Source organism: Plectropomus leopardus, chromosome 12, assembly GCF_026936395.1.
Source record: "Plectropomus leopardus strain MGB_pleo_1.0 chromosome 12, ASM2693639v1, whole genome shotgun sequence".
Lineage (NCBI taxonomy): Eukaryota > Metazoa > Chordata > Actinopteri > Perciformes > Serranidae > Plectropomus > Plectropomus leopardus.
The window spans coordinates 2,241,894-2,444,034 of NC_142187.1; the positions used below are offsets into that span (position 1 = coordinate 2,241,894).

General features: G+C 40.0%; 6 protein-coding genes across 16 annotated transcripts in view; 3 read left to right on the plus strand and 3 right to left on the minus strand.

Moving 5' to 3' along the window:
* frrs1a (ferric-chelate reductase 1a) overlaps positions 1–16,813 on the plus strand; it is a 19,257-nt gene extending 2,444 nt beyond the window's left edge. The window contains exons 2-18 of one of the 5 annotated variants that reach the window (XR_015778157.1): positions 598–844; positions 1,779–1,921; positions 2,162–2,256; positions 3,181–3,331; positions 3,459–3,575; positions 6,556–6,627; positions 6,881–6,979; positions 8,132–8,282; positions 8,908–9,021; positions 10,805–10,920; positions 11,186–11,272; positions 11,665–11,762; positions 13,623–13,681; positions 13,779–13,922; positions 14,095–14,153; positions 15,832–16,373; positions 16,476–16,813. Coding sequence is in view for 4 of the 5 variants with exons in the window: in XM_042498295.2 (XP_042354229.2) it covers positions 640–844; positions 1,779–1,921; positions 2,162–2,256; positions 3,181–3,331; positions 3,459–3,575; positions 6,556–6,627; positions 6,881–6,979; positions 8,132–8,282; positions 8,908–9,021; positions 10,805–10,920; positions 11,186–11,272; positions 11,665–11,762; positions 13,623–13,681; positions 13,779–13,922; positions 14,095–14,153; positions 15,832–15,924 (1,803 nt within the window). In the remaining variant the exon portion in view is untranslated. Of the gene's footprint in view, positions 1–218; positions 337–597; positions 845–1,778; positions 1,922–2,161; positions 2,257–3,180; positions 3,332–3,458; positions 3,576–6,555; positions 6,628–6,880; positions 6,980–8,131; positions 8,283–8,907; positions 9,022–10,804; positions 10,921–11,185; positions 11,273–11,664; positions 11,763–13,622; positions 13,682–13,778; positions 13,923–14,094; positions 14,154–15,831 lie in introns of those variants that run through there. The other 4 variants (XM_088085465.1, XM_042498295.2, XM_088085467.1 and 1 more) reach the window with 4 other exon arrangements.
* A 2,850-nt stretch (positions 16,814–19,663) lies between these two features.
* LOC121951979 (uncharacterized) lies at positions 19,664–59,004 on the plus strand. Of its 6 annotated transcripts, none has more exons than XM_088085074.1 (7): positions 19,664–19,801; positions 42,458–43,543; positions 47,582–47,796; positions 49,273–49,482; positions 51,395–51,957; positions 53,162–53,253; positions 54,269–59,004. In XM_088085074.1, exons 2-7 carry the CDS (start codon positions 42,587–42,589, stop codon positions 54,359–54,361), a joined length of 2,130 nt encoding a protein of 709 aa, XP_087941200.1. In that variant the 5' UTR covers positions 19,664–19,801; positions 42,458–42,586; the 3' UTR covers positions 54,362–59,004. The 6 variants fall into 6 exon arrangements, with proteins under 6 accessions (XP_087941200.1, XP_087941199.1, XP_087941197.1 ...); XM_088085071.1 differs by lacking the exon at positions 19,664–19,801 and adding an exon at positions 34,940–35,272 and having other exon boundaries at positions 54,239–59,004; XM_088085070.1 differs by lacking the exon at positions 19,664–19,801 and adding an exon at positions 34,940–35,272.
* Positions 59,005–59,109: 105 nt separating this feature from the next.
* palmda (palmdelphin a) lies at positions 59,110–80,184 on the minus strand. Of its 2 annotated transcripts, XM_088085077.1 has the most exons (9): positions 79,924–80,184; positions 79,658–79,738; positions 77,769–77,896; positions 77,017–77,131; positions 76,885–76,909; positions 76,712–76,804; positions 69,362–69,522; positions 67,270–68,323; positions 59,110–60,707 (listed from the first exon to the last, which is right to left on the minus strand). In XM_088085077.1, exons 1-9 carry the CDS (start codon positions 80,044–80,046, stop codon positions 60,691–60,693), a joined length of 1,797 nt encoding a protein of 598 aa, XP_087941203.1. In that variant the 5' UTR covers positions 80,047–80,184; the 3' UTR covers positions 59,110–60,690. The 2 variants fall into 2 exon arrangements, with proteins under 2 accessions (XP_087941203.1, XP_087941202.1); XM_088085076.1 differs by lacking the exon at positions 59,110–60,707 and having other exon boundaries at positions 62,687–68,323; positions 79,924–80,182.
* A 13,597-nt stretch (positions 80,185–93,781) lies between these two features.
* Positions 93,782–100,478, minus strand: LOC121948324 (phospholipid phosphatase-related protein type 5-like). Its single transcript, XM_042493697.2, has 6 exons — positions 99,962–100,478; positions 98,862–98,994; positions 98,315–98,565; positions 97,981–98,157; positions 96,788–96,928; positions 93,782–94,831 (listed from the first exon to the last, which is right to left on the minus strand). The coding sequence occupies exons 1-6, from the start codon at positions 100,163–100,165 to the stop codon at positions 94,802–94,804; spliced, it is 936 nt and encodes a 311-aa protein (XP_042349631.2). The 5' UTR covers positions 100,166–100,478; the 3' UTR covers positions 93,782–94,801.
* A 1,010-nt stretch (positions 100,479–101,488) lies between these two features.
* On the minus strand, positions 101,489–110,020 carry tyw3 (tRNA-yW synthesizing protein 3 homolog (S. cerevisiae)). The gene is made up of 6 exons (XM_042493346.2): positions 109,634–110,020; positions 108,186–108,266; positions 107,990–108,088; positions 106,744–106,815; positions 102,202–102,335; positions 101,489–102,088 (listed from the first exon to the last, which is right to left on the minus strand). The coding sequence occupies exons 1-6, from the start codon at positions 109,799–109,801 to the stop codon at positions 101,848–101,850; spliced, it is 795 nt and encodes a 264-aa protein (XP_042349280.1). The 5' UTR covers positions 109,802–110,020; the 3' UTR covers positions 101,489–101,847.
* A 6,316-nt stretch (positions 110,021–116,336) lies between these two features.
* Positions 116,337–197,126, plus strand: LOC121951857 (phospholipid phosphatase-related protein type 4-like). The gene is made up of 11 exons (XM_088085275.1): positions 116,337–116,812; positions 139,080–139,265; positions 148,095–148,224; positions 148,440–148,635; positions 163,290–163,347; positions 163,589–163,762; positions 170,214–170,349; positions 170,772–171,000; positions 178,003–178,621; positions 179,188–179,344; positions 182,896–197,126. The coding sequence occupies exons 1-11, from the start codon at positions 116,729–116,731 to the stop codon at positions 183,852–183,854; spliced, it is 2,928 nt and encodes a 975-aa protein (XP_087941401.1). The 5' UTR covers positions 116,337–116,728; the 3' UTR covers positions 183,855–197,126.
* Positions 197,127–202,141: the final 5,015 nt, after the last annotated feature.

The following is a 202,141-nucleotide window of genomic DNA, read 5'->3' on the forward strand; positions in this document are numbered from 1 at the left end:
AAGACTACATTTACTTACATTTCTGGCAGTAGGTTTCCTAGTTTTTTGCTTGTTTGTTTGTTTTAATTAAATGTTTTAAATTCATTAAATTCACTGGTCAGATTTTACAGTTAAATTTGCTTTTTAAAATTTTTGTCCAACTTGACCCTAACTTGCTCTGACGTCACGCACACATGAGCAGCGTTAACCTCTTAAGAAAGAGGCGGGTTTATCTTTCAAAGCCAGGCGCTACAGCTGCTTTCTACTGACTGCAAGACCCAGGGCATGATGGGAAGCATGCGTTGCTTGATCAAAGAGCTGATTAGCTCTTAGTTTTGATGCTATTTATGCTGTGAGGTTGGTAATAATAATGATAATAAAGGTTGTAATTATATTGTATTCTGTAAAATACTGGGAGCCTACAGAAGAATCTAATATTTCTGTAACTTCTTTTAAATTCTCTGAACGCTGTTGGAAACTGTCCGACTTAACTGCAGTTTTTTGTCACCACCCATTGCTGTTGCTGCTGCTGCCTGATCTCGTCAGATAAGGGCAAACAGTTGAGGTCATGTTTGAATTCATTTTTTGGGGGAATGTGTGATGTGTCTTTCATTTCAGACTGTGTGGACAGTGCGCAGCTGCTGATTCCTTATCTTGCAGATGTCTCCTGTGGGCTTGTGGTGTCTCCTCTTTATCTCTGTCTTGGTGCGGCCCTGGGTGCCGGCCGGCTGTTATTCCAATGGCAAGGTCACCAAAGTGTGTGGCAGCATGGAGCCCCACCATCGTAACTCTGGACAAACCACTCCCAGCCCCTACCGCCTGGAAACCAACACCACTACCTTCAGCCCTGGAGACTGCATCCAAGGTAACAGCTAATGAAAATCCACCCCAAAACAAAAATCTATACTGTCAAATATTCTATTAATTGAACAGTTCACTATAAGCTTTAAACCCATTGAAACCTGAGCAAATTGGCTTGATGTTTTAAAAATGTGGAAAAAGGCAATAAGCAACTTAAGAAGGCAAACAGCAGAAAATTATTTAAAAACAACAACAACTGAAAATTGCTTAACCCTTTAAAACCTGAACAAATTGGCTTGATGGGCAAACAAGCAACTTTACAAGAAATAGCCAAGAAAGCAGTATATATATATATATATATATATATATAAAGAAATTATTTTAGAAAAATGCTTAAGTGTTATTTTTCTGTAACAAAAACGAAAAGAATAATAAATATAGTTTTCTGGAAATGTTTTCCTTGTTTTCTGATCTAATAATCACTCCCCAGCTAATTTTCAAATAGTTTCTTTGTCACCTTATACTAATTTTGGGGACATTTCTTGCCACGTTGCTATTGATACTTTTTACTGTGTTTTTGGAAGAAATAAAACAAATTTTCTCCGCTTTCAGAGGTTTAAATGCTAGTCAGAGGTGTGTGAATGCAGATCAAAAAAGTGATGTTGATCCAGGTGTTAAAGGTTTAAGAAATACTAATGATTTTACATGCATAATTGTGATCATTTTAAATGTATTGAATAAACATTTTCCCCTAGCTTTTGTTCCCCATGTTTTAAAAGAAATCAATACAAATAGCACAGTTGTTGTAAATGCAAAAAATTAGGGACAAAGTGTAGACAAAACTTTGATCAAACTCATCAAATTTGAGAATAAACCTGCAAATACAAGTCTTAATAGAGGTTGAATGTGTTACAGTCTATAACCTAATGAATAGAAAGTATAGATGACATTGATATAATTTCTCTTTTGACTTTTAATTTTGAAACCCTCTTCTTCAGTCATCCTATCTGGAACATCATATTTTGAGGGCTTCCTGCTTCAGGCCAGAGACGCAGCCAATCAGAGCTCAGAGTCCACAGTTGGCACCTTCACTCTGACCAATCCAGACAAGACACAGCTGCTCACCTGTAGTAAGCACCAGGTGTGTGTATACACACACACACATACATATAAAAGCAAATAGTTAGTCATGGCGGTCAAGTACTATTGATTTAAAAACAAAACAAATTATAACATAGTTAAAAAAAATTTTCTAAAAGTAATTGATCACAAAACCCAGAAAGTGAAATGATAAAATCAGAAAAGACTATCCAACAAAATGCAACACTTACAAAAAACCCCAAACTAAGGTGTGTGTGTGTGTGTGTGTGTGTGTGTCCAGGGTTCAGCAGTGAGCCATACGAGTGATGCCAGACAGACGCAGGTTGTTGTGATCTGGAATGCTCCTGCAGATGCTCCTACACAGGTTCAGTTTTTGTGAGTATATTTCTTTTTAAGTACTCATTGGAATCAAGCTCATGAAACTTTTATTGAACATGGAACACTTGGGCAAATCCTGTAGTACAGTGTGGTAGATGGTAGTATGTAATAGCTGTGCTAGCCCTGTATATATTTGGTACTCCAAAAATCAGATGGATGTATTGAAAAAGCATCAGGATAACCAAAATTAACAGAATGAATCCCATGCGACTACTAACACCCACACAATTTCTCTCAAATTAAAACGGAGTGTCTAAAATGTGCAGGGTTTGTCCTCTGTGAAGTATTAATACACTTAATAGATTTTATTTATAAGTACAAATTTGAATTAACCAACAGTGTTTTGAAAAGTAAATGCATGTTTATTTTAAGTAATGTTTTATGACAGGGTAACTCTATTAACCCTTTGAAACCTGGAAAGACATCACTTTTCTTGTGCTGCGTTTAGATGCAGTCTTTAAAGCCTGAATAAATTGGCTTTCTTTCTTTTGAAAACATGGAGAAAAAATCTGGCAAGTGTTCTGCACATCGAAAAGAAATTTGTAGATTTAGAAAATTATTTTTTTCTAAAAGCTGGGGGAAAATGTCCAAGAAAACTATATTATATATATTATACTATATTATTTCTTCTTTTTAAGCACTTAAAAAAAATGTTTTTACTTTTTTGCTATGTTGGTATTAATATTATTTTTTATTTTATTTTATCATTATTGCTAATTTTATGTATATTTCTTGTACTTTTTAATTTTAAAATGTATTTGTTTGTGTCTTATTTTGGGGTAATTTCTTCCTAAATTGCTAATTGCCTTCTTCCTATGCTTATGAAAAAAATCAAGCCAGTTGGCTCAGGTTACAAAGACTTAATCCTTAACTGGACAACAGAATATCATCAATGCGTGTGTATCTTGGTGTATTTTCTAGTGTGACTGTAGTTGCCCACTACAGTGTATTTTGGGTGAAGCTGTCTGGACCAATCATCTATCAGCATGGTGTCACTCCCTACCCGCCTCACTCAGACACGACAGCTCCTCCAGTACCGTCCACCACCACGCCGTCCATCCTGCCAGGGCCTGTGAGTGTCACTGCATCATGCAGTCATGACTACTGACTGTCACACTGATTTCCTCTCTCAACATACATTGATGAATGAACTTTTATGTGAAACATATAGAGACTCGTGATCTCATTTTCACCTTCAGTTTACTGCTGAGGGATGTGGCCAATCCAAATCCTGCCTGCTGGATCCTCCAGAGTGTGATCCAACAGATCCTCACTGCTTCTTCTTGTCCATGACCACAGAGGGACCAGACAAAACGGTTTGACTCTTTTAAGGAATAATCTACCTGCAAGATGGCAATTTGAAAATAAACTGCTCACTACAATGCTACGCTGAATTTGTGAGGAAAACTTTTCTTGCATGCCTCCACAGAGAATCCAAAAAGTAGATCAGATCACCCATTTACAAACTCTCACACAACATTTTCACTCAAACATTATGATTTAAAACTGTGTCTTTTATTATGTTCCAAAGACATTAAAAATATTGCAACTGTGGATTTTGACACTAAATGGGATGGTCGGTGGTCAGGGTATGAACATATAATTTGCTTTCAGTTGGGACTGAACTGCATGAAAAACGAGAAAACGACTCGTTTACTTGTTTTAAACCATTAAAGAGAAAAGAAGAGAAGAGAACTGAAGTTCAGAGCCATTTTTCCATGAGCCAATGTTTGGTCAGAAACCAAAATTGAGAAAACGAATTTCAAAGTAAGGTCGACTTTTATTTATGGTCATTTCTTTCTGTGATTTAATGGAAAATGGAAAATAGTGACAAAATGAATCAGGACGGTCACGTGACGCAGAAGTAAAAGTAACAATGTCGAAATAAAAGCCCAGGGAAATAAACCAGACAGATAGATAGATAGATAGATATATAGACAGATACGATGGGGCCCAATGAATTAATTAGTTTTTATTTTTTATGACCGTGTAATATGTGGTAACTCGGGCTGGAAAGCCCTTTGAGAGCTGATTTTTAAGTAACTCACACTTGTCAGTGAGAAGACTCGCTGCAGGTTAGATCAGACCATGCCACGTCATTATAGGCCATAAATGTATGAATTTCAGAATCATAATTTATTACTCTTTAAGGGAAGTGAGCAGAGATCTGTAGCTATATATTTATTGTGAACTCGTATAAAGGAGAGGGACACACGTTGACAGTTTGACGCCGGCGCGTTGGTGCGTCATTTACAGTTATAGCCTATGTACAGTAAGATGTGTTACACACACACACACACACACACACACACATATGCATAGTCACAATTGTTTAATGTAATTAAGTATTACTTGTGTAGGGCACCAGAGGGAGTATGCCCTGAAGTGAGCGCTACTCGTGGTGAAGGCAGCATTTTGGTCATTATTCCCCATTATTCACTGTAAAGGTTTCTATTAAAGCACATTGTAAAACTATGTTTTCAAAGATTCTACATAATAATAATAATAATAATAATAATGAAATTATCATTATTATTAGGTTGTCACCTGGATAGCTTAATAATAATGATTAGAGTTTAAATATGCTTTCATGATATATACCATATCATTTATCCTATTATTGATACATCCCGTTGTATGTTGAGAGCACATAGGGTACATGGCGCACACAAGCAGTGCAGCCAGTTATGCTCCTGTACATGTATAAAGTGCATACAATATGTCCACTGAGATAAGGCAGATTAGTGTCAATTACTTTATGGTTGTGAGGTAACCACGTTTGATTATTGGAAATGATGACTTATGGCAATAAAGTCAGATCAAGGTATTTCAAGACATAAACACCCTTCCAGCCAATAGGGTAACAGTCACTTAGTAGCAGCCGAAAACTACATGTAGGCTAACTTTCTAGTGCCTGTCCATTACACACTGTAGCTGTACAGCAGTACTGTAGCCTACATAAATTGTCAGCGTGTGTTCCTCCATCTTTGTGCGAGTTCACATTAAATATACACAGATCTCTGCTCACTACCCTTAAAGAGTTATGAATTATGATTCTGAAATTCATACATTTATGGCCTATAATGACGTGGCATAGCCTGATCTACACCTAACCTGCAGCGAGTCTTCTGACTGACAAATGTGAGTTACTCTGAAAAGATCAGCTCTCAGAGAGAGTTACCACATATCACATAGGTATAAAAATTAAAAAGTAATTAATTCATTAGGCCCCAGTGTATCTATTTATCTCTCTTTCTATCAATCTATCTATCTAGTTTAGTTCTCTCAGCTTTTATTTCAACATGGTTACTTAGGCGGTTAGGTTAGGTGCATACTCTGAATGCGCTGTTTATGTGTCCAGAGAATAGTCTCTAACATCAACATATCCCAGGTGTTTTAATCAGAAAATGCTAAATGCAGAATAAGGCATAAATTGGAACATCCAAGCCAAATATTCTGTTTACATGACATCAAATGCATCAAATGTGGAATATTGTCATATTCAGAATAATTGCAGAAAATTAGTGTGCATGTAAACACAGTGTATTTTTCCAGGGTGCATTTGACAGGTGATCGGCTGGATTGTCTTACAGAACAACATCAGAATATTTATATGTTGTCAGTCACTTCTGGTTGCATTCTGTTTTGAGATAGAGGTGTTATATTTTATCATTATCATTTTTGTTTGTTTAAACTAGTAAGGTATTGCTAAAATCTTCCTGTAATCCTTTGGCACACCTGCTCTCAGTCTATGACTGCAGTAAGACAAATGGCTAAAGTAATGTAAAGTAAACATTGGATGAGTACATTAATGTCCAAAAGTTCATCACCCAGAAAATTATGTTCCTCTTACTGGGGCAGCTGGAGCTCAGGAGGTAGAGTGGGCTATCCACCAATTGGTAATTTAATGGTTCAATCCCCGGCTCCTCCAGTCTGCATCCTGCAGTGTCCTTGGACAAGATACTGAACCCCAAAATGCCCCCTTTGGTTGTTGAAGTGTAAGTGCTTGTAAATGTTAGCAAGTGGCCAGCAATGTTTGTGTAGATCAATGAATGAGGCATTTTGTGTAAAAGCACTTTGACTTGTCCAAAGACAGTCCATTAACCACTTTCTGTCTTGTTCCATTTATTGTTCCTGAAGATTTGCACTTGTTGTAAGGCTTGTTTGCATTTATTTGTGTGTTTTGTTTTTACATGTTTGAAACAAATATTCATTCATTTTTTCATTGATTGTTCAGAAACAACAAGCGATGCATCTTAAAGTCACCTACTGAATCTTCATCCCTTTTCTTTGCAGTCTGTGACGTTCGAGCTGAGTGGCCCAGCAGAGGGATACATTGCCTTTGCACTGTCTTGGGATGCATGGATGGTAAGCTAATCATAGCACCTCATTCTGCCTCAAACATAGATTGAGTTGATCTTTAGTGTGATCAGAAGAAGATCTGCAGCTTTGATTGGGAATCTATCTTCCACAGCTTTCTGTCATGATCCATTTACCAACACACTGCACATATATCAACACATACATATCAACCTGAAAATAACCATATATACTTTTTGTTTTTTGTGTTCATGCATGTGTGTGTTTGATTGTGTGTGTGTGTGTGTGTGTGAGTGTGTAGGGCAATGACGATGTGTACATGTGTGTAGAAGATGAGCATAGAGTATCAGTGACTGCAGCCTTTGTCAGTGGAAGAAGAGACCCTGAGGACGAGTCACAGGTGACAAATGAAAACTCTATATGAATCCACCCTGTTCTCATTCTGAACTCCTTAAATATTGCCGCGGCTGGAGAGTACCGGTTGTGGTGTTATTATAGTAGAAGTGTCTGACAACACTATGGTTTTTTCTTATTTTTTACAGGTCTGTTTGTCAGTGTGTGTAATAACGGCTCACTCAAGGAGAGGTCTTGTTCTGAAATCTGGTGGACTTTTCCACATTGTTGAAATCAGCTAAATATTCAGCCATGACCTTACATTTTTTTTAGTTATCACTGCCATGCTTTCTGTACTCAACACAACACAACAAACTCTTCTAGCACTCCACTGTCCTGCTCTCACTAGTGTTTCCAACATTGTTTTACCTGCAGCAAGACTTCTTCTTGAGCGAGACTTTGTTGCACCATTGAATCCTCATAGAACAGATATCCTACGAATCAGCACCCCGTGAACGTTGTTACGACCTTGATGTGAAGTATTAACATGAAGTTATAGAGGTTAGGTGTAGACAATAAAAGCCACTGTATTTAGGAGAAGTCCAAAGTCCAAAAGGTTCCAATCACACATCTCCTAGGGGAAGTCCTGTGTTTTGTGACCCATCCACTGCCTCAACCTGCCTCCTTACAGACGCCCGGGACCACTTCCATGTCAACTCACGTCAGTGCATTGATTACCTGGTTGCAGACTTCCAAAATTCTTGGGTTATGTACGAATTACTGGCTCATGATTCTATCAGGCATGTATGAATTTGGGTGCATGACTTTTCATAGGAAAATGTATGAATGGCTTGTGACAACCTGATTACGCATACTGACAAACAGACCAGATAAGAGAAAGGTATTGAAACAATTCCAGTTCTCCTTAGGGTCCTTTTAGTACTGTTGTCAGACACTTCTAGTGACAATCTGAGCTGTCATTGGCAAAAACAAGCACATTTTGGACCGTGCACAATTGCCCGTAGGGATAACAATGCAATCTGTTTTGTCACTGTGGTTCACTCTCAATACTGGACTAAAAAAAAACTGTTGTGTCCATTCGTCACTTAGACCAAAAAAAAAAAAAACATGAAAAAATACATTCCAGGTTGAAAAATCGTAGTTTACCTGAAAGCCCGAAATATTGTATGTGTGTGTGTGTGTGTGTCTGTGTTGGCAGTCTGGTCTGTCTTCAGTGTCATGGCGACTCGCAGACGGAGCGATTCAGTGCAGGTTCAGCAGACCAGTCAAACTGACCGATCAGGAACCAGCCCGATTTGATCTGGACCATGACTACTTTCTGTTTGTAGCCAGCGGACGTGCTCAGTACGGTAAGAAAGTATGCACACACGTGTTACCTTGGAGACAAAACCCATTGACCCTGGCAATCCTGTGTCTTAGAGGCCAATTAAAGTTCTTATCAATCTGTCAAAGCTTAATTATGTCACATGACAGTTAGATCAGCAATTCTTGGAATGGTATCAGTTTCATTTGGGGAACAGGATGTCATCAACAGGAAATGATGAGCACATAAAGTAGGATTATTAACTGTTGGCGTTTTCTCTGGTTAATGGTTAATTGGCCTTTCAAGATTAAAGTTATTATGAATGTGTGACACAAATTAACTCTCACTCTTTACAAACATACAGTGTTGCTTTCAAGAGGAAATGTTATATGGGTGCTTCAGTTTGACTTGTTTGACATGTGTGTCCCATATTCAACACACATATAACTGATAAGGATTCATTTTCATTGCTGTTTCTTCAAAGGATGAGTGTCAGTCTTATCTGATGTCAAAAGCTCTGAGATTCATAGAAAGTCTGTTAAACAATAACACTGACAACTGATTTCTGACTTGTCTTGAGTGCACTAGGGGTAATAGGGTTCAAATTGCAGACATATATAGTAATTACTAAAATTGAAACAACAAGCATAATTTATGTATCTCTTCTGCAGGAAGAGTATGGAAACATAGCCAGCAGCCATTAATCTCAACCCACAGAAAGCACATCACTGGACCGCCTGAGGTCCTGAGAGGCTCCCGTGGACCCATCATTATGAAAATGCATGGTTTGTTGAGTGCTTAAGTTTTATATTTAGGTCATTAAAGCCTGTTTACACCAAAAGCTTTCCTTATAGTACCAAAAGTAACACCTATGGACATGTATCAGGATCGTAGATCTGTTAAGGGTTTCCACCACAGACAGTTCTCCTAAGTTTAGGTGATGCCAGCCTGTTCTCATTCTAAAGTTGTCAAATACCACCGCTTTTGCAGTGCTTCAGCATGAGATCCCAACAGCAAAAGCCACCTTTCACATCTGCACGATATGCCACTGGACAGCATCAGCTGAGAATATGGCTGGACAGAACTGGCTGCTGTGTTATAATGTGTTGGTTGGACAGATCCATTGCATCTTTTGTGGCAGCATGACAAGATCGCAGGTACAAAAGGCCGAAATGAGCTTCCTCTGTAGGGTGGCTGGGCTCTCTCTTAGAGATAGGGTGAAAAGCTCGGTCATCTGGGAGGAGCTTGGAGTAGAGCCGCTGCTCCTCCATGTTGAGAAGAGCCAGATGAGGTGGCTCGGGCATCTAATTAGGATGCCTTCCGGACGCCTCCCTGGTGAGGTGTTGAGGGCACGACCCACCGGTAGGAGGCCCCAGGGAAGACCCAGGACACGCTGGAGAGACTATGTCTCTCAGCTGGCCTGGGAATGCCTCGGGATCCCCCGGGAAGAGCTGGACGAAGTGGCCGGGGAGAGGGAAGTCTGGGCTTCCCTGCTTAGGCTGCTGCCCCCGTGACCCGACTCCAGATAAGCGGAAGAAAATGGATGGATGGATGACATGCAGATTGTCAGCATCAGTTGATAACACTGCCGTGTGGAATCTGTCTTGTCCATATGATACAACACAGGGTGGCATCAGGTTGAAATGCTGCTGGTAATGATGTAACATGAGGAGCACCAAGGTCACTACAGGGCAGGCGGCAAAGGCTGTGGAAGGAACCAACAAACCCTGGACTTTCATATGGGAGTCTGGTGTTTGCTTCCCATATGAAAGTGATGGTTTTTTTCGATATCTTACCATGTACCTTCTTTCCCTGATCCTAACCATTCATGCCAGCATGTGCATTCACTGCCATCCCACCATTGGTTGCCATGTGCTGATGCTGTCGAAAAATGACCACATGCAGCATCATCCCATCATGTGCTTGCGTTGACATCATGGTAGAGGCATCCTGAAACATCAACAGCCAATGCAGAGGGATGCATGGAGCGTAATATGTGAATATAAAAGTCCACTGCAAAGTGGCAATATGTAATGACTTGGAATGAGAACAAGTTGGTAATACATAGTAAAGTCTGCACCTCGTTTATTGTCCATGTAATGAACAGGCTGGAGTGAGAGTCTCTTTAGATGAGATATTTAGAAATAGTTGTTTTGTCCATTGAGTCTTTCTTGGAATTACTCAATGCAAGAAAGCCGGAATGTAGTGCTTCTGGAGTACACAGGAATGACATTCAGCCATGTTTATTTTCCAAGTGAGAAAATAGAATGTACTGTTTGAAATTCATATACATATCACCACTAAAGCGTAATTAAAAAAAGATGGATAGGTCAAAATTGTCATATTGAAATGTCTGGTGTGTTGATGGATTCACAGTATCATTTCATGCATTGAATAACAGTAATTAGATAGATAACCAGCCAGATAAAGATGTCGGTCTGCCAGCTAATTTTAATCAGAAGAAGGAGGTGCTATTCAGATGTTGCAGGGCAGTATATATCTATTTTCATAATAACATTTAGTGTTTATCTGCAGAAAGTAACTGCTGCATTGCCTCAACTTCTCTAGGTGCATTAATGCTGTTAGCCTGGATGCTAACAGGAAGTGTTGGTACCTTCATAGCCAGCTTCTACAAGCCCGACTGGCCAAATCAAACTCTGCTCGGCCAGAAAGTTTGGTTTCAGGTACATAAACATAAACACACACACACACGCACACACCCTGGCCACGGCCTGCTTAACCCTAACCCCAGCCTTGACCTAACTCTAACCTTCACTGACCCCAAAATTAGCTTTTATCAGACAGAACACACACACACACACACACACACACACACACACACACACCAGTTTTGGAAAAAAAATAATAAAGTGAAGGGAATGGAAATACCGTGATGCTGATTTGTATTGTGATGTGTGTGTGTGTGTGTGTGTGTGTGTGTGTGTGTAGGTTCATCGAGGCCTGATGATGCTGACTGTGACTCTGACCCTTGTAGCTTTTTGTCTCCCATTTTTCTACAGGAAAGGTTGGAGCAAGGTACAGAACACAAACACATGCACACACACACACACACACACACACACACACACACACACACACACAGACACTGTATAGTTTCACCTTATGTAGTGTTGGACTCACATATAAGGACATAACAATCTGCAGAAAGCACAGACTCTGATATTAATTAAGTTCAGAACATTTAATGTGTATATATTGTGTGTGTACATTTGTTAGTTTAAAACATATTAGTTTAAAACAACACAAGGAACACATCAACTGTCAACTGTTTGCTGTTATATTCGTATGCCACCAACAGAGAGAGATGTTGGATCAGTTATCAAACACTGTATGTGTGTGTGTGTGTGTGTGTGGTGCGTGTGTGTGTGTGTGTGTGTGTGTGTGTGTGTGTGTGTGCACGCATGCAGCATGCAGGTGTCCATCCATACCTGGGCTGTTGTGTTCTAACATTATCTGTGATTCAACCAATAATGGCTGTGATCCGACCACCAGCTGACTCACACAGGTACAGTAAACACTTCTAACATTTACACGCAGAAGCAACTGCAGTGCTTCCTGTGTTTCTGCAGTAATGCGAGGCCTGCCTCTAAAATGAAAGGATACGTTCACACATTGGATTTGCATTATGTTTTAAGTGTGATGTCGAGCTAATTTTCTTTGTGATTTGTTTACATGACATTACAGAGGTGCATATTTAATGAAATCAGTGTGGACAGTGAGACACTCTTGCTGTTAGGATGCAGTGATAGGAAAATACTTTTACTTTTACAAGGACTGTGGGCAATGGGTCGACCCAGAACAGCTGTTTTTAGTTCAATCCTGGTTCAAGACTGGGAGGGGACATTTAGGGAGTGCTTTCTGAATCTTTTTTTATCCTCCTGTTTCCAGAGACAGGCCCCTGGTTGTATCATGATATGTAAACTACAACCACAGCATACCTTCCTTCCAATCTATGAATCATTAGACTGAAGGTTGCCTATACCACAGTATGTGAAGAAGATAATGTTGATACCCACTGGGATCATCCACTCTTGAATTAGAAAAAAAGTGAGGCAGGGACAGATTATTGATTGTTGTCAATTTTAATTTAGGCCTATGTGTAGTGCCAAATCAGAGCAAAGTCATGTAAGGTCACTTTTCATATAGAATAGGTCTAGACTATAATTTTTATTGAGTAAACTAAATATGCTTATGTTACTTATCTAATTAATGTTTCAGTCTCTGCTGCCTCTCTGTTTGTTCTCCTTCGCTCAGTCAAGGCTTTGGCCCAACACACAAGGAAGACAACAGCTGAGATAAAACAATCAGGTGATAGTGCAGAACTGACCTGGTGATCACGATGTTGAGGTCAAAATGCACAAAAGGAAGGCGCACTGCCTGTGGCGCACAGTTCTTACCACTGTGTGTCCTGTGTTTTACTGAACATCCAACATGCAGCAGCTGGTTAGAGAGTTAATACTGAAAATACACAGAAATAGTTACTGTCTTGTTTTTACAAAACAGTCCTGAATACTTCTACAGAAAACTTTATTTTAGTCTCAGTTTTAGTCAGACTTAAGATGGAATTATTTTCAAATATGTTGACACATCGCTCTGGGATCATCCAGCTGGTCTCTGCTGCTTTCTTTCTTTCCTCTTTTCATCAGGGGCAGATTTAGTGATTGGGGTTCCTGGTGCCCCAACCCAACTGCTTTGCTTTGATTTCACCCATTCTCTAAGTGGTAAAGCTGGTGGGCTGTTAGCAGCTGGAGAAGAAATTATGCTGTTCTCTACACCCTCAATGTAACTAATATAGACTAGTGCAGGTGATGAGGAATTGCAGGAACTTTGTTTTAAATTACAATTATACACAGGACACACCACAAGATGACAGGCTTTGATCCAACTTGGCAGTCAGAGAGGAAATACTCCTGGCTCTACAAGACTGAACTTGGTAAATAATTAATTGCTGCAAATACATTGTGTAAATCCTGTATGACAGATGGTATCTACAGGTGTTGTCATACAGCCTATGAGCCTATGGGAGGGGGGGTCCACGATTTCGTGCCCGGGGGCCTCTACATTTTTAATCTGTCCTTAGTGTCAGTGCCAAAATTTGCACATTCATGCTAGTGTTATATTTTTGTCAGTGCTGATCAGAGCTGGATAAATACCTGTGACTACTGCAGAGTCATTTTACCTGAATGTGAATGTTGAATTTAACCATTCCTATTATTTTAAAAAGCCATATGTTAGTGGGTGTTCGTTGGTTTTTTGTGCGGTGAGAAAGCAGCTTAAGTGACACATTGGAGGCTTGAGTGATTGAATGTGTTTGCCTGTATATGTAATGATATTGTTATTACAGTATATCACTGTGTCTGTGCAGGAGATTCATCTTTAACTGGGGCCACTGGGGAGTTGGGTCTGTGACTGAGATTATGGCAGGTTGGTCTGCATCTGTAAACATATTTCAAAAGCATCTTACCTCCTGGGGCTTCCTTACTGATCAAACTTACATCATTTCTTCTGTATGTAACTGCAGTGGCAGCCATGTTCCTGGGGACGCGTCAATCATCACTGCCCCTTCCCCAGCCGTGGGCAACTCATGTTCTGATTGGCTACGTGGCATGGCTGGCCTCATTCAGGGTCCTCCTTCTGATGCACAAACACTTTAACATAAAAAAATGTAGGTAAACTTGGTGAAGTTGATTTTACATTCAGGGTAACATCTGGGTTCTACTGCTATACTTTTCATGTCATGGGATCATTCTTAATGACTTGAAGAGTGTTGAGAGCAATGTTGAGTCATTAACCATATACCTGCATGCTACTGTAACCATTGTGTGTTTGACCTGCAGCATTGGGGTCAGATGACCAACAGGCCATCCTCTCTGACCAACCACAGCCTAGTCACCAGGTAGGTATTAGTCCAACGAGATGCAGTCAACAGATATACCTGTTAACCTCACTGTAATGTAATGAATATTTACAACCAAATGTAACATCCTATTTGACACTGTGGCATTATTGTTTTATTTTTATTCACTGATGCATATATTCTTTTTTTATTGAAATGTGTTAAGGTCCCTGCATATAAGGGGCCAAAAGCACACAAACACTTGGCGACAAGCTGGTGAACAATGGAACATTTACTTTCTCAGCAGTCGGTGGAAACCCAAATAGCGCTAAAATTATATTTAAGCTTCAGATGCTACAAAAACTACCAAATAACTAACCACAGGACTTGCTGAGATATGGCTGTTCTTCCCAGTTTGACCGACTGCTGGTTTGCTAGTTCCCTGTCTCAGAACTCTACAAACATCAGAGCATATTTTCAAGTTGTCATAATCAATTAAATCAGCCATATATTCACAGTAAACAGTTGATTTATCTTCCCCAAAAATCTCACAACCTCCTTGGGTGTTATAACAACAGCAGCCCGTCTCATTCCTTCGTCAGTGATTTCACCATCATACACGTAAAAACGCATGCTTTATGGCAGCACAAATTTATAATGCCGCTGTATGGTGTCACTTTGAAATGCCATTGGTAACAGTGCAATACACTATAAGGTGGTTTTCCAGTAACCCTCAATTTGTGCAAACTGAAATTGCGAAAATAAAAAACACCTAATGAAAACACGTAAATTTTGAAAAAACTCCTATTTATCGCAAAGCTGCAGTGGAAACACTTTTTTTGCCTTTTCTAGTTCACATGATGTTATGGCTATGTGCTTGTCAGTAGGAACTGGCTCCCTCATAATGCAGCAGGAGCTACAAGAGCTGTTATTGCATCACATAACTCCTCAAAAGTTGAGAGGATCATCCAGAAGTTTTGAATCCACAATTCCTCTTTGAAATCATGGACTTTCACCTAACAGAAATCCGTCATACGTGGTCACTCCCACGTATAAGAGGCTCGCTTTTCTATTATTGCTCCATATTACATCTATTGGTTTGGAAATAATGACGGCTAGTGTGGTGGCTGCAATAGAAATAAAGCTGCTGATATTTTAAACAACCATCGCCACGCTTCTTGGAATGTTGTTGTGAGAGGAGAAGTCACAGAGCATCACTTAATGGAAACAGTCATCTCACAGTTGTGTTTTATCAACATTTCAGACATTTTATTAACATTGACATTAACCATAATTTCCCCACGAGAATCAAAAAAGTATTTCTGATTCTGATTTCCAAAATATTGCTTAAATTTTGTGCAAATCTGTAATGGAAACCCGCCTATAGAGAGCTGAAAGCTCCTGTACAATGCATGTTACGGCAGAAATTGTCACAACATCCCGAAAAATCAACAACAGACATAGGATGATATCTAGACCATTATATGAAGATGTGAAAGTCCACTGACCAAGCAGAGATATTTAACGAGTTGGAATGAGAATGTGTTTATAAAAAACAACTTGCCTCATATCTCATAGTCTCATATCTCCAACCACTGACTGATGCTAAATGCATGCTGATACCCATACAACATCAACTCCCAAAGCATTATTGATAACATCTGGCACAGTGAGCTATGAGGACAGCTTTTGAGATCTTGTGTCTACTTTCTTACTTCTACCTTACTTTCTGTTTCAGGTGTCGTTCATAAAGTCCCTAATCTTGGCTGCCTTGGCTCTGGGAAACTCTGGCCTCCTGATGACTTTGCTATCTTCTATTGTGGAAATTTGACATTTAATTGCAAAGAATCTCAAATAACTGTTTTGACCATAACCATGTTTAAAAAGTGACTTTTTATGCAATGCTTAGAATATCAGTAGAATTCCAAGTTCAGCAGAGCCTGATAAAATAAAGAATGAAGAACTTTATTATACAGCCAAACACACAATCCTTTTTATTTACAACCAAATCTGTTAGATTTTTGTTTATATTCATATTTTTGATTGTTTTTTTGTCATTATTGTTGTTGGGATCTGCGGCTCTTTTCTTTTACCCCTTGTTTCTCCAGAGTGTGTGTCTTAGGCTGGGTGTTGTTGACCTACATTTTGCTCAAACTGAACTCCTCATTCACCTGCAGCTCATCACACACCTGCTACTCATCCCCGCTGATTGCAAGCAACCTGATAAAAACCAGGCTCTCCTCACCATTCTTCCCCAGTTCGTTGTGAAACCTCTCTGTGGTAACACCTTGGCCTGTGATCAGTCCATCCTTTCTGAAGATTGTAGAGATTACTGCCCTATATTTGGGAATCCTGCTGAACCTGTGTTTTCTTTGCTTCAAGCTTCACAAAACCTGCCAACCCCGTTCAGCCTTGTCCAGTGTCCAGCGTCCAACCCCACCCAGACTCTCACACTCAGACGAAAAGACCCTGGTACTACCTATTTACAATCTTCCCCATCTGAACATTAAACAATATAAATCACCACCTGTGTCCTGCATCTGCATTGTGGGTCCTAAAAAACTTCTAGACCATAACAGTTATAAATTAACTTGATTCTTATACATTTCTGATTTAATGTTCATATTATGATTCTATTCTGAGAGGCATTATTAATGTTTAATAGCATTTCTCGGCACTTAGTGAATAATTCATTAAAGGAAACTCCTGAGTCAGCAAAACTGTCCACCGCTACTTTTAATGTATTGATTCTCTTTTTTACTTGAACTACACAAACACTATTGTGTTACTATATAATCTATATTGAAAAATTCTAAAAAAAAAAAAAAATGTAAGCGTACATAATTAAAACAATGAACCATTGTGTATCTGCTCCACTTCACTATGGAACTTTGGACTTTCATTTTGACTGTAGATTAAATGGGAACAAAGGCCATTAAAGGTGTATACATTATTCAGAGGGATGAAGAGTTCAGCGTGCTCATGCTTATACAGTACATTTTTGTCATCATAACAGAGTGACATCCTGCGTTTAGTGCTCAGTTTATATAAAGTATGATGTCACACTACAGATTAGATCAAAATGGTACATCAGGATTACATCACAATGGGACGTCATTTCATCAGAGCATGGCTGTACTTATGTACATGAATGTTATAGCACATTAGTGTATTATATGACATGACATACAATAGCTCTACATTAGCAGCCTTTGTAATATCATTTTGACAGTGATTTTTTTTTATGAAAGCATTTGTGATTTTTGGATGGTAAATAAAAGATAATGTGATTTCTTTTGTTTACTGGACTTTCCAGTGAGTCCCAACATTTGGTTATATGAAGGTAAATCTCTAAAGGTGATGATGCTGTTATAAAGTGTGATTAGTTGTAGCCCCAAACCAGTGAAATGGCAGCTGATGGTGATGTCATTCAGCTAGGCAGTCTGTTCATACAACATTTTTACTACACTGTCTACCCATGTAACACATTCTCACTCCAACTTTATCACATGTTGCTGCTTTGCAGTAGACTGTTTATGCTGTGGGCAGAGCATGTGAGCAGAGTGGAGCGATGAAAATTCCCACTCCTCACTTCTGTATGTTCGGTCTGCTCAGAGCCAACGCAGGCTGCTCCGCTAATTATCGCTCCGCCCTTCACCCAGATTTCGCCCTGCTCCACTCAAATGGCTCAGCACTTGCTGCCTGCTGCCGCTGCACCTCATTATTCTCTTCCTCAGTGGCAGGGAGGAGGTTAAATGCTTTCATCATGTTGCTGTCAGTCACAACTGGAATCATACGCCATTGCATGTTACAATATTTCAGTACACTTTTGTACTTTTGCTAGGTCGCAGGGGCAGCAGGCTGAGCAAAGTACTCCAGACGTACCTCTTCCCAGCAAAACTTTTCAGCTCCTGGCGTTCCAGCCAGATGAGATATATAATTCCTCCAGCGTGTTCTGAATCTGCCCTGGGGCAAACTACCAGTTGGACATGCCCGGGACACCTCTTACGTGAGGCGCCCAGGAGGAACCCTGCCAGAACCACCTCACTTGTGACATGTAGGAGCAGTGGCTCTACTCTGAGCTCCCTCTGGGCATCTGAGCTCCTCACCCTATCTCTAAGGCTGGGCGCAGACACCCTGCAGAGGAAACTGTTTTCTGCTGCTTATATCCACAATCTCTTTTTTTTTGGTCACTGCCCAGAGCTCTGGACCAGAGGTGAGGGTGTGAACGTAAATGGACCAGTAAATCGAAAACGTTGCCCATATTGTTGTCACATTATGAACCAAACGCACAATGAATACCTTAGAGAATAACAAATTATTTCTTTGGCTCCATTGTTTTTTATTCTGTATGTAAAATAAGTGTCATATTTTGATATAGGTTTCTACGGACTATTTAACAAAAAACTAACAAAAATAATAAGACAAATATGGGTTTGCCATTTGTGTTTCCAAGGTGGTGCTCTTTAAGGAAGGTCTTATTTTCCATCTAACATGACATTGGAGGCCCCCCTTACACCTCTGACCCTTTATAAAGCTAATTCCACTCAGTGTCCTGCCTAACCATGCCCTTTCTAAAATCATATTGAGCTGTGGCCTCTCTATGCTTTTTGCTTGAATATTTAAAGGGGCCTTGCAGCTCAGTTTTTCACCAGGGTTCACTAGCAGTTTAATGCGGCCATGGTTCCTTCCAACACCTTTAGTATTGCAAAGGACACTGAAGCCTCAAGTCTTGGGTTCAGGAGCAGGGCTGTAGATGATTCAGGGTTTACCTCATATGATTTTGTTAAAGAAAGAGTGCTCTTTACTGCTAACTCAGCCTGTACGATCATCTGTGTGTTTGTTTTTTGGATATATGACATATGGCCTATGGCCCTATTATATAGTATGGCATAGTACATGCCGAGCAATACCGTGTGATATTCTGAGGTTTATGTTGTCCGACGTTGTCTTCTTATCTCTAACTCTTCCGAATAAAAAAATGACATTGCTGTGGCATCATACATCAGCGTCTTACATAACATTCCTAGGCCAAGATAATATTGCATGTAAATCAGTACGACATCAGAAATCGCAGCTTTCCCACGCCTTATATGGAACACAGGGACTGTTACGCTGCAAAGACATCACACTCAAAATCACAGTGATGCAATAACCATCGTAGAGACAATGAGCATGACAGGGATTATCAAGCTGGGTTTCTACGTGAAAAAATCCAACACGCTAATCCTCTGAATGGTTGGATAAGACGGACGCAGAGGACAGATGTGCTTAACTCGTGTGTGTGTGTGTGTGTGTGTGAGAGAGAGAGAGAGAAAAAGAGAAAGCGATAGAGAGACAGAGAGAGGGAGTGATGTGTATGCATGTATTCGTCCTATAAGTGTGTCAGTGTGAGAGCGTCAGACTGAACATGTGCGCGTCGCAAATGTCGCTGAAGCTGCTGTTCTCTGATTGGTTGCTGCCCACACACACTCAATATGCACCCCACTGGCACTGAGAGGGGTGCGTGAGGGAGGGAGAGAGAGAGAGAGAGAGAGAGAGAGAGAGAGAGAGAGAGAGAGAGTCAGGGGGTTTATAAAGGGGAAAGACGGGAATAATGTGCCAGAAAAGAGAACATCAGAGCTTTAGGAAAAGAAACAGAGCATTTCATGGTTTTTATAGCAGTGTGAGCAGCTGACATCACACCACTGAAACAGCTGGAACAGCAGGTAAGACACAACTCTCTTGTCTTCTGTGCTTTTGATTGGAAGGTTTTTTTTAGGTCTGTGAAACACACTGACAAGACTAATAACTAATAATGGCTACAGGTGATTATGGTTTTCTGTGCACTGTAAGAAGAGCTCCATCCACCTGTATGGATGCAACCTTTAGGCAAAGAAATCACTCAAAATCTAATCTTGCGTGTGTTTTCTGATTATGATATTCTGGTCCAGGTATGTGATCTATTCATTAAAGAGAAGTATGAGCATTTTCTATTTCGATTTTATACTATAGTAAAATTTCTCTAACCTGGGACAAAGCAAAATCAAGACAAAGGTCCTGCATGATAGTGACATGCAGCTTAAGTTTTTCTTTTAAGACTCAAAATACGCTGCATTGTTTTGTCTTTACATTTCCATTTAAATCAATCTAACTGATCAAACACATTCCATTCTCATAGTTTTCACCCAAGTCTTGAAAAGACTTAATTTAATACAAATTGTAAAAGTCAGGTTTGGTTGTCAGACCGCCTAAATTAAGTCAAGCTTCTTTACTTGTTGCACTAATGTTCGATAGTCCTCATTAAAGATGTAGATGTCTGCACTATCAATTTAACCTCAGGACCCCTGAGAACTTGACTGCTGAGTATTAGCTCTGGACAGTCTTCATTGACAATCTCTGAAAACACTGATGGATGTAATCACTTGTACTACTAGTGGTTGTTGAGGCATTCTGGGAAATGTAGGACGTTACTTACCAGGCTAAGAGTGCACACAGAGAAAAATTTGGTAGTGAGTGAAGTACCTAAAAGCCATTCTTGGGTAAAAGTGTAGATATCTTACCAGAAAATGACTTTGGTAGAAATTGAAGTCACCTATTAGAATATTACCTGAGTAAAAGTCTTAGAGTATTGCAAATATACTGTACATAAGTATCAAAAGTAATTTTATGATACTGATTGCACTTAAGTGTCAAAGTAACAGTACAAGTACATATTGTGTAATAAAAAAGCAAGTGGTCAGCATTTTAATAATAATTAAGTTTATTTCTTTGTAACATGCACCACCTTAAAAAAGGAGCGTACATTATACACTTGAAGAAAAACAAGGTCTTTTTCAGGATTTAAAGGATTTTAAGAACAAAATCCAGATTTTCCTTCCCATTCATTACTTCATTTGTCTATCTGTCCCTCCCTTCCTCCTTCCTTGCCCATTTTGTAGTAAGTAACTAAAATGCTAAGGGCAAATGTAATAAAGTAAAAGTAATAGTTGACAGAAATATAAAACCTCAAGTAAAGTACAGATACTCTAAAAGTACTTAAGTACTGTAACATATTATTAAACAAGCATTATGACTTTGCTGCATTACACCACTTGAAAATCGGGTGCAATTAATCAGAAAGTATCTTCTGAAAAACACTGATTGATGAGCAGAGAGAAGAGATGAACGTGCTGGATTACAAATGTTTAGTAATATTTTTTAAGGTTATTGATAACTCTTGCCATATTTATGCACATATTCCTTGTGTTATTTACAACTAAAATTTCACAAGATACTATACAATCCATGTGTCATTATGTTTCCCACAACATGTGAAACAAATGCTTGTTGAACTGATTGCCTGTTATCTCTTACCCCAAGAGTTAAATTTGTGCAATAACTCACCCCATGGCTCGATTGATTGGTGCATGTGTGTGTGTGTGTGTGTGTGTGTGTGTGTGTGTGTGTTTGTGTGTGTGTGTGCGTGCGTGATTGGGCCTGCAGACAGTGTCATCTAGCTGTGACCTTGTATTTCATCTACTAGTCTAGAGAGAAGCATGTAATGATTTACACTGGTGGAAAAATCCACTGCATGCAATACATCAAAGTACATCATAGTCATTTTGACACGTCACATGAAAGTAGGATTACATTCATATGGGACTGCTCGATGAACCCTTTAAAACCTTTAAAGCACAAAATGGCTTGATTTCTTTTAAAACAGGAAAAGAAGACAATGAACAACTTAACAAGAAATGACCCAAAAATGAGCAAAAATAATAAAAAGTTAGGTCTACAAAGAAATTACTTGAAATTTAGCACACACACACACAAAATAAAAATATAGGAAATGACCTGAAAAAAAGTTTTTCTGTACCATAATTTTAAATACATGTAGTATATGATGATAATTTTGAATACCATTTTCCTTATATTTCCCCGTTTTTTGGGGGTGGGGGGGGTGGGGGGTATGATTCATTCTCTGTCTCCTTTAGTTAGTTCTTCGATAATTTTTTCTTCATCTTTTACTTATTTTTTCCACCACAGGACATTTCTTAACAAGCTGCTCATTATGTTTTTCCCACTTTGAAAGAAATCAAACCAATTTGCTCACGTGACAAAAGTTTCAATGCTTGTGAAAGGCATCTGATGTTAGCTGGTATCAGTCCAGGTTTTAAAGGGTTAAAAAGGGAATATAATTAAGTCAGTGACCTCCAATATGACATGAGGGGTGACAAAGAGGGTAAAAACCAAAGATTCTTTAAAAGAGTGAGGTGAACAGCATTCTTCCCAAAGATCTGCGTTGTTTGCATGATGGTGACAGAGAGGCTGCTCCAGCAGGCACCTATAGGTGCTTGGTTGAGTCATAGCAAATGAATCACACCCTTCCATCACTTCATTATGTTTCTTCACTCATTTATTAAAGTCTCTTCTTTCATTTTTCACCTTTCTGTATTTATGTCATGCTTGAACACTTAAAGATGCTCAGTATAATTTAAAGACCCTTGAGTCAGATGCTAGTAATGCTGCACTGACAGAATGACTCACCGTTGTTATGTAAATGGCTGCTGAGCACAGAACAAGAGTTTTCTTGCATTTAGGGCATCACATGCTCCCAGAACCTAAGGTTATGCCTTCTCATGACTTGTTTTGCCCAACCAATAGTCTAATACAAAAAATGATAATAATTTGGTATCATACATAACAGAAACAAACAACAAATCCTGACGGAACCAGAGAATATTTGAAAATTTAGCTTGATGATACAGTACATCGGTTTTCAAAATAGCTTATCTTACTGACAGTCGACTTATTAGTCAGAGCCCTTTGTCTAATGCACACAACCCCCCCAAAAAAAATGAACATCTGGTTTTTTAATGTACTGGGAAAGGTAACAATTGGTATCCATAACTGGGTCAAATGACTCACAGTAATCACAAGTATTTATTGGCTCTCGCTCTGAAAAGCACTGATGGAAACATAACACCCAGGTGAACCTGTGTATAGCAGCAGTGCAGCAACATCGATCCAAATTAGTCTGCACCAAATTTTAAAGACAAACTGAATTAGTAGGAGACATATATTAAGAGAAGTAACCGCCATAATGTTTTCACAGGCCTCCATGCTGCTTTCTACTGTTGACTAACCTTCTACAAGACACACAAAAAAAACAAAACAAAAAAAAAAAAAACGACCCCCCCAAGAACCCCACACAGAAGCCCTATTACAGTAGCCGTGTACACGTCTCTGCTCTACTTGCAATGGGGAAAGAGTCTACAGTAATTTTTAGCAGGTTTACTTGTGTTCACAAAAACTGTGTACACACGTTAATTTTAGTGGAAAAGGAGTATAACTGACTAACTGTTACAGCTCTGCTTACCTTAAAATTCAAACTCTTGCATTTGCTGTAACGGGTGTATGGAGGACCCAGATGCAGTACAGTACACTTCACTGGCAGTTGGTAATAACTTTTATTAAAACCAACACGAATGGAAAACAGGATACAGACTGAGAGTTCGTTCTTCGAGCTGTGAGCCCTAGCAATGTCTCTGGGAATCACACGAAGCGAAGACACGAAGCTTGTACCCACTGTGGCTGGTGACAAGGAAACCCTGTAGCTCCGTGAGCCGACAACACGTGTGTAAGCGTTGTCGGGGATCGAGCGGAGAGGTGGTCGAGGGCAGGCAGGGGTTCGGTTACCGGGAAGTCCGTCCACGGAAACAACAGTACCAGCAGGGATCAGGCAGGAGAATCATCGAAGCAGAGCAGAGAGGTCTTTACCAGGGAATCCGTCAGATTTCCGGAATGCCGAAACAGAGCACGTGGTCGGGGACAGAAGGCAGGTAGGTTCACGAGGAGTCAGGCGAGGAGAGCAGGTCGGGGACAGGCAGAGTCGGCAACGGATGATCTGTTTGGAGAGTGCTGGAAAGACATGCATGCTGCAGAGGACGATCTGGCAATGTGTGTGTGGGCTGGAGTGTCTTAAATACCGGGTTGATTGCTGATGAGCTGCAGCTGTGGGGAGAGCAGGCAGCAGCAGTGGGCAGGGCTTGCAGGTAGAGCAGGTCAGAAGAAGGTGAGTGGAAATTTACTGGCAGTGAGGGGGAGGAGGATGCAAGAACCATGACAGAACCCCCCCCTCAAGGGACGGCCCATGACGTCCCAAACCAAGGACACCGAAACCGTGCGGGCGGAGGGGGCCAGGAGGAGGGCTAGAACTCCTCGGACCCCATGGAAACAACATTGCCGTCAGCGTCGTCGTCGTCGTTGTCGTCGTCATCCGAGGACGGAGCAACCCTCATCGGTGAGTCGGAACCCCTCGTGCAGGACCCCAAACCAGATGGACCGGGAACTGGAGAAGGAGGAGGAGAAGAGACAGAAGACCCACCTCCAGGAGCGGCACGGGAGGGCTGATCAGGATGGCGACGGTGGAAGTCCTCAATCAGCTGGTCGTCCAGGATCTGCCGAGCCGGGACCCAGGACCGCTCCTCCGGGCCGTATCCCTCCCAATCCACCAGGTATTGCAGACCACGTCCCCGGCGACGAGAGCGAAGAAGGCGCCGAACGGTGTATGCTGGGGCGCCATCGATGAGACGAGGAGGAGGAGGAGGCCGGGCGGCGGGCTGCAGAGCGCTCTCCCTGACAGGCTTGAGCTTGGAGACGTGGAAGGTCGGGTGAATGCGCATGGAGCGGGGCAGCTTGAGACGGACCGCGACCTCATTCACCACCTTCTCGACCGGGAAGGGACCAACAAACTTGGGAGCCAGCTTCCGGGACTCCACCCTCAGGGGAAGATCTTTGGTGGAGAGCCATACTTTCTTTCCCACCTGGTATGGAGGGGCCTGGGAGCGGCGACGGTTGGCTGAGGAGGTGTAACGGGCGGCGGTTTTCAGGAGTGCTGACCGGGCTTGAGACCAGGTTCAGCGGCAGCGGCGGATGAAGTTCTCCACTGACGGGTAAGCAGTCTCTATTTCTTGGGCCGGGAACAGGGGAGGCTGGAAGCCATAAGCACACTGGAATGGTGTGAGTCCGGTGGCAGAACTGACCAACGAGTTGTGGGCGTATTCCACCCAAAGGAGCTGGGAGGACCAGGAAGTGGGTTGGCTGGATGCCATGCAGCGAAGAGTGGTCTCCATATGCTGGTTCATCCGCTCTGTCTGGCCGTTGGACTGGGGGTGGTATCCGGATGACAGGCTGGTGGACGCCCCCAGTAGGCGGCAGAACTCCTTCCAGAATGCAGACGTAAACTGAGGCCCTCGATCCGACACCACGTCAGTAGGCAGGCCATGCAGACGGAAGACGTGGAGCAGCATCAATTCTGCAGTCTCTTTAGCGGAGGGGAGCTTGGGCAGAGCGATGAAGTGAGCCATCTTGCTAAACCGGTCCACCACCGTCAGGATGGCAGTGTTGCCGTCTGACAGTGGCAGACCGGTGACAAAGTCCAAGGAGAGATGGGACCAGGGGCGATGAGGGACCGGGAGAGGTTTCAGGAGGCCCGCAGGAGCTTGGCGAGGCGTTTTGCTCTGGTTGCAGACCAGGCAGGCATTTAGTTCTTGGTGTCTTGATCCAGAGTAGCCCACCAAAAGCGTTGCTGCAGGACCTCCCTAGTCCGAGCGACCCCTGGGTGACAGGTCAGACGGGATGTGTGGGCCCACTGCAGAACCTCAGACCTGAATTCCTGTGGCACAAACAGCCGGTTCTGTGGACAGGAGCTGGGACCCGGTTGTTCTTCCAGTGCTGTCTTGATCCGCTCCTCCAACTCCCAGGTGAGAGCGGCCAGGAGACGGGAAGCAGGGAGAATGCTGTCGGAACGGGAAACCTCCTCATCCTCCCCCACCAGGAACTGCCGGGACAGCGCATCCGGTTTGACGTTCCGGGAACCAGGTCTGTAGGAGAGCATGAAGAGGAACCGGGCAAAGAACAGGGCCCACCGGGCCTGGCGGGAATTCAGTCTCTCGGCCGACTTGATGTATTCCAGGTTCTTGTGGTCAGTCCAAACCAAGAACGGAACCTGGGTACCCTCCAGCCAGTGGCGCCACTCCTCCAGGGCCAGCTTCACCGCCAGCAGCTCCCGGTTCCCGATGTCATAGTTCCGCTCAGCCGGGGATAGACGTCTTGAGAAGAAGGCACAGGGATGCAACTTCCCGTCGTCGGCCGAGCGTTGAGAAAGGACGGCCCCCACACCAACGTCTGAGGCGTCGACTTCCACCACGAACTGCTTCTCGGGGTCAGGGATGAGGAGGATAGGTGCCGAGCTGAAGCGTTTTTTCAGATGCAGGAAAGCTTCGTTAGCGGCCGGGGACCAGCGAAACGGGATCTTGGGTGAGGTGAGTGCAGAGAGAGGCGCTGCCACAGTGCTGTAGCCCCGGATGAATCTCCGGTAGAAATTCGCGAAGCCCAGGAAGCGCTGGAGTTGTTTTCGTGAGTCAGGAACAGGCCAGGCGGAGACGGCAGAGACTTTGGCGGGGTCCATCTCCATCCGGTTGTGCCCAATGATGTAGCCCAGGAAGGAGACGGAGGCGGCGTGGAATTCACATTTCTCCGCCTTGACGAACAATGAATTCTGTAGCAGGCGTTGCAGGACTGTCTGGACATGATGAACATGGTCTTGCCGGGATTGAGAGAAGATCAAGATGTCGTCAAGGTACACAAAAACAAACTTGTTCAGGAAGTCTCTCAGCACATCGTTGATTAACGCCTGGAAGACTGCTGGGGCGTTGGTGAGTCCAAACGGCATTACCAGGTATTCGTAATGCCCGTTGGGTGTGTTGAACGCCGTCTTCCACTTGTCTCCCTCTCTGATCCGGACCAGGTGATATGCATTACGAAGGTCCAACTTCGAAAAGATGGTGGCACCTTGCAACAGTTCAAAGGCAGAGGCAATGAGAGGGAGAGGATAACGGTTTTTTACCGTAATGTCATTCAGGCCCCGGTAATCAATGCAGGGGTGGAGAGAGCCATCCTTCTTCCCCACGAAGAGGAACCCTGCCCCAGCCGGAGACGAGGAAGGCCGGATGATGCCAGAAGCCAGAGAGTCTTTGATGTAGGTCTCCATGGCCTCCCTCTCTGGCCCGGAGAGGGAGTAGTGACGCCCCTTGGGTGGAGTAGAACCCGGAAGGAGGTCGATGGCACAATCATAGGCTCAGTGAGGAGGGAGAGAAGTAGCCCGTGCCTTGTTGAATACCTCCCTGAAGTCGTGGTATTCTGGCGGCACCATGGAAACATCCAGGGAAGAGCCGGAACTGAGGGATGGAGCGGGTTTGCTCGGTCGTTTGAGGCAGATCTGTTGACACGATGGACTCCAGTTCAGGATCGAGCCAGTGGACCAGTCTATGTGAGGGTTATGTCGGCGAAGCCAGGGATACCCCAGGATTAGGGGCAGATTCGGAGACCTCAGAATGTGAAATTGAATGGTCTCGTCATGTCTCCCCGCTAATTGCATGGCGATGGGAGTGGTTTGATGAGTGACGGTCCCCAACAGATGACCATCCAAGGCGCTGGCTGGCACAGGACGAGGAAGGGGAACCTGTTGCACCCCTAACTGACGAGCGAGCTCCTCGTCAATCAGGTTAACATCGGCCCCAGAGTCAATGAATGTGGCGAGGGTGTGGAGTCCCTCCTTGAGCTGGAGTTGGGCATGGAACAGAGGACGTGGATTGGAGGCAAAGTTCCGGGATCGGCTCAGCAGAATGCCCCCTCTTACTGCTGAGCCCGCCCTTTTACCGAGCAACTGGATACGAAGTGTCCGGCTTGACCACAGTACAGACATAAGTTGCCCCGACGCCGTCTCTCCCGCTCCTCGGCTGTCAGCCGGGTGCGACCCACCTGCATGGGTTCAGTCCCCTGTACAGAGTTCGAGGAAGGGCTGGAGGAAGGACCAGGCTGAATGGCGAGAGTCCGCCGAGTCTCCCCCTCCGGGAGCCGTTCTCTTCTCCTCGCCAGGATTCGTCTGTCCAAACGAGTGGTGAGTTCGATCAAGCCGTCCAGGGAATGCGGAAGATCAAACGAAACCAATTCATCTTTGATGTATGGGGCGAGACCGTTCAGATAAGCGTCACACTGGGCAGCTGGGTTCCAATCACTCAGGCGAGCCGTTGTACGGAACTCAATGGCGAAGTCAGCGACGGATCGATTACCCTGGCGTTGATTCAGGAGCCCCCCAGTGGCGTCTGGACCCACAGGAATCGGACCAAAAACCTTGCGTAATTCCTCAGCGAAGGCAGGAAACGACAAGCAGGCTGGCGTGCCCCTCTCCCATTCTGCCGTCCCCCATAGGCGAGCTCGACCCGTGAGGTGGTTAATGGCGAAGGCGACTCTGGCTGCTTCTGAGGTGAAGGTGTGGGGTTGCAATGCGAACAGGATTGAACAGTTAGTTAGGAACGGATTGCAACCCTCAGGATCTCCAGCGTAGCGTTCAGGAGCCCCCACCCGAGGTTTTGGAGCGGCGCAGGATGATGACGTAGGTGCTTGAACGGGCTGGGCAGGAACCGGAGCTGGAGCGGCGTGGTGAGTCAGCGTGGTTGCCATCTGTTGTACCTGCGTGGCTAGCTGAGTTAGCGCCCGTTCCAACGCTGAAGCAGACTGGCGAGCCTCCGCCGCGTTCGAGGTGAGTTGAGCTTCGTGCTGTTGAAGCATTCCCTCAACTCGGGCTAGGCGGGACTGAAGAGCACCGGAGTCTGCTGGGTCCATTTCTGGCCAGATCGTACTGTAACGGGTGTATGGAGGACCCAGATGCAGTACAGTACACTTCACTGGCAGTTGGTAATAACTTTTATTAAAACCAACACGCATGGAAAACAGGATACAGACTGAGAGTTCGTTCTTTGAGCTGTGAGCCCAAGCAATGTCTCTGGGAATCACACGAAGCGAAGACACGAAGCTTGTACCCACTGTGGCTGGTGACGAGGAAACCCCGTAGCTCCGTGAGCCGACAACACGTGTGTGAGCGTTGTCGGGGATCGAGCGGAGAGGTGGTCGAGGGCAGGCAGGGGTTCGGTTACCGGGAAGTCCGTCCATGGAAACAACAGTACCAGCAGGGATCAGGCAGGAGAATCGTCGAAGCAGAGCAGAGAGGTCTTTACCAGGGAATCCGTCAGATTTCGAAAATGCCGAAACAGAGCACGTTGTCGGGGACAGAAGGCAGGTAGGTTCACGAGGAGTCAGGCGAGGAGAGCAGGTCAGGGACAGGCAGAGTCGGCAACGGATGATCTGTTTGGAGAGTGCTGGAAAGACATGCATGCTGCAGAGGACGATCTGGCAATGTGTGTGTGGGCTGGAGTGTTTTAAATACCGGGTTGATTGCTGATGAGCTGCAGCTGTGGGGAGAGCAGGCTGCAGCAGTGGGCGGGGCTTGCAGGTAGAGCAGGTCAGAAGAAGGTGAGTGGAAATTTACTGGCAGTGAGGGGGAGGAGGATGCAGGAACCATGACATTTACTCTATTAAGTACTGTCACCCTGCTATAAGCAACTTTACACCCAAACCTTTCCTATTACCTCATTGAGCATTCACTATTTCATAAGTAAACTTGCCATTTATCAGCAGCACAAACTTATCAACACTGACTTAACAGCATCTTTCCTTATGTACCAGCCTGAAGTGGGATTTATCATCAATCAGTAGATAACAACTCCTGGACCAAAATCTGTAATTATAGACAAACTGACCCACGTCCAACTCATTCATTGAAAGGTAAACCAACAAACACAGCTCACACTAAAAAGAATTATACAAAAATACACCTCTTTGAATCACTTCTCACTGTGCCCCCCAACTCCTGATTCTGTGTGTGTATATGTGTGTGTGTGTGTGTACTCTTATTGTTATTATTGTACTTCCTATTATAGTAATTTTGATTTTTTTTATTCTTTATTTTTGGCAGGGGTGGTGGTTGTACTATCTATTCATATGGTCAGTAGTAGAATTTTTATTTTCTTTATTATAATCAGTGTTATCAAATGAAACAAATATACATTTCCATTGTGTTGTTACCATCAGTCTTGCCATCCATGCTGTTAATATCACTATTATTTACTTATCACTTACTGTTGCTACTGCTACATTTGTATGGCTGATCCAATTATTTTTATTATTCTTATTAATCTGTTTATTTTATTTTATTCTTCTTTTAAAACATCAAACAGTCAATCTATTCTTACTCTTATTATTGTGGCAAATCTCTATTTTTTTCTCTGTCTTTCAGTAGAATATACAGTTGTTGGTAATTAGTTAACAATGAGACTTTGTTGCGTTTTGGTTCACCCACATCTTCTTACTACATTGTTTTTTGTTTTTTTTAAGCCTTATCTGGCACAGCCTTAATTGTTCTCAGTGTAAAACATACTGCAGGGGCAGCAGAGGAGTAGAATTTGCCCACCATGGAATATTATCTAGAACAATACTATCGTATAAAAAAAGTAAAGTCTAATCAGTTGTGATCTATACTGCATTAAATATAGTCCAGGAGCTGCCCAGTCCAGTATGAGCTTTATATTCACCCTAAAGGGTTAAGGGCAGATTGTCACCAGATTAAAGATCAAGTCATTACATCAACAGTCTGCTTTGGTGGCAGTTCAATGATGATTTCCTATCTGAAGGTCAGCACTGGGTTTTGCTTCCCCCGAGTGATGGCAGAGACACTCGTCTCACTCTCTGCGCATTCATCTCTCTGTCTGCCTATCTATCTACTATCTATCTGTCTGTCTGCCTGTCTGCGTGTCTGTCTGTCTGGCTGTCTCTCTGCCTGTCTGCCTGTCTGTCTTTCTGTCTGTCTGCCTGTTTGTCTTTCTGTCTGTCTGCCTGTTTGTCTATCTGCATGTCTGCGTGCATATTTGTCTGTATTCGTCTCTCTAATCTGAAATCTTTATCCAGGGTTGCTGGCACTCACTCCTTTGTTGAGTGTGTGTGTGTGTGTGTGCGTGTGCGTGTGTGTGTGTGTGTGTGTTTGTGATATGGTGTGTGTGTGTGTGTGTGTGTTTGGTCTGGTCAGCCAGATGTGATATGGTGTGCAGACACTGGCTCACCTAGCTGTCGCATGCAAACACACACACACACACACACACACACACACACACACACACAGATGACATAACAGTCTATCAGTCGATGGTAAAGGTCATGAAACCAACTCCGGCATCTCATTTCATCCATCACTTCTCTTGCAACTGTACCCATGCCAAGAGTTTTCTGATATATTTCTGTAAATAGTAATGTGTGGAAAAGGTATTACTGATGTAATGGATGAGGTGGGCAGAGTATCTTATCTGAGATTGGACCAAAGACTTTGGTAATACCTGAACAGCAGACCAAAGAATATGTAAGTTTTCACTTCATAGACTTTACTTGCGTCAATTAAATCATTTTATACACTTTCAGGTTAGCGGAGTGTTAAACCAGAAGTTAGCCGATGGGCTGGCAAAATCTCTTCTGTGTTTGCGTTATGGACAACACGTTCTCACCAAAACTCATTACATATTGCCGCTTTGCAGTTCCACATCTACATATTACATTTTAAGGCATCCTTCTGCATCTGGTCTTTACATTCTGGGATGTCGCTACCATAATATCAACAAATGCACATGGTGGGATGAAGAGGGACATGGTTATGTTTAGACAACACAAAGACATGGCTTGTTGACACCAAAATGTCAATAAACGCATATGAAGCCACAGATAATTAGGTGTAGAGGAAGGAGGCACATGGTAAAGTGCAGAAAAAAACATCATATTCAGAGGGAGGCAAACACTAGACTCCTGCATGAAAGTCTGGGGTTTGCTTGAACCATCCACCACCCCTCCAATCTGCCATATGGGCGCCCTCCTGCTCCTTATATTACGTCGTTAAAGGCAACATTTCAACACACCATTTTGTGGCACATCATGCTCACATGACACGTTCCGTACGGCCACTTTCTCAGGTGACACTGCCTATTTGTGAATCAGGCAATCTGGCAGTGTATATTAATAATGCCACCGTTTCTGTCTGGCTTCGTTCTCAACTGATGCCATCCAGGGGCATATCATGTGGATGCAAAACGTACCTTTTAGTGTCGTAAGCCCCACTAAGCACTGTCAAAGCGTCTATATTTAATGAGTTTGGAATGAGAACGGGCTCCTATTGGACACATAATGTTGAAGATCTGGATAATTTCACACCCCAGAAATTGAACCTTTTGGCTAATACACAACTGAGCAACTTTTATATGAAAGGGGCCCTGCCTCCGGCGCTGTATCGAGTTCTCTCTATACATCCATGGCATTAACGAGGGAAGGCATGCTGCACACCTTAAAAAACTCTTGTGTTAAGAAAAAATGAATTTAAAGCAGCTGTATGGTGCTGTATTCTGCTTCACTGGTAATAAATATACTTTTTCACAGTACTGAAGTAGTGTTAGTTAATGAACTTAACTACACTGGGTGGAAATTGTTGGCATAATATTGCTACCGTTATAGCAATGAAAACCAGTTGAGCAGAAGAACTTATTACCAGAATACTAGAATTCAGTGGTTGCTTAAGTATGGTTGTAATAAATACAGTTGAGTAATGGAGGCTCCACTGTTAATTTACATCTACACAAGTGACTTATGTCTGAGTAATGAAATACTTTTACTGTTGGCATTAATCAATTAATCTTAAGTGTTGAATTTCTGTTGGTCAGTTGAGTTAGCTGGACACTGGCCTATTAATGAAATTCAAGTTGACCATATCTTGTTGGATTTGCCAAATACAGTCATGTTGGTTACACATAAGTCAGTTATTATGATATTACTAAATATGAAAATATAAATATTAAATGAAATCTAACCCAATTCAGTTTGGTGGAAAAATGTTGACATAACCGTATTAAGTAAATCAAAGAAATGATTTTTTGAGTGTGACAGTGTGTGGGATTTTGTTTTGAAGGATCTGGTGTAGTTTACATGCATTTGTATGCACTATAAAGAAGTCAGAAACAAGCCTTACTGTCATGAGCAGAATCAATTTGTTTCAAGGAAACTGCGACTGCATAACAATAGAGATCAAAGTTTGCTGCATGTTTATTTAAACTGTTACAGTGGACAGGTTGTTGAGCTGAGGCATGTTGCTACATTTAGTTTTTGTTGCAGATGTGCCAGGCTGACATATTGACTTGCTGTCTGGAAAACTTCTCACCCTGGGCCATGAGTGAAAAAGCACAAAAAGTGTCAATATTGTGCGAAAGCATGCCAAAATGTACTGGGATAGATACTGGGCTACATGGTATTGGATTTGTTTTGCTGTACCAGATGTCATCAGGGTGCCAGCTGCAGGGGAGCCAGGGGGAGCTTGCCCCCTCTAAAAATGACACAAGCTCCTCTGAAAATGTGATTTGTGAAATTTGGGGAGAGGTGTTGCTGAAATACTGTCAATTTGCTATTTTCACCATGAATTCAGTAAAGATACTGGCATGCTCCAATCATTGCTGTCACCATTGTCATAAACTTCACTCACTTGAACTCAAAGATAAGAAAAAAAATCTGTTTTGTAGTCAGTACACAGATTTGGAAGCTCATAGATTTACTGCTCATACATTTGTGTGTATATAAACCCTTTCCCTATTTGACCCATCCGCCCTAACCCTAACCCTCTTATTTGTGCCAATAAACTATAAACAGCACTATATCATACTGTGATGTTTTTGGTAATGATACCATTTGAAGATCTGATGCAGTCTTTAACTGATTATTATCATCATTAGGTGTGCTGCCATAAAGCAAGCAGGCCTGCATGCTTGCAACTCTGAATGTTTCTTAGCAACAAGAGTCAATGTTCTCTGACCCTGTTTCCACAAACACGGAACAGATTCCATTCAGAGTCCTGTGACAATTTTTTTTTTTTATCATTCGGAGCATTTACACCAAAATTAAATTGGATCAGAACCCAACAAGTTGGTTGCCAGCTGGGAATAAAAGAGTTGCAGGTTTTTCTTGACCTGAAGGGTGAGCCATTACGTCATTGGTGGGCTTGTTGTTGTTTGAGACAATGGAGAGGGTGACTTGGAGATATTAAAAGAAATATTTGATATTTGTATTTATTTTTTTTTCGATAAATACAAATATCTAAATAAATAAATAAATAAAAACATGAGTGAGCTCCACCAAAAGTCAGGGTAGAGTTCAGATAACAGAGGACACTTTATATTTGTCAACTGGCATCTAAATCCCTGTTTCCATCAAGCAGTCCGCTTCACTTCAGTTCAGTTTGGTACACATTTTTGCATTTCCATTGTGAAAAGTTGTGGATGGTTCCAATAAACCGTTCCCTACCGTTCCCATTTTTTATCATCCCTCTGTTGGGGTACCTAGCACACTGATCCAGTATTAAAAGGCTGAGCTAGAAACCCTGCAGTCCATTGACTGGTCAGCAGAGAATCAACACTTGCGCTCAGGGCTGATCGGTGGCTGCTTTAACCGCTGCTCTTACTGTCACCAGTTTTTCATACATTAGTAAACTTTAACTGTAAAATGAAAACCAAAAGTTTCTACTGGAAACATGGCTTAGGTTTAGGTTCTGTACATACCCCCCTTTTGGAAGTGGCTTTTATAGTACATTGGAAATATTCTCAAACCCTACTGGTTCAATTTGTTGTCTCAAATGTGTACCAAACCCATGTTTTCACCACAACGCGCCCAGTTACTCTGTGACTTTGGTGAACTTTGCATCCCAGCAAGCCTACTTGTTGAGATAGTTACATTTTACAGTGTTGGACCCCGGAGGGCGGGAACGGCCGGATGCAGCATGCGCGTGCAGAAGTATAGAGGGATGACAGATAGAGAGAGGCAGAGCCAGGGATACAGTAGAGAGAGAGAGAGAGAGAGAGAGGGAGGGAGAGAGAGGGAGGGAGAGATGTACAATATTCTGCCAATACAGATTTATCTCTTCTGCTCTAATTCACCGGCAGCATATTAGCCCGGGTCGATATCTCCTTCCTCTCTCTCCCCCTCTCCCTCTCTCCCTCTTCGCTCCTCTCTCCTCTCACTCTCTACGTCTCTCCACTACACACACACACACACACACACACACACACACACACACACACACACGAGCGCCACAGCCGCAGCCGTCAGCTTGCATGCGTCCCTCCTCGCGCCAGCGGGTGGCCGCCTGGCTGCTCGCGCTGCCGTTGGGGAGAGGTGGAGAGGAATGCGCGCGCCGCGGCCGCCTGGAGATGATCTCGTTTTGGCTGCTGTGCTGGAAGCTGTTGGTAGGTAAATAAACGAATCAGCGACACACGTCAACAGCGGCTTTATAAACAACAGCAACACACTTCCCGGGGTTCATGTCCACCTCATCGTGCGGTGGAGATTTGGGGACGTTTTTGGCGGCCACCGCGTAAGCCTATACGCGAGGTGTATGCGCGAAGCTTTGGCTTAGCTTGAGCTACCATCAAAGCCCGGTTTTCTTGGCTTCCGTGTGTGCGATTATCTGTCACGATTTTGGTGCTTTGCCCGATTTTAGGATGCTGGCTTATGTAACACACTTGGCTCAGCACTCCTATGACAGAACAGAATATTGTAGCAGAGCAGAATATCATCAGAATCACTGATGATAAACAAAATGGAACACATGACTGAATACAACACCACCACAGAATAGAATAGAATAGAATAGAATAGAATAGAATAGTGAAATGTTGAATGATCACTGATAAAGCAAAATACCTTAACATATTTGTCATCTTCGAATGATTCACATGATGTCCAAAGCTGCTCACTAATCCTCCCACACACACGCACACAGACACACATACACACAGAGGTGTCTGATTAAGTGGTGCTGGTGATGCTGTGTCCAGCTGTTGGTGGAGGGCAAACTGAGGTTTGAGGCTGGAATTTAATTTACTTTACTGGCAATTTCATTCTGTGCAGAAACTGACTTTCATTTTTAAATCTCAAGCTTAAAGTTGTGGAAGTTGACAAAGGTTAGACAGATCCACCAATGATCCAAAAGGTCACAGGTCCAGTTGCAGTGATCGGAAGCGTGGATTAGAGCCGAGAGAGCTGCAGTTGCAACTAATAACTCTCCAATCCTTCCCCATATGTTGTGACCTCATTGAAGGAGCACAAAAGCATCTCTGCATTGTGTTGTCTTAATCCTTTCAATCAGTCAGTCTGGAGCAACATCATTTTTTTTTTGCTGCTTTCAGATGCTTTTTGACAGCTATTTAACCCTGTGGACACTGAGAAAATTGGTGCGTTCTTTGGAAGGGAAAGGCAATGAGCCACTTGCTAAAAATGTGTTCACACTGTAAAAAAAAGTAGATTTAGAAAATTAGTTTTAAAAAGCTAGAAAAATGCCAATGAATTAGTAATTATATTTTTAAAATTATGATACAACATTTATAATTTCAAGCACTTTTTTTCCAAGTTTTAGTTTCCTTGTTTGTTTTTTTAACTTTTTGTTTGTTCCTTTGTTTGTTTCGTTCTGTTTGTTTGTTTGTTTATGTTTTTTAAATAACGAATTTTCAGGTAATTCTTTGTACTTTTTACAAATTTTAGGTAATTTTCCTGTTTTTGTATTTTTTTAACTTATTTCATTCAGTATCAAGATGAAATGTTGATCACATACAGTAGAACCTTCCTTGACAACAGTACATTATTTCAAGAGGAAAGTGCCAGGGAAGACAGGGGAGAGAGAGATGAAAAGAGAGAGAGAGAGAGAGAGAGAGAGAGAGGAAAAGAGAGAAGGGAAAGAAGCCATGTTTGTATATGTATTCTTCTATTCAGTCAAGTACAGAATTACAGACACCCATGTCTGCGCAAAAACATCCTTTTACAATTGTAACTGTGCAGTCATTTTTTCCATTTTGCACACCTGTCTCAGTCTCTTAATCCATTGCTCCACAGTAGGTGGTTCTTGTATTTTTTTAAAACTTATTTCTTGCTAATGTTTCATTCATCTCTTTTTTGTTGCTCATTGCCTTCTTCCAAATCAAGTCAATCTGCTCAAGCTTCAAAGGATTAACCTAACCATTGATGTGGGAGATCAAAAAAATCTCCTAATAATAGAATTAATTTTGAAAGTACTGACAAAGTATGTCATCCTGGTAATAGGGATACCAGATGGGGGACAAAGAATATTATATCCTGTTGTTTCAGTACTAGGAAATTTTTTGGCAATGCAGGTCATGATTCTACTACTTCATGGCATTTTTCATTTGTCTGGTTGATAATTTAGACAAACATTGTTTTTTTTTTAGATTCAAAACTCAACCAAAAGCTCCACTGGCGACTGGTGCTCTTAGCCAGTCAGCTGTAGAAATGATTTATGCTGATGTTTGAGTGATGAAGACACTGTCAGAGGCTGTGCAGAGTGCTTAACATGACACTTATTCCATTAAAAAGCATATTGAGCCATGCCACATCACACTTAATTGAGGGCTGGAGTTTCAGTGCTCACTGGTATGAACATGTGTCACAGCTACATAGGCCTTACTAACATTTTCATAAATGTGTGACTTTAGTCCTCTGAGGCGTGGCTGAGATCTGCATCCATTTAAGGGCTTGTGTTTGTAAGTGTGTGTCAATATGTTTAGGTTAGAAAGCATGGATGGAAATGTTTTCATACTTCAGTTGTTAAAATTCTACTCATCTAAAGTCTCATCATATTAACATAACTATCATGCAGCTCAGGAGGGGCATGTAAAATGTCATCATATTCAGTATATTTGTTGCTGCGTGATATGTGATTAATTTAATCTTTCTCACATTAACTGAGAGAGAACTGACTTTAGCAGCTTGCCTGCCTCTGCAGCTATACTTAGTGTTACCATAGCAACCCCTCTCATCTGTTACCGGCACATGCCTGTAACGACAGACCATAATAATCTGCCAACCCACTCACAGCCAACGCATCACCACCGTGGTAGCATGAAGGCTTGAATTTAGCCCATCAAACATTTACAGGGCATATACACTTCTATAATCGAGTGTGTGTATGCGTGTGTGTATATTATGTGACTTTGTCGAGTGTGTCTATACTGTATGTGCAAATGTTAGTCAGGGGTGTATGGATGTGAGTTAGGAATACACTAATGAAGGAGATGTTTGGTTTTTAGCCATCGCTATTTCCATTGACTTTTTGACATTATCCAGAAGAACCTCATTTGTTGCTTGCACAAAGCATACATTATATTACAGTAGTATAGTAGTATTATATTAAAATGAGGAAGAGAGAAGCATAAAACGGCAAATTGTGTAAACATTTGCAAAAATACTGTTTATAAAATATTCTATAGAAGCCAATTGCTATCAAAGAAAAAAGATAAAATACCTTTTTTAAAGTGGGATTTATACTCCCGCATTAGATCAACCCTGTACCTACAGTATATGCTCTACAGAGACACTTACTCTATGTTATAGCCTGATGTGCACCTCCCTAGAAATGTAACTATACATCACAGCAACACAGACCTCCTGCTTATTTTTGTAAGACCCCCATGTTAAAATGCCCAACTTTACAGCAGGAATTTCAACATTCATGACAACTGTACAGGGGATGATTTTTTTTATAACTCACCTGTTTATTATATATATATTATTAAGGCTAAAAAAAAGTGTTACATGAAATGTAAGTAAACCCAAGGAATCAATATTCTTTTGGTTTGTTTTCATTGTTGTTTGTTTGTTTTTCTTCTTGTTTTCCTTTTTGTTAGTATCATTATGTTCTTGTTGATTTTTTACTTTTATCCAATATCCAATGCAATACTATTGCTTTGTTGACTTTGTATTTGGTTTTATGTATGCACTAAATGATGAATAAAGGGTAAAAAATAATAAAAAATAATTAAGGTTTAAAGTTGTTACAATTTGCTGTGGTTACAAAATGGACCCAAGAGCAAGACCTGCAGACAATAATAATTTTATTTATATAGCACCTTTAAAAACAGTTTACAAAGTGTTTTGACAAACAAGGCAAAACAGAAGCAAGGGGGTTTCTTGCAGAAACAGTAATACCAAGCTAAGGCTAGACAAAAGAGAGCAACAATCACAAAACAAAAATAACAACTGCAACCCATCCCAATATGAATAAATGCTGTTCACTGCAGTAAACACAGAAATAATAATAGAATTTAAACATGGCCGGGGCAGAATAAATGAAAAAAAAACAAACTTAAATGGATGAATAAAATAGGCAAATTAAAATAGAATTAAAGTAGAATTATAAAAGACAAGTTAAAATAGACGACTTAAGACAGACAACATCACATAAAAGCAAGTCTATAAAAATGGGTTTTAAGAAGTGATTTAAAAGAAGTCACTGATTCTGCAAGCCTTATCTCCTCGGGCAAGTCATTCCAAAGCTGAGGGGCTCTGATGGCAAAAGCACGATCACCTTTAGTTTTGAGCTTCGACTTTGGACCGGCCAGAAGGGCCCCACCCGAGGATCTAAGGCTGCGAACTGGCTCGTAAGGGGTTAACATTTCTGATATGTAGCTTGGAGCCAGGACCAAACAAGCTTAAAAAACAATCAGTAAAATCTTAAAATAATTCTTAAACATACAGGAAGCCAATGGAGGGAAGCAAGGAATAGGGTGATGTGATATCGTCTGTTAAATCCTATGAGAAGCCTAGCTGCTGCATTCTGAACTAGTTGGAGGCAGGAGAGTGATTTTTTTAATAATACTGGAGAGGAGGGAGTTACAATAATGGAGTATTGAAAAGATGAATGTATGAATAACTTTATCTAGGTCTAACTGTAAAAGCATTGGTTTAATTCTGGAGATGGATCTTAACTGGAGGAAGCAGGACTGAACAGCTTGTTTGACATGTGGCTGAAAGGTCAGATGTGAGTCAAATATTACTCCGAGGTTTCTGGCGGTGGGCTTCAGATTTGTGGAAAGGAGACCAAGGGCATTCATAATGTAGTTGGAAGGGTTTGGGGCCGAAAACAATATGACTTCAGATTTTGAGTTGTTGAGTGGCAGGTGATTTTTAGCCATCCAACAGTTGATGTCACGAAGGCAGTCTAAGACAGCAGCTAGGCTTCTCAGGTCATCTGGTCTCAGAGGGAGGTATATCTGTATGTCTTCTGTGTGGCAATGAAAAAAATGTTGTGATTCTAGATTATTTTGCCAAGTGGGAGCATGTTAAAATAAAATAAAATGGGACCTAAAATTAAACCTTGTGGCACACCACAGGTAATACAAGTAGCAGAGGAGTGATTACCTATGGTGACCAAATAGGTTTTTGCTAAAAGGTAAGAGTAAAACCAACCCAGTGCAGTATTTTTAATGCCAACCCAAGTTTCTAGGCGATTGATTAAAATAATGATAATAATCTAAAAGAATTAAAATTGCACTCTCCCCTTTGTCTGCAGCTAAAAGAATATCATTTTTAACCTTGAGGAGGGCAGTGTCAGTGCTATGTAGAGCTCTAAAACCAGACTGAAACTTCTCAAATATGTTGTTGTGACACATAAAAGCTAAAAGCTTGGTAGAAACCATTTTTTTCTAAAACTTTTGATAAAAACGGAAGTTTAGAAATTGGCCTAAAATTGCTAAAAACAGACGGGTCGAGGTTGGGTAGAGGTTGGACCGCAGCATGTTTAAAAGAAGAAAGGAAAATACCCTCGGCTAGGGAACTATTAATAATCAATAAAATACTGGGCCCAACTGTGTTTAAAAACCTCTTTAAGAAACTTAGTGGGAATAATATAGGGCTGCACATGGTTGGTTTCATTTGGGAAATGATTTTTGGATAAAAAGAAATTGGACTAAAATTGCTAAAATTACCAAAAACTTGCCTACTGGCATGTAAAATACCATTTTGGGGATTGATTTGTTGCCTTATATCCATAACCCAGCTATTAAAAACTGTAAAAACTTCTCACACATTTCTGGAGATGCATCGATAAAATGGTTGGGGGAGTGGAAGGTGACTGTTTCAATTACTTAAAATAACAGCATCTTTAACTGCCTTACGATATGTTTTTGTTGAATCTTTCCAAATATCATAGAATACAGTTAAAACTCTCTTTTTCTGTTTTCTCTCCATTTTCATACAGTCTCTCTTTAATTTTGTGTGGATTGATTTAACCATGGTTGGGGTGTAGTATTTTTTTTAATTTATATGGACCAAACTGAATAAAACTGCCTTGTGATCAACACACAGATAACCTTAGTCGTGAAATTGCTGGGGCTTAGACCAATGTATAAAACTAGCGTGTGAGCTTTAGAATGTGTTGGTCCATATATAGCCTGAGTAAGATTAAAAGACTCCAGAATATCAATAAAATCAGTGACAAAAGTCTGAGAAGGACAGCCGACATATATGGTAAAGTCACCTAAAATAAGAATTTGATTGTGCTTTGATAAAAAATGGGAAAATGTAGGATCTTTAGAATTTATGATAAAACCAAGGTGTTCAAAGACGTAAAAGAATGATGTAAAACAGGGGTGCATTTACGGCATGGGAGGAGGCACAGGTGGTGCCACCACAAAAAGTTATGTATATTTAAGGGCAGGGCCACTTGAGAGAGGCCATCTGTGCGGCATCGCTGAAGTCTGCAAATCAGATCCACGCCTCACTATACAGTATATGGTTGAAAACTATTTCCCTCTGTGAAAACCAAGCTTTTATTAACTTATATTTCAGAATAAATTGTGAAAACACTAAAGAGTTCACTTTATCAAATGTTGCTGTTGTTTCCAGCTTAATATCAATAGAGTAAAACTCAACAAGTTGCTATGCTAACTTTTGCAATTTAAAATGTCATAGACTTATGCTAATAATGTTAGCTTGTTGTATTTGTAGAGAGAATGTGTGTATCAAAAGACAAGTGTTTTTTTTTCTGTGAACCTTTTGGGTTATTATTGAGCCAAATTTTATAGTTGTGGTGCACACAACAGTGTAGGCCAACTGTGCAGGCTATGCATAGACCCTACGCACAAGTAGGCTATAAATCAATGTCAAAGTTTTTTTGGTCATTCAAAAGTATGAGTCAGTAGTTTATTTACATCAAGAATGTAAGATACAAAGCCAAAATTTTGACAAACAAAGTGAAAATTTGGATTTTTAGTAGTATGAGAGTGGTAAATCAAAATTACAAGATAATTCAAAGCTATAAAAGTATCTTATAATATTGGCTAAAAAAGTCACAACTGAATATTTTTTATGTAAAGATGTCTTTATACTCAGAATTTTGACTCAGTATCTCGTAGTTTGGCTTGAAAAGTCTAAATTGTTGTGACTTGGTATCTTATAAATCTGTCTCACCATGAGTATTTTTATTTGGTCATTCCTAGAATTTAATCTTAAAAAATAAACATTTTTTGGCAGGAATTTACTTCCATAAAAATGTTCTATGAATACCACAACATGCCCTGAATATATTAGTGTTCAGGCTGGAATCACGTTATCAGGTTGTAATAAAGTGTTTTTGTCCACAGAGAGCAACAGCTGGGCTAAGGAGGACAACACCTGAGCTAACGGACGGTAACCACGACAACAGTAGCTCCGGAAACGATAACCCTGTCAACGACTCTCCCACTCCTGTACAGCCAACAGATCCAGTTACCATGGAGATCAGCTCATCACCACCACTAACAGACCTGGAGAGAGAAAACTTGGTCAGCTGGCAAAGCCAGGAAGTAGAGGAGCTCCATTACCCAGAGGTCCATGGGGTGCAGCAACCTATCGGGGACAAGCAGGAGGAAGAGGAGACTGCAGATAAAGAAAACGGAAAAAGAGATGGAGATGAGTGTGACTATCTTGTTTTTGAGATAGGAGAGAAGAAGGGAGAGGGAAAAGGAGATGAAAGTGAAGGAGGACAAGACACAGAGAGAGGAGGAGAGGAGGGAGAAGATGGAGAAGGAAGAGAAATAGATGGAAAAGAGGATGGGAGTGGAGAAACAGAAAGGGAAGATGGAGGAAGAGAAAACACAAAGGAAGAGAATGGATGGCTAGAAGAGACAGTAGGAGAGGTGAAAGATGATAGTCTGTCAGAGCTCCTCTTCATCTCCGACAGCTCAGTGTGTCCTTCATCGTCAGAGCCGCTGACTGTCACCTCCCAGCCTTCAGAGCAGCCCGCAGCAGGTGTGCTGCACGACACCTGGGGTCACGACCTCAGCAACAGAGACGATCTGAGCGACACTCACCTCAGCGACTGTCTCCAGGCCGAGCTGGCCATCGTGTACTCGGACAGCGATGCAGGGGAGGACCAATGGGCGGCCTTCGCACCCTGTGATGTCACTAACCAGGAAGAAGCAGGTGGAGAGATTCATGACAGCATCTGTGATGGAGAGAATGAGGAGAGAGGAGGAGAAGATCAGGAGAAAGGGGAACAAGAGAAGGAGGAAGTAGAGACTGAAACAGAGGAGCAGGGGGAGCAGGGGGAGCAGGAGGAGCAGGGGGAGCAGGAGGAGAGAAGGGGAGGCAGCTGTGATGATGAGGAGGAAATGAGGTCGAGGAGAGATCTTTTCCTGCGGTCTCCTTCTGTCAGCTCCACAGCCAGCTCCACAGACCCGGACAGGAAGGTAAGACTGTCCCTCTTGTTACATAACACTCAGACTTTGCTTTCAAGAAGTGCATTTCCAGTTGAAGATAAGCTGTAATACCATTTAGCTTTTATGTCCAGTCCAGTAGCCACATTCATATACAACAATTCTGCAGTGCACAGTTGACCTATTGGCCCTCGAACGCCACAAGCCAATCACATTTCGTGCAGCTACACAATGCAGTCGGACATCCTGCTCGTAGACCTCCATAGAAAAGCATCAGAAATAAAAAAAAATGTCTTTAATTGACAGGACAGTGAGAGTGTGAAAGGAGGAGAGAGAGAGGGGGAGACATGCAGCAAAGGGCAAAGGCCGGATTCAAACCTGTGGCCGCTGCAGTGAGGACACAGCCTCTGTACATGGGGCGCCGCTTTATCCACTGAGCCATCAGGCGCCCCATAAATGTCTGCACTTTTTAACTAAAACAAACTGTCAAACAATGTGCATGGGATAAATGATATAAGGTATCCTGAGAGGCCAAAGAATGGAGTGTATTTATCCCGTTTCCTAAACTTCACAACAACAGAGCAAAGTCTCTCCTTCAGATTAACATTTGAGGCAGACCACACAGTCAGCTCAACATAAGGAGGATTGACAGTTGTTTGTCCAAGTGAGCTAAGTGGGCGGGGGTTAGCCATGGGTCAGTCCGGGAAGTGACCTTTATGTAGCCAGGTGGAACATAAAGCTATGAAGATTGGGAGGTGAATGCCCCAATCCAGTCCCTTATCATTCTGAACTCAAAAACATACTACTGCTTTGAAAGAGCTTTTAGCATAAGATCATGACACCAAATGCCACCTTTCACATGCGAATGAAACACCACTGAACAGCATCAGCTGAGAATACTGATGCCATTGTAAGCAGGCATGCGCCCAGATGGCACCTCCTGCATCCACATGACATATGCAAAGGCGACATCAGTTGAGATTCCAGGCAGTACCTGTTGTGTCCACCTGAAACACTGCAGGACGGCGTCAAGTTGAAACACTGCTGGTAATGACATAATTTAAGAGAATGCTAGAAGGCAGATTTATTTATGAGAATTCCATCCGGTTGCTTGGGCATGTGTGGTCGGCATCATACAGTTACTGCTTTGCATTTATAAGGAGCACGAGGGTGCCTATGGGGGGTGGGCGGGAGTTGTAGTGGATGGGTCCAGCAAATCCCAGACTTTCAGGCAGGAGTCCAGTGTTCTCTTCCTGTGTGAATGTTTCTTTTTTCCTTACCATCAAATCAAATCAAACTTTATTTATAGAGCACTTATCATACATTTAATGTAGCACCAAGTGCTTCACAAGCTGAAAACATAAAACAACATCTAAACATATAAACCAAACCCGCCTTCCCAGGCCCACCCACTCCCCAGAACACATACAGAAAGACGACATTAAAAGGCACAGAACAGAATGGCTTTGGATAAGAAACATGGCTGAGCACAGACGACTAAAATGAGGAAGCACCATCATGGAAGGCTGTTTGGACCAGGAGCTGATCAAAGCTCACAGAGACATTGCCACAGAAATCACCCCTCCCAGAAGCTGTGGACAGGACCCCCCCATCCAACCAAGACCGGGTGACCCCCATGACGATGCCCTCACACAGCCAATCACAGCTCCCAGTACAAAGGGCTCTCCAAAACAGAATGAATAAACAATAAAGTAGTTAAGACTAAAAGGTTAAGAAGTTGAGAATTTATAATAATACAAATAAATAAATATAAAATATAAATAAATTAATAAATTGGTAGATTATTAGAATAAATAAGTAAATAAATAAATAAAAATAAATAAGAAAGATTAGCTTAAAGCTAGACTAAAAAGGCTAGCTTCAGTTGTGTCCTGGTTAAGCTGCATGAAATTCTCTGCCATCCAGGACCTGATGTCTAAAATGCAGTTAAAAAGGGCATCAAGTGGACCTGGGTCATCAGGAGACACAGAGATATATAGCTGTATATCACCAGCATAACCGTGAAAGTTGATGCTGTGCCTCCTGATGACGTTCCCAAGTGGGAGCATGTAGAGATTAAAAAGTGTGGGACCCAAAATTGAGACTTGGGGCACACCACAGTTTATTTTATAGTTCTTCGAGGAGCAGGTATCCATACTTACCAAAAATTCTCTATCTGTGAGATAGGAGGAAAACCAGTTAAAAACAGTACCAGAGAGGCCGACCAGACTGTGGAATCTGTTAAAAAGAATTTGGTGATCTACTGTATCAGAAGCAGCACTTAGATCCAGTAGCACCAGGACAGAAGGTTTCTTCATGTCCATGTTACACCTGAGATCATTTCCGATCTTTAACAGGGCTGTCTCTGTACTGTGGCTCATCCTAAAACCAGATAGATATTTTTCTAAAATACTGTATTTATTTAAAAAATCATTTAGCTGAGTAAAAACAAGTTTTTCTGAAATTTTGCTTAAAAACGGTAAGTTGGATACTGGTCTGTTGTTATCAAGAATGCTTGCATCTAAGTTGCTCTTCTTCAGAAGGAGCTTGACCACTGCAGTCACTACCACTACCATGTGCCTTCTTCCTCTAATCCTAACCATCCGCACCAGCATGTGCATTTGTTGACATCCCAGTTTGGTCACACTAAACCAAGGGCCAACCAGCACGTCTGCTCTGTGTCTGCGTTAGAGGAAATACCCCTCCATACCAGCAGACAGCGGTTCTTTGTAATTGTCATTCAAAATGGGAAATGGGAAGACTGTCTAGATGCCAGTTAGTAAGCTAGCACACTGAGAACACAATTCAATGCTGAAAGAGCAAAGCAGATTTACCAACAACAAAAAAACACCAGCTGATTGATCCCCAGCTCCTCATGTCTGCATGTCCAAGTATCACTGAGCAAGACTGCCTTGCCATCAGTGTGTGTGTGTGTGTGTAAATTATTTACTGACTAGTTGGTGGCACCTTGTATAGTAGCCTGGTGGTTACCAGTGTATGAATGTGTGTGTGTGTGTGTGTGTGTGTGTGTGTGTGTGTGTGTAAGTGACATGTAATGTTAAAGTGCCCTGAGTGCTGAAAAGAGTAGAAAGGTGCTGTACAAGTGCAGGTCAATTTACTATCCATTTTGCTGACTGCTGTGCACTGAATCAGTGTTTACCCTGCTGTTTAACCAGAGTAATACAACCCAATGCCACCAAATATCATTCATAACTCTTCTATGAAAACTGAACAAGTCTAAATCTACCATTGTAAATTAATCATTGTGAAATTCAGTAGTAATGGACCACATAATGTTACCACAGACAGAGCCATAAGAATACATAAACCCTCCATTACTTAACTTATATATATTTATATTCTCTTGTGGGGAGCTGTGCGATATAAGGGAAAAATATTGTCTCACGATAAAAAAATTCTATTGTTTCATTTTATGCTATATCATTTAATTAATTTACATCATCTGATAACACTGTTGTCGAGGGGGCATCTACATAATGTACACACCAAAACAATGGAGGAGCTATAAAATGATCCTGAATGTGGGAATTCAGTTGGGTCCTTCAAAATAAAAGCACCATGCTTTCATCAATTTTATTATAATAGAACTTTATTTAGCTTTTCTCTAACAGTTCTTTGTTTAACTTTATACTTTACTTTACTAACATTTTAACAGTATTTTTTTCATCTTTATTTCAACAGACGTTTATGTTACTTTATAATATGGCAGTAACTACTTTGTTTGTAAATGCAGTTTATTTAATCATTTTGTATTTTAGTAGTTTGCAGTAGTTTAAAGGAGATACCATCAATATCAAGATATAAATATATATATATTGTGTATTGTGATACAGCCTAAAACTATTGTGATATTATTTTAAAGCCATATCACCTAACCCTGTTCTCTCATCTGAAAGTCTAAATCTTCTAATCCTTCTGAGAAAACAATGAGTCTCTCTTTTAATGTATGTATATTAAAATGCTTTTCTATGGAGGATCCCTTCAAATGTCAGTTTTGAGAGTGAGTAAGTAAGTAAGTCATGTAATCCTGAACCTTATCTGTCCTGTCAGCTTCCTGCAGATTTCTGCATCCAACAAGAGACTCACAGTGAAAACGTCTCCACTGAGCATGTGGACTTTCTGTTGGCCCGCCAGCAGTGGAGGAAGATGGAGGAGGAGGTCAAAGGTCAGCCAATCCCCAAACCAGGGCTCAGAGCTCAGGGGAGCTTCCAGGGCACCCACTCTTCACTGTATCCCCCCACTCGCAGCCCCCGACTCAAGCACAGGTAGGAAACACTGCTGGTTCTGTCTGTTCTATTTGAGAGCATGCTGTCGAGCTCTAACAATAAACTGATAAAGCAATTAGTTAAATTAAAGAAGAATATTTGGTAACTGTTTTAACAATTGCTTAATCATTAAAATCATTTTTGGGCAAAACTAGGTAATAGTCTCTGGTTCCAGCTTCTCAAAAGTGAGGATTTGCTGCCAGTCTTGACTTTATTTGATACTTAACTGAATATCTTTGAGTATGTTTATTGGGAAATTGTAATATTTACTTGTTCACTGTTTTCTGAGATTTTTGTATACCAATCAGCAGATTAATGGATAATGGAAATAAGTTTTATTTGCAGCTCTAAATAGCTGACATTTTACCCCTTTTTCCTTAAAAAATTGCATATTAAAAAAGTGCTTTAAGGGTGATAGAACCATTTTTTTTTCCAGATACCTCGTGGTGTTGCCATAGCTGCTTCTGTATCTTGTAGTGTATCAACAGAATAACCTGCATGAATATGATTGGACATTTCAGTCAGCTGGTAGCCAGACAGCTAATAATTAGCCAATGATCATGAAGCCTGGTGCTGTTTGGCCATCCAGCGGCGTAATATAACAACATCATCAGCTCCTGACCGGCTGCATTCTCACCGTCCAGCTGTGTTTGAGGTGGATGCAGAGGGTGGCTTTGGGCGTCACGCTCTTATGCTAAGAGCAATGACAGAGTGGACAGATTTGACAAATTCGGAATGAGAATGGGCTTGCGTACCCTATGCTTTAGCCTGACATGCATCCAGAAATGAAACTAAACTAAACCACAACGCAGACCACAACAACTGTGATTGGTCTTTTTAGTATCATACCGTTCCAACTCTGGTAAAGACAAATCCAAAGTTAATGGTAAATACAATATTTGGTTAGATATGTAAGAAGTCATACTTAAGTTTAACACCATTATGTTGGTCAAAAAAGTGTCCAAATGGTGGCACAGTTACTCCAGCTCCAGCATGATCTGCTCAGTTTCAGTGGCCATAGCTTGGAGTAAACAAAGAAATTCAACACAGTGGAATAGAAACCCAATTGCCAACCAGGGTTTTGGAGATAAAATTGCAGAACAATACAGACACACCTAGACACAAGTACAATAGCTTACAATGGTGTAGGCCGTTTGTGTATATTACAGCAAAGACTCTGCACAGAGGGAGGAGCAGGTGGCAACTTGTTGTATTGTATGGGAGCCTGAGCCCCAGTGTTTGAATGTAACATGAAGTGTAAAAGCAGAAGACTTAAAAGGCACTATCCAAATGCAAGTCCAAGTCCATTTACTGTACATGTTGACCAGAAGAAAAAACTAAACAAAAACATTTCCTAATTTTTCTTAAAACTTGAGAATCGAATGGAAACACGCTCTCAACAACGCTCTATTTTCCTGTTGGCTTTTAGTTTTAGTTCATCTTAGCTTAGGCCAGTGTTCTCCTGTCCTCTCAAAGGGAGATACACCCACCAGTGCCCAGGGAGCCTGCCCTGTCCTCCACCATGTCCCCTAGTTCAGAGGACTCCGGCCTGGATGACTTGTCATACCGCAGCCCACCGGAGGAGCCAGAGAGTGCGGTGGAGAGAGAGATCCGACTGACTCTGGAGAGAGAAGAACGGCACCGCAGGGAGAGAGGGGTGATTACACAGGGCCTCGCTATACCCAGGTAGCCAAAAATAAACTGGACGAAAGGGTGGGGTTTTTCTTTAGTGGCCAGATTTTCAACTATGTTCACTAACTAGTCAGCAACAAGGCAAATAGTGTATTTTGGGTTCATCAAGGCTTTTTTTTTGTTTGTATTCATTAAGCAGTTTGAGAGGGAGAATGTCAGCTTGAAAACCAAGACACAGAGCCAAAAGAGGCTAAACTGCCCCACAGAGTTGAGAACTGCTGAGTGACTTTGAGCAAAACCAAACCAAGTTGTGACTGTTAATGTAAAAATATTGTCAAGTCAATTGTATTTTAAGTATAGTGTCAGTTCACAACAGAAGTCATCTCAAGGCACGTTTCATATAGATCAGGTCAAACTACATTCTTTCATTTATAGAAACCTAACATTTCCCATGAATAAGCACAATGACACTGGCAAGGAAAGCTCCACTGAACAGGAAGAAACCTTGAGCAGGACCAGGCTCTTGGTGGGCGGCCATCTGCCTTGAGCTAAGATAGAGAGAGAGAGAGAGATGCACCATAGATACAATAATACAAATACAAACTTGCAACAACAATAATAAAAATCTGATGATTATAATTGTAGCAGGACCATGACGCAGGCACAGCCACAATCCAGGTGCAGTGTAGTCCAATAGCAGCCTCATAAGGGACAGTTCAGGGCTCACTGGAGTCAGCCCTAAACATTAGCTTTATTAAAGAGCCTGGTCTTATGCTTTCTGTTAAATGTGGAAAGGGTGTCTAACTTCTGAACTCAAACTCGGAGCTGGTTCCACAGAAGAGGAGCCTGATAGCTGAAGGTTCTGGCCCCTAGTCTACTTTCTGAGCCTCTAGGAACTCCAAATAACCCTGCATTCTGTAGTGCAGTGTTCTGCTGGAGTAGTGGGGTACTAGGAGCCTTTTTAGGATATGTTGGGGGCTGACTATTTAGGGCATTTTAAGTGAGGAGAAGGATTTTTTTTTCTTGCCATGTTGCAAAGATAAAAAAGGTGGTCCTTTAGGTTAATATAATGGTGTTAAACGGGCTGGAACCAAATATTCAGCTATTTGAATGTTTGTGAACTAGGTGAGTATTTGGGGGAGGGTTGCAGAGGGTGAATGTCGTTTGTGTGAGTACTGCAGCACAGTGCAGGTAAATTATAATGAGAGGCACTTTTTTCATTTCAGATCCACAACCAAATTTAACATACTAAAACATGTTACAACCGCTATCAAGCAGTTGGAAGCAAACCACGCTCTCCCTCACCTGACAGTGAAGCTCCAGGACGCAAGGTGTTTCCCTCACTCCTGACACTGTCAGCTGTGGGCACACAATGTCTCTCACTGCTCTTGTATATGCCACTTGTATATCTTTAGATGATGTTATTTGGGCCAAATAGCCCACAATAACTTCCATTTTGTAGGATATTCAGGTTAAGCTCTGATGTCATACTAAGTTTAGCTAACTGCCTCATTTCATGTGGTGTGATAGATAGATATTACTGGTGTCATCTGCTTTGTGATGGAAGTTTATGGAGTGTTTCTCAATAATATTTGCCAAGGTAAGCATATTCAAAGTGAGTAGAATTGGTCTAAGCACAGAACCTTGGGGTACTCCATGACTAACTTTAGTGTGCATGGAGGATTTATTGTTAGCATATACAAACAGTGCCATCTCTGTGATATGATGCACTCTAAATCCAGATTAACAGTCCTCAAATAAAGTATTGTGTATGTAGAAACTATTAGAGCAGCTTAAAATATATGGGATATTGCATTAAAAATCCATCAGTAAAACTGCTCCGTATTAGAATTGAAGTATAGTAATAGTAATATTCCACTGTGTTTCCTTCTACTGGGAACCAGATAAATTGATCCAAAATGAAACTTTGAAACTGATTATTGTTTCTGTATTGTTCTGTGTTCAGACCCTCCACCCTGCAGACAGGACGATCTCCTCCTAGACCTCCAGCCTGCCGCACCCCTACCTTGTCCATCTCCCCGTCCCCTTCCTGCTCCTCATCCCTTCCCCGATCGGTCTACCATGAAATGACAGCCAATAATGTCATCATTTTGGAGCCCGACTGCTCCAGCTCCGCATCCAGGAACCGCTTACTTTCCTCTGCAATCGGGGGACTCTCTGATTGGCCGGCTAGCCAGGATGCAATGCCTTCTGCCAACGTCATTGTTGTAGAAACCTCCAATCTCATCATTCGCAGCGCTTCTGAGTTCTGCCTAAGCTCTGCCCCTGTGTCCATGGAACCACAGGAGAGCACTTTCACATCCAATCCGTTCTTCAAGTTACGCTCCCTCAGCAGCCAGTCGCTGGTGGAGCAGGAAATCCGCATGGTGAGACAGAGGGAGGAAGAGTGGAGGAGGCAGAGGGAGGAGATGTGGAGGAGGAGGAGGGAGGAAGAGTGGAGAAGAGGGAGAGAGAGGTACGATACTGTGCTGGTATCTCCAGGCCTCACCGATAACATCAGCTTCAGTGGTACGTAGAATTGTGGCAACTTATCTAAGTAACCAGAACATTTGTGGGGACATAAACAAGTAAAGAACCTAGAAACATTTCTGTTATGTTGTGGTTGAGCTGATTCACTTTCAAAACTTGGCTAAAGAGATCATAGAGGTGTCAGTTAACTAGGCAACATCTGAACTGAACCAACTGAACCGCCTCTACTTGTCCATTTTTAGGTCATTTTTTTTGGCCTAACTTCAATTCACTGAGTATGTTTCCATGGTTTTAGAAAAAGTCAAATTATTGTGTTAGTCCGACTAAAACTAAAATTTAAAAAACCATGTTAAGATGTTAATCTGGCTAAATCATACTATGCTGAAAATATTGAAGTTGAACAAACACACCTAGATAATGCAATTGGGGTTGATTTACTCTTTCATGTGTATGCCTCAACCAGACCTGACCTGGCCTCGGCATTATTTGTATGCTTTCAAGGTCCCCGCATTCAGCTTTGACCTGGAAATCGAACAGCATATATTTATAGAAGAAAGCCAGGAAAAACAAAAAGTGAAGAAGAAGGAAGGAAACCAAACCAAGACAAAGATACCAAGCAAAGCGTGGAGTGCATATTAAATGTACAGTGCCAAAAAGTAATGCATGCTAATTTGCTTGGTATGTGACATAATAGGTCATCCAGAAGAAGGTCCAATAGCATCTAGCGAAAAGGGGACATATCTCCACCTACTTGTCACATTCACCCATTCACACACATTCACCATACATGGTGCCACCTGCTACTTAGTAACTATTCATTTACACTCACACTCCGATGGCACAGAACTGGGAGCAATCTGAGGGTCAATAACATGCCCAACGATACTTTGTCATGTTGACTGAAGGAGCCGAGGATCAAACCGCTGACCTTCCAATAAGAGGACAACCCACTCTTCCCCTGAGCCACAGCTGCCACACTTAACTGTGCATGGAAACATACTGAGTGAATGTATAGTCGGGGAATCAAAACAGTGTCTATAATAATTCGAGGGTTTGCAGATGATGGTGTATTTTCACCATTCTTATCCATTACTGACCATTACTGAACAGGACACTAGTCACTACTGGATACAGAGTGTGTATCCAGTAGTGATCCATTCTTAAAAATCTTGTTTCCTTATTAAATGGTAATGCTCACCGCTGTGATTTAATTCTCTTTTTGTTTCATTTGTTTTATTCCTAGTGCCAGAGGTTCCAGACAGATGTGTCTCCTCCCCTTCATCCCCCTCCAGGACCCGCAAAATGGAACGCTCCAGTATGTCTTGTGACCACAAGGTTGGTTCACACACACACACACACACACACACACACACACACACACACACACACACAAGCTCTGTCTACAGTATCTGTATCTACCTGGGGACAGAGTTACTTGCTGGAGTCTCTGTAGCAAACTAATAAGAAATCTGAAAATCTACGTACTGTATATCTTTATCTAGTTATGTTACTAGTCAAATTGTAGTTTATTCTAGTTTTAAAATTACTTGGTTATCTTCAGTATGGTAGCTCTGACATCCCAGAGCAACAAGACTTGATCTATCCAACAGTCAAGATTTACTGGACAAGACAGAAAATTAGCAAATTACATACATTACCTTGACTAAGGTGGCTTAGCAGTTGGCTATGTACACATCCAGCAGACACTAGCAACATTATTTCAATTTTGGAGTTGTGTCTCTGTTAAGCTGATGAATATCGCTCAAGAATTCACTCTACTTTTTGCTCTGTTTTGGTCTCCACTAATTCCTGAGGGTAACATCTACCTTTTAAATATAATTTTAATCCCCTACAGTAATATTCATACAAAAATTTCACGTCCTGCTTAATAAAAACATGCAATATAATGATTTTTGCAATGTATACTGTTAGACAGCAGCTGACTGTATTTCACTGTGTTGGATTGTTTCATTGATCAAGTGCATATCATGAAAATTTTCAGATTTGTTCTTTTGTACTTTCCATGTTGGGTAATTGATTTCTTCCTTTACTCATCCATTCATTTATCTTTATTAATTGTGAACTTCCTGATTTGTTAATCAGTTGGATTGATTATTTTTTTAATCCAGTAGTTCACAATTTCTCAGTTGTATTCATTGTTTGGCTCATTTTTTCATCTACTCACCATTTTTACATTTATCCATCTAATAAGTCCTCCAACCATCCCATCTTCTCTTTCTCTTTTTGCCCATCCATCAATCATCCATCCATCTGATAATCCTTCCAACCGTATTCATCTGTCCACCCATCTTGGCTCCAGTGGTTCAGCTGAATCTCCCCCTCCCTCCAGTTTCCCCCTTGCCTCTCTTCGGTGCCAAGACGACAGAACGCCATGGCGCAGCGATGGGAGGCCTCCCTGTTAGCCAATCAGAAGAAGGAATGAGCAAAGACAGTGGTCAGCTGTCGGCCATTTGAAAATGAAATCTTATGCCTCCGATCCTTCATCCTTCTGTAAGAAAAATCACACAGCCCTCTCTGTCAGCAGCTGATGTTTGATGTCTGTCAAAGCTATGAGTTTGAAGCAATGCATTACAAATGTGTTGTCTGAAGGATGCCCCATGAAAGGAGGACTGCGTCGTTCACTGAGTTTGGTTTCAAAGATTAACGTAAATTACCTAGTTTGGGTTTCTAGAAAAGTTCGGCAAAGTTGAGAAGTCCTGCTTTCAGAGTCAAACTGGTTTTTTTGCAGGATGTCTGAAACAAAAGGACTGTAAGTCACAACGGAACTGCCAGCCATGTCACACTTAACACTTTTTTTCTTATATATAATAACTTTTGTGGACGTTGAAGGCACAGGAGGCTTGTAACTATAATAAATTAGTATAAAATTCAATCATAATACAGTAATACCACCATTTTTGGCATATGACCCAGATTTTATGTAAACCTTTGAAGCACATGTCAAAATCTGTAAAAAGACACTATTTGTTTTAACTGAAAAAAATCCAGGCTGCCTTAAAATTTAAGTTGACTGAATTTGAGAGAATAGGTTGAGGTAATTCTATAGTGATTTAACTTTCAAATTCAATCAACTCCAAAATTTAAGTCAGCCTAGACACTGACTTTTTTCAGTAAAAACAAATAGCTTCTTTTTACAGTGTATTCTCCTTTAATATTTATTATTAAAGCACTTTTATACTTAGATATTAATGAAATATGGTACTAGTACAGATGTTGATATTTATTGATTTTTATGAGTATGACTGACTGTAATGCAGTGATTTTCAAACTTTTTCTGGGTAGTTGCATTTATAGGTCATTCATTGGTCAGATACCAATGTAATCTGTATATTTTAAAATGCCTAAAACTATACAGTGTTCATTTTAAAAGCTTTTAAGAGCTAGCTATGCATAGTGGAGATTTTGAGAAGGTACGTGCAAAAAAAGAGAAAGATCTTGCATTTTGTGTTGTTTTTAAATGAAAGATCATGTTTGTGAAAGGTACCAACCCGGACTTTGAAAATCACTGCCTTAATGAGATGTTACCATGAACCATTGATCAAGACAGTTTAGATCTTCCAGGCTTCTATGTCAGCCACCTTGGCTAAACAGTGCTAGCTGCTAACTGAATACCATTTTGGTTGCAATGGTACAGACTAGCTTTTTACCTCCTCCCTAGAAGAGATTGGTTTTAACCCAAATGGAGCTCTGGAGTGCAGTTTTGTGGGTCTCTTACAAATGAAATGAAAGAAAGCAAACATGACAGAATTTTTTGAGGATATTTTCTCAAAGTTGCAAGCCATGCAAGCTTTCTTTCCTTTTTGCTTTTTTTCTACGTCAGCATGGAATGCACGGCGTACGGAACAGGGCATAGACATTCTTGATGAAAGCTTGAAGTTCTACAAAAAACAAGCAAGTTTATCCATGTTAAGATCATCTTTAAACCAACATGTTACATTAGTTTTGGTTAGCTCTGTTTGCCCAGAAGTTTCTTAAGAAAAGTAAATACGGCCAGAAAGAGAGTGCTCAAGGGATGATATTTTTCTGTAGGCCAACCTGGAGGCTAAGTCACCATGGTTCCTTCATCAAAAAGCCTATGAATTTTTTTCATTGGATTTTGGATCATGCAGAAAATGAGCTCTGTGTTAAACAACTGCTTATGGTACTTACATGTTTTGTTCAGAAAAATAATCTTCACAAATGAATACCACTTTTAGGATTTTTGAAGCCTAAATGGAATCACCAGAAGTAAAAAGCTAACTTTAGGCTATAAACAAACGTACACGACGCTCGATGTGATGAGGTTTTGTAGTCTCATTTAGCTACTTGTTAGCAACCGCCGTTTTTAAGACACATAAAAGCTTCCAAGTTCACAGTTGGGTATTTACTGATTTATTTTATGTTGTAGAGCAAAATGTGAACGTCTCTTCAGCTTGGGTTAACCACAGACCTTGTGATAAACATCTAAACAAAATCCCATAAAAAAAAGGTGACTTGAGACAAGGGAAACAGAGGTGTTGAAAAGCTAACAGGTTCTAGAATTCATTCCTGTGTGGTTAATTTTCTATAACAGAGCTATTAAAAGGATAAACTTCTAATAGGTCTATGGATTCTAAAGAGACCTGACACACAAGGCACTCCCCACACAGCTGTACATTGTTAGTTAGCTTATAGCTAATTATACAGTTCTTACATAAATCATTAGCAGTTTGGAGCAAACAGAGCAGAAAATTGAATTGTAAGAACACTCCAGCTGTTAAATACATGTGAATAACTCAAGGCAAATGTTCACATTTAGTCTGTATACACCTTTAAAACAAATTGCTACAACCTGGCCAAACTCTGTCTGTCTGTGACTCTGCTGTTTTAACAAAAAGAACTTCTGACTGAATCAGATATTCTATTCCTAAAGTCTAGTGAAGAGTTTTACATATTTTTATGTCCTGTCTTGATTCCTAAAAAGAGATTTATCGTATTGTATTTTTGCTGCATATATTTATGAATTAAGCAATGCTTCGAAATCCTTAGCTTTTATTTGTAAAAGGTTTATATTGTATCAGAATGACTGCCTGAATTGGAAGTCTGCCATGTTTTTTAGGGGACGACTTCTGTGCATGTGTGTGTTTTATAGTAATCAGCCAGTCGGAGCTTCAAGAGCTCACTCACTTGTTTCCCCAATAAACTCAACTTGACTTGGCTGTTGACCAAAGGACCCAGCCAGCATTTGCATGTAGGGCCCATTTGGGTAATTAATGGGTTGAGAAATGGACCCTATATGGGATTGTCCACAGGTTCCATAATGGCCCCATGCCAATTGCCCACATGGGTGGGCTACCTGCATACCAAGAGGGTATAGATGAAAATGGTCACCTTATCTGGGGCCCACTTGGGTAAACAATTGTGGAACTCATGGAAGATGGACTATCTCATTTGGGCCTCATATATAAATGTTGGCTGAAATGCATTCAAGTCAACTCAGAAATCGGATAACTGCCAGGGTGAAATCATTACCAGCCGAGTGGATTGCTTGTCAGTTTGGCAGCACTATATTTTTGATGTGCTATTGGCGTTTATGTGTTTGCACTACTGTATTACAGTATAAAGATCCTACTAAAGATCAATCACCTTGGTAGCTGATAAACTCCAATTGAGCTGTGAGTCACTGTGCATCCTGAGGCTGTGTCTATACAAATGATGTAGCTTGTAACTATATTTTGCACTCATTATTTAAATGCTAGGTTTGAATTTCTTCAAATCTATCTTAGTATAAATCTACATTTGATATGTAGGTTGAAAGAGTTGGTGGATGCTATTTTCCTCTTCTTCTTACTCTTCAAACCATCAACCCTCCAATAAGAAATACAACCTTCTCTACTTCTGTATATGTAAACACAAGGGGTTTTACCAGACATTCTAAGTTTGGAAAATAAATGTGTGCATCTCACAAGCAGAAACTATACATTTCCTATGATAACGGAAGTGTATTTATAAAAAACAGAGTGCATGTAACAACCGTAAGTTGAGGATACCTAGTTTGTCAAATGTGTGTAAACGGCACTGACCAAGTGGCAATATAATTTAACAAGTTGAAAATGTTGAATATTCAGAAATGAATGTTTAGCCAAAGAAAACCTTATCAAGGGTGAGGCAACAGCACAATTGTTTCTCAAACTACCTAGTTCAGGTCTTATTTAGTGATTTATCTGTCCAGTGGCATAGATTAAGTGGACCTCAAATATGCACTCAGGCACGAAATAGAAAACGAAATATAACCCGAAGAAGTCCATAAAATTGTCTCAGAGTTGGTTTATATTAAAAAATTAAATTAAAAATTAAATTTTGAAGATGAGGTACTTGATTTGGCTTACTCAAATCACAAAACTGTGATTTCTGCACAGAATTAAGTTGAGAATGTTTTTAGTTGCCCATACCGTTTATTGTAGGGATTTGTTCAGGGCCAAATTATAGCCAACTTTAACTGTTGCAGTGTATGTAAGTATTGTATTAAGATAGACTTGAAAAAATCTGAATATATTCTTCATGAAGAAAAACTGTGATGTCAAGAGATTCTGAGATGTATTGAATGCACAACAATAACTGCTGTGTCCAAAGCAGGGCAGAGTTTAAGTTGAGCATGTCATGATGTTCCTCTGTTAGATACACTATATGATTGCACATATTAACCACTACCACACACTTGTTTGCCCTGTGATTTTGGATGTTATATCCACATCCATACCTGGTTTGGCTCCTGTTTTAGCCTCACTTCAGTCAGCCTCACTATAGAAGACACTTTATTATTCACAGCTCTACTTTTAGTTTTTAGATCAAATGCATTTAGTCATAAAGTTCTGTAACATTTCTGATTTTCTCACTGAACACAGAACCACATGCTACTCGCTAGATTATTCTGTATGGAGTCATATAAACAGCTGTCCTTATTCTAACAGCTTTTCCTCAATCGCTAATTAGCGTAATTTCTTCTGGTTCCGTGATTTCTTAGTTTGTTTGCCTTGAGTTTCAGTTATTTATGATTGCCAAATTAAAGGTCTGGTGGTGACTTCTTCAATAAACTCCTGAAACCTACTGTGTGTGTCCACTGTCTGTTAATCTGTCAGCTACCATTTTGATTTTTTGTCTTTTTTTTTTTTTTTTACAAAATGTAAGTTATCCTGATGTCTAAATAGAACAAGTTTTTCCACCAAGGACCTTACACATACCAGTCATTCTCTAGCATCTCTTTAACTGGAGCAAGTAAAGTTAAGGCATAAGGTCAGAGGTTGTGGCATCATTAAATGACTACTGATACATCAAATTTATATGAGTGAATGATGTCATTTACATGCCCATCCCACACAGAATTATATGACACCTATACAACAGAAGTAAAAGACATTTCAACTGTAGCTTCCAGTACACTATCAATAAATAACATATTCAATTTTGCAAATAACAAAACAAAACCTGTTTCATCAGTTACAATGTGATATTGTATCGTATACATTGTTTGAGAAAGTTGTCTCAGAAAGTAAAATTATTTATTAATTTATTAATTAAACAGCCACAGAAATAATAACAGGAAATATCACTTCCAGACAGAGACAGTGCCGTCTTTCTTTTAGTCCATGCTTGTTCTATTAAGTCAAACAACTAAGCTAACAGATCTGTATCCTACCTTATCTCTTTTACTTCAACTTTGTTAAATAACTGCAATCTAAAATCATAATATAGGCTATACAATGCAAAATGAACTTTATTTTCTATTTTATTGAGATCACATGAATAACAGAGTCTGTCTTCTATACCAGTGCCCACCCAATGTCCTGTTTCCATGTGGAGAGGGAGTATACCAGACCTGAACTGAGCACACATCTGTCATATTACCACATAATAACACTTTATGATGAAGGTGGTTATCGTGCTTTCCACAGTTATCCAACAGAAAGAATTAGAATTGATAGTATTTATTTATCATGCAGCAGTTCTTACTAAGCTACTTCTTAATAACATTTTCCCTGTTGTAGAGTTTCAGGGGAGGAGCCCCCCCCCCCCAAAAAAATGTGAGGGATGTGAGAGTCTAAATACAGAGGAGACCTGATACTTTCAGATATATAATGTTGTGTTTGCTACAAGAATATTGTCCTTTAATGGCTTATTTTTGACCATTTTTCTTTTGAGAGAAGAAATGACCAATGATTTATTTTACAAATGAAAAGCAACAAAATACAAAGTACTCAGCAAACAGAAATAGAGCCATGGTTTATGGTGGCGAATGTCATTTCCCCAAAGTGCATCACTATTGCTAAGGTTGCACTGCCAAAATGAGAATCACAAATTACTTTTACTAACAACACCCTATAGGCATCAGCTAACAGTAATACCACTGATGCTCCAGCATTTCCATCAATAACAGGACAAAGAATCTAATGTTTGGTCATAACAAACTAAGACAAGAGTGCAGTATGAAGGTTACACTGAACAAAGCATCAACAGAAGTAAAAGAAGATCCAACATCTCTGTCAGTCTGTCTGGCCGAGACAGTGGGTGTAACAGAATCATTGGAAAATGGAAGAATATGGGTCTAATAACAAACATAATACTGCAACACAATACTGCAATTATGCCAAAACTTCAACCTGGGAAAATAATCCCACTTGTGACCAATAGAAATAAAACGTTTTTGAGATATGAAGTCAGTAGTGGAAGCTGAGCAGCAGGTGATGAATAAGGAGCTAAAGGCTTCTGCATGTCAGATGGATCCCCTCCTCTTCTTCACTCCTTGTCTGTACCTGACACACACAACACACACACAGTACATCATCAGTGCAGCTTTACACCAGGCGGCTGTGATTTCACACTGACTGATATAAAATGGTTAATACAGAAAGGATTTTGTTGAGTTACACTTCACAAATGTCACATACTAAAATGCTTCACTTTGAGACACACCATGCTTATGAATGTAGCTGTTTCCATAAATAGACATGACAACAAGAAAACTACAATGCAGCTGCTATTCTGAGTGAAAAAGACAACAAAAAGTCATTCCCTTTTGTGCTTCAGAGCAAAGACAAACCTAGAGTTGAATTTAAAATCACTCTCCTGTCTTACAAAGATCTGAGGAGCCAGAGCCTTCAGCTGTCAGGCTCCTCTTCTATGGAACCATCTTCCAGTTTCGGTGAGGCAGACAAAAGACTTTCCTCTTTGATAAAGCTTATAGTTAGGGCTGGCGCAGCCTTGCCTTGAACCAGCCCCTAGTTAAGCTGATCAAGTAGGTCACTTGGACACTTCTTCTCTCTCTCTTCATTTACACACATTCATGTTCAATTGAGGCATGTTACTAAGCAACACGTTCTCATCCCAAGTTGTGAAATGTTGCCGGTTTTCAGTGGACTTGCGCATCTACATGTAACTCTCTAAGTATCGTGATGTCAGCGCAAGCACATGGTGGGATGATGCTGCACAAGGTTATGTTTAAGCAACAACAGCACACATCAATAAACACACATGCTGGTGTGGATGTTTGGATTAAGGGAAGGAGGCACATGATGAGGTGTAGAAAAAAAAATCACATTTGGATGGGAAGTGAACACCAGACTCCAACATGAAAGTCTGTGGTTTGTTGGACCCATCCACCACCCTTCCCTCCTGCCTTATAGGTGCCCTGATGCTCCTTTTATAACATAATTAGTAGCATTTCAACCTGACGCTGTCTTGCTGCGTTTGATGGACATGACAGGTCCTGTCCGCATCCTTGACTGACACCATCCGTACACATATCATGCAGATGTGGCAGGTGCTGTCTGGCCGTACCCTGGCATATAATAACACCACGACTCATTCTGTCCAGCGGCATTCTCCCATGATACTGTCCAGTCATTTTTCAGGCTGATGCAAAAGCTGGCTTTTGGTGTCACGATCTAATACCGAAAGTACTGTTGAAGCGGAAGTATCTCACAAGTTCAAAATTGCGAACTGCGTGGAAATATTACAATGCACTCTGGTTTTTATCTAGCCACAAACAAGTGTCCTGTCACACAAACATGATATTCATTTGAAATAAACTTTGGAACCTTAGCTTTGGATGTTTATGTCAGATCTTGAGCTTTTTACCACCTCCCATGGTTTTCATCAGCATACATTTGTTCAGTTGTTTTGGAACTGTAGATACTCAAACTATCCACTGTTTTATATATATCCTTTATTTAACCAGGGAAAAGACTCATTGAGATCTTTTTTTAAACCTTTTTTGGTCTTACCTTTCATTCTTGTTGTAGAAACCGTAGCTTATGAAACAAATCCACCAACAAGCAAGTAAGTGGACCATGAGTTTTCTTTAGTCTCTGAGGTGCCTGGAGGTGGTAGAGTGTGTGTTGATGTTAACTGTGGACTGATCATGTCCTGCAGCCACACACAAAGGTACCATTGTAATCAATGACAAATGAATGTTGTCTGCCTGTCAGTGCCAATGATACAAGTCCTGTCATTAATGTCATTAGACCTGATGCTGTCAGCTACAGGACACATCCTGTGTGTATACACACACACACACACACACACACACACACATACACATACACACACACACACACACAGTGGTAAAATGAACTGACATCAGTGTCAATATGAACTAACATAGACTGATATCCAGCGTGACTCTGTGGGACATCTGAGCTAATTCACATCAAACGGGATTAATGTGACAAACAATCATACACACACACACACACACACACACACACACACAGTGCTGTGATGAGTTCCAACAGCACAGGCACAAAACACTGTTTAAATCAAACAGTAACAAAAGTTTATTAGTGTTGTAATTATACATGCTCGTCATCTGACAGACTGTACACAAACATTTAGAGTTCATACATCTGAAGTTAGTATGAAACTGTGACACATATCAGTAGATAAAAAGGTTAATGAAAGTTATAACAAACAAAAACAAAAATCATTATGGTATTATTATTATGAAATAACTGTGAGACCGTAAAATATATAATTTTAAACAATAAATTGATCTATTTGTACCATGTTATACCGACAAAGTGGTTCCAGATTTTAACAAAGGGTTTTAGTCTACATTATGTCATGTAATAATTTGGAAATATAATCTCTGTCATTGACACTGTGTTAATCCTATTTTTTTATTTGTAGAAACCAAAATAGAAGCTGCATCATACATCAGACAACATTTTATAAACATCCCAGTTTTTATTCTAATTTGATTTGATAGTGGGATAACATCAAGCTGTTTTAGTCTATTAACCCTTTGTAACCTAGGCGAATTGACTTGATTTCTTTGACAAACATAGGGACAAGGCAAATTAAGAAGAAATTACCCAGAAATTAATAAGAAGTACATACAATTTATTAATTATACCCCCCCCAACCCTAACCTCTAACTCCTACCCCCCTCAAATAACTTTAAATATATAATTATGACAATTTTAAATAGTGTTCTCCATGGCTAAATGAAAAAAAAATGCTTTTCTATACTTTGTCCTTGCATTCGTGGGACATTTTTTGCCAAGTTGCTCATTGCTTCTTTTTTTTTTTTACCATGTTTTTTAAAGGAATTTAACTAATTAGCTCATGAATCAAAGCTTTGAATACTTGTGAAAGGCATCTGAAATCTGAAAAAAACGGGTATTGCTCCAGGTTTGAAAGGGTTAAAATCCTTCAATTTACTTTCATTTTTCTGTGCACCACTACTTCTCTCTCAAATCTACAGCAGAGACCAGTGTAATAAGGAACACAGTACAGTGCAATGCACAGTGCGTACTTGAAGAAAAAACTTGTGAACTTGTGAAATGCCATATAAAAGTTTTTACTTGAACCATATATACATTTCATCGTCTCTACTCTGAGTTACTGTAGCTACTCATCATGATGAACTGTTTTGCACCAGCAGAGGGAGCCAGAGGGGGGCAGCTCTACTGCTGTTCACATGGAATGGCTTTATCTGATAGACACATTTACACAGATCCTTGTCATTATCTGGAAGTGCACAATCACTTAAAAGAAATAAACAAAAAACAATGAAAACATTTTCGTACTATTTATAGTGAGTCATGTCATATCGCACTCTAGATGTGCATGTGATCAAACATGTATGATTTGAGTATGGATATTCATTTAGAAAGCACAGAAGTGCATTATGCTGCAGATGGTTTGTGAAATGTATCAATGTGCAATGATGACATTCACTGTAACTTACTAAGGTTGACTCATAGTAAATGTTCTCTTCCAAGGACAAAAATTCAATGTTTTAGTTTTACATTCAGGTGTACAAGGAGTGCATGTTTGATCCTCAGATGATGAATGTCTGGGTGGATTCTGCTTTTTAGCTGAATTACTCGTGATTTTTTCGGCCACAAGGTGGCAGAATATTTCCTTGACAAGCTGCCAGATTTGAAATATTATCACCCTGTAACGTTATTTATGCTAACACTTTAGCAAACAATTGTGTATTTGCATATCAGACAGACATGGAGCAAAGTAAGAGGTGATTAGCAATCCTGTTTTGGTCAAAAGCTTTTGATACAGTACTTTTGGAACCAAAAATAACACCTATAAACATGTTACTAGACCCTAGATCTGTTTAGTGTTTCCACTGCAGACTGTACTCCTGCATGTGGGCAGGGTTGTTGCCACTTGTTGCTTCGCCCAGCAGCACTCGCTGTATGTCCCTGTCTGCCAGTAATACAAAGTGAACTCCGCACATTGTTTATCATTCACAGAAAGGGCTTGCGTGCCAACATTTTCAGAACAAAAAGGAAAAGGCTGGCCTGAGAGTCTCTCTCTTTGGGATATTTATAAATAGAGGGTTTCTGCATTCACCACTTTTCACAATGGAAATGCAAAGAAAAAATGCGTACCAAGCTGAACTGAAGTGAACCCACCTGCTTTGTGGAAACTCAGCACATGATCACCAGCTAGTCTCTAACTGTGTCTGTCTGCTGGTCCAGCAGAGTACAGTAGCTTTAACAGAGCTCTCTGCTGCTGCTGGAAACAAGGATGAATAAAGAGGGGGGACTGAGCCAAACAGTTTAAGTTTTCAGTTGAGTTAGAAGTTGAAATGTTCCTCTAAAAGATATGGCTTAAAAGAGATCAAAAACCTCAGAAGAGCTGCAGAGTTGCTGATATTCCCTGTGGGTTCACCACTGTAACTGACCTCCTTTCATTCAAAGCATAAATATACAGTATATTAGTGGAGCTCTCTTCATGGGTAAAGCCAGATTTATGCCTGATGCAAGGGGTTAACATGAACCCCTGTGGTGATACCTACAGGAAGGCTTTATGATTTAGTTCAGCATCGGATTTCACCCACTGATACCCCCACCCCCACACCCCACAAACACTAAGCAGATGTATAGTACATATTTGGGTCATCTCCTGCTTCCCTTTAATTCCCCACTGTAACTGGTTATAAAAATGAGATGACTGCTGTAAATACTTTGACAGAGAGCAGTGAGCATGGCAGTTGTGTTTTAGTAAAAGCTTCATTGTCTTCACTATTAACAAACTGTATGGGGAACGGAGTAGGACAAAAAACAAGCAGCAGATCACAGTGCTGCTGGTCCCGATGTGTTAGGGCTGGGTAATATATCGATATGTTGACATGAGATGAGATATCTTAGATTTGAATATGGTAATACTGTGTTGTCTTCTGGTCGTACAGGCTGCATCACAGTAAAGTGATTTCATTTCTTGAACTTACCAGACTGCTCTTGCTGTTCTATTATTACCCACTTAGTCATTATATCCACATCACGGATGATTTTGTAAAAGCACCAACAGTCAATTCTACAACGTCACAGTATGGATATCAAGGTATTTGGTCCAAAATATTGATATATTTGATTTTCTCCATAGTGTCCACCTCCACCATGTGTAGTTCCATTTTTAAGGAGGCACAAGTCCTCTACTGCATAGCTTCAGCTAATCCCTTCACACAACATGATTCATGCTTCAGGAATGCTGCTACCATGATGTCAACACAAGCAGATGGTGGGATGATGTTGCATGTGCTTATGTTTAGGCAACTACAGCACATGGCTCCCAACACTGGGACGTCACCAAACACACATGCTGGCATAAAAGGTTGGGATTAGGGAAAGGAGGCAAATAGTAAGGTGTAGAAAAAGACATGACATTAAGACAGGAAGCAAACACTGGACTCCCACATGAAAGTCCTGTGTATGTTGGACCTGTCATCCACTATGTTGTGTTTTTATCAGGGTGCAGGTTTTTTAAAGTTCCGTTAATCATGGGCGATCTTGGGCGACATTCCTATCTTTAGCAGGCTGTTGTTTTGTTGTGGATCAAGCTGTAGCACTGGATAGACGGACCTTGTTGGGAGCCATAAGACTCATATGCTAATTCAAAACATGCACTGCAGGAATTGAATGTTGCCATCAGCAGCAACATGCCCAAAGAACCAGATGGAATCTTCATAGTAGCTGCTGATTTTAATCAACTCCAAAGATGTAGCAGGATCAAGGACAAATGAAATTTAGTTTTTTTTTGTTTAAAAAATGACTAATAAATCTACCTTCTACCTTCTACCAGGCTCTGTTTTAAAGCGTGAATGATGATACTGGTATCATATCAAATTAGGGGACCTATCATATTAGCTTCTCAGGAAAGAGCCAAATAATGCTCCAAAGTTAGGATAAATTTTGGCAAGGAAAAGGGGCGTGGCCATTTCACAGTCCCATGCTAGTCCCATGTAGTTTGGGGCAAAAAAGACACAGTTTAAGATGCAGTTTAGTATTTTTTCTGCCTGCTGTATTTGAATATATTTTTGCATATTGGGGTTCCAAAACAGTCTTGAAATTGCTCCCACGTGTGAAAGAGCACACAGGTGCAGCTATCAGACTGATTCCTCGACTCTTGTCTCTCTTGTGTTTGTGAAATTGACCATGGGAACCCTGCTTGTTCATATGGACTTCAAAACAGTTTTGAAATGCAAAATAATGGAACTGTAAAAAAAACCAAATTTGATTAATTTGACAGTTCTAGTTTTTATGTGTTTTTTGCAGAAGACTTTGTGATGTGCTCTTGATAAGTGCTTCACAAATAATTATAATTATTCTTACAAAAATGTCAGCAAAGTAATTTGCCATGCATGGAATGAAATGGTCTCCGATGTTGATTTCATGTTTGAGTTTGAACCTCCAGCCTGTTGTCAGTGTGTAGCAGCAGCTCAGCTGTTGTGCAGTTAGTGGTGAGGTTAGCAGACTGATGCAGCTGGTTACTGAGTTGGACACTCATGCATTAGTTAGTCCTGTTAGCAGACGGTACAGCAGTGTTTGTGTTTTTTCTGGATTTTTCTGATACCTGGTCCCAGCCGTCGCTCCATCCGTTTATCTCCAGTTCCCTCCACATGTCCAATGCTTCCATTGGCTGTTTGATAACTACTGTCTCCATGCTGGATGTTGCATTTCTTCTCCTTCGTGCTGTTGCCGTCGCTGATGTATTCGTTGTCCTCGATGATGACGAGCTCTGCCTTCAGGGAGCCCTCAAACTCCTGACCCTGCCCGCTGTCATCCTGCGCCGTCTGGAAGCCCATGAAGATGGCTGTGATTGGCTCGGTGGTCTCCATGGCATTGAGGATGGTGTAAGGGGTGTTGTCTCCGTAGAGGGGGGAGGGCGCTCTGTCGGAGTGGGCAAAGCCAGTGTACAGAGTGGTGGGTTGTGTTCGATGGTGGCTGTCATATGAGGGTGGGCTGTAACAATAAAGTTCTTCTTCGTCCACATTGATGTAATCACTCAGAGGAATATAATTGGCTGGAGTGTAGCAGAGCTGTGACTGGTAGGGAGATACTACTTCCTGGTCATGTGATCTGGGAGGAGAGCAGCCATTGGCTCTGCCTCCATTTAGCACACTGTTGCTTCTGATGATGTTGCAGCTGGGGTGGCTAATAGGCCAATCTGCCTGAACACTGTGACAGTTTCTCACCTGGTATGAGCTGTGACCATCTGTCAGGTTGCCATAGTGATGTCCCAACCCCTGGTGGTTTCCAGGCTGATGACCTTCCCTCAGGTTACTCTGGTTGTTTCTTTCTTTCTGCTCTCTGTAATGGATTTCTTGGTGACCATAGCGACTCTCTGGCCCTGGTTTCCTCTGCCAGTTCCCCCTGTAGCTGAAGTCTCTCTCTGTGACGTTGTTTCTGATGAGATGGTCAGCAGAGTATCCTCGCTGGTTTCTCAGGTCCAAGCCCTGCACTTTGTCTCTGTCATTATGGTGGTTGTAGAAGCAATGCTCCTCCCTCCTGTTGTGATTCTGGAGGTAATTTTGGTGGTTTCCTTGGCGATGCACTGTGGCGCTTCTCAGCAGCTGTTCTACCTCGCTGGCTGACAGCTCAGACACACAGCTCTGATCATGTGACCCCTAAAAGGAGAAAAAAATATCATTATTAGGAGAAAACATTCAAATGAAAATGGTAAAAAGGAAGTCATAATGTTGAAAGCACTCCATGCTCTGGCTCCAGCACACCACACATGCCAGTACTCAACCTCAGATCTGATGACAAAACTCTGCTAGCAGTCCCTCAATCTATGTTTAAAACTTAAACGGTGATTATGCATTTGCCATCAGGGTCCAAAAATAGATTTCCTATTGAAATCAGACATGCTACCCTAGTCAGTATGTTTCCATGCACAGTTTAGTGGAGCTACAGTTATTGTTTCCTGAGGCCATTTAATGTGACTACTGTCCTTGTCTCACTATACAAGCACTGGGGAGAATCCATTTATTGATGGAAGCAGGCTTATGTCCAACTCCACCAAGTCAGGTGGAGATATGCCCTCTTTCTGCAAGTTTCTATAAACCTATATTATTTATACTGGAGCCTCAAGCTTTCCGATTTAGTATTTCGGTCAGTTTGTTATTGTTTTTTTTTTTTGTTTTTTTTTGGCGTGAACATTTCAAAAATCCCCTGTGTTAGTTAAAGGGAATAAACAAGACTCATTGAGCTTTCAAAAAGTAAGTTTGTCTTGCTCTCCCTTCCTCTGCCTATTTATACCACAATGTGACATATGCACAAAGCAAAACAAAGCATGAGCCATGCTATGCCATGCTCTGTTTGTGTACGGAAAAAAGAGTTCATCCTTCATACTTGAGTCCAAATGAACATTTGTGTTAAGGATATTGCATTCACAAGAATAAGGCAGACAGTTGGACAACCCAAAAACATGATGCCTCCAGCCAGTGCTATCACTGGCACGGAGGCATAAAAATGTCATGAACTGCCAAGACCCTATCCCCTGCAACATTTAATTTCTACTCAGTATTGCGCAATCCCTTTTGCTATATTGATGTTGTTTTTCATTTAAAATCCTGTTTTAAGATTGTTTTGAAAATTGCCACATAAACAAAATGTTATTATCAGTGTTATTATTGATTCATCATTTCAATGAATGAAATTACCTCTGGCGAATTCAAGGCATAAACACACTTCCTGCCGTCGTCGTAAACCTTGTGGCCGGTGTGTTGGTGTACCTCGTCAGGAGGAACTGCTGCAGTGGACAGCACCGTGCTCTTCCCAGTCAGCAGGTTTTTAGTCACATTAATCTCCATGGCAAACAGAGCTGAGACACAGAAGACAGACAGACACAGTCCATATTAATGCCAGTATATGTTAACCAAATCTCACATCCTGCGGCTTCAGCTGCTGCTCTCTTGTGCAGGTTCCTTTTTGTTATTTTAATTAAACAACATATAACAACTTTACATCCACCAAATCCTCAAACTTCAATCTTCAGTGAGAGTAAGAAACATTTAATCCTCAGGCAGGTTTTACCAGCAGTGCATGCTTACAGCTCCTACAGAGGAGCTGCAGCCTCAATCACAGGCTGTCTGTAAAGACAGACGACATGACGGCTCCCCAACTGAAAGCCCACAACACTGATTCATCAGCCCGCACCCTCCATGTGAGTGGATGGAACATGTGCCAAACTAATGACTAAATTTTCCCAAAGACGGTTTCAGTCATTTTAGGTAATTGTTATCTCGCTGAGGTTTGTTCAAGTGATCATTTTTTGGGTACGACTGGTTTTAGTTACTTGATGCTATAAAAAGGCTGTATGTCATGATTGACAGCTGTGTGTGTGGTCGAACAGGTGTATGGGCGGGAACTTGATACCGCGGAGACTGCTACTGCGCAGACTCCGGCTCCAAATAACATCACCAGCATGGCAGCGGCCGTATCGGGTATTGGCTTCTCTTTTGTACAGAGGGAGGAAGCGGAGAGGTGTCGTCCATCTTTATATACAGTCTATGATCTCACTCATCATCAGATAATTATTTGATCATTTTCCAAGGCCAATTTTTGAAGTATCCAGGTCTGGTATTTGCACATGTAAACACTATTAAGTAAATGCAGAGTTAATAAAATGCAGTACTCAATGGAAACCAGGACACTTTGGCTGGCAAAGACCTTATCCAAGGTTCTAAACACTAGGCTGGTTTCCATTAACCCTTATATTGCACAAATTGAAATTGCAAATGTAATATACACCAAATGGAAACACGTCAGTTCTAAAAAAAATCCCATTTATTGCAAAAAAAGTTTTCACACTTACATGAGGTGGTATTTCAGGCAATTCAAAAAAGCCATATTTGGCAAAAGTGCAATTGAAACACTTCTCACGCATCCTTCTGTGTCAGCTATTTACACAGTTAAACAAAGTCACGGATGGTTACTTGATACTGTCCTTCAGCATTTTTACTCCAGTCCCGTCTGGCCGCATTCTAAATTGACGCCACCCATGGGCATTGCATGCGGATGCACCCGGTGCTGCCTAGCTGTCCACCGGTGCATAATAACAACACTGATTATGTCGAAACGCCTACTTATTGGACGTCGTCCAGCCATGTTCTGGTTAGACGTGGAAGGTGGCTTTTGACATCACTTTTATACGTCAAAAGCACTGACAGAGAAGATATATGTGACGAGTTCAGAGTGAGAATAGGCTTTTAACTTCAATCCAGGACTATCTGAATATTCTGCAATTTTCTAATAAGCAAACTTGAAGTATGGCCAAACCAAAGCACACGCACATGTGAGAGCTGACAGTTTCTCTGCAGTCCTATGTTCAGAATCCCCTAAAATCAAACAGTAATGTAAAGGTAGATCAGTACCTTAAATGTTACCACCTGCCTGGCACCTCTTACTTTGAAGGTATCTTTTAGTGAGCTCAAACCTTTCAAATATCCCAAACTAGTCGAACAAATCCTCTGTTGTGTTCCCAACTTGCAAAGTTATCTCCTTAGAGAACCCTTCCTCTCACATTAACCCCCTGTCAGGGTAACAGCTTATGTTGTCAGCTTGGATGTAGAGACATTTACAAAGGTACAATAGATGCAAACGCTGCCGCTATGTCATTAAAAAAAAAGTATCCAGGCGTTTTTGCTCTACCCAGCGGTCATCAAACTCATCCGCGGATCGGAACAATATCTATTCCGTGATCCATCTGAGGCGGAGAAGTTTCTTGGTCCAGATTAGGACAGTCCCGCTGACTGACTGGGGTAAGGCTCATGTTTTGAGCTCTTGTCTACTCCACTGTACTGAGCTGTCAAAGTCCTCACACGCTGGTTTGTTTACTTCCTGGTGGACGCGTCAGAGCTGATGGGACGTCACTCAGGAGGCGTGCCTGTCATTCTGACTTTCTACAGTTGTTTTATCGGCAACTTTGTCATGAAAGGCCTGCCAGTTTTCTTTTTTCTCTCTCTCTTTTTCTGTGTGCATTCTACTTATATTTTTTATTATTGTGCTGACATTAACATTTATCTGCTTTGTTTAGCGGCAATCTTAATCTGGCAGGTTACTATTATTTCCATTGTCCACTTACAGTACGGATGGTTCTCTAATGAATAGTAGCTTTTTGGCTATGCTTTTTCTTTTTTCTCTTTTCTTTCTTTTTTTTTTTCATTACTATTATGAGCTATGTTTGCTTGATTTTGGTATAACCCTATTTGAGTCTTATTAATAATTGGGGCTTGTAGCCTAATGTTTTCTTTTGCATCAATTTTCTGTTTTTTCACTAGTATGAACCCAATTTTTCTTTTTTTTCTGTCTTTATTATGCAATGGGTACTCATATAATAGGTTATCCTTTTTTTTATGGAGAGGAAGCGGTTACTAGACTATCCCTCACTGTCACTTCAATTTTGGGGAGTGGTTGCGGGTGGGCTCTGGATGGACTTTTTTTTCCATCTGTCTCTTTTTTTTGAGGGTGGGTTGTGGGAGCCTGTTTGGTTTGAGACTGGTTTACCTGGGTTTCATAAGGGAAAGAAGGCAGGCTGGGTGGGTGGGTAAGGGTGTTTCAGGATTGTGGGATAATGGTTGGGTGGGACAGGACCCAAGGGATGGAACTTTAGATTTACTGTTTTTCACTCGTGGTGGCTGTTTCTGGTTCACTTTTCTGATACTATTTTTCTGCTCAGATACCCATGACTAGTGTTTCTCTCTTGTCTTGGAACGGGCGGGGATTTAACATTCCTCATAAACGTACAAGCACTCTGGATTTTTATGGAGGATGAAAATAGACGTGGCTCTTCTTCAGGAAACTCATCTACTGGAAAGAGACGTCTCCAGACTCCAGGATAAATTCTATCATGTTATTGCTTCCTCCTCAAATTTGAAAAAAAAACAGAGGAGTAGCGATTATTGCTAAACGTAGCTTTCGATTTTAGGTTCTGGGAAGGATTCTGAGGGCAGAGTAGTCTTTATTAAAACTCTAGTAAATGACAAAAAACTAGCTTTTGTGTCTGTTTATGCTCCTAACTCCTTCGATAGGATCTTCTTTGATTACCTGACTAAACTTATGCTGGATTTATCTGATTTTAGTCTAATAATAGGAGGCGACTTTAATGCAGTTTGGTTACAATCATTAGATAGAACTGGTGTAGTGGAGGGGGCAAACCAACGTCTTGCTTCCTCTGCATTAAGGAAATGGGCTTCCGATTGTGCGGTAGTAGATGTCTGGCGGACAGCTAACCCCTCTCTAAGGGAGTTTTCTTGTTTTTCGTCACGTCATAGAACTTTTTCCCGTATAGATTTCATTTTCATTTCTAAACATTTATTGGAAATAGCCTCTGATTTTGCTCTTCTCCCTATGTCTCTTTCTGACCATAGGGCTGTATCTGGCAAACTGGCAATCCCTTCGGGCCCCAAACGAGCGGCCCGTTGGCGGTTTAATTCCACTCTACTGCAGAATGAATCTTTCCTAAGGGAAATGAAAGAACAACTGGACCAATTTTTAGCAATAAATAGACCTTCTGTTGATGATTCCAGGGTACTCTGGTCAGCTGTAAAAGGGTTCATAAGAGACAAAACAATTGGATTTGCCTCTAATCTAAACAAAACAAGATGGAAGCATATTGTAGATTTAGAGAATAGAATTGCTACTTTAGAGAGTTCTTTGTCTCTCAATGCTACCTCTGACCTTATTCTCGAACGAGACTTGTTAATCAAAGACCTTAATCAACTACTCAGGAACAAATCCGATTTTCTTATTCATAGGACTAGGCAACTTGATTACCTGTACAGTGCCCAACCAAGTCATCTACTGGCTTTGAAACTTAAATCCAACGAACAATTGGCTAACATATCATCTGCTAAATCTTCCACAGGTAAATTGTGCTTTGCTCCAATCGAGATAAATTATATTTTCTGCTCATTTTACTAGTGAGCCCTAGTGAGTGTGAGTAAGAATAAATCCCCAGGGCTTGATGGTATACCCCCAGAGTTTTATTTGACCTTCTGGCCTCAATTGGGTCCTCTTTTACTGGAGATGATTCATTCTACAATTAATAATGGTTCTTTCTTTAAGAATACTAATATTGCTATTATTTCTCTACTTTTAGAAAAGGGTAAGGATCCTTCTGAGTGTTCGAGTTACCATCCTATTTCAATTCTAAACGCTGATATTAAGCTATTTGCCAAAGTCTTAACTTCCCGATTGGAACCATATTTGCCTACCCTAATTCACGCGGATCAGACTGGCTTTATTAAGAAGCGCCTTGCCTCAGACAATGTCCGCCGCCTTCTCCACATTATAGAAGCCTCTAACACCGCAGATTCTTCAAATGCCATTCTGTCGCTTGATGCAGAGAAGGCATTTGATCGCCTTGAGTGGCATTTTCTGTGGCAGGTTCTGCATCATATGGGCTTTGGACATAACTTCATATCTATGATTCAAACACTATATAATGACCCAACTGCAATGGTATTGACAGGGAGCACCTGTTCTAGGCAATTTCCCATATCTAGAGGTTGTCGACAGGGTTGTCCCCTCTCACCTCTGTTGTTCGTTTTATCTCTTGAGCCTCTTGCCCTGGCAGTCCGGCAGTCAATCAGCCACAACCCTATTACTATACATAATACCAAACACTTTATATCTTTGTATGCAGATGATGTTCTTCTTTTCCTCCATAATGTTTCTCATAGTCTTCCTCACCTTTTAAACATTTTCAAGGACTTTGGCCAGATTTCAGGATACAAAATCAATTGGGAAAAATCTGCGTTACTACCTCTGAACACTTCCACTGGGCAGGTTCTTACCACTGTAGCCACATTAAACATACCAGTTGTACAGACATTTAAATATCTAGGAGTCTTAATTTTTCCTACAGTCTCAGCCACAGTGACTAACAATTATAAGAAAGCACTTGCTGATGTGGAAATTAGCCTTCAAAAGTGGAGCTCCTCATCTTTGTCTTTTCATTCCCGCATTTCAGTGATTAAAATGAATATTCTCTCCCGAATAAATATTGTTAGTTCTATGCTTCCTCTGGCACCTCCCAAAGGTTACTGGAAGAAAATTCACTCACTACTCTCTAAATTCATTTGGGCTGGTAAAAGACCCAGAATTAAATTATCTGTCCTTCAGAGACCAAAGAAAAATGGTGGTTTAGGACTCCCAAACTTTCAACTATATCATTGGTCCTTTGTGTTGCGCCCTCTCTCCACCTGGTTTGACACAGCATCTTGCGTATCTTGGCGCCCCATTGAGGAAAATATTGTCCAGCCCCACCGATCTTATTTATTCCAATATTTCTATTGAACAATCTAAGCTGAAGTTTGGGGCTATCATCGCTGAGCTAATTTCCACCTGGAGTGCTGCTGAAAAATTTTGTAAAGTTGCTTCCAATTGGTATCTCCAGTCACCCATATTTTTTAACTCCCGTCTCCAGCTGGGAGGGCGCCCTATATATTTTTCTAGTTGGGCAAATAATGGTGTATTTACATTATCTGATATTTTTGGGGCTGAAGGCTACGCTCTACGCTCATTCTTAGACATTCAGAAACTCTTTAATTTACCTGGTTCCTCCTTTTTCTTTTATCTTCAGTTGCGTACGGCAATGCGCACTTGTGGGGTGCCTTGGGATGGCTCACTAGGTTTACACCCTTTTTATAAGGCTCTGACTGGGAGTAAGGCTTTGGTCTCTACTGTTTATGCCATTTTGATGCAGGCACCAAACAAACCACTCTCTTTTGACAGAGTTTGGAAGCAGGACCTCCCATCTGTCAACAATAATTTGGACTGGCACTTGATCTGGCAAAACCTGTCCTTTTCTTCCAGAAACCCCAACCACGGAATCATTCATTATAATTTCATCCACAGGTCATATCTCACTCCACGCAGCTTGTTCAAATGCCCAGGAGTTGTGGTTTTCTGGAAGAATGTTTGTAGTGTGCTGTCCACAATATTGCCTAAGCAAATTCCTTACTCACCCACCATCTTATTACTCAGTGACCTTTCTGGTTTGAACCTATCCGCTAAACTTAAGCGCCTTTTTCTGGCTGGTCTCACTGCTGCTAAAAGGATGATAGCATGTCGATGGAAACCCCCTCATGTGTTATCCATAAATAACTGGCTGTTAGATTTTATTGATATAGCCATTATGGAATGCTGGGCAGCTAATTTGCACTTAGCGAAACCCAAAAACGTTTCATGTTGGGATGATGCAATCTCCACTCTAAAATCCTTACTGTAGTCATCTTTTGCTCTTACTTTGGGTCCTGTGGGTGGGTGGGTGGGTGGGGGGAGGGAGGAGATGTGGCATTCTTTATATTTACCTTCTCATACACTCAATACTGTAGATATGGTTGGTTGGTAGTATTGCCATTGTTTGGTATCTATTTAGTTATTCATTTTCTGTTGGATGGGCTACACTGCCATTATATTTCCTTTGTTACTGTTGCTACTATAGTCTAATTCTTGCTTGCCACATCTGTTTGTTTGTTTGTTTTGTTTTAAATTAAATGGAAAAACCAATAAAAAATTGATCACAAAAAAAAGTATCAAAATGTCCATAGAAACAAAATGCTTTTGCAGCACAATCACCTCTCAGCTCAGTACATTTACAGTACTGTACAATGTAGTACAATGTTTTTACCAGAATGCACAGCTTCTGTTTGATGTCAGCCTGGCTAGCAACAAGACAGCAAGGTGCAAAGGTAAACCAGTACCCTTTTTCCACCAAAATGCACACAGGTTTTTTAAACATGAGTAAATAAAGTACAGTGGAAACGAGGCTTAGGTCTCCACTGTAATCCAAGTGGACTCTGTCTGCTGTCTTCTACAATGGGGCAAGCTACGGGCTGAACAGACACATTTCAAGTGAGTGTTTAATACTAAAACCCAAGTTTTAGCAGAGTAGTCCCTTTAAGTTCTTTACCATCAAACTACAGAACTATGAGTGAGCTTTTTATATCATAATGTGCAAAGTACAATGTGCTGACTGACTTTACAAGAATGTATTGAATGCTCACTCTTTCTTGGTATGCTGGGTTCACAGTGTTTGTCGGCTGGTAAGGAGAGGGATTCTGGGACATCAGGGGTCACTGTGGTGATTTGTAAGGGCTCTGTGGGACAGAAAAAACACATCTGTAAACACATATTCTGCTGATTTGGGTTAAAACATCAGGATGGTGTCATAACTTACCAGGAACAAAGCTGTCCTGGGCCTCCTGGAGGACACAGAAAAAATATAAGTCGGTATAACAGAAGCACTAAAATAAAGGTCTGTGTGTGTGTGTGTGTGTGTGTGTGTGTGTGTGTGTGTGTGTGTGTGTACCTTGATGATGTCCCCTGGACTTTTCTCCACAGCCTTGAGTCTGTTGAGGATGAAACTCTCATTGGTGGAGATCACAGACTCCTCTCTCTCCAGAGACGCCACCTCCATCTCTATCCTGATGTGACAGAGGAGACAGTCAAGTTCAACAGCGCATATTTTTAGTTTGGCTTTTAATTGAACTTTTTTTTAGTAACTGACAGTCAATACACGGTAGTCTGTTTCACAGTTTTACTACATATACATATATATATATATATATATTCATTTACCTCTTATTACTGTTTGAGTATTTCACTTTTATTATTACTATTGTCATTTTATTTATTTTTTTACATATTTATTTATGTTTATCTTTCTATCTATAGGTTTTATACTGCCTGGCATTTCCTGGGGGGTATTCCAGAAAGGGGGTTCAAACCCTGAACTCTGAGTTGATCTACTCTGAGATGGGAAATTCTGAGTATTTGGTTCCAGAACAGCTGATCTGAATTAGTTGAATCAACTCTGAGTATGTTCACCCTGAGTTCAGCGTGATACCTCAATTCACCATGGCAACTGGTGAAAAAAGAAACCACGCTACTTTACCTCATTGGAACTAGAGGTCCTAATGCTGCCTACTGCATGTATGAGCAAAATGTGGGGATGGTACTTTTATTTAGCTAACTGATATTTGATTATTGATGTGTTAACTGTCTTTTATTGTATGGTAGTATTTTATGTGTGTGTGTGTGTGTGTGTGTGTGTGTGTGTACCTGTGGATGTTGAGCTGCAGCGCTCTGGTCTGCTGCTGGTCAGACAGAAGGCTCTGTCGCTGTGTGGAGTCTGTTGCATTGTGGGAAGCTGAGTCCTGCAGCAGCCACTGCTCTCTCAGAGATTTTTTCTGATGATTTCAGAGGACAGAACACAAGCTTCAATCATGTTCATTAAGATCTCTTTAATTGGAGTTTGGGTTTATACACATGCACAATAATATTCTCATGTAACTCCCATTAAAATAGTATTCTGAGTTTAATGTGGGTCAGATAAACAGTAAATTCCATTAAGATATTCCCAATTAAGCCGTTTTCCCACTGTAGCATGTTATGATTAAGACACCGATGCAACACATTACCGGGGCGGCTGTGGCTCTGAGGAGGAGCTGGTCGTCGTCTAATTGGAAGGTCATTGGTTTGATTCATGGCTCCTCCGGGCAACATGTTGAATTATCCTTGGGCAAGATACTGAACCCCAAATTGCCCCAGAAGCTGCCTCATCGCAGTGTGCATGCATATGAATGGTTACTACCTAGTAGGTGGTACCTTGTATGGTAGCCTCGGCCACCAGTGTGTGAATGTGTGTGTGAATGGATGAATGTGACATGTTCTATAAAAGCGCTTTAGGTTGTTCAAAAAGACCAAAAATACACACAAAATACAAGTACAGTCCATTTACCATTTCCATCTTGTCTGTTAACTGCCCATCAACAGTTTGCAGGAGATGCATGAGAAAAGCCCACATTTCTGGTCATGAGGAGAAATGCACCTGCATTTAACCCTTTGAGACCTGGATAAGTCACTTTTGTTGTGCAGCATTCAGATGCCTTTCACATGTAATGAAACCACTGAACTCTGAGCAAATTGGTTTCTTATTTATTTAAAAACATGAGGGACAAGGCAATTAGCACCTTGATAAGAAATGCCCTGCAAATCGCAAAAATAAGTAGTTTTAGAAAACGATTAACAATAAGCTAGGGAAAAATGTTCATAAAAACTAAATTTAGAATTATATATTGATTATATATTATATATGTAATTATATATTGAAAAATAATGTTTTGATGATTTTTTAAGCACTTAACAATTCATTTCCTTGTTTTTGTTTTTTTACTTTACTTTTTTCTGTTCTTTTCTGGCTAATTTTGAGGTGATCTTCTTTTAACTTTTTTTTACTAAAAAGCAAATTAGCTATTTCTGGTCTTTTCTTCTCAAATTGCTTCTTGCCTTCTTCCCATTTTTTGACAGATAATAAAGTTGTTGGTTTTTTTTTTACAGGTTTCAAAGGGTTAAACATTATAAAAGACTTGGATATCAACAGGGTTCTGGATATGCACAAATATCACTGACCTTTTCAAGACAGTGAAGAAAGAAAAAAGAGACACGCTATGTGCACAGCCCAATAAGTCTGCCACCAGTAAGAAATGGTGAAAAAATTATATTTTGATGCAAAGAAAGAAAATGGCATAAGCAGCTCCAGCTGTTCTACTTTTTCATATTTTGGCGTTATTCTGGCACGTTAATCACAGTATGCACAGCTGTATGGAAACAGGAATATTAGCAGCATATTCATTTTTATTAACCATGTACATAGCGTAGTAGGTATATCTTGTTTGTTTGGTTTTTTTAAGGACAAAAAACAGATACTTTTTTGCATGTAAAAGTACTCATTGTTGTGATTTAACTAATGAGTGCACATGACAGCAGCTGATCAGTGACGTCACAGGAAGAATTCTATGAACATTTGTGGACAAACAGATGGACAGAGGGATTATTCATGCTAATAAGAGATCATACCCATCCATGCAAACGGTTTAGCCCACACCTCACACCTGGTGTTAGAACATTTATAAATCTACTGAGACAATGTGTGAATCAGTGAGGGGAACCTTTAGATGCTGCAGTTTGAGTTTTTCTTGGTCCAGTTCCAGTTTCTTCTGCCTGATGTCTTCCTGAATGCGATGCTTCTCCTGTTACATCACAGACAAACACGAGTCAATGTACAGAACTGTGACAAAACATTCACATCATACATCAACTGATGCACAGCATGTTACATGTATTTTAATTAATGTTTAGGTTCGTTTAGGTTATAGCTACAAAATGTCATTGTTTAACTTGAGCAGATATAGGGCAGAGCAGAGCTAAGCCTTACAGTGATAGCCTGCAGCCTCTCCTTCAGCAGGTCAGACTCCTCCATACTGCTGCAGGACAGAGGAAATAAGAGAAAGTGGACAAAAAATAAATATGTCAGACACCTTTTCCCACAATTCAACATAGAAAAGACATACTGCTTTGAATCAAAACATTAGCCCAGCCAGATAACTGTTAGTATACACATGTACAAACTGTACAGATGGATTCAATCAAGCAGGAAAAAGACCAATTTCTGGGATCAAGATCCAGATCTTTTCAAATTCCCTGAGCTGCTGAACAAAGTCTTATTGACCTCACTGCACTATTCTTCACTCTAAACTGGATTCCCTGTTTTTTAATCTAATGAAATAAAACAGGCATTGCAATGACAACAACAAAAGATAGTTCCCATAGCTTCAGCCATTACTTAACCAGGAATACTGATAAAAAGAAACCCTGTCACTGTGCAGGACTCTGTCACTGTGCAGTGCCCCGTCTCTGTGCAGGACTCTGTCACTGTGCAGTGCCCTGTCAGTGTGCAGTGCCCCGTCTCTGTGCAGGACTCTGTCACTGTGCAGGACTCTGTCACTGTGCAGTGCCCCGTCTCTGTGCAGGACTCTGTCACTGTGCAGGACTCTGTCACTGTGCAGTGCCCTGTCACTGTGCAGTGCCCCGTCTCTGTGCAGGACTCTGTCACTGTGCAGGACTCTGTCACTGTGCAGGACTCTGTCACTGTGCAGTGCCCCGTCTCTGTGCAGGACTCTGTCACTGTGCAGGACTCTGTCACTGTGCAGTGCCCCGTCTCTGGTCTCTGTGCAGGACTCTGTCACTGTGCAGGACTCTGTCACTGTGCAGTGCCCCGTCACTGTGCAGTGCTCTATCACTGTGCAGTACTTGGGCTTTGGGGTTCTGCAAAGTCAAGCAAATTTGAAAAATATCCCTCAAGGTTTTTTTGAGATATGCAGTCAAAAGAATGAGATAAATGCAAGGTCAGCATGACCTTGACCTTTAACCACTAAAATCAGATCAGTTCATCCTTGAGTAAAAGTAAATGTTTTTGCCACATTTAAAGACATTCCCTCCAGGAATTTATGAGATGTGTTTACAAGAATGATACATATGCAAGGCCACAGGGACCTTGACCTTTGACCTATGTCCAGTAACATCTAATCAGTTCATCCTTGAGTCCAAGTGAACGTTTGTGCCAAATTAAAAAAAAAACAAACCCCTAGGTTTTCTTGAGATGTTGCATTCACAAGAATGGAGTGGACATACGAGGACAGATGGAGGGACAGACAGAATGGATGGACAACCCATAAACATAATGCTTCTCATAATGGTATTTAACACGGAAGCATAATAAAGGTATTAATGCCAGAATATAATATTCCCACATTCAAATTTTGACTTTAAGTGAACAGAGAGGCAATATCAGCACAATAAACTTACATTAAGTTAATATCTGCTCAAGCTGGGATTTCTAATATCACACTGGATAGTTGAATAAATAATAATGCATCATATTTAAATTGTTATATTTTCTGAGTAAAATCTGAATATGCAACATAACCAGTTCCATGTCTCTATCAGGAATGTATGCTATAATGTTTCCTCTGACGCTGAAACACAGTAATAAGTAAGTTACAAGTTTCAGGGTATAATAAGTTAGAACAGTGACTCATTTCAAAATTTTTCATATGATATCATAAGAAATCTATACCTGGGGCCCTTTAAGTTTTGGCCCCATACAGCTGTATCTTTTGCCCAATGGTAAAGTATGCCTCTGGTGTTTTTACTGTGAACCAGAGTGCATTTCAAGGGTGTTTCTGCAGTGACTGGCTGAAACCTCTGTGTGTGAGACAGCTCTGTCATGGCAGGTGTGTTGCACAAGACTCAAAGAAGCTCAGTGTCAGTTGTGAAGCTGTATGTATAAGCGCTTGTATAAGGCACAGCACTCACTTATTTTATCAAGAGACAACAGTCTGACAGGAGCGCTGATTTACAAGACTCTCCTTTAACTACAGCTGCTCTGTCAGTTTGTGTGTGTGTGTGTGTGTGTGTGTGTGTGAGTGTGTGTATGTGTGTGTGTGTGTGTGTGTGTGTGTGTGTGTGTGTGTGCGTGCGTGCGTGCGTGCGTGTGTGTGTATGTGTGTGGTCTCCCCTTCCTGCCACTCACTCAGACCAGCTGTCTGCCACATACAGTCTCAAACAATGTTTTGATCATCTTGGAAGCGATGCTGCATCATGTTTTAGCCTAAATCTTTCTCCGGACACATTGATATGATCACATTTCTGGCTGGATTACGTATACAGTATATATTATGGATACTGTCAATGATTGTGATCAAATGATGTTTGTAATGTTTATACTTTTCACGACCTGTCTAAAAGTGTGCCAGCTGCTAGCAGGAGAGGATCTGTGGCCCCTGTTCAGACAAACTCAGCCCTCTGGCTTTTTATAAACTGCTGGGTCAAATCTTTTATTTCCATCAGTGGGTCAGAGGGCTGTCTGCAGGGGCAGAGCTGATGTCTGCTGCTGCAGCTGTCCGTGGTGTGCACCATGTCAGTGCCTTGCTGTGATTTGAATGACTTAATACTCAGTGTTTTTTTCTGCAGTCTGTGGTTTAAAATTACAACAGAGAATTAGAGCAATGTTAAAAATAAATAAAAAAATCAAGATTATAGTCATAATTTGGAGCGGAAAAAGTCTTAATATTACAAGATTAAACTCAGAAATTTGCAAGAACTAGATTTATGTGTTAATTTACGAGAGAAAAAGTTGTAATTTGTAATTAATTGATAAAATTCATACATTTACAAGAAAGAAGGTGCAGACTAAGGTTTTTTTTACAGTTTTAAGTTCAAAAAATGGATATTTTATGTTTATGATTAGGACTGATGTTGGTTTAAAAATTAAACTAAATAAAAGTAGTGAATATTAATAATGTATACATTTTTTTAAATTTGAAAAGTGCATTTTGTGCGTCCCTAAAGGGTTAACTGAGTCCTGGTTAGAAACAGAAAATAGAGGCAGACGCGTGTCTCTGTGGACGCATGTCTCTGCAGACTCAGGCTGCTCACAGGTGTTGCATGGTCTCGGTCAGAGCGAAATATGATGTTTTTATCGTGTCTGCAGCTCTGCGTGTGTCATATCCTGATTAGACATATCCTATCCCAGACAGATGTTGAAAAATTAGAACATGCATTTGTCACCTCTAGGCTAGATTACTGAAATTCCCTATCATTCGGTTGCCCCAACAAATCACTTAGGTCGCTCCAACTGGTGCAGAACGCTGCTGCGCGTGTTCTAACGGGAACCAAGAAAAGGGACCATATTTCTCCTGTTTTAGCTTGATTGCCCATAGTTAGGCTGACATAGGTTTAACCTGCTGGGGGACTTTCTATAGCGGTCAGAGAGCAGTGGGGACTAACACTACTCTCTGAACTTTATATTTAAGCCATAATAGCTGATTAGTGACCCTAGTTTCGTTAGTGTGTATATTCCTGGAGCACAAGTTTCTTGCGTCAGTTGAAATCCCCGTCCGTTGAACTGCACTATGCTAATCCCGTTGCCTCTCCAGAGCATTCCTACTCCCTTGTTTCCTAGCTTTCCCGGATCCTGGCTGCAACCCTGGCTGTGCCTGATTGTGGTGATATCTGTGGTGGCACTGTGACCCTGCCTTTGGTTGTGCTCGTGCTGTGGCTGCACTGATACCGTACCCCTCGCTCACCCTGATTGTGCTCTCGGTCCTGGTTGCACCGATGCTGTGATCATGGCTGACTCTTATTAGTATCATCACAGACCCACAATGACCCACAATATCATCATAGAGTGCATTTGATAATTTCACACCTATCATTACTGTATTATGACATGCATCTGTTTCCACTATTGCGTATGAGTTTAATCATGTATGAGTTTAAGTATGAGTTTAATCAGTATGAGTTTAATCATGTAGTATGAGTAAAGTTTAATCACATAGCCTAATATTACATCACATAATATTCCAGCTCTTTTCACATAACTTGAAGAGTTTATTTTCATAATATTACAACATTTTGTGAATTAACACTTAATAACATACTTCATGACAGTTCTTAGGGTCAAATACAGTTCCTCTCATCCTCATCTTGTTTACATCAATGTTGTACTGTTCTATACCAATACTGACTCTTTTTTTAAAGGAATGCAATCAAAGACTCATCTTATCCCTTTCACCCAACACTCTATTCCCTTTCACAAAAACATGTAACATGTCGTCAGTGCTATCATTGCAGTTTAGCCAGCAGAGTCAGTTGTTAACACTCCTCAGTCTGTCAGCTGCAGAGAGTACATGACAGCTTAGCAGATGTTTCTGTGGAGTCGGAATAAATTACACTATTTGTTCAACTGTTCAACACTGTGTCTCAGGTATAAAAGCGTTTCTAACAGCTATTTAATAACCCATTGAAGGGATCCTTGTTACTAAACACTTCTGTGCAGCACAGGACCTCCAGAGCTGATTTGATTTACCACAGCACAAAATAAAATAAATGTTTAAAACACCAGCCTTTGGGTTCATGTCCCACCTGCTGTATGTTTATAGAACACTAATACGTCCTCTATCACCACAGAAAATAGTCTGCTAACAAAAAGCCATCAATTAACCCTTTGACATCTAGGGGGAAAAAGAAAGAAAGAAAAAAGAAAAAAACTTCTAATTTGCATAGTAACATTTAAATTTACTTTACATAATTATTAAAATTTGTGAGTATTTTTTAGGTCATTTACCTTTTTAAACTAATTTTCAGGTGATTTCTTTGTATTTTTTACTGATTTCTTGATATTTTTTGCTTCATTTCTTCTTTTGTTGCTCACTGTCTTCTTCCCATGTTTTCAAAAGCTAATTGGTGCAATTACTTACAAAACATGGGAAAAGGTAATGAGCGACTTTGTCAGACATGTTACATACAGTACATTTCAAGAAATTAGTAGATTTAGACAATTATTTGAAAAAGATAAGTGAAATTTTCCAGGGGAAAAAAAGACATAAATGCGAGATTATTTTTTTTATAACTATCATAATTACATATTTAAAATCATATCCCAAAATTATTATGATTTTTTAGGCACATTTTCAGGTCATTTTCTTTTTCTTTCTTTCTTTCTTTCTTTCTTTCTTTCTTTCTTTCTTACTAATTTTCAGGTACTTTTCTTGTACTTTTTACTAATTTCTTTTGTAGCTCATTGCCTTCTAGCCTTCGTGCTGTGTGTTTAATATAGATGTGGGTCAGGAGAGTTTATAGCGGGGTTCAAACATGTTGACATGTATAAGGGGGTCAGGGGGTGGAGGGTATTCTTAGAAGGAGACATACACATTTACTGCTTCTATTTCCAGGTCACCATTTGCCAAACTGAGTTGAAATCCATGTGGCCGCTGTAAGGCCTATATCTGCTGCTGCTGTTCCAATACTCTCTGCGCCTCCTGGATGAAAGCTCTGCAGTAAATACTCCATTAACAAACAGCATGCCAACATTATTGACCCACTGCCTCAGGTCAACCAGGAGAAAAGGGGCTCAGATTAATTTTGCTCTAAGTCACCTTAACAAAGTCCATCCACAGTGAGGGACAGGGACTTACTGTTCTGCCCTAACTCCCTCAAACAAGGCGTCCATCCTGTCAGCCCGAGGCGGGGGCTTAATCTGACCCACCTCTAGTCACACTGACTGTCAGTCACACACTCCTCTGTTTATCCAGTTGGCTGTCGCATCATCTCCACAATGAAGGAAAACACATTTGCCAACCAGCCTGTCAGTAATCAATTAGAATGACTGACTCTTATACCACTCCTACAAAATAAAAGAAGAGCAGAGCTTATATGAGCCTGTCAGTCAGTCAGTCAGTCAGTCAGTAAAGCAGTGGGCAAAGTGACCTAATCTGCTCATGAGGCTGCTAATCTGTGTAAACCATCTGCTTGCCAGCTAGAGCATAGACACAATGACCACGTGGGCTGATCAGAAAACTGCACTGTGCTCAGTACCTGCAAATTATCTGGGTTTTTTTCAAGTGGTTAGAAAAATATATTACTTTATGCCACTGATATCATATTATCACTGTGGGGCTCCTCTATTAAAGTTGTTCTATAATGAAATAGAACAGAGTTGCATTTTTTAAATTAATCATCTCTAAAACATTGACCCTTTAAAACCTGAGCAAATTGTCTGTCTTGTCTTTAAGAGGAAAATTTAATTTTAAAATTCACAGCGTGCGGACACCTATGAAAGTTTTTTGTATTTCAATCTGTGGTGTCAAATTACAGAATAGTTTAGAGTTAAAGCAATGCTCAGTCATGAACTACTTTAAAAAGATATACAAGGATATGATTTTCATGAGGTGCATGGATGAAGAAGGGGTTTAACAGTCACCAGCTGTTTACTGCGATTATTGTATAATTATCTATTTTGTACTATTTTGTAGAATTATTTCCTTTTTCTATCTCTTCCTTTTTTTCTGGAAATAACATGCATGTGTTTACAACGTTCAATCTACATAAAAATAGTAGGGGTGATATTTAATATGTTTGCACTTCTTTACACTCCTTTTCAGATATGTCTGTATGTTTGTGTTTACGTGTACATTCTTTTTTAACATGTTCGAAATAAAATTTCAGTTTATTTTTTTTTAAAAACATCACATGAAGTCAATGAGAAACAAAGAAAAATAACCCCAAAATTAAGAAAGAATTGGTTTTACAGAGTTATTAAAAAACAAGGAAATTACCTGGCCAAATTGCTTAAAAATTACAAAAAATGTTTAATAATAATAATAATAATAATAATAATAATAATAATTTAAATATGTAATCATGATTATTATAAATACACTTCTTCCATTTTTTTCCTGTTTTTCCCTAGCTTTTTTTGTTTTAAATACTTGTGAAAGGCATCTGAAAGCAGCACAATAAAAGTGACGTTGATCCAGGTTTCAAAAGGTTAAACAACACATTCATGCATTTATGCATTATGTTCAATGAAAAACAAACTTTTCATGTTACGCATATTAGAAAACATATTGGCCGATTATGACATATCTGTGATTGGCCAATATCCATCGATAAAACTGGTTAAGTGATATATCTGTCCGGCTCTACATCTTATGTAAGTCATTTGAGTTATAGTCACAAAATCTGGGAATGAACGCACTGGCTCAAACTCTTATAGTACACTTATAATAAAGAGATCAACCAAGTATTTGCAATATATCTATGTAGTACAGTTATGAGTGAGAATAAACTGAGCAAAATAAGAATTTAGAGTGTATAAAAATGGAGGTAAAAGGTTTCAGCCTACTATGCCTTGTTGGAGCTGGCGGTTTACGCACTAAGATTAAACTCCTACTGGGACAATCGGCAGCAGCAACAAGGAGAAACTGAAGCTTACACAGCATTAGGGAATTATCTCCACCTCTCTCTCTCTTTCTCTCTCTCTCTCTCTGTCTTTCAGTGCTGCTCTTTCTTTCTTGCAGGATAAATGCTGGAGGTCAGTGCACTTTACCAAATTGAGTCTTTATTTACTACAATTTAAATTTAACATTTAACATTTTTAATACATGCTAATTCCAACACACAATAAGTTTACTCCTCTACACTCACCACTTTGCCAACAGAAATACTCCAAAACTGTCTGAACCATAATGTGGAGCTATGAAACCACTGCAGCATGTTGGAAAAGCCCTTAACCCTTTGAAACCCATGTAAATTCACTTGATACTCTTCAAAATCATGGGTAGAAGTTTCCCAATAATAATAATAATAATAATAAAGGACTTGAAAAATGATAAGAAAAAAAGAAAAAACAATTTTAATTTAATTTTACATATGTAACTATAATAATTAAAAATAGTTTTCCCTAGTTTTTTTTTTTCTGTATACATTTTTTTCCCTGGCTTTAAATCTACTGATTTCTTACAATTTGTGGAATACTTCTTACCAAGTTGCTAAATTGCATTTTTCCCCCCATAATTTTGAAAGAAATCGCACCAGTTGGCACAGGGTTTAGATACCTGTGAAGGGCTCTGAAAGCAGCACAAGAAAAGTGATGTTGCTCCAGGTTTCAAAGGGTTAATGATACAGTCATTAAAACAGTTTTTGGTGCACCTTATTACATATCTACAAAGCTAGAGAACACTTTATTCTTTAAATACTTTAAAAGAAAAGGTGTAGGAAACAGTTGTTTCAGCCTACCTGGCTGTAGCCCACTTCGCTCGAGCGCTGCGAGGGTGTGTTCGTCCCTTGGGGAGCGCGAAACGATAAGACAGGTGGAGGTGGGCGGGGCAATGGGTGTGCGTGTGGTTACAGCTGATTGACAGTTGGTTGCTCTGTCAGCCAATCACAATGAGAGCAGCGGTGAGTCGAGAAAATCCCCTTAAAATTCAGTTTGTTGAACTTAAGTTTATCACACTGATGCATCCTCCATCAACACGTTTATCAGAAAATAGTCCACAAACAAAAAGCCACCAATCAAGCCTTTGAAATGTTTCTTATGATGCTTTCATCAGAGGCCCTTCACAAGTATTTAAACCTTTGAACTATAAGCATACTGGTGCAATATCTGTCAAAAACTTGCTATGCTAGAAATAGCAAGTTCCGCCACTCCTTCAGAACATTTAGACAGATTATAAGCCAACAACCACTTCTTAAAACATGCAGCTTTTTGCACGTTTCTATAAATGCAGGTACCAGAAAACATTTGGGATGCAGCAATTGACCATACATTTACAATCAAAGCAATCAAATTGGCTGTTACTAACTGTATATACAGTATATATATATACTGTATATACAGTTAGTATATATATATATATATATATATACTGTATATAACAAAAGCTAATCTTCAAAAAATGTATTTAGAAAATAAATGTTCTATAAATGTAATTGTTGAATGTTTTCATTGATTGAGTATCTGTTGTGATATAAGTGTGACAGAATCTTTTCTCCCAATTGTTTAAACATCCTTGATGTGATGGCATGGCCCTCATCATCAGTTAGCTGCACCAGAGTCAGTGTACAGCAGATGGGAGTCTTGTGTCATTTTTGTTAAAACCTTGTCTGACTGCTTCTGAACATGTTGAATGCTCAACATGTTGAATAATCCCAATCTGCTTTAAACACAAGTGTTCTTTAAGCATTAGTGTGAGTATCAGAGTTATAGTTATTACAGATCATTGTAAGTGTATAATAATAATGCCCATTAGATGGACAACAACAACAAAATTAATAATAATAATAATAATAACAATAATAATAATAATAATAATAATAATAATAATAATAATAATAACAATAATAATAATAATAATAATAATAATAATAATAATAATAATAATAATAATATTCTTGCTATTATTATTATCATTATTATTATTATTATTATTATTATTATTATTATCTGAGCTTATCTGTAATAAGATGTCATGATAACAATGTTGTTAGAAATGTTAAATAGTTAAATAAAAGTTATTGTTATTATTATTATTATTATTATTATGTTCAAGTTAAGCCAAGAAGTACTGATTAGCAATTAGTAATTAGTAAGAAGTAGTAATTATTATTATTATTGTTGTTGTTTTTATTTTTATTTTATTAGAAGGGAAGATTAGAAGGATCCCATGTTAAGGGCAGTGGCTATCTGAAACCATGATGTGATGAATGTATTTGTAAATTACAATCCAAACAGCACTGTTAAATTGAAAGAACATGGGAATTGCATTTAATTATGCATCAGCTGCTCACCTACAGCCTGGCTCTGTTCAAGGTCTCTGCCTGTTTATCAAAAGTGTTGCTCCTGCCAAGTGCTGGCTCAGAGGAGAACTGTTAGGTCTCTTTAAATCACCTAGTGTAGTCTAGACCTGCTCTACATGAGAAATGTTGTGAAATGACTTGGCTCGATATAGATATAACTGACTTGTACACAGAGCAAAGGAACTCAAACATCAGCAACAAATGATCCATGGAAGAGGACATCACATCGCAGCACCAACACAAAGTTGTCAGCATCAGTCTGAGAAATCCGTCCTGATGGCTACATGAAGTCAAGGCCCTACTTCAAAGTGACACTAAGTCTAAAACTATATTTACGTATGTGCATATCAAAATCACCCTGTGGGCCCACCACCCACAGGGAAAGGGATAGTGGTCGGGTGCCTTGTGTGCTGGCTGGCAGGCGGTGGCCAGGGCCCTGGGTGGCCAATCCTCAGTGTCACAAACTGGCTCTAGGGATGTAGAATGTTACCTCTCTGGTGGGGAAGGAGCCGGAGCTGGTGCAGGAGGTTTAGCGGTACCAACTAGATATAGTTGGGCTCACCTCCACACACAGCACTGGTTCTGGAACTATATCCCTGGAGAGGGGCTGGACTCTCACCTTTTCTGGAGTTGCCCAGGGTGAGAGGCGCCGGGTGGGTGTGGGGATACTCACGAGCCCCCAGCTGAGTGCGGCTGTGTTGGAGTTTACCCCAGGGAATGAGAAGGTCGCCTTGATGCGACTGCATCACCATGCTACACCATGTTCAAGCATAGAGATGTTCATAAGCGTACCTGGTACCAGAGCTCCCTAGGCCAAAGATCGATGATCAATTTTGTAGTCGTATCATCTGATTTGTGGCCATATGGCTCGGACACTGATGATGAGTTGGATCAGGTGGCAGGGACGGCTGCTGGACAGACCTGGTAAACCCAAGCGTGTAGTGAGGGTGAACTGGGAACATCTGGCAGAGGCCCCTGTCTGCAAGATCTATAACTCACGCATCTGGAGGAACTTTTCGTGCATCCCAGGGGAGGTTGGGGACATGGAATCCAAGTGGTCCTTGTTCAAAACATTCAACTCATTGTAGAGGCGTCTGCTAGAAGCTGTGGTCAGAATGTCATCGTGCCTGTTGTGGTGGCAACCGTAGGACCTGCTGGTGGATACCAGTGGTGAAGGAGGCCGTCAGGCTGAAGAAGGAGGCCTTCTGGGCTTTGCTGGTCAGGTACACTGAATCAGCTCTTCACCCTAGAGAGGCTGCTGGAAGGGTTGGTGGGAGTTTGCGCATCTGGTCTACATGTGCTTTGTGGACTTGGAGAAGGCCTATGACCGCGTCCCTCGGGAGTCCTGTGGGGGGGTACTGTGGGAGTACGGGGTGCTGCGGTCACTTCTGCAAGCCATTCAGTCCCTGTATAACCAAAGCGAGAGCTGTCTGCATACTCAGCGTGAAGTTAAACACGTTCCCAGTTGGTGTTGCCTCCGACAGGGTTGTCCCTTGTCTCCGATCCTGTTTGTGATTTTCATGGACAGGATTTCAAGGGTCAGCTGGGGGGAAGAAGGGATCCGGTTTGGGGACATCAGAATTGCGTATCTGCTTTTTGCAGATGATGTGGTTCTGTTGGCTCCATCACATCATGACCTCCAGCATGCACTGGGGCGGTTTGCAGTTGAGTGTGAAGCAGTCGGGATGAGAGTCAACACCTCCAAATCTGAGGCCATGGTTCTCTGCTGGAACACGGTGGACTGTTCCCTCTGGGTGGGGAGTGAGTTGCTGCTCCAAGCAAAGGAGTTTAAGTATTTTAGGGTCTTGTTCACGGGTGAGAGTAGAACGGAGCGTGAGACGGATAGACAGTTTGGTGCGGCATCCGCAGTGATGTTACATTGGACTGTCGTGATAAAGAAGGTGCTGAGCCAGAAAGCGCAGCTCTTGATTTACCAGTCCATCTTTGTTCCAATCCTCACCTATGGTCATGATCTCTGGGTAGTGACCGAAAGAATGAGATTGTGGGTACAAGCGGCTGAGTTGAGCTTCCTCTGGAGGGTGGCTGGGCTCAGCCTTAGAGATAGGGTGAGGAGCTCGGACATCCAGAAGGACCTTGGAGTAGTGACGCTGCTCCTTCACGTCGAAAGGGGCCAGTTTAGGTGGTCCGGGCATCTGATCAGGATGCCTCCCATTTGAGGTGTTGCCCTGGGGCAGACCCAGAACACGCTGGAGGGATTACATATGTAGTCTGGCCTTGGAACGCCTTGGGGTCCCCCAGGAGGAACTAGAAAGTGTTTCTGGGGAGAGGGACGCCTGGAGAGCTCTCCTTGGCTTGTTGCCCCCAAGACCTGGCCTTGGATAAGCAGACAAAAATGGATGGATGTATAAATGCATATCTAAAGAGACACATACTGTATGTGTTCATGTATACAGCTACAGTATATCAGGCTGTTAAATAATATTTATACTGACTAAAATAAGGAAGCTACTTTCCCTCTCAGTAACAAAACACATCACACCAGAAGATGACCAGGTTTTATCACACTTTGATCAGTAGCATCTGATTTTTTTTATTTAAAATGTACAGTAGAGTTTATTAGAACAGGATGGGCAGCTAGGCGGATTGCATGGCAGACAAAACGCTGTGAATGTATAGTGGGGGGAAAGATCTCTTGAGTTCAAAGTGACACTTTACTTTAAAACATGACACATATTCAGCAGTTATAGATTTTACCTGAACAGAAAAACACATCAAACAATGTTTTAAGGGAACTTGTCGGAAGCAGTCTGGTGAGTATCTTCGGTGATGTGGGTGTTTGTTTTTTTTTCATTGTAATATTTTCAATACTGAACAGAACTTTAAAGTCCGGGTAAAGTGATAATTAAAATGTGACATCAAAATGTCACATCAGAAAGATATGCTATTAAACACCTGACCAAATTTGAATGACCAAAAAATCGGCAAGTATGTAAAAGACAGTCTCAAAATCATGAAAAAATGCACAGTATTCTCTAATCTGAAGTGCTGGGGGCATGACTGAATGCAGGCCACGCCCAGTCGCGGGATTATGCTAATTATGCTTTTCATTTTTATACTGTTACATTGTTAGGGGCGGGGTTATGCTGAGTATAGCTCCAGTGCATCATTGAGCTATGGTTTTAGGCCCACCCAAAAAATCTTAAAACAGGAAAATTGTGAAAAAACAGTCAACCGTCTAACTCCACAATTTAGTGGTATATCGTAAAGGGTCTTTGTAACATCACAGAAGTCCAATAACATCAGTTTCCAACATTTAGAATGTGTTTTGAAACAAATCTCTGAATTCACTTTACCCAGACTTTAAAAAAGGACAAACACATGCAAACACATCACAAAACAAAGCTATACATAACCAACAAAACTGAAAGTTCTCACAGCTAGCAATTTTTGGTTATAAAAACATTCTGATAATGGTACAGTGCAACCATGCAATAATTTAGTTACGTTTGAAGCAGCATGTTTTCTTTTAGTTCTCAGAAGGATCTTTGGGTAACACTCTCTATAATCAAATAAAATGTTTAAAAAAAATAATTTTTTTTTAGTTTTTGTTGTTTTTTGTTTACATATCGCATTGCATTACATTTTCATTAAATGATCTGTGATCTCAGCCCTCAATAATAGTTCTGGATGTTGCTTGGAAAATATTCTTCCTTTGTTCTCATAAAACATTGTGGGAATGTTTTATAAAAGACTATTCTATGATCTGTCACCTCTCAACATCACCAGAACATCCTCAGAATGTTGCAATTATAACTAATTAAATAATAATTAAAAAATAATTATTTGAAATGATTGAACATTAAATTATTTTTTTTTTCTTTAAAACATTAGTGTAACTTGTTGGTAATGTTAGCCAATGTTGTGGGAATGTTCCCTGCTACCTAGGATGCAACTAAACTACTACTGAGCACAGATATAACCAAGATTAAGTTATCTACATGATTTCACACAGTTTCCCTTTAAACAACTGATAAGCTATTACAGAAACACTTTGTCGCCACACCAGTTGCCAGGCTGCCTCTTTCTATATATATATATATATATATATATATATATATATATATATATAAATTTTTATTCAAACCTTTCACTCTCATAAATAACAAAAAAGTAAGACATTTTTAGATTATTACAAAAACGTATTCAGTGAAACCCCTGAATGTAATGTGAATATGTAGTATTATATGAATATGTATATGTAGTCCATGTCCTTTTATTATTTTATTTTATTTTATTATTTTAATAACATTTTAAATATGTTATTGACTTATGTATAGATATTATATTTATTATTTATTATCTTCTGTGTAGAATGTCATTGTTTTAGTGCTGAACTTGTGTTCTTGTTTGTCTGACTTATTTAGTACATATCTGTTGGGGGGGTGCGGGTCACAGCACCACAGACGGTTCCATGGATTAATGATTACACAGCAGTTAGGCAACAGATATTTTGGGAATATTGTCAATATTTTTGGATGCATTTTCATTTTCTTACCGACACAGATATTTCTTTATTATTATTATTATTTTTTGCTGGCATGGCTGCAAAATGCTTCCACAACTTATGGATTACTACTATTTTCTATGATGTATCACATGAATTCATGGTCCACTATTTTACTGAATGTCACATTACACATGAAGAAATAGTTTCCATTACTATTATTTACAATATAGTGTCAATATATCACATGCCTTAGTAATTAAAGTAAATAAATAAGACTCGAGTCAAAGTGACCAGTGCTATTGTCAAAATCCATTTGTAATTAATTGTTTTGAATGTTTAAAAAAAATGCACCTGCCAGATTTCTCTCTGGGAGAAAAGCACCCTCCTCCTGTTTTGCAAAGGAGGCTGCAGATTAAACAGACATCCAACAAAACTGACTCAGCAGCGAACAATGCAAAAGCAGATGCATGTAGTTACCTCTTGATAGCAATAACTAGACTAATTTCTCAAGATGAGGGTGGGTATGGTTGATTCATTTCCAAATGTTGCAAAAAGTATTTTAAAAAAGTAAGAGGCTACAATATCTAAATATAAAGGTCCAAGGTGACTTCCATATCCCCCTGGTCGTGTAGTGGGGGGGTCATAGTCATGTGACTTCTGTGATAGATCCTGGAGTCTAGAGGAACACAACAGAAAACATTTCAATTAAAAATTGCAGATATTGAGATCTACATCATTTGGGTTGTAAAGCATTAAACATTTCCATGATGCTCTTAATATTGTTAACATGTGTCATGGGGAGGACTGAAAACTTCTCCCTACAGTCCATTTATGAGCAGTCTGTTCTCAGGCAAGCTCAGAGAGTATTGTCTGATCAGTCTCACATCCTCCACTCTGACTATGAACTTTACTGTCTGGTAGACTATACAGAGTCCTCAAATGTAAACTGAATAGTTTTAAAAAAAAATGTTTGTGCCCACCTGAATAGAAATTCTGAACAATGGTTTTTAGGCTACATGGGCTGTGAAATAACACCATGGTGCTCTTTTTTGTAATTTCTTATCTTGTTTTTTTTTTCTCTTACTTGTATGGATTTTATGTGGTTCTGTGCAATATGAGTGATGTGCAATATGTGTTTAGTGGTTTTCTGGTTTACCTTGATACAGGCTTTTCTTTTTACATGTACATTGGGTTTATTTCTGTTGGGGTTTTTTTGTTGATTCTTCTGTGGAAGTGTTCTGAAGTGTATCGTATCGTATCGTATCGTATCGTATCGTATCGTATCGTATCGTATCGTATCACTTTATTGGTAGACTGTTACATAACTGTCAAGACACTGTGATAGGTGATAGGGCCATTACCAAAGCAGTTTTGCATTTTGTATTTATACTCAACCCAGTAGCCAGAAAACTGTTGGCATCATACATTTCTGCCAGCCACAGATATGTTATGTTTGCATGTTTTCATTTAGTGGATACACTGAAAATGTTAGATTTTAACAATGCTGTGATTGACATATGGTTAAATTTAGGGGAAAAAAAAACACTTGGTTATTGTTAGGAGAAGATGATATTTTTGCTTAACCCTTTATAACCTCAGCAAATTGATTTTTTTTTTAAACATGAGAAGAAGGCTTAAGAAGAAATGACCCAAATGAAATGACCCAAATGGGAGCAAGAAACTGTAAAAAGTATAAGTAAATTACATAAAAATTACCAATAATTAATAGATAGATCTATTTAATTAAATGAAAAATGGAAAAGTAAAAATAAAGAAAATAACCTTTTGAGGTAAAAACTGCTTAAAATTAAAATAATTTTGAAAAACATCTTTAAACATATTATTTTGATCATTATAAATATAGCTCTCTGGATATTTTTATTAGCTTTAAAAAAAACTATTTTCCAAATCAAAAAAGCAATTTGTGGGACATTTCTTGCCAAGTTGTTCTTAGCTTTTTTCCCCATGTTTTTGAAATACATAAAACCACTTTGTTTGAGAGAATTAAATACTTGTGAAAGGTTTCTTAATGCAGCGCAAGAAAAGTGATGTCGATCTGGGTTTCAAAGGGTTAAAATGGCTAGTTTTAGGAACACAATCCCTGCTAGAGAAACAGGGATGGATCATTATAAAATACCTATATTTGGTGCCTCAAAGCCTCTGGAAAAACAGCAGTCAGCTCATAAATGTCAAGTATGATATGTATGAAACAAGCAACAGCAGCATATAAATGGTTTGCCAGAAGTGTACAATGCTATCATCTTCTTTCAGTGACTGGGCTGGTATATTTTAAATAAGAAATAAGAAAACACAACAGCAAATCAGAAAACACAACCGCAAATAAAAAACACAACTGTAAATCAGAAAACACAACTGCAAATCAGAAAACACAACTGCATATCAGAAAACACAACCGCAAATAAAAAACACAACCGCAAATAACAAGGATCGTCGCTTGGCGACCGCAGATACCTACCCTTTCCGTTAGAAGTTAATGTTGTGTTTTCTGATTTGCAGTTGTGTTTTCTGATTTGCGGTTGTGTTTTCTTATTTGCAGTTGTGGTTTGTGATTTGTCATTGTGTTTTGCACTTTAGGGCCACCGTACTTTCTCCTGTGAAGCCATAAAAATACCTGTGTAACGTTGTATTTGACGCTGGTTTCCATGGTGTGATTTCTTTGGGGTGAAGCTTCATCAGTGTCAGCTGTTCCTGCGTCTGACGGACTCTGAGAAATCACAGGTCTCTTTCTAAAATACTGAACCACAAACACCACCTTAAGAGAAAAGAAGAGGAGACACCAGCTACAGTCATTGTAATCTTTTCAATGAATTCCCTCCAGACAAATCAACTGTTTGCACAAGTAAAAACAGTCATTGTAAATCACAGAGAACATATATATACATATAAAGAGCAATGCACTGGTTATATATGGACTAAACCAAAACTGCAAACATTTAGGATGATAAAATATGAATATGGTACTGAAAATTATGTTTTATATAACTTAACTAAAAAGCAAAGATCCCCATGTCCTCAGCTGAGATCTAGTATTTTACTACTGATGGTTGAAACTGGACGGTTTGTAAATTTAGAAAGAGAAATGAGGATTGGTTTTATGTGTCCTTTGGCTGATCTAGAAAACGGGTTTCATTTTGTTTTTTACTGCCCTTTTGTTGTGGAATTAAGCAAATTTTTGTTTAGTCACATAAAAACACATTGATTTAGTACATATGGATGATGCACAAAGATTCAGCTGGTTATTTATGTATGAAACGTTTAGATTAGCTTTTGTTGACATTGTTTCTGTGACCCAGCTTTTAGTCCCCGACAAGACTGGCGTGCATGACTTGTAACACAAGAGAGGAATACAAGTTCATTCAAGCAATAACAACCTGTGTGTGTGTGTGTGTGTGTGTGTGTGTGTGTGTGTGTGTGTTTGTGTGACCTGCAGCTATTTAGTCCATTAGAGCAGTTTTCTATTAAAGACAAAGCCTAAATATATTTGGCTGAGTGGCCTCATAATGCACAGTGGGGGAGTGATGCTCTGACTCTCTGAAAAGAGGCGCAGAGATTGTCCAGTTAGCTTACAAACTACCTTAAAAAATAGGGCAGTTTAGTACACAAGACATTATGCATGTCAGCTGCAGCCAATCAGCTTCTGGGTTTGCATCATCTTGAAGTAAGTATAGAGAGGTGTAACACTCAAGTGTTACTTAGTGAATGAAGGTGAAAGCAGCAACAAATGAACTGTGAGGTTGATTACAAAGGTAGTAAACTTGAATAGCACGTGTGCTGCTGCTGCTTATAAGACGACGGTGAACTGACCAGAAAGACAGCGATAGCTCCCCCGATGGTTTGTCCTGCGATGACATCACTCCAGTGGTTTCGGTACTCGGCCACTCTGTTGATGCCTGTTAGCACGGCCAGACTGACCAATGAGAGGCTGAGAAGGGGGCCAGTCAGACGGCCTCCTCTGGAGCCCACACAGCACATGATGTACATCTGAAACATAAAGTCATTTTATTTCTCTGACACAATTAAAAACCTGTGTGATATGGTGACATCTGCTGAGCGGTGAGCAGAAACTGCATGGGAACAGTTAACGCTCGTCTCTCTCTGCACACCTGCAGCACCTGATAGATTACACAGAGCCACTCACTGCCAGATACACAGCTGTGTACAGACTCAGCGCAGCCTCTTTGGACGGGAAAGTCTTTCTGGCTCTCATGACGTCATCAGGGTCACCAGTACAAGCATCTGATTGGCTGACAAAGAGCGCTGCTTCGAGGCAGCCGAGGGCGGTGTAGTTGGGCTGGCAAACAGATAGGAAGTGAGGAGCCAGACATCCTGTGACCAGCTGACCTGCGTTGACAAAGATGTCTGTTGTAAACAGACCGAAGACATACACACCTGCAAAGAAACACACACAGATGTGATCATTTAAATTAGCCACTGATGCAGAACACCTGGTAGTTAGTGGGTTTGTTGCTGGACTGTGTAACAATAATTAACCTGAACTGCCCACATCAGCAGAGAAAGATGGCCCAAACCAGTCGAGGCCTACCAGCACTGTGACTACTATCACCACTGATGTTTAAAAGTTATATTCACAATCTTGATTAAACCACAAAAGGTATGATATTATGAATAAACAAAACAGCTAAATGTCAGCATGGATTATAGCACAATATTTGCAATGAAATTACCGAGGAAACGGAAGGTCCTGCGCACCATGGGGTTGACGTAGCAACAGTCACCCATGACAACCACCTTCTCCTGGTCGTAGAGGTTGTTTGAGTTGTAGTGAAGGAGGAAGATAATGAGCTCGACACCTGAAATCTGAGAAACACAATAAAAAGGAGACGATACTTCTGGATCCAGCTTAGTTTAGCTAATCTTAGCTGGCAGAGCTAACATTTAGCTTCGCTTAACAGATAGGGCTAATTCAATTCAATTCAATTCAATTCAATTCAATTCAATTCAATTCAATTGTTTTATTTATAAAGCCCATTATCACAAAACACAGTTTGCCTCTGAGGGCTTTACAGCACACATCTCTCTGACCTTAGACCCTCACATCGTCTAAGGAACCCCACCCCCTAAAAAACCTAGAAGGGGGGAAAAAATTGTTACCACAAGTCCTGTGACATATTTTTCACGCAATTTTCTCTCCCATTATATAGACCCAGCAGAGGTTTAGTAGGGCTGTCAAGGTAACACATTAATTTTGATTAATTAATCACAGAAAAAATAATGTGTTAAAAAAAACTAGCTGGTGCTAGCAGTCCTGCCACAGTCGAACAGGCGCTCAGATGAAAACTGAGTAAGTCTACCTGTGACTGACCAACTAACTTGCAACATGGATAACAAAACTTCATAGCAGCTCTATAGGGCAATCTTTGTGTAAATAGGGCTTTTCTCTTGACACTGTCTTATTATTTGACACTCTTTAATCGGCTTGTTGAGATTGGCCCCTATATTCATTTAAAAGGGCATCAAGCAGAGTGACTGCTGAAGGTTTACCCATCCTATTTCAACAGACACATCAGGAAAATGATTGGTTGTTTATTTCAGGTTATTTTTAATGACAGAGAACAGACAGGAACGTGAATGTGATAACCTAAAAAAAAAAATGCTAATTTTTAAGAAAAATAGAAAAAAATATATTCTGCCTATTCCACATGTCTGACTGGGGGCCTCTCTGTATGTCTCTTTCTCTGCCTACATAACTGTACAGTAGCATCATATTCTTCATCATAACAAAGTAAAGCCATCCCCTCCTCTGACTCTGCTGAAATTGGCTTACCAGCACAACAGGCAGTCCTCCCACTACAGAGTACAGTATGACTGGCTGCACTCGGCTGTCCTGTTCAGGTCCAGGATCTGGTTTGGTTAGAGTCGGGTCTCTGCAGATGAAGCCCTGCTGTGCCGGACTGAACGTGTCAGTGAACTCACAGTAGTACACCAGCATCACTGTCGCTGCCAAGATCACCACCTGGAAGTACAGCATGGTGGACTCAAGCTCCTTGGTACTGTTACCACGGCAATCAGGTATTCAGGCGTACGGTCCCACGGTGATGAATAATCCAATTTATGACTTGCAATAACTGCTGTTGTTTCCAGTTTTGCCTATTTCTGGTTAATCACCATGGTTAATCTGGTTTTACTTAATCCTGGTTAATAATGATTTGTAATCCAATTTTGTAACAATTCTGATAAATAATCCATCTGATCAATTTTTGAAGAATACTCCTGTCCAAATGTTGATGTTAATTTGGCCCTCAGAGACACAGAAAGTTCTCCTTCTTTGCCTTCTTTGTGAGTGAGGGGGAAACTGTGTCCTTATGCCCCTGTGACTTTCCTGAATCAGCTGACTGCAGTGAAGCAGGGAATTTATTCTATCTCACTGAACTCTCTCTAAAGAGCCGCTTGCAGTCTACTGAAGACTCTTACATCAGCAATAGGCAGAATTGTTGAATTAGAAGGCAGACAATACGAGTAAATAGGCTGACTTTCCAGGTTGGATCTTATATTTAAAATGTATTTTTTTTAAAAAAGCATGAAGGCATTTTAAAATCAACATGTACATCTTTTAATGATTTAATTGATTCATTTAATTGATTTTTCTTTTTGGCCACCTTTTTTTTTACACATTCAGGAGACACAGAGCATTCATTAGCCATCCTGTTTATGTCCACCTCATGATTTTAAGCCCAATATTCTCTCTTTTTCTTTCTATTCTATCTTTTCTTCCAGCTTCTGAGAAAAAAATACCTTGCTCTTTAGTTGCTTAATGCACCCCAGTTGCTCATCCTGAGGTAGTGTACAATGGCTTTAGCAGAACATTTTTCACAACAGCTGCTGCTGGAAACCAGTGGCCGTTTTTAAAAACATTCTGAGAATCCTCTCAAAGAGCTCCTAACTCGCTTAAGAGTGATTTAGGAAAATTCTCAGAGTAACTCTGAGCAAGGAAAGGACAGAAACTCTGACGTTAGTGAGGAGGTGTGGTTGACTACATTGCTTGGTGTCAAACATTCTTTTGACAGATGTGATTGGTTGTCACAGACACACTCTATTATGAGCTTGAAGGCTGTGGACATCACTGGAAATTGCTAATAACTGACCACTAGAGAATATTTCTCCTACCTCTTTGTCTTTCTCTCATATATGTGTGTGTGTGTGTGTGTGTGTGTGTGTGTGTGTGTGTGTGAAACATTTGGTTTTTTTGCCATCCCCTGCACTGAATATGGCTATTTTCTTCATCATTCCATGTTTTTTAATTTCGCAAAAAATTAATTAAAAAAAATAGAAATAAAAACAGAAACCAAACATATATGGTACATAGTTTTTAATTACAATAATGAATCAATACTAAATCATAAATCATCATTTCACTTCTGGAATCATTAAAAGCAGTGATTCTCCTGACGTTCATGTTCACACTTCTTCTGTCCATGTTAGAACCATGTTTACTCCACCATCACTCCAGCAAGCTTTTGCAGTTGCTGTTTTTACACTGATCACTAAAAGCAGCTCCACAGCAGGTCACTGATGCAGTTTGGGTTACCATGGTGATCTTCTTTGTGATACAGACTATAGCGCTCTCAAATCAAACTGACAATCTGCACCAAAACATTAACACAACAGCCACATTATTATCCAGTCAGTGATGACAGCAGCATGTTAGCATGTTCATGTGAATATACTATCCAGACAGTCATCCAGCTCTGACATGATGCTAGATCCGTCACTATGGCAACAGTCAGTATGATGGTTCTGTTCTCTCTTTCGTCTTCGTTTATATACACTTGTTACGTCCTTCTCTTTTTGTGTCTCTGCTCTATGAGGTGTTTCCTGCGAGCTGGGCGGATCTGACAGCTGTAGTCTGTGTAGTTTCTCTGTCTGCAGCGCTGACTGCAGATTCTGGTAGAACCTGAAGATAGAATTACATCTGGATGTGTAGAAGTGCCGACTTTTTTTTAGCAGTGGCTAAGCCATTGTTAGTTTTACTGGTGACTAAACGAGAGAGCCAATCAACAGACTCACCTGTGGATCCGTCTAAGGTTCTCCTCCATCTTCTGATTGGCTATCTGAGTCAGGAAGTTGATGTACTCTTGTTCAACCAGGAGTTTACCTTTGTGGCTGAGAGGAACCTCCAGGCCGTGGGTGCTACGGACTGCCTAAAAGGACAAAACACAGCAAGGATACACTCACATTTGTACACATTATACTCAAGAAACAAAGGCAGCAAAGCAAAGAGCTGGTTCGACAGCAGAAAGTTTTATTTACTATTCACTAGGGCTGTAAGTGTGTCACAATGTCATTAACCCTTTAAAATCTGAGCATTCAGGCTTTAAAAAAAAACAAAACATAAGAAGAATTTACTCAAAAATTAGCAAGAGATTTGTACATATAAATATATTTGGACTGATGTTGGTTAAAAAAAATAAACTCAGTAGACAAAACAGACAATCATATTTGTTGCGGCTGCCAACCCTGACTCTCTCTCTCATCTGGACCACCCGGTGAGCACGCACCTTTTTGCACACACACACACACACACACACACACACACACACACACACACACACACACACACACACACGCCTACTCCCGTGGGAACCACCCCAAACCCACACACACTCAAACACCGTGATCCTCAGTTTCTATCTGTATGTCTCTTACACACCAGCCCCTAATTATTAGGTCCCACATAATAATTCACATTTCAAACACAATAAGAGACATAATAAATCATCATATCAATTTCAAAAAATGCAAAAAATGTCCAAAAAAAAAAAAAAAATTGTTCAAATCCATAAGTATTCCTTCTTCTGGTCATCTCCATGACCGATAGGGCAGAGTCCAGCTAAGTCCGGAAAACACAAAGTCCCTGTAGAGGTCAGCAACGTCCTCATGCTGCCTCCTCCTTCTCCAGCAACAAACACACCTTGGATATGGGTCTGTCCAAGCAACTGGTCCTTGTCTTGATCCGAATTTGACACACAAATCCCTTGTGATCCGGAAAAGTTTGCAAGACACGTCCCATCATCCAGGAATTACGAGGCGCGGTAATGTCCATAAGCAAAACTAGATCTCCTGCAGCAAGGTTCCTCTGAACTCCAGTCCATCTCTGTCGTTCCTGTAGCAGAGGCAGGTAGTCCTACTTGTCTCCATCTTCTCTGTGCGTACATGTCTGCTGCTTGGAACTCTCCAGGTGGTAATGAAGGCTGGTTCTTAAGCAGCAACAGATGGTTCGGTGTCAGTGCTTCCAGGTCGTTAGGATCTGTGGAGGCCTTGGTGATGGGCCTGCTGTTGATAATGGCTTCTACTTCACAGAGAACTGTGTGGAGCCCCTCCTCATCCAGGCATTGCACCTTGAGGGTAGAGTTCAGGACTTTCCTCACCGATCTAATCAGCCTTTCCCACACTCCTCCATGGTGTGATCCAGCAGGGGGGTTGAATGTCCACTTGATGCCCTTTTGGAGCAACACATCATGCACCTGTGCCTGGTTCCACTCTTGCAATTGCTGTTTTCAGCTCACGTTCTGCTCCCACAAAATTTGTCCCATTGTCAGAACGCAGCTCACGGACCTGTCCTCTTCTAGATATAAAACGCCTCAGTGCATTTATAAAGGAGTCAGTGTCCAGAGAAGATGCCACCTCGATGTGAATGGCTCTCAATGCAAGACAAGTAAACAGGACACCATACCTCTTCACTGTACTCCTCCTGCTTCTCACCTCAATGGGTCCAAAATAGTCAACACCCACACAGGTAAATGGAGGTTCATCAGGCTTGAGTCGATCTGTGGGCAAATCTGCCATCTGCTGGTTAACTGGAGTGGCATGTAGTCTTCTGCAGATGGTGCACTTGGACAGAACTCTCCTAATGGCAGTGGTCACTCCTATCATCCAGTATTTCTCCCTGAGCGTGGACAACATGTGGTTACGGCCGCTGTGTCCTACCTCTTGATGTACAGTTCTCAGCAGCAGGGTAGAAATATGAAGATCCTTTGACAGAATGATGGGATGTGTAGACTCCAAAGGCAATGCTGCTTTACTGAGCCGTCCTCCAACACGCAAGACTCCATCCTCCAGCCTTGGACACAACTTGTACAGGTGACTGCTTCTCTTGACATTTTGTCCCTTTTCCAGACACGAGAACTCCTCCACAAATTTTCTCCTCTGACAAAACTGAATTATGGCCAGCTCAGCCTTGTCAATGTCCTCCACTGTAAGAGCTCCCAGAACAGTTGTGCTTTTAAAGATGCGCCTTTCCTGCTTCTTCATTCTCTGTTGCTTCGTGCTCTCTTCAATCTGATTGGCTGTCCTTTTCTTCTTGATACAGGACCACAACCATTCCTTTAATTTCAACCACCATGCCACAGCTTTCTTTAATCGGATCCACGAGGAGTAATGATGGATCAGGTGAGTAGTGGGATCCTCTCCAGTTTGTACAGCATTGACAGTGACACTCTTCTTCACCTCTGGGTCGTCCTGGGAGAGATGGCTCACAGGTTCAGGGTTCACAGGCCACTCTGTTTCAGGTTGGCAAAGAAACGGAGGACCCATTAGCCAGAGTCTGTCCTGCAGAAATGTCTCCACTTTGACCCCTCTGGATGCTCCGTCTGCTGGATTTGAAGCTGTATCCACGTACCTCCACTGAGCAGGGTGAGATGATTTCAGTATCTCTGAAACACGATTGGCAACAAACACCTTAAATCTGGAGCTTTCATTGTTAATATATTTCAACACAGAAGCACTATCAGTCCAAAACACAGATTCCTGAAGACTCGTGCAGCTCTTTCTTCCACAGGAAATCCATGCGGCGGGCCATTGTTGCAGCAATCAGTTCCATTCTTGGAATTGTAACTGTTTTCAGTGGGGCAACACGAGACTTTCCCATGATGAAAGCACTGTGCATTTGGAAGTGGTCATTCTGTAGCAGCAGATAAGTGACTGTACCATAGCCTTCCTCAGAAGCATCGCAAAAATGGTGGAGTTGCGCAGTAACAACGTCTCCAAACTCCAGAGGTTTTAAACACCTGGGCAGCTCAAAATTGTCCAGCAGGTGGAGCCCTTGCACCCACTTAAGCCACTTTTTGGAGACAGTCTCTGGTATGGGATCATCCCAGCCAACTCCTCTTCTGCACAAATCCCTCAAAATCCTTTTTGCCGTCAAAACAAGGGGACTTAAAATGCCGAGAGGGTCATAAAAAGAACTGACAGTAGAAAGGATGCCTCTGCGGTTGAGTGGTCTATCCTTCCATACAATTTTGAACTTGAAGGCGTCCGACTTGATACACCACTCTACACCCAGCACTCTTTCCATGGGCACAAACTCCCGGTCCAGGTCCAACTGCTTCACACTTTTAGCTCTGCGGGGCTCTGGAATGGCCTTTAGCACTTCAGGTCTGTTACTGTGCCAGTTAGTCAAACAGAATCCCCCTTTAGCGCACAGAGACATGAGCTCCTGACAGCGGGTCAGTGCTTCCTCTTCTGTTGCAACAGCCATCAAACAATCATCCACATAAAAGCAGTGCTGCAGCTTGTCCACTGTCTCCTTCTTATGCTCATGACCAAGTCCTCTGCACATTTCCTAGGGGCAAAATTGGCGCAGCTAGGGGAGGATGTAGCTCCAAAAAGATGTACCTTTCTCCTATATTCACGTGGTTCCTGGGTCAAGTCTCCTTGTGGCCACCAGAGGAATCGCAGCAGATTGGCATCATCTGTGGGCACATGCACTTGATGAAACATGGCTTCTATATCAGCCATGATGACCACAGGGTCCCTCCTGAACCTGGTCACAACCCCAATTAGTGAGCTGGTTAGATCGGGCCCTTGCAACAGCTCTTCATTCAGAGATTGTCCTTTGTAACTGGCACCACAATCAAACACAACTCGGAGTTTTTTCTTTGTTGGGTGGTAAACACCATGGTGCGGTATATACCAGACCCTGCCATCACTTCTTTCCAGCTCTGCATCAGGAACTCTTTCAGCGTAGCTTTTGTCCAGCAGATCATTAATAAAGGTGTTATACTCCTCGTAAAACCCTGGATCCCTCTGGAGCCTCCTCTTCAAATGGCTTTGACGCTGTACTTTCCTGTTATTTGGCATGCTGATGCTTGAATTTTTCAAAGGCAGGGCGACCTGGTAGTGACCATTGATGTGTTTGGCTGACTTTGTTGACAAAATGTTGCGGCTGCCAACCCTGACTCTCTCTCTCATCTGGACCACCCGGTGAGCGCGCACCTTTATGCACACACACACACACACACAAACACGCCTACTCCCGTGGGAACCACCCCGAACCCACAAACACTCAAACACCGTGATCCTCAGTTTCTATCTGTATGTCTCTTACAATATTAATGTATAAAATTTTTTAAAGCTTGATTTTTAAATGCACATTTTGTACGCAGAGTAATTCCAGTGTGTGTAATATTAAAGCTAAGGGTTAATCATGGTTATTATAGAAACTGTACGATTAATCACGAATAAAAAATGTTTTGCTTGACAACAATATTATTCACTGGAACCTCCTGTGCAGACAGAGTAATGGCAGTGAAATGATGTTACAGGACCTACCGTGATGATTTTTCCTGTCTTGCTGACCGTGAGACCAGAGTTCCTGAAGCCTGAGTTTACGGCTACAGAGTGCTGGAGGACAGACAAACCTTTTAATTACTAAATGCTCTGTTGATTGAGTAAACAATATAATAGGACTTTGGTGATAAACAGTTCTATGTCAAGGTCTAATGAGAAAAAGTCAGATATGACAAAAAATTTTACCAGAATTATTTTTTTTAAAAGTCACTTCTTGTGATAGTACCCCTTCCAAGTGCAGTCTGTGTATTGTTGAGTATGTTTTGTATTTAAATGCAGACCATGTGGGCTCTACTACATCCTGTAGGTTTCATGTGGAACTCAGACTGATGTTGATCGTGGCAGTGAAGTATATATCGAGTTGTACATCAATCACAGACTGATGTACAGAAGCTTCAAGCCACAGACTGAAGCTTTAACCCTTTGAAACCTGGATCATCATCTCTTTTCTTGTGCTGAGTCCAGATGCCTTTTACAAGACAGCTGAACCCTAAGCAAACTGGCTTGATTTCTCTCAAAAATATGGAGGAAAAGGCACTGAGCAACTTGGCAAGAAATGTCCTGCAATTTCCAAGATATTAGTCATTTAAATGTTTGTTTTTTGTTTGTTTGTTTTTTAGTGTAAATTTAAAAAAAAAAAAAAAGCTAGTGAAACTACATATATAATTGTAAAAATTATATATCTATATTTAAGCATTTTTCAGGTTATTTTCTTGCTTGTTTGTTTTTTTAATTTCCCTTTTTTTGGTTTTGTTTGTTGGCTAATCTTTGGGTAAATTTTGTACTTTTTACTAATTTCTTGCTCATTTTTTTGGGTCATATCTTCTTAAGTTACTCATTGCCTTCCTTCTACATTTCTCAAAGAAATAAAGACAATTTACTCAGGTTTCAAAGGGTTAGCTACATTGCACAGTGCATACAGTTTGTGTCACACTGATTTCTTTCTTTCTAGAAAAGCTTTTAGTCCCTCTGCTGCCCCCTGCTGGAACCAGCTCCTCTTAGACCTCAGATATGCCTCAACTTTAGTCATCTTTAAACATGAGCATAAGAATGTTTTCTAGAACAGTTTTTTATTGATCATTTTTATGGTACTTTTATTTTATCAATTTGATGTTAAACTCATCAGTGTTTTTATTTGTCCTATTTTCCTAAAATTAACAAAATCTTAAAATTTAACATGTAGAGGGTAAACAAAACTCAGCAACAGAACACAAAGTGTGGTTCTCACCATGAGCTGTGCATCCTCCAGCTGTCTGCACTGGACATGGAGCACAAAGGGCTCAAACTTTAACACTGCGTCTCCACTGGAGCGCTCCACAGCGGACATCTAAAGGAACACACACAGTGCACTCTCGTTAATATTCAATCCATATTCATGAGGTGATGATAAAATATCAGTAGTGCAGCAGTCCATCAGATCTCACCAGCTCATCACATTTGCATTTATGGTGGGAGACAAACAGCCAAACACAGTCCTGTTTGTGGACATCAGTGCTGTCTGGAGCCTGGAGAGGAACACATAAGACACAGAACTCACATTTTAGAACCAGACGAACTGTTGGTGGAGAACATGCTGTGGGAATGCTAGTCTCACTGAGCTTCCTTTTCAAACAGTTGTGTATCCTTTAATGTCAAAGGAATAACCCCGCAGCTATGTAGAAGCCATATAGCTCAGGCAGTGTTTGTAATTTATTAGAATGAAGGGGTGGTTCAAAAAGAGGGAGACGTCAAATAATTTCCAAGCACTGGGGTGTTTGTTATTTTGGCATAGGGGAGGGACATACAACCTTAAATGGTTGTACTTTGTATTTATTTTATTGGCGTATTTTACAGCTTTTTAGAAGGCATATTTTCTTGAAAAACCAGCCAGAAACTGTAAAAACAGGAACTATGCTTGGATTGACAAATTCCCAGTGGATCTTGGACACAGTATGTGCAATGAACGATTCTGTTAGAAAAATGAAATATAACTTAATCTGTGCTTAAAATAGTGACATTTTGGGGTGTCCGGTGGTTTAGTGGATTGAGCAGGCGCCCCATGTATAATGGCACTGCCGTGCTGCAGCAATCGCGGGTTCGAGTCGGGCTGGCAGCCCTTTGCTGCCTGTCATCCCCTCTCTCTACCCTCTCTCCCCCTTTCACACTGCTGATCTGTCCTATCTAATAAAGGCAAAAATGCCAAAAAATAATCTAAAAAAAATAGTGATATTTCATCAAGATATATCTCTGTTGTACTTCCTGCTTAATTCTGCCCCCCCCCAAAAAAAAACTGTTTGCACAAACTGACCAGCTGCACCACAGAAGTGAAAAATGTAGGCTTTTCTTTCATGGTCAAACATAAAAGGGTCTGTTTTAAAAATCTACTCTTTCTTCAATGCTTTTATGGTGGCGAGGCTCAAAATTAAATTTAAAAAAGTTATAAAAAAAAAATGAATTCACGCCCCTCCTCTGATAAAGAACAGTAGCCAACTTATAATAATAGTAATCAAAATTATAACAATACTACAACAACAACAACTACTAGTAGTACTAATAATAATAATAATAATAATTTTATTTGTACAGCACCTTTCATATGCAAAATGCAGCTCAAAGTGTTTTCCATGCAAGTTTGTTAAAAATTAAAAACAAACAAAACAAAGAAAAATACATTTTTATAAAGATAAAATAATTTTTCAGCGTACAGATACCCTTGCTTTGGAAGTATGCTGTGGAAAACTAATAAAAGAAATATAAATATAAATACAACAGAAACATTAAATAACAAAAGTAAAAACAATTAAAAAAAATGTATGGAAAATCATAAGCTGTTGCTAGCTCGTTAGCCTGTTAGCTGTGCCCACAGAGCAGCCCCGGGTTAAAGTCGCCTCACCCCGTCGATAAGGATGATCCTGCCGGAGCAGGAGCTGGTGGTGAAGAACTGCTCGCAGTTGTTGAGCAGAGACACCACATGAGAGATGTCCTCGTCCACACTGCCCTTCTTACTCAGGTCCAGCTTGTTGACACACTGCTGCTTCCATTGGCTGAACCTCTTCTCCATGGCTGACTGTCAGTCGCTTCATGAGGCAGCAGCGGTGTGTGTTCCTACCGTGAGCTGCCGACGTTCAGCCGCGCAGGGTGCGGAAAGACACAAAGACGTCTTTCGGATATGTCCGTAATTCTCGGTAGTTAGTTCGCTGTGAGCCCGGCTAAACACACTCAGATCCATGAGCCCACAGTGTTGTGGTTTAGATTTCCGCCTTTCCGTCTTCTTCCTCCTCGGTAAACATGGCGGCCGAGATACAAACGTGTAGCCCGCTGCCACCTGCTGTACCGGAGGTGCACTTTAAAAAATAGTAATTTCCTAAAACACGACATTTCAGGAAACAAAACATTTGGGACGACTAAAAAGACTATAAACGGGAAAGGTGGCTACCAGCGTCCTTTGCCGTTTCGCTGAACTCATACATGAAACTGCTTTACTCTGTGTTTATGTATTTTAATCGCTTGCTTTATTTGTTTTGAAGAGAAAGAGGTCCCTGTGTGTAATCCGGCTTCCAAAAAACCCCCCTGAATAAAACTGAAGGAATTCTAGTTGGGAGAAGTTTTACCCCTAAATTTTACACAGTGCACATTTAAAACATCTGACAAAAGTAACTGATGGATTTCTGAAAGCTTCTTCAGAGTTAACTGTCAGAGTTAACTTAGACAGAAGTAATTGGCCCTGAGCACATCTCAAGACCAACATACCATTTCTCTCACCATATTAAATATTAAATATTAAATATTCAGGGTTTCCCACAAAATGCATGCCTGCCACAATATTTACATCTCTCACTGCATATTGTTTTTGTTGTTGTTGTTGTTTGTATTTTTTTATTTATTTATTTATTTATTTATTTATTTATTTGGAGCTGGACCGTTCAAAAAACACAAACAAAGCAAAAAAATAAACAAATAAAAACAGGGAAATTATTCTTGGGAAAAAGATGCTTGACAATTATAATAATTCTGTAAAATAAATATATATATTTAGAGTTATCGTAATTTAATTTAAATATTTCACTTTGATAATTCTAAATATAGTTCTATGGGCATATTCCCCTAGCTTTAGAAACAAAAATTCTGAATTTACTAATTTCTAATAATGTGGGGTGTATACCAGAGAGCAGGTTTAGTGTAAACTCTCAGTAACTTCCCCCTGGGATCAGAGTTTAGTGTTGCACTCAGAGTTTGTTAAACCTGCTCTCTGGGATGGGCTCCTGGACACTGAGAGCTCCCCAGTTCCTTTAAAAAAATAAATTTAAAAAAATTATGGGCTTTTTGCTTTTATTGTTCAGACTGATGGGGCGTGCAAGAGGGAGAGGGTCACAACATCTGATAAAACCTGATTCATTGGAATTTTTGGCATATTCAGATTTTGTTTTGCAGTTTTAGCAGTTCGAAGTATTATTGGAGTTGTATTTTACACATTATGGTTAAAACAGCAGAACAGACCGATCAGACAGTCTGCATCTTCCAGTCAGCTGTGGCTCTATTTTTTTTCTCTGTCATATTCACCAATTCACACACAATTATTGGTTACCATACAAGGTGCCACCTGATGCTCAGCTTAAACATTCACAGGCACTCACAAAACCACAGCACAGCCATCAAAATACAGAGAGAAGGGGGGGGGGGGCACATTATCCCCTGTAGGACTGGCATGGTTATGCTGGCCCAGAATCTATAAGTGACAGAGCAGAGAACAGTAGTGTAGAAAACAGCTCTAACAGATCAGATTACAGAGACACAGTCTAAGCACAGGAAACCTGCCATGAAGACATTATGAGGATCAGACCACAGGTCAGTTTACTCTTCTTCTCTTATGCTGTTGACATGTTGTAGTGACCTTTAATGTGTGCAGCAGCAGTGTAAACTTCAGTTCCCTGATCACAGGTGAGTGAGTAGCTGGCAGTAAAGGAATGACAAGTCAGGGAGTCACATTAGAGTCCAGTGTTGGAGAGCGAATTACAGCAGGACAATCAAGACTAGTGGACAGAGTTTGTCTTATCGTGCTGTCTCAGCTACTGTGGGAGATAATTGCAATGATATTGACCATGGCCAGCCACACTGGATGAATTTAACAACTTAACCCCAGCACTGTAAATACAGCTGAGTGTTAGCAGTCCTGCTAACAGTGTTCTGAAACCTGGACTGACATCACTTTTCTTGATGTCTTTTACAAGTATTGAAACCTTTGAGTTTTGAGCATAGTTGTGCAATTTCTTTCAAAAACATTCGAAAATAAAGGCCATGAGCAACTAGAAGAAATCTACCACAAATTGCAAGAAATTAGATTTAGAAAATTATTTTTTAAAATTATAATATTCAAGCACTTTTAACAGTCCATTTACTTTTTTTTTTTTTAACTGTCGTTTTAAATTCCAGGTCATTTTCTTGTACTTTTTGCTATTTCTTTTGCTGATTTTTAGGTTGCTTCTTTCCTTGCTCATTTCTTCTTATGTTTTTGAAAGAAATCAATCCAATTTGCTCTCTGGATTCAAAGTGTCAAACATCAGTTCAACAGTGGAGGTGTAGCATTGAGGCTTTACTTTCACGCTGTCAATAGACATTGTGAGATATCTCTTTTTTTAATCTTAAATTCTCGTCAGTGTGTAACAGATTCTGAAACCTCATTCATCATTCTAATCTGCTCAGTGTCTTTCTTTAGAGTTACATCAGAGTTACTGTATTTATTTTATTTTAGGTATTATACATTACAATTATTATTATCATAGATATTACCAAATGTTGTGTTGTCTGTATGTGTGTCAGTCCCTTCTCATGCTTATCTTGCTGATATATTTGACCAAAATGACATAGACTAAAACTGAAGACACTTCCTGCATTTTCTTTTTTTATTTTAATCAGTTTTGTAAGGTTTTTTTTTATAAAGTCTAGTTTTTTATTTTTAATTACTAAAAGGTTTTTTTCACACTTTGTTTTTACTTTAGTTTTAGGTAACTATAAAAACCTTGCATTAAGTTGGAAGTGAAGACTGGCATTAATCTTTAATTTTCTTATTATGAACAGATCCCATGAAAAGATTAAAATTAACAAAGTATACATTTATCAGTATTTTCTTGTTTCTTTACTTTGTCTCTGTTTCTCAGCATTACGCCCATTTTTTTTCCCACCTGAAGACATAAATATTTAAAAACAACTCACAGTTTACTGTATATATATTCATTCTTTTGAACGCAGTATCTTAAGAAGGCGTTGAGGTAGTTTCCTCAAATTTGGCACAAACATTTACTTTGACTCTATGTTGAACTGCATTTAGTGGTTGAAATTCAGAGGTCAGAGGTCAACTGTGACATCATAATGTTCTGCAAAAACACAAAACAGTACTCAACATCATAACTCAGGAACAGAGGGGGAGACATTTGGTCAGATACTAAACTGGTGACATTAATCTGTAAACTGTGCTTATTGTAGAGATCTTCTGTGCTGTTTTAGGGGAAGATGTGTGTGAAGCATCCGTGTTTTTACAGACATGGTTGTAAACTTGGAACAGGGAAGCATAGAACTGTGAGGCAGTAATTTTAGTTAATTTATTTAAACAATCTAAACCAGCTGGCCACTGTAGTTTGTGAGCAAATGCTACTCAAAAGCATTTTTTGGGGACTATTTTTAGTGGCAGATTAAACCACATTTTGTGCCCTAATGAATATTTGGGGCAGCAGGATGGTTTATTTGGGATAAAGTAAACCATGTTTGTGTTTATCCTAATGAAAGTCATGTCACCCATTGCCATGGAACTTTATGGCACAGTAGAAGAAGATCTATCAGGCAATCAATCGGATTCATACTTTATTCAAATTGTCTGACCTAAAATAAAGGTGTACTCTAACAATGAAATCTGACAGCAAACTGTAATGATTATTGTATTGTCATGTATGTATGAGTAGAGAGCTTCATGTAAAGCATGTGCAGCTATAGTAAAGATCAGCACCATTGGTGTCTCAATACAAACCCTGAATCTCTGTATCTGAAACAACAAAGTGAAGGGTTAGGGGGCGCTGAATCTAGTTGTATCTTTTTGCAAGGAAACTGGTTTGTTTCTCCCAGCTGGTGTAAAGCCTGTCACTTTGTTGCCAGAAGGAATTTATTCATATTTGATGAATAATTAAACAGAATTAGAGAGTGTTCCTCCCACTTCCCTGCACACACACTGACATTTGTCAACAATTAGCCAGGCAGTTATATTACATTCTGTATCATTTTGTGCCAACAAAGGACTTACAATTCTATCACATACAATTGCTATAACATGCTGCTGTTACTAGTGCAGTATTACTTCTATGCTAGTTGTATAGTAGTATAGTACAGAAGTAATATGCTCAATAGTATAGGCCACTAGCTTTTTATGCTTCTATTTGAAAACACATTACATATACAACATGACAATGCAGTCACACAAAGCAGTCATCACACACTCATCACACACACATATACACACAAAAATTACAACAATTACAATTATGTTAACGTACCATTAAGTGCAGCTTCATGATGGAGCCAACAAACACTGGACTTTCATGTAGGAGTCTGGTATTTGCTTCTGTCTGACTTTGAAGTATTTTTTTCTACACATTACCATGTGCCTCTTCTCCCTCATCCTAATCGTGTGGGATTTTGTTGCCTAATCCTAACCATCTGTGCCAGCATGTGCGTTTGTTGAAATCCTGCCATTGGTTGCCATGTGCTGTTGTTGTCTAAACATAACAATGTGCAGCACCATCCCATCATGTGCTTGTGTTGACATCGCAGAGGTGGCTTCCTGAAATATAAATAGAAAAGGCAGAAGGATATATTAAGTGTAGATGTGGAAGTTCACTGCAAAGTGGCAACATTTGAACGCTTGGGGTTGGAATGTGCTGAGTTCACAGTTTAAACTTGCAATAACAGATTTTTTTGGCCACTTGGGGGCAGCAGAAACAAGCTATGAACACAGCCCTAATGGTGTGTTCACAGCCAACCTGATGTGAGCATTTCACAGATCAAGTCAACATATTATGTCAATGCAAAGACACAGAAAGACTCAAGTTGACAATGGACATGTTAGATGCGATGCTATAGATGCGAAAAAAATGGTAAATTTGCATCATGCATCCACCAGTACTTAAATTTTTGTTTGTTTGTTTGTTTTTTAAGTGTACTTACAGTATTTCTTGCAGGTTATGGAACATTTTATTCTAAGTTGCTTTATGCCTTTTCTGTCAAAGAAATCAAGCCAAGTTGTTCAGGCATAAAGTACCTGAAATAGTCACTTCACCATAGCTACAATCACCTTATTCCCTAATCAAACTTATTGTCTATCTTTCCATCGTTCTGTCTCCATGACAGTACATGAGGCTGAGTGACAGGCCTGATCACGGGGTGCATCAGCACACTGACAGCAGATTGTAGGCATAGTCCTGAGGCCACATCATGGCTCAGTGTTTGATGGCAGTGTGTCCTGGAGGCTGTGTGCCCCACATATTATCTGAGCAGGGCTCTATTTTGCTACAGGGGGGCGTTCTCTCTCTCTCTCTCTCTCTCTCTCTCTCTCTCCCACACACACACACACACACACACACACACACACACACACACTCATGCGCGCTACCCGTGCGGAAAATAGGTTTTTAGCACACTTGTGACGTCACGCCCATCATTCGCCTTTGGTTTTCCTCCAAAGATTGTATATCAATAAGATGGATCACTCTGTAGGAGAAATTCAGGCACTAAATTCTGGGTTGAATGGTGGGTGTTTGCGGAACATTTCACCCAAATGCAAATAAAAAATATTGGCGTGCTGGTGATATTTAGATATGCAGAATTTTGGGTTCTTTAAAACACTACAGGCTAATTGATAATGTATATCAGTCGCTGTGGTGCCGGGGGAATGGATGTCAGGGATGATTACTCTTGTGCTTGGCACCTGCTGGTTCTGTCAAGTTAGCAGAAATTAGACTCAATAGCCCAGATATGCTTAATATTTATACAGTAGTCTAACCTTTAGTTTAACCTTTATTACAAAATCAAAACTCCTCTGGAAACAGTTCAAACAACACTAAGGATTTGCACAAACAATGTTTAACCCTTTGAAAACTGGTTTGGCATCACTGTTCTTGTACTGCGTTTACATGCCTCTCACAAAAATTTAAACCTTTGAACCCTGAGCAAAATTGGTTTGGATTATTTTGAAAACATGGAGGATAAAAGGCAAAGAGCAACTTGCCAAGAAATGTCCCACAAATTCACAGAAATGCAGAAATTTATTTTTTTAAAAAGCTTGGGAGAAATGTCCAGAAAACTATAGGCCTATTTATATATTTTGACATATTTATATCTCTTAAGTTGCTCATTGCTTTCGTCCCATATATATATATATATATTATTTAAAAAAAAAACAAGCTAATTTGCTAAGTTTCAAAGCGTAAAAAAGCGCAGTGGAATTATTGATCCAAACGAAAACAATGCCGGGAAGTCGTCAAATGGTTTTATTTTGAAAATTGAGAGAGGAAGCGTGATTGTTCCTGTGTGTAGCTTGATGGCGGTCACCTGCTGCAGCAGAGCAGCGGCGGAGGAGAGTGAGCGGAGCAGCGTCACATCACTGAGGTACCCGGGGTGACCAGAGGAACCCTGTCCTCTGAGCATCGTCTCTGTAGTCAGGATGAATGCTAATGTAACCTCAGAGAGAGGACAGTTCGGGGGGATACGGTGCCGGTCCAGCGCTGACACACATTTGTGAAGCCCAAAAACCGCATTTTCGGGGTGACCGCGGACAAATCCCGTTAACAGGCGTCAACACCTCCAGCTCAACTCGCCGGGCGATGGACGTCCGCCGTTAAAGGGTCGGTGCTGGACCGGACTTTGTCGGAATTTCGCCAAAATTACGACGGGAATCAAGTATAGCTCCCTGTCTCCCGGCAACGGGAGAGACCACCGGCCGCTCGTGATGTCTCGTGCCAAGGAGCGGCTGAAAGGCGGGAATGAGACCAAGGACAGCGTCACTCTGCTGCCGTGCTTTTATTTTGTAGAGGTGAAATATCTCTTTTTATCTATCTATCTATTTATCTATCTATCTGTCTATCTCATAATTTTGCAAAGGTGCAGATGGCAGTAAGTGGTTGTCAGGCTGCTGTCTGTTTTATATGCTCTGGGTTTACTTGTCAGCTGGTCCAATCACACAGAACACCACAATCAGGTTCAACTAATGATGCAAATCAATATGAAGTTATCTTTCTGGACGCTTTACATCCAGAAGATACCATGTGCTGTAGAGATGTACCATAACAATGAGTGAGACAGGCTGTAATCCCAGTGTGAAACTCGTGCAGTTTGAGAGCAGAGATGCTGAGAATCTGTATTCACCTCATCCCTGTTTACTCTGTTCTTTTAGCAGCCAGTGACACTGCAGTCTCCACACCATGTTATGATTCCCAGTGTACAAACACATCATGTTGTGGGGCAGGATGCAGAGATTTATGCAGCTTGTCTTATAGTGCCTCATCAATCGTGTGTCATCAGTCCAAACACATACGTATAGTACATAGGAAAAGAGTGAAGAGCAGACAGCAACAACAGTCCAAATATGGGCTTCAATTTCATGCCACACTAATGCTATTTAGACACAGTTTCTGTGTAATCATCTGTATGAAGAAATGATTGGCCACAGTTTATCCTGTTCCCGTCAGCTCACTGGGTTCCACCGACTCTCTAACAGTAATTGTTCCTCGCCTCAGGACTAAAGACTTCAGTGATGCTGCATTTAGTTTATAAGCCCCCAGACTATGAACAGCCTTCCTGTAGGCTCCACAATGTGCACTTCTCTCAGCATTTTCAATTAGTATTAGCATTATTACTTTCAGCAGTAGTAGTGGCTATACGGATCACTATTGTTTGGACGCAACCTACTTTTCCAGTACTATGATAGTATCATATTGAAATATGAACACAATAGAAGATTGTGTGTGGCTGCATCTCTCAGGCAGTGCCGCTGTCTGAGGCCCCAGTCCAGATACTCTCTGTTATTTAGCATTTCCTGTCAAAGAAATCAAAGATGTATCACTAGTACTATTGTTACTTGAATATATAAAACGTGAAATATTCGTGTCTAAATGGCTAAACTGACTACACCAATGTTATTGATTTAGTTGATTTTATTCAAGGTGCGTTTCATTTGGTCACCTGTCCATGGTGTCCTGCTTTAGCCCCTGGAGTTGCTCTAACTTTAGGGGAAACACGTGAAACACCAGATGATACAGTGTAAATCATACATTGTCATAGAGTTTTACACTGTAACAATAGTACAGTATTAGTGTTGGGCCGATGGATGATGCCATTATTGATTTACCAGATTTTTGCATTACTGTGGACTTTGTCATATGGCAGTTCAGCAGACGTTGCCCAGCCTTATGCAGCATTTTTTTCTACCTAACAGCATAGCCTTATTTTTATTAATGCATGCCATCTTGCAATAATACAGTGGAAACCTAATTCCTTGATATGATGTTTGTATAATTCATTATCATATTAGTTATTATATTTCTATATCAATCCAGCTTACTACAGTGTGGTACTATGACTAAGCTAATACATATAATATAATAATAAGCTAATGCAGACAGTATGTTAGTGTGTACGGTAAGCTCACATGTTGGTTAATCTTACGCGTACAGTAAGCTAGTGTGATTACTGTTCTTATCCCAGTATACAAGCATTGGGGTAAGAATCCAAGTATGTCAGAATCCACCGCAGCAGGTGGTGATATGTCCCCTTTCAGCTACTGGACCTTCTTCCATTTGATCTATTTTGTCACATCAAACAAGTTACCAAGCTGCGGGTTGCACGTCTAAGGGCAAAAACATGGATAGCTTTTAAGCAGTGAACATTTCGTTCATTCTCTACTACTTTTTGTTGATACCTTCATCTTGTTTTCTTCCTTTCTTCTTCTTTCTTTGTTTTCCCTGGCTTTTTCCTACGAATTTATGCTGTACGACTTCCAGGTCAAAACCTGGCACGGAGACTATTGAAGATGTGTAGAATGCCTAGGCCAGCTTAGAACGATTTCAGTCAGACTGACATGTTTACATGTATTTTAAAAGTCCAGTTTTAGTCGGACTAGCACAATAATTTGACTTTTTTTTAACATCATGTAAGGGTACTGGGTGTTGGCAAGTGGCAGCACTTCGTCTAACCTTTGCAACAGCGACATTAGAAGGCTTGCTCAGCGGTGGAGTTTAGCGGATTTGAGTGAGACCTTCCAGGTGCTGTGGTTTACGCTGGCTGAATTTGAGTTGCTGGGGAGTGAGGTGCATGTGGACTGAATGGTTACACAGTGTTGAGTGGCAGCCATGCTCTGGGAATTCTCCACCTCATGATGCTCACTACCATGGGCTAAGCAATAGCAATGTTTTGCTGGAGTCTGACACCCGTATTCCAGTTTTCAAGACTTAAATGGTTTGAATGATCAAAGGTCTTGGGCCTGTATTGAGTCTTGCTTGCTGCTGCTCAGCTACTGCTTGCATCATCAGGTGTTGGAATTTGGGGTTGAAGTGGTTTAATAGAGTCTCGCTTTGACCAACAGAGGTACTGCAAAATGTCCTGGCAGGTCATACTGTAACATATAAAGACAGCAGCTTTACATGCTTACAAAGAACTGAATTAAAAAGCAACCTAGATATATGTAAAATGTTTTAATGAAGGCATAGAGATGATTAACAGTGACCATATTTTTTCTGATAACTTGTGTGTAAACGTGAAGCAGCAGAAGCTGAGATATCCCTTTGTCCTTAATGTAGGTCAAGCTCCAACCACTGATCCCTAACTTCCCATAATGTGACTCAATAGCACCCTTTATTAGACACTCCAGATAGGGATTGGACATTCCATATATAGAGCATTTTCTGGTCTGTGTAACTTTATATCATGATATCTATATATACTGAATAGTTTGGATATTATAGTCGCTTTGAAATAACCAGATTCAATGAAGTAAATACAAACAGAGGTACAACAATCAAGTATATTGAATATTGCCATAAAACAATTCTTCTTATTGATTTTAAACATTGCCCAAAATAACCCAACCAGAGATATCAAAAGGAAAGCTTTTTAGGTGTAAATAGCATGGAAAAATCCGTAACATTTCAAATTTATATCATGTCATCCATCATCCAACTCTGTCTTAATGCTGTTGACAAACATTTACCTTTCATAATCCACATCCTCCGTTTGCATGCAGACTTTCTATAAATTTGTCTCCAGGCCTCAGTAACCTTAATGACGTTATCACGGTTCTTTTTCCTACTAGAAAAAAAAGCTGCTCCAAAGCCACAGAAGACAAAACAAAGGCAGCTACTTCTGTTAAATTGGTGATGGAAATGTAGTTATGTGTTAAGATTCCTCTAGATGAAACACAAACTGTATTACTTAATGTCATAGCTGTACCATACTGTACTGCTAAGCTGCTGTTAAGCAAGCAGTCGCCCCCGCTGCCTCCTTGTTTCCAATGTAAATATGATGGCAGCCTCTCCACAGAGGTGGTGTGAAGAAAAGAGAAGGCTGCTGCTCCAAAGTACGTGCATGCCTGCTGCTGACTGAGTTTGATCTTGGTTCGCCTTTCTTTAATTTGCCACCACTATAAAAGCCCCAAATTGATTTTTTTTCAGTATAATCAGCAGGTCAAAGCAAACTTTAACACCCACTGTAAGAATAACGTTTCACTTTCTCTCCACCTCTTGTTCTAATGCTCAGTCTGTGCCCAGAGCACACTCTGCGCTTAAAGAGTGTGAAGCAACAAATAAATGAATGGTATTTACATTACAACAGCACTCCTAATGAATGGTCTAGCTCCAAAAATACAAAATCAATACGTGGCTGCTGATGTTCTAATCGTGGCAAGCTGCCACAAATAAATGAATGTGTGGTAAACTCTGAATTTTACAGTTAACTTTATAGGAAAACATTACAGGATTAGCTAAAAGCCGATCAGCGATGGCAGAGAGAGACTGCAGGGAAGAACAGCATATTTTCACAACTAACTCAGTATGTTAAGTTTTTTTGTCCAACAAAACTAAAGTTAACGGTTGTTGTTGCAGTGAAAAGACTAGCCAAGATGGTTTTTGTGAGTTTTAAATTTTTCCTGTGTGAAATGTGTGGACTTAACACAGCAATGAAACTACTTTAAGTTTAGTAAAAGAAAGAGGCTTGAATTCAGAGGGAGTATGGTTGTTTTTCTGTTTAACAGGTAAAAATTGGTGTAGAGTTTTACCTTTTTTGGCATTTTTGTGAGTTTGCTTTATTTATGAGACTAAAAGAGCTATGAGAGCTTGTGGAATGTCGCAAACCTGCTGCTCAAACACATTCCTGCACACACACCTGCCCAATCATATTGGCTTGGAATATGTCATACATGCTACAATAACTTTTATCATCCCTAGCAGCTCTGTTTATATGGTTTTGTTTTGTTTTTTAACAAAAAATAGTCTACCATCGTATACCGTATACCCCAGTAAAATGCCAGGGAGGTATTAGGTATTTTGGTTGTTTTTTATCTGTTTTTTTATGCTGATGCTATTATCTTGTAGCACATTTGGATTTGTATCAAATGTGAAGTGCACTATAAATAAAATCTGTTATTATTATTATTATATCTCAGTATTTTTAAATCCCCTTTAAACTAATGTTAACTACTTAAAAAAATATTGAGTGAACTGAATGAACTATTTAACTGAACAGTCGGGATCAGAGCTCTGCAGATATAAACACGCCTCACCTGTTCACACTACCACCCTTACCACTCATTAAGTAAGACTATTGCCGCAGCGCCGTTGAACTTGTAGATTTAGTCTGTATAAGCTGGAAACAAACTAACAGCTCTCAAGTTCAGATATTAATAGGATTTGCAAATCACAGTAGTGCTCCATGGTTGCAAAATGTGACTAAATAGTCACAGTCTGGAGCTCTGCAAAAGCCCTGCAGTGTGTTTGTCTGTGAGAGGCAAGAGAGCCATAGGAGAGAGCGAGGAAACCCCAATGCTGATGGCTTATATAAACAAAGTGACAATTTATACTCAGTGTTCCCGATAAAGTCAATATATATATATATCGCACTTTGAACAAGCTATGATACCTCGAGTATATTCAATATATCGCCCACCCCTAGGAGGTATAAAGATCTGAAAAAATAGATACCACCCCAGCCTTCTCTGTTCCACAGTGCTCCCTCTCCACACCACTTGTGCAAACCAGTAGATACCTTTCAGCTGCTTGACTGATGTGTTAGTTGGTGATGGAGCATTTCCCTGCCTCCTGTCCAATGCATGCAAGTTTTCAAACCAGTCTTCAAATGGGATCCATCCATGATCCCACTGAGCTATAGGCAGAGCTGTATATTATGTGTTCGGCATACTGAATAATGGATGAATGACTAATGAGAAAAAGCCTTTTGGCACATAGTTTTTGCTGATTTGATGCTTTTTCTTAGATTTTGCCGTGTTCACAGTAAACAGAGCGCATGATGAAGGATACCTCCAGCTTAGCCTCTTTCTCCAGATTCAACAGTATAGTGAAATCTGGCGAGAACTCAGAGTTGCGCATCATTATTTATTAGTGTTGAATTGTCTTTGCTTTGAGTTGAAAAGCATTCAGACTGGATCATAATTATTGCGTGATTCTCCCTTCTCTCCCTGACAGAGCTGCTCTGTGTCTCCTACATTTTCTCTCTCACACACTGTCACACCATCCTACCCACCAACTGGCTGCTAGGCAACATGGCCCTCTGAATGGGGTGTATTTTTACATCTGTGTGTTCAGGGCTAGAGACGTTCTGAGGAGGAAAACATCCCTGCTGCAGCCTGCTTTCCTCTGTGTGCACAGCGGCCACTGAGGCTTTGGTCCATGTGTTTTTAAAACAAGGGCATAGGTTTTGTGTCAGTGTCGCAGGGGGGCACATATGAAATAAGGGGCTTGGGGGTCCTCTGCCAGAAAATTTTGAGCAAACACTCCATTTTGGTGATTTTCAATGCATCAATTTGTGCCTTTTCTGCATCAATTTAGTTGCAAACATCTTTAATTATGTCAAGTAAACCTCCTCTGCTACTTTAATGTTTTTATTGGCGACAAATGCACATGTTCTAAATACTGAGGGGGATGTATTCCCTGTGCCCCCCTCCCGACCCCAAATCTCTGCCTACTCTTTAAAATGATCATCATAATCGAGTGACTGCACCAGACATGCATGATAAATAGTTCACCCCACAGGATTTGCACCCCCAAAGATTATACTTTATACTAGTTTTTTCTTAATGTAAGCATTGCAGCATCTTGGTAGGTGTAGTTTTTCCAGCCCATTCTCACTCTGATCTTGTCGTATACGTCCACTCTGTCAGTGCTTTTGGTGTACAAGCGTGATGCCAAAAGCCACCTTCCATGTCCAGCTGGAACGTGGCTGGATGGCGTCAGATGAAAATGTGACTGGACAGAACCGGTGGTGTTATCGAATGCTGGCGGATGGCCAGATGGCACCGGGTGCGTCGAGAAAGTAGCGGGAGGAAACCAGTAATGTGCACATGAAATGCTGGAGGACAGTTTCAGGCTATAACGCTGCCCACCATGTAATACAAGGACCACGAGCACGCTTATATTGAGGAGGATGAGTCCTACAAACAACTTACTTCCTGTTTGGATGTGTTTTGACTTTGTTACCTAATTTTAACTATCATGACAGTCCACACTGGTTGCCATGTGGTGTTGTGTAAACATAAGGACCGTGCTGCATCATCCCACCATGTGCATTTGTTGACATGACGGTAACTGCATCCTGATGCGTAAACAGCTGACTCACAAGGATACCTAAAACATCATAAGCTGTTGCACAAGGTCACTGACAGAGTGGCAACATGTGATGAGGTGGAAAGAGAACGTGTTTTTTTCTTTCTACAGTGAAAAAGGAAAATAACCCTGTAGTTTGATGGTTAAATGCACAAGAGCAGGGGCCTCATGTACAAAGGGTGCGTACGCACAAAAACGTGGCGTACGCTCTTTCTCACGGCAAAGTTCAGATGTATCAAGAGTGAAATGACCGTGGAAATGTGCGGTGCCTCACGCCAACTTCATAGCTGGCGTACGCACGTTTCTACAGCCGTTGATACTTTGGCGACACTCAGAGGTGATCCTGGGAAACATAAAATAAACACGTGTAACCAATCCGTCCTCTGAATGATGACTTAATGATGTGCACATCAGAGACACATGAACAATTAACACCAGTGAACAATTAACACACACACACACAAACATACGTGTCTCCAATTACATGAGTGGATATAAAAGCGTGCGCAGAGCTGCGGCCGGCCTTGGAGCGCAACACAGCCAGGAGCCATGCGCTGCCTGTGCCCATACAGGTGCTGACCACACTGGGGTTCCTGGCAACCGGGGCATTCCAGAGGGAGCTGGCCGACCGATCGGGACTGTGCCAGTCGACCCTCAGCCGAGCCATGCCAGCCGTGTGGGACGGAATTATCCGCATGTCAGCCAGATATATCAAATTCCCATACCATGCAGCTGAACAGGTCAACATTAAAGCGCAATTTGCAGCGAGAGCCGGTTTTCCTAATGTAATCGGAGCTATCGACTGCACACACATTGCTATAAAAGCGCCGTCACATGATGAATTTGTATACATGAACAGGAAACACTTTCATTCCATCAATGTACAGATCATATGTGATGCGCAAATGCAGTTAACCAACATTGTGGCGAGGTGGCCTGGTTCAACGCACGATTCACGCATTCTGAGTAACAGCATGGTTGGGAACAGACTACAAGCTGGCACTGTGCGCGATGGGTGGCTTCTTGGTAAATAAATTTGTCGTGTAATTGTCCTAATATTAGTCCCTGTGATGCGCATTGAGCATGTGCGCCCCCAAATCATATCCCGTCTTCACCGCATCATTACTAGTCAGCGGTTAGAGTTAGTGACTTGCTGTGTTTTGCTGGTTAAACTACAGTTTCAGATCTTTCTAACAAGCCCCTATTTGTCACTGTGCGCAACGTACTCATGTTAATAACCCCGTGCGTAAAGTGTGCATAAAGACTTATCAGCCTCACCTTCTCCCCGGCGCACTTCTGCACTAATTTGCAACAATAGTGTGTGATCCGTGTAAGTGTATAAACTTAATGAATGGAAGCTTAAAATCCCGTCTTACTCATCTTTTGTTTCTTATTTTCTGATCGTGCAGAGAGGGGAATCTCAGGTGCAGGGCTTATTTAAATATGATTTGCGTATTTAAATGGGGGCGTGGACAGGGAGTGGTCGGGTACTCCAACATGTGCGCTCAATTCCACGCTGATTGGGATGTACAAAGGGAATGTGCTTGGATTCATGCGTGCGCCCAGATTCATGCATCAGGATTTTTTTGTGCGTACGACGTTTTCTGGATTTGAGCGTACGCCATGTTTCAGTAGGAAATCCACGCAAGTCTTTGTACATGAGGCCCCAGGTCTATATTACATATATCCTGTGTATGAAATGTCTATGGTTACTGCGCTGCATTTTTATTAATTATGAAAAGCTGTTCACAACTCTTGCTGCGCAGGGCGCAATCTAATGTCCTCCTCCTCTCCTTGCACTTTTACAACTGAAGTTACACTCAGTAACTACTCTGACTAATGAAAAAAGGCTGTACAACTAGGCCTGGGCGATAAATCGATTTTAGTGATTAATTCAAATTTGTCATTCTGGACGATTTCTTAAAATGCAAATCTTGATTTTCTCCTCCACCGCTTCCTTTGACCCCCCATAATCACAATGGACTGTGACCTACCCCTGCACTCCCTTCCCTGAGATAAACACACATGACAACATGACTGCAAGCGTGAACGGCAGTGAAGAGTATGTAACCAAAAGTCTTGTCTGTTATTTGGAACAGTTTTGGTTTTATGGCGTCAGATCTAAAACAAACCTCAGTCCGCTGCAAAGTTCATTTAAAGGTTTGGTTTGGTTTGGTTTGAAATTTATTTGAACATTGAGCATCAATCAAGCAAACAAAAAACAACAAACAGCAACAAAGGGAGCGAAAAGCCCAACGAAAACAGTCCATGCCCAAGCAGAGTGGGAAGAAGTCGAGACTTATAATGTCTCAGCCCTTTTCCTTCTATCCCACAGAAATATTATTCAATCACAATAATAATTTTAAAATTACAACAGCAATAACAATGATAATAATATCATCATTATGATAAAATAATAATAATAATCTTCATTATCATCATCATAAATGAAAACTGGCGATAACAAACCATAACAACAACAGCAACAGCAATGATACAACTACTACTGCTACCACTGATAATCATAAGATGTATTATTTCATGACCTAATAAGTATCTCGGATATAATATCCTCTATATAACTATTATTATTATATTATTTACTTTACTTTACTTTTTATATTTATTACTCTTAGTAATTATATATATATATACATTTACACACATCCATGTACATATATACTGATACACACACACACACACACACACACACACATATATATATATATATATATATACACATACATATATACATACCTACATATACATACATACACATGCGCATGTCTATACACATGCAACACACACAATAACACATATGTGTAGGAGCAGTCTGTTATCATACAGAAGTTAGCAGTGGCTCCTCCTCCATGTACCTCTCGAAGATAGCCTCTTTATATTTCAGTTGAAATTGTCATATGTTTTGGCTCAGTTTTAGGTCATCGGCCAGTCCATTGCATAATTTCACACCATAAACAGAAATACAGAGGCTCCTCATTGTTGTGTGTATGCTAAGTCTTTAGGTTTAATGGTCCCCGTAAATTATAGCCCCCCCTCTTTAAAAAACATTTCCTGTATATTTTCAGGTAGCAAGTTATTCCTTACTTTAAACATTATTTGTGCTGTTTTGAACTCCACCAAATCAAGGAATTTTAAAGCTTGTGACTGTAAGAATAATTGGTTAGGATGGTCCTGATATTTGACGTTGTGGATAATCCTCATGGCTCTTTTTTGAAGTTCACATATCTGTTGTAGTGAACTTTTGTATGCATTTCCAAAACAGAAATGCTTCTTGACAGTTTACTCTGGATATGCTTCATTTGAGGCATCCAGCAAATCTCGTCATCTATGATGACCCCCAAGAAATTATTTTCATGTTCTCTCTCTATGTCCACACCCTCTATTTGTACCTGGTCGTGACTTATCATATTTATATTTTCCAAATATCAAGTTTAGCGACAGCTTGTTTATATCAAACCATTTTTATTTCTATTTATTCATTTCCTGCCAGTGCCCTGGTTTCCCCCACCACCATCAACAACACGTACGTTAGGTTAATCCACCTGTGGGTGCTCCCAACCGAGGCGCCAGCAGAAGATACTCTGATGAGTGCTGCACGCAGCTGCTCACTGCTTCTCTGTACAATAAACATGTGACAATAAAGAACTCTTCTTCATCTTCTTAAAAGATATGATATAAATGAATTAAATATGTAAATATGTTTTGTGAAATTACTGCAGCCTTCAGTGCAATGTAAACTTCAAAAGGGAAATCCAGTTTACTATATTAACAGAAGGAAAATTCAGTTTGCCTTTTGCCTATTTTTATTGCTAAAATAAAAGCAAAACTTGTTTTGAATAACCTCTTTGTGATCTGTAGTTTGTTTCAGAAAAGGAAAAAAAATCTATTAAAATCGTAAATCTGGTTTGGTGTGAAAAAATCTGGGATTTTATTTTTAAGCCATATAGCCCATCCCTGTGTACAACAAGGAGTCACTTTGCACAGGTAACCCGTTGATAAATAGCAATGGTGAGTGGTCAAACAGGTGTATGGGCGGGAACTTGATACCACGGAGGCTGTTACTGCGCAGACTCGGCTCCAAATAACATCACCAGTGGAGAGGCGTCGTCCATCTTTATATACAGTCTGTGATCTCATTCATCATCAGATAATTATTAGATCATTTTCCAGGTTTAGATTTTTGAAGTATCCAGGTCTGGTGTTTGCACATTCTTTTGAGAAAGTACATGCAGAGTTAATAAAATGCAGTACTCGACGGAAACCAGGACACTTTGGCTGGCAAAGACCTTATCCAAGGTTCTAAACACTAGGCTGGTCTCCATTAATCCTTATATTGCACAAATTGAAACTGGGAGTATAATATACACCAAATGGAAACACGTCAGTTCACAAAAATTCAAAAAACACTTTTTGTCTTGTCTAGGTCACATGATGCTATGGCTATGAGCTTGTCAGTAAGAACTGGCTCCCTCATGATGCAGCAGGAGCTACAAGAGCTGTTATTGCATCACATAACTCTTCAGAAGTGGATCATCCACTTCTGAAAAGGAATTCATAATTCCTCTGTGAAATCGTGGACTATCAGCTCCCAGAAATCCCTCATACGTGGCCACTCCCATGTATAAGGGGATCACCTTTCCATTATGGCTCCATAACACGCCTATCTGGCCTTGGATTGAAAATAGTAGCTGTGTCCCAATTCAGGGTCTGCATCCTTCGGAGGACGCAGCCTACGCAGCCTTCGGAGGCGACTCCTTCGGAGGCACCTCCGAAGGAGTCACCTCCGAAGGCTGCATTAACGGTTGTTAATTGGGACAGTCTAGCCTTCGGAGGATTTCCTGGTTGCGTCACCAGATGTCCCCGCCCTTACCCCCACATCAGCTGATTCCTGCTGTCAAGGCCAGAGAGAGAGGGAGAGGGAGAAAAAAAGAGAGAGAGGCCGGGAGAGGGGGAGAGGGAGGAAGAGAGCGAGAGAGAGAGAGAGAGAGAGAGAGGACACCAAAGCAAAGAAATTATTTTATTTTTAAAATGTACTTTTTATTTAAATTTTGCTGGAGAAGGAGGACAAGTGCCTCTGTCCGTGGCGGAAGCTGATTTTTCGCACAGTAGAGCATCCGTCAGCGGACGGAGCTCTCCGCAGCACAGCGGGGCTGCTAGGTGGCTACGTGTTAGCATTACTTACGTCACGTATTATGAATGAAATTATGAGATTTTAATGTCCCTCTAAGTTCAACATATCTGGCATTTGATTTTCAAATGAGTAAAAACCCACATTAAGTTAAATCAACGCTCCGATCTCCGCTCTGTGCCGCCATTATTTTTGAAGATCACAGGCGCGCAAGGAATCTTGGGAAATGGAAGGCCACGAAGGATAGTAGCGATGTGTCCTCCAAACAGAGGGAAAAGAAGGCTGCATTTGTGGGCTGCGAAAGGAGGAGCCTTCGAATTGTGACCAAATGGGACAGCCTTCGCGCAGCGCTGTGACGTAATCGGCCTTCGAATGCAGCCTCCGAAGGATGCAGACCCTGAATTGGGACACAGCTAATGACTCTAGTGTGGTGGCTGCAATAGAAATAAAGCTGCTAATGTTTTGAACATCCATTGCCATGGTTACTGGAATGTTATTACCAGAGGAGAAGTCGCAGAACATTACTCAACGTAGTCATCTCATTATTGTGTTTTATCAACATTTTGAAAAGATAGTTTAAGTATTGTGCACAACTGTAATGGAAACCCTTCTCTCCACAGCAGCCACATTGTCCAGGCTACTTGCAAATGCTACCTGACTTTTTCGTTCAAGATTCTTGCAAGTGCAGCAATTGGCCAGTGTCAGCAATCTCAAAATGACTTTAATCGGCTACCACTACTATAGAGTGGTGACTGCAAACAGAGAAGCAGCAGCATCACAACCATTTTTTTGTATAGATTAATGTCAACTGTTTTATGTTTCTGTGTCATACTGTATGTGCTTTATGTGTTTTTACTATGTCTTTACTCTAGCTGCAGCACAGATTGCTCTCTGGGACAAATAGTAAAATTGAATGTGTGTATCCAGCTGGTTAGCTCATTGCTGCTGCTTTGCACAGCACTGAGCTAATATGGTGGTTACTGCTAATATCAGAATAACGGCATTGCTGAAGCGTAGCAACCATATTCTGGTACCGCCCTACCACCGCACCGTTAGCTGTGTCAGCACTGTTAGCTGCTAGCCACCGGCTCAGCCACCCCCATCTTGGAATCTGTGTGTTGACGACTCATATACTTTGAATTTCGCTTGGGGCACCTGTAACGCTCTGAAATTATTGCCTCGTTCTTGTGGGTCTTCAGTTCAGTCTTTGATTGGATGCAAGCTAAGTGCTAGAGCTGAGTAGCTAAGTAAGCGAAGTAATAGAGGTCTTTTTTATTTCCTTTTGATTGTTTTTAAAAAGCAAATCACAGTAAGTGTCAAACGTAGTCCCATCATTGTCTTGACCGCCTTTCCGAGTAGCGTAGTCAGTGCGCCTGTGTCCGACAAGTTTAGCAACTTTCCGATAAAAGACAGAACTTTCTTTCAGCCATTTAAAACATAGACATATTAGACATAGATTTGAAGTGTTGTGCAGCGTCAGGTTAGTTCAGTCTGTTACAGGATCACACTTTTATATAAGACACTGTCAGTAAGATTAACAGCTCAACAAACATCCATCTGTCAGGACTGTTTCGATGTATGTTGAAGTCTCTTATGGAGCTTTTAACTATTTTTGAAAAAATATAAAATGATCTAACCCTTTGGACCAATATTTGTTTTTCAGTACCTTCATATTCTGATATTACATAAAGACCTATACTGCTCTTTTTAGCCGACAAAAAAATCCAATACAAAAATCAATACATTGGTGAGCCCTATAACAGCAGGGAAGTCTGCTGTATTAACACGCTGAAACCTGGATCGACATCACTTGGTCGAATTATTTATTTTTTTCAAAAGCATTGGGCAAAAGGCATGAGAAACTTGGCAAGAGATGTCCTGCAGATTGCAAAAAATGATTAGACGAAGGAGATAACTTTTTAAAAAAGCTAGGGAAAAAATGTTCACAGAACTAAGTTTATAATTTTCATAATTATCTATTTATTATTTCCAGTTCTAATCATTTATACATTTATTTTGATTTTTAAGCAGTTTTTTTTCGAATCGTTTCCATTTTTTCGATCAAAACATATTAAATGTGCATACTAACCCCATGAAACCCGGATGCACATCATTTCTTTTCCACGTATTTAAACCTTTGAACCCTGAGCGAATTGCTGCGATTTCTTTCTTTCAATGACATTGGGGGAAAGGCAGTAAGCAGTGTTGAAAGAAATGTCCTGCAAATTGTAAGAAATAAGCAGATTCAGAAAAATATTTACTTAAAAAGTTAGGGGAAAAATGCAGAGAATTATATAGATAATTATCATAACGAAATATTGAAAATTATTGTTGCAGAATTATGATAATTTTTAAGAGGGCTTTTCAGGTCATTTACTTTTTGTTTGTTTGTTTCTTTCTTTACTTTCCCATTTTTGTTGTTGTTTGTTGTATTTTTTTGTGTGTTTTTGCTGGTGTTCCCAGTTCATTCTTTGTACCTTTTAGTAATTTCCTGCTAATATCTAGATCATTTCTACTTAAGTTACTCATTGCCTTCTTCCTACGTTTTAGAAAAAAAATAATTTTCCCAGTTACTTAGTTAGTTAGTTCTTTTTTTATTTTTTTGCTACTTTTCAGTGAATCCTTTTGCACTTTTTACTAATTCCTTGCTAATATCTGGGTTATTTCTACTTGAGTTTCTCATTGTCTTCTTCCCATTTTTTTGAGTAAATCAAGCTAATTTGCCCAGGTTGTACAGGGTTAATGAATGCTCTTTTGTTGGCTTGTTGGTGCACAAATGTGCTGTCCCAATTCCAGGGGAGCGTAGTGTATCTCCTCAGACAGCAGTTTTGGTCTTTTTTCCTTCTCTTCCTGATAAGTTAGTTTTACATGCTAATAATGTGATATGCTACAGATTTTGTAAATGTCCTATTTCTGTGAAGAAATGAATGTCTGATGTGCTCCCCCAGACTTTGAGCAGGCAGAGTATTGAAAATCTCGTAGGTGGCTGAGCAGCTCCTCGGGGCAGGAAGCAGCCTTTACTGCATGTACTATTGACTGACACCCATGAAACTATTTTGTAAAGCCTCCTACACTCAAATTATTTGTTTTATTCCTCACCTTGAATAAATACAGAAATTACTGCAGCATGCATGGAATTAGAGTGGAGTTTCAGTTTAATAATATTATTACGATTTATTAAAATTATTAGCAGTATAAAGTGAAAAGTATGCATAAGTTGTATGCACTACCTTACCATCACAATGGATGTCGTGATGTCATACATGTGATGGGTTCAGGGCTTCCAACTCACTCACATCGACCGTGAGACCGCACAACAATTTTTATGCACACTTAAAAGTAAAGGTATAACTGACATGTTATGGTGTGACAAATAGGACACAGACAGGAAATGGACAGACAAGACAACAGAGCCTAGTAAAACACTACGTTTCACTGAGCCCTCGTTTGGATTATGATGTGTATCTATTCCTCTGTGTTGGTTATGTTACTTTCACGTTTGCACCTCTGGATGAAATACACGTACAGCTAATCAGAGCAACAAAACGTCACATAGCACCAAGTGACAAAAGTAAACAAACTGCAGCAGGAAGAGATGAGCCGTGGCGGTGAAGCACCACTTTTGCCATCAGAATTTGAAAATATCCCTTTAACAGTCAGTTCCACATCAGCTGCAGCAATCTTGGTTATGGCTCTCCTCTTTACTCAGCTAGGTGTATGCTCTCTGTAGGGCTGGGCAATATGGCTTTAAAACAATATTTTAAGGCTACCACGATAAACAATGTTTTTATATGTTCTTTAAACTAATGTTAACTTCTGAGATACAAGATTACTGAACTGCAGTCACATTAAAGGTAAATAAAGTAGCTGCTGTCATATAATAAAGTTAAATCTCCACTGTTATGATAACATGTAATAAAAAATGTTGTCATACCGCAGCACCATTAACTGTTAGGATTCATTCACTGTGAGCGGCAGCAAACTAACAGCTCTGCAGCTCAGATATTAATAGATTTTTTGTCATGTATTAATAGATTTTTTTAACAGTAGTGCTCCATGATTGCAAAATGTGAGTAAATAGTCACAGTCTGGAGCTCTGCAAAAGACCTTCTTTGAGTGTGTTGAAGTGATGTGGTTCTCATTGGCCCAAAGTGGTTCAAGTTGGGTGGATCAGACATATTTTCCAGAAATAATAAATGACCCTCACTGTGACCATGTAAAATTTGAAGGCATTTTACTGTACAGAGGTGCTTTTTTTGTTTTGATAATTCTAGGCAAAATCAGCTAAGTTCATAGTATAACACATTGAAAATGTCCTCATGTTTAAACTCTCCTTCCTTTAGAATTTGATGAAACTTTAAATGAAATTCTGTTCAGGATGACCCTGACTATGACCTGGTAAAATCTGAAGAATGTATTTTTTAAACATTGGCAGCCCTTGATGGGTTAAAAGTGATTGTAGACATACAAGGAGTAGGGTTAGGCGATAGGGCCCTAAAATAATATTGTTATATTTTGGGGTATTTTTGCATTAAGGATATTCTTGATGATATCACAAAACAATGACAAATATTATTTCAAGAACATACACTTGCAACAAAATAAGTATATGTATATTTTTAGATGTCAGCATAAATGTTACAGTTTGCCTTCAAATATTCAGTAGAAACTTAACAAAAATTACCTTTCATTGCTTTAATTTGTAAAAAACAACAACAGTAGTAGTGCGTAATGGTTTGACAACATTATGTCAGCAAGTTGGTATATTGTAATTATCACAACATGAAGTTTTCTTACCATATTAGAAATGATACCAGTCCAGAGTGAAATATCTTCACTGTTGAATGGGTTGCCATGAAATTTTGTAAGGACAGTTGGGGTCTCCAGAGGATAAATCAGAACGACTTTGGTGATCCTGAGTTTACTGTACGTCTAGTTAGAAGTGAAATGTTTGGCATCTATTGGATAAATTCACATAACATTCAGTACAGAAATGCATATTTCCCACAGAATCACTTGTGAAAACCCCCATGTCATCATCAGTTTAATGTGTCCAATACTTTGATTTATGACCAGATATTGCCAGAACCATACTTACAGTACATCTTTATTTTGTGATGCTGTAAGAATCTTATGCACACTGTCTTTTAAATACTTGCTGCTGTCATGCTGCAGAAGGAAATAATTAGTAAATGTGTAATTCTAAGGATCACAAGAAACTTCTAGCAGCCTTGGTGGGTAATCCTGGCTTTCATGCTGTGGAGAAAGAGAGCATTTTACAGTCAATGATAAGATTTAACATAACTGTTGCAGTCAGAAATGTGCACGCCTCAGGCAAAAGGGCAGATCATGTAGTTGATGATTTTAACAGCAGGGAAGCAAGTCACGATGTAGCCTCAAACTCATGTTAAGGCAATATCCATCATGGTGCAATTTGTGATCTTGCTTGTAAGAGCAATTGTAATCACGCATCTATGCAGGAGTCTAGCACAGAGTTTGGTGATAATCAAGCATTATATGGTAAAAAGTCTTGCACTTGTATACCACCTTTCTAATCTACACTGCGTGTCAAATTCACCCATTCACACACACACACTTACACACACATTCATAAACCGGTGGGTGAGGCTGCAAGGTTCCACCTGCTAAACATTTACACGAGCAATGTTGTGTTCAGTATCTTGCTCATAGATTCTTCTACATGATTACTGGCAGAGCCGAGGACTGAATGCCCTGCACTTCTTTCTGAGCCGCGACCATGTCTTATAAAATGTCAGAAAGAGTAAAACCCTGAGGAAAACATTGTTAGTGTGTGTTTGTTTAACCAGCAGTCCATAGTCCAAAAATATTCAATTTACAGTCATATAAAACAAAGAAAGGCATTCTACTTAACAAAAACTCAAAACTTTCATTAGAATTGTTGCTAATTAATTCTGTTTATCATCTATTAATTGAATTTTCAGCCTTGCAGTTGCATGAAAGATAACATACTTTTCAAGGGTGGATGTGACAACACTTACATTACTTTACTTGACATATTATGCAAAATGCATTTTTGTAATGGACTTTCAACATTAATATCAGTCCCTGGTGTGTCTAGAGCTCCACAAAGTATAAGAAAAAGACCATCCTCTCTTTTTTCTCCCACTCCATGTATCAAGAAATGTGTTCAACCAGCAGCTAGTCAGACTGTAAGCTCTGTTCGACATCCTATGAGGTTGCTGCGTCACAGAACCACCTCCCAGGTGCTAGCTAGTTGACCATACCTGCTATAATAGCAAATACTTTCTTCCTCCTTGGGCCTTGTGGGCAATTTCTCACAAGTGGTAAAGAAAAATGTAACAAGGTTTATGCATAAATACTAGGCTAACATTATGAGACAGAGAGATGTAAATATTAGGGTTGGACCCAAATGTTCGGCTATTTGAATATTCGTTAGTTGGGTCAATACTAGTTTTTCAGTTTAGGGATCGTTTTTTGTTTATTTGTTTAGTTTTGTTTGCTGAGGACAAATGTTATTTCAATAGGTGGGTTTCCATTACAGATTTGCACAAAACTTAAGCAAAAGTATGAAATGTCGATGAAACACTATTGTGAGATGACTGCGTTTCCATTGAGCAATGGCTCCTCTCGCGATAACATTCCAAGAGGCATGGTGATGGATGTTCAAAACATTGACAGGTTTATTTCTATTGCAGCCAAGGCCTGACATTAACACCCGCCGATCTGCCAAACGTGGGCAGATTTCACCAGTGGCGAGACAGAGGCACTCTCACTATAATGACCACAGGACTGGAAATTTGCCTGGTTCTCATTTCCAAAATCTGGTCACTTTATACTTAAGTACTGTACTTTATATTTAAAGATGTTGTAAATCTAGTTTAAGTTAATTTTAGCGCGCCATAGTCAACTTTATTTATATAAAATGTAATTTCCCAACAAAAAAAAATGTGGCTAGTGAAAATGCTGGAAAAATTTGGGAAAAATGAAGAAAAAAGTTAATGTCAAGCCCTGATTGCAGCCACCGCACTAGCCATCATTATTTCCAATAGAAGGCGATACAGGTGGGATATGCAAGCGATAATGTAAAGGCAAGCTCTTTAAACATGGGAACGGCCACAAATGAGGGATTTCTGGGAGCTGATAGTCCATGATCGTGGTGATACAATTTCAATGCTTCGAGTTTACTCAATATATCGCCCCAAAACTGTGGTTACTGGAGGTAACAGCAAGTACTTGGTACCACTACAGGTCCCAGAGTGTGGTTCGAAATGACACATCTTTTGACCACCCGAAGCAGCAGACATGCATTGAGCAGTGACTTTAAAAGTCCTGCATTTGTCTGAGCACCTTCTCCCTATGCAGGCTTGGACGCTCTGTAGACTATGTCACCCGACTTGCTCTGAGCGAGGTGGTGCTGATGCAAACATCTGAATGAGATGATGAAGTGGGGGTCAGAGCGAGGCAGCCAAATAGCACAGGGACCAAGCAGTTTGGAGTATGGTGCCTTGCTCAAGGGCAGCTCAACAGCGATTTAGACTTGGATTGGCCATCCAGTTCCCAAGTGGCCTGAGCTACTGCTACCTGGATATAATTATTCCAAACAATCAATAAGACAGCTTTATTACTGTGGAACTTAAGTGAAAGATCAATATCCCTATGAGATATTTTTAATGTTAAGACTTCTGGTTGCTGTTGGCTTGTGTGTACACATCTAGTACGTATGCTTGTGTTTGTCCTTCAACTCCAACAAAGCAAACAGAGTGTGTAGGACAGCTGGATCCTTGTTTACCACTACTATTCATTATAAATACTGTTACCAATTTGTATGAAGACCACATCTGTAATGCATTATGAAGGCATTCATAGTGAATTACAATGCATTCATAATGCTTTATGACTACACTCATAAACACACAATGCTTACTGATGCACTATAGCAACAGTCATAAAACATTGCAGATGTGACTTAGAAGGATTTATAAGTGTCAGTCATGTTGACTGATGAGGCTTACGATGCATTATAAATACCTATACTTATCTATACACACATTCAAGACAGTCAGACATTCAACAGTCAAGTGTTGTAAGGAGTCATAGTGTGCTGTAACAGTGCGTGTGGTATCATACGTTATCATTGTACGTTTTAAGTAAAGTGAGGTATATACTGATGCATTTATAATCATGCATGCTTCATCATTATGTTTCATTGTTGGTGAAATCATTTTCATGCATTTATAAGAATCTATGCAGCATCATAAGTGATTAATACCTACCATGCACTCAATTACTTTGAAAATACATTTAAAAGACTAAAGTGTGATACTCTCTGACATCTAAGGACAAGTCAGCAGTCAGAGAGTTTTTAAACACAGAATCAGATTTTGCAAAGACTGGGAACTTGCAGTGTCATTTAAAAGATTATTAGCTTCAAAATGGAAAAAAGGGGAAAGAAAGTGGAAACAAACTGTTGCTGCCCTTGAAATTCACAGTTAGTATGGTATATGCTGTAGCTAGCCAGCTAGCTAACCCAAACAGGTTATTTTCAAGAAAAGTTAGCCACTGGGATGTTTGTTCATAATGCATTATGGATGTGGATTTCATAGAAAGTGTTACAAAATCACCTTTTCTTGGAGCCTAGTTTTCAGATATATTTTAAACTGCAAATTACGTCCCTTGATCAAGATGTCTTTGAAGTGATAGGGAACAGTCTCTTTATGCTAGCGGTGGCCCACATTTATTTGATGCTCATGCTTGGCATTATTGGATATGTACCGTAACACTGATTAAAGTGCAGTGAGTAAAATTATTCCTGCTCATGGTGGTTAGCAGTGTGAATATTTGCACTATGAATATTTGGCCTTGTGTGAGAGTTTTTTTTTCTCTATCTGCACTGCAGCTCTGTGTAGTCAGCTAAAGAAAATCTTTGGTTGGCTGTGGCAGAGGAGATAGAACAGGTTGTCAACTAATTGGAAGATTGGAGGTTCAAAGCCAGGCTTCAAGGGCAAGATACTTAGGGTCCTAAGATTTCCACAATTTGGAAGCCATGGACGGAATCACTGGAATTTGATAATAAAAATAGAATCATGTAATTTGCCAAAATTTGGATGTGATTTATAAAAATCATAGGTTTATAGTTTTAATGAATAAAAATCATAGTTTTATAGTTTTAATGAATAAAAATCATAGGTTTATAGTTTTAATTTATAAAAATCATAGGTTTATAGTTTTAATTAAAAACTCTCTGTGTTGGTGTTTCAACAGCACTGGGACTTGGACTACAAAGATGTGACTGATGACTCGCATGTCTGCAGTCTTTTATATGGAGAGAGATTGTATCACATTACCTGCAACCCTTATAAATACTATCCCACTAAATTTTGAGGAAAAATACTTCTTTTATTTTGAGTTGCTGAAAAAAAAAGTTTTTGGACCCTGCAGTCATTTAAAAGGGCCCACTGAGTGTGTTATATCATGGAGTGAGCACCACAGCAACACATTACTGCATGTCTGTGTGTCAATATTTTTCCGTCATTGAAGAAAGCAGGCATCATGTAGTCACTGTTGTCGAGCCTCTGACAGGATCAGCTGCTGTATGGGAAGTCCTTAAGCTGCTCTAATTTAGATATTTTGATTGAATTTGGCGTGATAGTGGTGATTTAATAAGCACTTAAATGTTCTGTATGCAACATTGATTAATGAATTAACTTTCTCGCTTACTTACTGTGTACCTCAGCAGGGTATAAAGTCATGCTGCCTCTGTGTGTGAAATCTAAACTTCTCTTTGTGTGTAGTCTAAACTGCAGTCCGGCTGCACATGCATGTCAGAGCATGTGTGTATCCCACAGGCAGCTCATCGTCACCACTCTACACTGTGCTCACACGGCGCTCACACAGAAGTTACAGCTTATATTGGGACAGCGTTGCTGTGAAAGCATTGCACTCACCCTCCATTTCCCTTCTGTTTAACAGCAGAATTAGAATAAGTCACCAAGTCCTCTACTCTGAAGGTTGGTGGTTGGATCCCTAATTCCTCCATTCCTCATGTCAGAGTATCCCTGGGCAAGATACTGAACCTCAAATGGCTGTTCCATTTGTGTGAATGTGTATGAATGTTTAAAAGAAGCAGGTAGCACTTTGTCTAGCAGCCTCAGCCGCCAGGCTCTGAATGGGTGATAGAGACAATTACTGTGAAAACACTTTGAGTGGTCAAAAGAAGAGAAAAGCATAGTGCAAATGCATTCATTCTAATTTCTTTTTGACCATCATAAGATTTTTTCATCCATTTTAAAAAATTCTCTTGTATTGTTGTTTATTTCCTGCAGCTTCCTATCCTGGCCTCCTCTGTTGTCAGTCTTTATTTCCTGGAGCTGACAGATATTTTCCAGCCGGTGCATTCTGGATACAGTTGTAGTGACCGCAGTCTGTCTCTGCCCTACATCCTGCCCCGACAGGAAGTCTGCCCACTGCCTCTGCTCTTCAGCTTGGCCTTCGCCGCTCCCACCGCCACTGTGAGTAAACCTCCACACTGACCTCACAGTGTTATCAGAGTTCCTGCGGATCCTTAAAAATTCTTTAAAAGGCCTTGAATTCAATAATGTAAAAAGAAGCCTTAACTGGCATTAAATTGACCTTAGTCAATCTTTCAAAAGTCTAAAAAATTCTCAGACATGTTTTTATTTCTGACATTACATGTTAAAATCTCAAAAATAATTGGTAACATCTACTTTTTTGTCGAATAATTTAATAAACTGGAAAATGCAATTTCTGATGAAATTACAGGTGTGAATGCTCAGCTTACGCTACGCTGCAGTGCTCATGCTGTATAGCTTATGCTACGCTGAAATGCTTGATTGAATGACTTGAGTGTGAAGTAGTATGAATACCTAAAAAAAAGTTGAACAGGTTGAATTCAGATGAATGTCTTTAAAATCTTAAATGATACTAATTATGTTGAATATGTTTAAGCTTGCTGAACAGCTGACACTACACTGCAATGCTTGCTTGAATTTGTTAGAAGATGGTGAAATAGTGTCAATACCTGAAAAAAGTATGAAGGAGTTTAATTAGCATGAATGTCATTAAAATGTTTAATACGACTCATCATGTGGAACATCTGAAAAAAAGTTGACATTTGTTAGAAGATGGTAAAGAAATAGGAGTTGAAGTGTGTAAAGGAGTCTAATTAGTTTGAATGTGGTTGAAATATTGAATAATATCCAGAAAATACACAGAACAGTGTCTTAAATGTGTTGGTTTAGGATCAAAACTGTTTGCAGAGCAGCAGGTTGTTTGATTTTGTGTGTAGAATGTGCTGAATCCTGTGTGTGTGTGTGTCTGTTTCTGTGTTAGAATGCTGGTGTGTCTAGCAGACCCTAGTGCACTACAATAAATAGAGTAATGACAACGGAAGTTCACAATGCTCGGGAAGTGTCTGGCGGGCCGTTTGAATACATGATACAGAGAGGCAAAACTCTGATTTTCGCTATTAATAAAAATAAGAAACAGGGAAAGGCATGCAGAGGACAGGGAGCTGACACTCAGGATGAGGGTGCTGTCTTAGTGTAGGAAGTCTCCAGGCTCCATTGAATCCCCGTCTAGGTCTTTCAGATCTCATTCAGGTCTTTCAGCTTCCCTCCCTTTGCCATCAATAGAAAATCAGCTGAGCTGTAACAGTATAGACAAATGGAGTCAACAGAATCACAAAGCTAACATTCACCCTTGAATTACATTTCTGTTTACAGTAATGTTTTTACATTGATTATTAGTCTCAAATGTGCACTCTTAATCCATATCAATACTTACGTATCACAAAATAGTACTCTACTATCGAGCACCATATTATCTTTAACAAAGATGACATGTACCTCACACTGAGCTGTAAAATAAATCACACAAGCCTTTTCTTCCCTTGAACTCCTTAATGTTAGATGACATAGCAGGATATTTTAAATTAACAGGCTGTTAGCGGCTAACGAAATGTTTTCAGGATATACAGTACAGTGTACTAATGTTAGCTTACTCTGTTAGCATATCTTTTATTGCTTCATAAATCTACTAATTTAGCATCATATAATCCAATGTCATGCTTTAATGCACATGTTAATGTAGCTAAGATATGCTGATAATATCAAAATCAAAAAATATCTTTAGACGTCTTACCCTGTTAAAGCCCATCACAAATGGTCTTCTCTGCTGCAACTCCATCGCGCCGCTAGCAATTTATGCTACTTCTTGGAACTATTGAGATGGTCCACGTTGTGCCATTGCTGTGAAAAAACGGTCCATAGGAGCGAACGGAGATTATGCAACTCTTATCTTAAAGGACTCTGGCAGGCCCCACAGGTTACAGTGGTAACAGTCAATGCTGGGTGAGGTGCTGGATCTGCCTGTTCATGTCAGAGATTTGAACATCCACTCTCAAACAAGTGGCCCCCAGTCCTCCAGGACACTTCAGACAAATACTGTTATAGAGAAAACAGCCAGAGGAACATAACTGTCTAAATTTTGCGTCTTACAAGTGTAACATCTGAGACTGAGCAGCGGTTAAAGAGAGGCATGAACTGCTGCTCTGCAGAGATTTCTTGAATCGTTTTTACATAGAGTTATATGGGGAGGTTGGTGGGTTTCTTTTTCCTGTCTGGCCAACAGTAGGGGCTGTGTAAATCCGATTGGTTCCAAAGTCACATTTTTAGAAAGATCGCAATTTTTATGATATCTTTACCAAAGATGGTGTGTGACTAGCAACAGCTGTAGACGCCATGGCAAGCTAAATAGAAATATTTGGGAGGCTGTCTGCACTCTGCCAGGTGTCCCTCACTCTAGCTGTGAGCATTCTCTGCCAGAAGGGTCAGTGTTAAATCATGATTTTGGCACTTTGACAAAGTTTCAAACAAGTTTGAATATTTCAAAAACTATGAAAGATATTTGAAATCTGAATACAAATTTGAATATTGACATGATGTGGAATATTTTAAATGTGGAATGACATTTTTACATGAAAGTATAAAGAAGGAGAAGCGTTTTGAAGATGCTATTTTGAAGTTTGAATGGAGTTTGAAGTGCAGTGAGTTTGAAGTTATGAAGTGCCGAAAAAAGTGGGCGGAAGAATAATACAAAAAACAATAATAAAGAATTTTGCAGTAGAAGAACATAGGTTGTGAATGCTTTCGCATTCACACCCAATTCTTAAACTCATCATCCAAGCTGTGGAAACTAACATGCAGATTGAGAAACACAAAATTTCCCAGAAAACCTATCAAAATGTCATTATTTCCCACTTCTGTTGGTAAACCAACTACATACTTTTATGATGATATTTGTTCATTGTCTTCCATGTGTTCCAAACTAAAAAAAGGGCTGTTCAACATTTGACATACATAATGAAACTTTTTCACTGGACAAAAAATACATTTAAAATTTCATCGTTATGTTACATAAAAATATGGGTATTTGGCCCTCCTAAGTTTTGGTTAATAGAAAAATGGTCTTACACTTAATTCCAGGTGACATTAAAAAAAGTCCTAAAAAGTCTAACTTTCCTCAAGCTGCAGGAACCCTGATTATCTACATGTGGCTAACTCATCAAATGCTTCCAGGGACTGTGAGTATACATGTAGGGGGCAACCAAAACTATGACGAAAGTTATTCGTCAACAACCTTTTTTCAATGACAAAAATAAGACGATGACAAGTTAAAAGTAGATCTAAATAATAGAAACTATTAAGAAATCTAAGTTTCATTTTCCTTTATGAAATGAGACAAGATGAATATGTAAGTGGACTAATGGACATTCAAAATGAGAGGAGAGCAGGACAGAGCGGCCAACAACAGCCGTCCCTGCAATCTCATACAACAGTATGACATCAGAGTGCTGGGTGACTGGCCTGACACCAGTAAAAAGTCAGCACCAGGATGTTTGGCTAGCCTGCAAACACTCACACTGGAGCAGTTTCAGGTGTTTGTGTGTTGTGATGTAGTTCAGCAGCAAATAAGCAGCCAGTTTCTCTGACAGCTACAACTTAAATTTTAAATAGCGACCCTGTGAGAGGACATGAGACTAACATGTTGCAGATTTAGAAAAAATCCTGACTGAAACAAAGTTACTTTTCTGCTTCTCAACAGTGACATCAATAAGTTTATTAGTGTTGTCAAAGTGTTTGAGGCCATAAATAAAGATCACAAAGTGGTGTCTGTAAATTAACTTTTAAACCTGTGAAAAACTCTGCTAGAGAAATGCAGGTTTCTGAATGTGTAGAAATAATATGCAGTTGTATTTTTTTAAAGACAACATTTAAATGACATTTTTATATAACCTGTCACCTGGTTATAATATCTGGGACCGATGTTGGCCTGGCTGGATTCGTTTATATAGAAAAATACCCCACCTTGACTAAAAGTTTACTAAAATGTCATACATTTTCATTGACTAAGACATTATGAGTTTTCATCGATTAAAACTAGACTAAAACTATGAAGGAAAACGTGAATTAAACTAATAAGCATTTTTAGCCTCAAGACTAAGACTATGACTAAAATAGCTGCCAAAATTGACACTTGTAGGGAGGCACCCCGTCAGTGTGTACAGGGAGGCAAAGGTCATGTTAAAGCTGTTTCTGTGAACAAGTGTGAATCTGTTACCATGAGTAAACCAGGTCTGACTGACTAATTCATTACATTCAAATGCAGACAAATTCATGTAGTAGATGGAAGAACCATCTTCCCACAGCCTGTAGTGGTCTCCTACATGTTGCAGTTTTAAAAATGTGCCCTTAATGCTGTGGGAGTCTGACCACACTGAGACAAGTACACGTGAAAGCACTAAGCTGTTTCCATGCAACAGTACCATTTGATGGGAATAAGCCAGCCATTTCAACCATGCTGAGCAGAATTCTGTTAAACCAACTGCCATTTGTGGAGTGAAATTGCCTCGTGCAGCTCTCAGTAATTACTTTCTTTCTATTTTCAGTTCTCTCTGAAGGTGCTGTTGTTCTATACAAGAGTAAAACAACTGTGAAAACACAAATTCACAGGTAAAAATGTCTTCGCAAAGGTCACAGAATTTAGTATACAATTACTTCTAATTTTGTTAACCTTTCCTTCAGGGCTCATAGAAAATATGAACTATATCACCACAGTACCAGACTGTGTAAGGCCACAGTTCTAACACAACAGACATTGCCATCTTGCCAATGTCCGAAACATGATTTGAAATGGGAAGAATACACATATTATATCAAAGTTGAGTGTCTCATTAAGTATCTACAAAAATCATCATTTTAAGGATAACAGCATTTCTCCAGACTGTGTGGGCGTGGCAGATCCCATTTTTATTGACACCTCCTTGGATCCCACCTTTGTCTCTGACTCCAGCTGTGTTCCAGTGTGACACTCTGCACTGAAATGAGAGAGCTGTTGTTGGAAGCCACGGAGCGTTCCATTTCTCCATGAATTAACTAACAGTCAAGTTCATAACACATTCACTCTGTTCAACGCTTTGCTGCTCCGTCTCCGAATTTACCAACAGTCCAGTTTTTGCCAGATCTCGCTGCGGCACTCAGTGTGTGTTTCTGAACTATTAAAAGGAGCGTTGAGGGATTTCAGTTTGTAATGTTTAATTAGTATCAACTGACACCTGACTTTGAATTTTTGATTGGCTTTATATTCCATGATATGGATCAGGGATAACAACGGCCAAATCAACCCAGCTTCAGAAAACTGTGAAAAAACTAAAATGACAATATTTCAGATTTGACCGTATAAATCATAAACTGCTGCTGAGAAAAACAAACATGTGGAGTTACGCTTGCACTTCATTCACAGATCAACAAAACCTTCAGATTTAGAGAGGGGACACAGAATGATACAAATGGCCACAAATGCATTTAAAGAAAAAAAAAGACAGCTTGTTGTGTGTTTTACTCTCGTTTATGGGAAACACTGAAATGTATCCCCTTTCTATAATGCTCCTATGTCCTACTTTAAAATTATTGTGGCTGTATTTGGGGTGGTAAAACATTGGTAGCAAATATGGGCTTTATTTCACAGTTTATTTATGAATTTCATGTTTGGTCTTTGCTCTAAATGGTGTGGGTTTGTAATGGCATGTTTTCTATGATGATTTTATTACTTAAATTATGCTTATTTGTAATCTAGCAACAGCAAATAGTGTTTGTTACTTCAGCAATTAACTAAAATTGGGGACATTGATAAAATCCACCAGTTTGCAGCAAGCATTCTTATCATTCTGTGCCCCCTCTCTAAATTCAGACAATTTGCAGATATGGGAATGCAACGCAGGCGAAACTCATCGTGACTTACTTTTATCTCTAAGTAGCAGTTTGAGTCGCAGCATGGATAATTGATCAGTTAATGTGGTCAAAGCTGATCAGATCGATGGCTGAGAGGAGAAGTAGTATTTGGTGGCGCTACTTCAGTAGTACTACCAAATGGGGATGTGTTCACCAAAGCAGCCCAGCACAAATAAAAGAATTTGTGGGAAACCTTGCCACTGGCTGTTTAGTGAAAGTGATTACTAAACACTTACAGTTATGTCCAAAGTCTGGCCTGGGGGCCAATTGTAGCCCTCACACTGACTTTAAAAAGCCCTCAGCTTGTCTTTCAAAATATTTTATATGAGTAACACAATATTGGGTTATCGAGAGATCACTTTGCATTTATACTTGTTCACCTCATGATGGCAGGACAATCATACGGTTTGAAGACATACACCACACGGGAACTGCAGGCGCAACTAATGTTTTCATAAACAGATGGTAAATAATCAAACTAACTAATAAGCAAAATAGCATTTATCTAACAGCAGATATTTCCTGCAAGAGCAGACATGGCCACAGCAAAGAAGCTAAAGTCGACAGCGAGGGCTGGCTCTTTCAGGAACGTTGGAAAGTTGAATACTTTAGCAAAGATAAAACAGTTGCCTGCATGTCATTTGTATGTAATTTTCTTTTTATTAACCCAAAGGATGTGAGAAGCAGCCGACCTCTAGGTATTTTCATGTGATCTTATATGGCCCAGATCAAAACCGTTTGGGCAACCCTTTTCTACGTTAACGAAAACACAGTGCTTCTTAGTTTCTGGTGATTAAACACTAATGAAACCATGGTTATGAATATTATACACCATTTCTGCAAATAGTTGCCCCCAAATCCCACACATTGGAACTTTAATCTTTCATCTATAGACTATTTATATCAGAGAGCAAGCGCATTAGGCTCAGCCTCCTGTCTTTGCTTGTGTTTTTTTTATGTTTGTTCGTTTGTTTATTAGTTTTTATTGAATTTTTATTTGACAGCATATTTGTAAGCAACATATTTTGAAAATGAATGATTATTAATGTTTTTAAGAAAGCAGGACAGATTCACTGTATTAATGAGTATGTAAGGGTAACCTGGCCTTTACTATTATTGTTGTTGTTGTTACATAAATAATAAATAAAATGATAAAATAATATCCACATAAGTGAAGTAAATTACGCACGTAACTTTTGTTGTTTTAATTCTTGCTTTTTTTAACCTGTGGAATGGGAAAGAAGCAAGAATAATCTGAGAAAGTTATGTGTGTAATTTACTGCAAAGAGAATGGTGGCTTAGGACTTCCAGATCTTAGATTGTACCACCTGTCTTTGAAAACAGCTAAAATTGTAAGGTACTGGAATGTTACAGGGGAGAATTCAGCCTGGATGGATATTGAAAATGAGATACGCTCACCTTTCAACCCCATAGAATTTTTCTATCCAGTACTGTTATACCCAGGGGACGTCTGGATCAAAGTGCCTAAAATGTTCAGACTTAGACATAGTTTAAAAAGATAATCTTCACTGTGGCACAACCCTGAGGTATGTATCTGTGAAAAAATCTGTGTACTCAAACAGTGGCATTCCAGAAGTTTAAGTGTATAGGTGATTTATTTGAAAATGACATGTTTTTATCTTATGATAACCTTGAGGACAGATTCAAACTGGTGGGAAAGGATCATTTCTGGAAATCTTAAATGAGGAGTTGCATTGCATCTAAGCCATACAGTGTTGCTGACAGTAATGTTATAAGCCTTATGAAACTACAACTAGAAAAACACAAAGCCTCCCAATTTTATAAGATTGCCATCTCCTCTACTTGTCATGACTCTGATCATATTAAAATATTTTGGCAGGTGAACCTTGGCATTGAGATTGAATATGATAAGTGGAAAAAAACTGTGGCTGATTGTGGGAATTATGTGAGAGGCAAGAGAGAAACGTATTCAGTACAAGATATTACATAGATATTACTATACACCCTCTAAACTTTATAGAATGTAATTGTTGAATGATAATCTGTGTTGGAAAGGTAAAACTGCAACAGGAACTTTTCTTCACTGTATTTGGGAATGTGTTTTGGTCACACCCCTCTGGACTCAGATTATAAATATTTTAAGCAACTGGTTTGTTTCAGAAATCCCTTCGAGCCCAGAGCTCTGTGTGTTGGGAGACAAATCTCAAATACCTAACAGTCTGTCGAATTATTCTGAGACACTGGAAAACACCACAGGCTCTGCAGGTGAAAGAATCGGTCAATGTTATGATTCAAACTGTGTCTCATTAATGTAAATTTAGCAGATTAAATGGCAATGAGGGGAGTGGGGAGACCCCCTGGGACAGGTTTTGGGCACACCTAAATCTGGGAAATAATCCTAACTAAAATATTAGTTGCTATCTGAATGGGTTTCTGTAATGGCAGAACATTTCTGTAACGTTTTATTATGATTTTCTGTATCACTGACTCAGCCTTTACTGCCTCATCTGTTTATGTTCACTGGACTTGCGATGTGGAGTCTGCCTCAATGATGTATTTTTGTTTTATATTTCTCTATACTGAAACAGTGTGTGTCCTGTACCATGCCCGAGAAAACTTCAATAAAAACTTGAGTCCCCCACCTCGCTAATTAACTTATCAGCCTTATTCAGTGGTTTGCTTGAGATCGAAAAAAGTTCATTTTTGAGCTAGGATTATTGAAAAATAAATCTGATATGCATTTCTCATTTTGCATTGTTTCCTTTTCTATTTTTTATTTATTGTGTAAATAAACAAACGGATCTGACAGTGTCTGAGGAGGATCTCTGGTAGATCAAAACATTATATAATTAAAATAGCTGGGAGCTTTTAATACAGTGTGCAGATCTCTTGTCTGATTCTTACCTTATATAAAAGAAAAAAAACCATCAGCTGTCTGTCCATGGCTTAGGGATGTTAGCATCAATAAAAAGTCTAGTTAATGTATCCAGATCTGTGAGACAGATCTGCTGATGTAAAATCTGCTTCTCTCTCTTTGTGTGTGTATAGATTCTTATAGGAGAGGCCATTCTGTACTGCTATCTCTCCAGGAGGTCATCAGCCACACAGACTGAGGCCAACATCAACGCTGCAGGCTGTAATTTCAACTCCTACATCCGCAGGGCTGTACGCTTCATAGGTGGGAGGACACATGCATTAGACACACAGCTGATTATATGCATCTTTTCAGAAAGTGACACAAATGACAACAGTCAGCGGCTGTAGCACTAACATAATTTTACTGTCATAATGTGAGTGGACACAAAAGAAAAACACTTAAAATTCAGAGCGACACGAGGTAACATGCTCCACTAACCCACTGTTTACTATGACAAATGTATTGTTTTTTTACAGGAGTCCATATCTTTGGCCTTTGTGTAACAGCACTGATAACGGATATCCTCCAGCTGTCCACTGGTCAGCACACCCCCTACTGGTTGGATGTGTGCAAACCCAACTTGACCCACATCAACATGTCCACCTGTGATGAAGCTTTTATTCTGGAGGATATCTGCTCTGGACAGGACAGCGGGCTCATCAATGCTGGGAGGTAAGGCTGAGTTTTACACAGCCAGGGAGTGTGGGAGAGTGCATGAGTGAACTGGAGGGTGTGTCAGAGCATGTGTGTGGGTGTTTTTCCAGTGTGCATTTATGGAGTCATTTTTAATGTGAAACACACACACGAACACGTGTACACGCGCGCGCTCACACACACATACACACACACACACACACACACACACACACACACACTCACACACAGGGTTTGTGTTGTAGCTTGCAGCCCTAGACTACTTTCCTCTGTTGTTATGGTTACAAGTCTTCTCTTGGGACATGTACTGGAATGTAGAAAATAGGAGCTGAATAGTAGCATCATCACAACCAAGGTCATGTGCTGCAACATGGACTGCTCTACCATGACCAGATTGCAAACAAAGTATATTAAGATGACATTAATGACTTGTGTTACAGCTCATTTAAAACTCTGGTTTGCTGCCTGCCATTTTGAGTATGGCATTTCGGCTATTTTCATTTTGGGTTTAGTGTTGCCAACTCCTCTGTAAGAAATTAGCTATCGGCTCTCCCAAAAGCAGAAGTAGCTAGATGATGTAATCAACTATTTGCATAAGATGAAATTCTGAGAGAGGCAAAACTAATAGAAAAGGCTGACCAGGTAGTCTACAAACTAACTATTTATGTATTTACAAAGTTGTTTTTGTTGCCATATAACTATAAAGTTAGCTTTTTTTTCCCTTTTTGCAGCTTTTTATTGTGACCTAATGAATGCAGAGCAAAATAAAAACGTGGTCTTGTAGCTTATGTTTGGATAGAGGAGGAGAGGGACAAGAAACTGAGTGTGTGAGTGAGACTGACTGAGACAGAGAGAACTGTGTGAGGGATTTTGGGGTGTGAAACTAAAAAAGAGTGAATATTTAAACAAATATGTAATGTCTCTGCTGTAACTGTACAAAATCATCGTCTGTGATTCGTCGTAAACTGCACACACTGATTCATTTGCAGGGCAGGCAGCTGTTGCTCAGAGTGGTCACAGAGTGCGCTGCAGGTTGGGACTGCGGGGCTGCTGGTCAGACTGGCTGCATGAGTGCTGTGTGAGTGGTGAGGAGGAGACGGCAGCCGCCCTCTCTGTACTCGGCTCTCGTGAGCGCAGTTGTAACGTGAACTGCAGTACGGTACATGTTAGATGCTTTTTGCAGACCTTTGTCGACACAGTCATTCCCCAAATGACCAGAAAAAGTCACTAGATTTGTTGCCGGTCACTTTTGACTAATTAAGTTGCAGACGGGGTCTGAAAAGTCGCTAGATATAGCGACAAAGTCGCCAAGTTGGCAACACTGTTTGGGTTTTTTGGAGTCAGAAGTGACCATATTTGGATGAGAGGTTGGAGCTATGGAGCTCCAATAATACATATGCAATGCATCATATTTGTGGCACTGTGTTTTTTAGCTTGATTCGCTGACGCTGTGCTAGTTATGTGCGCACAGAGACACAATTGATGCTGATAATAGGCACAAATATTTTAATGACCAAATACAAACTTTAGATGATGCTCAGTCGTGGCAAGTAGTAGACACACACAAGCCGATGACAACGTATCGTTTAACAACATTAACATGCACTTGAACAACACGAACTGTGAGTCGACAATAATGTTGCTGGTCACGCTGTTGCATTGTTGTTTGTAGTGTGTGTGTGTGTGTGTTTGTAGTGCACACAAGCTGGCGATGATAGCAGGTTGTCCATTAATGTAAGGCAGTTGGTTCAGTCCTTGGCTCCTCCCAACCACATTTTAAGTGTGCTTGAGGAAGACACTAAACCCAAAATAGCTGCTAATGAGTGTGTATCTAAACAAAAAATGTGCATCACTTTGTCAAATGCTTAACTGATGTACTATGATGTACTATAGCCAGATTTTTAAGAAATCCAAATATTTTAGCTTTAATTTTAGCCCCCTCTTCCTCAGTAGATGAGTGCGTTTGCTCCATTCCATTCAGTCAAACAATATAAACTCACAAAAATTTCAAGAAAGCTCATATACTTAGGCTGTGTCAAACCCTACAAGCAACACAGCAGCAGTGTACACATTATCAAAGAGTCGCTGTTGAAGTGTCACTCAGGTGCTCGGTAATGCAGTTACATTGTCACAGGGTTTGTGTGTGTCTGCTGCTTGCCACAAGCACCTTGACTGAACATGAACATGAATTTGTCCTAAAAATATTTAGGCATGTGATCAGTGTTAGAGACCCATTTTAACATCACATTTCACCACCACAATGCATCCCTGTGTGCACCATAAATTACATGAAGCTTGTGTAGCATCTGTTTACTAAGCCAAAAAACACATCACACTGCTGGAAACAAAAACCAAACTATAAGTTGGCGCCTCACAGCTTCACTGAAATGCTGAAAAAAATTAAGGTCAACTCAACTTTTGTTTGTGGCTCAACATTCAGCAGTCAGCAGTGACAAGTGCTGGCTGTCAGTTTGTAGTTTCGTCTCACCTGCTTACATTGAAAATGAACACAGCATTATGCCTGTTTCCTTTATGTAACAGAGAAATACAAACATATTCCCTCAGACTTCAAGTTTCTCTCTTTCGTTGTACTAGCTTAAGTGCCTTGTTACAGAATCATAAAACACACTTTATTTAAACTCAACAGAAAAAAATAAAACATACCAAAAATAAACTATGTAGAATTGTGAGTCAGCTGGTTAATAAGTCCACTGTTCCAACTATCACCAACTCTGCTGTGTTCAAAATAAACTCTTAACCTTCAGAGTCTTACAGCTAAATTCCACTATGTCCATCAATGCCGAGTTAAGGCTATTGCACGGCACTGCCTCTGGAGCCAATCACAGACGTTCTAAACGATGCTTGAGAGCAGTCGCACCTTGGAGTATCTAAGCCAAGCCCCTAGGAAGTGCACCACGCTCTGATGTGGCCGAAAGTGGAACTATAGCGTAACATGATGCACACTGGCACAGAAAGACTTTTCCCCATTTGCCTAACATTGGGAAAGAGACCTCCTTAAATCACTTTCCAGAATGCATTTCTTAATAGCCATTAATAAAAACATTAAGTCCTAAAGACGAAAAATGTGCCATTTTCCGAATCAAAACTGACAGCACCACTGTCGCTAACTGCCGATTAGCTGCTATTGCTAATAAGCTAAGATACTACGAGACGGAATGCCCGTAAACGAGCGCTGTTCGCTTCGAGCACTCGGGTAATTTGTGTGAGCGAGCCAGTGAGTCGGAGTCAGTGCTTGGGTACACTTGGCCGTGTTTGGCTGTCGTTAATCACTACTACGTATGCTCTATGGGCCAGTAGATCTGAGTATTTTACACTTTTCTAAACCCGGAAAGTTTTCAGTTTTCTCTGCTTCATGTACCACTGAGCAGCTCTCATAGAAATGAATAAGGCCCCGCCCCCATGGCTGTATCCAGATCTATAATAGATCCATGGCCTCAGCAGCTTCCCAAATGCGGTTCCCTGCTGTGCTCCAAGGAAAATACAAACAAAGTCTATTCCTGCCAGAGGCGGACAGCAGCCACATCAAGCCACGCAGATCAGATTGTACCAGGCAGGAATGCGGTCAGTTTTCAAAATAAAACTGTTAAAATCTCCTACATATCTATTTTATTGAATTATTAATTAGTTATCTGTATAATTATTAAGATGAATAATGTTTTTGACAAAACAGCCACAAATCTTCATTCTGTTTTATGTTTAACTGGATTGTGATGCTGATCTGTAATGTAATCTGTAAAACCTACAACCTGTGTTGTAGGCTGCAACAAAGTGGGTAAAAACATCAATAAACAGAATTTAAACAGGCAGAGAAGGTAAGTATTTATATGTGTAGCCTACTCAGCCATGACAGAATCACAAAAATCAAGGAACAATGACCACAAAATCAAGGGAAAATGACAAAATAAGCACAATCTCAGCAAGTTTACAGTATCTGCAGGACACTCCTCTTCTGAAAATCTCTTTTGACATTGTATCATATTTCTAAATACTCTGATGTATCCTGGTAATATCGTGATACTGTCCAGGCCTACTTACTTGCAGCTGGAGCTGAAGGCTGCTGTCATTATGCTGCTCTCACTGTTCTGTAAATGCCACTTCAGCTGTGGAGACCACAGTTTTCCTGCCCACTCCATTGTCAGATGCAGTGGCAGCTTATGCACCCATGCTTTTAATCCTGTCCCCCCACATGCATGGACTAAGAATGCTGGGAGCTTGTCCTCTATGCTTAACAAACCTTACTGATCACTCAGCACAGACTTGCTTGTTTAATATGGCAAACTATATCAACATAACACTGCAGGAAAGATGATGCTTCTGTATGCAGCCTGCATCCCTGTCATTCACTGAGCATCATTTTCACCTCTCAGCTGATTGCAGCTTGGTACCTCAAGTATGTGGAATGTGTTTAATGTTAATTAATGCAGGTTATTGAAAAGAGAAGAGAGAGTTTTTGTTCCTCAGATCCTCCAATCATTATCTAAACCTACTTTCCCCTCTTAGAATTTCTAACAGCGGTGCTAACCATTGCACCACTGTGCCTCCCCCCACACACACATCCACTTATCGATAATGGATCAGATTCATGCTACCATACCATCTTTTTTAAGAGCTCAGATGGAGTAAGTGGCTGCCGGGTCTCACTTGTAAAAAACCCATCCAGTATCCGTCTGTGCATATGTACTGAGCTTGTACTGTGTTTGGTAAAAGATCTCGTGTTTTTCCATGTCATCTTAGTGTCACTCGAACCTGGACTCTTTTATCAGCTGGGGGACTCTTCCTGGTTAAATAAAGGTTAAATAAAAATAAAGACGAAATAAAAATAAAATGCAGCAGCAGACACCGGCTCTGAATGGGGAACAAAAAAGACGCTGGCCGGAGGTGGACACAGGCCCTGCAGAGGTGAACCTTCATCCGAAGTTTTTTACCCAGGTTCATCCTGAAAAAGACAAAGCTTTTGACAAGCAGAAAGTATCCATGTCTTTTGCAAACAGGAGGTTTTTTTTTTAAAAGAGACAATGCATGTAACAAGCATTAATTGACACACTGTCTCTGAATGCCCATGTGTGACGCAGAAGGGTACCTGGCTCATCATATTTTGTTGTGTAGGGACACTGGTCAGGGGGGTATTCCATCAACACCACTAAAGAAATCTGTGCTTAACTGCAAAAGCCTCATTTGACCTAACATCAACCTCTACTTAAGGATCATACCCTTCCACTAACACAGTTCAGCCTTGTCTCATCGGCGTTAACTCTAGCCAGGCTGGAATGAGCTTCAACTCAGTGCCCACATGGAGTACAGAAGCAGCCCCAAACAGTGGCTAGTTGAAAAGAAGATATAATGATGCAAAAGGACGGTAAAACAAGAGCCATGTTCTTCTCAGTGGCAGAAGAAACCTGCTGATGGAGCTCTACGAAGAATATAAGCGGTATAGAATCAACAGGTTGTGTGGGACAGCTTGAGAAAAATGCTGACAGACTAAATGCACAAGTTAAACAAGACTACTTCTTTTTGTGTGTGATGATAAATGAACAGTCAGAGAGGCTACAGTCAGACTGTGGCTGTATTATCAGTAGGCTAGATCATATCAGATGTGTTTAAAATGACTGTGTGGGCTTCCTCAGGAGAACAGACATACACACACTGCATTTGCTGTAATTAGCTTAATGAGGTCTGTGAAGCCTGTCTGATTTAACCCATGGCCAGTCTTTATTATGCTGTTACATCTCAACAGGAACCCAAAATATAGAACCAAAGAAGAACATCGCTACAAGTGAAAATGAAATGCGAAAACATTTTCCAGGGTGGTAGTAGCCTAATATTAAATGTGAAATGTACATCTTAAAATTGTAACTGAGCCGTAAATATACCATTTTGGCCATTTAAAATAAAAGCATAACTCATCAATGGTGTGAGGTTGTCACTATAACCTTGTGCAGATTTAGTAGCTAATAACAGATGTTAGCTGAGGCCGCCCAGTTAATATTATGATGAGCCTTAACAGCCAACTCACTAATGGTGTAAAGTAGACAAACTAATACAAAGATGACAATAACCACTACAAACTGCAATGTTCTGAACAGACACATTATGAACACTATTGAATAGTGATGTTTGCATTTTGGAACATGAAATAGTAAACTTAACTGCAAACCAAGGTCTACTCAGTCCATCACTATGCGTGATGGGAAAAAGATTGGTCTATACAAAAATCGATTGGCTTTTTAAAACAGTAAAAATGTTGACACATGATTTTTTTAAAAAACGATGTATTACGTTCTTTGGAACTAAATCAAACAGGTACATTCATGCTCGGTCACATTGTGAGAAAAACATCTGAAACATGACAAAAGCATTAACTTTAATAATACCACAAAAGTGATCCCCGCAAAAAAAAGGGCCGCTGGTATACAGAACTGTCTTTTGGGATTCTTTGACATGCAGCCAAACTAGGCTTGACAGTTATCCTGCAGCAGAACAGGTTGGTTCAGCAGGATGAGTTACCATGGTTACTGAGCTGGGACACATAAGCCAGGTTCATCAAGCAATCAATCAGATTTATATAGCACCTTTCAAACCAGTCGAATGCAATTCAAAGTGCTTTTAAGTCTGATTGAAGAGACAAAAACAAGAACAACATAGGGAAGAAGCAAAACATGATCTTAAAAATTCATCTTTATGAGACCCGACATAAAAGCCAAACTAAAAAGATCGGCTTTTAGTTTACATTTAAAAGTACAAATATTTGCAGCTCTTCTCCGGCAGGCTGTAACAGCATTTTGGAATCACCAAATATTTTAGTTTTACTCTGTGGAACAGCTAAAAGAAGTCGGAGGATCTGAGGGGCCTTCTTGATTCATAAACTAAAAGCATCTGAAATGTAGTCTGGTGCAAGGACATGCAGTGCCATATAGACTAAAGAATGAATTTAAGTCAGTGTGAAAACTAACAGGCAGCCAGTGTAATGTTTTTAAACAGACGTAACGTGTGCTCTCCCTCTCATTCATGGAACAGATCTCTCACTTGAGACTGAGACGTGAGACTTATCAAAATAAGATAGGCTTTTCCTTCATCCACTTTGATGGAATACCCTCTCAGTTCTGGTATTTGACTAGTTGGGAATTAGAATGTGTTGTAAAATAAGCTTCACATTACAAAATTCATAAGCGTAAATCAGACAACAAGCTGGCAAGACAGGACAAAATAGACTCTGCTTGGTTTTTAGGGCCTTTGCACCAAAGTGCCAGGGGTCACTCAGTCTTCAGTGTGGAAAGTGCAAGGAAGCCATTGTTTTTGTAGATATCACTTTATCTGCCGTGCAAATGCATTCTTAGAGGCTTGGAATGCGCAAACACTCAAGAATATTAGCACACATGTCAGAGCAGGTAAAAACACACAAACAAACTCCAGAGCTGGGACGAAGCAGATTTGAGGGCTATGAAATTTGGTTAGATCAATGCTCTCATCTTTAAGACCACATGAAAATTTGATTTTGCATTATTTCTGCATTATTTTTTTATTTTACAAACATGTTTGTGATTTTAGAATGCAGAAAAACTCATGAAACGTTGCACTCATGTTCAAACTAGGAATTATTTTGATTTGATGTACTTTTATTCTGTGAACGCATTTTTGGGGCCATTAGGTATACTTGAAAAACTTGTGAAGACCTGTAAACACTGTAAGAGTATACATCGGTATGTGCAAGCTCATGTTGCGACCCCTATTGCATGGCAAACAGATAACCAAAAGACATAAACACCACCAGGTGGGCATATTTTAAAAGGATAATCACCACACCGTAAAATCTTATAGACAGTATGTATAGCTGCTCCTATCACAGAGATCAAACTTGCCTAAAAATCTCTCACATTCCTCCCTTTTGACACAAAGTGTCGACACAGTATTTCAGAACGACTTACAAACAGATGATTTACTGATTAAAATGAAAAATGAAAACAAAATAATTCACCACAGACTGTACAAGACAAAAACATTAAAAAACAGCATGCAGCCAAATCTTGCATTCAAATAAACATTAAATTATTCAAAATATGGACGAACAAGAGATAAATAGAAAATAAAACATCATTATACACTTTCTTCATCTAATTCACTTTCATTGTATGGATTTCCTGGAGCCCATTCTGACATGTGGTAGATAATAGGTTCACTCTTTAATTCAGTTGGTATTTTCACATATAATGGCACCTGGTCTCCTCCAATCACTCCATTTATCAATGTATATAACAGAGCTTGCATGCAAGTAAGCGCACAGGTGCAAAAACATAAAAGAATACCAAAAACAATCAAGAAAGGAATGAATATGTTAATGGCCACAACACCCCATGGACCAAAATGATCAGTTTACCATTTGTTAAAACTGAAACCTGCTGAATCCGAAGACCCAAACGCATCACGGAGTTTCTCAAGTGCTGCAATTACATTTGTGATGTTATCAGAATTGTCCGGGATGAGGGTGACACATGTTTCGCTTGTTAAATTTAAAGTCATACATTACCCTCCCGTTTTCGCCAAGATATAATCAAGGGCCATCTCATGTTTTAACAAAGTTAACCTATGGGATTTGTCATTTGCCACAAAATACTGGAAACCTTTTATAGTTTAATTTGTAAAAGCATAAATGGAATAGGTAATGCTATCAACATGATCAGCCAAAAATGTGACACCATACCATGGGAATATCCCAATAACCCATTTTTCACCTAATGAAATTCACCAATGATATGATTCCAGGTTAGAAAATTGTGCTAATTCCCGTTTATGACTATGACTCAAAACGTGCTTCGAGTGTTGTTCTAGATATATAGGAATTACTGCTAAGTTAGTTATGGTAAGATTTAAAAAATAACAACTACCTGACCATGCAGGAGGTAAAAACAAAAATGCCTCCTTTCCACAAAGCCAGTAGAAATTACTGATTGGCGGTATGTTTAGAACTGCATTTACTTGAACAGTTTCTCCATTTTTAAAGATATTATCAGTGGGACCAGATTTAGATTGATGAGGGGTTAGACTTGCAACAGGGTTTTAACACTGTGAAACTCCCATAAATTGACCTGTACCATTTGAACACAGACAGATAGGGTGTGAAATTCTAGTGTACTCTGTATCTCCTTGCGCCCTCGATGATACCAGGTTTACACCTGATGACCTTGGATGAACCAATGGCCAGGATTGGGCCATAACTACTGTGGTGACCAACACAATGATGAGAAACGTAGTCATGATTTTGTAGCCAAAATCTTCCTTAAGTCCCCATTGGTTAAGTCGGCGCCTGTCTGGTTGAAGAAGTATCGCTTGGAAAAGGTTTGCACTGGGATGCATGAATCCACGTCTCCCTCTCAGCTACCAGGACTGCAGTTGGAGTTGTCAGCAACACCTGGTATGGTCCCACCCACCGGGGCTGATGCCAGTGCTTCCTTCGGTGGTCCTTCACCACCACCCAGTCTCCAGGGAGACTATCCTGGAGCCTGTATCCCAGCTGTCATCGGGCAGAAGGCGGGGTACACCCTGGACAGGTTGCCAGACTATCGCAGGGCCGACACATATAGACAGACAACCTTACACGCTCACAGTCACACCTATTATCCCATATGGATTATGGGAGTATTGGAAAATCATTTACATTTACCTAGACCCCAGATGAGAGTTTTCTGCACCCTTTTTTCCGCCACAATGGTTTTTCCCTTTCATCAGCTCCTGTTTGAAGCAAAGAGACATCATTAATGGAAATAATATTATTTTGGGCAGACAAGGGCATCTGCAAAACTGGGGAGGCAGGGGACAGAGCAGCTGCTTTTGGAGCAGCATCAGCAGTTGCATTTCCATGTGACGCTGGATCCTTGGATCCTGTATGAGCCTTACATTTGTATACTGCCACGGATGCTGGAAGCAGTAATGCAGACAAAAGTCAAGTCAAGTCAGTTTTATTTGTAGAGCCCATTATCACAAAACATGGTTTGCCTCAGAGGGCTTTACAGTGTAAGACATCCCTCTGCCCTTAGACCCTCACATCACCCAAGGAAAAACTCCTGAAAAAGAACCCCTGTAACGGGGGGAAAAAAAGGAAGAAACCTCAGGAAGAGCGGCAGAGGATGATGAGGGATCCCTCTTCCAGCACGGACAGACGTGCAATAGATGTCGGAAATAACAAATGAAATACAATCATGGCAAAAAGGAAAGAGAAAGAGAGAGGGGGAGAGAGGCACAGCAATAGTGGAAACAGACGCATGTCATAATACAATAACAATAGGTGTGAAATTATCAGATGAACTCTATGATGATATTGTGGGTCATTGTGGGTCTATGGTGATATTGATAAGAGTCTCATGCATATATGATGAAGGTTCTATGGGCAATTGGTTTACCTGTAGAAGTTAGAAAACCATGATTTTTCCACAAAGCATGAAAGTTATGACACACATTAAATACATATTGAGAGTCAGTGTAGACTAGAATGAAAGCACGTGTTAATGTTAATAATTCAGCTGCTTGAGCAGACACGTTGTTAGGCAGTTAAGCACTTTCAACTACACCCTGTTCAGTACATACAGCATAGGACACACAAGGGCAATCACTGGATGGATTTCTCATAGCTACCCCATCAACAAAGACAACGCAATCAGAATTAAGAATGGGTGTGCCAAACAGTGCATCACATGGTTTTGACACAGTGTCAACCACCTCCAGACATGAATGTGGTTCACCACCTTCAACTGTAGGAAGCAAAGTTGAAGGGTTAAGGACAGTACAACGTTTTAAAATGACATGCGCCATTGTTAGTAGGACATTTTGGCAGTGCAATAGCCTTGCTGGAGTTAAATGATAAGGACAACTCTTGATAAGAAGATATTCAAATGCCTACCCAAAACTGAAACTTCTTTTGGAGCTAATGGACCTAACTGCCTTGTTGAACTTACGACTCTTATAAGCAGAACTAAATTACGACAGATTTTATTGCCCGACCGACAGTTTGAGTTAACTTACGACTCATTTGGGGCAAGGAGCTGTCAACTGAGCTCCTGCAAAGACTCAAGGAGACATCAGAAGATCTCTACATCATAGAAACCGACAATTTATGTCTTTGTTACACAAGCAACATGTGACATACCCGCACATCTCCAGACTGTAAGAGAGGACCACTAACTGATTTTTGTATTCAAAGTAAAACGTACTTTGAAATGTTGTGTGGAGGTCTCATACCTGCGGAACTGGAAATTTGCTTACAAGCTGATTTTGAGGCCAAACTCACAAACACAAGCTGTGCCTGTGTGTGTGTGTGTGTGTGTGTGTGTGTGTGTGTGTGTGTGTGTGTGTGTGTGTGCGTGCGTGCCTGCGTGCGTGCGTGCGTGTGTGCGTGTGTGTGTGTGTGTGTGTGGAGGGATGTGACCTTTCGTAACCCCCTGCCAGCAGCGTGCTACACACTGAATGGACAGACTTGCATTTTGATATGCATCTCCTCTATCTGTATCTTAATTATCCTTCATTTACCCTGTATGCTGTATTGTTTGTAATCATGCAATTTGTGATTTTTTAATTATAGATTTTGTTGATAGACCTTTGGTCATATTAAGTACTTTCATACTTTGTTATATTTTGATGCTAGTACTTGTATACCTCTACTCAAATATGATCTTTAACAACCCTTAATTGTATCAGAGTGTTTTGACACCGTGGTATTACACTTACTTATTTTCACACATATTCATTATGTTTGTAAAAATGTGGTTAATACTGTTTTACTTAGTTAATGATCTGCCAAATAATTATTTGTTTTTCTCATAAGTGGTATTAATCAGCAGAGGAGAGTGTCATAGTTTCAAATATTGAGGATTTGAAGGCCTGTAGTGAATTTTATCAGCACTTTAGTAAAAAAATAAAACAGTTGAAGTGATAGAATGGAGGAGTGTATTTTTCCTGCTTTGATGGTCAAGCACCACACCTCTTCTTCAAAGGAGTTATAACCCCCGTGAAGCTGGAGGCTTTTGGCTCTTTTGGCTTTTTGGGTTTTGCGCTTTTGGACTTTTGCCTCTCTCCCCCCTCCTCAAAAGTTGTTCAATTTTTGAGGTTTCGTGGATCAACCTTGCCATGGCATGGTGGTCATATGTCGTGTTTTGCCATTAAAGAGGACATTATTGTCACTTGAGTGCCCATTCTCCGATTTACTCCAGATTTCTAATGCTTGTTAAGAGTGTGCTGCCAAGAAGACTGAAGACATATTCATACCAAAACTGAGTTACAGTTATTTCGCCCCATACTGGCAACAGGAAATAGGCCTTTTGTGTTGATGTGAGAGTGACAGTAACAGTACATTTTGAACTTTTGAGCTATATTGCAGCATCCGCCTTCATGATGCTGGTTCCGGTGCTGCATTATTGTGACTGTCATAACCTGTTGATGGTGATGTAAACCACACTGGAAATGTTTTATGTTATTAGGAGATGTTGTCTTCTTTAACATTTACTGAATTATTGTAGACCCAATGGAGTTATGGTGGACTGTTGTATGTTTTTGTGTCATATAGTTTGTGCTTTGTGAGTTTTTATTATGTATTTACACTTGCTGATGCACAAATTTCCCTCTGGAACAAATAAAATTAAAATGAATTGAACTGAAAGATCATACGACTTATATGAATTTATGACATGCAGTAACAGGATGCATGTTGAGCACATTCTCTAGTGCTACATAGTGGACTCAGGATGTGGTACACACCATGCACTCCATGCAGGATGTCACATCCTAGTCATGCATGCAGTGTCTGACAGATGCAAAAAACGCTTGGCAATGCCAATTGCCATGTCCATGCTGCTGGTACGTCTGACGCTATGGAAGTTGCAAGGACAACACTGCTTGCAACTTGAATTTTTATTTTATTTGTTTATTTATTAATTTGCACTTTTGTGTGTTGGTGATTTTGAGTCCTCTGAACTACTTGAAATACAGTGGAGTGCTTCAGTTGAGACTTTGTGGATAGAGTAGCACAGGATCAAGTAGCACCGTGCAGTTTTGTCATCCACTGTTGCTTGTGTTAATACCTGACAAATAATCTCTTGTTGTGAAGTACACAGAGCCCTTTTTATTGCATTAGATGGCACAAGCACACAGACACAGAACTCCCCAAAATCACATAAATGCTTTACCGAAATACTGCACAATGGTTGCGCTCAGCCCAAGCCTCCTGACACAGCAGCAGGCTTTAGCTAAAATGATACAGAATGTTCTGTGCTTCTCTGCACACCAGACTGCTGAGATGTTCCACACAGAATCCTGGTTTGCACAGTGACATTATCTGGAGTGTAGCAGGCATTCTCAGGATGAACCCTGAGCTCCTTCAAAATCTCAGGAAAAATCTCCTTTTACATGATTAAAATATGATTTTTTTTCTGTCATTTGAACTATATTATTTCCAGCGAAAATGTCCTCATGCAAATGTGTAAGACTGTGGCTCTTCTGTCAATATTTGCAGTTTGCAGTTGTGACAGTATTGTAGATATGACTCACTGAATGCAATTTGTTTAATTATTTTAATCACTTTTCTTTTGCCTTTCACAAGTATTTCATCCTTTGAAGCCTAAATCAATATCAGTTTTCTTATTCTGCTTCTGAGCCTGAAGCTTCTGAATTGGCCCGAACACTTTCAAAAATGTGGGGGGAAAAGTTAACAAGCAACTCGGTAAAAAATTGCAGGAAACTAGTTTATATATATATATATATATATATATATATATATATATGATATATATATATATACATATATATATTTTAAAAAACTAGAGTAAAATGTCAAGGGAAAAAGAAAAAACTTAGCAGTCATTATTTTATCTTCCTTTTTTTCGGTGGTGGTGGTGGTGGGGGGGGGTAATTGTCAGGTGATTTTCTTGTTCTTTTACAATTTTTTTGCTACAAGCCAATTTGCTCAGGTTTCAAAGGGTTAATTAACAAAACTATGCAGGCTGGCATCAAAGAACATTTAAAACATTTTTGGATCCAAGACATGCAGCCTAAATAAACATATCTTCCACGCTTGATTTGAATGTATTTGGTAACATATTTGGGGAGCTGTGTTTTTGTGTTTTGACACTGCATCTCCTGGAAAACAGTTTCTCCAAATGTGAGAGTGTCCTGGATTCTGGAAACCACAATACCTTTCTCTGCAAAACTTCTCATATTGAAATAAACATTTAAGACTGCCAATATTATCAATGCAAAAGCATTCATTCCCATGCTTCATTATAATGAATTATTAGAGAGAGTCAATACCTGGAGTAACAACATGATGTATAAACTGCCAACTTATTACCAGGATATGTACTTGCTGCAAAGAAGCAAAACACGCATCAGAGGTCGAGAGTTGTTGCCCTCCCTGATTCCTTAATGCACTGTTTTTATTAAACACCTGCTCGGGCAGGGTGACCACACACACAAGCATGCACACACACACACACACACACACAAGCACGCACACACACACACACACACACACACACACACACACACACACACACAGATCCAAGTTTCTTTGAAAGTGACTTCCCAGTTGCAGATGAATATTCAGCGTTGTCCTTTGCTGTCTGAACATGGTAATTGTTAGAAAGCACACTCTGTCTTTCTTTTGTTCTTTACAGGAAGTCCTTTCCCTCCCAGCATGCAACTCTGGCTGCCTTTGCTGCTGTCTACATCTCAGTAAGTGGTTAATATACCCCTTCTTATGTAGACCTTTAGCTGGTGATGTCATCTAAAATCTTGCTACAGAAACAGAAAACGTAGAAATGTTGTAGGCAGTTGTTGTGGTTACATTTCTAAATAAACAAGAATTAATCACACGTGAATTCAATTCGGTATCACTATCACAGGTGTGGCATCATCTGTTTTAATATCAGCATCCAAAGATGATGATTGTCTGATATGAAACTGTGTGTTTCAGATGTACTTCAACACAGTTCTGACAGACTCGGCCAAGCTGCTGAAGCCTCTCCTGGTCTTCTCTTTCGTCATGCTGGCCATCCTGGCCGGGCTCACCAGGATCATCCAGTTCAGAAACCATCCTGTCGATGTCTACTGTGGATGGTTACTGGGAGCTGCCATCGCCGTCTATCTGGTAACACAGTTAGTCATTTTTCTGAAAGTTTCTTGTATAACTTCAGCTCTCACAAAGAATGACATCCACAAAATACAGCAAAAAACAAAAAGGAAGAAGTGGTGTCATGATGAAAAGACAGAGTCACTAACAATTAATGCCACAATAATGTCCATTTTCAGTCCCGCCAGGATATTGCGATGTTGCAATTGTGACAATTAAGGCATATACCCCATACATGGGGTAGATGGAGAAAGAGATGTAGACAAGACCGGACAAGATGGAACAAAATTGAAAGAAAAAAAAAAGCACAGCAAACATACAAAAATTATCAGGCATGATGGTTTTCTTTATTGTTGTCGATATGCAAACCAGTTATTTTACTCTGCTGTGGATGGTTATTGAGGCCACTCATGTATGTGTTTAGGTGCATGCGTGTCTGCAGCAGAGACAAAAGAGAGGAGAGGCACTGAGCAAATAATACTAAGAGGAATATATATATATATATATATATATATATATATATGTGTGTGTGTGTGTGTGTGTGTGTGTGTATATATATATATATATATATATATATATATATATATATATATATATATATATATATATATATATATAATATTAATAATAATAATAAAAAAAGAGAAAACTTTAAATAGAATTAATAAATAACAAATAACACCACTAGTCAGTTGGGCTAGGTTTGCTAGTTTTCCCATTTTCAGCTAATTCCACTTTTGCACAACCTTTAAGGTTTGTCCAATCACCACAACTTTGACTATTTAAAACAGGTCAAATCTAATTTCCTCTTCCCTCTCTTAGTTTATCAGGGGACTGCTGGGTAATGATCCTGATGGTGAGGCTGCGAGGCACATGATGGTCTTTATCTCATCTGATGCTAAAACATCTATGATGTTTTGTATTCTTACTGTTGATGACTGACTTTACAGTGAGGTGGGCGTGTTTCATCCTCGTCTGCCTCACTGTTGCCTTCTAAATCTTCCTGAGTGGCTGACACATATAACAAAACTTTGGACCAGCAAAGATTTTTTTAAATATTTGTTTTAATCACTCCAATATTGACTCTGAAATCATGATGTGCATTGTATGTGATTGTAATTTTTCTTTAAGAAATAAAAACATGTTATTTTTTAAATTCTATACATGACAGAATAAAAGCCTAAATAAACTGCAACTTTCATTACATTTTTCAGCAAAGCTGCCATGAAATGAGGCATTTCAGATAGTAACAATCACAAAAAAAGCAAAATCCTAGAGGGACTGCATCTCGCCTTTGTGAAGACGTTAAGTTTTAGTCACGCAATCAGACATGAACATGCCAATCTTCAGATAATATCTGTTTCTGTTACAGCTCAGGAAGAGCCTGTTGGGTAAACTGAGAGAACATTAAACAAAATAACATCTTATGTTCATCACTAGGTAATATTTTTCTGCCAACAACCTGTCTGTTTCTTTCCAAGTCTGTTTATTGAGGAATATCAAAGGGAAGCATTTGAAACAATCTTAGCTTTGTAATACTGAGGCATGTTGCAGCAAATGTCACAGAAATATCCATGAATCTATGGTGGTAATCTGTGGTGGTATTTAGCCTAGTTCTCAAGAAAAGTTGACCAAGATCACTGAAGCCCATGCGAGCTGTAGTTTGAAACCCAGTTGGTTGTGATTCTTTGTTCCAAAACAATAGTGTCTGATTTGAAAGTCAGAAATGTCATTGGTCAACTTGGACTCAAAGATGAACTGATTACATGTGATGGTTACAGGCCAAAGGTCAAGAAAGCTCACTATAACCTGAAAAACATTGACTTGGACTCAATGATGATTTGATTTCAGTGGTCAAAGGTCAAGGTCAATGTCAGTGACCTTGCATCCATTCAATTCTGGAGAACACAGTATCTCAAGACCACTTTGTAGGAATTTCTTCAAATTGGCACAAACATTCGCACAAACACATACTTGGACTCAGTAATGAACTGATTAGATTTTGGTGGCCATAGACCAAAGGTCAAGTTCACTTTACAAAACATGGTTTTGGCTATAAATCCAGCATTTCATACACTGATTATGACAAAATTTCATTAAAAAATGTCTAATAGCATAAAATGACGAAGTAATGATATTCGATTTCCAAAAGATCAAAGGTCAACTTCACTTTCACATCATAATCCTCCTGCAAAAACACATTACTCAGCATATCTCAGAAGCAGAAGGGGAGACATTGTTCAGATACTGAATTGGTGACACCATAGACATCGATATTAACTGCAAGATATTAACTCTTGACTGGTGCACGGAGGCATAAAGCTGCAAAGTGATATTTCTAGTCTTCGATTTTGGCTCACTCATACCTCCTCCTTTAACTCTAATTACCAGTAGACAAAAGAAAGGCAACGGTGTCATGATCTCACTACTGATACCATGTGCTACAATTGCTATGGTGGTAAAGTTACCTTGCATGTTCATATATTCAACATGTTCAATATTCAAACCTTACTGACATTTAGACAAACACTGTACCGTTTTACTGAATTGTAGCAGGTGTTCCACATGATTCAGCAGTCAATCCTAAGTGGAACATAATGACAGTGCGTCCCAAAAGAAAGCGGGTGTTCAATTATCACATAGAGTCTTATAACACAGGAGCTCTATGTCCACACTGAATACATAAATATGCACTTCTATTACTTCACGTAAACTAACCACATAGCTATCAGCTGTGCAGTAGAAATCAGACTGGAGACATAAGCACTTAAAATATGTGAAGTAGGCTACTTGCTATCTTCCTAGGTTTATAACATTACTTTTTGTATCAGAAAAGACACTTTTCATATTGTGATATTTACTGGAAATGACATTCAGTATAGCCGACAACAAGTAACATTAGCCTAGCTTGTTTTTCACAATGGTCATTTACCATAGCAGAAACTTTCAGCCTTCTGGTGATCTCCCTCCAGCCAGCTAACACTGTGTTTAGATTTTTGCAGTGAAATAAGGAGGTTTCATTTAAATAATTCCTCATTTCAACTTAATCTTTCTGCTGTTCTTCTTCAACTGCGGCGCTTTCAAAGCAAGAAACAGTAATAAATACAAACACATAATTCTATGAAAGCTCAGCTCACAAACTTGCAGCCAGTGAGGACAGCTCTTTTGTCGGCTTCAAAATCCAAAATTTGGCCATATTTGTGCAGTTTTTGTCATTTTATTACATTAACTATTAACTCTGTCTATCATCAGCCCAAAAATAACCAGCGTGAGTCGCTCTCCTCCCTTCCCTGTCTGCTAAAATTTGATCTCTGTCATGTTGCCGATGGCAGCCGCCTCGCCTGGGCAGTAAATCACACATAACCTGTTGGACATTAGTTGCTCAATTAAGATATTACATTAATCACACAGTCATATTGCTTATAACTAATGCAATTTGACCTGGATTTAGCGCTGTCGTAGCCTAGGCTACTTTTAAAATTGCCAGAATGTGACAAATGTTATGACAAAGGTTCAGCTGGTTTGCATAAATCAAACCGGTTTAACCTCATAGGCAAGGCAAAGCAGCTTTATATGTATAGCACATTTCATACAACAGGTGCAATTCAAAATGCTTTACAGAGCAATAAAAACATGGTGAAGATAAAATTAATTACTAAATGATTTTTAAAAAAATCACTTAAAAATAGAAAGAGGTGCAAAGATAAAAAAGATCATTTAAAATGATTTAAAAGCAGTTTGTAGTCATTAGTGGTAAAGTGGTAAATGGATTTTAAATGGACTGTACTTGTATAACGATTTTCTAGTCTTATTGACCTCCAAAGCACTTTCACGCTACATTATCACATTCACCCATTCACACACACATTCACACACTGGTGGCTGAGGCTACCCTACAAGGCGCCACATACCTGCTACTCGGTAATCATTCACACGAACTCATACAACGATGACGCAGCATCAGGAGCACTTTCGGGTTCAGTATCTTGCCCACCCTACCGACATCTTACCCTGAGGGATCAAACCGCTGACCTTCCAATTAGAGGAAGACCTGTTTTACCTCTGAGCCACAGCTGCCCCTGTAAAAAAGGGAAGCTTTTTATCTTTGTCTTAAAAGTGTTCAGAGTTGGGGCTGGTCTGACATTATCTGGGAGGTTATTCCAGGTTTGTGCTGCATAATAACGAAACGCTGCTTGAGCATGTTTAGTTCTGACTCTTGGGATGGTCAGTAGGCCGGCCAGTAGATGTTCTGAAGGTCCTTAAAGGTTCATATGTCTCATAAACCGGACCAGACTGGCAAAACCAGAAATCAAACCAACTCTTTTAGCATGTATAGGTTGTTTAACTGGGAATATGCTTGAGGTATAAAATTATGTAAATTTAAACGACACCCATCAGTCAGGTATTATGGATGGATATATTTTCTGCTCATTTTGTGCGAGTTTGTCTTGGATAACAAGTACCTTAAGGACAAATGTTGCAGGTGTCCTGGTGTTGAAGTACACGTCGTTCTGTGTATTATTCAGTGCTGACAGTAGACATGGATGTTCAAACTCTTGTATAGAAACTGGTGGGTTTTCACACAGTATATTTGATACCTCCCACACATCATCACCCTCTAGCCCACACAAACTCTGATAAACATGTCCAGCATACACTCAATCAGATAAGAGCAGAGCTGAAGCAGTTACATTTTTGAGCAGACACACACGCACACGCACACACACGCACACGTGCGCACACACACACACACACACACACACACACAGCGCTCAGCTGCCTACACCTTTGTTGTTTTGCCCTCTCCTGCAGGAAGAGACGTTGGCTACAGATATGTGAGGTTTTGCTCTGAAACATCAGCTCTCCTTGTCAGATGATGCTGAATCACCAGTCACTTAACACACATTTAAATAATACATTTAACCAATGAAGGGTCTTGTTTGGATGCAGATGGAGAATTATTGAGCTGGGGAAAGGGATCTTTGTGATGAACTATGTTGCAGGATTGTTGTCCTCCCTAGATGTGATGATAACTCACATTTGTTCTCCAGGCAATCACTGTGCAAACTGCAGGCTTCACTGGGCTATTTTAGGGTCCTTTGATTGGTATTGTATCATCTATCATCAAAGTAGGAATGAAAAAAATGAAGATAAAATGTGTCTGATTGGCAGCCTCCACTTGTTTCTGTGCTGCAGTGCATCAGTTCTGCTCTGGGTCAGGTTTGGCAGGAAGGCTACTGATTTCTGCAAAGCACACAACAAAAAGATGCCTTTTCCAGTACACATGATGTTATTCCTGTTACACTGTTCTAACAGCATGTTTTAACTACATCTACATTTGATACAAGCATTTAAGCCAAACAGCTAACTCCTGTTTTAGCGCTCTGCTTACTTGAATTGGGATGAAAAAAAGGTGGCGCTCTTCTAGGCTTCCAAAATGTTATCAGACTGTATGCATTAAATTCTGTTTGTACAAAGAGTCATTTCACAGAGGTTGTCATGCTCAGAAAATGTATCCACTGATTTACAGATGTATTTTTCACAATAGTTAAAGTTAATATAATTTCACCTCTGGTCGCTTTGTAAAACTGGCTTCAAAATTCAGTGCTGTTCCTGGGGGTTCAGCTGAAGCACTAACAAAACAACAAAAACAAGTTTTCAACATGTCAAAGGATTAGTTTGGTATCTAGTGCCAAAGAGGAAAGGCTATATTAAAAAACAGAAGGTGGGTTTCAATTACTGATTTGCGCAAAATTCAAGGAATATTTTAGTGTGTCGATAAAACACAGTTGCGAGATGACTGTCTTTCCACTCAACTTTTGAAGAGTTATGTGATGCAATAACAGCTGTTGTAGCTCCTTCTGCATCATGAAGGAGCCAGTTCCTACTGACAAGCACATAGCCATAGCCATAACATAGAAAAGACAAAAAATGGTTTCCACTGCAGTTTTGCAATTTCTTTTTTTAATTGCCTGAAATACCACCTCATGGTGGTGTATATTTTTTGTGATAAATAAATGCTTCTTGGAATTTTATTGTTAGAGGAGAAGTCACAGAAGATCACTCAATGGTAACACAGTCAATTGTGTTTTATCTACATTTCGAAAATATCACTTAAGTTGTGCTCAGATCTTTTAATGGAAACCTGTTGAATATCACATTTGCTAAGCCATCACTTTGGAATGATCCAAAAATCTAAGTGGTGTGATCAGCCACTCTGTGACAGGTAGAAATACATCACATCACAGAAGACAAAGATATTGTAATTTAAGCTTTGGTGTAGGATGGAGGAGCTGACATGGCTGAGAGCTCAATCTGGATTTGCTCCAGATGAACTCATTTTTATGCTCATGTCCTCACTGCATGCTCCTCTGTGTCTCACTGTATGTGTGTGTGTGTGTGTGTGTGTGTGTGTGTGTGTGTGTGTGTGTTTGTGTGTGTGTGTGTGTGTGTGTGTGTCTTTGTGCAGGGTGTGTATGCAGTGGGGAATTTCCAGCCCAGTGAGGATCGGTCCAGAAGTCGAGCACCTACCCCGATCCTGAGAGAGCCCCCCCTCACCTCCCTGCCCAATGTTAGCCAATCAGCGCTTAGCAACAGTCACCAAGGTAAAAGCATGTCTATCAGCTATCTCTCACAGTCATAAATGACTTCACTCTGACAGTTATGGTATGGAATACTTTTACAAAAAGAAACTGATGCTGCGCATGAGCCTTACTGTGTTGTGAACAGAGGTTACTGTGGTTCAGCTTTGTTCGACTTTGGGTACTCTAATACACTGTTTCCAAGTCAGACAGGAGATTCGCACACTGTAAAGGCCCCCATTAACTTGATGTGTGCAACGTTTCGATCTAACAGAGATCTTCTACAGGCATTGTCAAATCATCATCACAAAGCAGAAAAAGCAATATATAGATAGAGACACATTCATCTCTCAGGTGATTTCAATCTACTTTATACAATGAGTACACTTACCTAAAATCATCCCCTTGACTTTAGCAGTTGACCTCTCCCTGTTGTCCATATACAGGTCACCACACTCTGGCTCCCAGCCAACCAGAGCCCATCATCACACGGACCTCCTCCCACACCCTGTCCCCCAACCAACCAGAGCCCATCTTGACGCGAAGTGCCTCCTACCGAGAGCCATCTCTATCCAATCTGAAGAGAGCCAGCGCTGAGGTGGAGGTGATAACTCCATCCAGTCCCCTGGGAAACCACGAAAACATGATGACCTTCAGCAGCAGCACACTGCCAAGGTAAAGATTTCTAGAGTGTAAACTCTGTGTTCGTCTTCATGCATGTGTTCTATGAGGCAAGTGAAAAATAAATGTGATGTTTAAAGCCATGGACATACTTCCAGAGTTAAACATCCAAAGACAGCTGCCGACTTGTACTGGTCGCATAAATTAGTACTAAAATCAAGGATCCTCATCGGTCTGGCATTCCATGCAGCACATTTTCTGATCTGCACTCCATTCAAATTAGCCCATCTGGTTTTATTCCTTTAAAGATGAATTCTAGAAATGTGGCTAACAGCGGATCTCCTCGCAAAACTTCTCTGCAAAACAAGCATCCAACATTTTTCTTCCTCTTGACTAACCAGCTAGAGGTGCAAACAGCATCAACAGGAATGCAGTGTGCAACAAGACATTAGATTTTCTAACTGGAGCATGTGCAGTCAGAGCGATTGTTATATACATTCAGTCTGCGCAGTCACAGATTTTGGGCTGCACAGATAAATGTCCGCATGGATCCTTGCAGACATGGGTGGATGACAACATCATGACAACAGGTGCTGATGAGAAAAATTCGGAATACCTGGACGCTATAGCAAGTCACTCTGGGATTTACGGGAGCGTATATGACATAACGTTACCAATGTTAAATATCTCTACAACGCTCCATGCTTGACTAGAGGCTAACTGTCATGCCATTCCAACAAGGGCTCTGGTGTGTTCGAATCTCTTTCAGAAATGGAATCCTGCAGTGACTTTTTGGAGACTTTGCAAAATAAATCCAAAATAGTATCTGACACTAAATGGCCTCTGATTGTCATCTTTTACATGTTAAAAATAGCTGATGTTGTTGTTGTTGTTAGCCATCCACTTGCAGTCCACAGTTCCTCTGACCAAGTCTGTCGGAGGCTGTGTTCTTGACTTGTCGACCAATCAGAGGCTTAGAGGCCCGGATGTGTGTGTATTAGAAGATGGTTTACCTGGTTTGCTTGCTAGGGGCGATGTGTAAGTTAGATTTGGTCCACCTATGTAATTGCTACCAGTCAAATGTATATTTTGTATGTTAATAAATAACAAAAAAAAATCCATATCCTTATTTATGTATTTTTATTTTTAGCAGCCCCTCATCTTCTATTCTGGACAAGTAGGTTTGGCTGTTTGACAAGAGAAACATCTGTGGCTGAAAAAGATAAATGTCAAGCCGTGCTGGAGGCTTGTGTTGTGTGACTTTTCTGTACCAGCCAGCGCTGTATAGTAATTGTTAAATAAAAAAGTGATTATATGCCACAGCGTTTCTCTTTTTGCTGTGGTATAGAAAGAGGTCTGATAATCGTTATTTCACTTTAGTGTTGACGTTTAAAATTCTGAGATTGTGACAACTCCACTGCACACTGAAGCCACTCTGGGCTATTTAAATTTTGGTAAACCTCTTGTGGATCATGGGAGGCACATTCATTTCACATTCACTGAATGTAAGTTTGGCTACAGCTGCAAAGCATAAGATTAGCCAATGTGAGCTACACCTCAGCTCGACTTTTGGACAGTGAAAGACTTGGGGAAGTAGGAGGATTTTGCAAAAGTAGTCAGTCTACAAATATTAGTTTAAGTATGTATTTGGGATGTACTGAGCATATGAATAGATAGCTGAGACTGGGGGTGGGCGATATATTGAATATACTCTATGTACTGTGGCAAGTTCCACATGTGATATGTAAAATGATTATATCGCGAACTTCAAGTATAAATTGTCATGTTGTTGTCATAAGCCACCCATGTTTGGGTTTTACTTTACTCTCTCCTACGACTCTCTGCCTCTCACAGACACATACTAAGCAGGGTTCTTGCAGAGATACAGCCCATTATTATTTAGTCATATTTTGTGACCATGTTGCTCTACTGTGATTTGCAAATACTACTCATACCTGAACTTAGTTTATTTCCAGCTAAGAGGTCGTCAGGTCATCTCAGGCATCTTTACAAACAATTGATCGTTACCTTTAAACACTGAGCCAATCCTCTCGTGGTAGCACATAAAAATACTTTTGTACCATAGAGTAACAGTGGGTGGGGTATCTTTGGTCCATTTGAGCAGGATGCACTTTCTTGCCAGAAGCAATAATTTATCCAATAGTCTAAATTTAAGAGAGAGAGGGGACAGATCTTTAGAGGGTAGACTTAAGAGAAAAAGCCCAGCGTCTCTTGTAATCCTGATCTTGAAGATGTAACTAAGTTCCTTCGCAATTTAATTCCAAAAATGAGAAATGCATTTACATTGCCAGAAGAGATGTATATAAGTCCCCTTTTCTCTCTGACATTTTGAACAAAGGGATGAAAAATTACAATCCATTTTGTTCAGAATAGAGGGCGTAATATATTTAATCTATGAAGGATTTTATATTGAGTTTCCCTTAGTCTGAAGAACGAAAAGACTGAGTAGACCAATCATCCTCGATGTACATGTTGTTGAGATCCCTATCCCATTTACGTTGGATGTCATGCAAGCTAGTTGGACAGATAGAAGTCAGAAAAGAGTAGAAGCAAGAAATAAAATGAGCACGGTTTTGCCGGTTCAAAAGATAAGATTCTAGGGCAGTAAGTTCGCAATCAGATGGAGAGTGAGTGTGTGCATTAATGAAATGTCGAATTTGCAGGTACCCAAAAAGTGCTCTTTAGGTAGACTAAACTGTTCTTGAAGTTGTGAGAACGACAAGAGGGTACCCTTCTTAAACAGATCACCAATGATCTTAATGCCCTTGGTTTTGCACGCACCAAAAATTGAGGTGTCAACACTACCTGGGGTAAAATCACCATTCCCACAAATGGGTGCTAACATAGAGATTGAACCTTTTCTTCCAGAAAGCTGTATAACACACCTCCACACCTTAACAGTGTTATACAGCAGCGGGTTAACTTTAATATCTTTGGTGATATTACAGCTTTTTCAGGTTAGTAACCCCCACAGCGAGAGAGGTGATACAGCCCAAGAGTCCATACAAAAAACTGAATCTAAATATGAATGAAGCCAGCCCCAAATCAGACAGGCTTGGCAAACCCAGTTATAGAACAATAGGTCGGGTAGGCCGAGGCTGCCTGCTTTGGTTGATATTTGCATAATCTTGAGTCTCTCCTTGGGCTTTTTCCCATTCCAGATATATTTAGTAAACATCCTTTCAATGTCTGATGCCACTTTCTTAGATAACCAAAGGGGCAACATCTGCAAGGGATACAGGAGTTGAGGGAGGATATCCATTTTGATCAGGGGGGCGAGATCCGCAAGAGTTTCTACCAGCATCCGCTGGCGTCACTGGCCACTTGACCCTCTCCGTTTTTTGGGGGGCATTTTATGCCAATATTGAATTGATGTAGCTTCGTTGCTGTAGTTCCGAATCACCTCCGTACACATTGCTCTGCTCTTAGCTACCATCTTTTGTACTACAACTACGAATCCCAGCAGCCCCAAAATTACACACAGGGAGTGTGAGAGCACCCCCTTGTGCCAGCCGCCGAAAACACACTTTGACGTATATATACGTCAATGGCACTCAAGCGTTGGCTTTCAATGAGTTAATTATAGCAATACTTTTTAAAATTTGATGATTTGATATGAAAGCACTTTATTTATCTTCCTGTTTTAGATTAAATGCTACTTTAACAGTAGTATATACAACTATATTATATAACTAGCTACTTTATTTAACTTTACTCTGACTGCAGTTCATTCAATAAGTTTGTGTTTAAGTAGTTAACATTAGTTGAAAGGACATTAAAAAAATCAAGATATATATTGTGATATAGCCTGAAAATATTGTGATAATATTTTAAAGCCATATTGCCCCACCTTACCTGAGAGTAATTTGTTCTGTTCATTCTTTTTGCGATAAACCATCACCATAAAATATGTTTGTGTTTTGTGAATGTTTAGTGGGATGATGCAGTGACTACATTTGGAGGCTCTGACTGTCAGAATAGAAGAACAAACCTTTTTGTGAAATGCTAACTGATGATGACGAGTCCTTTCAGCCATCCTCTTCATTCAGCAGCAATATCCCACACAGTGACTTAGTTAACCTATACTGGCTACAGCATCGCTACAAACTGTGACTGAGCAGCCTGGAACAAATATCACTACAATGATCTCAAGGATCAATGATTTGTTGTTGTCATTCCAGTCATGTAATACATAAGAACGAAATTAAGTACTCTCAGGTCTCAGTAATCATTTAATAAGAACATTGTCATAAATGAAACAATAATTAGGCAAAAATCTTAACTGATCCACACAACTGGACTATTGAACTAAGCAGCTTTTTCACTGTTTACATAATAATCAGGTCTACATATGGTGTAAATCTTCATATTAATCATTTTTTATTGAACACAACGGACTCAGTCTGAGCATGTGGAAACTCGTTTTTATTAGAATATAAAAGAAATTGTCAAAGGAGCTTTTTTTCACTCTTTTATTACCATGAGCAATCTGTCTGTTGCCCCGTCCTCTTTGTCTGTGGCAGAAACACTGAGGGAACAGGAAAAGTGTTTTGAGATGTGTTAAAACTGACTGTTCATCTGAGAAAGAAGCACAAAGGTCTGTGTGGGCATCACTGACAAGAAATGAAATACTTGCAAAAGCACCACACTAAAGCAGCACGGATAGAGACACACAGGGCTTTGGCTCTGTGGAGCTTGGTTTCTGGCGTACTGTTTGAGCTCACACAGCTGTTTGAGGAACTCACCACAGAGCTGACTGCACCAACTTTAAAAAGAGAGGGATAAGGCAGGGTGTCAGTGATTGTATGCATTGTAGCACACAAAATGGGAGCTGTTGAGGTGGCTTATCGACACCTCCTGCCAGACATTAGGCGGGTTTCCATTAACCCTCAAACTGCGCAATCTGATATTGCAATAAAGAAAAAAAAAACGCCTGATGTAAAAGTGTCCGTTTTGGAAAAACTCCCATTTTATCGCAAAAAAAATTTTATGCTCAAATGAGGTGGTATTTCAGTTGATATGAAACAGCAAAATTTGGGACTGCAATGGAAACACTTTTTTGGCTTTTCTAGGTCACATGATGCCATGGTTATGTGCTTGTTGGTAGTAACTGGCTCCCTCAGGCATGATGCAGCAGGCGCTACAGGAGGTGTTATTGTATCACATAACTCTTCAAAAGCTGAGCAGATCATCCTGAAATTTTGAATCTATAATTCCTCAGTAAAATTGTGGACTATCACCCAGAAATCCTTCATTATGTGGCCCCTCCCATGTATAAGGGGCTTGCCTTTCCACTGTCGTTCCATGAAGTGAAAGAAACTGGTTCTCCAGCACATCAAAGACAACATCCCTGCCAGCCTGGACCCTCACCAGTATGCTTTCAGGACCAACAGACTTATAGAGGATGACATATCAACTGCTCTTCACTCAGTCTTCACTCACCAGGAGAACAGAACAGCTACATCAGGATGCTGTTTGTTGATTTCAGCTCAGCATTCAACACAATCTCTCCCATGAAGATGATTGGAAAACTTAACACTCTGAGCTTCAGTGCAACACTCTGCAACTGGACTTCCTCACATGCAGACCCCAGAGAGTTAGGATTGGCAGTCTCACCTCCTTTACATTAGTGCTCAACACTGGAGCCCCCCAGGGCTGTGTACTCAGCCCCCTCCTGTTCACACTGTAGACCCATGACTGCACTCCCAGACATCAGGAGAACTCTATCGTGAAGTATGCGGACGACACCACCATCATCGGCCATATCCCATACAACGATGAGAGTTAATACCAGGAGGAAATCAGCAATCTTGCAGAGTGGTGCACAGAGAACAACCTACTGCTCAACGTCAGTAAAACCAAGGATCTGATTGTTGATTTTAGAAAAAAAGAAGACACACACCCATGTCTAGATCAGTGGAGCTGAGGTGGAGCAGGTGAACAGCTATAGGTTCCTTGGAAATACTATCACTGAGAACCTGTCTTGGTCATCACACATCACCACCCAGGTTAAAAAAGCACAGAAAAGGCTCTACTTCCTACGGAAACTTAGGAAGGCTAAATTCCAGAGCAAGATCCTGGTTAACTTCTACAGAGGAGCAATAGAAAGCATACTGATGGGAAACATCATGAACTGGCATGGTTAGTGTACAGCCCACCGACAAGAAGGCTCTACAGCAGTGATTAAAACTGCCCAGAACATCACTGGTTCCCATCTACAGAGCATCAGTGACCTCGGTGAAGAGAGGTGTCCGCAGAGAGGCCAAAGGATACTGAAAGACAGCAGCCACCCCAGCCACAGTCTGTTCACCCTGCTGCCATCTGGAAAAAGATACAGAAGTTTCTGCTGCAGAACCACCAGACTACAGAGCAGCTTTTTTTCCCCTTCAGCTCCTTCTACACCAAAAGATGTAGCAGGATTTAGATCAAGTTTAATTTAATTTCTTCTGAAACCAGGTTTAAATCTACCTTGTACCTTGTATAACACGCCTACATGGCCTTGGATTGGAAATAATGACGGCTAGTGCGGTGGCTGCAATAGAAATAAAGCTGCCAATGTTTTGAACATCCAGCTCCATGCTTCTTGGAATGTTATCGCCAGAGGAAAAGTTGCAGAACATCACTCAGTGAAAATGAAGTCATTTCGAAATTGTGTTTAATCAACATTTTGAAAATATTGCCTAAGTTTTGTGCAAATCTGTAATGAAAATCCGCCAGTTGTGAGGTATGATTGACAGGTAGACCCAAGCCTTATGCAGAAAAACTGTCCTTTTGGTTCTGATTGGCTCTTCCTCTTTAACATAGCTCCCCTCTATACGTAAAAACTAATATCCAGCAGTTTTGAATGTATCTTACAGATGTATGTAATGTTTATTTTAACTAATCATACTGTTGTGATTATCATATTGGTAACTTGCCTCACTGGTCAGCAGTGTGCAATTGTAAATATGATCATGTCAGTAAAATGGTAATGCACTCTTGCAGCAGTCTTCTTCTATCTGGTCTTTATTAAGTTTTCTTTGCCCCTCCCTCTAGGTCCCATGGAGGCTCCTCATTGGAGGAGGGTCGCATACCCCGCCGTCACGCCTCCATTCATGCATCAATGGACTCAACCCGGTCCAAACAGCTGCTCAGCCAATGGAAGAATAAAAACGACAACAGGAAGCTATCCCTGCAGGTGATGGATGGAATACGACCAGCATCATCCTCATCTCCTCAGAGGAACATGGAACTACGCTGCTCCTCTGAACCTTCTGCTATGGGCCTGGAGGCAGAGCTGCGTGGTGGGCCACACCTGCCTCAACTTATCTCATGTCAGGAAACAGAGTTGCGTGCAGGGGCCCACATCCCGGCTCAGTACATGAAACTGGCAGCGAGCTCTGTTCCTATGACCAATCATAATCACTTGAGCCATAATGGCAGCACCGGATTGTCTGGTGGGGCCAGAGTGTCTATCCAGTCCCGGCCTGGATCTTCCCAGCTGGTTCACATTCCTGAGGAGGAAAACCTCACCAGCAAGGATCAGGAGAGTGAATCAGAGGACAGCATTATGGATGGGGGTGGGTCTGTGAGGGAAAAGTGGCTGAGAGTGGCTGAAAAGACCACCATCCCCTGCAGACCACTCAGTGCTGGAGGACAGCCTCGTCTTATGCAGGTTAATTTTTCTTCAACACTTTTTTAAAATCCATCCATCCATAGCTGCATTTAAAATGCAAATCTAAAAACATGTACCTCAACCCTAGATCTGTTTAGCATTTCCACCGCAGACAGTACTTTGTTCACTAATGATACAAAGTGAAGCCTGCACCCCGTTAATTGTCCACAGAATGGGACACCGTACCCCTAGACATGAACACTGAGAACAGAGGGGTAAGGGCAAAGTGGTAAAGGCAAGGGCTGTATTGGGATTGAGCGTTAGTATGAAATCACCTATATCTTTGACCTCACAGAGTCAGTGTATTTGAAAAACTAATTCCCCTATTTGTTATGCAATAAAATCAAAAATTTACTCTTGTCACTATACAATTAATTGATTGTAGTGTAATTTCAATGCAGGCTGTGTCGTTTGTGGACAGCTACATGAAGCCTTTTTGTTAATAGGTTCCTAGTAGTAGCTTTAGGACTCCACCTACAGGAACAGCAGATTAATTGGTAATGAGCACACATCCCAGCAGCAAACCGTTGAATAGTTCACATTTCACTGTCATCCTTCTATTCCAGGTGATAGCCTTATCCAAACAGCAGGGTCTGCTTCACTCCCCTCGGTCGGAGGATGGTGGCAGCACTGTCAGCTGTACCGGATCCATTCGGTACCGAGCCTTGACAGACCAGGACCCATCACCACCAGCCTCCACTACCGGAGCAGTGGGTGGAGGAGGTCTGTACTGCTAATTGAGAAAAATGTGCTAAAGCTGGCATGTGGTAGTGCATGAGAATCATTAAGACATTATTAAGTGGTATAATTATCATTAACAAATGAGCCAACCACAGAGAAAACAAGCAGCCTAAAGTGAACTCTGCCCTACTTTTTACATTGTCTTTTTGATATATAGTGGATCGTTTTTATGACACAACACGGAGGAGGGCGCTGCTCTGTCAGTGATATGGACGTATAATTTTATGGCATTATATATAGTGAAAAGAATGAAAAGAACAGGAAAAAGGGTTTCCAATTATTTCTGCTCTCATTAGGAATGATCAGTATTTACAGGTAGGAGGATTGTCTTAGTATTGACATAATTGGTCTAAGATAGGGGCTACTAATAATTGCAGCTTGTCCTTGGACAAGAGACAGAACCCCAAATTGCTCCTGAAGGTTGTGCCATCAGTGTGACCGTAAAGATTAAATTAGATCCTGATGAGCAGTTTGGCACCTTGCATGGCAGCCACTGTGGGTGAATGTGGCAAGTAATATAAAAAAAAGCTTTTAGTGATTGGAAGACTGAATAGCCACTATAGGGCATCTCCACAGGTTGGAGGACAGTGGATAAGGCCTGGCCTGAGACTACCACATGTCAGATCATACTGGATGACTTCAAAACACACACCATGACCAAGGCTTGTAATGTTGGTCTGTTAATAAAGTTTTAAGAAAACATCAACCACTCGACGCTTATACAAAGATTTAGTAAAGCAAATCTAGAAGCATCTCCATTATCAATGGGAAGTTTTTAGATCAACATCTCTACAGAGAAGAAGAGAAGCCTGTATAGTGCCTAGTACGATGGTACAACATATCCCTCAAGGACATAGAGTCAGAACACCTGCTTAGGAAGAATGCTGTGAGAGACTCTTAGAGCATCAATAGGGCAATGCTTCCTGGCAAGTTGAAGCTCTAGTACATGTAGCTCAGGCCACTAACCCTAAAAAACTCATATGTCTACGGTAGACAAGCAGGATAGGAAGATAATCTTATATCCAAAAAAGTGCCTTTGTCTTCCCAGGTGCCTCAGCAGCATGAGGCTCTTCAGCAAAGGAGTCCTAGACCTCCCCATTCTACTCACACACCAGCCATTTCCAATGCCTTTGTCTGGGAAAGGGAGGGTCAAGGGAGGCTTGTCAGATCAAGGCCAGATTCTGAGCAGCAGGTGGGCCATGCAACTGGAATATGGCCACAGAATTAGGTCAGATGCTCTCCTTTCCAGCTGGGTTCGTAACCCCTAACCTCAGACCAGATTTTGTGTTATGGTCGGCTTCACACGATGACGTTTACATCATCAAATTTACAATGCCCTGGGAGGATACAGTGGAATAGGACTACGAGCGCAATAAATTATGGTACGATGAGCTTGCAGCCAACGCTCAACAGCATGGCTGGAAAGTAAAAGTCCGTCCAGTTGAGGTAGGCTGCAGAGGGTTCATAGCCACATCAACATCAAGACTACTACCAGAAGTTGCAGTTAGAGTCATGGCCCAACGGTGAGCAGTAAAAGACCTCTCCAGAGGTACTGTTAAGGGCAGTCAGTGGCTCTGGATGAAGAGAAAGGACTCCACCCCCAAGTAAACAGACAGCATCTAGGGAGTGAGCCTATCAGTGAAATACAGAGGAAAGAGAACACCAACTTGATAACCCAAAAAACAGCATTGTTACCTCAAGACCAAACAGGATGATTAGATTAGATTAGAATCTAATGAACAGATTGGCACCTTGCATGGCAGCCTCTGTCATTAGTGTATAAACAAGTAAAGTTGGGAAACTAGAAGGGAGATTTATAGAGACCATTATCACAACACATGGTTTGCCTCAGAGGGCTTTACAGTGTATGACATCCCTCTGCCCTTAGACCCTCACATCACGCAAGGAAAAACTCCTGAGAACCTCTGTAACGGGGGTCAAGAAGAGCGGTAGAGGATGATGAGGGATCCCTCTTCCAGGACGGACAGACTTGCAATAGATGTCGCAAATAACAAATGAAATACAATCATGGCAACAGGAAACAGAAAGAGAGAGGGGGAGAGAGAAAGAGAGAGGCACAGCAATAATAGAAACAGATGCATGTCATATTACAATAACGATAGGGGTGAAATTATTAATTGCACTCTATGATGATGTTGAGGGTAATGATAAGAGTCTCATGCATATGTTGATAGGGAAATGTCCAAAGGCATGATCACAGCATCGGCACAACCAGGACCAGACCACAATCAGGGCGAGTGGCTGTACAGTATCAGTACAGCCACAGCACGAGTATAACCAAAGGCAGGGTCACAGTGCCAGCACAGCTATCACCACAATCAGGCACAGCCAAGGTTACGGCCAGGATCCAGGAAAACTAGGAAACAAGGGAGCAAGAATTCTCCGGAGAGGCAACGGGATTAGCATAGTGCAGTTCAACAGACCCAGGCTCCGTAATCGCAAGCCCCAGGTAGTGACAGTACCACATGGCTGTCACAGATGTAAGGCTAAGCTAAACTACTGAGGCTAAGCTAAGCTTTCAAACGGCTGTCACAGATATAAGGCTAAGCTTAGCAGTAAGGGTAATACAGTAACCAGACACGCATGGTTTTCCGATGGCAGCATTAAGAGAAGGAAAAGGAGCTCAGGGTATCATAGGAAGTCCCCCGGCAGATTAAACCAATGTCAGCCTAAGTATGGGCTGGTCCAGGCAACCTGAGCCAGCCCTAAATATAAGTTTTATCAAAGAGGAAGGTCTTAAGTCTACCCTTAAAAGTGGAAACGGTGTCTGCCTCCCTAACCGAAACTGGAAGATGGTTCCATAAGAGAGGAGCGTGGTAGCTGAAGGCTCTGGTTCCTATCCACAAGTAACCCTGCATTTTCAGAGCGCAGTCATCGAAGTCCATACACTTACCATGTGACCACCATGTTTTTCCAGAGTCCAACAGTTGAATATCAATTTCAACTCTGTGTCTCCAGCATTGTTATGCATATATAAGTATATTCTTATGCTTGTTGAGCAAGGAGCTACCTTAGTTCTATACAGCATAAGACAGATTCAGGTCTGGAATATATAATAATCTATCAGTGGAAGTCACAGAAGTACAAGCACTGTGCCTTTGGTTTATTTATTTAAAACATTCAAGATGATGATTATTAGGAGTTGTCTGACTGGTATTCTGGGCCAATGCCAATGTCTAAAAAAACACTACAACAAAAAAACATTTGCCTGATATCAGACAGAGTTGTCAACTTGTTACGCTTTCAATCCTTGAGAATCAGTTCACTCATATTATGTGGATTTGGTAGATTCAAAGGTCGGAACCTAGACAAGAAATACATGGGCCACTGCCTTCAGTAAATGCCTTCTTAATTGTGGATAGGCCAATAATAATCAATAAGGCAAATATCGGCCATTACCGTTTGCCCGATAAATCTGTGCATCCTTTATGATTATTAATGTTATTGAATTACTGAATATTTGCCTGTTCTGTTATTGATTATACTTATTCTTGTTACTCTTGTTCTGTTAGGAGGAGGTTTGGAAAGAAGTGGCAGTATAGTTCGTGTTGAAGCCCACCCAGAGTCCAGATCAAACAAACCTATAGTGAAACCTCCAAGCACCGATGGAAGTGGCTCCTGGCGATGGAAACCGCCAGAACAACGAGCTTCACTCCGACAGTCAGCTTTTGCCCTCAATGACCTGAACAGACACACAGACAGCTGTGATTCGCTGAGGGATGGAGGGTCCGTGGATGGGCGGAGGAGCGTGACAGGAACCGAAACGGAGAGTGAAAGTGGAGGAGATGGAGGAGGAGGAGGAATGGGAGGAGGTGGCGGAGGAGGCATATACACAAACCATCCACATGTTGTACACCCTTTACATCCCTTACATCCCAATAACCCTAACAACTTCCAGCACCTCAATTTCAACCCCAACAACCCCAACTTTAATAATGCCCACTTCAATCCCAACTCTGCCAACTTCAACCCCAACTCTGTTAACTTCAATCCCAACTGTACCAACTCCAACATGCCATTCACCCCCACTGCCACCTTTGCCCCTCCATTCCACCCCCACCCTCAGGCCATCACCACCATCAGGGTCACCCCAGTGGAGGGGACAGCTGCAAGTAGCGATGGTGGCTCAGACAGCCAGTCGGCTGCCTCATCCAGCCGAGAGTCCACTCTGAGGAGGAAGAGTGGCTCCCACATCGCTCAGGTCCCTGAACGAGGGCCCACCCCCGACCTCCAGAATAATCACCGCCTCTGTGACGACAGTAACCGCCTCGATAACGAAAGCAGCAACCGTTTCCATGAAAACCTTCGAAGTTTTCAAGAAAATCCCATCCACCCCCTCCATCCAAACCACCCCAACAGGCAGATGCAGGGTGTGTTTGGCCGTCCCAGCCCAACCCCTCCCCCTACTTTACCCCGCCCTGTCCTGACTCACACTCCGCCTCCCACTATGGGGTTGGCCTATAAGGAGTGACACATCCATCTTTACCTGTGATTAAACCACTTGACCAGTACACATTTTCAACGCAGATGCTGCAAATATGGGAAATTTGGGTAAATCTGTCCACCTCCTGGGGTCAGCCAATACAGAATTAAAAAAAAATTAGTCCCACCCACATCCCATCTGGCCATTTAGGCTCAATATGTGGCCAATTGTGTCTGGCAGCATCTCATCCAGTTTAGTACCCACACACATAAATGTTATGTCTTACTATGAGACTATACAGGCTCATTAAAACCTATTAGCAAGAGGGTCACAGTCCTCTTCGGGTCAAAAGCCATAGAAAATACCAACATAATTAGCCCTGCCCACAATCTCCAACTGGCCAATAAGAAAGGACTACAGTCAGGACCCAAGGGAGGGAGGGGGGGGGGGTGATTCTACATTTTTCCTTGCCTTTTTTTTTATCTGGATACACCAGTTTTTTGTAAATTTAATAAATGGAGTGCATTTGCTTCATAGGCACAAGAGTAATGGGCTAAATAAACTGCTGACCCTTTCACTCGCTCAGAGGAAGAGAATCCAGCCTCTTCGCTCTGTCCCATAGCTCCCTGCCAGCGAGGAAGGACTCAGCCTAATGACTCTGGCACGGGTCAGCTGTCAGTGGGATAACATTCTTATCAAAACATTTTTACATACAGTGTATTCTCAGCTTTCATTCTTTTCTCAAACACAGCTAACAACATTGATATATAAACTTTTCAGTGTAACCACATGCCATTAGATGGAAATTTGCATTCAGAGCCCATAACTGTGCTGTGCTTGTACATATGAAAGTGGGTGGCCACAGTGGAAATTAAACCCACAGTCTTAATTGTGTCTGGGCTACAAGGAGTCCCTTTTGGGCAATAACAGTATCTCTTAGTTCATGGTGGTATTGTGTTTGTGTTTGATGAGAACAATATCATGGGACATACCTTGTGTTTAAATATAGTTAATCAATTTTTTACATGCAGTGTTTTAATGATGTGCAGTATATGAATTATCCTGACTGTGTAGTAGCTGTAATGTACAAGGGCACATTCAGCATGTGGGTCATCTGAACATACTTGGATCATACACAAGTCCAAATGCTGAGGAAAGTTAAGAATTTTGTTTTCTTTGTTTGGTTCGGTTTCTCATGACTCATTTGACAGTGGTAAATTGTTAAGTTTAAGGGCAAGTCTTTATAAAAAAAAAAAACAATTCTGATATTTCCAGCATAAAGTGGTGACATTTTGAGGAAGAGTTTGCAGTGTCATGAGATAAAGTTGAAGATCTTATGTGGGAAAATGTCATATTATCTCACGAGAAAAGTCGTGATTTTACAAAATAAGCTGGCCAAACATCTATGATAAAATGTAATTTAACAAGACAGTACAGTATTGTATAAATACAGTTGTAATTTTACAACAATTAAAAAAATATACAGAATGTTATTTTAAGAAAACAGGCATATTAAAATAAAGTACAATTTATTAGAAAGTATTTTATTATCAGAATTAATTTCAGAATTGTAAAATAGGCATTATGGTTTAAAAAAAAGCTTTAATTTTGAGGAAAAGTTGTAATGCTACATCAATTAAGTGTAATTCCTTATGAATTTGAAATTCTACAAAAAAGTAATTTTATGAAAAGAAAATACCAGTTTAATAGAATAAAATATACCTTTAAAAAAAAGAAATACAAAGTTATAAAATATAATTTAACAATAAAAAGTTATATTATTAGGAGTAGTAAGTATTTATGTTTGCTTGTTTTGTCATTACCCAGCTGCCTGTGTTGTTTCTATGTGTCCTTAGAGATGACTTGATGTGCCTGTCCTAAGATCTATGATGCAGATTTTGAAAGATATAACCAGGGCTGTCAATGTTAGCGCATCAATCACAATGCAGTTAAGATCAATACATAAAGCATCTTTTAAAATTGTAGTTATCGCGAGCGATCATGACCGGCGGTGTTAGCTTCTCAGAAAGGGGGCTAAATAACGCTCCAGGCTCAATTTTGGCAAAAATTGGCACAGCAGTTTCAAAGGGTCCCTTGACCTCTCAAAAAATGGGTTCTGTAGTTACTCATGAGTCTCCCCTTTACAGACATGTCTACTTCCTGCTAATCCCATGCAGGTGTTTGGAGTAAAACACATGCAGCTTTTTGCATGCAGAGAACAATAGTTTCACGCATACAGGAGCTGAATGAAGCAAAGAAAGCAACTGAACTAGAACCCCTGAAAAGTGCAAATGTTGTCATTTGATTCTCAATTAAGACAATCTGATAAGAATTTCTTCATTTTGTCAATATGGACTTCACTGTAAAATGCAAAATAATGGAACTGTAAACATGTAATTTAAAAAAATTGTGACTAGTCATAATTAACTATTTAATTGTTTGACAGCCCCAGTTATACCTCTAAATTCTCAACACCTCTCAGTTTGACACATAGGCTGACAGGCAGTAGACGATGGTAGGATAAAAATACTTGAAGAATTTTACAGTTTTATTCTGAAAAAAAAATTCTCTGAAATTACAATATTTCATGAAATAATGACTTAAATCTCATACTATTATGATTTTTTTTCTTGCGAGCTAACAACTTGTTTTTGTAACTCTGACTCTTTTCTGACTTTTTTTTTTTTAAATCAGTTTCCCCCTCTTAATCGTGGCCCTATATCTCAGTCATAGTGTTGTATTCCACACTTTGCTTTGGTATTTTGTGCGTGAATTCATAAAGTAAAAATATTCTGACATTTCTACTCGTGAATGATAGAGAACAAATAATATTGTTTACTGATTACCAGAAACAAACCATTTAGACGACACAGCATACGTTACTTATTATTTTTCTTACTCCGGTGTTTACATTCTTTGTTTAACTTAGTGCCCAAGTGCCATCAAAAGAACAAGTCATGTGGCTGTGGGCTAGTCACATGCTGTAGATATGCTGTACGAGTGCAGGACTGGAGGAACTCTCAGCCGTCAGTGTTTGAATGAAAATCTGCCTGACAACACAAAGATCTTCAAGTTTGTAGAGTTTAAGAAAGCACAATCACTGCGTTTTAATGTCAACAGATAACAGAACACAATGGATATTTATAGCCGTGCACATATTCATATATTTCTGTACGCTCCCACTTCTAATCAGATGTCTTTTTGATGATTGCATCTGTAGATTCAGGGCCATGGTGAAAATTTAGGTGACGATGTTATTGCTAATGGCATTGTGAAGCATTATTAATATGTCTTTAATGGAATGCACAATAGATGCGTGGAGAGGAGTTTTATTCTAATATTTTAACATTTATTATAAGGAGCATTTAGTTAATGAGGCTGATATATCAAATTTATATGGTTAGAAATGAAAGTTGCTACTCAGCTCCTTAACGTGTGTCAAATTTTCTTTTTTTCATCAACAGTAAAGGATGGACACAGTTAAAATAAGATGTAGATTTTGCAAGAAAGTTCCTGATTGATCAAAAAGAAACACTGACTATGTTCGATAAAAAGGATTCAAGAGGGCTGAAGGATGTATCAATTCTAGTGGTACTCAGTGATCTAGCTCAATACGTTCTTTGGATAAAACAGACCGTACAATAGTCACATCGGCATATTACCTGAAACCACGTTAACGAATAGTGTATTTGCTGATTTCACAAAGCAGCATAGGGATTTCAAGAAATCTTAAAGTAGTTTAACATTGGCTTCGGTCCTTCTGTCCATGACTTTGTCCACACGCAAAGTCATGTGGAAACAGCCTTTTCACAGTCTTGAGTGGATCTGGACCTGACAGTCAACACTGTTAACAGCTCTGTATGGAATATTGGTGACAATATTTTGATAGAGATGGAAATGAATATGTTTTAAGTAATTAAAAGTTGTTGGCCATCATAGTAATAGATTTGCCAAAATTGTAATAATTGTGCCACTATGGAGCAGCATGGTCTCTTATTCAAGGATCACAAGTTTTGTTTTTTATGCAGAGTTTATATATGAATGTGTTTATGTGTGGATAGGGGCAATCTTATAGTACTGGTTCAGACTAATACTTTGGCCAAATACCAAATAAAGTGGACTAAGACAGCTCAATTGTAAGAAAAAATGTTTGCATTATACATTTCTGCAAACCATGGATACATTATATTTGTATATTATTTTGTAGCAAATGGGCTGAAATTAGGGCTGCACCTAACGACTATTCTTTTATCGATTATTTTTTCGATTAATCAATTATTCTATCAATTATTTTTTTAATTGATCTAACTATTATTTTTTTATTAATCTGTTAATATAACAAACAAATTTACAGAAAATAACATTTTAAAACGCTGCAGGGCATTATTTCCCAACAGAAAATAGCCCAGTCTTAACTGGTGATCTGTGTTTTACAGCCTGATATAAAGTCTCTCCAAAATAAAATTAATGCAAGAGCTTGTTCCACTCAAGTAAAAGGAATGTAGTGCAATCTACATTTAACAATCCAACAGCAAAATAGATAAATAATGTAAAATTCAAGTCACTTAACAAAACAGTTACTCTTTGTTACAGTAACAAACCTCAAATCTAACAGTCCAACAAAACATCTTACAGTAAAATTAGAGCAATTTGAAAAACACTATAACTTTCTTTAATGGAAAAATTACAACCAGTACATTATTTCTGCATCAAAATGGTCCAGCCATAACTGGGCCTTAAGGTATACCGCTGCCTGCTGATATGAGTGCTGTATTTTCATATTTATAAGCAATGAAGTTTTCCAATGAAAATGCATGTTTAATTCCTACACATTCCACCATTTTTGAAAGGCTGAGATCACATGACCACTGATGGGAGTAAACCAAGGAATCTATCAAATCTGTATAGCTTTGTAGATTAGGATAAGGAGTAAATATGGATCCCTGAAGGGGATGTCTCCGGGGACATGTGTTTGTAAATGAGTAAACTTTTAGTCATTTTAGGATGCATCCTTGCCATGTTTCTTTTCCTAAAACTAACCACAGTAACTCTTATTGCCTACACCTAACCTCCATCAGTTACATCTGCAAGTTACATCATATAATTACATAGCATAGGGCATTTTTAACATTGTTCGTGGGCCGCTATTTTGTTGAATATTATATGAAGTGTGTGCATTTTGATAGGATTTCATTTAAACCATTTTATGAGAATACGTTGTGGTTTGCAGAAACATACAATGCCAACATTTTATTCTAAGGACCAGGTAGACAGAAGTGTTCAGGAATGTTCACCAAGACGGCAGTCAGAGCTGAATGACGACTCAGTCCAAAGAAAACTCTTAACAATGTCTAAATACATGCTGTGAGGTGTTTACTTTAAGTACCCTGGGAGCGCTTCCACACATGCCCGCAGCCTATGATCTGGTAATGTTCATGTGTAAACAAATTCATGATTATGTCTAGAATTTACATCACAATTACAATTAGAGAGATTACAATTAGATATTTTAGCCCTAACTGCAGGAAGCACAAAAGGTTTACCACATGTATTAAACTGCTCTGGACAGGTGTGTGATGTATTTGTATGGCATTGGCTTTCCTTGCTAAGACTCTTTTAGTATAGTTTAGCAAGTTTTTCCTTAACAGATTTATTGTCTTAACACATAACCCACCCCTTAACCAAAGCTGCTCTGCCTGCCCCAACCCTCAGCAAATATGAAAAATGTGGCAGGATGCAGTTGTGTTATTAATGTAACACTATCCACAGGAATGTAATGAAGAGAATTTGAATGCAAACTTGGGAGAATTCAATTCAAGTTGTTTGAATTGAATTGAATTGAATTGAATTGAATTGAATCGAATCAAATTGAATTGAATTGAATTCTCCGAGGTTTGTTATTTTTGCGAACAAATCTGTGTAGATATACGGTACATTTGGTTCCAGTATGGCCAGTTCATGAATATCATCGAGACTGTGTTGAACATGAAAACTGTGATAAAGGAAAACAGTCCCTGTAAAAAGAAATAACCAAGTGCATAAATGTGTTAACCCTTTGAATGATGGTGACAGAGAAGTATATTTTGATATGGTAGATGTTGTGGAATGTGATTTGTATCCAGAAATGTTATTTAATTTGATGTAAAGGCATGTCAGTGGATTATGAGTTCAGTGAGGTGTGCTGGCTGTACTCAGTACCAATATTTCAAATTATCTTTGTTTTAAGATCGTACATTTGAGTATAGTTTTATGTAATTTTAGCAAAAGCAACAAAAAATTTGTTTGGATGGAGAAGAGACTTTTGCTGAGCTTTGGAAGACATGGTGGAGGGGAGATGAGAAAGTGTGTTTGCAAGGTTTGAATTATAGCTTTTTAAGCAAGGCGTACAATCAGTGGTCAAACTATCAGAGGACAATCCTCATGCCAATTATTTTTCCTAAGAGTCATGGCACACCCCACGCTCGCTCTGATTGGCTGGTATCATTTATCTTTGTTGTTAGGAGAGGTTCTGTTTAGGCAAGACAACTGCAACTGGTTAGGGTAAGAATATCAGGGTAAGCCAATCAGAGAAGGGTAGGACCAAGTAGGGTGGGTCATGCCTTCGCCATCTTAGGGGGGAAAAAAGCAAACATGCTAACCTCACAGTAAGTTACTCACGTGTTATTCATGTTATGGCATCTTTAAACATAAAGTTATCATGTGAATTTCAATTTTTAGTATTCTGGTGTAGAATGTTTCCAATAAAGAGGTGGCATTGTTGTAAAGTGTCTGTGGCCAGCAACGCTATTTGCACCCTGGATGGAATGGTCAATGTGGCTGTTTACACCACATGTATAAATGGCAGAGGCAAGCATCCATGTGTCCATAGTCAACACTGCTATTTTCCTTTGGGTGTACATATTTCTTGGCATCACGCAATGTTGACGTTACGTATGAATCTATTCAGCTGTTCTGCTAATGTTTATGTACACAGTGTGCATTCAGCAGCTTTATACATCCTAAATACTGAAAATCATAAGTCAACTCAGTCTAAAAATAATAAACCAACATAAGGCGAGTTTCCATCACAGATTTGAGCAAAATTTAAGCGAAATTTTCAAAATGTCGATAAAACACGAATTGCGAATTCTTCAACTTTTCCTCTCCTCCAAGAAGCATGGCAATGGATGTTCAAAACATTAGCAGCTTTATTTCTATTGCAGCCACCACACTAGTGTCATTATTTCCAATCCAAGGCCACGTAGGAATTGTGGATTCAAACCTTTAGAAGAGTTATGTGATGCAATAACAGCTCTTGCAGCTCCTGTTGCATCATGAGGGAGCCAGTTCCTACTGAACAGCACATAGTCATAGCATCATGTGACCTAGAAAAGACGAAAAAGTGTTTCCATTGCAGTTTTGCTAAACATGGCTTTTTCGAATCACCTGAAATACCACCTCATGTGAGCATAAAAACTTTCTAGCAGTTAATTAGAGTTTTTTTTTTTTTAATGACATGTTTGTTTGTTTGTTTGTTTGAGTGACTCAAACTAGTCTCCTGTGTGAAAGGACTGCACTTAACTTATTTACCCACCACATCTTACTCATGACTTGACATTCTGGCATTTGTGATTTCCTTTTTGCACATTAATTATTTTAATCTCATAGAATACCAATCACAGTATATAGTACTAGCCAATTAAAGCGCATGATGGAAGATCCATGATAAGATGTTATAAGGATGGGTGCAGTTTGTCGAAAAGCTAGTGTGACTTTTCTTCCCAGGGTGCAAATTTACACTCCCAATTTAAAAACATGGCTTTTATAGCAGATGTGTTTTGAATGAAGGAAACATGAAGTAAAAGTCACATAAAAGAGGATTGCGTTAAATTTGAGAGCCCTGTGAGGACCAAACTAAAGCTCAGAATGTACGGTTAGTGTAGGAGGAGGCACAGTGTAATCTCATTGTCCAAGCAATTTGTGGACACCAAAATGGAGCTGTGCCATGTTTCAAGTAGGCCAACAGTGATCACACTGTCATGGTGAACCCAAGAATTAGGGAAGAGTGTCACTGCATCTGATCATTACTGCCACACGTGATTTAACCACAGGAAACCACTCTCTGCACGCTGTCCCACTTCTTTGGCTTTTGACTGTGTTGCAATGAGATGTTGTAATTTGCTAGTAATCCTAGTTGTCGTGTATGATTTGCTTTTACAGAAGTAAATATTGTAAGAAATTCAGATCATATTTAAACATCTGTGACGCCCGTTTTACAATGTGCTCACATAGTTGTATTGTTAACTTCATTTTAAACCCTGTAAGATGAACTAAACTTGTTTGCAGCCTTTACAATCAAATTTCAGAGTATCCCCTGACACTAGCACCTATATGAAATGATCATATGATGAAGTAGTTCATTTTGAAGTAAATCTTTAGTTTTGGAATGGTACTGGTGATAAACTAGTTAAAATGTGAGTAGCAGTTTATTAGCGTTTACATACAGGGGGTAGCTGGGTTGGGGTTGTTGCTATGCTAGCAGCTAGCTAGCCTTCATACTACCTATTGTTACACAGTGAATGGCTGCCTGGTTCTAACCCATAGACTATGTTTATAGATTTAACCAGCTGATGAAAGTTTGATATAAAACATGAATCATAGACTGAATGTGAATGATAATAATTATGTCATATTTATAATAATCAGTTATTTTTGTCTTTTTCTTTCATTGAATCTATTGGTATGATATATATATATAGATAGATATAGATATTTTTGATTAGTGTATGTGAAAGAGATTTTTTTTTAAAATATCTGCTCATCAAATTTGTTGCTAATTGCCATGGCAACCATCTGCACTCAGAGGAGTGCATGGTGTGTATGCTGTACCTTACAGTTAGTCCTATAGTCAGCCGAGGAGCAACACTGATGTTGTGAATGTGTTGCTGGAGGATCCTGAGAGCAGTAAAATATCATTGACACTTTGCATTTCTACTGCAGGTCAGTCAGTAAACCAGCTGCTGGAATTCAGTTCATTTTCTATGACTTTCTGTGACTCACCGCTGTTGCCTCACAGCAGACAGGTCAGATCAACATGCTCTCACAACCCACTGATACAACAGAAAGCACTCTGCTTGCTCTCATCAGACAAAGGACTCTGGCATGACTGAGTGGTTGTCAGCAGACTGATTGCTTGCTCGATGTTGGTAGTTGATAATAAATGTGTAAAAAGGTTTTAAAGAATGGGAAATACACTCATTTTCTTTCTGTCACAAACTAAGCAGATTGATATCAATCTCAATTCTGTATGTTAAACACAAACCTGGAGTCAGATTGTGGTTACACTGTAAAAAGTTAATTTTGCTTTAAAAAACCTAGGAAACCTCAAAAAATGTACGTAACTATGACTATTCATCTAGATTTATCTTTACTTTATATGTAATTGTTAAGTTTAATTAAAATATTGTTATATTTACTTAATATTGTAAAGTTGTGCAACTTAAAATTGACAAGTTTTATTAAATCAAACTTTCTACATTTTAGCAATTTCAGCTAGCAGGGAACATTCCCACATTAGCTAACATTACCTACAAATTACAATGATGATTTAAAGAAAATATTTGAATCTAGAGTTCAAATAATGTTTTAAGGATGTTTATCATTTCAAATAATGTTCCTATAGGGTTAAATGCTGACTAAGAGGAAACATTTGAAGGATGTTTTGGTGATGCTGAGAGGTGACAGAACGTTCTTTTATAAGACATTCCCACAATGTTACTTGAGAACAAAGGAAGAACATTTTCAAACCAATATTCAGAACTTGTTATTGAGGACTGAGATTACAGACCTTCTTTTTATGAAAATGTAAAGTAATGTGATATGTTAACAAAAACAACAAAGAAAAGAAAGAAAAAAAAGAATGTTACCCTAACATTAGGAAGAATGTTCTAGGAACTAAAAGAAAACCAAAAATTGCTACTGGAATTTACCTGTATTCTGCTGGTTGTAAACTAGTCAACTATATTTGTATTTTCGTCATCATTATTAAAATCCTCTTTGTGGTGATCACTTTCAGTCAGACTAACTTGGTTTCCTGAAGATGCTAACACCTAGAGAGAAAAAGGTAATTACACTTGTCATTTTTAAGTTGCAAAAGCATCAAAAAATTAAGTAAATGTCACTGAATTTCAAGTAAACTTAACAATCAGATATAACTTAAACATAAATGAGGATTAATAGTCAAGGTAATCAAGGTAAAGGTTTCCGAGATTATTTTTAGTAAGATCAACTTGCCACAATTTATTGTTTTCACGAGAATGACACTTGAGGGTTTATCTTTGAAAGTAAGCAGATGAGTGTATTTCCCACAGAGTTGCACTATTTCTTTAATATGATAAAGACAGTGGACGGTCCTAGAAAACTGTCCAGTTGGACTGTAAACATGTTACTGGAATGTAAGACAGTGCTATTATATATCTTATCATGTGAATCCAATATGATCCAAAATGAGAGGTTACGAAATATTATCCAGAACTGACTCTGTAAAACTTACTGGATTCTTGGTGTAAGTTTAGGTTTGTTGTTGTTTTTTTTCTATCAGATTTATAATCACTTGACATGAGCTACTAGCTGTTTATAATGATCAACCACTGTAACAGTTTGCTGTTTCTATTTCTGTACATAGACATTTGTATCTTTATACTCATCAGTATATATCCTGTGAGTGACCCCAGCCTGATGGTGGAAAATGCTAACGTTTAGCATAGACATTTCAGCCAGGCCTGGAGACAATCCACCTCCAGAGTTCACTCACTGATTTTTACATAATATTATGTTGGTTAAAAGTCTGAAATCTTAGTGTAATTACATTTTAAACTCAATGTCTAGCTTTGAGTGGGTTGAACCCAGGCCTCATGTCAGCTTGGTACACTTCAAGACTTCTGACATGTTGATAGGAAGTGGTTATAAAAAAAATGCTGCTATCAGAACTCCAGTTAAGATGTAATTTTCCACACACACATTCTGCTGTTAGCTGTTGGAAACATTAACATAAAAAAACAGATGGAGACATTTGATTGATTCAGCGAGTATTAAAGGGACAGTTCACCCCCAAAATCAAAACTACACATTTCCCTTTACCTGTAGTGCTGTTTATCAGTGTGGATAGTGTTAGTGTGAGTTGCAAAGTGTTGCAGATATCAGCCGTAGAAATGTCTACCTTCTCTCCTGCAATATGGACCCAGATGGCACTCGACTTGTGGTACTCATAGCGCCAAAATAAAAAATTTAACAGCAATGTCTTTTTTCAGTAATCAAGACCTGCTTACTCAAGATAATCCACAGAGCTCCTTGTTGTGTGTTTCACGTTCATTCCTATGAAAGTTGCTCAGTGTTGCTTGAAGCTAAAAAAGCACTATTTCCTCGCTTGTTTGAAATTATCAGGTTTGTCCGCATCATGTGGCCCATAGAGCATGTTAGAGCTGTTGTTGAGTAGCTAACTCCTGCGAGTCGAACAGCTACTTTTCGGTTTAGTGCTCCACTATTTTGATGTGGATAAAAGGATTTAATCGTGCGGCTCTTCTAGACTTTTTGAATGTTAATAGACCAAATAGATTAAATCCCCATTGCAAAACGAGTCATTTTGTGGGGGCTGTGACGAGCCCAAAAAATGTATCCACTGATTTACCAACATGTTGTCATCCCAACTCATCATGTTGTTGCTTTGCAGTGGACTTCCGTATCGACATTTTAGGTATTCTTCTTTGTCTGCTGTTTATGTTCCCGGAATTCAGCTACCATGATGTCAACACAAGCACATGGTGGGATTACTCTGCACATGGCACCTGATGCTGGGATGTCAGCAAACGCACATGCTTGCACGGATGTTAGGATTAGGGGAAGGAGGCTCATGGTAAGGTGTATTTAAAAAAACATTCAGACTGTGGGAGAACCCCAAACTCCTGCATTAAAGTCTTTGAAAGGGTTTGTTGGATATGCTCACAGCCCCTCCCTCCCACCCTAAAGGTACCCTTGCCTTTCTTATTTTATGTCGTTATCAGCTGCATTTTAACCTGAAGCTGTCCTGCTGCGCTTTATTCAGATGCAACAGATGCTGTCCACTAATGTTTCATGCACATGTGAAAGGTTGCTCTTGGCGTCGATTTTGCGCCAAAAGCCCTGTCAAAGTGGCATTATTTCATGAGTTCAGAATGAGAATGGACTATTACAGCTCAGGTGAGGAGGACGCCATTAATATGTACATCTTAAGCTGTCCCGAGCGCGAACCTTTCACATGACGGACGCACACTTTCTTTCGTCAGTTCTAGAAAGAGACATTGCTATTGAGTTTTTCAAATGTATTTTATTGGAGCTAGGAGCACCACAAGCTGAGTGCTATCCGGCTTTATTATTTTTATTATTATTGGAGAGAAGGCAGACTTCACTACAGCTGATATCTCCAGCACTCTGCAACTCACACCAAAAACTATCCACACTGATAAATAGCACGGCAGGTAAGAGGACAAATGTGTAGTTTTGATTTTGGGTTGAACTTTCCCTTTAATAAAATTCACTATCTGTGGTCACTCTCAGTGGCTATGTTTACGTGTACACTATTTTGTATATTTTATTGCGTTGTACAGTACATATATTGCATTGCTGGCTGTCTTATATATACACCATATTCTACTGGAGAAGCTTTCAAGGTGGCACCATGTCTCAAATACTTTCTAATTTGGGGCAAATTTTACTGACAAAATTATGTGCATGAACTAGCCAGCAGAAAAATAACTATTAGTCTTTTTTAATTTTAGTGGTTTTTTTTTTTAATTCATAGTATCTCCTGAGTTGTTGCATATTTGCTAGCTAATTCTAATTACCATAAGTCACTATCAACAGGACACTTTATCAGGACACCAAGTCCAGACCTGACCAGGGACAGAAGTCTGTATCCAAACAATGTGTACATGTAAAGATTGCTACTGACATGAGGTGGTCTCATACACTTTGTGACTGTATACCCTCTACACTTCATATGAACTCACAGTCCAACTCCACAGACGGACAGCTGTGTGGACATTAGGACTGCTGGATTCAGGCATGCTTTCAAAAACACTCTGAAGTCTGGCCCAGTGTTGGGTCCAGGATTGTGTTAGTGTGCCACTATATCTGTGCTTGCAGGACGATGTCGAGGGCTAACTGCAGCGTGGACGACTGAACTGTTACATTTGAAATGACTCTGTGAACATGTACAACAGTGACAGTGTACTGATAATGACAGACATCCTTAAGTTTCTGTTTTCTAGTGGTGTCTCTGTAACAAAATAAAAGTTTGATATCAAATCTGCCTGTCTCAGTTTGTATTTGTATTTTCTCTGTCTCTCTCTAAGCGGGTTTCTATTACGAATGTGTGCAAAACTTGAGCGATATTTTCGAAATGTTGATAAAACACAATTGGGAAATGACTGCTTCCACTGAGCAATGCTATACGACTTCTCCTGTTGTAATAACGTGCAAGCAAGAAGAAGGCTGATTTCTATTGCAGCCACCGCACCAGCCGTCGTTATTTCCAATCCAAGGTGGAGTGGGTGGGAGCGGTCATGTATGAGGGATTTCCAGATGATCTGCTTACATTTTTAAAGAGTTCTTTGATGCAATAACACCTCTTGTAGGTATAGGCATAGCCATAGCATCATGTGACCTAGAAAAGCCAAAAAAGTGTTTCAATTGCAGTTTTGCCAAATATGGCTTCTTCAAATCACATGAAATACCACCTCATGCAAGTGTAAAAACTTGAGTGTTTTTTTAATTGACGTGATTCCATCAGCCACATTTTCTATTTGCAATTTCAATTTGTGAAATTTGAGGGTTAACCCGCCCTCTGTCTCTCGCTTCTACTCATTCAGCTGACTATGGGCGTTCACTCTTTCAGGTTTACTAATAAGATTTTGCCACAATCTCCCTGAGTCAATCCTATTGTTGCTGTCAAACTAAAACACCTGTCAACACCTGTTCTCATACATTATTCATACACTTTAATGTGAAAAGTCCCTGTGTTTCCTTCCTTTTCCCTGTGTCCAGCTCCCCCGTTCTCCTGATTGGCCCTCTTTGTGTATATACCTGTGTGTCTGTCTTTGTTCTTGGTCACTTGGTCTGTGATTGTCCCTGTTGTTTCCGCCACGTTGCTGCTGTCTTCACCTCTGAGTTCTTCCTTGTGATCCTGGTTGCTTTCAATTTAGGTTTTGATTCATGTTTCATTTATACTTTGGGTTTTGTATCCCTCCTTGTTTTTTGGACATATTCATTGCCAATAAAGCTCGCTATTTGTTTGCACATGTTACTGCCCTTTTTGTTCTGCATTTGGTTCCTCATCTGAACTCATACTGTATGTGACATAATGTGAGCCTGTAAACAAACCACACCACAGTCGCACAACTTAATGTCACCACCACAGCGAGGCTCTAAGGCTGTGTTCGGCTTCATTCTGTAGTCCCATTTAGCCAGTTGTTAGCAACCACCTTTTTAAAGACTCATAAAAGCTTCAAGGTTCACAGTGGGGTACTTACTGATGTATTTTATGCCATATAACAAAAGTCTTATCAGCTTGTGTTAGCTGCAGACCTTTTTTAAGGATCTAACAAAAAACATTCAACAAACCCCACAGAATTTGAGACGAGGGAGGTGGAGGTGCTGAAATGTTGACTTCTTTCCAGGTTTCAGGATTCATTTCTTCGGTCCTCCTTTACAGAGGACAGTTGACTCAATGGTAAAAGCCAAGGCCCTACCCAGCTAGCAGGAAGCATTTCCACAACACCGGCTAACATTACCTGCAAGTTGTAATAATGTTTTAAAGAAAACATTTTAATCTAATGTTCAAAGAATATTTAAGGATGTGTATCACTTCAGATAACGTCCCTGTAAGGTTAAATGCTGACTAAGATGTAAAGTTATTACTGCAACATTCTGAAGATGTTTCTGTGATGTTTAGAGAAGACAGATCATAGAATGTTCTTTTTATAAAACATCCCCACAATGTTACATAAGAACAAAGAAAGAACATTTTCAAAGCATTTTTTATGAAATATTAGATGTATATAGAGAATGTTACCCAGACTTTAAAAAGAGCACTCTGGGAACTAAAGGAAACTTACCCCAGAAAACGATACTACTCTGTACCATTCTTAGAACATTTTTTGAAGCTAAAATTGCTAACTGTGCAGTTATACAGGAGAACAGTGTCTCCATTCTTAGTCATGCTTCATCAGTGAGCACAACACCTATTCAAACTGCTGAGTTAATGAGAGACAGTGATTTATAGGTGTGTATAGCAAGTTAACACTCATCAGAATAAATCACACATTAAAAAGTAACTTTCCACCTAATCACACAGTGAGAATACTCTGAATGTGCTTCATCACACAGTGTAATGATGGGAATAAAAGGGTAATGAAAGCCGCTAAATAGTTTCTTTCTGTTGCTGGTTCTTCTCGATGTAGAGCTTCTTTAAAGTCTCTTTAAAGTTGCCAAGTCAGACAATCATCACCAGAAAGACTCCCATAGAGGAGGAGGGGGAACAAGACAAATTGAGACTATTAATAGCATACTGAGTGATGGTGATAAGACCTAGTTCTAATATTCTTAGGTCATTTAAATCTGGATCACTCTTGATCATGAGAGGGATGTTTACTGAGGCTGAACATATATGAAGACTCACTGTGGAGGGAAGCTGAGCGACACCATTGGGGTCTTTAGTAAGAGAAAGACAAGCATATAGGGACAAAAGACAACAGACAGGAAGGGACAGGCTTCAGAGAGAAAGGCAGATACTGTCTGCTGACCTGAATACAGAGACTCAAGAAGAGACACAGAGGAAGAGGGAGAGAGTGTAAGGATGTGCTGATGATGACTTGGACATTTACTGGTTTGTTGATTTAAAATAAAAGATGTTATGTCAGCTTTATGACATTCTTTCTTTGCATTTTTACCTAAATTTACCTTGTCTGCATTTCTCCCTCAATCTTGAGCTCACCCCTACTCCCCTCACTGCTGCTGCAGCCCTGCAATCTCAGCTGAGTTTCCATGGCAATAACACGAAGGAGAGCCTGGAGACTAAACAGACCGGGGGTGGGTGGGAGACGGAGGGGAGGGAGGGAGACAGAGACGTGCTTTATTACACATATCTGAGCAGAAATGTAATATCTGTGTGTTTATGTACTGTGTGTCTTTAGATATTGTGTGTATCTGTGTATGTGTTAGCACACACACACACGCACACACACACACACACACACACTACAGACAAAGCTTTGATTGGCTGGTCAGAAATTCACCATGGCAACTATGCCAGAGAGCTCAGTGTGAGTTCAGCACACTGGAACACACACACGCACACATACACAAAATGGAAGTATGATCCAGTCAGGATTCAGGACAGTGAGGCAGTCAATCAGAGTTGCGTCCTGACAGCAGATGTGTGGTGTCACAGCACAGCGGCGTGCACAGAGGAAAACATGACAAAGGGCCACCATTTCACTAACTACTGCTTGTTTACCTTCAAGGTTCATTGATATATTTTTGGCCACTTGGTAGCAGTGTAACAAGCTGTATTGACATATTTTGACCCATGTCACATGGAGATGTAAAAATGGTGGACGTTTGCAAACAGTGAAATCTGTCATGTGATGCCCTCTGGTCCAAAAGACTGTTCCCCATGCACTATAAATGGCTGTCCAACCAAGAGCCATAACTGTAACTATATAAAGATTATTTTAAAAATTGTTCAAACTCAAGTGGATGGCAGAGTCCACGCTACAACTGTAACCACAATGAAAGTGGCGATAGTATCGTTTGGATCACTCCTTAAGCCATTTCATGAACAACTACGAACAGCCAATCAGGATCTGTCTTATTTAGACGTCATATCCAACATAGATCCTAACATCTAACTTGGACCACAAAATGTCTGTTTTTATGTTGAAAAATATGTGTGATGTATTAATTTGTCTCCCTGACTGTAGCAGATTGTGGCCAGTAGATGGAGCTGCTGACTGCTATCAGGAGATGAAAATAGAAGAAAAAAGTCCTTCATGTTGATTCAAAAACATCACCTTAATATGATGATTTATATGCAAAATAACACATTTTGAGTTTCAGTCCAATTCAACTGAATTTCAAGTGTTCAGTTTGAGTGTCTTCAGGACATTTCAGGGACATTTTTTTAACAAAATAAAGTTTAAGGAGTGCTTACAATATCAGCTTCTTAACTGCAGCTTCTTTCTTTCATTTAGGATTTAGGAACAACCTTTAACATGGTAGATTCACTCAATCACGGCTGTTAATGGCTATATGATCTATTATTGGGCTGCAGATGACACGAAAAAGTCATCACATGCAACCAAATGCTCTCTGGCACTGATGGGGTCTCTGAAGTTGGATTTGTCTTTACTGATGTCCTCTTTTACCATCAACACAATGCCAGCTAACTGATTGAGACCAAAGAATAAACTTATAATAGAGCATTTGAATCAATACCTCACGTCTTTGAAGAATTTCAAAATCTAAAACGTTGTATAAAAACTTTGTACAACCAGGATTTTTCAAATTTTGCTACAAAACAATTAAGTCTACCTGAGATAAGGTTTAAGACTTAAATAAATAAATTAAGAATTAATTCAAGCACTGGCTTTTATATTTACTAAGAGTTTCTCTGTTGATGTGTTCAGTTTGTTTTAATGCAATACAAATTCTGTATGACTGCACTGTGAAGTCATAAAGCACTTCTTGGCTTCTCATCTTGTGTTTTAGTGTTAACCTCATTCTGTAATTTAGCCCTTTGAAACCTGAGCAAACAGGCTTGATTTCTTTTGAAAAAACAGAAAGAAGGCAATGAGCAACAAAAGAAGAAATGATGGCAAATATATCAAGAAATTAGTAAACAGTACAAGAAAATTACCTGAAAATTAGTTTTAAAAATCACGAAAAAAGTTAAAACAAAAAACAACAAACAAACAATAAAACAGGGCAATGAGATAAAAAGTGCTCAAAAATGATAATTATGTAATTTTAAATATGCAATTATGATTATTATATTGCTTTTCCCTGTCTTTTTTTTTCCTTTGACATTTTCCCCTAGCGTTTAAAAAAATATTTTCTTAATTTACCATTTTTTAGCAGTTTGTGGAACATTTGATCATTGGAACATAAGTCTGAAAACATTACATTAATGTTGTGCTAAATCAGTTTTTATGTGTTACATTAACTCACACTGGGCTGGATTTCTTTACATGCACACTGTAGGTTAATTTATTTATTTAGACTGTAGATATTGACACTGTAACTCAACTTCTGCACAACTGTAC

Excerpts from the sequence above, each read along its gene's own strand:
- tyw3 (XM_042493346.2), bottom strand. The coding sequence starts at position 109,801 with ATGGAGAAGAGGTTCAGCCAATGGAAGCAGCAGTGTGTCAACAAGCTG. Across the intron at positions 108,267-109,633 it reads GGATCATCCTTATCGACGGG|GCTCCAGACAGCACTGATGT; the intron begins GTGAGGCGACTT and ends GTTCCTCTCCAG. Across the intron at positions 108,089-108,185 it reads AATGCAAATGTGATGAGCTG|ATGTCCGCTGTGGAGCGCTC; the intron begins GTGAGATCTGAT and ends GTGTTCCTTTAG.
- palmda (XM_088085076.1), bottom strand. The coding sequence starts at position 80,046 with ATGTTGAATTGTGGGAAAAGGTGTCTGACATATTTATTTTTTGTCCAC. Across the intron at positions 79,739-79,923 it reads AGAGGCTGCAGGCTATCACT|GAGAAGCATCGCATTCAGGA; the intron begins GTAAGGCTTAGC and ends GTGATGTAACAG. Across the intron at positions 69,523-76,711 it reads ACCCAGCATACCAAGAAAGA|CTCTGTTTGCCATGGAGATT; the intron begins GTGAGCATTCAA and ends TCTGTGTCTCAG.
- LOC121951979 (XM_088085070.1), top strand. The coding sequence starts at position 35,141 with ATGCGTCCCTCCTCGCGCCAGCGGGTGGCCGCCTGGCTGCTCGCGCTG. Across the intron at positions 47,797-49,272 it reads AGCCCCCGACTCAAGCACAG|GGAGATACACCCACCAGTGC; the intron begins GTAGGAAACACT and ends GTCCTCTCAAAG. Across the intron at positions 49,483-51,394 it reads CAGGGCCTCGCTATACCCAG|ACCCTCCACCCTGCAGACAG; the intron begins GTAGCCAAAAAT and ends TTCTGTGTTCAG.
- LOC121951857 (XM_088085275.1), top strand. The coding sequence starts at position 116,729 with ATGTCTCGTGCCAAGGAGCGGCTGAAAGGCGGGAATGAGACCAAGGAC. Across the intron at positions 148,225-148,439 it reads CAGGGCTGTACGCTTCATAG|GAGTCCATATCTTTGGCCTT; the intron begins GTGGGAGGACAC and ends GTTTTTTTACAG. Across the intron at positions 163,348-163,588 it reads TTGCTGCTGTCTACATCTCA|ATGTACTTCAACACAGTTCT; the intron begins GTAAGTGGTTAA and ends TGTGTGTTTCAG.
- LOC121948324 (XM_042493697.2), bottom strand. The coding sequence starts at position 100,165 with ATGCTGTACTTCCAGGTGGTGATCTTGGCAGCGACAGTGATGCTGGTG. Across the intron at positions 98,158-98,314 it reads ACACAGCTGTGTATCTGGCA|ATGTACATCATGTGCTGTGT; the intron begins GTGAGTGGCTCT and ends TTTATGTTTCAG. Across the intron at positions 96,929-97,980 it reads GAGCTATCGCTGTCTTTCTG|GTGGTGTTTGTGGTTCAGTA; the intron begins GTCAGTTCACCG and ends TTTTCTCTTAAG.